Raw genomic sequence first — 232242 nt, forward strand, 5'->3', positions numbered from 1 at the left:
CCCCAGGCCTCCCCCCCCCACACAGCAGTTAGACTTGAAAAAAGCCTCAAGGTGGAGCCAATGGTGGGAGAAGGGGATTCAAACCTAATTGCTGTGGCGGGGGGGGGGGGGATCTGTAGTGTGGGAAACAGGATTTGCATTTGTATGAATGTGTATCTGAAGGAGGGGCTGCATGTGGCTCTGCCCCCACCCACCATTGGCATGCGGCCCCAGGAAGGTGGCCCCCCAGGGGAAGTGGCGCTCGGGGCAAAAAGGGTTCCCTGCCCCTGCTGTAGGAAGCCGGAACCCTCCCCCTGCTGCCTTGCCCTCCCTGGGCGCTCCGCTGTGCCGAGCACGGGTGGCCGTGTGCTCCTGCCACGAGGGCCCTTTGCTGGCCGCGGGGCCCGGGGCAATTGCCCCACCCCCCTACCCGCTGGAGCCGGTCCGGATCTATAAGCAAGCTGGAGTGGCGTGCGAGTTTCACCCCCCACTTTCAGCTGCCGCCGCTGGCAGGGCCCCAGGCAAGCAGATGCAGTGCCCTGCGGGCTGCCCCCCCCATGGCCAGGACGGTTTACTCTGCGGGAGCCCCCTTTCGAAAAAGCGTGTTTCCAGGTTCATCTGCAGGCCGAGGCGCTATGAGAGACGGGGGGCAGCGGCCCGCCCAGGCAGCCCGAGGCCCCCAGGCGTCAGCGAGCTCCGGAGCGCGCGGGCACCCCGCGCCCCCGCTGGACGCTCCCGTCACCCAGCCCGGGCAGGGCCTGCCCGTCGCGGCGCCGCCTCTTCTGCTCAAGGAGGGCGCAGCGTTCCCGGCGGGCCGCCCCGCCGCGCCCCGCCCTGGCCACCTGCGGCGGGCGGAGGACGTGGGCGCCGCCGGCCTTGTCTCCTTGGCGCCAAGAGGTCTCGGAGGGCGACCCGATACCGCGCCGAGGGGCTTCCCCCAGGGGAGCGTGCCGCGGACTGAGGCCCCCTGTGCGCCGCGCCCGCCAGGAACCTGGCAGGGCTCAAAGCCCGAGAAAGGCCCCCCTCCTTCCTGGGGGGCTGATTAAGAGGAGCCTTCGCCGTGGGCTTGCGGCGCACCCGTGAAGGCGTCGCTCCAGCCCTGCGTCCTCCCGCGCTTCTTCTTGCCTACGAGGAGCCCACGACCCGCCACACTCGCAAAGCGGCTCGCTCTCTCTCGCCCCCCCGCGCTGCGCGGAAGAACCCCCCGTCCGCCGGAGCCCCCCCTCCCCGCGGGAAAAACCCCGCGCAAGTCCTGGAGGGTGAGCGCCTCTTGCTCCCAGCCGGGCTGTACCACCCCGGCCCCGCGAAACGGGGGTGTGCCGGGGAGGGCGCCGGGGGGCCGGCGGCATTCCCAGCCCGGGCGGGGGCCCGGGGCAGCCCGGGAGGCGCCGAGCAGGGCGGGGGTCCCCGCCGGGTGGCGCCGGAGGGGCTCCCCCGCCCCTCCCGCCGCTGTCCTCGCGAGCGCCGCGGCCCCCGCTAAGCCCTCGCGGGCGGGCAGCGCCGCGTCGCTCGGATGGAGCAGTTGGCGGGGATGCGGCAGCGGCGCCGGGCGCAGCAGGAGCGAGAGCGGCGGCGGCGGCGGCGGGTGCGGGCTTAGCGGCGCAGCCTCGCCCGAGCCAGTGAGCCTCCCGCGCCCCCTCGGCCAGGTAGGTGGCGGGGCCGCGGCGCCTCCCGGCCCGCTCGCCCGCCGGCGAAGTTGGCGCAGAGGGACCCGCGGGAGGCAGCTGCCGTTCGGAGGGGCGCGCGCGAAAGAAGCCGGGCGCGTCGGGCCCCTTCTCCCCTCCCCTCCCCTCCCCTCGAGGCGGACTCTCTCCGGCTCGCGGCGGGAGCCTGCAAGGAGCGGAGAACCCCTTTGCAAGGCGGGTGCGGAGGGCGGGGAGCCCCCCCGGATCGCAGCGCCCTGTGGGGAAGAGAAGCGGGGGGGTCCCTTATCAGACACCCCTTTCTTCCTGTCAGGTATTAGTTGGTTTCTTATCCGTTGCGACTGCATTGGGGGGGGGGAGTGGAGTTGCTCTCCGCCACATGGGAACTGCAGTGTGTGTGTGCAGGGCGGGGGTGCCCCGCGTCCCATGGAAGGGGCGAGGACCCCTCCCTGTGAAGAGAAGGATTGAGGGAGATTTGCCCGCTCCTCCATCATTGCTGGCATCCGTGCTGATCGAGTGCAGTTGATGGAAAGTTGGGGGCTTGGGGGGGCTGCAATGGAGGGGGAGAGGAGCGTCTCCATTCCCTGTGGAGTGCATATGGAAAAAGAAGGGGGGAGGGAGATTCATTGCGCCCCTGCCCACGCGGTTTAATGTGGGGGTGGGGAAGGAAGTGCATCTGGGCATTGCACGCGGGGGGGGCGGGGAGAAATGGGGTGAGAGCCTTGCCTTAAGGGTGCACAACAACCCCATGGGAGCTGGAACTGGGGAGGGAGGTCTCTATCCCCACTGGCCATCCTCACGCAAACCTGGGAATGGGGTAGGCTGGGGGATGCAGAAGAGGCAGGATGCCACCACCTGATTCTCCAACCTGCAGATGCTTGGGGACTGGGGGGCGGGTGGAGAGAAGGTAGGGGGAGGGAGTAAGATGCCTCCCTGCATTTGCACACACAGACCACATTTCTGTACACACAGCTGGAGCTAGGATGGCTGGCTGCTCTCCCCGCTCCCCGCCCCGTAGCTGCCTACCACTGTGGAGCAAGCCAGGGTGGGCAGTTCCAGGCAGGTGGCCAGCACCTGCCCTTGGGGCATCGCTGCTCCATGACCTCCATCCACGGGTTCCCGTAGGCCTTTATTTCACATATCCCTCCCTTCTTAAAACTACAGAATCAGGAAAAGAGGGGAGGGAGCCCCAAATTCAACCCTCTTTCCTGAATGTGGGCATCTTGCTAGATCTCCGTGCAACTTCTTCTTGAACGCCCCCTCCCCCCAATAAAACTGGAAGGAAATTTCAAATGTTTCTAACCCAAGCCCCTTTGCTGTGCCCCTGATGGAAATTCATCTAAGTTTTCTGGGGTCTTGATGGCAATTTTTTTTACATTATATGTTGCCATATAAGGTGCTTTGCACCACAAGCAAAACAAAATCCCAGATCTTTGCCCCAAGGCGCTTACAGTCTTTACCCTGTTCTCTTTTGGTGATGTGCCTTACCAAACGTTGACACCATATAATTAACTACTGGGGTTCATTACTGCAAGATCTAGTGAAGGCTTCTTGCTTCAATGGCTTTAAAAAAGGAGTAGATTAATTATTGCTTTCTATGATATCTCAACTTTATTCCACTGTGGAACTGAAGCGGCTATACATGTGGTTCCAAGGTGGTCTCCCATCCAGGAAGAGGCCAGACTCTGGTCTGTTTAGCTTCAGCAGGTTGTTACATCACATGCATTGACAATTTGCCATAATAAGTTAATGGAGCCTACATCTTGGGAATCAGTGAACTAAAATGGACAAGCATGGGCGAATTTAATTCAGGTGACCATCATATCTACTACTGTGGGCAAGAATCCCTTAGAAGAAATGGAGTAGCACTCATAGTCAACAAAAGGGTGGGAAAAGCAGTACTGGGGTACAATCTCAAAAACGACAGCATGATCTCAGTATAAATCCAAGGCAAGCCATTCAACATCACAGTAATTCAAGTCTATGCCCCAACCACTGAGGCCGAAGAAGCTGAGGTTGATCAGTTCTATGAAGACCTACAAGACCTTCTAGAACTAACACCAAAAAAAGATGTCCTTTTCATCATAGGGGATTGGAATGCTAAAGTAGGAAGTCAAGAAATCACCGGGATAACAGGCAAGCATGGCCTTGGTGTACAAAATGAAGCAGGACAAAGGCTAATAGAGTTTTGCCAAGAGAACACGCTGATCATAGCAACCACTCTTTTCCAACAGCACAAGAGGCGACTCTACACATGGACATCACCAGATGGTCAATATCGAAATCAGATTGATTATGTCCTTTCAGCCAAAGATGGAGAAGCTCCATACAGTCATTAAAAACAAGACCTGGAGCTGACTGTGGCTCCGATCATGAGCTTCTTATCGCAAAATTTTGGCTGAAATTGAAGAACGTAGGGAAAACCACTAAACCATTCAGGTATGACCTAAATCATATCCCTGATGAATATACAGTGGAGGTGAGGAATAGATTTCAGGGATTAGACCTGATAGACAGAGTGCCTGAGGAACTATGGACGGAGGTCCGTGACATTGTTCAGGAGGCAGCAACTAAATCCGTCCAAAAGAAAAAGAAATGCAAGAAAGCAAAGTGGCTGTCTGAGGAGGCTTTACAAGTAGCTGAGGAAAGAAGGGAAGTGAAAAGCAAGGGAGAAAGGGGAAGGTATATCCAACTGAATGCAGAGTTCCAGAGAATAGCAAGGAGAGACAAGAAGGCCTTCTTAAATGAACAATGCAAAGAAATCGAAGAAAACGATAGAATGGGAAAGACTAGAGATCTTTTCAAGAAAATCGGAGCTCTTAAGAGAAGGTTTTGTGCAAAGACAGGTATGATAAAGGACAAAGAAGGCAGGGAGCTAACAGAAGCAGATGACAGTAAGAAGAGGTGGAAAGAATACACAGAAGAACTATACAGGAAAGATCTGAATGTCCCTGATAGCCATGATAGCGCGGTCACTGAACTTGAGCCGGACATCCTCGAGAGTGAAGTCAAGTGGGCCTTAGGAAGCATTACTAACAACAAAGCTAGCGGAGATGACAGTATTCCAGCTGAGCTATTTAAGATCCTAAAAGATGATGCTGTGAAAGTACTGCACTCAATATGCCAACACATTTGGAACACTCAACAGTGGCCACAAGACTGGAAAAGGTCAGTTTACATTCCAGTTCCAAAGAAGGGCAATGCCAAAGAGTGCTCAAACTACCGTACAATTGTGCTCATTTCACATGCCAGCAAGGTTATACTCAAAATCCTACAAGCTAGGCTCCAGCAGTATGCGAACCGAGAACTACCGGAAGTACAAGCTAGGTTTCGAAGAGGCAGAGGAACTAGAGATCAAATCGCCAACATTTGCTGGATCTTGGAGAAAGCAAGAGAATTCCAGAAAAATGTCTATTTCTGCTTCATTGACTAAGCTAAAGCCTTTGATTGTGTGGAGGACAACAAACTGTGGCAAATTCTTAAAGAGATGGGAGTACCAGACCACCTTACCTGTCTCCTGAGAAACCTGTACAAGGGTCAGGAAGCAACAGTAAGAACCGGACATGGAACAACCGATTGGTTCAAAATTGGGAAAGGAGTACGACAAGGCTGTATGTTGTCGCCCTGCTTATTTAACTTATATGCAGAGTACATCATGAGAATCGCCGGGTTGGATGAATCACAGGTTGGAATTAAGTTTGCTGGGAGAATTATCAACAACCTCAGATACGCAGATGATACCACCCTAATGGCAGAAAGCAAAGAGGATCTAAAGAGCCTCTTGTTGAGGGTAGAAGTGGAGAGTGCAAAAGCTGGTTTGAAACTCAACATTAAAAAAACTAAGATTGTGGCATCTGGCCCCATCACTTCCTGGCATATGTAAGGGGAAGAAATGGAAGTAGTGACAGATTTTATTTTCTTGGGCTCCAAGATCACCGCAGACGGTGACTGTAGCCATGAAATTAAAAGACGCTTGCTCTTTGGGAGGAAAGCTATGGCAAACCTAGACAGCATAGTAAGAAGCAGAGACATCACCTTGCCGACAAAGGTCCGTCTAATCAAAGCTATGGTTTTCCCAGTAGCAATGTATGGCTGCGAGAGCTGGACTATAAGGAAGGCCGAGCGCCGAAGAATTGATGCTTTCGAACTGCGGTGCTGGAGAAGACTCTTACGAGTCCCATGGACTGCAAGGAGGTCAGATCAGTCAATCCTAATGGAAATCAACCCTGAGTGCTCATTGGAAGGACAGATACTGAAGCTGAAGCTCAAATATTTTGGCCACCTAACGCGAAGAGAAAACTCCCTGGAAAAGACCCTGATGCTGGGAAAGATTGAAGACAAAAGGAGAAGGGGATGGCAGAGGATGAGATGGCTAGATAGCATCACCGATGCAATGGATATGAACTTGAGCACACTCCGGGAGAGAGCGGAGGACAGGAAGGCCTGGTGTGCTATGGTCCATGGGGTCACAAAGAGTCAGACATGACCTAACGACTGAACAACAACAACAACATGTATAAAGACAGTATATCACTGATGCTGGAAGCAACAGGGGAAACCTGTCACCTGCCTGCACAATAAAGGTGTTGACCCAGCGTGCAGCAGCTGTGAAAAAAGCAAGTTCCATGTTGGAGCTCATTAGGAAAAGGGTTGAAAACAGAACTGTCAACGTCATAATGTCTTTAAAGAAGAGTCTTATGCTCCCACACCTTGCATATTTTATATGGGTCAGGTCATCATACCTCAAAAAAGTAGTGTACTGTAGTGTGGGAAAAGGTGCCCAAAAGGGCAGCCAGAAAGGGTCAAGGAGTTGGAGCAACTCCCCTAGGAGGAAAGGCCACATGGTGTGGGACTGGGCTTAGAAAAAAGGTTGACTAAGGGGTGGGGGACATGATAGAGGTGTACAAAACAATGGTGCTAAGAGTGACAGAGAGACATTTTCCTCTCTCTCATATTACTAGAACCCAACAAAGTCATCCAGTAAAACTGACTGACAGGCAAAATTTGGATCAGGCAAGAGGAAGCACTCGTTCACACCCTGCGTAATTGATTTATGGAACACACTGCCACAAGACATGTGGTGATAGCCACTGATTTTGGTGCCTTTCAAAGGAGATTCGGCAAACCCATGGAGGTGAATTAATGCCTCTGTGGCTACCAGTCAGGATGGCCGTATGCAGCTTCAGAGGCAGTCCGACTTGCACCAGTTGCTGTGGTGCAACAATCCAGAGAGAGCTGTTTCCTTTGTGTCCTGCTCGGGGCTTCCTGGAGGCATCAGGTTGGCCGGGGCCCTGTGAGCAGCATGATGCTGGATCAGATGGACCTTTGGTCTGATCCAGCAGGGCTCCTCTTAAGGTCTTGGGCCCTGCTCCAAACGTCCTGGAGGCTTTTCGTTGTTGCCCGCTGTCAGAGAAAGAATGTTCCCTTTGGTCTGATATAGTAAGACAGCAACTTTGTGCCTGTTTCATAAATTGGTTGTGTGAATTCAGCCTAAAATGGATGTCCTAGCGAACAGCAACCACCTCCTCAAAAGGGGCTGGGTGCAGATGGGTAGAGGAGGAATCAGCAGCAGGGGCCAAAGGTCTCTGATCTTTAGCCCCATCGAGAGCATCTGGGTTAAAATAAATGGAGCAAAGAATAAAAGGAACCTGGTGGTCGGAGTCTACTACCTTTTTTGAAACTTTTGAAAGGCAAATAGCCACTGTTTTAAGGAAGCATGATGTAGTAGTAATGAGGGACTTCAATTTCTCTGATATTTGTTGGGAGACAAATTCTGCAAAACATGGCCCCTCCAGGAAATGCCTGACTTGTGTGGCGGATAATTTCCTCCTACAGAAAGTAGAGGAAAGAACTAGAGGATTGGCTATCCTTGACTTGATCCTAACCAACAGAGATGACTTAGTGGATAAAGTAGCAGTTACAGGAACTCTGGGGGAAAGTGAACATGTTGTACTTGAGTTCTTGGTTCTAAGAGAAGCAAAAGCTGAGTGTAGTCAAACACGTACCCTGGATTTTAGGAAAGCTGATTTTAATAAATTCAGAACAATGATCAGTAAGGTCCCATGGCAAGCAACTCCAATGAGAAAAGGAGTCCAAGATGGGTGGGAGCTTTTAAAAAAGGAAATTCTCATGGCACAATTACAAACAATTCCAACAAGAAGAAAAGGTGGAAGACAACAGAAGAAGCCAATGTGGCTTCACAAAAAGCTTCGGGATGACCTGAAAACAAAAAAGGACACATATAGGAAGTGAAAAGAAGGCCAAGTAACAAAGGAAGAGTATAGGCAGGTAGCACAGAATTGCAGGGATGGTGTCAGGAAGGCTAAAGCTGAGAACGAGCTGAGGTTAGCGAGGGATGCTAAAAGCAACAAAAAGGCTTTCTTCAGCTATGAGCATAGTAAAAGGCAGAGGAAATAAATGGTGGTTCAGCTATTAAATAAGGATGGCAAAATGATAACAGATGACAAAGAAAAGGCAGAGGTGCTCAATTCCTACTTTGGCTCAGTCTTCTCCCAAAAGAGGGTCTATGACCCCCCTGGCAAAGATGAAGTACAGGCTGAAGGGGCAGGATTGCTGCTTGAGATCAATAGGCATATGGTCAAGGAACACCTCATTACTTTGAATGAGTTCAAATCTCCAGGGCCAGATGAACTGCATCCTAGAGTAATAAAGGAACTGGCAGAAGAACTCTCAGAACCACTGTCTATTATCTCTGAGCAATCATGGAGGACGGGGGAAGTGCCAGATGACTGGAGGAGGGCTAACGTTGTCCCTATCTTCAAAAAGGGTAAAAAGGAGGAACCTGGGAACTACAGACCAGTCAGTCTGACATCAATCCCTGGGAAAATTCGGGATCAGATGATAAAGCAATCCATCTGGAAGCACCTTGAAAACAATGCCATGATTACTCGAAGCCAACATGGATTTGTCAAGAACAAATCCTGCCAGACAAATCTGATCTCATGTTTTGATCAAGTCACCTCCCTTGTGGACTGTGGGAATGCTGTAGACATCATATACCTCGACTTCAGCAAAGCTTTCGACAAAGTGCCCCATGATCTCCTGATGAGCAAACTAGCTCAAAGTGGGCTAGATGAAACAACGATCCGGTGGATCCACAGTTGGCTACAGAATCGGACTCAAAGAGTGCTTGTCAATGGGACCTTCTCAAACTGGGGAGAAGTAATGAGTGGGGTACCACAGGGCTCAGTCCTGGGCCCAGTGCTCTTCAACATTTTTATTAATGACTTGGAGGAGGAGGTGCAGGGAATGCTGATCAAATTTGCAGATGACACAAAAATTGGGCGGGATAGCTAATACTTTGGAAGACAGAAACAAAATGCAAAGTGATCTTGATAGACTGGAGCGCTGGGCAGAAAACAACAGAATGACATTGAATAGGGATAAATGCCAAGTTCTGCACCTAGGAAAAAGAAACCAAATGCACATTTACAGGATGGGGGATATGTGGCTGAACCACACTACAAGCGAGAAGGATCTTGGAATTGTTGTAGATCACAAGCTGAATATGAGCCAACAATGTGATGTGGCTGCAAAAAAGGCCAATGCTATTTTGGGCTGCATCAATAGAAGCATCGCTTCCAAATCCCGGGAAGTACTAGTTCCCCTCTACTCAGCACTGGTTAGGCCTCATCTGGAGTACTGTGTCCAGTTCTGGGCACCACACTTTAAGAAGGATGCAGACAGACTGGAGAGGGTTCAGAGGAGAGCAACAAAGATGATCAGGGGACTGGAAACAAAGCCTTCTGAAGAGAGACTGAAAGAACTGGGCATGTTTAGCCTTGAGAAGAGAAGACTGAGGGGAGATATGATAGCGCTCTTCAAGTACTTGAAAGGTTGTCACAGAGAAGAAGGCCAGGATCTCTTCTTGATCATCCCAGAGTGCAGGACACGGAATCATGGGCTCAAGTGACAGGAAGCCAGATTCCGGCTGAACATCAAGAAAAATGTCCTGACTGTTAGAGCAATACAACAATGGGACCAATTCCGTAGGGAGATGGTGGGCTCTCCCACACTGGAGGTGTTCAAGACGAGGCTGGACAACCATCTGTCAGGGATGCTCTGACTTGGATTCCTGCATTGAGCAGGGGGTTGGACTCGATGGCCTTGTAGGCCCCTTCCAACCCTACTATTCTATGATTCTATGATTGATATTCTTATCCTGGTGAACTACAAACTGTCCCAAGAAAAGAACTTTCAGTGTAACATTCTGCAGCTCCGTGTCCCAGTTTCAAAACAGATGGCAAAGAAACCTATAGGCTCCTGGAGGCAGGGACCTGCGTTGTTGTTTTTGGTTATGCTTTAAAGCCTTGTGCATATTGATGGCAATGTATAATTGTTAATCTTATTAGAAAAAGGGAAAGTAAGGTGCCTGTTAAGGGGCCGCGGTGGCTTAGTGGTTAAGACACTGAACTGCAGACCGGAAAGTCGGCAGGACAGCAGTTCGAGACCCGAGTGCTGCGTGACGGAGTGAGCTCCCGTCTTCAGTTCCAGCTTCTGCCAACCTAGCAGTTTGAAAGCAAGAAATTGCAAGTAGATAAATAGGTACCGCTTCAGCGGGAAAGGTAACAGCGTTCCGTGCACCTCGGTGTTCAGTCATGCCGGTCACATGACCACGGAAGTGTCTTCGGACAGCGCTGGCTCTTCAGCTTAGAAATGGAGATGAGCACCACACCCTAGAGTTGGACACGACTGGTTGGGGACACCTTTACCTTTACCTTTTTAAGGTGCCTGTAATGTTTTTTAAAGCCTTCGATAAGGGTTGGAAGAATTGGAGATGCTTGATCAGCCGGGCCCCTAGAAATGTGGTGCTGACACCTAGAATTTGGAAGTAGGAGATTTTTTTCCAGTCATGCCTTGGAGGATTTGAGCAGAGCTGAGACCACTGAAAATCCTTGCGCATTATGATAACTGAGAGCTGATTTACACATTCTGAAGAATGAAGCCCATGTGGCAAAAGTCTTGGATGTGTCATCTGACTGCTGGTGGAGGTAGCCTTTTTTTAATGTTCCCCCAGGGAAAAACAACAACAACCCACCTCCCTGGGCATGGAGTCAAGTGGCGCATCCAAGAGCAGGCTCTGCTAACCTGCTCTCCTTGATGTGATAAAAGGAGGGTTTTTGTTTTTGACATGAGGGAGTATTCAAAAATATGATTCCCCACTTATGCCAAAAATTCTGATGTGGTACCAAAGTTCTGCCACCTTGTTCACTGCTGTGTGTAATGGCTCTGGAATGTTCTTGTATAGCCGTCCCGAAGGGCTAATGCTGAAATAACCTTTGGTGCTGGTGGGATGACTTAGAAACACATCCCTGCAGGGAAGGGCAGGCACTTTGCTATGCATTTGCATGGGAGGATCTTGATGAGATGGATGATTCACATAATCTAATGATCAGGATCCTGGATTCCTGCTGGACTGTGCTCCGTAACTGTTGGAAAATTAAGAAGAGGATGTGAATAAGCCATTTGGATGACATTTCCCTGTGTAGATGTGCTCAAAGGATTGCGTCAGGAAGTCCTGCTGGGAACACTAAATGTTGCACCGACATAACGCCACCTCTACAGTCTACGGCTTGGAGGAAAGGGCCTCGCCAGAATCTAGTGCCTCCAGGGTTTTGGACTACAACTCCCATTATCCCAGACCATTGATCACGAGAGCCAGTGCAGAGAAGTGGTTAGACTGTTGGACTGGGATTTGGGGAAACTGGGTTCTAGTCCCACCCGGCCTGAAGCTCCTTGGCTAACTTTGGGCCGGTCCCTGATTTTCAGCCTAACATACCTCTCGGGGTTTTGTGGGGATAAAATGGAGAGGAGGAAGAGGGCTGCGTAAGCCACCTTTGATTCCTTGCAAGAGGAAAGAGGGCAGGATATAAATGTAGCAATAAATAAATGCTGTCTGTGGCTGATGGGAGTTCTGGTGTAAAATATCTGGAGGACACCAGGTTGGGGAAGGGTGTTCTAGGTCCCTCAGAAGAGGTCTGTGGTCTTTACCCCTGCTTGAGCGCTTCCACAAGCTGGCTGCTGTTGCAAATGGGGCTACCGAGACCTGTGGGTCATTCAGCCAGCGGGTCCATTTTGAGCAGAGGGAGTGAGGTGGCAGCCCAGATCCTGCCACCTCTGCTCACCCCTCTTAAACACAACTGCCCCATTCTCCTCTCCCCACGCCCAGACCATCCCTAGGATGGGCAGGGGCAGGTTAAGAGTGCTGGCTGTTGGGGTGGCCCAGATCCTACCAGGGGCCGCTGGTCCCTAGCGCCTCCTGTGAGAGGGCAGCTGTCACGCGCTTGGCCCTGGGGAGGAATATTTCCATAGGCCAGAGTCTGGGATATCCGGAAACGTCCTTTTCTTCTCTGGGGCACATTCTCACAATAAACGGAGGGTGCTGAGGAGACGAGGAGTGGGAAGCACAGGATCTGGGATCTTGTAGTGAGTGGGCCATTTGCTGCCAATTGCTGTTAAGCTCTCACTGAAATTCTTCCTTTTCAGTTCCGGGACCTCCTTCCTGTGTCTTCTCTTCTGTGGGTGAGTATTGGAATGTAGCTAAATATGGTATATCTTGTATAGCTGAGGGGGAGCGGGTCTTGAATCCCAAGGAGAATCCCGGACGCTTGTTCAACCAGGCCCCTAACAACTAGGGGCTGACACCTAGACATGGGAAGGAGGAGGAGACTTTCCCCCCCAGTCCTGCCTTGGACAGTTTGGGCAAAGCAGAAGCTGATTAAAATCCTTGCCTTTTTGTCAGAAATGAGAACTGATTTACACATTAGGCAGAAAGAAGTGGTTGACTTGGGAGGCAGAATTCTGGAATGTGCCACCAGACTGCTGGGGGAGGGATCTTTTTTAAATGTTCCCCCATGTAAACAAACAAACAAACCCTCTATGGAGAGACACCACTGAAAAACGTTAAAAGGGTATTTGCAAAAACAATGCTGAAGAAATCCTGTGTCCTTGGTCATCAGGGTCCCTAGAAATGTGATGCCAGCCTCTAATGTCTAATTGTGTCTAATGCAAATATGGGAGCACAAGGGATACAACTTGGGGAAGTTGTGAAAAGGACACATTGAGAGAGTAATAATTGTATTTATTTAATACCTTTGTTATCTAGGTTTTCAGTGAAAAGGTTCCCAAAGTGGCTTACATAAAGAAGATAGGAATCACAATTACATGATAACACTTAAAAACAAAAATACAAATATGCAGATAAAATTCCAGCATTGAAGCAGGTAAAACCTGATCCATCTAAAAACCCTGGGTAAATAAAAAGGACTTCACCTGCAACTGAAAAGCAATCTGAGTTAGTGGCAGGCATGCCTCCCTGAGGAGAGCTTTCCAGAATCAGGATGCCACCAGTAAAATGGCCCTGTCTCCCATCACCCCCTGCTTCACCTCTGATGGCAGGTGGACCCTGGAAAAGGCCTCCAAGGATGGTCTTAATGTTCCAGCGGGTTCATTTGGAAAAGGTGACCCATAAGGTACCTGGATTCCAAGCTGTTTAAAGGTTAAATGCAGCACTTTGAATTGTGCTTGGAAACCAGCTAGGAGCCAGTGTGGGTGATTAGGACCAAGTGAGATAAGTTTCCTTCATCCAGTCCCAGTCAGAGTCTAGCCTCAGAATTTTGAACCAGCTCTGGATTCTGAACAGTATAACATGCTGCAGTACTCCAAGGTGTGACCAGAGAGTGGAGGTTTGTGGCTAGGCCCTCTTTCTCCAGGAGGAGGTGCAGCTGGTGCAACAACCCAGCTGGTGAAAGTGGCTCCAGGCCACTGCGACTGCAGGGGCCTCCCAAGGCAGGGCTGGGCCCAAAATACCTCAGGCTTGCTCCTTCAGCCCCGTTCAGTTTGAACTCCGTCTCCTTGGCCAGGAAGAACAGCCTCCACCCACAGCACTGCCCTCGTCCAGTCCTTTGTTTTAAAAGCTGCGGTTGGAGAGGATAAGGAAAGACGGCTGAGTTGCGGTTATCCCTGAGCTTATGGTAATGGCAATTCCCTTCTGTTACGGACCAGAAAGTCTCGCAGATGACAGTTGTGTGGTCTGGAACCTTCTGCCGAGTGCATCTTGCATCATGGCCGAGCTGGCATCCGTGAAACCTGGGCGGCAGGTGGTCCGCCTTTGGGCAGGCCCCGCCCTGGGCTCCCTGCAAAGCAGCACATGTGCAGCTGCTGAGTTGTCTGTCCGCTAGGTAGTGCTGCTCTGCCAGCACTGGGTTCTAGAGCAAAAAGATCCGAGGTTTAGCGGAAGAAGAGAGCTGAGTGCCCTTCGCTTCTCTTTCAGAGCCGGGGGCGAGGGGGAGAGTCACTCAGTTTGACACTTAATGCCAGGTCCATTCAGAATCACATGATACTTCCTGTTTTTTTAAAAAAAGTCCCGATAATTAGGATTGTAATTCCAGGCATACACTGCTGGAAAGGGGTAGTAAAATATTAATTAGTCTGGCAAGCCTCTCTCTCTCTCCGCGATCTTGACCTTCATGTTGCTGAAAATAAACCACTTCTCAAAAGGGAGCTGGCCCACTTCTGCTAAGGCTTCTGACATGAGCACTCCATTCTCCCAAGTGTTCTTCCAGGGTGGGTCAGGGGTGTGGGAGCCTCCCAGGAGATGATAGCATGAGCCCTTTTCTAGCTAAGGCCCCCAGGGTGGCCAGGTGCAAAGGAAAGAGCACCCTCTTTCTGGCACCTTTCACGGTTATTCCACAGAAGAGGGGTTTCAGCAAGGCCTGTGCTCCTCCCCCTTACATCTCGGGGGATTCCCTGCTCTCCTGTGTTACAGTTAAAAGTTTAGGAGCCCTGGAGTCCTCCATTGCACCATAAGGCTGGGGTCATCAGACTGCATCTCCCATCAGCCCCGGCTGGCATAGCCAGTAGTGAGGGATCATGGGAGTTGCAGTTCAACGACATCTGGAGGGCTGCAGGTTGTCCACCCCTGCCGTACGATCTCTGGCTGCGTCAGTCAGATGTCTGCTTTGCCCAAACGCATCCCTGTTTCTGAATATCCTCTGCATTTCCAGGGTTGGATTTCTCCTTTGCATATATGTTGAGCATGGGAGTGGTGCAGGTGGTTTCGAGCTTTTTCTGGCAGATATGGCACATGAACATTTAAAGACCACCATATGGATATGGTTTAGCATCTCCCAATGTGCAAAATGCCTTGTAGTTTTGGGGTACAATCCACCAGGAACCAGAAGCAAATGTACTCGCATTGACGTTTCTAGGCCCCAGCCCTTTGTAGGGCCAAAAAAACTATTTTGGTTTGTTGGGCTCTATGACAACATCAGAAAAGCCCTGAAGTGGGATCTGCCCAAAGTCTCATCTAGCCCAGCACTCTGTCTCCACCAGTGGACAGATTGATTGCAGGAGTCCAGAAGCGGAGTGGAGCAGCAGCAGCTCCCCCCTCTTGGTTACCGCCAGCAGCTAGTATTTAGAATTATCCCACCTCTGAACACAGAGGTTCCACTGAGCTGCCATGGCTAAAAGCTCTTGGGGCTGGCTCCTCTTCCTCCGTCCCGTGGTCTAGTACTTCTATTCCTGGGAAAGAGGTGGAGCCACGCTTTGGGAGAGGCTGCCGAGGCTCACTGGTAGAGCCCGTGCTGTGGATCCTAGATTGAATCCCTGGCCATTGAAAAGGGATCAAGTCGTAGGCAATGGGAAAAGCCTCTTCCTGCTGGAGACCCTGGCGGGAGCGCTGCTACCAGTCACAGGGAAGACGCTGGGTTAGATGGACGTGTGTGTGTGATTGAGAAGGAGAGATACTGTGGCCTGGGAAGGATGGGAGTTGCAGTCCAGCACACCACCTGGGGGAAGGCTGCCTTACCTTGGAGCCGCAAATTCCATCGGCCAGTTCTGCATTGTGTGATGAAGGGCCTCAGCTGTGGCTTGGGCTGGCCGTTCACAGTTGCACGGGGCCCCCTCCAGCATGCCTTGAAAATGCCCTGACTGTGTCTAGTTCTCTAGGAGAGCAGATAAATCACTGGTCAGCAGTTTGGGATGTCATCACTTTGAGCCCCAGGCTGTATTTCTCTTTTAATTATTATGATTCGTTTGGGATGGGCAGTGCTTTGAGTATTCCAAGTTTGTTCCCTGGCAATCTCATTAAAAGGATCCCAGGGAGTGGGGACTGGGAAAGGCCCCCGCTTGAAACTTCAGAGATTTTTTTTTAAAAGACTGGTATTATATATAAAGAAAATCAAAAACAACATAACAACATAACAATAAAGACCCTTGGGAACAGTCCCCTAACAACTGGGTCACAGGAGGCTATTACCACAAACTTAATACAATAAAAAGGGTGGGGGATTTTTTAAATAAGTGTGCTGTATAATCTTTGTTTAGTTGTTATAATGTCCAAATGCTCAGAGCAAAGACTTTAGAGATTTTCTGCCAGCCAGAGCAGATAATATTATCTGTATTGATTTATTTTAAAGTGTTTTAAGTTGCTTTTTAGGGCTGTGCCCTCAAAAAGCAACATGCAAACAAGAGTAAGGGAAGAATAAAAAATATAATAGCCACAATAGCAAGCACACAGACTACTCTGGGAAGTTGCTTTCTAACCCACAGGGGAATTATGATCTCAGTTAAAGGCAGCCTGGGAGAGCTCACTTAAACACCTGTACAGATGGGGCAAGTCACAAATATATAAGAGAGGGCTTCTGCAGTATCTCAATGAAGGGCACTTGAGAAGGACCCCTAAAGCAGATGTTAGCATACGGGCAGGATTACATGGGTGAAGGTGCTTAGATGGGTTAATTCTGGGTGAGAATGGGTCCCATGTGGTTCCCACTGACCCCATAATGCAGTTCCATTTATATTCTGTATATAGACTGATAAGGCCTTAGGTGGACATCTTTGATCCCTGGCTATCTTGGTGGGTAGGAGGGTGGAGGTTCCATCTTCCCTTGCAAAGACATAACTCATTTAGTGTCACATCCAGTGTAGCCCTAAGTTTCAAGTGGTGCGCCCTGTGGCAAAAGGATCCTGACTTCACATAGATGCTGATGTGGTCTGAGCTGGGAGTGGCTGACCAAGAAAGGGATCTTGGGGTCGCATTCAGTTGTTTGGTGAAAGCCAGAAAGTGTTGACCTGAAAAAGAGCCCCACCCCTATGAGGAAAGGTTACGAAGTTGGGGTCTTTTTAGCTTAGAAAAATGGTAAGGGTGGGGGGATATGACCGAGGTGTATACAGTGATGCAAAGTGTGGAAGAAGGGGAGAGGGCGACTTTACTCAGTCTCTCGTCGTACCAGAACCCAGTGGGGTCATCCTGTGAAGCTGAGTGGTCACACTTCTTCACACAGCACAGAGTTAAATTAAGTCACTGCCGCCAGGCATGGTGATGGCCACCAGCTTGGATGGGTTTTAAAAGGGGATTGGAGCAATTCGGAGGGGAAGGGAGGGGAGAGGAGGGCAGGGTGGAAACCATGATGGCTCTCCGCTGCCTCCAGGATCAGAGGCTGCCTGCCAGGGAGCATGAGTGGCCCATGGGGGCCTTGCCTTCATGCCTTGGCCAGGGTCTCCCAGAGGCATCTGATGGATTGCTGTGGGCTGCAGGATGCTGGATGGGGTGAGTCTTTGGTCTGATCCAGCAGGGCTCTTTTTCTGTGAAACTAACCATTTAAAATTCAACACGGGAGACAACAGAGGATAGGAGGAGAGATCGAGGCAGGGTAGACAATGGAGAAATGTGCATGCAAGGCACCCGCTGCATGTGGAAGGTCCCAGGTTTGATCCTCAGCACCTTCAAGTAGGTTGGAGAAACTCCTGCCTGAAAGCGGGGAAGCCGTTGCTGCCAGTCCGTGTCGACAATACTGGGCTAGATGGACCAAGGGGCTGACTCAGTATATGGCAGTTTCCTATATTCCTATTATTATTTTTTAAATCCCATCCTTCATCCAAGGTTGCTCAGAGCAGAGTATATTGTTCTCTTTCCCCCTCTTTATTCTCACAACAACCCTGTGAGATAGTTCAGCCTGATAGCAGATGACTGGCCCACGTTCCCCTGGCAAGCTGCACGCGTGGCTGAGTGGGGACTTGAACTCGGGTCTTCCCAATGCTGGTCCCAGCACTCCAATCGCTCCTCTCCACTGGCAGCGGGGCACTGAAAACTCAGGGAAGGCAACTCCTCCTCCCTTCCACTCTGTTGATCTGTGTTGTAAGGAAAAGGGATTGCAGAAGGGGAGGCTGGTGAGGAAGGCGCACAAGCTGCCCGGGCCCCTGGCACAGGCATTCCCCCCAGGGCAGCAAAGGAGCCAGGCCCCTTCCGTAGTGGAGCCCGCACCATCTGTCTTGACAGGGGGGGGGGGTTTGCTGTGGGTGCCCGTGGGTCCTTCTAGTCAAGAGGAAACTGGATTCCTCTCTGGGCACGTGAGAAGCTCGTTCGCGCCCCCCCCCCCCGTCCCGATCAACAGAACAGGGCCTTAAGTTAAACCTTCCCGTTTGAAGGGAAGTATCAGTGCTGTGAAGAGCAGTTTAAAAATGCATCTTCAATGCAGCCACGGCAATATGAGAAGGAAAATAAAAGCCACAAGGAAATTTCCACCTACACACACAGCCAGGGTGGGTCAAGCTATACTTTTTCTTGCCTGTGAAAACAAGTGGAGGAAAGAGGAGAAATTCAAAACAGTTGTGGGCTTAACAACGGAGAAAATGTCATCCCTGCATTTGATCACAGTAGGGTATCTCCCCCACCCATCGATTCTGTCTTACCCACCCATTGCAACGGAATCAGAATGTTTCTTAGCCCTTTCCGTGCTTCATATGTATATTTTTGAAATGCTGGAAATTTGAAACTATCCGGTAAAAAAAAAAAGGACCCAGAAGCTGGAGAATGGGTTTTATTTTAGATTATTGACGTGGAAAGATTTCTCATAAACTGCCCACACACTTTCCAAGTGATTCTTTTCCCCCTTGTCAAGCAGAAAGCAAGGCAGCCGTGTTGGCTATCAGAAAAATGTCAAAATCCACATTAGAACAGTACCTTTCTTAGGCCAATGAAAAGGACACCCAAAAATATGTGCAAGCTTTCAAGATCTCTAGATCTCTTCATCAGGCGAACATAAGGGAAGGTTGGTGCCATGGTATCTGCATGATTGCAGTCTGGAGATGGGATGGAGAGGAAGGCAGATGTTCTCTGCAGACATTCAGACCATGAGTCTTGCATCAAGAGGGGCCTTGCAAGTGATGCGAGGGTTTCAGATTTCACCTGGAGCTGCTGCCCCCTGGACATCCATCCTTGTGATTGGCTCATTCTCCCCGCAGCCCACCAGGCCAATGCAAAGAAGAGGCAAATGGTTGGGGTCCCTTGTTTGCAGAATGTGGGGAAGAAGGACTGCAGCAGCTGCCCTTAAAAGTACAAGGGGGGCGAGAGGAGGCAGCAGCCTTTGCCATGAATGTGGGGGCGGGGGTGTCACTTGAGCACAAAGCGAGATTGGTGCAGAACATCCAGGACCAAATGTTTCCATTTAACTTTATAAGAATGTTCAAGGAACTGCCCGGAAGGTGGGAGAAGGCAGGCCTCCTCCTGAGCAGCGGGGCACAGCATGGCCCCGCTGGTTTTCCTTATGTCCACCCACCTAAAAGGACCAGCGGCTTCCCTTTTCAACAGGGAGCTCTGCTGCCTACGTCTCCCTCTCCTCCGCCTCTCCTGCCCCCTGCCCACTCCTGTGGCTACCGCAGTTCCAGCAGCTTGGGGGGTCCCGAGACAGAGTGCCTCCTGCTGGGCCCTGGCTGTTGAGCTCGCCTGGTGGTGACAGGCAGCCTCACACCAAGCAGGGCTGGGTAGCTGCGTGGTGCTGTTCCAGCCTCCCCGAATGCCCCGGGTCGGCATTCTACAAGGACCTGTCCGGAAGTTTAAATGGGGTCAGGCCCAGCTGCCCAGTGCTCTTGGAGCTCCAGGCTGGAAAGAGGTGTGCTTGAAGGGGAGGCCGGGGCAGGCGCCTGTGGTGGGCCCTGCCAGCTGCCCACGGATGCCAGCTGCAAGTGCCAGTTCTAGGCTGCAGCCCTGAGAAGGAGGTCGGCGTTAAAGCTGCACCGGCAACCCAAGCAGTTGCATTGGGTAATAATGTTTTTGAGGGGTACCATTGAAAGAGGCCCAGGTTCAACCCCCCACTTGGCCGCAAAGCTCGTTGGGCCTGTCTAACCTGCTTTGCAGGGTTGTCATGAGGATAAAATGGGCAAGGGGTGAATCACATGCACCATCCTGAGCTCCTTGGAGAAAGGGCAAGGTTACAAATGCAGCTAAGAAACAAACGAATGAGCCTTGTGTTCTGTGAGGACTCCCTACAGCTGCTTGAAACGTCCTGGGCCAGCAGACTGCCATCCATTAGTCCAATGGGTCTCTTTCTGACCTGGAGCTTTTCTTACTTTGGAAACGCTTTCTGTCCTCGGGGTGTACTGCCCCCCTCCCCCCATCTAAAGAGATGCTCTTGTTGAAAAGAACGCCTTTGGGCCATTTGCTGGGGCCCAGTGGCGCCGTACGTTCCTGGGCTGGAACACAGAGCAGACCTAATTGCATCTGTGCTGTCATTCTCCTTGTGCAGCTGAGCTCGGATGAAAAATTGGGCAGCTGCTGTTGCAAGGAATAGATGGGGAGGAAATGAATCTGCTCAGGAAAGCGGTCTTTTTTCCCCCTTCCCCGAAAGGCTGGCTCATCTGATAGCTTCGTGTCAGAGATCCGATCTGAGCAGGGATGGAAATAAAAGTCGCTCTTGTATAGCTTTTTCTTTGTGGTTTATCGTCCTCTGTTGATGAGGGGGCAGCTGAGAGAACAAGCTCTATTCTGGAGGAAGAATATTGCTGCGTATTCATAATGCGCGGCAGCCTCTTTTGTTCCAAGCACTGTACCAATGTAATGAAAGCAGCAGTTAATTTCTGGAAAGCAGACAATTTCTGTGTGGAAGGTTCATTCTCTGGCAAAGATGTCCCCAAGTCCGAGGGGTGTGAGTTGCAGCTTGTGGCTTAATCCATGGGATGTGCCAGGGTTGATCAGGCAGGAGCAGAGTGCTGTCTTCATTACTTCTATATTTCACATATTCTGGAGTCAGGCTTTGACTGAAAATAAGCCCTGTGATGGAGACCGCAAGCTCTTCAGTGGAAAAGCTTCCAGATAAATACTTTGCAAAATAAAACATCAGGTCTGCAAAATGATGAGGCTGTGGGTGGGGTCCCTGGGAGCGGGCTGTGTTGCTGCTCCTCGCTTGAACTTATTTTTTGTGTTAAATTCCTATCCTGCAAGTGTGTTGAGCTGAGCGTATACTGTGGAAAGGTAGAGTAAAACACATTAAACTTCTCCAGATCCTGTCAGGATTCCTTTTGCCCCCACTGAACTTCATACCCAAATCAAACAACAGACAAGAGGCTTCAGTCTACAGCTTTTAATCCATTACCACAAAGGGTCATAAAGATGCAAATTCTCAGTGACTCTCAGTCTGCAAGGAAATGCCTTGGGGGGCGGGGGTTCAAAAGGTAACTTCGAAAGTTGCCCACTGTTTGAAAGAAAGGCAGTCTCGCTAGCCTAACTTAAAGGGTGGGTGGAGACTCACTCTCTCTCTCTCTCTCTCTCTCTCTCTCTCTCTCTCTCTCTCTCTCGGCTTCTAAGCACCGCTGTTCCCGCAGGGCCAATCGGGTAGACTGTCTAAGTTCAGCCCTGGCCTTCTCTCTCTCAGCTCTGCGCCTGCGCCTGGCATCTATTAATTCTGACTCCCCAAACCCCGCCTCTCCCTGTTTGCTGTCTCTAACCGGGGTGTGTGTGTGTGTGAAGAGGGACCCCCCTCCTCCAGCTGGACCTTTGAAACCTGAGGAGCCTGCCCAGCCATGTCTGGACTAGCCTGGGAACGAACTCCCCCATGTCTGGCAGTTCTTCTTCAGAATCTGAACTACTCTCCCACTCCCTGCGCTCAGAAACACTCCTGACAGGTCCTTGGAGAAAGCATGCTCTGCATTGTTTATTTCATGGAGTGCAGTAAGCCCCCCCCCCCTGACTTCCAAAGGACCCTAGGGGGAGAAACGTGCCTCAGAGGATCACAGGCTGCCACCAAGCAATGTTTTCTGCTGTGAAGGAATACCTTCCCAAACCACTGAAAGGATCCTCCCTCCAAGGAGACGGGGGTGGGACGGGCATGTCCACTTGCTTGCCTTCAGTCTCTTGAAGTCACAGCAAGCTAAGGACTCATGCTGACATTCTACTCTGTGCTTCCTGGCAGCCTTTTTCCCCTGGCAGTTTGTTTGAGTTTTGGGAGAGGCAAGAGGTTGTTTTGACACACACATGCTATTTTTCTGAAAGGTTGTCTACCAACTGTGAATGCTGTCTGCCTGCCCTGACCCCCCACCCCCAGTCACACCACTTTGCTAATATATGGAATGATAAGTTCCTCTACCACTTTGCTAATGGCACAACCACAATGGACATGCCTTAAAGTTCAATGAACAACACTTAAGTGCCTTGAAGTGCATTCTGTCATTTCATTAACTGACAGCAGTTGGAGCTGTTGCTTTACTTAAGTCTGACTTAAGGAACATTCTGGTTAAAAGGATGTCAGTCCTGTTCAGGTCAATACTTTTTTCTTTTTTCTTACCATATGTGGAGAAACTGTTGACAAGCTGTTAAGAGGCAGGGATGCTTGGGAGCGGGGTGTTTTAACGATCATAACTATCTCATAGTACTAGTGATTCTGCCAAACATATTTAATTATATACTAATTGACAGTTGTTTCTATCAGTATTGACACAGTACGCTATTTTCAGAGCTATGTTCTGTGAAAGCTGAAGTCATAAAATCTGACATGAGCGCTGATTTGAATTCCTGAAAATCTGATCTTGTGTTTTTAAAAAATGGAGGCAAGTTTCTAGGACTCATGGTTGTGTACAGAAGTCCATTAATGAAACTAAAACTATTGTGAGCTTTTGTGGGGAACTGGCAACTGCCCAGCCTGTGTAGTGCCCTGCTCAACAAGGATTCTTCTTCGAGAAAGCACACTAGTGCTTGCTGAATAGCAGAATGCCAGCTGGTACCATGGTGACTATTCCATGCCAAGCTTGTTCTTGCTTCCTGCTTTCAGTTTAAGGCCCTGGTCCAGTTATGGGGAAGCAGAACAGCAAGCTGCGTCCAGAGATGCTCCAAGATCTCCGGGAGAACACGGAGTTCTCGGACCTGGAGCTCCAAGAGTGGTACAAAGGCTTCCTCAAGGACTGTCCCACTGGCATCCTCAATGTGGAAGAGTTCAAGAAGATCTATGCCAACTTCTTCCCTTACGGCGACGCCTCCAAGTTTGCCGAGCACGTCTTCCGCACCTTCGACACCAACGGTGATGGCACCATCGACTTCCGAGAGTTCATCATCGCCCTGAGTGTCACTTCGCGGGGGAAGCTGGAGCAGAAGCTGATGTGGGCATTCAGCATGTATGACCTTGATGGGAATGGCTACATCAGCCGAGAGGAGATGCTGGAAATTGTGCAGGTAAGCTCGCCAGGGGCCCTCCCGCACTCCCCCGCCCCACCAACACTCTCTCACGCCTTGCCGCCTGGCATTGTTGCGGAGTGTCTTAGCGTTCCCAGGGGAGCCTTTCCCAAGTGCCTGATCGTAGAAGCTCATCTGTCTTCCGGATTTGCAGTCAGAGGCACGCTTTGCTCTTACGTCCTGTGAGGGTTTACTTTTGCAAGAGTAATGAAGTAGTGTGGTATAATGGTCAGAATGTCTGACTAGGATGGGAGACCCAGGTTCATATCCCCATTCAGCCGTGAATGTTTCACTGGGTGACAGTGGACCAGTCATGTAACTTTTAGCCTGACCTACCTCATAGGGGTGTTGCGAGGATAAAATGGAGGAGAACCAAGTATGTTGCCCTGGGCGCCTTGGGGGAAGGGTGGGATGAGAATGTGATTAATAGGTCAGAGCAAGTAGCACCTGCCATCAGAGGAACCCACCCCTGTGTTCGTAGGTGTGTTACTGTTTAGCCATGTCGCCTGATTGGAAAGAAGTAATTCCTGGGCAGGGCCTTTGGGAGGGGCCATGGCTCAGAAATGGAGCGTGCACCTTGTCTGCAAAGGGTCCTGGGTTCAGCCCTTCACATCTCCAGCTAATGGGCTTGATGGGTTAATGAGTTCAGGCAGCAGGGCTGGGGAAGATCCTTGCCTGAGACCCTGGAGAGCTTCTGCCAGTCAGTCGACAACACTGGGCTAGATGGAGCATACAGAGGTGCAACAAGCAGCTTCTCTCAAGGCAGGCAATTCTGGTGTCTCTGCACCAGGAGTGATTGGATGACCCAAATATACCGGATACAAAGATGGTGGCAGAATTGCCTAATTTCAGCTCGGGCTGCTTCAGATGAGGGAAGGCCAGAGCAGCCACTCATGCAGAGATGCAGCAGGGAGTTTTTGATTTTTAAGAGCAGAGATTTTGTGGGGGGGACAGGAAGGCCAACCAGATGCCCCAATGGGAAGCCCAAATGCAGGACATGAGTTTAATGGCACCCTTCTGCTTGCATTCCCCAGCAACTGGTGTAGAAAGGCACGCTGCCTCTGATAGTGGAGGGAGCATCGAGCCATCGGGACTAGTGGCCGTTGATAGCCTTCTCCTTCAGGAATTTGTTGCACTCCCTTTTAAAGCCATCCAAATGGGTGGCCATCACTACATCCTGTGGTAGCGAACTCCATAGTTTGTGCTGTGTGAAGAAGTCCTTCCTTTTATCTGTCCTGAATCTCCCACCATTCAGTTTCATGGGATGACCCCGGATTCCGCTATTATGAGAGAGGGAGCAAAACCTCTCCCTCTCCACTTTCTCCACACTATGCATCATTTTATACACCTCTCATGTCCCACCATTACTCACCTTTTTTTCTGAGCTAAAGAGCCTCAAACTTTGTAGCCTTTCCTTACATGGGAGTTGCCCCAGCCCCTTGATCATTTTGGTTGCCCTTTCCTGCACCTTCCCCACCCCTCGCCCCCTGCTTTGCGCCTGTTCCCGGATCTTCAGAGCAACCATGTAGGGCTGCTAATTAGCGATTTACAAAAACAAAACTTCAGGAGACCTGTGATCCCCTGTGTCTTTTCCAATTTTGCCGTTATTTTCACCATGAGGTTGCCTCTTTTTCCAACAGTGAGAGAGATCCTTTGCTCTGTAAAGCATACCAGGAAACGGACACTGAGCTCCGTACTCTTTTTTTTCCTCTCCGGACACAACTCTTACTGTTTCCAAATGGGCTTTCTCTGAACTCTTGGGGAAAAGGCAGCGGACAAGCAAGGGAGCTAGAGAGGCCATGACACCTCATGCCAGGAGAGCAGCAAGGCTGCCAAGAGCTCAGTTTCACATTCTGCTTTTGAAGTAACCAGCAGAGGTTTTGATTGTAAGGTCTCTCCTACTGCCAGAGACAGATTCAGGCACAAACCACCCCTGATGGCAGAGAGCCCCTGCTTATTCAACACTCTCCCACCCCAGTCTCCTGTAAAATGGCTACAATGGTGAACTTGGGTGGTTCCATGCCACGTGGTTTGGAAGTGAGTCAGTTTGAATATTTCCATGTACTCAGGGGACTCTTTAGGTAGGGATGTACTGATTGTGCAAAATCTGTTCTGTCTGTGTTTTGCAGATTATCAGGCACCTTTCATTCCGTAATCCACCCACTGAAGGAATCGGTTTTTTGTGCGTCCACATTTGTGCAAATTTTCAGGTGCAAAAATGTGCAAATTCCCCCCAAATGCGCATTTTCATGCTTTTTCCCCTCTTGAAACTCCCCCTCCGCTCCAAGCTGCTTCAAAGTTCCTGTCCCAGGCTGGCTGGAGACCTAAACACAGACACTCGCAAGAAGCGCAGGGCATTCACAGCAACATCTTGACTGGGTTTTCATGTCATGGCAGCAATTCCTGGGTTATTTAATCCAGGAATTGCAGGGATGGGCGGAGCACATGGGCCATGTGCTTGTCGTTCTGCTTTTAATTAACCAGACATTGCCCATGGTTTGTTCCTGGGTTGTAAATTAAAACTGGAAATGACCTGCACGTCCCGCTTGCCCCTGCAGTTCTTGGGTTAAACAACCCATGAACAGCTGCTGTGATGCTTTGCAACTCCCCATTCGTCTTTTATAAACTAAATATGACTGACTGCTTAACTGCTAGAAGAAATGGCCAAGTTTAACATGTTCTTTCTCAGCCCCTCGGCAGTGATCAAGTAAGAACCAAAATAGCATAAAAATAATAGACAAGTGGGCCTTGAACCTAGCAGTCCGTGCTTCTAATATTCCCCCCTGCCATAGACACAATTAAAATTGGTCTCCACTGATTAATCAGCTAAAGCCATAGTTGGTTAATATGCTCATTAAACCGATTAAAGCTTGCAACCCTAATTTCAGAGTGGGCAAATCCACCCTTTATGGGGTAACTAATCTCGTGTGTGTGCCATCAGTAGCAAAAATTTAATCTATCGATTAAATTGATTAAAGCTTGCTGCTTTAAGGTAGATATATAAGTGGTGTTTATCTACAAATCTTTGTGTTCAGGAACATGATTCTTTGGGGAGTGGGGCTGTGGTCTGTAAGCGGAGACCAGGGACCCCTCGTCCATCTTCTCCTGTGTTGTAGGCAGCGATGGCGGCTTTTCCGCCTGGGTGCTTCCAGGCCGTGGGGAGGCGCTCCTTGTGCTGCTGGGCAAAAGGCCTTGTGCAACAGTTTTGTCGTTCCCTCCTTAACAGGTTTTTGGTGGCAAGAAAAAGGATGAGAGGAGCAGTGGGAGAACATGGGAGGGTTACAAGTGGAAGATGGCATTGTCTGCCCCCCACCCCCAGTAAAATTCCATGTGTCAGGCAGGGCAGGTGCACAGGCCTCGTCTGGAAGCCCCCTCTGTCTGTCCGCCTCCCTCCTCCTCTTGCTCAGCACGTGTGTGCAGGGCAGGTCCCTCTCTCTCTCTGTCACTTCCTAAGCAGTGATACTGCAGATTTAAGGGAGGGGACGCCCGACTGGAGAGCTGTTTTTAAAGGGGATTTACATGGCAAATGGAGCAGATTAGCAGAGGTTCAGGGCGTGAGGTGGTGGCCCTCTTGGATCCCTCCATGGCACAGAATCCGGGCGCCTGCCTGCTGCAGCAGATTGGAGTCCTCCTCTGCGCACGCAGGGCGGGCGGGGGGGCTGGAGCAGCTGCTCAGCGGCGGTCCCATTTCCACAATGAGCAAAAATGAGGCACGAGCCCTTAATCCCTGCCAGTGTCTTCAAGTCGAATGAAGCCCCGATAAAGGATTTTGATGGGAAGTTGGGCCCATCAGAAATAATGAACAGATCATTTCTGCAGCACTCCTTATATTCCCAAAGGGCCTTGTGGGTTTTATACTGTGGTCCTCACAACATCTCTCCAAGGGATGTTGGAATTATTCTTCCCGTTTTGTAGGTGGGGAAGCTGAGCCTGAGAAAAATGGGGACTTGCCAGGTGGCACACAGTCTGTGGCCGGAGAGGAGCTTGGGCCATGTCCCATTCTTTCCCCTTTGTTGCTTTTTGTTTATTTTGGTTTCTGCCTCATCGTTTTCCAGACCGGGACTAGACATTACTCAACAAATACAACATTGCTGTGGGAGGGGGAGGAGAGGCACTTGCAGGGGAGTCCTTGGGGGGGGTTGCTTAAGCAGCCTTCCCCCCACCGCTTCTCACCTGTAGAGCCCCCCCCCCTTCATCTTAGGTAGCAAAGATGGGCCTGGGCGTCTTGAATTTGCTAGGTAATGTCCAGTTCCGGCATCACTGGTCCCTCTTGGTTCCTTCACCCTTCCCTGCCCATTTTTACACGTGGAAATATCATTACCTGGCTACTTAGGAACAGGCACAAGGGACAGACTGGAAAGATCCAGGACTTCTGCCCTCTTTTGCCTTTGCCCCTTTAGTCTACTTGCAGGTTGGTCCCCCAGCCCACCTCCCCCATGAAGTAGCAGGCTGGAGTGCTTCTCTGCAAGCAGATCTGCACATGGGTAAAGCAAAGAGGAGTGTCTGCTCACAGTGCAAAGGCCCTCACAGGATCAGTCAAGACTACATGAGGATTCCCACCATGGTGAGGGATCCAGGGGCAGTGAGGGCAGCTCCTGGATCAGCGCAGCCTCCTGGGCTGCACCATGTCTGGGGCAGCCTGGGGTCTGTGAACCAGGGCAGGATGAGTCCTCCTGCAGGGTGCAGAAGTGCCAAAAAGCCACATTTGACCGTCCCGCAGTTACGTGTTGCAGGGCCCTGCCCTGGCGGCCGTGGGACGGCACCTTGGCGATCTTTGGTATACCTGAAACAAAAGCCAACAGGATGGACCTTTACTGTGAAGGAGGATGGATTTCATGTTGGGGTCATCAAGACTGTGGCAGGGCAGGGGGTTCCGTGGTGCTTGGGCAGCTGCAGTCTAGCGGCAAACACACACAGAATCCCCACACTGGGGCAGGGGGGAGCATCCTGGGGGGGGCAGTTTGGAGCAGGGAAAGTATGGGGCAGAGTAGTGTGATGTGCTCCCCCCTTGCCATTTCTCCGCTCTCAGGTGCCCCCTCCCAAAGCTTTTCTAAAAATAAAAGGCGCATCCGGGACCGCATTTGCACATTGGTGTCAAAGCCTGGATCTCTCACCGCAGGATGGCACTGGCTCTCTGTAGCTTCTAGGACTGATTCCTAGTAGATATGGGGGCAGGGCCTGCTGGGTCAGTGGGGCCCGGCACGAGACGGAAGGTCTTGCACCCAAAAGAGAGCCCATCTTGATTTCAGCTTGCAACATAGTCATTTTTGGGGGAGGTGTTGAAGCAGTGTTTACATTGAATGATCCTCTCTTTGGTGGGGTGGGGGCACTTCAGAAATGGAATTTGTCTTTGGGAAATCCATTTTTCTCCCACGCTGAGATGCGTTTCACTTCGTTCTGGTCACATCTGCCGTAAGGCTCCTGCTCATTGTATGAGAACAGGTGGGCTCCCCATGGAACGCAAAAAGTAGTCCAGGTTGCTAAGAGGTGGCTGTGAATCAGTTTGGAGCGGGGAGAAAAGAATCTCCGAACTGGGTCTTGGATATTTATAAACTGAAGCTCCAAAGTGCCCTTGGCAGGGAGAAATTGGAACACCTGGGATGGTGGCTTTTTTTAGACAGGTGGAGTTACGCTGAAGGTGTCACGAGATCAGGGGCGGGTTCCCTCTGTGAAAGATCAGTCAGAGCAGAAGAAACCACAGCATCGTCTTCAGGTTGAGCACCCCTCTCTGCGAAGGATCCAGCAGTCGGAGACTTGCACAGACCTGGTGGAAGAGGGGGCTCTTTATTTCCCATTTTGTCACAGGGGCACCTGTCCCTTGGCCAAAAGGAGCTTTGGCTTTCTCTGGCCACCTGGAACGAGTCACTTTGGCTCCAAGGAGGAATCTGCTGCCGAGCTGCTAGGAAGGCTGGGAGAGGGTTTTCAAATGATCCAAATTTACCTTATTGTAAAAGACCACCAGGAAGTCAGAGACCTCGCCTAGGCTTGGAGCCAGGGCAAAGCAAACTCTGAAGAGATGTGTACCTGGAGACTTGGCACTGGAAATTAACTGGAAGTCCTTGGGCAAGTCACATACTCAGTGGCCATATCATGGTTGGTCCAGGTCCTAGATCCATCTGCCCAAAGGTGCTACTAGGTGGTCACACATACTGCAAGGACAGGGGGAGGGGGTGTTACAAGGGGCCGTGCTGCTCGGCCTGCCTCCCTGCCTTTTCCATGGCTGCTTGGAGGTCTAGAAAAGAAGAGGGTCCAGACACAAAGGAGCACGGCGGGAGGTGTTTCCCCGGAAGCCTATTATGAGGTCAGCCAGGTAGTAAATTGGTGGTAACGCAGCACAGAGAAGCCGCTGTTATGCCTCAGTGGTAGCTGTGATCTCTGAACGCGCCCCCTGGGGACAATGCAGGCTCTTCCATTCGCAGAGAAGTGGACTTGGTGGGAACATGATCCAGCAGCATAAAAGTGTGAGCAGTGTGGCGAGCTGTGAGGGAGACCCTCTCTCTCCCTGTCTCATCATGCTAGAATTTGGGGTCACTCAAAGACTCTAAATGACACCGAGCTACAAAAAGAAGTTGCGCAACACACAACCAGTTTGTGCAACACACAGCCCATTAACGGGATTCACTGGCACAAGATGAGGTGACAGCGGCTGACTCGGATGGCCCTTAGAAATAGTTAGCCAAACTCTTGGAGGCCAGTTCTTCTGTCGACAGCTGTTGGCCAGGATAAATAAAGGGAACCTCCGTGTTCCGAGGCAATGTACCTGACGCTGGTGATGGACAGCAGAGGGAGGCATCACCTTCACGGTCTGCTGGGGAACTTCCCGAGGCTGGCCACAGCTGGAAACACAACGCTGGGCTTTGGTCTCCTCCACAAGACAAGTCCTCTGTTCTGAATCTGGGTGGTGTTTCTCATCGAGCTCCATAGCACCCTCTGCTGATGGCAGGATAGCACGGCATGTCTGCAGTACATAGCAACACCCCTTTTGCTTCTCTGTGCATGGCACCTCTAAAATTCCGCTGTTTCGCAGCCATTTGCCCCAAGGGTTTGCTGCAATTCCTGCTCTTGTCATCGGCCTGCCCTCCCGGACTTTACTCTCCCTAAAACAGCAGTGGTGCTCTTTTTGAGGCATTCAAACCACGCTGAGCATGGGGTCGGAAGGGGAGCAGATATCGCTCAAGCAGTGCTGGGAGAGAGAGACTGAGGCTATTTCCCATCTGCTGCTACAATTTTTTTCCCCAGAGAAGCCTGTCCTCAACGTTCTGAATGTTAATTACCAATTTCTTCAGCCAGGCAATGCACACAGCCTCCTGGGAAAGGGCAGGCTGAGTATTTTTAAGAGAGCTGCTTCTGTTTAATCAAGGCTGCTTGGCTGTCCTGGCTTCTTCTCACTCTCTGAGTGCTTGGAGTTGTGGGCCGAGGCGGTGTCATCGCTGGACCTCACAACGGGAGGTGGAGTCCCTCTGGAGAAGGGACTGAGATACGCAGAGCAGGGCCAGGCCTCCTATAACCCCGAGCTGAAAGCTCCAGAGCCAGGCCAGAGCACAGAGGGCTGAGCAAATGGTGTGAATGGCTGCTGAGTCACCAACGCAGCTCGTGCTGTGCCAGCAGTGAGCAGGCTGAGACATTGGCCGGGGCTCTGAGGCTGTTGCCACACACACACACACACTGATCCGTGCCATAATCATTGTAAGCCATACATGGAGCGAGGGGAAGGGGGTTCTGCTGTCTTCCACACAGTCTGGCTTGGCCAGTAACCGGAATCTTTGGCACAGCCTGCCCACCTGATACCGGCCTGTCTGTGCCTTGTTTGCTGTGTTGCATAGCTGGGCTTAGGGTTGCCAGGAGCCCTTGACTATCTGATACATAAGTCCCTGGAGGCCACTGCTGCCTGGAAGGGATGACATTTTGCCCTGGAAGCCTCTTTCTCCTCAGATATGTGGGGGCTGGCTGTGGTTATGCATGTGCAAGAGAAAGCACTTTCTCCCATTTGAGGGACATGCTTGCCTTGATTTATCTGTTCGAGAGGCACAGATGGGACCCACTGATAGCTTCTTGCCCAAGAGCCCAGTACAGGTTGACTGTCCCCGAAGGGCTGTGGCTGGGGATCTGTGTCTCAGCTGGCTCCTTGTTTCTTCCCTCCAGGCCATCTACAAAATGGTCTCATCGGTGATGAAGATGCCAGAGGATGAGTCAACTCCAGAGAAAAGGACAGAAAAAATCTTCCGACAGATGGATACCAATAATGACGGTAAATGAGGAGAAAGAGATTACAACGCAACCTCATCACTAAATCCAGAGCTCTTAGACAGAAAGGCAGGCATGCTGATTAAATACAGCAGGGGTGGGGGGGTTGTGTTGGAAGAGTGACGTGGGATGACCTGCACAGTGATTCTGCACACTGGAAGTTAATGGGGGGGGAGGCGAGGGACGTCACCCTACCATTGGGTAATGACTGCCTTGAAGCAGACCAGCCAGTATGCAATTTTTTACTTGTATTGGCATGATAAAAGTGCAGAGCACCAGTGCCAGATCAATTGTGCATTAGGTGACAAAGTAGATGTAGATGGATGACCTTGAAGCTCATTATCAAGGTCACATATTACTGCATGGTGCGGGTGAGGCTACTATGGGGAAATCTCTCAAAGTAATGAACCGATTTGGACATATTACACACTGAAATGAAGGTAAGGAGCTGTGCTATCAAACATAAAGCTGTGGAAGCCTGTTTTTGATGGATGAAATGCTATAAGGTGACAAAAGTACTGGACATTATGGCAAAAAGTTGGCTTTGTACTGCTGAACCTTTTTAACCAGTTAAAACTGCATTATATCCCCTAGCAATTGGCCAGCACATGGAAAGTACTGGCTTGAGTGACCTGTGGACAGAATCATGTGCATGAATCTTAACAGAACACACACTATGATGGGGAACAAAGCCTATTATTGTACCATGCACATTTATTGACTTGTGAAACACTGTGGCCCATATTGGAGTCATGGGTGGTGATCATTCATCATGAGCTCTATGTAGAGGTAAAAACTAACTAACAGAAAACCTCACAAAGAGCAGTGGATGCTTTCCAGTGTGGTACAGGTTTTCGGTGGAAAGAAATTCAGAGATGTCATAGAGAACATCAGTACTCAACATAGTGATGACCTAAACTTGGACAACACACATTGGAATGGTGGAGATTTTGATGGATTTCATATAGGCTGCAAGAGATGGTAATGACCTTGCTCCTGAAAGCATTCACTGCTCTGCTTCCATGGCTCCTAACCTACCATCATACAGACAGCGCTAAGTTAGGGTCCTGTTTTCTACGTAGCTGATCTGAAATGACTTGAGAGGACAATGCCAGAGGTCGATTGTGAGTTCACTGCTGGAAATTTTGCAGTGAACCCAATATTTAAAAATTCAACCAACTTTATGCAGATCACACAACAGAATGGATAAACAAAGTCTACAAGATGTGCAATGGAATCTTTGGCCTCACACGAAATGATCAAGATGGGAATAAATTCTGTATGATGTGGTTTGAGTCAAATCTTGAGAAATAGACCTTATGCATTCACATGATATGAAATTAATGCCTTTTTAACATAGCAGGTCATAATGACGAAGCTGCATTCCAGTGTTCTGCAGGTCTCCCTGAAGTATGGACAGATGATGTTAAAAAAAATCACTGAGAAGATGTAAAAAATCACTGAGAAACTGGGGAGATTCGATGTGTTCAGAATAGCACCTACAGACGTCACAGAACCTGATAATAGCAACATTCCTCTGGTCTCCCTGAAAACAGAAGATCAGGCAGCAGATGATGTAGCCAATGATTTGTTAGTGGCTAATGAGCAAAGAATACAAATTACAGTCCATAATATGAACAAACAGTTAATCAGAGCGAATCTCCTGTTTCATAATCCACAGAGAAAACCATAATTCAAGCTCTTGCTTCATTGTACAGCAGTACCACACAGCAGAATGTTAAGAAAATTATCAAGACTGATAAGCTCATGCGGAGGCAACTTAACACTATAGGTGTTGACCAAGTGATGCAGACGTCCGACATCTTAATGCCCAAGATACACCCGGTGGTCCTGTTGCTTGCAAAGGTTGGAGGACAGATGAACAGCATGCCAGAGGCAGACACAGCCTATCCACATTCTTATTACTCTAGTGGATACTGAACATATGAGGTTCCATATTTGGATCTGGAAACATGCGTGTATATATATCAATCGCTAGGAATGTCAGACATTTGCTGAGCATGCTGATGGATACTTCTGCTCTGTTGTATGACATGGCGGTGACATTACAAGTGGAGTGGACAATATATTTACACTGGCGTCTGTTCTACAAAGGCTGCTACAAGCAAATGGATCTGAAAAGGCCAAAGTGAAAGCTCATTGATGGACCTCATGTACAGCTACTGCAGTGTAGAGAGAATTCATTGCCATGGATGAAAATACAGCTTTCTGCCCTCATGGCATGTTGCTCCAGCAGTATGAGTTGGTGAGTGCTGGTGAACTCACCAAACCCCATGCGGTGCAATAACTAGGAGTGACTGTCCCAGTCTCCAGGGAAGCTGCGAGGAAACTGGAACAAGATCAGGGGTGTTGTGGTAATGTTCAAGTGCAGGCACCCGGCATGTCAGGCCTCATCGCCATGCCCCAAGGAGAGTCCAAAATGCTGGCAGCTGTGCTGATCTGTGTGTGTGTGCGTACACACGGAAAGAGAGAAAGAGAAAGTCACATCAAGGAGCAGCAGTACAAAGCATAACAGTTTATTAGGATGAGGTGACAGTCATGGAAGTGAGTTGACAGTCATACACTGGTGAGCTGGCAAAAGCTGCATAGTGGTTAACATGTTGGACTTTGGCTGGAGAGAGCTGAGGTTGCATGAAGGTGTTCACACAATTCACTAACCTCCACTCAGTGGTTGAGTGTGTGTTGTTGAACTGTGGGTTTTTTGTTGAACTGTGGATTAGCATGTTGTCTGAATCTAGGACAGTTTCCGCAGGGTGGCTGGTTAACCATGCTGTGTGGCTTGTAACCACCCTGAATAACCCAACAACAAACCATGGGTACTCAAGGTGGCTTGTTTGACAAAAATAAGCCACACTACATGGTTAACAAGCCACCCTGTGGATGATGTCCTGGATTCAGACAACATGCTAACCCACAGTTGATTCAGCAACACCCCACACTCAACCAGTGAGCGGGGATTAGTGTGTTGTGTGAACACAGTCAAAGAGGACACAGTGACCTGGTTTCCACGATTGCAGGGTGGTTAATAAGCCACAGTGGTGTGCCTGTTGTGTAAGGCTCAGTTGACAAAAATACACTTACTGGGTGTGGTTTTTTGTGACATCAGAACCTGGCACATGGGTGGTTGGGTTGGTTAAACCAACCAGAACCCAGGAGTTGCAGGGTTCTGGGGTGGTTTGTTAACTATCCCAACCAACCACCCTTGCTCAACATTGTCCCTAAACAGCATAAGACCACAGCTCAAGATTTTCCAGGAGTTTCCCAGTACCAGGGAGAAACATTTGATCTCAAAGTCAACAGACCAGTTCTAGCAGTTTTCATCTCCATCAGGAACAGGTCTCTTGTAAAGCTAATGGGTCTGAATAGAATAGAATAGAATAGAATAGAATAGAATAGAATAGAATAGAATAGAATAGAATAGAATAGAATAGAATAGTAGTAGGGTTGGAAGGGGCCTTCAAGGCCATCGAGTCCAACCCCCTGCTCAATGCAGGAATCCAAGTCAGAGCATCCCTGACAGGTGGCTGTCCAGCCTCGTCTTGAACGCCTCCAGTGTGGGAGAGCCCACCGCCTCCCTAGGTAATTGCCTATTCAAGGACAACCCAAAAGAGTTTGCATTTCAGCAGGGATAGCTCACAACAATATATTGTTGCTGAGAAAATCAATTTTCCTCCAGTTATTGTGAAGGTTGTGGCTAAGCTGAGAGGGAACAGGGCAGTCTGAGGGGGAGGGCCAGCTGACATCATCACTCCAGCTCATAAAGAAGGCCTGGTGAGCTGACCCTGAGAGCCCCGGCTCCGCTACACCACTGCACGAGACCAGCCCTCGTGCTCGGGATGCAGCAGAGACAACGAACACGTTGTTGTCCCCTCTACAGACACAGACAGCCCATGGTGGGTCATCACCTTGCTTGTTTCAGAGTGGCTTGTCATGTTGTCTGAACATAAGGGTGCGTTGTTGACCACACACACACACACCATGCCTTGTTGGGTCGTTCCATGTGGCTTGTTTTCAGAGTGGCTTGTTGCGAGGGACACTTACGCACGGCTTGTTTGGAAGGGCTGCGGAGCAGCGAAGGACCCGGCTGCCCCGTGCGGCCCCCCCCCACCCCTCCTTCTCCGCGCGGCGCTTCGTTTGACAGCAACCAGATTTATCCCCTTGCGAGCAGAGTTCACACAGCTGTGCGTGATTGACTTGCCTTTAGCAAAGCGCACACAGTCCCAGTTCAGGACCATGGCAGTTTTGGAAGAGGGATTTAAGCTTTCCCCACTTCTGTTTTCATGTTGACATTTCCCACCCCCCCACTGGGGGGGATTTTTTTTGCACCTGTTTCAAACGTGATTTGCCATGTACAGCTGCCTGTAACTATTCCAGTCCTGTTGCTTAACAGTTTTCTTACACTTTTTTTATGCAAGCGACAGTAAAAACAGTAAAAATAATTCCAAGAGAAGAACGAATTAAAATGTTTACAAAAATTAAAAGCAGAGGTTATAAAACTTGCTGCCTTTGTTCTTATTTTGGATGAGGCTTGCTTGTTTCAGACCAGGAATAGGCAACTGTGGAGGGTTATGGGGCCACATTGGACCCCCCCAAACCCTTGAGGGGCCACATCGCTCCCCTGCCATTCTGGGGAAGCCTGGTTCTGCAGGGAAACATGGCACGCAAGGCGCACCCACCTTGTTGCCCAGCAGAATCACTAGAAATCCTGCAGGGCAGAAATGATAGGGGCCACACAGTGGAAGGAAGGGACCCAGTGCGGACGCAAAACCGCTGGCTGGCCACGTTCTGCCCTCCCGTTTTAGACTAAGCTGGATCCAGACTGAGTCAACGTTGAGTACACCCCTTAAAATTAATGGGATTTAAGTTAATTCTGACTAATGTCCCATCTACTCTAAGCTATGACTAAGTTTGGATCCAACCCCTTGTTTTTAATTTTATTACATAACATTAAATAAATCAGACATGGGCATCATAGCAGAGTTAAAACCATAGCAGCAGATTAAAACCTATCACACCTAACAACCTAAAATGCCTGAGAAAAGAAAAAAGAAATATCCTTTGAGCACCAGACAAGTCTCCCTGGGGGAGCGTTCTATAGCCAGAGCACCACAGCTGAGACCTCCCGGCTGTTGCCGCACCCCTGACTTCAGGAGGGCCTCTTAAGGGTGGTCTCACTGCAGGCAGGATGCAGACATTGGGGCAATATGCAAAGCACTTGCACTTTTTGACTGGGCCCTTTATTATTCCACTTTAATAGGTAGGGAACAGAATGAGAGAATAACGTGATCAAGGCCTCAAAATGGCAGGCATAAGCGTCATTTCTTTTTAAAAACTACTATACATCTGTTTCTCAGTTAAAAAAAATCAAAGCAAAGAACAGTAAAACCAAAATATAGCTTAACACAATAAACACTAGTAAAACAAATATAACTATCATGATTGGCCCCAGGTTTGCGGTCTGAAGGCTCACATTGCAGCAGTCTTGTTAAAGCTAAGCAGAGCTGGGGCTGGTCAGTGCTTGGATGGGTGAGCACTTGGGTATGCCACCTTAAGCCCCATCATGGGGATAAAGTAAGATCTAAATGCAATAAATATTAAGACCATAATAATTCAGCTGGAGAGGTGCCATATACCGCTGTAGGCACCCTAGCATGCTGAAAGATTAGAAACGAGCCTAAAGGCTTTAACTGGACAAACTGGACTGTGCCGAACCGTTGATGTTGGTCCCTACTGTGAAAATGAAGTCATGTGGATTTTTGATCACCCGCATTTACTTTTTCCCAAGAGGAGTGGGCCGTGAACCTGGGTCTCTCTCGCCCAATCCTGAGCGCAAAACGTTCACCACACACTGGTCCTGAATGAAGAGCTCATGTTGCTTTTCCCTCTCTCTCGTTTCCAGGCAAACTGTCTCTGGAAGAGTTCATCAAAGGCGCGAAGAGCGACCCGTCCATCGTGAGGCTGCTGCAGTGCGACCCCAGCAGCGCCTCGCAGTTCTGAGCACCTTTCCCATTGTGCAGCCGGCAGCGGGATGAGGCAGCCTCCCAAAACAGCACCACCGCCTTTGGGGCTTACGGTCCCTCCACCCCAGGGAGGCGGCCAGCTCCCCGTCATCCTACGCGGGAAAACAGACCTGTTCCCAGCGAAACCACGAGCGCTGCCGGTGTATTTATGTATTCCGACTCACTGGTCTCCCCTGTTCCCCTCCCTGAACACTGTAGTTTTTTGTGGGTGTTGCACCGTTCGCGGGGCTCTTGGGGTGGGTGTGGCAGCAACGAGGGGGAGCAGATGGGGCAGGTACTTTTTTCTGAGGTATTGGCATTTGGTCATTTCACAAAATGTATCCCATGCCTGACAGCCTCTCCTCAGGCGACACACGTTGCTTGTTTATAGCACACGCTAAGCATGGCTGCATGGCTTCTGTGTGCGCAGGATGCGATGCCTGAGGTCCAGTTCGATATCCTGAGAGCCTTGGCCTAAAAACTCTTCTAGGCTTCAGGGCCGCCAAGAGAGACCCTTGAAGATGTGTGGATGAAATTGCAGAAGCTGGGGGGTGGGGGGGTCGCAGATGAGGACTTCGCACAGTCACGTGCTCAGCACTCCATGTAGCTGCTGGTGCGCCCCCCCCCCTTGCCTAGTAGAATGCATTATGTAAAATAAGCACAGCGGTGCACATTTGCATCATTTTGGATAACCTGGTTTTAGTGCAGAAGTGGTATTTTTTTGCCCAGGGTACATGCAACCCTGGTCCCGCTGACACGGGGCGGTCCGCTTTCAAGGGTATTTGAATGCAAACAATCCTGTCTCCTTGAGAGGGGCTGTCGGGTGCCCCGAAGGAGCGTAAAGTCCCCCAGGAGGAGTCGGACTCCAGACTCACAGCATGCAGGGCAAGGCACTTTGGGCTGGAACCGGCCCTCCTGCACCTTTTGTTTCTGAGCCAGAGCACAATCCAGGAGGGGGCTGTTTCCAGCCCTCGCCCCACTGACATGAGGAGCACCCCCCACCCCTCTGCAACCATGCCACACCACGCAGCACCTGGAGCAGCAACCCACCGCCCGAGGGGCAGGCGCACGCGGGCGGGGCTCAGGCTGGCTTGTGTCTGGAAGGCCAGGATCTGCCAGCTGGCGTCTGGGGCCAAGAGCGCTCTGAGCCCAGGCCTCTGAGTACTAGAACTCAGCGGAGCTCATGGTCCTTCCATGCACAGCTCACTCTTGGTGCCCCCAATTTTCCTTCATTTTAGCAGGTGGAGGGGGGGGGTCACTTTGCTACTGCTGTTGTTAACCAGCTGAAGTGGAAATCCTTGCTGATCTACTGCAAATCACCCAGGGATCTACAAATAGATCCAGACTAACCTTCTTGCCCACCTGTGTGCATGAGGACCCAGGTGAGGCTCTGCTTTCCCTCCCAATTAACTGGGGGGGGGCTCCACCTCTCCAAGGGACCTCACCGGGTTTGTAACACTGCCAGAAGGGGCGTGTCTGCAGGAAGACGCCCTGACCAGTCAGGGCTCAGGCATAGACACGTGTGCCGCGCTTGAGCATGGCCACCACGCTTGGCTGATAGGGCCTGTGTGTTACCCTTCACCACCACCCTGTAAGGCAGGTCAGCATTCTCCTCCCCAGAGCACAGAAGTAACACCTTGAGGAGAGAGCCCTGCTCAAGACCACTGAACGATTGCCTGGCTAAAAGGAGACTGGAAGCAAGGCATCCTCACTCACAGCTCAGCCCACACCGATTGTCCTCTGAGCCCTCCTGCCACAGTAGATGAATAGACACAGCCACGTGGTGTGGCCGGTGTGGTGGTGGGGGGCAGGTCCTGCAGGGAAGTTAGGCAAGGCAGCTGCTGTCACTGCATGGAAGGCCGTGTAGATGGGAGAGCCAAAGAAGCCAAGTGGGCAACTTGAGCAGGCCTGCGTAGCCTCATCACTTCCCTACCCAGAGGATCAAGAGCAGCTGCGAAAGCCGTGTTGCCTGGGGCAGAGACGATCCAGGAGGCGGGATGCGTGCAGTGCACAGACATAAATAAAAAAACGCAAACTCTGGAACCAGGCAATCAGCATGTGGTCATCCTTAATTTGCACGCGTGTGCTTGCTTATGCGCAGTCATGGCTCTGCTCTGATGGACTGGGGCTTTGGAAAGATTGAGGGCTTTTGCTCCTGGTGAGCGCCGCCATGTGCGACAACCACAGCAAGGCTCCAGCTACAAGAACAAATGGACAGGGAGTCTCAGGACGTTGAGGCCTTGGCTGGGCAAGCAGGAGGCAGAGCCCGGTGGGCACCTCCCCCTTAAGAGTTATTCCTAGTGGAAGCAGGTGGCGCCGATGTCCGTGGGGCGGTGCCTCTGCTCCGAGCTCCTTTAGAATTCTGACTGAAACTCGGAGCAGAGGCACCGCCCCAGACATTGGAGCCACCAGCCTCCACTCGTTCCACTGGTGAAACACCAAAGGGCTGAGCTCTGACACTGATGGTCTTCCAGCAGTTGTGCATCTAATGTTCGGGGCAGTGTAAAGTCCAGCTTGAGGTCCACCTCCAGAAGTCAAGTGTTGGCACTGAGCAGGCTCAAAGGCCATCTTTAGACTCCCCACCCACCCCCAAATGTACACCTAAGAGATCGAACCATCTTCTCGCCTACTGTTTTAGGGCGTGCCTGGGGTGCATGGAGTGGTCTGCTGTTGTGGGGGGAAGAAGTCCTTTGGGCATAGCTCAGGGGCCTACGCTTCAAACTTCAACGAAGCGCGGGGAGAGGGCGTCCATATGTGAGAAACTGGACTGCAGTGTGGGGACGCACAGACGCCGCCAAACACAGCACACAGAAGGGGAGCGTTCGCATGACAGTTCTTGAGATGGGAGAGTTGCAAGCTTGCTTCCTTGCTCTGTTCAAGAGGCAATTCACTTTTCATATTTATTCCCTGTGACTGAGCACAGAGAAGCTAAAACGGGAAGGGCAAGCAGGGAGTCACCAAACCTAATATGAAACCCTGAGAGGTGGTATCTTCCGCCCACACAAAATAAACACTTGTGCCAAGGTGGAGATTACGCAGAATTCCCCAGCCAGCATGGGATTGTGCCCTTAGTTTGTTGATCAGTTCCCTTTTAACCATTAATTGTTTAATTAAATAGATTTTCATAGTCACCAAACTTCAGTGCAGACATTTTGTCATACTGAAGGCAGCTGTTAAGTTTAATTTACAATTTCGGAAATTCACCATTTCCTTCTTAGAAGGGAAGGCAGTCTTTCCTACCTTTTTCCCCATTCCCTTTTAGAGTAACCAGAACCAAAATCTCCTCAAAAGGATCGCAGCCCCTCCAGCCAAAATTTGCCCCCTCTTTATTAAAGAAAGCGTCCGTTGAGTGATCCATAGCTTGCAGCCCCACGCTGCCACACCTGCCCCCCCCCAGTGGCCCAGCAAGGGGCTTGCTTGCTCAGTCAAGGCGCTACAGTCACCTCATGGCTGAGAGGATCATGACCAGTGCACTCTAGAGAGCAACGCAGCTCCACCCAATCGCGCAAGTCATACTTTCAGCCGTTTGATCCATCCATCACAGGAGTGCATGCTGGAGCAGGAGGGCGGAGGAAAGTGCAGGGTTTGTTCCTTTTTAATACCATCAAAACAAAAGGTTTCCTTGGGCTCTCAGTGCAGTAGCCCAGAGTCATTTCAGATGCTCACAGGAGCCAAGGTCTGGAGAGTTGGCACTTGAGGCTCAGCTGCTCCCTTTGTTCTGAAGAAGAGGAGAGCTTGGGATAGATTTTTCAGTCCAAAGCGCTAGCACGCTGGCTACACCAGTAAAAGGTTTGTGCCTCTGGGGAGGAACAGAAATGGCGCCCCCTGTCCTGCAGACTGACTGCGGAGCCCCCCCCCCCCCCCGCTGTCTGGACCAGAGCGAGGCAAAGTGGTGGCGCTGAGGGAGGCCGTGGGGAAGGCACTGCAGACGCGTCCGCGGCACTTCCGCAGGGGCAGTCACAGCCTGGGCAGCAACGACGACCCCTAGAGCCAGACGGTCTCCGCGCGCTCCACCCTCAGGAGGTCGCGGCCCTCACAGGCTCCTCTGCTCTCGGCCGTGATGAACTGCAGGGAGACCTTTAAAGCAAATGGGCATCATCAGCAGTGGAAAGTAAAAACGGCTTTCATGATGTGGCAAAGTTACTTCACAGTCATTTTGTGCCTTGTCCCTTTGCTTGTGTTTCCCAAGCAAGGGAGCCTCATGGGAAACAACCAGCTGGCCTAGGGGCTATGCAAGCAAGCAAGCCCCCAGAGAGCACGCGATCAGAGCGCGCGAACGGGGAGAGCAAGCAGGAGTTGGCTGGGGGAGTTTGGCAGGGGAGGTCCCTAACTTTTTTTTTTTAATTAAAACATTTTTTAAAATTTATTTTTCTTTTAACACACACTTCCATACCAGTGGGACTCTGTTTTTAATCTCCAGTGAGTAGAGGACCAAGCACAGGCTACTCGAGTATAATCAGAAAGCTAGACACAAAAAGTGAAAAGAGGCTATGGAAGGACAGGACTCTCGAGTGGTGGTGACCTACAAGGTGTGTGCCATGTTTGTGTTCTTGCCTGAGAACAACATGGCCTACACCTGCAACAAGTGCAAGTTGATCACGCTGCTGGAAGAAAAAGTAAGAGGACTGGAGCGGCGGGTGTTGACCCTCCAGGGAATAAGAGAACACAAAGAGTTCTTGGACAGAACGGTGGAACTGCAGCAGCAAAGTGAAGAACAGGAGCTAGAAGAGCAACAGCAAGCTGAGGCAGAAGAAGGAAATGCTGAGGTGAGGAAAAATGCAGTAGAGGATACTCCTTGGAAAAGGGTGACAGAAGCAGAAGAACTAGAAGCCACTCTGCACCAGTGGAGGCAGTGGAACTAGAGAACCGTTTCCAGGTACTTGAGGATGAGACTGGAGGACGGCCTGCAGAAGAAGAATTACAGGGGAACTTGCATGAGAGTGAGCAAGAGGCTGAAGGTCAGTCAAGCAGAAGCGATGAAACCCAGGCCTACAACAAGATGAAGAGTAGTAGGAGTGGGAACTCCTTGCTGCATGGGATCGAAATCCAAGCATGTTGTGAAGACTCGTGGACTTGCCAGGTACGCTGTCTCCCAGGATGGATTAGAGACATGACCGAAGGGTTGCCTGCACTCATAAAGCCCACTGACAGGTATCCCTTTCTTCTCATCCATGTGGGAACAAATGATACCGCCAAGCGAAGCTACGAAGAAATCACGTTACACTTTGAACCTTCAGGAAGGAAACTCAAGAACTTTGGGGCCCAGATAGTTTTCTCATCCATCCTTTCAGTAGTTAGAAGAGGGATAGAAAGGGAAAGAAAATGAACGGCTACAAAGGTGAATGAATGAATGAACGAATGGATGGCTACAAAGGTGGTGCTGATGTGAGCGATTTGGATTCTGGGACCACAGGCTATACCTGGAAGATGGGCTGTTGGCAAGGGATGGGTTGCGCCTCACAAAGGCTGGGAAGAATGTGTTTGGCCACAGCATGAAGAACTTCATCAGGAGGGCTTTAAACTGAATGCTACGGGGAAGGGAGACATAAAGTTGGGGGTAACAATGGACAAAGGCTCATGCAGCGCAATGGAGAGAACAGCACCTAATAATAGTCGTCACAAACATGTAGGAAGAAAACCAGACTATGAAGCACATGGTCTTCGATGTCTATACACTAATGCCCAGAGTATGGGAAACAAACAGAACAAACTTGAACTCTTAATACAGGAGGGAAATTATGACTTGATAGGTGTAACTGAGACTTGGTGGGATGACTCTCATGACCGGAATACAACAATTGAAGGATACAGCATGTTCAAAAAGAAAAGAAGGAACAGAAAGGGAGGTGGGGTTGCACTGTATGTGAAAAATACATATCTCTGCACAGAAATACAGGAGGATGAGCTTGGTAGCCGCATTGAGAGCATCTGGATCAAAATAAATGGAGCAAAAAATAAAAGAAACCTACCTGGTGGACAGAGTCTACTACCAGCCACCCAATCAGGGAGAAGACGAGGATGAAACCTTTGAAAAGCAAATAGCCAATGTTTCAAGGAAGCATGATGTAGTAGTAATGGGGGACTTCAATTTCCCCGATATTTGTTGGGAGACAAATTCTGCAAAACTCGGCTCCTCCAGGAAATACCTGACTTGTGTGGTGGGTAACTTCCTCCTACAGAAAGTAGAGGAAAGAACTAGAGGATCGGCTATCCTTGACTTGATCCTAACCAACAGAGATGACTTAGTGGATAAAGTAGCAGTTACAGGAACTCTGGGGGAAAGCGACCATGTTATACTTGAGTTCTTGGTTCTAAGGGAAGCAAAAGCCAAATGTAGCTTTTGGCTACATGCATACCCTGGATTTTAGGAAAGCTGATTTTAATAAACTCAGAACAATGATTCTGATCATTGATCAATGATTCTACCCTGGATTTTAGGAAAGCTGATTTTAATAAACTCAGAACAAACTCAGAACTGTCCTGGGCCCAGTGCTCTTCAACATTTTTATTAATGACTTGGAGGAGGAGGTGCAGGGAATACTGATCAAATTTGCAGATGACACAAAATTGGGCGGGATAGCTAATACTTTGGAAGACAGAAACAAAATCCAAAGGGATCTTGATAGACTGGAGCGCTGGGCAGAAAACAACAGAATGACATTTAATAGGGATAAATGCCAAGTTCTGCACCTAGGAAAAAGAAACCAAATGCACAGTTACAAGATGGGGGATACGTGGCTCAACAACACTACAAGCGAGAAGGATATTGGCATTGTTGTCGATCACAAGCTGAATATGAGCCAACAATGTGATGTGGCTGCAAAAAAGGCCAATGCTCTTTTGGGCTGCATTAAAAGAAGCATAGCTTCCAAATCCTGGGAAGTACTAGTTCCCCTCTACTCAGCACTGGTTAGGCCTCATCTGGAGTAGTGTGTCCAGTTCTGGGCAACACACTTTAAGAAGGATGCTGGGCTCTCACACCCTGGAAGCGTTCAAGACGAGGCTGGACAGCCATCTGTCAGGGATGCTGTGACTTGGATTCCTGCATTGAGCAGGGGGTTGGACTCGATGGCCTTGTAGGCCCCTTCCAACCCTACTATTCTATGATTCTATGATCAGTAAGGTCCCATGGCAAGCAACTCCAATGAGAAAAGGAGTCCAAGATGGGTGGGAGAATTTCAAAAAGGAAATTCTCAAGGCACAATTACAAACAATTCCAACAAGTAGAAAAGGAGGAAGACAACAGAAGAAACCAATGTGGCTTCACAAAAAGCTTAGAGATGACCTGAAAACAAAAAAGGACACATACAGGAAGTGGAAGGAAGGCCAAGCTACAAAGGAAGAGAACAGGCAGGTAGCACAGAATTGCAGGGATGGCATCAGGAAGGCTAAAGCTGAGAACGAGCTGAGGTTAGCGAGGGATGATAAAAGCAACAAAAAGGCTTTCTTCAGCTACGTGCAAAGTAAAAGAGGAAAGAAATGGTGGTTCAACTATTAAGGATGGCAAAATGATGACAGATGACAAAGAAAAGGCAGAGGTGCTCAATTCCTACTTTGGCTCAGTCTTCTCCCAAAAGAGGGTCTATGACCCCCCTGGCAAAGGCAAAGTACAGGCTGAAGGGGTAGAAATGCAGCTTGAGATTGATAGGCATATGGTCAAGGAACACCTCATTACTTTGAACGAGTTCAAATCTCCAGAGCCAGATAACTGCAGGCTAGAGTAATAAAGGAACTGGCAGAAGAACTCTCAGAACCACTGTCTATTATCTCTGAGCAATCATGGAGGACGGGGGAAGTGCCAAATGACTGGAGGAGGGCCAACGTTGTCCCTATCTTCAAAAAGGGTAAAAAGGAGGAACCTGGGAACTACAGACCAGTCAATCTGACATCAATCCCTGGGAAAATTCTGGAGCAGATGATAAAGCAATCCATCTGGAAGCACCTTGAAAACAAGGCAGTGATTACTCGAAGCCAACATGGATTTGTCAAGAACAAATCCTGCGAGACGAACCTAATCTCATTTTTTTATCAAGTAACCTCCCTTGTGGATCGTGGGAATGCTGTGGACATCATATACCTCGACTTCAGCAAAGCTTTCAACAAAGTGCCCCATGATATCCTGATGAGCAAACTAGCTCAAAGTGGGCTAGATGAAACAACGATCCGGTGATCCACAGTTGGCTACAGAATCGGACTCAAAGAGTGGTTATCAACGGGATCTTCTCAATCTGGGGAGAGGTAACAAGCGGGGTACCACAGGGCTCAGTCCTGGGCCCAGTGCTCTTCAACATTTTTATTAATGACTTGGAGGAGGAGGTGCAGGGAATGCTGATCAGATTTGCAGATGACACAAAATTGGGCGGGATAGCTAATACTTTGGAAGACAGAAACAAAATTCAAAGTGATCTTGATAGACTGGAGCGCTGGGCAGAAAACAACAGAATGACATTTAATAGGGATAAATGCCAAGTTCTGCACCTAGGAAAAAGAAACCAAATGCACAGTTACAAAATGAGGGATACGTGGCTCAACAACACTACAAGCGAGAAGGATCTTGGCAATGTTGTACATCACAAGCTGAATATGAGCCAATAATGTGATGTGGCTGCAAAAAAGGCAAATGATCTTTTGGGCTACATGGAGCTGGGGGTGGCGACGGCTGACAGGAAGCTCTGGCACGGGCTGGTCCATGAAGTCACGAAGAGTCGGAAGCAACTGAATGAATAAACAACAACAAAGCTTCCAAATCCCGGGAAGTACTAGTTCCCCTCTACTCAGCACTGGTTATCATAGAATAGTAGGGTTGGAAGGGGCCTACAAGGCCATCGAGTCCAACCCCCTGCTCAATGCAGGAATCCAAGTCAGAGCATCCCTGACAGATGGCTGTCCAGCCTCGTCTTGAATGCCTCCAGTGTGGGAGAGCCCACCACCTCCCTAGGGAATTAGCTCCATTGTTGTATTGCTCTAACAGTCAGGAAGTTTTTCCTGATGTTCAGCCGGAATCTGGCTTCCTGTCACTTGAGCCCATTATTCCATGTCCTGCACTCTGGGATGATCAAGAAGAGATCCTGGCCTTCTTCCCTGTGACAACCTTTCAAGTACTTGAAAAGTGGTATCATATCTCCCCTCAGTCTTCTCTTCTCAAGGCTAAACATGCCCAGTTCTTTCAGTCTCTCCTCATAGGGCTTTGTTTCCAGTCCTCTGATCATCTTTGTTGCCCTCCTCTGAACCCTCTCCAGTCTGTCTGCATCCTTAGGCCTCATCTGGAGTACTGTGTCCAGTTCTGGGCACCACACTTTAAGAAGGATGCAGACAAACTGGAGAGGGTTCAGAGGAGGGCAACAAAGATGATCAGGGGACTGGAAACAAAGCCCTCTGAAGAGAGACCGAAAGAACTGGGCATGTTTAGCCTTGAGAAGAGAAGACTGAGGGGAGATATGATAGCGCTCTTCAAGTACTTGAAAGGTTGTCACAGAGAAGAAGGCCAGGATCTCTTCTCGATCATCCCAGAATGCAGGACATGGAAGAATGGGCTCAAGTGACAGGAAGCCAGATTCCGGCTGAACATCAGGAGAAACCTCCCGACTGTGAGAGCAATATGACAATGGAACCCATGACCTAGGGAGGCGGTGGGCTCCCCCACACTGGAGGCGTTCAAGACAAGGCTGGACAGCCATCTGTCAGGGATGCTCTGACTTGGATTCCTGCACTGAGCAGGGGGTTGGACTCGATGGCCTTGTAGGCCCCTTCCAACCCGACTATTCTGTGATTGTATGATTCTATGACAGAGCTCCTCATGATGGGGTAGCTGCTTGAGGAAACGTCCATCTTATGGTTAACTTGCCACACCCCTCTTCAGCGTGAGCAAGAGAACTGGTACTAGGGAACTGCTCAGCAGGCCATCAGGAGTGGGTGGGGGCTTGATCACACTTTTTTCAGTGGACAAATACCCTTTGAGTCAGTGGAGGCTGGTGGCTCCAATGTCAGTGGGGTGGTAAATCCACCCTGGGTTTCAGTCAGAACTCTAAAGGACTCTTATAGACTTCTGACTGAAACCCAGGGAGGATCTAATGCCCCACTGATATTGGAGTCACCAGCCTCCACTGCTCTGAGTAAAACTTAAATCGGGGATCAGAACAAGAGCGCACCCCACACTCCTATTTATGGGGCCAGTTTGAGCTCCTTTAGTCTTCAGTTCTCCTAAGATTACTGCACAAGGCAGGGCGGGGTGGAGGGAGGGATGGGCAGGCAGCTCATGTGTTCAACCAGGTCACGGTGTCATCATGGGGTCATGTATCTGGAGATGGAAACGTGCACACTGATTGAAAGGTTCTGTTGTCAGCAGGTATTTTGCAAAGTAGGTTTTGGGCCAGAATTAATGAGATGCAAATTGCTAGCATGTCACAAAATGCTAATTCTTTGAATCTGCCCAAATTATTCAGACATGGTTCAAAGGCCTCAGAGAGCTTGAATCTAAACCTGAATATTTGAAAAAGGTTATGAAACTCATAATTGGATTCAGCAGTTTCAAGGTCTCGGCAGCATCGAAGGATCAGGCCAGGATTAGAAGCTGGTCTCTTCTGTCGGACTGCATGAGTTTGCCATGCTAAGACTCTGCAGAGCATCACCCCAGGTCTGACGAACGGAAGGAGGAAAGTGCACAATGGGGGCCGGGGGATGTGTGGCCCTCCACATGTTGCTGTGACCCCCCCCCCCAGCCCTCGTCAGCACAGCCAGTAGTGAGAGATGATGGGAGTTGTACCCCAAGAGCATTGGAGGGCCCCTCGTTCCCCACCTGTACTGGACAGGGACATACCAGAGGTGTTGTGGGGTGGAGAGGACCACACACACTACAAGGCGACCCAGTCACAAGGACCCTTGTCAGGAGGGTGGGGGGGAGAGTCTTACCCTTTTCTTGCGTGTCCCCCTGCAACAGAGCCTCAGATTCAGGAGCACAAGTGTGAACATGAAGCAGCGGAGGCTGAAGACGATCTCCACGGTGTCCAGGAGAAAGGAAAGGCTCCACAGTGCCAGTGCAGAACTCTGGAGGGGAGCAGGAGAGGAGGAGGGTACAGGCCCCCTGAGCAAGCCCTTGCCTCTTCTGAAGCCCAAACCCAATGTGCCACAGAGGCACAGAGGCGGGACGGAGCACCTTGTCCTAACATCCACCCCACAAACCAGGGATGGGCCATCTGCCCGTTGTAACCACCATCCCACACTCCACCCCCTGCCAAGATTAACCTGTGCAGCCCAGGCCAGAGTGCATCACAATCCCACTGTATGAGGCCATGGGAGAAGCGCAACAGCTGCCACGGCTGGTGGCCCACATTAGTGGCCATGTGACCTTTGCAACCTGCAGGGGGTCTCTGGCAGACCAGGAAATGCTGAACAGGCTCCCAGGGGTAGGCGGCTTGGAAGCCACGGAGCCGGGCCAACCCCCTGACTGACGACACACTCCCCTATACCAAAAACCCCGCTAAGCCTTTTCAGCGGAACCCTCTCGAGGAGACGATTCCACAGCCTCTGGGCTGGCTTCTCCCTCCCGGAGGCCCCCTTGTGGTGGGAGTCCTGGCCCCCCTTGGCAGACTTACATAGACGCGGGTGGGGTCGAAGGGGCACTCGTGGGCGATCTGGATGAAGTCCATATTCGCAAAGGTGCACAAAGCCAGGAGGGCCCGCCCCTTGTTGGCGAAAGTGGCGACGATTGCGACCGCCAGCCCCACGGAGCAGAACAGTGAGAGGAGCGCGCTGCTGAGGCTGAGGGAGAAAACCGCCCATCTCTGCAATGGGGAGAACACGTTCATTCATTCAGCTTGCTTGTTACACCCATGCCCCGCCTTTCCTCCAAGGAGCCCAAGGTGGCTTACACAATCCTCCTCCTCTCCATTCTGTCCTTACAACAACCCTGTGAGGTAGGTTAGGCTGAGAGTCAAGGACTGGCCCAAGGTCACCCAGTGAGTTTCATGGCCGAGTGGGGACAAGAACCCGGATCTCCCCAATCCCAGTCCAACGCTCCAACCCCTGCACCACACTGGCTCCCTAGGTTGGTGGCTCAGCTATGCAAAGAGCCAGGGGGGCAATCGCTCCCCCTCCCTTCCTGACTGCAGGCCTGGCAATCAGACAAGGCTGGGAGGGCTTTGCTCATAAGACCCAGGAAGTTGCCTTATCCTGACTCAACCGGAGTACTGGTCCATCTAGCCCAGAATGGCCTTCTCTCGCCCTGCAACCTGAGATCTGGAAATGCCAGGGATTTAAAACGGCAGGCTTCAAAGTGACAACTTGGCTTCTACTGCCGCCCCTCACTCCCATGGAGTAAACCAAGCAGCCACTCGTAAAGTGGCTCCCTTGCAATCCCAGGAAACAGCCCCAAGTGGCGTGCTTGTTTCTACTGGAGCCGCCCCAGGAAGGCACGTTGGATTGCACAGTAACAACATGGAAACTGCCCATTCCCTGGGTGAGGCTCTTTGCTCTCCAGATTTCTTGGGTGGCAGCCACTGGGGAGATTTTACAACTTCTGGAGCTATCGAACTTTCCACACCATTATCTGGTATCCTGGATGGGGCATGCCGCCAGGCTGCCAACAGCTGAAGATAGGCAAGTTCAGAACAGGGTGGGGGCTGAAAAGGGGGGGTCCATCCTGTCTCAAGTTCAAAACGATTTGCCCTTTACAAAGAGAAGCAGAGGGGCTTCTACACAGCTGAGCCTAACTAAGGACTTGGAGGGGCTCTTCCACTCAGAAACAGGACCCATCTCTCAGCTGAGCTGATTCTGCTCCAAGATGCCATGAGAGACACAGGGCTTACCAGCAATTTCTGGGATACATATCTGGAGAGCACAATTGCTGCTATTCCACAGGAGATTGTCTGCAAAGGGAACACAGATGTCAGGAAATAACACCCTGTGAACAGTGCCTCAAGGTTACAAGCAGACCCATGCCTCATTTGCTGAGCCAAAACCAACACTCCGCATTTTGTATTCCAGTTATCATTTAGGTGCATTGAAGGCATGGGATGAGTTTCCATACATTCTTTTTGATTCCATGATCCAAGGTAGTTGTTGCTTTTTAAAGCACTCTCAGTCTTTGGCAAGAACTGACACTTTTGCACCATGCTCATGTTTGGATCCCAATAACCACCCAACTTTAGCCACAATAAATTGAAATTCCTGTGAACCTAATTCCTGGCATTAGAATGAAGATGGCGGGGAGGACAGAGAAACTGAGGTGCATGTGTGCAAAGGCATCTATTGCATCCTTCCCACAGTGTCTGCCTGGAGTGGTGGGTGGGTTTTGTGCTCCACGTTACCCGAAAATGTGGCATTTTACGGTAACCATTTACTTGCGTAGAACACAGTAAAAGGGTTAACCGGGAGACACCACTTGGGTTTTGGCCAAACCTGCCCCTGGTGCCCACACTGCCTGGGGTGAATGGGGAGCTTCGCCCTGTGCCAGCAAGGCCCTTGCATGTCCTGTGGCCAGGCTTGCTTCTTGCTGTGGCACTACAAGGCGCCCGGGCCATGAGAGCTGGCCTTTCCACACACTGGCCCTCCCCCGACCGTGCCTCCTCCCTCCAGCAAAGCACAGGCAAGGGAACGCCTACCAAGATGGCAGAGATCACAGTGACGATGTTGGAGATGGCGTACTGCAGCGAAATGGTATCCTGCGGGTTGGCGATGTGGCGCAGCACCGTCCCATGAACCAGAGCTCCAGTGATGAAGTTCAAGTGGCCAATGACTATCAAGATGAGCCCAGTTTTCATCAAGAGTTTCTGGGTGCTGCTGGGGTCAAGGTTATCTAAACACAGGAGAGGAATCAATGTATTTCATCCTGTACTGAGCTCAGAGTAAAAGCCACCATTTCACACATTTCCAGTTCCAGAACAGGATGCTGGAAACAAAACATAGCCACGAGAAAAGCACAACCTAGCCCAGATAAAATGTAAATGAAATCCTCTCTGCAGATGAGCAGCCCTGCTGGATCACACCAAGAAGGTCCATCTAGTCCAGCAACCTGCTTCTCGTAGTGGCCAGCTAGGTGCCTCCCAGAAGCCCCCAGCCAAGGCAGAAAGGCATGTGCCCCCCTCCCCACCAATGTTCTGCACCAGCTGGTATTCGGAGGCCTCCAATGAGCCTAGAAGTAGTCTGCAGACATCATGACAAGACCTTTCCCCCTAGAGGCATTGCTCCAGCACTCCCCCCCCCACAATCCTTTGGGTTGCCCTGCTCTGCATCTTTCCCAGCGCTACGATGTTTGTTTGTTTGTTTAGTTTCTTAATTGCCCATCTGGCCGGTCACCTGGCCACTCCGGGCAATGTACAATAATACAAACAGTTTAAAAACAATAAAATTACACATTAAAACATCATTTTCTAAAATTTCCCTAGTGCACCCCAAATGCCTTTTTGAGATGCAGCGACCAGAACAGGACACAGTATTCCAAGGGTGACCACACATCACAAGTGTGTTTTGACATTGGCAGTTTTATTTGTGATTCTTTTCCTAATAATCCCGAGAAGAGAAATGGCCTTTGTCGCAGCTGCTGCACACTGGGCCAGTATTTGCACTGAGTTCTCCACCACGAGCCCAAGCTCTCATTCCTCGTTAGTTGCAGCCATTTTAGACCCCTTCAGTATACATGTCAATGGTGGACCAACAGAATCCGACTATAAGTCGCCTGAAAAGAGGAAATGCATCACCCCAAAATGAGGCAATTTGCATAAATCTGCATGTGCTAATTTATATGCATAGATGCAAATTTAGAAATAATAATAATGTTCTTTAAATAGAAATACAGTACTTCTCATCATGGCGAGGAAGTCTGACCAGGTGACCCGTGTGCCTGCCTGTTCAGCGTGCTGCCTGGGTGCTCCCTGGTGATGGGCAACGGTTCTGATGGCTTTTTAGCTTTAAAGCAGAATTAGACTGGGCAGCTCTTCAAATTGAGGACACCTTCAAAGAGAGGATGCTCCTCTATTTCAGGACCCTCTGAGCCACTGGACTCAGACAGGCCACAAGTAGAAAGTGGGAACCAGAAGAGTGCGTGAACCACACCCAGGGAAACCTCAGCCCAGGGCCTCATCCAGTCCCCAGGCCCCCCAGCCGACCCATGAAGGCCTCCAATGAGGCCCCTCCCCTCAGAGGAGGGAGAGGAGGGTGAGAGCAGCTCCCGCCTGAGCCGTGGCCTTGAGAGGTACGCCTTGAGCCAGCAGAGCGGCCTGCTTCACTCCACCACACTGCGTGGCAGGAGCAAAGATAACGCCCAACTGAACTGCCAGCTCAAGGAGCACTTGGTCGGGAGCTAGCTGAAGATGGAGCCCTCTCCACTCCCCAGCTGACCTGCGCGGATCAGCTGAGGAGCATCTTTAACGCCAGGTTTAAACAGCCCTCTCCCGCACCCGTGACAGGAGTGAGGATCAGGCCCTCCCTGCTCCTCAGCTGATCTTCGTGGTGTGTATGTGCACGCACACGCCCGCCCGCGAGAGAGAGGTGCCCACTTTGGGCTCTGGCCATGCACTCTTGGCACCTGGCCCCAGCCAGAAGGTTTCCCAGGTGGCAATCCAGCCCTCAAGCTGAAAAAAAGATTCCCCACCCCCCAGACAGTTCCTGGCGGCAAGAACACTGAGGCAAGCCACATGCTACACCACAATCTATATAATCTCACAGGTACACATAAATGCAGTATGTGTATAGCGGAGCAGGGGTGGGCAGAAGATAAATCTCCAGACGTTTTCCCAGAAGCCCCTGGAAGCGTGGCCAGTGGGCAGGAACGCCGGGAGTGGAAGTCCAAAAACTTGGAAATCTACTTTCTGCCCACTCCTGATGCAGAGGATATTTATCTCAGAAATAATAAAGTGCACCTCTGAGCACACGCAGAGTGCCGTTTCCTCGCTACCCCAGTACCTCTTTACAAGTTAAGTACCTCCCCCCACCTCTGTTGCATCCAAACCACTGCTACAGCCAGAGAGCACATAGCCAATAGTAAAGCACTTAGCTGGCATTCAACACTAAGGCTTTTAGAGGGGAAGTTTGGGGGCGGGGGGAGCACACGCATATAAAATAATGCGTTTTGCCAGTTTCTTGGTTTGCCTCAGATCACAGAACTACAAGTTATCTAACAATTAGCTTTTTGCATCATTATAACGGATTGGATTCCCAAAATGCAGACTGAGTGACTCTCTCAAACTGGCTGGCCCTTCATTTGCAGTGCTGATGCCAAAGAAGAGTTTGGATGGGGGGGCCTCCTCAGGAAAAGGTCCCCGGCAGCAGGGCCCAGGAAGCTTGGCCAGCCAGACGGAAGCGTCTCACGCAGCCTTCTCCAATCTGGCACCCTCCCGGTGTGGTGGACTACAACTCCACCATTTCCCAGCCACAGGTCCTGGAAGCTGTAGCCCACCACATCCGGAGGGTCATTGTTGTCATTGACAACAACTTCTGAAAACGTGTGGAGCAGTGTTAAATGTAACTTTAGTGTACTTGCTTTGTGATGCATTATGGGTTGCTGGCGTTTTTAATCCCACTATTTAAATCTTTATTGTGATTTTGTAGTTTATAATGTGCCTTGGGTTTGTTATGTTTGGAAAAAGACTGGATAGAAACAGGGCAATAGAGTTATACAATGCATTAACAAACTGCATGGTTAAATTAGCTTTGCTCCAGTCCCTCCATTGTTGTTGTTGTTCAGTCTTTCAGTCGTGTCCGACCCTTCGTGACCCCATGGACCATAGCACGCCAGGCCTTTCTGTCCTCCGCTCTCTCCGGGAGCATGCTCAAGTCCATATTCATTGCATCAGTGATGCTATCTAGCCATCTCATCCTCTGCCATCCCCTTCTCCTTTTGCCTTCGATCTTTCCCAGCATCAGGGTCTTTTCCAGGGATTTTTCTCTTCGCATTAGGTGGCCAAAATATTTGAGCTTCAGCTTCAGTATCTGTCCTTCCAATGAGCACTCAGGGTTGATTTCCTTCAGGATGGACTGATTTGACCTCCTTGCAGTCCAGGGGACTCGTAAGAGTCTTCTCCAGCACCACAGTTCGAAGGCATCAATTCTTCGGTGCTCAGCCTTCCTTATAGTCCAGCTCTCACAGCCATACGTTACTACTGGGAAACCCATAGCTTTGATTATGCGGACCTTTGTCGGCAAGGTGATGTCTCTGCTTCTTACTATGCTGTCTAGGTTGGCCATAGCTTTCCTCCCCAGGAGCAAGCGTCTTTTAATTTCATGGCTACAGTCACCGTCTGCGGTGATCTTGGAGCCCAAGAAAATAAAATCTGTCACTGCTTCCATTTCTTCCCCTTCTATATGCCAGGAAGTGATGGGGCCAGATGCCATGATTTTATTTTTGTTAATGTTGAGTTTCAGACCAGCTTTTGCACTCTCCACTTTCACCCTCAACAAGAGGCTTAGATCCTCTTCGCTTTCTGCCATGCCCATTAATAGCAATTTATTGTTGGTGCAATGCCCAAGATATGGAATGAAACACTTGGTAGGCTGCAGTGTGTAAGAAGAAGGGCATTCTTAATAGAGCTATTCCTTCCCCCAGGAGCAGAGCAAGAGCTGCGGGATGCAGGAGATAGCGACAGAAGAAGTGAACAGTTGCAGGAGTCAAAGGTTATGAGGCCCGTTAGCCTGCAAACCACCGTCTCAGATATGGGGGAAAAACCTGGAACCACTCTTGGCATTTCCCTGGGGCACCTGTGGGGCTTGTCTGCACCCATGCACATTGCACTGCACGCACATTTTTGTTCTTTGAAGGGCAGGAGAAGCTGCTAGCAGTCCCTCTCAGGCAGATGTGTGGGCTAGGCTGCATCAGGAGCTGTTGCTGGGGTGACTCTTTGCCACTGGGAGTCCTCAGCCACAACCTGATGGAAAGGTGCACCCTCCAGGCCACTGTGAGCCCTGTAACTTCTAGTGCGCCATTTCTCCACATTTCTCTCATAGGAAAGTAACCTGAGATACTGGCTGTCTATGGGGGAAACTTCACAGCTGTGCTGGAAAACATAAAGATGTGTCCCTTCCACAGCTTGAGGGCTACAGATCCAGGCAGAGACAGATCTTCACATCACCAGATAGGTTTATAGGGAACTCAGGCAGGTTGATCCAAGGAGAGCTGTAAGGACGTGCCAAGTAATGAGGCATTTCCTTTTAGAACAAGTCTGTGTCTTTAAAGATTAACCACTCATTAAACAGCAAATAGCAGGTGGGGCCATCTTCCTGCTGGCACATGTCAAAGTCTACAAGCAGCCATCAGTGGTGTGTGAGGTGGGGGGGCGGGGGGGGGAGGCTCACGGATCAACATGCAGCTTGCTAGCAATTTCGACCATTTCTTGGCATCGTCAATGGAGGGGGTGGTGCTGGGATCATGTTCTGGGAATCATAATGGTGGACAGATGCTTTCCCGGGCAATGCGATCTCACCCTCCCCCCCCCCCGTTTTCTTCACTTATCATCCTCTCCTTGGGTGCAAGGATTGGTCTTTTTGGGGGTGAGACGCTCATAAAAATCTGTAGAGTGGCATGTGCATCAATGGCACCAGACAAATAAAGAACAAGACCCATCCCCTCTTTTTGGGCCTGCTGATTAACAAAGCTGAAGAAGAAAGTAGGAATTTTATTTTTATTCTACTGACCAGCTTTGGGCAAATCACTTTCTCCAACACTGTGTCTTCAGTTAATGTATTACAAAATTATTTTCCATATGCTTCTCAACACCTACTTTGTCCCCTCCTTCCCCCAATCTCCAAATTCCCGAGACACCTGGAGCAGGCTAAGTGACTTGAGCAATCACTCATCCAAGCCCCAGTTAAACCTTTTCAGTTTATAAGTCAATGTACCCCTGTATGTGCAGATAGTACAGAAGACAGGAAGTATACATATAAATACAACCTATAGGCCCTAAACCCAACTTCTGTTCTTTGGGGGGAGGGTATACCCAATCTAAATCTGATTTTCCAATTGTAAGACTTAGAACTCTTGGTGCCAAATTTAGTACTGGTAATTAAATATTAAAACCTGACGATATGCATACTTGATTTACAGCCAGAGTAAAGAGGCTTCCCGGTGCGCGCACATAATCTGTGCCACTACATTCACATGTATAAGAGCCCTGGGGCTTTGGCTCTTGCGGAAGAAAAAAGGGGTGCCTCACAGCACAGAGATTTCCGCCCCTCTTCTAATCCCCAAACCATGCTGCGGTGCCGAATTCCTAACATGAGAAGGAGCAGAAGCTCAAGCCGAGTTGGAGGTCAGACCTTCCGGCCCGCCTGTCCCCCTCGTCCTAGAAATGCGGGCCTGGCGGCCGCGGTGCCCCTGCGCCGCAAGCAGCCCCTCCGCTGAACGGTGCTCAAAACTGGAAACGCCTTGGGGCGGGGGCTCGCCCGCTCGCCCCGGAAGACGCGCGCAGCGGGGGGGGGGGGTCCAGCAGCCCTCCGGGGGCCGCAGAAAAGGCGGGGGCACACGCGCCCCGGCGCGCTCGCACCCCAGCAACGCCTGCGAGGAGCGCCCGGGGTGCCGCCTCGTGCCGGAGGCCGCCGCCGTTCTGAGGACGGCAGGATCGGGGCCTGTCCACCCCTTGCCTTGGACCGTGGCGGGGCCCACTCACCCAGGCGACACATCTCGGCGGCTCGGCCTCAGGCCAAGGCTTCGGCGCCCGCCCGCCCGCCCGCGTCAAGGCGCCCTTCGCCGCCTCATCGCCCGGGAGCCGGCCGCGCGGCCTTGGCGCGCCCGGACCAGCCGCCTCCGCCGCGCTCCGCCAGGCGCTGCCCGCCCGCGCCTCGGCATCCGCGCGCCTCGTCCTCCAGCCTCCACCCGCCGCTGAAGACCGGCTCTTCCTGCCCGGCCAGCTCCGGGCTCCGGAACAAAGGCCAAACCCCACCTTCTCCGTCCCGCGGGAAGCGCGATCCGCCTCCCCGGCCCCGCCCGCGCCAGGGCTCTTGGCTCCAGTCTCGCCCGCGCGCCGGGCGCGCCCGCCCGGCTCGGCGCGCCCAGGGCCCCACGGCTCTTCGGACTACGCGCCCCAGCCGGCCGGCCCCCGCCTGCCTCTCGCTGCAAGAGTGTTCATGTCGCGGCCTCCTCCGAAGAGTTTGCGACAGAAAGCTTGAAGTATAACGCTCGTGCGCATTCCGAAGTAACTGAAACCACCAGGAATACCTTCTGATGTGCAAATCCTGCTTCTCAAGGTGCCCCAAACGTGGCTCTGCAGACATCCCGACCGCAACGCCCAGCCAGCTTCCCCACACCCTCCTCTTCCTACCCAAAGCCCACCCGCTTTTTGTAACATCTTGCCTGATGAAGAGACCTGGGGTTCGCAAGCCTTGCACTTTTTTTGTGATCTTTGAGTTGGCCTAATATACTTTATATGGATTGTGTCAGTCACGATGCATCAAGAACTAAAAGTGCGGGGAGTCAAAACACACAGCCCTCTTTCTAGGTGCCTGCTCTTGGGGCTGCCAGCGTCTTGCATTCCCTTTGCTATAGTCTCACCACCACTTGCCGGGCGCGTGCGCACACACGCCGCTTCTGTAGTAGGGTCCTACACTGGTCCCGTATCTCACACAGTCTGGAAAGCTGAACCACAGTGTTCGCTGGCCAGTTTTTCTGTGGGGATACTGGAGACTTGGTTTTTGAAGTATCTGTTTACAAAGACAGAGGAAGAGTGGGGAGGGGAGCAAACAGGCACACAGGCAGTGCTAGTCTAAAGCAGCATGAGCCCCCACCCAAAAGCAACAGCTTGCCCTTGCTGTTTCCTGAGGCTCTCTTTGCCAGGCCAGCGCTCGCACCAGCACACCTGGAGGCTGGGGAAGAGGACTTCTTGCCACTCCCAAGCATCTCCCCCTTGCTGATGCCAGCCTCTTTTGGAGGAGCGCAGGAGCCAGCCATGAGCCATCTCACCTGCTGCAAAGACCCCTCCCCCAAAACAGCACGGAAGGTTGGATTCACTTCTTTTATCAAGTTCATTTTTATTTGTACTTGCTATGTAGGTCTAGATTATTTAATTGTAATATTGAACTTAAGTTATTTGAATGGTTGTCTTATTTGAATTTGTTTTGCAATTAGACACTAAACTAAAGCAAAACAAGTGTGAGAACTTGAATTTATTTCTATCTAACCTGATTAAAAACTGATATGCATTAAATCAAATTCATTAAATCAAATTCACCCCTCCTTTGCCACACTGTTAGCCTCCCCACCTCACTCCCAATAGGAGGGTGCGATTGCACTCATGTCCTGCTTGTGGACTGCTCGTTGGCCACTATGTGAACAGAATACTGGACTAGATAGACCCTTGGTTTGATCCAGCAGGTTTGTGTGACTTGTACTCCAGGTTCTAGGATCATTAATGCCCCCCAAGTAGGTGCCTTCAGCTATTAAGCTATTCAAAACGGCTGAAGAGTTTTCTGGAAAAGGCTAAAACTCCTAGTCTAACCCTCTGACCCAAGTATCATCCATCCCACAAGTCCCCCTTGCCCACTTCATCTCCCTATGTGACCCAAATCACAAGACATCACAGAGTGGAGGCGCTGGAGGAAATGCCTGTAGAGGCCTAGTTCCAGATGACCTGACCAAACACTACCCACAAACCTACCCCAGGATCATAGCCAATCTAGGCTGGATGTCTATTCCTTCTTAACCCCATTGCATTCTGATTTCATAAATGTATATATACATTTTCAGAACAATGGAATTATAACTCCCCAGTATTGCACTTCTGAGTGTGTATATGACACGATGTTAGGTCTTGCATAACTTGTTGCGAGGTTCAAGAAAAGATTCAGAAAGTCCATGGAAACTAGCGGACTGAGATTATGTGCAAAAACAAGTTCACACTCAGTGGAAGCTGGGAATGTGGCACAGCAGAACCACCTTCATTCCCCATCGCCTCAAAACATCAAGTACTAGTCACCATCGAAGGGAGGACAGAAGGCGAACAGGAGCCTTAGTCTGGTCTTTCTTGTCTGGCCTGTCTGACAGCTGTTAGAGTGCATCCAGATAACATATCCCTGAATCTGCTTTTGTGCTGTGGTTCTAAACTAGAAGTAGGTCAGGAAAGGAACATAAACTGAAGAAAGTTACCAGCTAGTACAGGATAAAGAGAGCATTCATGCTGGGAGGTGACATGGGGCAGGAGGATCAGTGCAGGCGAGGGAAGCTGGGTGGGGGCCCCTACCCATATTACATGCAAAGCTAGTTCAGAGCCCTCTCACTCTCTTTATTTCTAGCCCTCTTGGTTGAAGTAAGCATGTGCCTTTCCTTCATCACTGAATAAACCTACACATCTGGGGTTCGGGGAATGGCTTCTAGGTCAGAAAATATGATCTGAATAGGCTGTAGTCCAGCTGCCCCAACCTCATTTTAGTTTCAGCCAGCCCTGAAAGTGAAAACTGGCTGCACAGTATCATCTTCGATTTGGAGCAAGCAACGAAGTCTGCAACTTGGGAGTCACATTACCAACATCTTTGAGAAAAGGATGTTGCTAGGGGGGCAGCAGTTAGTTTCCAAACTAAAGCCAAGATGGACATTCACCTCCTCCCCTATAAACATAGAGATGTCCCCCTGACTTGGGCCTAGTTAACAAAAGGTGCAGCCAGGGGCTCCAGTCATGTGTGCTATTTTCAGTACTTCTGGCCTCCAAGTGTGTGGTGCTTCAGCAAGGGCCTAACCAGAGGTTTCCTGCCCCAGCTATGCTGCATGATCCAAAGGGTGTGCCTAAACACCAGTAGGCCAAAGACCACATCCCTTGCTACTGCCACTATGCTTGTGGGAACTCCAAGGGCACATAAGGGATAACAAGTTGCTAGCAATAACTACTTCCTTCCCCACATGCCTGCACACCTGTGGCCTTTAAATAGCGCCTCCCTCTAAACACACACACAAATTTAGAGGCGGGGTGCTCATCTAGGATTAGACCGGGCCTTTGGGCTAATTCAGCACTGCAGTTCTTAGGCCTTATTTTCTTACCACAGACAGTGTTTCTGTAATTACAACATTTGCATTATTTTCTACACACCTTCATCACTGTATATTAGAGGCAAACAGCTAACAATTCACATTACTGCAGAACTTACCAGCCAACAGAACCGCAAACTGGAAGTCATTTTCTGACAGGCCCAGTCACTAACACCCCACTCAATTCTGTATAGGGCCATCAAACTAGTGTTGCTCTGTACCAGCCTACCCCAAGCAGGTACCCTCCAGATGCTTTGGACTTCAACTCCCCCTCAGCCCCAGCCAGCATGGCCAATGCTCAGGAATACTGGGAGTTGTAGTTCCAAACATCTGGAGGGCACCAGGTTGAGGAAGGCTGCTCTGTGCTGTTCCGCTCTTTCCAATGTTAGAATGGAACAGTAATGACAGCTATTTCCTCTCCTTGATTGCACTTGTTTAAAATGCTCTGCTCCAGAGCTCATTACGAAGGAAAATGCTGAAATATTTAGAAATTCGAACAGCAATTTAACAGTTGGGCATCTTGCGTAAGGCTACAGGAATAAAAGCGTAGGAAGATTTTGCTGTAAAGCATTTTGATAATGGATTTTGTATTGTGGAGGCAGCATCCACATGACCAGTCCTTGCACTGTAGTGCATGAGGGACGCAGTCTTCTGAGCAGATGCAGGTGTGCTTCTAGGGCTGTCTAATGCAGTGCAAATTATATATCAGATGCTAGAGATTGCCTAGATGCTGGAAGTGGAGATGGGAAATTTGGTATGTTACTGAGCAGCAACTTAGAGCAAGTTCATTACAAAGACCGCTTCAGAATGCAAGAGGAAGAGTTACATTTTGAAAGGCCCAAACATCAGAAATACATGGAATGCTATTGGAATTGGAATGGAAGAAGATTCTAGGGTTCTCGACTTCTAAATGCAAGAACTTTACAACATTCAGAACGCGCAACACATTTACACACCTCTCATTCTGAAGTGGCAGGCCTGATAGGACCATACCACAGGACTGACCGTACCACAGGACTGTATCTGGAATTGTTGAATCTGTACTTTGGCCTCATAAGAGGCATTGTCTCTAAACACCCCCAAAGTACTTAACAACTGATCTGCATAAAGAGGGGGTGTACAAGAGCAAAGCAGAGCATTATTTACAGAAACACTAAGGGCACAATCTTATGGCTGTTAGACAGCGGTTGGACGGCCATAGGATTATTTGGTTTTTGGGAACCAACTTCAGAGCCTGCACTCCAAGGTCGGTTCCCAGAAAACCACCTCATCGCCGCCCCCTCCCCCGCCATCTCGTAGGTGGTGCAGATTATCCCGGGCTCCACGCTTGTAAGAGCAGCGCGGAGTGAGAAGAAAGGGGGTGTTCCCAGCGGCAGGGACCTCAGAAGGGCTGGTACAACCCTATGCGTCATCTGTCCCCCCTTACTCTGAAGCGCTGCAGCTAGACAGCTGAAATCAGCTGGAGCACAGCAGAAAAGATCCCCTCTGCACTCTGCTCGCCTGGCATTGGATAGGCAGTTGCCTCCGAGCCATCTATCCCCATAGGATTTCTCCCTCTGAAGTGGAAGAATCAGGTACGTCAAACTGCATTTTCTGGAGAGTTACACCACACTCTCCCTTCACCTTTTGCTCCCTTTTACCCTCATCCATGCTATACAATTTGGCAGTGCCCAGTGGGGACACTGCAACATGACACATGCTTGATCCACCTCATCCCTCCTGTCAGCTACCACACTCCTATTACAAGTTACATCATGCTTTCTTCAAGACTAATTTCCACCAGGCAATGCCTCCCAAATGAAGGGGCCAATTAAGTTGGGAAGAGTGAAATCAGCAACAAAAAATTATAATGGCCCTTCATTCTGGGGAAAATTGCTGATGTAGCAATGCTTGCATGCCACTAGCTTAATATTCAGCAAAGAATCCTGACCTTGGATTAAATTTGCTGCTGCCACACATACTGTGGCAATAGCAGAGAAATGGTTTTCCTCACAACAGCAGAGTTGAAATGGATGTCAATCCATTATTTGCTTAAGATGTGTTGTGATCAGATGCAGCAAAAGAAGAGGGGGGAATGGAAGCTCAGAGGGCCAGATGCACAAATTACACTAATTACAAGACAGTCCACAGCATGAACCATTCACCTCTGGCACCTTCCTGTGAAGCTCAAATGTATTCTTCACTTCTGCAAGCGAAAACCAGAAATGGTGAGATATTCAATATCCTCATCACTTAATAAACCTTGGAATAGTCAACACCATACAGCAGGGGTAGGCAGCCTGGTGCCCTCCAAGTTGTAGCCGAAAACATCTGGCAGACACCCAGTTGGCTACCATTGATGTGCAGTACCAATGGTCCAAAGCAAACTTGCAACTGCAGGGATCACAAAGGCCTCTTGAGGGCAGCAAATACATAAACTTTTCATCCAACTCTTGCTGAAATGAAGTCTCCCTGCCACACCCAGATTTCACAACAGTAGAACTGATGAAATAGAAAATTGGGAAGAATTTACTGGTTCTAAGAAAAGGGAGAACAGAATCCACTTTGAATGGTAACAGGAATCTTTATTAAAGGTGTTCTTTAGGCGTATGTTTGGCAGACATACGATGTACACGCACACGTTTATGTACACTCTTACACAACTCACAGAGCATCACCAAGCGCTTGAACCAATAAATTAAAAAAAAAAAGATCAAGGGTTTATTATCATCATGTAAGAAATGCCATTTCCCCAGAGGCAGGCTAGGACAGCAGTCTGGGGAATCAGAAACAAAAGCCAACAAGGACACAGCTGTCCTCACCATAGTAGAGGCAGTAACAATCAGTGTGCTTCTTCTCAGGAGGGAGCAGCCTCATACTCGGGCCTCAATGCACTCCAGCGTAGAGACTATCTCCTCTGGCCTGTGTCCCTCTGCTTGGGCACATTGGCCAATATGGGCACTTGGGCTCTCAGCACCTCTGGCATTTGGGGGATGCAGGCAGGCAGCAGTCTGGGGATAGGGGGAATCGCATTCATCCGAGGTAATGTCGGGCACGTCATCCGACTGACTGTCCGAGCTCTCCAAGTCACTACGGATGCTTTCAGGCTGTGCTAGAGTGATGTCCCAGGTTTTGCTGGCAACACAGTCTTTCTGCTCACAGCTTTGGTGGTTGCACATCTGTCCCTGCTCCTCTTCTGCTTCTTCTGCTTCTTCCTCCTCCTCCTCATTCTCTGCCATCTGGGTGTGAACATGGAGAGAATCCTCTGTGCTGCTTCCGCTAACAAGCTGGTAATGGCTTGGCTTGGTCTCTATATCCACCTGGATCTCCATGTTGTTACACTCTCTGTGGAGAAAGGACACAAGGTTAGTTCTAGATTATAACATTTGTTTTCAGAAGTAGCTGCCCTTTCCTAAGGGTTTTAGCAAGCTAACAATACTAACACAGTTCTTAAAAGCCCAATATATATGATATATTATGTCATTTCCAATGGGAAATGACATAATATAGACTGGGATTATAGACTGAGGCACATTCAAACAGGCAGGAATAGCAGATGACAGCCATTCCTGGGCTGTATCACAGGGCATTGAACATTTACATTCTTTTCTATATATAAGCATGGCATGTGGAAAGCTGGTATGTCAGGAAAAATGGTTGTAGCTTTGCCTTCTCCCTGACACAGCAGAGGAAAGTTTGTGTTTTGCTTTTAAACATGGCAGAGCAAACATGTGACCCTCAACCTGCATATGAAAAAGAAAGGTATTACCATACATTGTTTGGCATATTTAATTTAGCCCTGAAATACATCTGAACCCCTTTTGCTCCAAAGACAAAGATGCCACTTGCCGGGAAACACAAGCAGGACGGTGCTCTTACACTCATGTCATGCCTATGGACCTCCCATGGGCTGGCCACTGTGGGAACAGAAGGCTGGAATAGAGGGGCCTTTGGTCTGATCCAGCATTGCTCTTGCTATGTTTACATCACCATGGACGACAGACACATCAACAATGTGGCCCCTACCTACCACCATGCTGTTACGTGCAGGAGACCCTGAAGCTACAAGACACATAAAGAGAGAGTGGTTCTCCATTATAACATTCTACAACCAATACAAAAATAGAATGGTTTACTCCTGCAAGTATTTGAACTGTCACTCAGTTTCAGGTCCCTTCCCTAGTTTTAGGTCAGGGATGAGCAGAACATAGACCTCCAGATGTTTTGGACTTCAACTCCCAGAAGCCCCTGCCAGTACAACTAATGGTCAGGAACGCTGAAAGTTGATGTCCAAAAAATCCTGAGGTCTACTTTCTGCCCATCCGTTTGAGGTCACTCTTAAAAACACTCCACATAACTTTATACAAAAGGTATTGGTAACTTGCCACCTGCCCCAAGCCAAGCAAGTGACAGCTGAAATAGACTGACACACAAATGTAATGTGAACAGAAACAATTTGGCAAACAAGATCTCTGAAAAGTTACTGTTTAATGAAATTAGGATCAAAATAATGAAGCATTCACCACATGTATTTTTAGTGACTTATGTCTTGGCTTCCAGTTAATTTTTCAGTACACATTATGAAGTCAGTCCCTCTAGTTAAAGAGAAATATATGCTATGATATTTGCAGGATCTCCTAGCAGCCCAGGACATGCCTTCTTGAATACAGAGTACACAAGTCACATTCTGTTTCCATATAAATGCATCAAAGGGAAGACTCCTCTTGCAAAATTAAGTTATTTATAGAAAACACATTATTGGGACTCTGCTAAATGCACTAACAGGCTCAGAACCTGAAGTGATGGCTTTTCTTCAGAGACCATCGCCTTTACCCCAGTGTCCTACCAACTGGAATTGACATACCTGTCCTGGGGATTATAAGAACTAATAATGGAGCCTGCCATTGCTCGTGTGCTGGCATTGTCACTGATGGCTCCAAGGCTGACTGAGTCCTTTGGGAAGATCTCTTTCTGCACATCAGCCTGCACTTCCAACCTGGGCAAGAGACAGGAATTAAAGGCTCATTATGTCGATGTCGTTTTCCCCAATCCCACTTAAACCGAGGCAGAAAACATACATCAAGAAGTTATGTTTTGTCTAGTCAAGAAGTTATTTAAGACATCTTGAGAATTAAGCACCAAGTGATTCAGTTTTAAGTAACAACTTTTCACTCCATTCTTGTCTTCATTTGGCTGAGCTTTAGCTTTATGTGTTTTTCTCTTGAACAGCATCAGGGTCATGTCTGTGTCCATGACTCACACAGTTCCTATGTAGCACATGTTTCTGTACATTCTACAGTCAGATTCCTGGCTACAGTGTGGGAAGGGTGTCTGATTACACAGCCACCTGACTTGGAAGCTGGTTCAGAGGGAAAAACTGTGGTGTAACCTTATGAATCATATGGCAAGCTCTCTTGTCATTGTGCCAAGAGGATGTTAAAAGGCACTGTATGAAAGAGGACAGAGAAAGCTTTTTAACTCTGTTAAGGACCCAGTTCATTTTGATTTCTACAAGATAACCATGGAGCCAGCACAGAAAGCATTGTAGCATGGCAATAACCACTTGGGGTTGTACAACAGAAGCAATCGTGTGTTCTAACTTATGACTAGGTCCCAAACCTCATGATACTACACATGCACACATATGCCATGGCTGGAATGAATTTACCTGCTGTACTTTCCTTTTCCACCCAGAAGCACTCCACCACTCAGAGTGCCTCCTGAGAGTGCAGCAAAGCTGGCAGTCTCACTGTAGTTGCCCTGCATGACACTGAGTCCGTCGGTGGGGCTCCCACTTGTGCTCAGCACACTAGTGAGACCCTCAATGCTGCTCTCCCCAATGCTGGGGTTCTTCAGAGCTCTCCAAGCATCTGCCACTAGACCAGAAAAATATATATGAAGGAACATGAGGAAAAGGTGATTTGACAGTGCCATTCCTATTCTACTATACTACGCAGTTAGAGCTACATATATAGAAGTAGCACAATGACACTGAAATACCCGAGTGATTTTAAAATATTTTCATCTTTATCAAATTGGTGCAGCACATGGAGAAATATGCATGTAAAAATGTTACTTGCACTCTGTGTATGCGCGCACACGCACGTGTGTCTCTCTATACTTGCACACAAGAGAGAAATGGGCTTACACTCTCAAACTGGATTTACAAACTCACCCCACCAGAATTACCTAATCCGCCCTAACTTCTGTGTTGAGCACAGCCCTGGTTGTTTTCCATCCCAAGATTAAGACCACAGTGGGTTCCTGCTTTACCTGTAACTGGCCCATCATCTTCATCAAACTCGATTTTAACTCCTTTTCCATTGGCTGTGCTAACTCCACAACCACCACCTCGGCACAAAGAAATTGGCACAACTCCATAGACATAGGCCAACATAATAGGGACTCCAATCCCTGGGGAGGAAAGGATGAATGTTATTAGGAAACAAGAATTCCAAAAGGTAGGGAAGTTTCTTCAGTACAGAGCATTGCACCCCAGTATAAGGAGCTTCTATCCAAGTACTGTTTCCAGTCCCTTATAGAAAATAATTAGTCCCATAGACTAAGACCAACAGAACGTTGGAGGAGCACGTACTGCACTCATACATACAGGAGCGACTGACTGTTAACCTGTAAATGCTCTTCTTTCAAGTGGCCATTTGTGGTGTCACAGTTAAGTCTTGCTCCTGCACAGAGCATCTACAGAACGTTCTAGAGCTCTAGGCAAGGAATGGTACTCCATGTGCCCTATCTGTGCATGCCAAAAGGCCAATATGAACTTCATCTCACTCAGATATCTTCTGCCCACCATGGAAGTGCCCAGAAATAGACGCAGGATGTCAGCAGCTGAGAAGGAAGATGGATTATGCTGACTGCACACACTACTATTTGACGAACAGCAGTTACATGTAAGTGACCTGACTTTCTTTTTTGCAGTCACTGTGCTGCCCCATAGCTGAGTGATGGATAAACTAACATAGCTGGACATGGATATTCTTACATTACTGAAAGCCTCAGGAGAAAAACACTTCCAAATGCAGCATCAATATATGGGCATGATGTTTAATGAACATGGATAGGATGGACAAAGTTTTGCAAAAGTCCAATAAAAACACCATGAAAATATGCTGAGGAAGTAGTGATTTTTCAAGTGGAAGATCCCTTAATATTTGTGGCTACAAGCTGTTTGGCCAACTGGTAAAAAAGAGTGGTACTAAGAACAACCAAACAAGAGAGCTTTGCAACCAGTTTGCCTTTGCACTAAGAGTCACATCAAAGATTGTTCTTGCAAAAATCCTTGGTTCTATGCAGGCAGAAGGCAAGGACTCAACTGACATCCAACTGATCCTAGATGTGTGCAAAACACACTTCCAGTTATCATTAGGCTGGAGAGGGGGGCAGATTAATGAGTTTATATCCTGGCCAAGGTTAAAAAGTGACGTCTAGTCAAAGTACTACCTTGTCTTCATGAAAAGCAGGTCAAAATGCAAAGCTGAGAGTTCACTTGTACTCTAGAGAGATACAATCGTGATAAGAAGAAGCTATTTTGAGTAAGACGTCTCAAGTCACAGGTGCTTCAGACGATACGGAAAGGAAATCATTTTTGTTATGCCTGAATGCCCCTGAAGGATTCAATTCAAAATGTATTGGATTCAATAAAGCATACTTCTCTGCACCTGGAGGATTCTTCCTTTCCCTCAAAAGGTTGCAACTATGAGGTGTATAACTACAGGGAGGCTCCACACTGGTGCAGGAGCCTTAGCAGCAGATTACAGTTCAGTGAAGTTCTTCCAGGAAGTTGTTCAGGGGTGTAAAAACATGCCACACCCTTCTATAGCAGGACTAATTGCAGAAACATTCATCCAGAGGGAAGAGATTGAATGTACTCCCAAAAGCAGATGCAAAAATATCAAATGCTGGGCATAGGTTCTAAACTATGAGAAGCAGTAAATATTCAAAAGTGGGTCCATTTTCCACTATAAGACCTCCAACTGAAAGGTTTCTGTTCATTCAGAAATATCTACTTTAGTTCATTGGAGGTTCTCAAGTTGGGATGTATCTACCAAGCTGCACAACCAAACTGGTGAAGAATGCCAATATTCTCCCCATCTCATACCTGCTCAGGAATGAAAGCATCTGCACTTGTTATTCAGAGCGCAGTGAAAATTTATGTGTGGAGCATCTCTTATATTAGGAACATGGCAACTCTGAGAAGTCCCATCTATAAGCACCATTGCTATCACTACTTAAAGCATCTGCCAAGAGACTGTTGTTGGTCCTGCAATGTACTTTGATCAGGAATATAGAGTGACATATGCAGCAGTCCCAGAGATGCATCACTTCTGTGCATGGAGTCCAGGAAGCTGTACCTCCCTGCTTGTTACTGTAATATTTGGTGTTGATGTTGTTTATCACCACCTGCACTCTCTTAAGATAGAAGCACTGCTAATTCCAAATGATTGATAAAGGCAGAATGCTCTAAGGGCTGCCCATTTGGTGATGGTATGGTCTGCAATGGCATCTCCTACCCCATAATGATGCACATCTATTGAAAGAGTCATAGTAAGGGATGGAAAAGGAAACAACTATCTTTGAAGGAGACTGGATTTGAGCATCCACCTGTGCAGAGAATGAAGCACATCAGAAGGCACAGTAAGTTCTGTTCATCAAGACGTGGTCAAAACAGGGAGAAGAACCAGATTTGTAACAGTCACATGCAAAGATGAAAACATGGGTGACAGCAATGCTATGAGACCTAAGGTATGCCAGACTGGATATAGAAGAAAAATCTGATACTATTTAAATAATGTTGCATGTTCAATCCTGTAGGAAGCAAGTTCAGAATCTCATAAAATCCAGAACAGCCCAATGAATGTGATAGATTATAGCAGTTCCAACATATTTGTATTTGTTGACAAACACCCTGAGAAAGAGTTGAATACCCTTCATTAACCAGGGTCAAAATGCTGCTTCCAAACGGGAAAACTAAGATCCTTTGTGACAAAAGAGTGTGGTCAATAATGTTTTGTAAAGGCTTTCAGTGCTGTAGAGATTCTGAAGGATTGGACATAATACCAGTAAGCAGGAATTACCAATGAAAGTGAAGGATCTACAATGCTGCAGCTGGATTATGCAAAAGTAAGCATCCTTTAGACCTACACATGCAAACCATATAGAATTATCAAGGATATCAACAGGATGGTTAAAGGGAACACAGTTTCATAATATTCTCTACTTGTAATGAATCTGGGCATGGATGTGTAGAAATCGGTGCGGGTAGAGAACCGTCCTTCACAAAACTCTTTAGTAACTTGCAATAGTGCAGACAACACAGGGGATGACACTGGAGTAGCTGTCCCCGAAGAAACAAGCTGAAAGATCAAATCACAGAATGGCAGTTGGGCTTTTCAGATCTTGAGCCCAAGACATTTCACTGCACCAAGATAGAGGTCCTGAGTTGGGTAAACTCAGTTGGGAATTGGACAGGGGAGGGCAAACCTGTTGGTTCTGCTGGATCTCTCAGTGGTTTTTGATACCATCAACAATGGTATCCTTCTGGGCCAGCTTGCCAGGATGGGACCTAGGGGCATGGTGTTAGTGGTTCCAGTCCTTTCTGGAGGGCTGGTTCCAGAAGGTGGTGGAAGACTACAGTTTGATGCCTTCACATATGGTGTCCCTCAGGGTTCTCTCTTGTCTCCCATACTATTTCATATCTACATGAAACTGCTGGGGGAGGTCATCCAGGATTTGGGGATTCAGTGTTATCAATATACAGATGATACCCAACTATCTCTCATTTCATCTCACTCCAGGAAGGTTGTTGAGGTCCTAAACTGTTTCCCGAAGAAGGCAATGGACTGGAGGTAGACAAACAAATTGAAATTTAATCCAGACAAGACAGAGGTGCTTATGTCACTGAACTGAGAGTCAATCAGTGTTGAGTGTGCTAACATTCCCCTTGAAAATGCAAGTTGGCAATCTGGGGTTTCTTCTGTACCTGGCCTTGACTCTGGATGCCCAGGTCTCTGCTGCAGCCAGTTGTGCCTTTGCCCAGTTGTGAATGATGTGCAAACTATGCCTTTTCCTGTTGAATGCAGATCCATCCATGATGGACATGCCTTAATTACATCATGTCTCAGTAATTGCAATACTCTCTACATGGGGCTACCTTTGAAGAGTATTCAGAAACTACAACAGGTCCAGAATGTGTTGGCCTGATTGTCAACAGGAGCCAAATATAGAGACCATGTGACTCCTTTGTTGAAACAGCTGCACTACCTTTTGTTTCTAGGCACAATTAAAACTGCTGGTGATGACCCTTAAAGCCCCAAATTATTTTGGACCATGATTTCTGAAAGACTGCCTTTCTTCTGTATGAACCTGTCTGCCTATCAAGACCAGGGATTGGGACCAGGGAGAGGGCCTTTTCAGGGCTTGTGCCTAGGCTTTGGAACTCGCTTCTGAGGGAAGCCTGTCTCTCTTCGTTATTAATGACCTTTCACAAGTTGGTAAAAAACTTCCTTTTTAGGAAAGCACTTGGTTTGCAATCATTTAACTGTCTGTTTTAAATATGTATTTACTGTTACTGTTCAATATTTTATTGTAATAGACATTTTAATGGGAATTTATGGCTTCTACCTGTTATCTTTGTTAGCCACCTTAAGCTCTCTGGAGGAATGGAAGAATAAAAATGTTTTAAACAAAGAAAAAAATGAATTAGCTTAATGTCTCTTATGATGTGGTTCAGAAAGGGTTCAGAGATGCAAACTCTAATCTGGGGACCACCTAGAACCCTACTCAGTCAAAACAGGAGTATTCTTCACGATGAGGAGATGCCAAAGGTGATTCTATGGGCAAGTATGAGGTCAGAATCAAAACTGAAATCAAGGACACAGTAGACTATGTAGGAAAAAAGAGAAGATGCAACGTAAGAATTGACACAGAACTTGGAAAGAGGAACCTAGAAATAGGTACCAGTCTAACCATCTGAGTAGCAAAAGCTACAGAGAGTTCATGCAGCAAGAAGAATCTATTGTGTCACAGATAGGGCTAGTAGACAGAACTAAGACTCTGCTTTTGGAAGTAATGTAATACAATGATACAGAGGACAAAGGTACAGCTTGATTAGACAAACCAACACCACAGCAAAAGATAAGCACCAATGAAGTTATTGGGTGGAGGGCTGATACAACGAAGGATTAAAGTATCAATAGGAATGAAGATAGTCTCAAGCCAGATGGGCTTCCCTTCAGATTTCTCTAGGTACTGAACTTGCTCAGGAATACGTAGAATACTCTCTTGCAGTAATCACAGTTATTCAAAGGAGTAGCAATAATTTTCCTTTCCAAAACTGGACCCCCAAAATTGGCCGTCTGAAGCAGCACTGAAGGCAGGAGATGTTGTTTACAGACAAAGAAGATGAATAGGCACTGTAGCATCGTTTGGGTGAAGTCAGAAGATAGTGCAGCTGGAATGGAGGCCAATTTATGAGCCTCAGCTGAAGCCAGGACACAGCTACATCAGAGGAGGTAGCAGTCAAGGCTAATTTCTAGAGCAAGACACATAATCTAGACAAATTTGCAAGCTTATCTGCACATTTCTGGCAGCAGGGACAATCTTCTATGTTGGAACCTTCCACAAAGCAAATAGGGCAGCCGCTATGTCATCTAATGTAGACTTAAGACTTTACCCCAATGGCCATTACATTTTTAAAGTAAACTGCTGCAGCATAGCAGCAGGAGTAGCAAAAATTTAGTCCCTACAAACTAATTCCATAGAACAATAATTGTGATGGCATGACCAGATTAATTAAACCAACAGAAAAACATCATAGCTATATAGTGGCAGATAAAAAAATGTTTGTTTCCCTGACTCTCTCTAAGACCTCACGATGCCACTTTTGCAATGGTTACAAGAGAACTGAGTGGGGAGGCACTCCTCAAAGCATGCAGAGATAGGGCAACTCTCTCTGCTTGAGGGGAAGGGCAGGAACACCAGCCCCCCAATAAGCTCTAGAAAAGTCTTACATCCTAATTCTAAATACATTTCCACATAATTAAGTTCCAACCTATCTAAACTTGCTTTGGGGTGGTGGTTGGAATTTTTTAAAACCACTGTCAGGTTATAATGGTAGTCAAAGCATACCCTCATGCACTTCATAAACACAAACCTCATCTGCTTACCTACACTGACAGCAGCAATGACAGGCGATGCTATCACAGACAAGGTTACGCCACCAGTGATGGCCAGGTTCCTCTTGTGCTTAGAAGTTTTCTTTCCCTCATATCTGCTGTGAATCTGGGAATCAAGGAAACAGGCAATTCAACAAGGAAAAGCATGTCACTTATGCAGCTTTGAACAGTTTACAGCATAGGAAAGGAAACTAACGAAAAGGCTAATAGGCTCTGAAGAGATGGAAGTCTCACTACACCCCAAATTTTCTCAGGTTGGCAGAAAACAGAGCAGGGACAAGCAAGGGTCAGTAATAAGAAGATGTCCTGGGGAGGTTACTTTTCTAATCACGAAACACTATACATGCAAGCTATAAACATGCAGTTAGTACCCACCACAGATCTGTTCTGGGGAAAGAACACCAGCCCCAAGTCTCCTAATGCAACACTTTTCATTATCACTAAGCTGTCTCCACTTTTATGGCAATAGCTGACCATAAAACGCCCTCTAACTTATCAGGGGCAGTTTGCAGAACCACCATCACCATCCCACCACAAGCTTCAGGCTTGTACGTTGTTAGCTTCAACATATGCATCTTTTATGCTTACCTTTCTCCCAACATAAACAGGGATGCCAATGACCATGGCTGGAATAGCAATGCCAGCAATGAGGGAAATACCCACTGGGGCGCCAATCAATGTTCCGAGCTGCCAGAGAATCTTCTTTTTACGACTCCATGGCTTCTTGCCCCAGAATGTGCAACCAGAAGGACTGCAAGAGATTTATAGTTGGCCCTTAGGAGGACAGAATTCAAAATGGTGGGAAGGTGGATGTGTGCCTACAGAGGTCCTACCAAACCTCTTTTTCCAAGTAGCTAGAAGTGTCTAGAGAAACCAAGTGGCTACTCAGCAAGAGACATTTCCCCTCCCTCCCCAATCTTGTTCTCCTCTCAAGACCCAATTTCTCAGTACAACAACACAAATCACTATACCTGTTTTGCTGTACTCACATCATAATGGATTCTGTGTGCATTGGCTGGTGCGGGTTTGGGGACACAAGCATGCATCAAGAAACACAGCCTAGTAAGGCAGAGCAGATGGAGAGCATTTTGCTCTCCAACTTACCTGAGGTAATGCAAATCAGAGATTTCCTTCATACACAGCCAGCAGAACTCACAGCCACACACAGCACAGGTCATGTGATTACAGCTGCCATCGTTCATTTTGATGATGTAGGCACTGCAGCGCGGACATGGCTTGATGTCATCTGCTATGGAAGTGAAGAAGGAAAACTAGTCAAGTTCCACACAACTAAAATATATTCCTAAAAGCAACTGAAATTCACTGAGATCTTTCATTGTAAGAAAGGAGGGGAAAGAGGAACCTACATGGTCTTACTCTTCCAGCCCATATCTGTTTGAATGGAAAAACAGGGCTTAAATCATCTGGCAGCCCAAGCCTTGGAAATCCCATCAGTTTCAATATAACTGACTGTTCAGGATCATAGCCTTAGTCATTAAAAGCATAAGGGTATACTGTGGCTGACAAATAATTAATCCCTGATTATTTATACATATTCTAGACAGAATAGACAAAACTGCACAGGACCACAGTTCAGTGGCAGTACACACATTGTGTATGCAAAGGGTCCCAGGTACAATTTCTGGCATCTAATTAAAAAGGATCAGGTAGCAGGTGATGCAGAAAGATTTCTGCCTGAAACGTAGGAGAGCCACTGCAAACTGGAGTAGACAATACTAGACTATATCGACAAATAGTCCAACCTGGTATAAGGCAGCTTCCTATGTCCTAAACTCTACCAAAATGCACTGCTGTTGTTAGCGTGCAAATCTAAGAATGAGGTTTGATTTTAGCTGAGCACTTTTTGTTATGTCTGAGCTTCAAGCATCTTTCAGAATTCACTTGAAATAATTTGATATTTTAATAACTTTAATTTTTATGTTTTGTAGCAGAGTAATTCTATAAATTCAATTAATTCATACCAAAAATGGTATATTAGCATGGGCTACGGTGGGAATCTCCATCTGGCCATACAAGTTTATTGCAATCATTACTAAAGCACTGGGAGCTTTCAAGCTTCTTCCCTGCCCAAACCTATTTGCTTCTCAAAATTTGGTAACAATACCAAAACCATCAGAAATTTGACATATACTAGGAGGCTGATTTGAACCCTTGCAAGTAGGTAAAAGGTCTTTAGTTCAGCAGCAGCCAGATCAAAAAGCATAAGGAATGGGCAGTATGACTAGTTATGGCTTTAAAAAGCCAAACTACATATTTCAGAGAGGAGGCTTTTATTTATTACACTGCTTTCTTGCCTTTCTTCCTTGGAACTCAAAGCAGCATAACTATGGTTTTTCATCTAGAAAAATGGCATATGTCAATAACAGTCACAAATTTTGCGAATTTTCCTTTAATTGTTTTTATATCCTAAACGGATATATCCCTTTAGAAATAATCTTAAAATATTATATATAGTGGCAATTGGGCCATACTGCTAAGTACACTGGCATGCAACTGTGCTTAGGTCCAACCTCTTAAATGAATGAGTGTAAAATCACAAGATTCAACAGAACCCCACCCCACAAACAAGCAACCTGCACAGCATGTCAGGAAAAAATAAGGTGAAAGCAATGGAGATAAAAGATATGGGGCTGTTTATGAGAACTTTGGGGTATAAAGGCTGATAATAACTTTTATAACTAACAAATACTAATAGTTGATCCTATAGGCTAAACTTGTTAGGAAGGTGAGTATACTTTGTACAGAAGTCATGAAAATATAGTGGTGCGAGAGACACTAGACTGCACCAAATCACCAGGTTCTATGTCAGGTGTTAAAGCCCACACTTTGATCCCAGAAAATACACCATCAGCAGGGAGAGCTCTTCCCCAGAACTTCAAACGCAACTACAATAGCAAATAGCAAGAAAATTGTTAATGCATACCTGGGCCAGATTCTTGTCCATAACTGAGGCCTGAGGTGTGCTTTGTCCGTACCCGCAGAGTTTGTGCTCTTTGCTGGCGGGCCATGTCGCAAGTCTGGTTTGGGTGCCATATCTGTTTGCAGTGATAGCAAAACTCAGTCTGGCAACCTTCTCTCTCACATGTCAGTTTGGGGCAGCTGGCACACCCATAGGCAATAACAGCATAACTGTGGAAAAAAGCAAACACCAAGATAGTTAACCAGGCAAAAGCAAATGGCAGCACAGTCTTCTCTGGAATGCATATTGACAATACTGAATGAAATATGCCTACACAGCCCATCCTCTTTGCAAAGAACTGCTCAATTCAGCTGTGATATACTCAAGCCTAGCTCTCTTACAGATTTACATTGTGACCTGTATCTGGCTGAAATGTAGTTAACTTCTTTGATGCAGTATACATCAGCAAACTGACCTCAGTAATAATTAACCTTTTGCCCAGAGCAAGACCCTGACTGACTCATTTGTAAAGCACCCTAACGGCTCTGAACATGGGAGGCCTGTTATGATGTTAGGTTTCCCAGCTCCCTTAATGACTTGGAGTTTGTACTTTGGAGACCCTGAATATACCTGACAAACTGAACTATCTTTACTGGAGTACATGGGAAAGGTAAAGAGTAGAAGTAAACAATTAAATCCCTAGTCATGGAAGCCCTCCCCAACTCCACAAAGAAGGATCTGCAATCCAATAAACACAATCTGACTAGCCTTTTTTCTCTTTTATAACCCCCCCCACACACACACACACAATTTAACAGTAACTGGGCCCAGTTAAGAAAATCACCTAGTCTTTTACTTGTAGGATTGCAAGCTCAAAATACATTTTGTGAGTCTATTATAGACTACTGCCTTTAAGATACTGCCCTTTAAAAAGCTTTATACTGTTCTAATGTAGGGGGAAAGGCTGGAGTTCATCCTTAAAATTCTGAAAGGGAAGGTACGCCACGTCACTGCTCACCTAACTGATTTAAGGCTGAACTCTTTGCTGCTTCCCTACATGCAAGGTCTGTGGTTGGTTTGCCTGCTTGTAAGCCCCAAAAGGGTTGCCTTGGGCGAAGAGCATGCATTTTGCACGCAGGATGGCAAAGTATCTCATAAGCAAATTTTGAAAGTTACCAAGTTTATAACAGTTGAGTGCCTTGAGCCTCAATTCTTCTTTTCCTCACCTGATTACCTCATTTCCCTTAAACTGAAGGTCTGCAGATAATGTATAACCTTGTTCAGAGAAAGGCTAACTTTCCATGCATTTCCTGGAACTCATATGAAAAAAGCCTCCCCCCACCCCAAATATCCAAGAACACTTAAGATGGGAGTTTTAAATTTTTTAAAATATTTACAAGCCACCTTCCTGGACCAAGTCCATCCAAAGCAGCAAACAAAACACAAGAATAAAATAAAAATATGGTATAATAAACATTTGAAATTTGACAAATACAGAAGTCAACAATTCATTAAAATATAATGCGGTCAGCATAAAAACATTCCCAGAGCCACAGCAACAAACATCACTAAAACAGCTGCATGACAAATTCCACACATTAATTAAAAGCCATTTAAACAGGTAGGTTTTCAAAGCCTTTTTAAACATCACAAGCAAGAGCCCAAACATGCAAGAAGGCCCTGCCCCAGTGCTCAGCAACCTAACTGATCTTAAAGGCAGGCCAACAATATGGAACAGAGAGCAGTGTGTTTGTCTGAACTTGACTGTTTAATATGTATCCAAGAAGAAATCCAAAAGTATACCTAGAAGGAAACTTTTAAACTCTACTAGATACAATAAGAGATCCTTTAACCTATTACCTCATTTTGCAGTACAAACACAGCCATCTATACCTAAAAACCAAATTCCAGTATTACTAGTATTTCCCTCTAGCAGGGACGGGGAACCTCTGGCCCATGGTGATTCCCCACCTGGCCCACTGAGGCTTTGGCTCTTTCCATAGATCCCTCTACTATAGGGCCTGTAAGGTAGCTTAGCCAATATTACCTCTTTTCTGATTTCTCTACATATTCAGAGTCTAGGTGAATGTAACTCACAACAGTATCAAGCTTTATCTAATAGCTCTAACATTTCTTCTACACACCTGTTGGCTACAATCTCTTGAGATGTCTTTCACAATAGCATACTCCTCCTTTAGTTTTGTCATATAATCTAGGCTTCAGTTCAGCCTTAGATACCTTGCTGGCTCCTCCTAACATACATTACTGTTTCTAAAATATCAGCAGGCATAGAAATGTTAGACTATACCTCATGCATTTTATGGCCTTTTGGTCTCACTGTTTACTTATACGACAATAAATTGATTAGGCTTTAAAGAGGGGCCACAAGACTGTGTCTCTTCTGTGTTGCTCCAACCAGCTGCACTAAACAATTATAAGAGCTAAAAAAAAATGTTCACTGAATTCTTCTACATGGTAGAAGGAGAAAAGCTGGATCTCTTTAGAAGAAGAAAGCACCACCATTTCAAAATGGAAAGCATGTATCTTGATTAAACACTGTGATTTATTCCAAACAGTCCTAATACTTCAGCCATGTATTAAAGCAGTAGCCTGTTAGCCATAGGTGATAAAGAATTGCATGCAGACATGTAGAGCAGGCTGGCAGAAGAGGTGGTCTGTCCCTCCTCTGTGCACAGCATAGAAATGAAGCCTCTTCCTTTACGTCCAGCATAAAAATGCAATGGGTTGCTGCAGGAGGAGCTGAGCTCTACAGCCTGTCAACTAGCCCCCATCAAGCCAGTGACACTTTTTTTTAACAGGCTAATAAACTTTGTGGACTTGTTTACAAGGCTGTTACACCTCCAGATCTAGAAAGAAAAGTCTGGCTTCCAGGAAGTCTCTTCTTTTCACATTAAGTATGCCAATTGAAAAGATTGGGGAAAGATAAAAATGTAAGTCAGCAGGGTGGGCAACATATGGCCATCCAGATATTGTTGGACTTCAATTCACATCAGCCCTAACCAGCATAGCCAATGGTGAAGGATAATGGGAGTTGTAGTCCACAAGCTGCCCACCCCCTGATGTAAATGAGAAGGGAGAAGAGTTTGAGCTAAATGACAGATTTATCAAACAATATTATGCAGATGACATGTAGTTTTCACTGACAAATAGCAGGGAGGATATGTAACTCTTTGAACAAAAGACTGATGGCAGTTTAGGGATGAATGACGGTGAACAAACAGAGGTTTATTCCAGAGGAAAGAGCTGCTGTGGATAGGCAAGATCAATCTGAATAGAGGGTTAAAACTGGCATTAGATGAGGTTGCCCTCCCTCTGAAGGACCACGTGCGCAGTCTATGAGTTCTCCTGAACTCGGAGCTGTCTGCTGAAGTACAGGTGGCAGTAATGGCTAAGGGAACTCTTTATCAGCTTAGGCTGATACACGAGTACAAAGATCTAGAGAACGCACGTCTTGCCTCAGTTTATTTATTTACTGAATTTCAATACCATCCAATAGCCAAAGCTCTCTGGACGGTTCACAAAAACTAAGAACAAAGGTACAGCATAAAACAATTGAAAATATGAAAGCTTAAAACTACAATACAAAAGTACAACCAGACTAAAACCTAGCAGCAATGCAGAGGTTTAAAATACAGATTTAAAACAGCAGAGACAAAAGACTAGAATGTTAAAATGCTGGGAAAATAAAAAGATCTTCACTTTGTACCGAAAGGGGTACAACATAGTTATGCATTCGCTAATTACATCCAGACTAGACTAGAGAGGTAAGGGCCCAGATAAAAACCACAACAATTCAGGAAAAAAATAGTTTTTCCAAGAACTGGGGGGGGGGGGGGGTTCTGATAAATTGGAAAAATTGAACAGCTTTGGATTATGAAATATTTTCTTTTAGAATTTAAGGCAAGGTATTTATACATTGTTACCAAGCTTTTACTCCCACAAAATGATTTCTAAAAACTATGTAATAAGAAGAATTTTATAGAAAGACGAGAGATGTAAAATGTCTGGAAATAATGAAGTCACAGAATCACAGATTCATAGAATCATAAGGTTGAAAGGGGCCTACAACACCATCGAGTCCAACCCCCTGCTCAGTGCAGGAAGCCTGATTCCCAGTCATGGGGGAAATGTTTTTTTAATTCTCTCCATTAAGGTTCTCAGCAGTTATTTCTTCCATTCCGTATTAAAATTATAGAAATTTTGGGATGCTCCAAGTCATGTTCAGCTTCCAACATGCGAGTAGAGTCCAGACCATATCATAATATGGAAGAAAATGTACATTTTTGACAGTTTGGGTTTTGTTCTGCGGAGTCCTGTGTTCCTGGACTTGTCTTCCTCTGCCTCCAGTTCTTCCTGCTTCTTCTGCCTTCTGGATTATTCAGATGTTTCAGGGACTACTTGCTGAAGTTCCCTCTGGGCAGACATAAACTAAGAACCTAAAATATGTTACGTATAACTTGGTTTGCTCATAAAATTATCAAGTTTGGTATATTAAATTTTAAAAGTACAGTTTACTCAGACAGTAACTAAAAATTTACTGAGTTCACTTTTTAAAGTTTTCAAATATAATGATAATTTTATGAGCAAACCAAGTTATATATAACATAACTTTAGGGACATAAAGGCTGCTTTACATACTTAAAGTAACCTTCCCCAACTGGTGCCATCCAAATGTTTTGGACTACAATGCCCAGCATTCCTGACTATTGGCCATCCTGCCTGAGGCTGATAGGAGCTGAAGTCCAAAATATCTGGAGGGAACCAGGTTGGGGAAGACTGTCCTAAAGCAACAAAGAGACTTTAGGTCTGTAAAGACTGCTAAAAAATAACAGGAAAAAAACTGAACTGGGAAATGTAAATGGGTCCAAAATGCAGCTGCTTGGTTACTTGTCAGAGCCAGCTGGCACATGTTCCACTGATACTGTTCTTGTTGCACTGGTGGACAGTGCATTTCTGGTCCCAATTCAGGGTGCTGGTTTTGACTTTTAAAGCTTTAAATTGTTTGCGACTGGATAATCTGAAGGATAGCTTACATGCATATGAACCTGCCCATACCCTAAGATCAGCATCAGAGGCCCTGCTCACTGGCCCACCACTGAGATCAGATAGACTGGCAGGCCCTAGACATAAGGTGTTTTTCAGTGGTGGCCCCTAGCTTATGGAACCTCCCCCCAAAGCATATATGGTTAATCCTATTAGTGATGACCTTTAAAAAGGCATTAGGGAGCAATCCTACCAGGATAGGTGGCACCTCCGAACTCAGAGATGACCACCTATCCAAAGCGGGGCAGCCACCTGCATTTGTGGCTAGACAGCCAACTTCAACTGCCTAGCCACAGGAAGTTGTGGGGTGGGAAGTGGTGGCCAGACGACACACTGGATCGTCTTCCGAGCATGGAGCCATTCCACACTGCCTATGAGGCAGTGCGGGAGGAGGTGAAGGTCAGTTCTCAGGGAATCGACCTCAGAGCGTGGGCTCTGAGGTTGGTTCCCAGGAACTGACCTATCCTACAGCCGTCTAGCTGCTGACTAGCGGCCAAAGGATTGTGCCCTTAAAAGCTAGTTTACTAATCTGAAAACCTGCTTTGAGCAATGCCAACAGACATTCAGATTTAGTGGGTGGCTACTTGTGAGTGGGCCTTTTCTGCAGTGGCCCCCAAATTGTGGAATGCTCTCCCTAGAGAAGTCCATTTGGCAACTACTTTGTTGACTTTTTTGGCACCAGGAAGAGACCTTTTTGTTCTGCCAGGCCTTTAAAAAGTATTTTTAACTGCTGTTTGCTTTATTTTTATAATGTTGCATTTTAAAATAATCTTCCTTGGTTTTAGCTGCTTATTTTTCTCTTTTAAATGCTGACTTTTTGTTGCTGCTTTTAAAATAATACTTTTTAATAAAGTATGTTTTATTATTGGCTTTATCATTGGTTTTATCGTTTTTGCTTTTATTATGTAAATTACTCTGAGAGTTTCAACTATAGGGCGAGTCATAAAGTTAAGAAATAAATAAAATGTCTCACTGCTTTTAGCTGTGCTGTTTAGCAAGAATCGCTGACTTTTAGACATCAGCTTTTAAACTCTGGATTATAGGCTGTTGCTTTATATTTGGCAATTATATTTTATGCTAGGTTAAAGAAAGTTTTAAACGTATGCTGCTGGTTTTTCTATTTTTTAAATAGTTTTTAGTTTTCTGATATATTTTAGTTGTGTTATTTTATTGTAATTCATATTATATCTGTAAGCTCCCTTAAGGGGACACTATCCTATAAGGTGGCCTAGAAAAACCGTAAATGAATATTATACTACTTCATGGATGGGCTAGAACTGGCATCAGAGAACAGTGGCACAAGGGGAATATTCTTGCATAACATGAGTTCTAAGTTTCTGTTAGGGTCACAGAAAATAAAAATCACCTTCTTTATTCTTCTGATCAGTAATATTAATGCAATTCAGGTTGCATTACTGTTTCTCAGACATAACAACATGAGAACACTGGGATAGGTCACATGATTCACATCTTGTGAGAGCATAAGCAACTTCATCATGCCCAAGCACAATAAAAATTATTAAGGGCAAACATCATATATGTGCCTACCAAGTTGCAGGGCCAAAACAGAAATGGAGGTACATGCATATCCGTAGAACTGCTCTGTATTTCTAATATGTAAGAATGCCTAGCACTAGCAGAGAAAAATGATGCAGACAAGAAACATGATGTATTAACGAAAGCCACCTTTGATCACAGGGATAACTTTCAATTCATGGTAGGATACTGCAGCTAAAGTCTTACTCAACAACATTTATGCTTAAACTGGGAGATAAAGAAATATGCATGGCCATAACACTGCAAGTCACAAGAACTACAACTTTCTCTACCCATAGCATCTCTACTTCCTTATGAATGCTGTGAATCTGCAACCTTCCAGCTATGGTTATAGAGAAAGAACTTTTAAAAAGTGCCCTAGAAAAGCCTCAAAAAACAACTGCATGCCCAGAAGTGACTTCCAAGGTAGGGGGACACAACTTCCTGTCCTTCTTTGTGATTCCTGCTCCTTGCCACCTGTATCAAAACCCAGGTAATTTCTACTTGTCCAGCCCAATCAGATTCAGCAGAAAGAAAAATCCCTGAAAATGCAACGAGAATAAAGTATATTTAATATATTGGCAGTGTGCTAAGCTGCATAATTTTTCAAACTGCAGGATTTAGATTACTTTATAGCACACATGGCTCCAGATAGCCTGCTCATCCATGAAAGACTCATACCTTTTTCTGAGAGGAGAACCTGCATAGTGCCATCTGTAAGCAGCTGCCAGGGAATCCATACCAGCTACTGCCTTTTTTGTAAGCCTCATAATCTCTTAACAGGTGGGGAAAGAGGCTTTGACTATCCAGCACATAGATTCCCCAACTCTTGTCAGAGTCCCTACTAAGGAATTAAGTCCCCTCTAACAATCTCAGCCCATCAATATCTGAAAGACAACTGCTGCCCCACAAGTATTCTATTTCACAACCAGAATTAAATAGACAGCTGACTGCAGCAAACTCACTGACATAGTATTAATGACATACCTTTTAGTCTTTAATAGAAACCAAGAATGAATTTTCAAGTCTGCTTTCATCTTCTCATGTTTTGCCTCTGAACACCTACGTTGACTAAACTACATCTATTCAGATTTGACCTACCCCCGCCAGCTTCAAGTCAGCCACTTCCTGGTAAGGGAAGGCCGCAATTGCAACAGTAGCTGCTTGCCTTTTTTGTGCACACTCCAGATCTGAGAATAGAATGCACAAGTGGGGCCTCCAACAAAATAATGCAGGGTGGAATGCCCTTGTTCTGAGTTCCAGCCAGCCAGCTATGCCCTTTTCTAGGATACTCCATTCCCCATATTTTTTTGTTTTTTCCCCATCCAACAGTTAGTTAGCATTCCATGCCCACCGAGCACGTTCATTCCTTATTTATGTGTTCCCCTCCTCCTCCTCCTCCTCTACCACCACCACCACCACCACCACCCCATGTTTTCTAAAAACAAAACAAAAAAACACCTATTGCAGTTCTTCATACCTTGAAGTTTTTGGGTGCATAACCTTTGTAAACTGCTCAGAGAGCTTCAGCTATAGGGCAGTATAGAAATGTAATAAAGAAATAATTAATAATAATAAGTATCCATGCTCGGAGAAAGAGTTTGCTAATAGGATATTGCTCCTACCCTGGTTTCAGCTGGCAAGATGCCTTCCACCTCTCACTTCCACTAGCTGTGAGTGTGAAATACATGGCCCATCTTATTCATGCTCTACTGTACTCACTCAATTATGCCAACAGAATGAATTTTAAAGCTTTGAATTTTTTCCCAAGTTTCTGGGGAAAATACAAAGCAACAAATAAATGTCAGACAGCAGAATGACCTGACTACTATGAAAAAGGTAGTTCCAGATTTGTATGCAGATCTAACTGTGCACCAGAAGACCAGCATCACCATGGAAACACACTCTTGTGTTATGTCTGCTCTTTACCTCCCTAGCTAAGCCTGTCAATTTATGAAGATGCTTAACACATGGGTGGGATGCAGAAGTCATCACTATGTTGCATGCTATGTTTCTTGGAACATGATTTTGCTGTAATCTCACAGAAAAAGGTGGTATATGAAATGAATGGGACAAAGATTCTGTATCAGACATGTAAGAAGCAAAGTAGGAAACCAAATATTATCTTTCTGAGCAACAAAAACCACCAATAGCCATTAGGTACCACTCAAGACAACACACCTACTTATCTTGGCACTGTGTGCAGTTGTCTTCCATATAGATGTAACAGATATTCATTAGAACACATACCCCATCTCACCGTTGGTTCCAAAAGTATTCTACACCTCACCATCTAATACATTGTATCTACTGTATGCAAATGATATGCAAAACTACAACTGGATTTTGTGCCACTAATTGTACAATATTAATCTGAATCTATTATTTGCAAATGTAAAAAGTTGTATTGAAACTTTTAATGTTAGAATAAATCTGGTCTTTCCCTCCTTGTCTCCCTGCTTTCAGTCACTTGGTACGTGTGCCACTTCATTTTTAAATTAATCTCTGCAACCACGAGAGGTAATTTTTTAACAAAATTAAATCTAGATTCTAACAGTAAACAGCATGAAACCCAGCACTACCATGAAGCTTCTCAAGTTTGCTACAGAGGGTAGAGCACTGCAACTTCTTTTGGAATGTTTCTGAGTGATGTTCAGGATCATCATGTACAAACCGGTGGCTCAGAAAACAAGGGAACCAAAATGGAATATCTTATTTTACAAACAGCTAAATCACAACCTAACCTTCAGAAGCTTACCACAGCAGTAGCATTATCATAAGCAAGGCAAACTGTTCCACACTAGCTTGTTTTATGTTGTACATCCAAACTGAAAAATGTTGCAACAGCTGAGTAGAAGGACAGAAGAGGTAACAAAATCCTAGCTGATTTAAATAACACAGAATAACTCCATTACAGTATTTAGTGGAGCTAGCGCGTGGGTGGTGTGCTTGCTACCTTCAAGTTCTGAACGCCATTTATATACCCAAATCAAATGCATAATTTTTCACAAGGCGGTATAACTTTGGACTGCTGAATAACAATGCTCAACATCAGTATGTTTGACAGGAATCTACAGAATATGAGGCATTAATATTAATTAATTAAGTATAACCCCAAGACTATTTATAACTTCCATCACCATTTTAAGTTGCATGTTTTATAGGCAAATGCTGAAGAACTTAAACTTTAAGGCTTAAAGAACCTCTATTGTACTCTGTATGCTGTGCCAGAGAAACTTTGAGGAGGCTGATTTACAAGAAAACAGAAGTGAAAGTAAAAAGACTCCATGTTAATTTGCCAAGGGTCAGGCCATTTCCAGCTTATCTAACAGGATGTTGAATCACAGTGATTCAACATTTTCCCCCCATAGCTCTACACATTCTGGTCTGCCAGCAGTTTCATTTAGCTTTCCTTCTTAGTGGGAAGCCAACACTTACAGTTTCTCCTGCAAATGCAAAAGAGGATGGCGCAACGAGGACTGGGAAAGACTCACCGATTGTTGGCATTTTAGAAAGTAACTTCTGGGAGGAAAATACAATCACAGCCTGAAACCCAAGCAACACCCGGTACCTCCAGTATCAGAGGCAGTATGCCTATTTCACCAGTTGCTAGGGAACATGGTCAGGAGGGTGCTGTTGCACTTATGTCCTATTGCGGATTTCACACAGAAGCACAAATCCCTGTAAAGCATATAGTTTTGTTTACAGACGCATGCCCTTTACACATGAACAGCTCAATAACACAGCTTTCCTCCAATAACAGGTAAGAGGGTACAGTTTAACACACACAAAACCAACGAAAAGGGGCATACTAATCTTGTAAAGCATGTGCAGTTTGCACATCACAGTGGCAATTCCAGGGTTGTTTAACCCAGGAGCTGCCAGGAACAAGGAGGGCACGCAAGCCATTTCCACTTTTAATGAGCAACCCAGGAATGCCCAGGTCTTGGGTTGTTTCATGACGGGCAAACCCAGAAACTCTGGGTTGGTTCCTGAGTTAATTAAAAGCAGAAACAGCTCATGCACAGCTCACATGTCCCTCATCTCCACAATTTTCCTGGGTTAAACAGCCCAGGAATCGCCACCATGACCTTTGAACCTAGTCAATGTGTTTGCTGTCTGCAATGGAAAGGCTGATCTTACACACAACTTGTTTCCCACAAAAGGACCCTTTCATGCCTCGTGGCTGTCTTTCACAATTATCTAAGCCGTGTAAAGTGAGGGATTGCTCACAGATGCACTTCCCCATCCCCTATGTAAGTTTAGAATGTAAACCTGTGGGCAAGGTGCATGTTGATTTTAAAATCTGCATCATGCAGTCTCTAGTACATCTTAAGGCAGTTCAAAAATATCTGATGATTAAACTTTCACTCAATCTTTCAAAATTATAACCATTAAGCTGCCAAAGTAGCTGTCTTAGGGCGCAATCCTATGCATGTTTAGAAAGAAAAAAAGGCCTACATCTCCCAGTATGCTCCAGCCATCACAGCTGGCTGGGGCATGCTGGGAGATGTAGGCCTTTTTTTCTGTCTAAACATGCATAAGATTGCACCCTTAAGGAGGCTAAGAAATCTCTTTCTTTAGACTCTGAAGGGAGGGAGGAGGGAGTTCACCATATTCATACTGGCAAATCATTTCTGGACACTGCCTTGCTGGTATGCAGTATGCACATGATCAGCAGTAGTTCTGTCTTAAAATGACAGTTGAAAGATCCAGCAGAAGTTTTATCACCATTTCAAAGTAACATCCCCCATATTACCCTTAATCAATACAGGGGAACAGAATAGCCACTTTTTTTTAGTGTGGTGATAAAGCAAAGAGCAAGAGTAAAAATAAGTACTTATTAGGATGTATAGAGTGCTTTTGGGTGTTCAAAGTGTTTCCCATACATTTTATTGCAAAATTTATAACAACTTTGTGATATTACGCCAATATTGCAGATACGGTGTAGAGGCAAAGCAGCTTGCATAAGGTTACCTAGTGAGTTCATGGCAGAGGTGCAATTTGAACTATAGACTTCCTGGTTTATAGCTCAGGCACTACTCTACGTTACTTCCTGAATGAAGCAGTGTGTGAACTAAACAAAATATTGAGTCCTTCCATGAAACTCACCTCTCCCACAAAACCTTTCAAAACTTCCCACTAATCCCTCAAATCCTTATCCCCAACAGAAAAAAGTGCTCAAGGATCTGTAATCATCTACCATTATTTCATATCCATTCCTTATTTTTCCATCACTTCACTCTATTTTCTCCCTACTGTCATTTTAGACCATTAAGTTTACAGACTAAAATGACAGTGGAGAGAAAGTAGTGTGTAAATTCTACGGCAGGGATCTGTCTTAGTTGTTTTATTCTAACACACCATGTATACAGCTGGCATAGAAGAATGGCATAGCTTTAAAGAAATCCAAAGAGAACTAGCCTCAAGATGCTGAAAAACATGTTTTATTCTTTAGGAAGCCCAATGAGTTTTGGCCCAATATATTAGTAATGGCCTTCCTCAGAGGAATTCTTAATAAAGCCTTCTGAGAACTCTGTCAGAACTGTCTCATACATTTCAAGATAGACAGATCACCCTCAAGAATTCCCCTGAGGAAGGCTATTACTAATATATTGGGCCAAAATGCGTTGGGTTTCCTAAAGAATAAAACTAGTTTTTCAGCATCTTGAGACTAATTCTCTCTTTTTTTCTATTTATTATGGATGCTTTCCAGTTCTCTCATACTTCATACCTACGAAGACACCCTTTGACAGATGAAGTCTTAAACTGTACACAGCTCAGCACCGTAGCCCTCAAAAAACTTCTCTCCCCCTTCAAGTGCGAGTGCAACTGAGAAATGATGTGAATCCTGAAAGCTTACACGATGCCACGCTGCCAATCATTTGTTGTTGTTGTTATGTAAGTTTGATATGGTACCGAACTAATACAGCTAGGAATCATGGAGCCCCTGGTTTGAATGTGGTTTCAATCTCCCCTCTCGCAAGAGCCCGCTAGGTCTCTCTCTCGGCCTCAGCCCCCTTCCCTCTGCAACGCGGGGTGAAATCAACAGCAGCCTGCCTCCAGGGCTGTTGTAAGGGGAACCCGACCGCGCAGGCAAAACGCACCTCGCCCCCGCTGCCGCCGCGACTCGGCGCTCCTCCCCCCCGCCCCCCTCGCGCGCTCTCACCCGCAGTCCGGGGCCGGGCACCACCTGCAGTCCGGGTCTGCGGCCAGGCAGCGCCGGAGCATGAACTCCTCGTACTTGGCGACGAGATGGGGCGAGTCGCGCAGGAGGAGGCGGATGTCGGCCGGGTTGAGGCGCTCGCTGCACTCGGGGCAGCTGATGTTGACGCGCGACTCGGTGATCTCGATGCGCAGGTACTGGCGGAGGCACGAGCGGCACGAGCGGTGCGGGCACGAGAGCAGGCGCGGCGCGTTGCCCGCCGGCTGCCGCACCAGGCACAGCGGGCACTCCAGCTCGGACGGCGGCGACTCCTCGCCCTCCTCGCAGTCCGCGGCGGCGGACGACGACGCGGCGGCGGCATCGCCCTCCCCGGCAGCGGCCGTCGTCGGGGCGGGCGGCGGCGAGGCGGGCGGCGGCGGCGCGCGCTCCCTCGTCAGCAGCGCCGCCGCGGCCGGGCCGGGCCCCTCCTCCTCCTCCTCCACCGGGGCGGGCTTGGCCGGCGGCGGCTCCGGCTGGGCCTTGGCCCTGGCCCGGCGGCGGCGGACCCCGGCTCCGGAGGCCGACGACGACGCGGCCGAGGCGGCGGCCGAGAAGACGCTCTGGAAGCTGAGGAGGCGGCGGCGGCCCCGGCTGGCGGTGCTGCCGCCGCCGCCGCCGCCGCCGCCGCCTTGCGCCGAGCCGCTCTTCGGGCACTTCGCCGGCGGGGCGGCCGCATGGATGGAGGTAGAGCGCGGCGACTCCGAGTCCTTCTCCGAGCCCATCGCGAAGGGCGGCCGGCGGCGGCGGCGTCGCCCGCTCCGCTCCGCTCCGCTCCGCTCCGCCTGTGAGGTAAAGCGAGAGAGAGTGTGGAGTGAGGCGAAGGAAAACCGGGGCGCATGCGCAGACGCGCGGCCAACCGACCCACTGGCTGACTGCTGAGGCAACCCAACGGCCGCCCAGCCCCTCGAGCGCGCCTGCGCAGGCGCCACCGCGTCCATACGCGCCCTCGCTTGCCTCCCTCTCCCCCCACCCGTCCGCTTTCCGCGATGCGCATGCGTCGCAAGGGGGGGGGGACGGTGTACTGGGAGGAAACGGGAACAAGAACCGACATAGGCTGTGTTACGTTGCATACAGCGCACGCATTTGGAACGCACCTGCCTTATACGCGCACGTATTCGCGCACACGTATGTAGAAGCCGGGAAGTTAACGCACAAAATGAAGAGGTTATGGAAGATCTCAAGCTCACAAGGACTTTGCCACATCCTGTTATCAGAAGTTGGCGGACAGAGCCCCGAATCTTGTAACAGCGTTTCTGAGCATGTGCAGAATTGAACTGGACGTGTTTAATTATTGTACAGTGGTGTGCGCGTTTTAAATACAAACGCAGTGTGTAAGTCTTACTAAATAGAGGGTTCTACCCTTAAAGAAGGCTTAAAATCAATTTAAATAAATAAATACTCGGAAGTAATGTGGAGGTTTTGCAAGTGGGACCTGCAACAAATCTTAGCAGCGTGGAGGGTCCTGCTTAGCCTTGCAGTCAGCCAGCCATGCGCTGCCATGCTCCCCCTTCTCCTCCCCACAACAGACATGCAGCCTTCTGCAGCCACTGAGCATGCTCAGCCCTTTTTGGGATGTTTTGGGCTTGTTTTCCCCTTTAGGTTTTTTCTCTAAATATTTGTTCTACTTCTGCAAACCTCAGTGCTCTGCCGAACTTGCAAATACCTCTTCTTTCTGTGTGGGTGGTGTCTTTTGTCTACATAAACACTGGCACTCATGCCTGAACATCCAAAACAGAGGGAATGAGCAGACTGTGCCCGTAAAGGTGCATTCCCATGCATACTTAAGACAGAAAAAGCCCTACAGCTCCCAGCATTCCTCAGCCAGCATGGCTGGTTGGGAAATGCTGGGTGTTGTAGGAGTTTTTCTGCCTAAACACGCATAGGATTGCGCCTAAGATGCTCACAATCAATGCAACTTCAGGAATAACATCCAACAACATCCTTGGCATAGACCTGCTACAGTTGCCAACTGGCCACTCACCAGACGTGCCAATGCACTACCCGTTTCAAAGAAAAGGGAGGACAGGGCATCTTCACAGCTGCCTCTTTCTGACCCAAAGCTTGTTTCCCTCTGAGGCTAATGCCCACATGTCCTGGCTGTCACCAAACATTTAATTTTGCCTGCCCATGATAAAGTGTGTTGGGCTAATTTTGTCATTAGTTTGGATTTCCCATCATATTAATGGTAGTGTTGTACCATTTGCACCAGAAGTACTTAGTGAAACGACAGTAGAAGACAGTTTATACGTTGTTTTGTAGTTTTGTGCTGTTTTCATTTTTTAAAAGACATTTTTGGAAGAAAAAGGTGATCCATCTCCCTTTGTTCAAGCTGGACTGGATAACTACTGGCATTAATGGTGGGTCTCCTATGAATAGTTGTGTGGCTAGGGTTGGGCCTCGGGGCTGAAGTCCTGGGCCCCAAAGCCCAGGGAGCCCCCAGACAACCACCCAGAGAGTGGCAAGAGATAGGGCAGCAGCAGACCGGCCTAGTGTCAGCACCTGGGCCAGCTTGAACATACTAGGACCCACCAAGGCTGACAGGGGTACGCAGAGCATCCTTCTAATTTTTAAAACATTTTACAGTCTGGGTGGCCAGCGGGAGATATAAATGGTCATTTTATTCTTCTTACTTTTAGAATATATGATCCCTTTCTGCAACAAGATGGTGATTATTCCCAAGTAAGTATGTTTAACATCACGTGGCAGCAGAAGCAAACTCCATTTGATTTCTGCAATCAGGTAAAACAGCGCATGCTTAGAGCATTTCCTTTTTTAATCAGAGTTGGTAAACAAGTCTTGTGTGTGTGTTGGTGGAGGGGTTGCTCTAACACATCAGGTAAGTAGAAGCAATTGTAAAACATGGACTGGTGGTGTGCAGGGAGAAATCTTGGTTGGTGTGTTTCACAACCAAAGTATAATACACATGGCAAGTCTAAAACCCTGCAAAACCATGTTACCTAGTTGCACCACTGCCCATTAAGTAACCTCATCCTGTGATTTCCTAACAGCTTAGTGGTAGAGCACTTTCATGGCATGTTGAAGGTTCAAGCCCTGACATCTCCAGGCCAAATAGATGATCCCTTATTACATTTCTATACTGCCCAGTAGCCAGAGCTCTCTGGGCAGTTTGCCCGTAGGGAGTAGGCGTGTTTGCTTTTGCCTTAGAGGAGCAGAACCTCCTCCTCTCTGTGGTACTTCAGGCATTTTTCTCTCACCTTTATTGCTGGCTCACTTTCAGTACTGGAGCTAAGGGGAAGAACACCTGAAGTGGCAGAGCATTTGCAGGGGGGGGGGGTTCGGTTTCCATCACCTTTGTGCCTGCTTTGATATAAAAATCAGACGCACATGCGTCTCCTGCTTTATATATGAATGGGGCAGACACACGAACAACTCAGGTGGCTGTGTCCATCCACTTGCTAAAAGCATAACTTCTCCGGGCCTACTACACATTCTTAATACAGCCTCCCCTCCCTTCACGCACCCCCTCTCCACCTCCCTTCTGTGATTTGAAAACGAGGATTGGTCGGGGTCCCTTGGTTTCTTTGGACCCCTTTTTAAAGGCCCCTTCTATTTCTGGCTGCCTGATTTGTATTTGTAGCCAGACATGGAAGTATGGCAGCCTTCCACCTGGTGCCCTCCAGATGTGTTGAGCTTCAATTCCCATCATCCCCAGACACTGGGGATGCTGGGGGTTATAGTCCAACACATCTGGAGGGGGCCAGGTTGGGAAAGGCTGAAGTATGATGTGCATGTATGTGTTGTACACGCAAGATGACTTTCCTTTGGACACGGTTTTCTATCCCCAGGATCTAGTGCCAGCTGTTCAATGCACGCTGGAAACGAGAGGCCGCGCTCACCTCCTGCCATCCGTTCTGGGGCCTGTGAATCCTCTCAGAGCCACAGGCCTCCTTCTGCTGCCCTTGGCATCTCCGTGCCCCTGATTATTACCTATTGGCCCCTCCCATTGTGCATAGGAAATACCAGCAAGAATCAAGGAACTCTGGGATTTGTAGTTCTTGAGAGAGCATGTCACAGAGGGAGGCACATTTCTGTCCGGCACTCAGGTTTCAAGCCATAGTGTTTCCTGTACTCTCTTTGTTCGGGAAGAAGGCTTTGGCCAGCAGCTCCCTGCTCAGAAATTAATGCAGCTCGCTTTCTTCAAGCGGTAGTAATGATTTGGCTCCAGCAAATCTCACAGATCTGAACACCCCAGTACCTTGTAGTTCAAACTCCACGTTCTCTTCATGGCTTGTTGGCTTTCCTGGGCTTCCAGGTCTACAGGAATTGCAACGCCATCCCAATCTTCGTGGGGCCACATTATATGAAACCCAAAGGACTTCAGATGATGGATCAGAAAACAAAAGGAAAGGTTTTAATTTTTGTGAACCGCCCAGAGAGCTTCGGCTATTGGGCGGTATAGAAATTAAATAAATAAATAAATAAATAAAATTAATGAATAAACAGCCATCAAAAGCATATATGACTGCTTTGGCCTTAGGGCACAGGGGATCTGCCACATTATTTCCCCTTGTTCTTCCAGACATGGTGCGATCTGAAACCTGTTAGAATGTAACAGAGACCAATCCCGTTAAACCTGCAAGACTCCAGGGCTGACAGGGTGGCCACATGTCCTATTTTACAGAGGACAGTCTTCTGTTTGAAGGGCTGTCACAGGACTAAGGCAGCCATTCACACACCACCCAAAAAGAAGAAATAAATCACAAAAAAGAGGGCTAAAATTTGCATAGGCTTGCTGTTATGTATAGATGCACATTTAGAAACAGAGAACACCTGCAGACGGAGGATTGCTTTCTGACAGCTCTTCAAATGGAGGTTGTTCAGTCGTTCAGTCGTGTCCGACTCTTCGTGACCCCATGGACCATAGCACACCAGGCCTTCCTGTCCTGTGCTCTCTCCCAGAGTGTGCTCAAGTTCATATTCATTGCATCGGTGATGCTATCTAGCCATCTCATCATATTGACCATCTGGTGATGCCCATGTGTAGAGTCGTCTCTTGTGCTGTTGGAAAAGAGTGTTTGCTATGATCAGCATGTTCTCTTGGCAAAACTCTATTAGCTTTTGTCCTGCTTCATTTTGTACACCCAGGCCATGCCTGCCTGTTATCCCGGTGATTTCTTGATTTCCTACTTTAGCATTCCAATCCCCTATGATGAAGAGGACATCTTTTTTTGGTGTTAGTTCTAGAAGGTGTTGTAGGTCTTCATAGAACCGATCAACCTCAGCTTCTTCGGCATCAGTGGTTGGGGCATAGACTTGAATTACTGTGATGTTGAATGGTTTGCCTTGGATTCGTACTGAGATCATTCTATCATTTTTAAGATTGTACCCCAGTACTGCTTTTCCCACCCTTTTGTTGACTATGAGTGCTATTCCATTTCTTCTAAGGGATTCACTGACCTCTAAATTTGCATCTATATACAGCTAAATGAGCACATGTAAATTTTATGCAAATCTGTGTCATCTTTAGTCCTCATTTTTGGTGATGCATATCTTTTTGGGGCAATGTACAAGTGGCCGCCCTATTTAGACTATTATAGCAGCAGAGTTTGCAGCTTTAATACCATTTAGCCTTTCTCTTCCCACACCCAATGTTGCTTAACATCCAGCCTGATGAAGAGTTGAAGAACGCCAAAGCTTGCATGCTATGTTGTGATGTTTTGGTTGGTCTTAATATAATGTATTGCTCCGCGGTGGATTTTTAATTAACAAAGCCAGCCAGTCCAGAAATCATTTTATCTTTTGAGCTATGGCAGGTTTGGATATATTGTTGTTACACGATGTATGAGTCTGCCAAGGTAATTCAAGAGGAGACAGCTTTGGGGAAGTCCTCCTTTTCTGGGTGTTCAGACTCTCAATTGCCCATACCAGAGAGCTCCACAGAGTTCACTGTGAATGGTGCGACCAAGTGCCCCATCTTGTGTGGGTTTTTTCTCCCTTTCATCGGAAGATTAAGTGGTGACCACTGGCTCTCGCACTGAGATGCAACATCCCTGCTCACCTTGTCTAGACCAGTTTACGTGGGGTGAGTTCAAGGGAGCCATGAATGTTCCCCCCTCATGAGTGAAATTCAGGGGAAAGCCAATGCCACCCTCAGATTTGGGCTGGGGTGGATTGGAATGACACTCTGTGGCCCAGCCTTGCCCAACCCGGCACACTCCAGTTAGACTACACCCCTCAGTATCCTCCAGCCAGGCACCAGGTTGGGGAAGGCTACTACCTATGATGCTAGAGATGGACTACGGTATTTAAAGAGGGTTTGATTCTTATGATATGTCTGCTCAATCCCACCCTTGCCTCTCCTAAACAGGTTTGGCAGGTTGTTCAGTTGTTTAAAAAAAACCCTACAAACCTGCCTGACTAGAGCTGACAGTGGGATAAAAACAACCTTGTTTTTAACAAGGTGCTTGGTTGTCATAGGCAACTACTAGGAATTCCAAGCAGTAAGGTTGGAAGAGGAGGGATGGATCACTCCACCCTCCTCCCCCACCCCACTTGATTTCCATACTGTCTTCCCCTCCTTCTGCAGCCAGCACAGGAACACAGCAAGTGAGTGGAGGAGGGACAGTATCATCCTCCTTCCTCCACCAGTCATCCTTCCTGCACTAGGCCATGTTGCCCCTGGAGGAGGGGAAGCCACTTCCTTCACAGCCAGCTCACAGCAGGCTGGCAGAAGTGGAGGAGCAGGGGCAATTTTAAAAACCAGCCTGCATTTCCATTCCTCTCTGCCACAGCCAGCACAGAAACGCAGGCTGCTAGTCTCTTAGTAGGCTAGTATTTATTTTTTTTGCAGACTAGTCACTTTTATGGTCTTATTGCCACAGCTGGGATAAAAGAAAGGTATACCATGGGAAATTAAGCCTCTCTAATACCATGTTCAGCAATCTTTAAAAAATATTGCCTGCTTCCAGCCAAAGATGTGTTTTCTGCAAGCATCCAAAAAGTTAGGTTGTTTCCCAGACAAAACGTTCTGTGGTTGATTGTTCTGGAAGTCCCATTCTAAAACCTAACTCTAGATTCCAGATGGACTGGCTGAGGCTATTCATGTGGGGTGGGGTGGGGGGAGAAATCTGCACATGTTCAGAGGCAGCCTCATTTTAATTATATCCCACAATCCAGGGTTTGCATTTTGTGAACAAGGCCTTGCCTGAGCCAAATGGACAAATAGGGCATGAAGACCATTAAGAGCTACTACGTTAAATCCAGCAATGGCTGACAGCCATCCATTCATCTCTTCTCCCCGCCCCCCCCCCATGTCTTTTTCTTAAGATTTTCTTATGTTTAAGCGGAATACATGGGTGAGGCTCCAATTTCTGCCGCATCAGCAAGTTACATGAGGCTAATGTGTTTTGCACGGATGGCGTCCAGATGGTTTCCCTCTTTCTCTCTCCATTTGCTGTTGTGCTTTTGGCAGGACAGCTCATGGCCCAAATGCGCAAGCAACCCAAGTGTTGGGCAGGAAATAATTTTAGGAGCACTGAAGTGTTGCAAGATATGATCCCAGAGTGGTGGTTTGGCATCCTCTGTGACACTGTGAAGGATCCCAGAAGGGATATAGCTCTTGGAGCTGTATGCTGCCATGGGCCTGGCCGATTGTGGGGTGAATCAGGCCTGCCTCATAGGAATTTTGGAGCTGGAACTTTGAGGTATGGTCTTGAATTGGATCCCAGGGAAGGAGATGTTCTTGTGTTTTATTGGACTACCTGTGTCAGTGGAAAAGAGTTGCCAGCTTCCAAGGTTGTACAAAACTCTTACAGTGCAATCCTGTGCATAACTGGAAAGTAAGGCCCATGGAGTTCAGTGGGACTTACTCCCGGGTACGTGCATACAGGATTGCAGCCTTAGAATCAGTAACTTTGAGGACACCTGGACACCTTGTAGGCTGTGTAGTCCAGCTCCCTCCTTGATTCAGGAAATTCAGAGCTACAGCGCCCCAGCAGAAGGCTGTCTGGCCTCGGCTGAAAAGTCTCCATTCTCCCAATTTTTTAGCTGCAGATACCACATCGATGGTGGGTGTGCTGACCCTCTTGCATACTTGGGCAACATTTGTACACATTTTGACATTCCAATATGAAATATCTCAGAATCTAGTTGAAACTGAATTGGGCAGCTTGCCTGAGGAGCACTTATTTCTAAAATGAGAAGTGCTGAAGATTCACATCATTTGACCCAAACTATTTCTCTAATCCCAGACTGGCTTGACTACTCACTGGGATGGGAAAGGCATTCTGTCCACACTCAGGGAAAAAGACAATTGCTGCACTCTGATTTCTGGGATGAGTCCTGGCACTGAAATCATTGGCCCGGAACTTACACAATTATTTATTTTTTCATCCTGCCTGCCTTTCAGTCCCCCGAAGCCCCCCATTTGCTGTCAAAGGCTTCACTGCAGCATAGCTAATGACCATGGTGGTTGGGGGTGATGCAAGTTGTAGTCCAACACAACTGGAGGGTGCTGATTTGGAGAAGGCAGGACTAAGGGTTGGATCCAGACTTCGTCATACTTAGAGCAGACCCATTAAAATCAGTGGGACATAAGTTAGTCATGACTAACTTGGGCCCCATTCATTTCAGTAGGTCTATTCTAAGAATAACTATGTCTGGATCCAACCATATATGTTTTAAAGGTGACTCCAGAGGACTTCAGAGGTCTCCAGAGGACAAGCAAACGGTTCAAATACTAGGATGTTTTCAAAAGCAATCCAGTGTCCTCCTATCTGGTGGAAGAGATTGAAAGGTACCTTATAATACAGTTTCATTATATTTCCTGATGGAAAATCCCATCCCAGTTTCTTGGTTCTGGGTTTGTATGTTGTGTCACCCAATTGTCCCTAGCAAAGCCAGCTAGTATTAGCTTGCAACCCAATTGACAGGAAATCTTCATTGAAACCTCCTGCTGCTTTTTAAAACAAAGATACTCCTTGTTACCAGGGGGTGTCTCCATGGGGGATTTACTGTGAGTTGGCTGCATTTGAAGTGTGTTCGGGGCACATTTACTTCTGTCGCTATTGAAGTTTTAGGGCGCAATCCTATGGCCACTAGACAGTGGCTAGATGGCCATAAGATTATTTGGATTTCGAGAAACAACCTCAGAGCCAGCACTCCAAGGTCAGTTCCCAGAAAACTGCCTCCCTACCCATCCCTGCCACCATGTAAGAGGTGCGGTTCATCCCTGGCTCTGCACTCATAAGAACAGTGTGGAGGGAAAGGGGGCATTCCTGGGGGCGGGCGGGGATGGCACAAGCTTCATTATGACACTTATGCGCCGTCCAGCCCCCCCCCCCCCCCCGCTCCGACCCGCTCCAGCTAGACAGCCAAAATTGGCCATCTAGCTGCTAATGCAGGGTGGCCAGAGTGCGGAAGATAAGATTCCCTCCACACTCCATCTGCCCTACATTGGATAGTCAGTCGCCTCCAAGTTCAGAGGTGGCCAACTATCCCCACTGGATTGCGCCCTTAGAGGAAAAATAAATTTTTAAAAATGGGTGGGGGTGAGTTGGACATAGGATGGGGAGGGAGGGGGTGCTCACACACACTGGCCAGAGAAAGCAGAGGGGCAGAACAAGGCGAGAGTGGGAGGGAGAGAATAGGCCCTCTAAACAATGACAGGCATGAGGCTCCACCTAGAAGCCACTCAAACAATTCACAGCAAAATGCTGTGCGACCTGCCAAGAGCCCCAGGCCACCTTTGGAGTAATCCGGGTTTTCAAGCCCCGCATGTCCCCAGATGGAGCAGATTTGACTCCAGTAAAAAGCATAGCAGAGAGCGGACTAAACTGGTTGCCATGGGGATCCCCCCCTTCCCGGTTAGTCACATCCTCCAGAGCATATAAACTATTTTATTTTACATTTTAAAATATTTTCACTTGGAAAAAACTATGTATGAAGAAGAGTGCTGTGTGATGCAAAAGCTTGTGTGGATCAAGCATTTCAGGATGAAATGACTGCATTTTCTTTCTAAAAATAAGAACCACAAAGATCTGAAGCCAGCAGTTGCAATCCATGGTCCAGATCAAAGCCAGGCACTAATAGCACAGAAAAGCAGATTGCCCTGATATTACAAGATGCAACTGTGGGAGGACAAAGCCCTCAGATTTGGCAGCTCCACATCCCCTCAGTGGAGGACAGGGAACTGTGCAGGTATCTCTTCCTGCTTCCCGCTGATAATCTGTTCAGTAGAGAGTAGGAGAGGGTACTTGCACACACATCTATAGAACAATACAAGGACTATCCATAATCTCAGACTTATTTAACTTTGCCCTTGGCATAGCAGGAATCACATTTCCATATTCAGCATGCCTAACTCTGATGAATTCAGCATGCCTAAACTGGATTCTTACAACTGGTTTCAGACAAAGAGACCCTGGTAAAGGGCTTTTCGTCCAAGAAGGAGCGGAGGGCATTTTTGTTCATTAAGCTAGACGTTATGCCACACTAAGGAGAAATCCCTTTCCTTCTGGATCCTCAAAACAGCATTTTCGCTATTTTATAACATGTATATTGCTTGCTCCTTGGGAGGAAAGCTATGGCAACCCTACACAGCATAGTAAGAAGCAGAGACATCACCTTGCTGACAAAGGTTCGTATCATCAAAGCTATGGTTTTCCCAGTAGCAACGTATGGCTGTGAAAGCTGGACTATAAGGAAGGCTGAGCACCGAAGAATTGATGCCTTCGAACTGTGGTGCTGGAGAAGACTCGTACGAGTCCCCCGGACTGCAAGGAGGTCAAATCAGTCCATCCTAAAGGAAATCAACCCTGACTGCTCATTGGAAGGACAGATACTGAAGCTGAAGCTCAAATATTTTGGCCACCTAATGCGAAGAAAAAACTCCCTGGAAAAGACCCTGATGCTGGGGAAGATTGAAGGCAAAAGGAGAAGGGGACGGCAGAGGATGAGATGGCTAGATAGCATCACCGATGCGATGAATATGAACTTGAGCACACTCCAGGAGAGAGCGGAGGACAGGAAGGCCAGGCATGCTATGGTCCATGGGGTCACGAAGAGTCGGACACGACTTAACGACTGAACAACAGCAATTATTCAAATGCAGTGAATGTACACTGAGTGTAATGCTGCTGATTAAAGGCCAGACAGTTAAAACTGATAAAAGGTCTTAAGTGGGTTGATGCTGGAAGGGTTCCTTCCTCCTCTGAAAAGGGGTGTGTGAAGATGGGTTCTTGCTGCCTGTGCCAGTATGGTGCATTCCATCTCGAGAGCAGGAATTCCCCTCAACCCCAGGAAGGACAGGAGACCATGGCCTGCTTTCCTGGGGAGGAGGCCAGTCAGTGTGTCAGATGGGAAGGCAGGGTGCCTCTGCATCTCTCAGCCACATGGCCGAGGGAAGCTACAAAAGGCTGCCCTGGAGACTGACGGTGCTCGATACCCAGCACAGCCACAGGATGCTGCAGCCTTGTTTGGGCCATTTTTGCAAGCAACAGCAGAGCGTACAAAACTGAAACAGCTCGACAGCCCAGCTTTGGGGGCAGAACCAGAGGGGGGCGGTGTGCGTGGGGGGCAGGGTGCTGAGCAAGGTCCAGGGCATAGAATCACCTGCCTTGTGAGCTCACAGCTTTGCTGCACTCTGCATTAAATCGCTGGGAACGGCACCACTCCTGGCTTCAGATCCCCACTTCACGAAGCGGCAGGCACTGAAGCGCGTGCACGTGTGGGAGGGAGAGGCGATTCCTTTCATTGTTCCTTACCCGGATTTTGAGTCTCACAGGGAGATTTAAGGGGCTGACAAATCCGCATAAATGGAACTGAAATCCATAGATTTGCAAGGTTGGAAGAGGTCAGACGACCTCCAGCTTAAAGTCATTCATCCCTGACACAAAGAAGCCCCTTGCACAATCGCAGACCAGGCACACCACAGGAAAGGTCTTGCAGAGCACTTGTAAGCGCAGGACATGATCCACACAAGTGAGCCAAGCCACACACAACAGGGAAAGCTGTGCTTGTTTGTTTGTGGATAAAGTATGCCGAGAAGATTTGTCTGTCTAGTTTATTGAGATATGTTATTTCCTTCCCAACCCAAACTAGACCCCGAACAAGAGGAACAGCTGTGGTGATTCTGGTGGTAAACTCAGGTGAGCTGCCTTTCCCAACCTCTGGGGCCCTCCAGATGTGTTGGACAGCAACCTGCATCGTTCTGGCTGGGAATGATGGAAGTTGTAGTCCAACACATCTGGAGGGCCTCAGGTTGGGAAGGGCTGCAGGAGATGAAGCAGGCCGGACAGGATGGGCCTGGGCGTGTCCGGTGTTCTCTTCCTCCCGCGGCTGCCTTCCACAGATGCCAGAACTGGAGAGTTAACCCCACTGCAGCCCTCTCCTCCAGTGGCGCTGCCGCAGCAGCAAGCACCATCTCTCTTCCCCTTTGCTGATGCACAGCCTACCTTGCCATTTAGCAGAGCGCACCATCCTTTATCTGCTCCGCAACAGCGGTCCTCCGAGTGGCCATGGCTAATGTAAGGAGGACCCCAGGGATGACAGATCTAGTCTCCTTCCATCCCAAGCGGGGGAAAATTCCCCTAAAAAGCCAATACAAGATAACGTCTTTCTGGCTGCAAAATGAGTTCTCTCTTAAGACATTTTGCCTGCATAGAGCAGCAGCTGCCAACCTGGAAGAAGCCTGCTAGAGAATGGGGCTTTATGAAAGGAAACATAGAGGACACACATGTGGTTCCCTGCACCTGGCCTCAGGCCTTTGATTGTGGCCAGGTTACAGCAGGGCTGCTCTGCTCTGCTCTGGCGTATGTGCACTAGAGGCCTTGCCACCCCTCGCCTGAATGCATGGGCTTGGAGGTAAGGTTTCTGCTCTGGTGGTACCTCTCATTTTCTAAATTAACTTGTGAACTCTGATTGTTCCCTCACCAGACACCAAAGCAATTTCCTGCTTGATCAAGAATGATTTGCAGTTAACAGCCCTGCTGTTTTGTGGGACGGAGGGCACCACTAGGCCCTTTGTGTTGCCATGGGCAACAGTAGACCTTTCACTTGAAAGCCAGCAAAGGCAGAAAGTTGTTGTGTTGGGGGTGCACTTGTGTGCGCACGCACAGGGGGACAGGCTAGGTTGCAGCCATTACTCAAAGGTTGCAAGTCAGGTTGTGTGACATCTTTTGTTTTCAATAGACACGACACAGGAGTGCCCCTTTCATTAAGGTGAGAGTCTCTCTCTCGTGCTGTCTCTCTCTCACGCACGCACGCACACACGTTCCACCGTTATAAGCTTTATAAAATTCTACTGTTTATAAAAATGCCACCTGTTTAGCTAATAATGTGAAGCTTGGCATCCATGATCTACCCAATGAGGTCAACAGTTGTGCAAAATGTCAAGGTGTTTGGATAAAAATTGCCACAAGCACAGCAGGTTAAAAAGGGCTGAAAATGGATACATGTGTACTTTTTACTCGAAGCTGCAGCTCAGCATATCATATATTCTCTCATATTCTGGTGAAAACTACTGACGTACTTTGAGTTTGTTGAGGAGATTTGCCTTTCATTGGTTTGGCGACATTCTGAGCAGTGGTTCAAACGTTATTAAGGTTTTTTTGCCCCATTAAAGCCTGTGGCAACTGCTGGCAGAGTTATTCCAGGCGTGCTCAGTTTTACTCTGAAGGTAGAACGCTATCTGTAGTCCAGTGTTTTGAGAGGAATTCCAGTCTTCCCGTCAGCATTCTGACAGTGGGGAAGGGGTAGCAGGAAACTGTCCACTGAGAAAAGAATGAGGTAATTTTGAAGGCTGGGGGATCACTGTCATCGACTGACAGATCACTAATGAAGGGGGGAAAGGGTACGTTGGAAACCTGTGCAGAAGTAAGCCTTTCTGAACATACAGGGACATATCTATTCATTTGTATATATCTATTCAGTGAATGACTTGTTAGTGCTTCATTTTTTAGTTTGTTTTTTCAGAACACAGTAATAAATGTCCTTTTTAAAAACGATGGAAAATCAATGATTAAAACACCTGCAGGGTTAAGACCAGAATTAAGGCTACTTCATGTTGGCTCAAGCTCACAAAGCTAGGAAATTGGAAGCTAATGCTGATGCCTTCACAGACATCAGCCCAGTGATCAGTAATAATGTTGTCACAAATTGTGCTTGCTAACAAGCAACAAATAGGCGTGGATCAACTCACAGGAGGATTCCTGTAGCAATTCAGTAAGGCTCAGGTGTTTCATAAGGCAATACAACACCAGGACAACGTAGGGCATCTTTGCTGGTCCCAGGTGCTCCATCCTTCCCATTTGGATTTGGGCCTGAGTCCTAGAAAAGTGTGGGTGCATGGAGGGTAAGCTGTAAACAAGCACCATTTGCGACATTGCACAACATCATTACCGATCACGGGGCATGTCAGTTAAGGTATTAGCCTTAGCTTCCCAGTTTCCTGGCTTTGTGGAGCTTGACGAGATAGCCTTAACTCTAGTCTTAAACTGCAGTTTTTTTTAAAAAAAAATCATTGAGAGAGAGAGAGGTTTTGCTGTTTTAGTTGCTTCCCTAAATCCCATGAGCTTGAACTGGCTCCAAGAACCTTCTATCCCAAAGAGCAGGGTTTCTAATCCATATGGAGTTTATTGAGAAAAAGCTTGGAAAGACAGGACAACAAGCTCCAGAAACCAGGTGCATTAAAAAAAAAAGTCCTATTAGCAAAACCACCTTTTTATCCACTGAAAGGTGTGAGTTTTATAATATACAAAAGATAGCACTCCTCTAACTCCCCTCCCCCCTTCATGGATCACTGCCTTGTTGTGGAGAAGGGGCTTGCGTAACTCAGTGAAGCCATAAGCTATACCGTGCAGGGCCACCCAAGACGGACAGGTCATGGCAGAGAGTTCTGACAAAATGTGGTCCACTGGAGAAGGAAATGGCAACCTACTCCAGTATTCCAGCTGAAGCTCAAATATTTTGGCCACCTAATGCAAAGAGAAAACTCTCTGGAAAAGACCCTGATGCTAGGAAAGACTGAAGGCAAAAGGAGAAGGGGACGGCAGAGGATGAGATGGCTAGATAGCATCACCGATGCAATGAATATGAAATTGAGCACGCTCCGGGAGAGAGTGCAGGACAGGAAGGCCTGGCATGCTATGGTCCATGGGGTCACGAAGAGTCGGACACGACTGAACGACTGAACAACAACAACTCCCCTCCACACCCAAAGACAGGGGCTGTCAAGCTTCATCACAGGAAACCTGGATTTAGATCACCATGTTATTTTGCACAGCAGTTGTGTAGTAGTGAGAGTGTTGGACTGGGAGCCAGGAGATCCGGGTTCTAGTCCTCATTCAGCCATGGAAGCTCACTGGGTGACTTCGGGCCAGTCACAGACTCTCAGCCCAACCTACCTCACAGAGTTGTTGTGAGGAGAAAATGCAGAGGAGGAGAAAATGCAGAGGAGGAGGATAATGTAAGCTGCCTTGGGTTCCTTGCAAGAAGAAAAAAGGTGGGATATAAATACAATAAATAAATAAATCCTCTTCCTCTAACCTATCCTTATGAAAGTTTTTAGGCTGTAGTTTTGTTCACAGTAACCTGGGACTGAGTGGGGCTTACTTTTTAGTAGACATGTATAGCATTGCACTGTTAGGGTGCAACCCTATACAAGTTTAAACAGAAATAAGTCCTACAATTCTGTGGCTGGATGGGGAATGCTGGGAGTTGTAAGACTTTTTTCTGTCTAAACATGCATGGGATTGTGCCTTTAGTATTTTAAAATCAGTTGCTACTGATGCGGAAGAATCTCCCACATGCTGAGATTAATATCAGGGCTGTTAACAGATAGGTTTATAGACAGTTTGGCAGCAGTCTTAAAGAAAATGTGGCTGGATGTAAAATAATTTGATATTTTGCCCATCAGCTTTTTTTGTGGATGAGGATGTTGCATGCCAAAGCAAAGCTCACTGAAGCTGGAAATGGAGAGACCTGGGTTCAAATTCTAGGAACCCCCTAGGTAAATATTCAGCCTCTGTGTTCCACCCATAAAATGGGAATATCAACCAGTCTCACCAAGCTGTTGTGAGGCTGAAGAGGTAATTGCTATAAAAAGTACTGCGTACTACCAATAAACTATGGAATTTGTCCACTTTGAAGACTTAATGTGGGTTAATCTGGTCAAGAAAGGGAGGCCCAGATATTTATCAGTCTGGTCTCATGGCATCATGGGAAGGAAGTCAGTGGTGTAGCCCAAATCTATGCCTTACTCAGAAGTAAGGCTCACCAAGTTCTATGGAACTTTCTTCCTAGCAAGTGTGCATAGGATTGCAGCATAAGACTGTTACTGATTCAGAGCCAACACAGACGGATGACACTCTTCCAGATCAGATTGTTGGGCCTCAGCCCTCACTCATGTGACTAAGCAAGAAACCGAAGCAAGAGAACGTGAGCAGAAAATGTCCCTGGAGGTGGGGACGTGTTCGGATCCACCACAGCAGTGAGGCCTCACGCAGTGTGTGCTTTCTGAACGAGAAAGCGTGTCTGCTAGGGAATATTGCCCCTTTCATAACCAGCTGCAGCTGCAGGAAAGGGGGGAGGACTGCATCCTCCAAAGACAGGCCTCCTCACTCTTTTTAAAGCAAAATAGGGCTTGCAAGGGGCTCGCACTTTGGCCTCTGAACCAAGGAAAAAGCAAGCCTTTTTTGGTGGCATCTGAGCCAAGGAAAAGGCACACCATCTTTCCAGCTAGAAAAGCTGCTCTGCCCCAGGTGGGAAACAAGAATTACATTTTGAAACTCAGGCATTGGTTTTGGCAAGAGAGGACTCCATTGCTGTACAGTTCAAGTGCCTACAGTTCAAAGTGGGGCTTAAGCTGTGGGCACCATCCTCCTCCTCTCAAATCAGAAAGTCATGACTCTCCCATGTTGCCTCCTGTTACTGAGGCAGGGAGGAAATAGTGAAGGCCGCCTTTGGAAAAGCCATGCCAGCCAGGACAGGAATAACCTCTTGGGACTGCAGTACCATCTGCACTGTCCTGCAAGAAGGGAGAGAGAGATGGTGGGTAGGGTGGAGAGGCCAGAAAATCGGAGGCCATGAACAAGTTAAATTATCGTGGAGGTGTGGAAGGTACATGAGCACCACATCCCAGCCACCTGAATAGATGCCCATCAGAGAAGCACCCTTCCGGCTGCCGAGACAACATCAGAGACTGTCCATGTATTTTTAGGCATCTCCCTGCCTCCATGAGGACTAGAAACTTGATTTTAAAGAATTAAAAGTGGGATTTTTAGAGCACCACATTGTGCGCTAGAGGCCAGATTCCAGGATTGTGTGGCTTTGTAGTCAAACAGATTGCTTTTGTAAACTTACATACACACACCCTCATCTCCCTTGTTAGGTAAAAACAAGAGCAAATAAGAATGGTGCATTTGAGTCAACAATAAGACGGTGGAGGAATGAATGCATAAGCCAATAAGGAAACAGCTTGTATTCCCTACAGGGGAAGGGATCATGAAAGAGGCTGGATTAGAGCCCCTGCACCAAGCACACGCTCTACCTGCAAATGTCCCCCCCCCCCCCCCAGCAACTTGGCCTCCTGGCCTGTCCTTTGTGGAAGGCTGCAGATAGCACACCTTGTTCGGTACATTTTGTGCCCCACCCTCAACCACAATGTTAGCCTCTCCTAGTATTCTAGAAAATCAAAGGTTCGTGCCTTGCACGTTGGTCCCATGTCACTTGGGGGGGGGGGGGGAATCCCCTTGTTTTGAACATCCAAGCCAAGAGATTCCACAGAAACCGGGCAGCCCTTCGTCTGGAAGGTTATGCAAGGAAATTAATGAGCTCTCGGCCTCAGCAACGCCCTCCCCCCTTGTGCAATATAAGGATAACAGTACTAGCCTACCTCACACTGCTGAGAACGTGTGTGCACTGCTGAAATGCTAGAAACACGCTACACAAATGCCAAGCATTATTATTAGATATTAATAGTACTACTAGCAGCAGCACCACCACCACCACTGGCTTTGGGAAGCAAAACGCACTCTCTTCCTACACTCTAATATACAGCATTCCAGAAGGTAGGGAATCACGCGTTTTGCAAAGCTAACATACCACCTGCCACCAGACCTTCCAAGCATGCACACACACACTCAGCCTTTTGCTGTTACGAACAGCCAGGGTGACACCAAGCCACCTCCACCCCGCTACATCTCACATTCTCTGCCACTCACGTACTATTGACAAACACCTCAAAGATCCCTGCCCTAGACTATTTCATGATCCCATTGTAAGTGTACGGGACTAAAGCAGGCTCTCACCAGATTCAGAAAATTCGGTGCACACCTGAAGTCCAGGGTCCTGCACCTCTTGGATGTGGTCACAGATACACTGGGGAGGGAAGACCATCTTCTTTCCCTACACTCCAGTAACACTGATCCATCTTATCAGGCTCATGAAGTCTGTTGGCACTGATGCACTTCTTTCCCACCAAAAAACCTGCAACAGGAAGGGGACATCTGCTGCCATCCTCACCAATACTAAGGCATCACTCAGATTGGGTGGCGCTATTCAAAACAGGCTGTTTGAACAGGGCACATCATGGCAGGTGCACCTTCTTTCACACCTGCAGAACTGTGATAGGAGAAGCTGTGCCAGCCAAAATTCTCCCTTTGCTGCAACTATTAAAACCACAAGCAGCCTGAGCTGGGGGTGGAGGGAGATCTTGCAACCATCACCATGCAAAGTCCCCACCTCTTCCTCTCTCACACGATACCTGCAGTGCCAGAATAGGGAGGGGGACAATAGGGAGAAGACGCAACAGGCATGAGGATGGTGCCTCTTGATTGCTACCCCTGTACCTTGCACATTGCAAGCGAACTGACATGTTAAGTGGAAGGATTTCCCTACCTGCTCAGACTCCCACCTCTTGGCCTGTTCTCCGCTTCTCAGGAGCAACAAACACCACAGCAACTCCCCCCAACATCAGCTCCCCCACCCCTCTCCATGCTATCTCCCTGCTGTTCCGTCCTCTCAGCCAATGGCACCTTCTCCATCGCTGCTCTTCTGGGGTGTTTGCTGTTTCCCATGGAAACAGTTGCTGTAGCAACAGAGGGGAAGGGAATTCCATCTTCTGGTCCTTGCATCTTAGCCACCACCCACAACTGTAACTTGGTAGAGCTTGTTGCAGCCTGTGCAGCAGGATGCCAAAAATGAACCAAAATGTGCCAAAAATGAGCCAGCAGCCTGGAAATGGGAGCCAGCAGCCGCCAACCAGATCCACGTCAACAAACCCTTAGCAGGTGCTCTTATGGGTCATATGAAGGCTCTGTGTGGGCTTGCTTTTTGCCATGCCAAGCACAGAATTTGATGTCTGGCATAGATTTCAGAGCCAGAGTTTTTAAAGCAAGTTTCTAGATCTAATACTATTGGAGGAATGCATACATTAAGACATTAAAAGGAGGTATATCAGGCTGCAAAAGCTTCAGGGAGCTGTGACTCAAAGATTCACCTAGTTTTGGCTCTGGTGTGTTACTGAAATAGAGCACAAAAACAGCACACACCAAAGATTTCCCTTTGTTCTAATGGGTAACACTTGTGGATTAAACGGTAAGCTCACTCAAAAAGGGCACCTATATGGAGCTCAGGGAAACATACAAATCAACTGACGTGTAATCAGTCTAAAAGCAGATGACCAATCAGCTCTTTAATCTGTGGACCATGCATGCGCATAAAGAAACACATCACCCTTGCTACACTATCCCAAACTAGGGCCACCATCTTATAGCAGAGGTCCACGCACGCGCTCGCTTTCCGAGTCAGCCTCAGAGCAATGTCAGGGGGGACCCTAGTCCTAGTACAGGATGTCTTGTTTCCAACATTGCATTCCAGCAACAAAGGCCAAATGCAGCCTTGGTTTCCCTTATTACCACCACCACGGCCAGCAAGTGTTTGTGGGCCCCTGAGCCTTACACACACTGACCTACAAGTCAGCTATATGGAATAGAGTTTGGCTTACATTCTGTTTGTATTACTTCAGAAGTAACATTTTTTGTTACTTCCAGCCTTCCAACCCTACTATTCTATGATTTTCTGTTTCAGATCGCATGAGAAGTGAGCTGATGTTAAGACATACCCATAGGTATAGGCAGACCCAGGAGCACAGCCATCTTCTCCTTTTCCTTCCCCGGAAACAGGAGCTTCCAGTAAATGAAAGTGATGGGGCTTTTTTCCTGGTGGACAACAGAAGGGCAGGGTGATGAGAAACAGCCCATCTAACCCAGTCACTTAGCTCTCAAGGGGCAGGGGCAATAGTGCTCATGTTCACCCACCCATCCCCTCCCCACAAACAGTTATTCTGAGATGACAGGGAAAAATAATCCACAAGGTCAGAGAGATAAAGGAACGGAATCCTGCAGTTAAGGCAATCCACGATTCTCAAACTGCAAACAAGGCACGGCTGTGTGGACATTTTTGCTGGGTCACCAATACGAAGGCAGCTTCTGCCTGCTAAGCCAGGGGAATAGGCTACATTTGGAAAATAGGTGACTGGAGGCAATCAGAAAAGAGAACGATCTGAAGCACACTCAGTTATTCTAGGAGCTGTGAAAGAGAAAAGAATTTTTACAGAATCCAGTGCGGAAGTGTGTGGGTGTAGGTTTCTTCCACCTTGTAAGTCAGAGAAGTGTAAACTAACAGGCTTCTTCCCAGTTCTTGATCATAGCATTTGCAAAGCACTATCCTGCAATTCGGCGCACTTTGTATATTATTAATCACCATCATCTCAGTTATCTTTACAACAGGCCCTCTCAGACAAATCTACTAACCCATCATCCCCATGTTGTTGGCTGGCTTGCCTTTGGCCACCTAGTGAAATTATGACAGAGACAAAATTGGAAGCCTGGAGTTCCTGTTTTATAGTTCACTTTTGATCTGTGTGCTACACAGAACAGTGAGGAAACACACCGGCCTCAAGATCTGCCCATGCTAAAAAGAGATCAATCACATCCTGAAGCAGTATCCTCCAACTTGCAAACCGTCTCTCGTAATCCCACATGCATGAGGGCTACCCTTAACCTGGAGACTAAGGAAACGTTCTACATATGCTCAGAGGCACTCCAGCAAGTTTGAACCCAATACTCAAAAACAGTTTCTAATTTTAAAATGTGGACACAAGCAAACACAGAGCTGTGGCAGATTTACCAAGAACATCAGACTACTGCTGAACCAAGGGATAACCACCTGGGAACTTAACGAGTCCCATCCCCCGCCCTGCCCACAGCCTTGCTATTAGTTTCTCAACTGCAAAGTTAGACTTCCTCCTTAAAATATCATCACTTCCTTCCCCCAATGCCCCACACAGAATATGAAGTTATTCTTGTTAGTCTTTCTCTTTATGGGGCACATCACTATCAGGGTTTTAATCTTTTCTCTGAAAACTAGGAACTAGAAACTTTTCAAGAAAAAAGCATCACAAAGATATTTAGCGTATTCCTCCCTCTTCTTTAGCATCACCCCCTCCTCATCGACACACATTCACACCCAAAATCAAGGTACAGATTGCTCAGGTACAAAACTGACAACCATTTTATTGAAGCAGCAGGTGGTCTCTAAAGGATGGCAAGTGAAAGAACTGGAAGTAGCAGATACTCTCTCCAAGGAGGTGGTGATGGAGTGAGAAAAGGGATTCTTGGCTTTGCCCCTTCAGCACCACATCCACAAAGTGAAGGCTTCAGATACAAGCACCCAAAAGCTTCTGAAAAGAAAAAACCAAGGGAGCGCCCCCTACGCCACTGTTGTAATGGCCAACACACATTGTTACCCAAATTAAAATGAGAGGCACACTTCAGTCATAGCTCCCCCCACCCACCCACCCCCAAACAAGCAAGAGCTAGAATTATCTGCCCTCAGGACAACCCAGCCCTGTCTTTCCACACGAGTCACTGTTCTGGGCGTGCCTACCATAAGGGCAGGTGATGAATTCTGCAGCATCTCTGCACCAGGAGTGATGGAAAGAGCTGCCCCATCCAATGCAGGATGATCCAGCCCAGGTGGAGACTGTGTGGGAAGGAGGCGAGGCCAGAGCCCTGAAGCACATGGGGGCGGAGACTCTGGGGCGACAGCAGCCTTTCAGGGATGCATGTCTAGCAGTGCACCGCTTGGGACTGTGCATGCGACGCCAGCCAGGCCCAACCCAGTGCCTGCCAAGTGTGCTGGACTGCAACCCCAGGTGTGTTGGACTCCACTGGCCCTGCTGGTTGGGAATTATGGGACTTGCAGTCTAACACACCAGGAAGGCACCAGGCTGGGCAAGGGTGGGCTGTGCCTCCGTAGAAAGCTTTCTAAGTTATTGGAAACAACAAGGGAAAAACTGGGTTTGAGACAGATTTTTTTAAAAAAAACCCTCCCCTTTGATGCTACATTACAATTGATTTCACAATGCAAGAGGGTGACGTTCAAAACTTCAAAGCGATGATGTCCAGCCCTCAAACCCATTTTAACATGATTTATTTCTTCCCCAAATAGCGCTTTGCCTTTTTAAAAAGAGGCTTCCTCTTGAGAGTGATTCTGGTAAGAAACCCCCAACTTCTTGTAGCCTTCCCTTCCCTCCCTTTGATCGTATCATGCCTCCCTCCCTCCACCCATGTCTGAAGGACAAAAGGGTTGGGGTGATGAACACGCAGCACTCGATGGTGTCCTGTCCTGTCCGCCTCCTGGATTCATGCAGCTGAAATGAAGACAAATATAAAAAGAGAAAAAATGGTCCTTAAAAAACACAAAATGGATCATTCAGACAGGCAGGGATAGACAAGTCATGAGAAATAAAAAGAGGGGCTTGTGCTATTCCGTTATTTAAGGTGTTTCTCTACCATCTTTCATAGTATTTCCCCAAAGTGGTTTATAATACAAATTGAGACAAAACACAGGAAGAGTCTGGGCTGGAGGGGAGAGAACTGGACTGGCTGCTACTGGGCTAAATGGACCTTGGCCTGACCTAGCAGGGCAATTATTATGTCCTTAGGTTAATAAATGTTTCCCCATTGCCTGCTAGGAAGCAGCAGCTCTCCTATCTCCATTAGATTATAGCACGGCCCTTCTTTAGCAGACCTCAAAGGATTCCCGAAGCAGATCAAAGCTGCTTATGCTCAAGGGATAGTTCATAATCCTAGCTAACAAGACATCGTCAGTGTCTCAGAGACAGCAACAAAAGTAAGGCTTTCTTACCAAATAACCTGCAAGCCTGATTTACTTGTGTCTGTCTCCTAGCAAGACACACAATCTGTGCCCCCAGAAAGCTAGGGCACTTCCAGATGGAAGGCTGCTGGTGCTACCAGTCAAAAGGCACTATGCAGCTATTCCGTCTTGCCTTCCTTAACTGATTATTTCTGGTAGGAAAACAAACAGAAGCAGCAGTGGGGAAAAAACACAGGAGGGTTACAAGTGGAAAATGTTGCTGCCTGGACCCCCCAGTAAAATTCCACGTTTCAGGCAGGGTGATTTCACAATAAATCCTCATCTGGAAGCATACCTAAGCACCACAGAGTTCTCTGCTGGAGTAACTTAGGAGAGATTGCGGCAAGAACCGAAGCAGGCCAGTCTCGAAGAAGAAAAGGTTGCTACCCACCCTTGGTGTATGGATCTCCTATCACTGTGTAATGGGCCTCCTCTTGGGGAAAGAGTCCCTTTGGAAAAAGTACCCTGTTCCCAACAAAACAGGCACAGTTTTAAATGACACAGCCTCACCAACTCTCCCTCCAGGGGGTACCTGAATCCCACCTCTTTTGGACCTCTGGGGAAAAACTGTGCTACCAGGCAGCTGTTTTGAGGGGTGAGGCTGGTAGGTTGTCCCAGTGAGAAAAGGCAGTTTTAATTTGGGAGCAGTAATCAGGCTATGAAAGCAACAAGGATTTTATATTAATATACATAGTTTCAGCCATAAAACTTTTTTTTTTCTTTTTTAAACTGCAAAATGCTCTATAATAAACTACGCTACTCAACAGGTTAAGTGTTTACTATGCTGTGTTTCTTGTGCAGCGAGAGACTCTTTCAGCCTATTTAGGGTTCTTCAAAAGGGGAGTGCGGTTCTTTCAGAAGAACTGTCAAGAAGTATTTAAGAAAAACATAAGAATAAATCAGAGGTGGGGAAAAAAAGAAGAGACAAATGAGAAGAGACTAGGATACAGGTCAGTGGACAGATACACCCCCCCCCCACACACACACACACACACTCTCTCTACTTTACAGCCCCGATCTATCAAGTCAGTGAAACATATGGGAGGGGCAAGAGGTCTGGAAAGCTGTGTAGGACCAACTGGTACACATGAATGTGACCCTGGAGGTCGGCCAGAATATCCACATAGGAGACAATGAAGGTGCAAATTCTGGCCTAACAAAACACAGCAGATTTAATATTCATGGAAAGTCAAGAAACTTCACTGCCCACCAGCATTACAAGTGCCACAAACAGAACCCTACTCTGAAATTAAAGCTTCCCTGCCCCTGCTTGGCTTGTGACAACTTGAGTGCATCCCAAGGATATCACCAAGGCAGGTCAGAATTGCATGAGACAAGCAACTCAAAGCTGCTTCAAGTTGGATCCTTTTCATGGGGACTTCTGGCAGAAAAATGAGTTTACAAAGAGACAACCAGAGGCTCTGATATCGCCCAATTAGAAGGCAAAAGCAGGGCCACTCCCAACGGCCCAAGAGGGATACTAATTTCCTCATGAGCACATTAGCAAGAAATACTAATGCCAGGAATACTGAGCATCTGGGCCCAGCCATACCCTTGCAAAGAAAAATGGCCTTGCAACTTCTCCACCATGAATACAAGTCAACCCTCATCGTGGTACCATGACAATGCTGCCAAAGACTAAGTGGTGGAAAGCACAGATTCTCCTGCAACTTTGGCCCCCAGTGGTGCAATCACAACATAGCCTAGAAACCCTCAGTCTGCACTCTCACCATGCCAAACTGGCCCTGAGTTTGCCATCTTGGGCAAGTTATGGCTTATACATTAAAGTGCTAAACAAGCAAACAAATAGAAGTTCTGCACAAAGAAAAGTTTAATCCTCCAAGCCGAATAAGCTACACAGAGTAGGCAATTTTACATCTATTTCCCTATTTGACCTAATTTGTTTGGCTTCTATTTGCCATGAAGACCATGTAAAAGGCCTACTTCCTGACCAGCAACAAGTTCTGTTTTTAAAACTTCTAAATGGTCATGAGGACTAGAAACTTAAAAAAAAGGAGAAGCAAAAGAGAAGATTCTGAATTCTGTACAGGAAACCAATGCTCATCTTCCCACTGTGATATTGTGCAAGTATGGAATATACACAGCCCTGCAGACATCCTGTGCTGTGCTGGTTACACTTTCACTTGGCCCAGGCAAAAATGAACAGGATGTACACACAGCCACTGGAATCCCTGTTCTTCACAAAGGTAAACACACCTGTCTTTTCACACACACACTCTTAAACTGACACAGCATGTTATTTCCTGCAGTCATAGAGACAAGGACTCAGTTCCAGGCTGGCCAGCCAGCCGCTTCCCTTCCCACTGCTGCGCATTCGTGACCTTCAGTGCTTCTACACCAGGCCACCGGACATGTAGGCGGAAAAGCAGAAATTGCAGCAATTTTCCAATTTAACCACGTCTCCCAGATAAATATCAAAACATTTCCACTTTTGACTGAGTAGATATAATCCTGTCTCTAGGCTCCCGAGAGTGGCGTGCTGGCCCACTGCACCCCCTGCAGGTCATCTGCACACACAGGCCAAGGATGTTTCTGTGCATCAAAAATTGCATACATACAACTTAGAGAGAGTCAGGTGCTTATTTAATGGACAGTTTGAACAGCCTTCCTCCCTGGCTGCTTTGCACCCCTCCTACAGCTCTCGCTCGCTGACCCCAGAAGACAGGAGAGGAGAAGGAAGTGCCAGACAGAAGAGCCCTAAACAAACATAACCAAGTCTTTACATGTTGCTTTCGAGAAAGCTGCCAGGATGCTGGCAAAAACCACATCGGGGGACTGGGAAGCATCGATGGCTGCATGGATCCCACGCCTGGAGTAGTAGTCAATCAGCGGCACTGTCTGGGTGTGGTAAGCCTTCAGACGAGCTTTCAAGGCTACTTCGTTGTCATCTGACCGGCGTATCAGCGGTTCCCCGGTGACCTGGCAGGAGCAAGGCATAAAAGAAGACATGGTCCAGAAGGGACGTAGTGTGGCCGTCATCCTACAGGGCTACGATGGGCTACGCTTCAAGGTGCTGCAAGATTCTAGGACTGGGCAAATCCCAGCATCTGAAATCTGATGCTGCCGCCACCTTCAGATGAGTAGGATGGACTCCCAGGGACTCGGAAGTGCTAAGCCAATCCTGATCAGTGCCAGCCCAAGCACCTGCAGCATACCGCCCAAGAGATGCCCCAGGACCCCTTGCCCTGTTGCTGAGGATGCTGGGTTGCACACAAATGTTGGCTTAGCTTACTAGCCACCCGTTATTTGTGGTTGCCAATAATCCCCTACCCGGCCTCCTCTACATCCACAGAGAGCTCCTGCCATTTCTTTCCCACTTGGAAACCGCAGTGGGAAGAGATCACTGGGGGAGGTGCCAGGCATCCTGCTCACAAGAGGGCAGGGGGCACTTGGCCCTGGCAAGTGGATGCCTGATAGGACGCAAACTTTGACTAGGGCTGTTCAATATAGTTCTGAATAATCCTCTGCCAAGAATAATCCTCTGCCAAGAACAGGAGAGTCCTGCGACCTGTATACAACTATGCAAGGTGTATAAATGTGCATAAGCTCTTGTGTTGTTGTTTTTTTGGGGGGGTGGAAATATTTTGCATATTTATTCTGATCTTACTGGTTGGTGGGAGGGGCCAGAAGCTATGCAAGCCACACTCACAGCCACCAGAAATCTTATTTAGCTGCCCCTCTAGCCCCTGAGAAGCATTTCTTCAGAGACAGAAGGGCGGGGTCTACAATCTTACATGTCCCCCTCTCCATGGCAAGGAGTCAGCTAGGCTGCTCAGGCAAGCAAGATGATCCCAAGACACCCTGCTCACATGAAGTCTGCCTCCTCCCTGGCCCCACAGTTGGGCAGAAGCCTGGAATTTGTTCTGGCTCTGTACTTGCTAATCAGTGAACTTCACAAGACTGTCAGTGGATTCCAGCACCTAAGGACAATATTCAACATCCATCAAGTCAGTGGGGACTACATTTAACTTCAAATGACCCAGCCAAACCCAATCAAGACTGAGAAGTGCAAACTGAAATCCTAAGCACAGAATTAAATTCTAAAAGTCATTGCAGCCTACTGAGGGCATCACAAAGCTTTAGAGCAGGGCTGGGCAACACGCTCCACCCCGGACTTTTTTGCAGCCCTACCCCCTGCCATTGCCACATTTCCCACAGAAATTTGGTGGTGCGGCAGCCCAGAATAGCCAAGTTTCCAATGCCTTAACACAAACAAGCTACAGTTCACGACTGAAATTCGGCAGCATGGTGGGGGAAAACAGCCCCTTTTGCTGCCGCATTGCCAAATTTTGGAGGCACCCTCAGAAGTTGTTCATCCCTGCGTTACAGAAATGCAAGGCAATCTGAACAGAGCACCAAAGAGGAAGCGCTCAACAGGAAGGTCACCTACATCGTCCTTCATGTGGACCTTAGGAGGGTTCAATTCGTCATGGTACGAACGGCCGCTGCCTGGGTGGATCAGCCTGAAAGAGACCACAGGAGTCAATAAAGTGCATTTCAGACCTGGTTAAGGGGAAGAACTATAGAGAAGCATTTATTCAGAACTAGGATCACCAAAGAATCTAGCATTAGGCATAAGCAAAAGGAAATAGCCTTTCCTTTTGTGAACTACCACAAGATGGCGGAAGTGACACAAGTCAGGCCTTCTGTGAGTTATTAAGGAGACGGCTGCACCAAATAAAAAGGACAGGGGTGGGGCAGTGAATGGTCTAGAAGCATCTAATGCTGCAGCGTTGGTGAATCTAAGCAGATGTGGACCTGGCTAGTCCCTTGAGTAGGAGACTACTGGAAGGCCCAGGTAAGAGGTATTCATTTCTTTAGGATCTTTATATCCCACCTTTCTTCCACCATATTACTCAAGGGGGTCACAGGTGTCTCTCATCCAGTCACTGGCATATCCACACCTGCTTACCGCTATGAAATAAGATGGAAATAGGAGGGCAGGCAGGCACACTGGAGCAGCCTTCCCCAACCTGGTGCCCTCCAGATGTGCTGGACTACAACTCCCGCCACCCCCTCATGCTTCCTGGGGGTGAAAGGAGACGTAGTCCAACACATCTGGAAGGCACCAGGCTGGGGAAGGCTGCTCTAGAGAATCACAGAATAAAAAGTGTTTTTTTTGAAGAAGGGGTGTGGGAAAGAACGCACATGGCATTTGTCCAGCACTACACTCCTAGTTCTGTTTTACAAGGAATCCTCACACACAGCACTTGGGTTTTCTGGGCTGGCTCAGAACACTGCAGAAGGTCTACCAAGTTTCCCCACAGGAAGCAACTTTTACCGTCCAGTGATTCTCCGGATGAGTAAGGAGTCAGCAACGCTGAATTCAATGACAGAATCTAGTTTCTCTTTTCTCTTCTCCATGAGCTCCTCCAGCTGCAGTATTTTAGGAGGGTGAAAAGAGGAAGAAGCTACTTTTAAAATAAACAGAGGGGGTGAATTCTGACCTAAGCAAAGCAAGTCTCTGGACTGAGAGGGACAAGAGAGGTGAGCGGCCCTGGAGCAATGCAGCAATGCAGCCCAGTCTCAAGCCCATCCTGCTTTTCACCACTTGGGACCTCAGTACCCAATGGAATGCCTCCACCTAGGCGTGCCTGCTCATTCCCTACGCTCATCTACGGAGGCCTTCCTTCAAGTGCCCCCTCATTCTGAAGCTCAGATGGTAGCTACTAGGGGGAAGGCCTCCTCAGTGGTGGCCCCAGATTATGGAACCCTCTCCCCAGGGAAATTCCCCTGGCACCAACATTGTTGCGTTGCTCAATATATGGCAGCTACTTATCCCCAATTCCAAGGAAGGGAACTAGTGGCATATCAGAAATCGCATACCATCTCTGCTTGCCGCACTGTGCGAGGGAACCCATCCAAAAGGAAGCCATTCCTGCAAGGGGGGGTCTCCAGGTTTTTCTCAATCAGCTCCACCACCATTTCGTCACTCACCTTACAGGGAGGGGGAAACAAGAAAAGGAAGTCTTGGTACAGTGCCCCACAGTGGCAAATACCAATCTAAACTTCTGGACCACTGTAAAAAAATGTTTCCTACCACCACCCAATCCTGAATTCTATTTTGTTGGGTTCTAAGAAGTCCTTACAGCTATGAAATAAGTGTGACAATAAGAGGGCAAACATACTAGAGGATCAGAAAATATGATTGCAGAAAGACCACTTTTAAGACATTTTCTTGCACTCTGGATGTGTCAATCCCTCCAGATTACTCAAGACATAATGCACTTTGTCACATTTGATTTCAAAAGAAGTACAGAGTAACTGCAACATGCTCATGACCTCAGGCACATGGCTGGGTTCGGCTGCGTGCTTCATCTTGAGTTATTTGCTCTGCAAGCACTCTCTGCTCAAAGTACACTGAGGTCTAGAAAACTAAGCAGGTTGTAGCTGGGTGTGTGTGTGAGTGGGGCTGTCAGATCGGTAGTCTGGCCACCAAGTCAGAGATTGGACTTGATAGCTTTGTGATCCCCTCCATTAATTTGCATGCCCGAGGAATGTGCACATACATGTCTGCTGCAGTCCTTTTGAATAAGCTACCATTATCTCCCATCCCAAGACCTGGGTGCACAGCACAGCCAAGGCAGATTACTACTTCCCCGCATTATCTAGAAGATGCAGCCACGCCCACCACACTCCTGCATTTCCTAGCCCACTGATACCTCTTATAAAGGCTTGGAGTGAAGGCTGCAGATAAGCACTATCCATCACGCCCTAAAATCATAAAAGTGAAGGAAGCCTTGTTTGGAGGCTGCCAGGTGAAAGCAACAAAATGCAGGAGAACAGAAGAAGCCTTCTAGACACCAAGTCTGGGTCCAAAGTGGTCTACAAAGCAAGAGAGAGTACGCAAAAGAGATCTTTTATCAGGCCAGTTCCTTTTGGCATAAGACTGGAGAATGCACACTTTGGATTTTGTTGTTCAGTCGTTAACTTGTGTCCGACTCTTCGTGACCCCACGGACCATAGCACGCCAGGCCTTCCTGTCCTGCGCTCTCTCCCAGAGCGTGGTGAAGTTCATATTCATTGCATCGGTGATGCTATCTAGCCATCTCATCCTCTGCCGTCCCCTTCTCCTTTTGCCGTCGATCTTTCCCAGCATCAGGGTCTTTTCCAGGGAGTTTTCTCTTCGCATTAGGTGGCCAAAATATTTGAGCTTCAGCTTCAATATCTGTCCTTCCAATGAGCACTCAGGGTTGATTTCCTTTAGGATGGACTGATTTGACCTCCTTGCAGTCCAGGGGACTCGTAAGAGTCTTCTCCAGCACCACAGTTCAAAGGCATCAATTCTTCGGCACTCAGCCTTCCTTATAGTCCAGCTCTCACAGCCATACGTTACTACTGGGAAAACTATAGCTTTGATGATACAAACCTTTGTCAGCAAGGTGATGTCTCTGCTTCTTACTATGCTGTCTAGGTTTACCATAGCTTTCCTCCCAAGGAGCAAGCGTCTTTTAATTTCATGGCTACAGTCACCGTCTGCGGTGATCTTGGAGCCCAGGAAAATAAAATCTGTCACTGCTTCCATTTCTTCCCCTTCTATATGCCAGGAAGTGATGGGGCCAGATGCCATGATCTTAGTTTTTTTAATGTTGAGTTTCAGACCAGCTTTTGCACTCTCCACTTTCACCCTCAACAACACTCTTTAGATCCTCTTTGCTTTCTGCCATTAGGGTGGTATCGTCTGCGTATCTGAGGTTGTTGATAATTCTCCCGGCAATCTTAATTGTGACCTGTGATTCATCCAACCCGGCGTTTAGAGCACTCTTAAAGGCCAAACCCGGGGAGGGGAGGGGGAAAAAGAGAGCTAATGAAAGGGCTAGACTGTCATTAACGCAAATACTTCTAGGTTCTTAAAATAATGGCATTTATCATAGAGCCTTGAAAAGAAGAAATATTTCGAGAAGGGTCAACAAGTAAATTTATGTTAGATTGGAGACCTTTTATAGAATTTGTACAAGAAATAGAGAAAAATGGTATCTATGCATGTGGATTTTGAACTTTGAGATGGTTGAGTCTCTTTTTTCTGTTGTTAAAATTAGGAGAAAGGAGATATGTCTGTGAACTCAATGTATGATATACAACTAAGATAAGAACTAGAGAATAATAATAAGCATTTGTTGTGTAAGGGGAGCTAAAGATAGATATCTTACAATCTTAAGAGATATTTTAGTGTATGTGTATTGTTGTTGTGTTTCTGTTGGTGTTCTGTTTTGTTTTTCTTTAAAGAAAAGGAAATAAATATTTCGTACATTGTCCAGGCAGGGCTGGATGAGAGGGAGCAAAGATCTCTTTTGCACCAGTTCTCTCTACACATCCAGCAAATCTAAACAGGGCTGCCTTTAATCACAGCAGTCAGGAAATCCAAGCTCCACAATCAAGTGGGGGAAGGTGAGAACACACATTCCATCTCTGCAGCCAGGAAGGCTGGAAAAAGTCACCCTTTCCTAAAAATTGAGGCAATATAATTAGAACACCACATTCTGCTCCATGCAACCCTTTCACAAATCAACATTTATGAGCAGAGTGGCATGCTTGAACGTGCCCACAGAGGCTCTGTGCTTGATTCAAAACCTCTGTGGACATGATCAAGACACCCCCCTGGTCATACGTTTCCAGTTCTCAGGCATGGAATTCAAAGGCCAAAGAACATCACTATAGCATAAGCCAACACCTAGCAGCCAACGCGCTCAATTTACACAGGGGCTCTCTAAACCACAGCTGTTTGAGAGATGCAGCCAAAGGGAATGGCTCAACGACAGCCACTGTTCGCTACCTACCAGCTTTCCAGCATCCATTGTCTCCTTCAACCTTTTCCCCAGCTCCGAGCCAGATGCCACCATAGCCCTCAACATGTCCCCTGTTGCCAAGTGGCACACACAGTAGGTTTCAGCAAGCCGAGGAGCCTGGACAGGAGAAAGCAGAATGGAATGGTGAAGCCTCCAGACTTTAAAGACAAGTTCACAGCAGCAGCTACTGAGGGAAATGGCTCTGCTATGGGTACATTCGCACAAGCATTCCCTCTGGTGACTTTACATTACTGCAAGAAGGGTTCTGGGGGGAGTTTTATTGTGCAATGTATATGAATGCACTTTTTGCACAAAACCCTACAGGGAAAAGCGGGAGTGTCAGTTGGGTGGAGGCGGGGTTCAGCAACTACCTCTCCTCCACCATGGAGTAGAAACCCTAGATAAACATAACAATTGGAATCCATTTCCAGAGGGTAGCTGTGTTAGTCTATTCTAGCAAAAACAGCAAAGAGTCTTGTGACTAGTCAAGAACTAAGGAATTTATTCTGGCATAAGCTTTCATGGACTAGAGTCCGCTTCATCAGATACATGGGAATCTAGACCAGGAGGACTCCGTTACCAAGTGCAGTAAGCCAGAAAGCTCACAGGTATGGTATGAAGGCAAGAAAGATGTTTAGCCCACCGATGCCAGTCAACCGTACAATGCTACCTGGACTATCTAGCATGCAGCTGCAAGTTTATGTGATCATACGTAATGCTTGGTGGAGGGAAAATCAATAGAACAGCAAGGCAAGATCTTTCATTAATCTACTTCTACCGATGTAGAGGTATGCAAGCTTTTGAACTATACAGAGCACTTCAATAAAAAGTTGATGAGTTTTTCAACCTAGCAGCTTACACATACTCCATATCAGTAAATGTTGGATGAATAAAACTCTCTTCCTCCTGCTTTGCACCTTACACCTGCAGTGCAGGCCTTTTAGAAACTTGTAAAAACTAATCAAACCTGCCTTTCCTGAGTAAGTAGTTAATACATGTGTTCCCCTTTCAACGATCTCAAACTTGTCTTAACTTCCTCAACGCTGATAGTGCTGTTTTTGTATATCGATATGTGCTCATGCCCAGCCTGTTTATTGGTTGTGAGCTGCTTTGTGAGGGTCTCTGAAAAGTGGGATATATGTACTGAAGAAACAAATGAAATATTTTGTGCTAATATGCTACACTCTGAACGGACACAGAAGGGAAACTGCCGTCCTCCCTGGACAAAGAGCTTACAATCTGCCACAGATGGCTCAACAGGGGGAGATTGCAGGGGTCAGGGAATGCAGCATGACTGAGAAAGGGGAGGGGAAGATCTGAGAAAGGGGAAGGGAAGATCAAGAGAAATCTGGTGGCCTGAGGGAAGCCAAAGATGGCTCTAGAGTCGCTCTGAAGAGGCTGTGGATCTTAGGATTCCTCCAAACACATCTTGGAGGAAAGTCAGTCCCACACATGATTAACAGATTAGCACCAAGTTCCCCAAACTTTCAAAAGCTGAGGCACACTCTACCTCCACCTTTTTATTTTTAGGACTGACTAGAAGGAGAAAACCCCCAAGCATCAAAGCCCACACAGAGACAACCACCTGTCTGGGGGATGGGGAAATCAAGTGGTCTAGTGGCACTGGCACCCAACGCAAAGATGAGGCAGAACTATCTGCCTGCCTCAGGGGAACCTGACCGCAAGGAAGCAAAGCCAAAGCAGTGACAACATGCAGAGACACAGAGGGCATCCTCCCCTAGGAGTGGGTTTACAAGAGCTGTTAAATTTAAGGCGCAAACCTATGCATGTTGAGGCAGAAAAAAGGCCTACAACTCCCATGGCTGGCTGGGGTGTGCTGGGAATTGTAGGCCTTTTTTTCAGTCTAAACATGCATAGGCTTGCACCCTTAATTGATTTACTTTTTGCAGCAGACCAGCCCTCCTCTCATGGCACACAGCCATGCCCCAGCCCACAGTTTTGGAATTGCTGTAATAGCATGACCCTAAAGGTATTGCATATGGACGGGCAGAGAGAAGCCAGTTTTGCAAGTAATAGTAGTTTTTGAACACTTTACATAGTTTCAGACATGCAGAAGGTGCCCAACCCAACATGGTACAAAGGGCAAGCAGCTGGCCTGGGAACAGAGCCAAAGCAAAAGAGAGAAAGGGAGGGGGTCTATTCCCACAGGGAATAAAGTCCTACTCGAAAGCACTTTTTGTTTTTGAAGGCCTGGCTTTGATGGCAACAGCTTGTAGGCGTTGCAGCATTTGCAGTTGACCCATCTTTCCCAGGAAGGGCCCTCCTGGAAATGGGGCAAGAAAACAACCCTCATGAAGACATGATCCTCTACAAAACCTTTCCGCTTCTTCTGTGGGCCTGGGCAAGACGTTTCCCCTTTCCCCTGGCTACAGTGGTTTTACCCGTCTCAAGGTTTCTGCACTTGACATGCATTTCCTACGCTGGCTGCCCGGCCTACCTTCGGCCCAAAGACCCGCCGCACACCAAGCGAGGCCACTGGTCGCTCTAGGCCAGCGGTTTTTCCCAGCCCAGGCACTGAAAGCTCTTTCAGCGGGACACACCGGGGGTTGGGCCGGGACCTCCTCCGCGCGAGCACGCGGCGCGGCGCGCCCAGGCCGGCGGCATCTCCGGCATGCAACGCGCTCGCGGCGCTCGGGCCACAGCGAGCCGTGCCTGAGCGGGGGCGGCGGGCGCCCAGACGCCGCGCAGGGCCCTGCAGGCCGCCGGGGACCTTCGGAGAGAGGAGGCGCATCACAGGCGGCTGGCAAGGGGCGCCCCAGCGCCGGACGCCCGAGGGGCAGCGGGGGGAGCCACGGAGGGCCACGTGCTCGCTATTTACGGGCTCGGAGGGCGCGATCCGCTGCGCGTCGGAAGGCAAGAAAGGAAGAGGCCGCGCTGCTCCCGGGGCTTTCTTCTGTCTTGACGTGCGTCGAATCGGGCCCTTAAGAACTCAGCGCCCGCCCAGTCCTTTCCCGAGTTCACCTGCTTGCGGCGGAGGGGGCACCCTGTCCCGGGCTCCTGGGCGGAGGCGGGGAGGCCAGCCCGGGCTCCGCGCAGCGCAGCGGCGCGGGGCAAGGGAGGGCGGGAGGGAGGAGCGGCGCCCCTGCCTCGCACGCCGGGTCCCCTGCCGGGATAGTAGGGCGGGGGCGGGCGGGGATCCCGGACACCTGGTCCCCTCACCTGGGTCCCCTTCCCCGCCCCGGGCGGCCCCAGCAGCACGGCCCGGACGCCTTTCCGCACCCCGCGGCCGAGGCCGCCTCCCCCGCTTTCCGCGCTCGGAGCCATCGCCGCGATCTGCCCGGCCCGGCCGCAGAGAAGGCACGCGGGGAGCGGCCCGCCCCGTGCGCCTCTCTACTGGCTCGCGGCTCACCCAATAGCCTCGCAGCAGGGACCGGAGTCTCGGCTCTGATTGGGGGGCGTGAGGGCGGACGGGGCTGGCACCGCGGGCGCTGCGCCTGCGCGGTGCCCTGCGAAGCGGCGGCGGCGGCCGTCGTGGGAAGAGGGCTGGCCGGGCCTGCGCCTCTGCGAGGGGAGGCGGCTCCTCGCCGCCGCTCGCGGGACGCCGTCCGTGTGGCCTGTGGAGAGCCGAAGAGGGGAGGCCCCCGCCCCTGGGAGCGCGCAGCCCGAGCCCGGGCACGGAGGTGGGCGGGAGACGGAGCTCGCGAGGGGCGAACCGGGGGCCCGGCCGCGGCTGCAGCGCCGCCGCCGCCTCCTCCGGGGGCCGCGGGGCGGGGCGGGGCGGGGCTGTGCCTGAGGCTTCCCGGCCAGCGCGCCCTGCGTGCGGGGTCTCCCGCGTTCAGGCCGCGGAGCTCTAGGCCGGGGGGGACGCTGCGGAGGCCCCGGGGAGCCCCTGCCCGGCGGCGCGGGAGAGGCGGCCCGTGGTGCGTCGCAGCCTCCCGCGTTTCTGTGCAGCCTTTTGTGCAGAACCGTGAGGGCGGGAACCTTCCTCGATCCTAAGGAGAGGGACATGGAATCCACTGGCTGCTTCGAGGTTTTCTGTGTCGTTCTTCATAATAACTTACATTTAGGGTGCAGCCCCCGGAAGCCCCCGAACCTGGAGGCTTCTGAGTTTCATGGAGGCTCAGGATAGCTCCCATTCTGGGCTCCTCCCCGGTGCCCCCTTCCCTGAGGCTCCGCGGTCGCTTTTCCGATCTCGGAGAGGCAGCTGCCACGGTTCTCTCTGCGCGGACTGCAAGGGGGAAGGGTCTGGGGTGGGGTCTCCGACTCCCCCTTCCGTAGTTGGGGCTCTGCCTGTATCCTTGAGGGGTTTTACAAGCCATTCTATGGCCCCTGCAATGCCCTCCCAGGGACCACAGGATTGCTCTCTAAGTCTCTCTTCCATAATCTGAGGAAAGGCTTTGGCAAACGTTGTTGTATATGTATATAAAATAGAATCATGCCATATTTTATTTAAAAAAATCCTAAGTTTTTACTTTGCCTTTAGTTAATTTCAGTTGGTACACACATTTTTCTGCCATGCCCACTTGCCACATCTCTGTGTACCAAGACTTCAGTGTTAGAAGTTCTGCAGTTTTCCAACTTCCGCTATTACCCTACAAGCTGCTATCAGCAGGAATACAATTCATTCCTTAGATATCACTTTTGCAATTTGTTCTTCCTGTATTGTTAATAGAGCCAATACTGATGTAGCATACATAGTTTGATGTGTAATGTTTACCTTTTCTGAAAATATCATGTTCCAAGGCTGTTGCAGAAAACTCATGATTGATAGACTAAGAGCACAATCCGATGGCCACTAGACAGCCAAAATTGGCTATCTAGCCACAAAGGCAGAGCAGCTGGAGCATGGCGGAGAGGATCCCCTCCGTGCTCTGTCTGCCCTGCTTTGGATAGTTGGCCGCCTCCTAGTTCAGAGGCGGCCAGCTGTCCCTGTAGGATTGCACCCTAAAACTCATGATTGATAGACTAAGATTTCTTCAACTGATTGACAGTCTAGTTAAAATGTTTTATTATTTGCTTCTTTCCCACCACCAGCACCACCCCAATCTAGTATTTCACTCTTTTGTCTGTAGATTTTGGCATATGGGTTTGTCTAAGTAAGAGTTTGATTTAATGGGTGCTGCGTTTGTAACACTGCTGCCTCTGACGTGTCTAGAAAGTACAGCTCTCCATAGGCAGGCTTACACTGATTTTTGGATGTTCTAGTAAATTATTATTGCTCCATTTTAATTCTGCCAGGGAGCTCAGGACACTGTACGTGCACTTCTCCCTCCCACCAACCATGTGAGGCCGATTAAGCTGAGAAACAGGGACTGGCCCAAAGTCACCCAGTGAGCATTGTGATCAAGGATTTGAAAACAGATCTTCCTGTTTCTAGTCCAACACTCTTAACTACTACACACTGTCTCTCAAATTGTCCCTTGCATCCAGAAACAACCTGGTAGGGGGGTTGTTTCCAACAACTGGCTCCAACAAAAAACAAGTGACTGACAGTGCACCGTTAACAGCGTGGGAGATTTTCTGGGAAGTGCCCTTGTAATGGATGTTCTCCTCTATCAATCGTTCTTAGAATTGTATCCAGATTTGATCATCAGTGTCTGTCTGTCTTTAGAAAATAAGGGTGTGGCTGCTGGGCTGGGTTCAAAGGATGAGAAGGAGAACAGCACATTGCCCAAGAAGCATCTTTCTTCGTTCTTTATAGATGTAGTTGTTTCAATTTTGTACTTTTAATATAGTGTTTTTAATACTGTATTTAAATGTATCTTAGGATGCAATCCTATGGCCGCTAGGCACCTGTACGATTGGTCATCTTCCAGGAACTGACCTTGGAGCCTGTGCTCTGAAGTCGGTTCCCAGAGAGCTGCCTCCCTGCCCCCTCCCCCATCGCCTTGTTGGTGGCATGGATCGTCCCCAGGCTCGTGGCTTGTAAGAATGCTCATGGCTAGTTTGGAATGGGGCAAAAGAGGGCGTGTCCGAGGACGGAGAGAGAGGAAGTGCCAGTGTGACACTTCCTATGCGTCATCCAGCCTCTCCCCCCCCCATTCCGTGGTCCCGTGGCTAAGCAGCCAAAATTAGCCATCTAGTCGCGAATGCAGGGTGGCCGGAGAGTGGAGAAGATCCCCTCTGTGCTCCGCCCGCCTTGCATTGTATAGACAATTGCCTCCGATTTCGGAGACGACTGCCTGTCCCGATAGGATTGCTCCCTTAATATTTATTGTGAACTGCTGAAGGATTTTATTATATTCAGTGGTATACAAATGTCACAAACAAATCTTCTCCTCAACTGATTGCCAAGATAGTTTCCCCATTTCACTCCTTTATCTCTGAATGACAAAAGATAGCAAAGAACCATAAGGGTCAGAGAGTAAAAAGTGGATCAGGCACAGAGTTGGGTCACATTGTGAAGAGAAAATGGGTGCATTCTCTGCATTCCTGCGTTCTCTGTGGAAACTGTAAGATCCCTTGTCCCCTCAGTGGGATCCAAACTTGTGGGTAGTTAAGAGCAAAGCAGCTGGTGGGGAGGATTCAAGCCCAGCCCCCGGAGGTCTCAGGGTGATTGCAGTGAGAGAAAAGGGAGAATAGCATGGGGAGTGGCAGTTGCATACACACACAGCCTCGCCATTTGGTGGGTGGCATCCTGTTCCAGGATGAAGAAGCCGAAGAAACAAGTTACATTTGCTTCCCTTTCTCCTAGCAATCTGCAACTCAGACCATTTATCACCTCCTCCCTACTGAAGTCTCCAAAGGTGCTGTAAATATAAATAAGCTTGATCCAAATCAAGAGTTAAACAGAACTCTTTCATCTCATCATACTCAACACATCAGATTTCCTGAACTAAGGAAGCCTTTTTCATCACCTTCCTTGTCTGCAATATCTATAGCATTAGTCCCTCTTGCTGATGTTCTTTGCTTTGTTTACAGGAAGACCATTTTGATGTTTGAGCTTCTAATAGTCACACAGAATGGAAAGAGAGAACAGCCTGCTGATGTCAGCTCCTCAGCCCAGAGAGTTCAGAGCAGGGGTCTCCCAACTCTATGAGAAAGGGGACAAAGTCAGCAGTGTAAGCGAATGCAGAGTAAGCAGTGCTGAGGACATGGATTTGGGCAGGTTTGTCTGTCTTGGACTGCTTTATTTTGTCCCCTTTTTTTCATTAAAGAAGTACTCTTGCCTGTTACAGGGATCTCATCTACTACAGCCCCCAATTCTGGATGCCTAGGACTGTGGAGTACCTGGCTGATATCTTGGCCAGCAAAGAACATACAGGCCTGTATGAAGCTGCAGTAACCACTTACAGTCAGGGCCAGAAATATTGGAGCAAGGATAACTGTTTTGGCAGTTGGCCTCTGTACACCACCACATTGAAGTTGAAGGGAAACACACCCAGATGGGAGCGAAGTCAGGACTTTCAGCTGTAATTCAAGAGGTGTGACAAGAGTGGGGCACTAACCATTCTGGAAGTACATCTAGTGGCATACACACACACCCATTATTGGTGGCTCATAAGTAATGGAACGAATGGCTGACAAGCGGCTGCATGGCTAGGTGTGGCCTGTTTCCTGGGTGCCCCATGACCAAGCAAGCAGATAAAAGGCCTGGAGGTGGTTCTGAGTGTTATATTTGCATTTGGTAGCTGTTCACTGGAACTCCCAACATGAGGTCCAAAGGGGTGTCCATGTGAGTGAAGGAGGCCATCGTTAGGCTGAGGAAACAACATAAACCCATCAGAGAGAGAGCAGAAACAGTGGGAGTGGCCAACACAACAGTTTGGAACATCCTGAAAAAGAAGGAATTAACTGGCAAGCTCAGCAACAGCAAAAGGCCTGGAAGACCACGGAAGACAACTAAAGTGGATGACTGCAGAATTCTGCTCATGGTGAAGAGGAAACCTTTCACAACATCTAGCCAGGTCAAGAATGCTCTTGTGGAGGTAGGCATGTCATTGTCAACATCTACAGTCAAGAGACAGCTTTATGAATGTAAATACAGAGGCTTCACAACAAGGTGCAAACCACTGGTAACTCTCAAGAATAGACAGGCCAGATTAGCCTTTGCCAGCAAACACCTAAAAAAGCCTGCCCAGTTCTGGAATAAGAGTCTTTGGACTGATGAAACTAAGATTAACTTGTACCAGAATGATGGGAAGAGAAAAGTATGGAGAGGGAAAGGAACAGCTCATGATCCAAAGCAGACCACATCATCTGTCAAACATGGTGGAGGCAGTGTTATGGCATGGGCATGTATGGCTGCCAATGGAACCAGGTCACTGGTGTTTATTGATGACCTGACTGCTGATGAAAGCAGCAGGATGAATTCTGAAGTGTATAGGGCTATACTTTCTGCTCAGATTCAGCCGAATGCTGCCAAACTGATAGGACACTGCTTCATATTGCAGATAGATAATGACCCAAAACATACAGCAAAAGCTACCTAAGAGTTTCTCCAGGCAAAGAAGTGGGATGTTCTTCAATGGCCAAGTCAGTCACCTGATCTCCACCCAGTAGAGCATGCTTTTCACTTACTGAAGACAAGACTGAAGGCAGAAAGACCCACAAAGAAGCAGCAGCTGAAGGCAGCTGCAGTAAAGGCCTGGCAAAGCATCTCAAGGGAGGAAACTCAGCATTTGGTCATGTCCATGGGTTCCAGGCTTCAGGCAGTCATTGACTGGAAAGGATTTTCATCCGGGTATTAAAGGTGATCCTTAAGTTTGAGATGATGTTGGTTTGTTCCATTACTTAGGAGCCACCAACGATGGGTGTGTGTGTGTGCCACTGGCTGTTCTTCCTGAATGGTTAGTGTCCCGCTTTTGTCAAACCCCTTGAATTACAGCTGAAAGTCCTGACTTTGCTCCCATCTGGGTGTGTTTCCTTTCAACTTCAATGTGGTGGTGTACAGAGGCCAACTGCCAAAACAGTTATCGTTCCAATATTTCTGGCCCTGACTGTACATCAAGGCAGGGCTACTGGAATTGTAGGGAAAGAGCTGAAATATAAGTAAAGCAAGGAAGCCCATGCCTGGGTTTTGAAGATGATGAATTTTAACTTAGCTCTTGCCCATTTTTCCAAAAGCAAAGCCTGGCATTGCTTTTCTTCTACTGACAGCAGAGAGTCCCTAGTTATGGGTCCCAACTGCCAAGCTCATGCCAGCCTTGGCTGTGTTGAAGGCTCAGTAAAATATAGAGCTTGGAAAGAAAAAGCTCTCTGTTCCTTCCTCCGTGGTGGCCTTTCTCCACCCATGGGATAAGTTCCTTCCCTTGTTCCTTCCTAAGCTAGCCTTTCCTAGTCAGCCTCAGGGCCAAAGTCCAAGCTTCTGCAGTCCAAGCCGCCCCCCCCAGGTTCAGACAACACAATAACCCATGATGGGTTAAATAAGCCACGATGGCTTATTTAACCCATTCTGGTTTATTGTGTCATCTGTTGGGAATTTTTAAATAAAGCCACAATGGCTTATTTTGCCAAAATCACCCACTTTGATAACCAGCAGTATGGGTTATTTAACCCCTTGTGGGTTATTGCGCTGTCTGGCACTCAGCGTGGGTTATTTTTGTTCCCTACAGAGTTGTGCAGCAAGAGCGGTTCACATCGCTGTTGCTCTGCTCCTCCCGGGCTTTAGCACTTTAAAGCAGTAGTCTCCAAACTTTTTTGATCACGCACCCCTATCAGTAAAAAAATTTTGAGCACGCACCCCCAATATATGCATATTTATTTATAAATGATATACATGTACTGCTGTACTAATATATTATGTACATTATAAAACATACACAAAAATAGAAATTAAAAGGCTGAGATGAAGATGAAATAAATATTTTAAAAATAATTTATTTAATAAGAATATAAAAACTTTTTGCTCTCTAAAAAAATGTTTTATTAATATTTTTAGTGAGATCAACGTGATTGAATGTGCTTCATTATTTTTGAAAATCTTGGCTTAACATTTTGTGATAAAGCGATTCAAAGGTCTGGTTCTAAGTTCAGTTTATTTCAATACTTGGTTTTAATGGCTGTCATAGCTGAAAAAGACACCTCACAGATACATAGATCCAAATGGAAGAAGTGCATCATTGGCTGCACTTACTTACTAAATCATAATACTCGTTTTTCAATCCCATCCACCAATTATGCAAAGGTTTTTATTGAAATTCAGCTAGTAAACTTCCATCTTCCCTGATGTCAATGAGTTGTTCTTGCAAATTAATCAGAGGGTTTTGCATTTTTATAGTTTTAACAAATGATTTCAAAACCCACTGAAACTCTAAAAATCTTCCAAACAAACAGGTTAGAGAATTCAGTTTTCAAGTTTTTAAAGTGTGCAGATATGAGAGTTTTTATAGGTGGCACACAACGTTTCAGCAACAAAGTCACATATCGATGGAAACATTTCCAAACATCCATTTTCAAAATGCTGTCTCCATAGCACAAGTTTTTTTTCCGAAAAGTAGTTACTTTCTCACTCCTTGTTAAAATGTCACCTTTACCTTGAAGGGACATATTTAGTGTGGGTTTTTTTTTTCAGAAATATCTGCTAGGGATCATGTTACTGACAGCCTCTTGTCATCACAGAAAAGGTCAGCAAATTTGGAGCAATTTGCTCTCCTTTGGCAGGACAGCAGCTGCTCCAGTGCTTTGGCCAAGCAAGCGCCTGCCGTGCCTGGCAGAGACTGGCGCAGTTGCTCTCGGTGGCCACGGCGGAGGCAGGAGAGGACTGGAGCTGAGAAAAATGCCATGGAGCTTCCCTCTCAGCTCCTGTTGCCTCTGCCGCTGCCATCATTGCACACCATAGCAGCTTGTCGGGGCAGCAGGAGGCTGCTCAATGATCAGGCGGCTCATGCACCCCAATGGATCTCTTGCGTGCTCCCCTCTTTGGAGACCACTGTTTTAAAGCAACTAGGCCAGCAGTGTCCATGAGGAGGAAATACACAATTTGGAACAGAAGCATCTATGCCAGCAATGTGTATGGGGCAGGGGGATATGCGCAATGGCGTTTAGCGACATTGAGACCAGAAGCATCTTTGCTACTGATGCCTATGGGAAAAGATGCGCAATTCCAGTTTAGAGTTAAAGCGCCATTGAGCTTTAGCACGATAGGGGAACAGAAGTGGCTATGTCACCGATGTCTGTGGGAAACAAATGCGCAATTCCACTTTTGCGTTAAAGCGCTGTAGTGCCTCAGCAAGATTGGGAACACTCAAAGGCGTCTAGCCCAGCAACGGCAATTGTAAGGTAAATGCGCATTGAGGGGTTTGTGGGTGTGTCATGTGCCCCTCGACTTGAGGCTGCTTATGAATTTTTGTCCCAAGCCTGCGAACCTCCAAGGGTTTATTTGTGCCGCCCCCCTTTTTGTTGCACCCAGGATTTTCCCTCCTCTGGGGTAGTTGTGCAGGGTTCTCTTGGTGTCTCGGGTGCCTCCCAACTAGGACAGGCTAGGTGTCATCTTTGGTCCTGATCCTGGAAACCCCCCATGGAGCTATAGCTGCCACCCTCTTGGGGGGGGAGGGGGGAGGCACTTTTGCTCACTCTTGATGGACAGCATCCCGTAGTCTTTCTGCTCCCCCTATTTTCTTCTGCTGCCACCTCCTTCCCAGTGCACTTTCCCCCATGCTTTGTCAGGCCTGCTTCTACCCTTCGCACCCCCTCCCCCTGCTGCCACTCAGCTGTGCCGCATCCTGGATGTAAAAGCTTTTGCTGCCTCAGCACCACTTCCCAAGCTGAGTCTCTAAGCCCTTGCGCTTGTCACCCGCCTCCTCACTCCCCCTGCCATGGCACCTCCCATCTCTCCCTCCTTTCCCGCTTCTTAGTTCTTCTTCTGTACCCCTCTCCAGCTTCTCCAAGGAAGCAACAAGCAACAGTTACAGAATACCATTTATTGCCATACACCTACTTTGCATTGATGTTCCCAGCTTTGCTGAGGCACTATAGCATTTATTCCCTATAGACAGCGGTGGCATAGCCGCTTCTGTTCCCTTATCATGCTGAAGCGTTATGGCACCTTAACACTAAACTGGATTGTGCATTTTCCCCACTCATTGAGCTTCTTTACACAAGTTAATTATTGCACACTTGTGATTGGCTGCTCATGAAAGTTTGCGGGTTCTTTAAATAACATTGTCAACCTCCAGGATGCCTCCCATGCTTTTCCTCATTTATCACTCTTTGAAAAGGCACAGAGATAATCCGATATATCAGCAGTGCCAACGAGTGACTGTATAATAAACATATAGAAAATGCACCTCCCCCATCCCCCTCCCGCCTCTGGGGTGTCGCCTTCTCGAGATTTCTCCATGCTGCACTGCATCCCGTGAGGGCCGACAGCAGGCCCACCAACCCATCCTTGGTGCTTTGGGGCTAGGGCCCCTCTCCCAGCACCATCCCTCTCAATCCTACCCCAAGAAAGCACGTGTGTGCCCTATATGAAGGAGCCAATGTTAAACCCACAAAGAATCCAGGAGCAGCAGCCCCAGTAACGATGCGGGATTTTAGCCTGGTGCAGTGAAGCTCATAGACATGGGGGAGGGGGCGCCTATAACTCCATGGGGGTTTGCAGGAGTGGGACCAAACTTCATACACAGCATCCCCTTGTAGGGATGCACATGAGGCCCACTGAAAACATTGCATGCTGGGGCAGGGTGCCACTGAGGAACAGCATCCTGTTGAGTGCCTCAAGAGCAGCACCACCTCAGCGGAGGCAGGAGAAAACACCCCTTGCACAAAGCTGGCCAATCAGAGAAAGGCAAGTGCAGTGCGAGGGCAGGCTGAGATATACTTCCACAGCAAGGGAGAATGAGATACCACAGGGAGGGCTGAGAGGGGATGGGGATGAGTGAAACAACACAGAGCAACTTAATGAGCTGCTCACAGTAGCCTATTAGCCTGTTCATGTGGAGGGGGATCATGGTCTATTTGAAAAATAAGCTTCTGTGCGTAGCTTATTTAGCCACCATGGGCTATCTTGACATCCGAATGTGGTCTTAGCGTATGCATCTCACTGTTGGGTCAGATGCTGGAGAAATCTGAAATGCATTCAAATGACTGGATTTCTATCCACTCAGCCTGTGGATTTGGCAGCGGACTGGCATCCTCTTAAAAGTCATATGGATTCTGCAGACTTGAGTACTGCTTTTTTTATTTTCCAAAATTGTATGGAAATTTAATTGTATGAAAGTTAGTGGGAAATGAATACACCTTTAAAAAAACACAACCCACTAACATTTTATTTCCGGATCAGACCAAAGGCCTCTCTAGTCCAGCATTCTGTTCCCACAGTGGCCAACCAGAAGACCCAATGGGAAGCCCACAAGCAGGACACGAGTGCAAAGCACCTCCCTGCTCGTATTCCCCAGCAACTAACATATAGAAGCACACTGCCTCCAGTTCTAGAGGCAACCAGTTAGTTACCCAGGAATACAGTTCACAGAGGAAAATCAAATCTAATTAAAGGTTTCACTTAACTATGTTTATTGAAACATTCCAAGTGTTACATCTTTACAAAACTTCCTTAAATGCAATGTTACTGATGTCAGTTCCGGGGCAGCTGCTGTAATGTCCTTGTTCTAGTCCATCAGCGACTTGAATCTTGAGGTTTGTCAATTAGTGCACACGACTCATGGCAACGTAGAGTTGTCCATGGCAAAAGACAGGTTGTAGGCAGATAGATGCCAGCTTGGTCCTCGGTCTGTCTTTGATTTGTTCACTGGTCATACGTTACTGGTATATCATTGTACTTTGGCCTGCACCTGTGTTTATAAAGGTGTCCAGAGATTTTTTGTGTGTGTTCATCTTTCATGTTGCCCCTAATTGCAGTTCTGATTGTTTAATTATACTTGACTTTTTATATTAAAAATAAAACTTTATAGTACATTGTTACAGAAGATGGCCTAATTCTTCTTTTTTAAAAAACTTATATGGATATAAACTCCCGACTTTGAATTACAATGGAAACCATTGTTGTTTGTGGAATCTGGGTGCCAAGAGCTTTCCAATGAAGTGTGTCTCGTGAGAATCAGTCAACAGGAAGGCAGTCAAAAAGGGATGACTAACTCCCGACTTGGAATTATATATATAAGATAGCCATTGTGACTAGGAGCCATTGATAGCTTTATCTTCCATGAATTTGTCTAATCCCCTTTTAAAGCTGTCCCAAGGTTGTGGCATCACCAAATCTTGTGGTAGGGAATTCCACAGTTTAACTATGCGCTGTGTGAAGAAGCCCTTCCTTGAAAACCCAGGAGAGGCAGTGGGGCCCAACAAGCTGTTTGGAGGGTGGATCTCAAGTAAACAGCCAAATCTGCAAGGCAGGCAGGCAGACCAAGCAACTGCTTTCTGGGAAGGAACAGCAGAGAAACCCAGGCAGGGAGGCAAAGATCACTTCAGGCCCCTGCTCCTTCCCTGCCCCCACCAGCTTTCTGTCATCAGCTACCCTGTGGGATGGATCCTTATTTTTAATACTGTTTCTAGTAGTTTTTTTAAATCAATGTGTTGTCTTACTGGTAAGCCTCCTTGGAAGGTTTATTATCCTGAAAGGCAGGATATAAAGAATTGTAATAAATAATAATAATTAATAAATCATGGGCGAGGCTGGGCCTGAATACCTCCAGCCACTCAGCCTCTGCATGGCATGAGAGACTAGCAAGGGGTGCAGTGGCATCAGCCCCTGCAATGTTTTCTCCCTCCACCTGTGGCAGCATCTCTCCCTTCTGGGAGGCGCTGAAGGAGACTGACCCAGGCCAGACCTCCCTTCCCTTCTCTACCTGTGGGATACACAGGCCACATTTTGGCCATAGGCCTTGACCATGGAGGCAAAGAATTCACATCTGCATTTGGTAATTAGTTGACTCTTGTATGATGATGGTCCCATATACTGATATTTATACCAATCCAATATGTCAGCAGCTATGAATTTAATTCCACAAAGAGCTGCTGCACTTGTATCCAGCGTCAGGAATTTGCGGCTAAGTTATTATGTTAGGATGGCCAGATGCAAAAGAGGACAGGACTCCTGTACTCTTCAGAGTTGTGTAGAGCAGGGGTGGGCTTACCTGGTCTACTTTGTTTTTCACTAGAACCCAGAGGTTTATCAGTTTGTCTTTATTATCTTCCTCTGAAAGCTCCTTCCCTTTGACTCCTGAGCCAGAAACTTCCCTCAGACAGGAATAGCACCCTGAACTGTTTGAGAGTCCTCTGCTCTCTAAAAGGACTCCACTGTCCTCCTTTGTTTCTTGTTGTCCATCCCAGATAATCCATCTGGTGCCACCTCTTTCAGTCCTTCCAGATCCCTGTTGTTGTTGTTGTTGTTGTTCAGTCGTGTCCGACTCTTCGTGACCCCATGGACCATAGTACGCCAGGCCTTCCTGTCCTGCGCTCTCTCCCGGAGCGTGCTCAAGTTCATATTCATTGCATCGGTGATGCTATCTAGCCATCTCATCCTCTGCCGTCCCCTTCTCCTTTTGCCTTCAGTCTTTCCCAGCATCAGGGTCTTTTCCAGGGAGTTTTCTCTTCGCATTAGGTGGCCAAAATATTTCAGCTTCAGCTTCAGTATCTGTCCTTCCAATGAGCACTCAGGGTTGATTTCTTTTAGGATGGACTGATTTGACCTCCTTGCAGTCCAGGGGACTCGTAAGAGTCTTCTCCAGCACCACAGTTCGAAAGCATCAATTCTTCGGCGCTCAGCCTTCCTTATAGTCCAGCTCTCACAGCCATACATTACTACTGGGAAAACCATAGCTTTGATTAGACGGACCTTTGTCGGCAAGGTGATGTCTCTGCTTCTTACTATGCTGTCTAGGTTTGCCATAGCTTTCCTCCCAAGGAGCAAGCGTCTTTTAATTTCATGGCTACAGTCACCGTCTGCGGTGATCTTGGAGCCCAAGAAAGTAAAATCTGTCACTGCTTCCATTTCTTCCCCTTCTATATGCCAGGAAGTGATGGGGCCAGATGCCATGATCTTAGTTTTTTTAATGTTGAGTTTCAAACCAGCTTTTGCACTCTCCTCTTTCACCCTCAACAAGAGGCTCTTGAGATCCTCTTCGCTTTCTGCCATTAGGGTGGTATCGTCTGCATATCGGAGGTTGTTGATAATTCTCCCAGCAATCTTAATTCCGACCTCTGATTCATCCAACCCGGCATTTCTCATGATGTACTCTGCATATAAGTTAAATAAGCAGGGTGACAATATGCAGCCTTGTCGTACTCCTTTCCCAATATTGAACCAATCGGTTGTTCCATGTCTGGTTCTTACTGTTGCTTCTTGACCCTCGTACAGGTTTCTCAGGAGACAGGTAAGGTGGTCTGGTACTCCCATCACTTTAAGAATTTGCCACAGTTTGTTGTGATCCACACAATCAAAGGCTTTAGCGTAGTCAATGAAGCAGAAATAGACGTTTTTCTGGAATTCTCTTGCTTTCTCCATGATGCAGCGAATATTGGCGATTTGATCTCTAGTTCCTCTGCCTCTTCGAAACCCTGCTTGTACTTCCGGTAGTTCTCGGTTCGCATACTGCTGAAGCCTAGCTTGTAGGATTTTGAGCATCACCTTGCTGGCATGTGAAATGAGCGCAATTGTGCGGTAGTTTGAACACTCTTTGGCGTTGCCCTTCTTTGGAATTGGAATGTAAACTGACCTTTTCCAGTCTTGTGGCCACTGTTGAGTGTTCCAGATTTGTTGGCATATTGACTGCAGCACTTTAACAGCATCATCTTTTAGGATTTTAAATAGCTCGGCTGGAATACTGTCATCTCCGCTAGCTTTGTTGTTACTAATGCTTCCTAAGGCCCACTTGACTTCACTCTCTAGGATGTCCGGCTCAAGTTCAGTGACCGCAGTATCATGGCTATCAGGGACATTCAGATCTTTCCTGTATAGTTCTTCTGTGTATTCTTGCCACCTCTTCTTAATCTCATCTGCTTCTGTTAGGTCCCTGCCTTCTTTGTCCTTTATCATGCCCGTCTTTGCACAAAACGTTCCCTTGAGATCTCCAATTAGGCGGTACTAATTGCTTGAGGTCATGATTTGTCCCAAAATATGGGAAAGCATCTATTCGAATTGGCTACAATGTTCTCCCCTCAGGAATTTTGGAAGGAAGATCTAATAGTATTCCATATGTGAATCATGTATGTCCATGTGGTAGTGGGGAGTTAGAACCTGTACTACATCTGTACTATTGTGCAGTTTTTAGCAGGGTGAAAGAACCAGATGTATTTATGTTTTGATTGCTCCCTCCCAAGGAAGGTCTTCAGAGTGGTTTATAGCCTTCCTGGTCATGGATACCCAATCTTATTTACTGAATCAGTTGCAAAGTTTGTATTCCAAAATATAAAGGTTTGTAAGTAATGTCTGTAGAATTTATAAGAGGTACTAGGTGTTTTAATTTTGTCTTAATCTTGTTTACATTTCTAATAATGAAGAACAAATCCTTAGGGGGCTTTCACATATTTTCAAGTTTCTTTTCTCCTCACTGTATAGAATCAAATATTTGTTTTGGAATTTGAAAGCCTGTGGACTTCTAATAAACTTGATAGTGATATTTTTTAGATATCTCCTCAAATGCCAACTTTCCCAGAAAGCCTTTGGGTCAGCCCCTTATCCCCAATAATAAATAATCCCTCCCTTGGCTGCCTTCCCCCATCAGTCTGTTTTACAGTGAAATCCTATATATGGTTTCTCAGAAAGAAACTCCACTTGGAAAAAAAAAGGTTTACTCCCATGTTAGCGTTGATAGGATTGCTGCCTACTAAATGTTAATTCTAAGCTCCTTGAGACAGGATTATGTTTACCTGATATAACTCTGCCAAAGGGCCAGGCACACTGATGATGTAATAATAGTAAAGAAATGGAACCCAGAAAAATGTATGTTTATTTCTTTTTTTAAATGTATATCCCGCCCTTCAGCAGAGCTGCTAAGATGGTTTACAAAAACAGGGAAACAAAATAAATGAAATAAATCACATTAAAAGAAAAAAAGCATTAGAAAGCCTAAGGGAATAAAACCAATTTGCCTGGGGCTGAAAGGATATCAGTGTTGGCACCAGGTAGTGTTCCCTGAGGATAGAATTCCACAAACAGGGTGCCACCATTAAGAAAGCTCTCTCACTCTCTATCTCTTGTTTCTACCCCCTTGTTTTGAATGCCCTTAATCTGCCCTCAATACATGGGCAGGTTGATATGGGAGCAGGTATTCCTTTAGTTACCTTGGTCCAAAGCCACATAACGTTTGAAGGATAAGCATCAGCAATTTGAATTGTGCTCAGAAATGGACCAGAAGTTCTTTCAGTATGGGTGAGTTATTATTGGAGGCACAGTTGTGCCTCCAATAGATAAGGCGATCAGTCAAAAAAGGATATTCTCACTAGATATTCTTGATATTCTAGTCAAGAGCCTGTCAGCAGAATTTTGAACTATGTGCCGCTTCCAAACTCTCTTTAAAGGCATGTCCATGTACAACACATTACAGTAGTCAATCCTACATGTTACTAGAGCATGGATAACTGTGGCCAGGCTAGAAATCCTGTCGAAGAAATATTGAGGTGCTTGTTGTTTATTCGGTCAGTCGCTTCCGACTCTTTGTGACTCCATGGACCAGCCCACACCAGAGCTTCCTGTCGGCCGTCGCCACCCCCAGCTCCCCCAAGGTCAAGTCTGTCACCTCCAGAATATCATCCATCCATCTTGCCCTTGGTCGGCCCCTCTTTCTTTTGCCTTCCACTTTCCCTAGCATCAGCATCTTCTCCAGGGCATCCTGTCTTCTCATGATGTGGCCAAAGTACCTCAGTTTTGCCTTTAATATCATTCCCTCAAGTGAGCAGTCTGGCTTTATTTCCTGGAGGATGGACTGGTTTGATCTTCTTGCAGTCCAAGGCACTCTCAGAATTTTCCTCCAGCACCACAGTTCAAAAGCATCTATCTTCCTTCACTCAGCCTTCCTTATGGTCCAGCTCTCGCAGCCATAGGTTATTAAGGGGAATACCATTGCTTTAACTATGTGGACCTTTGTTGTCAGTGTGATGTCTCTGCTCTTCACTATTTTATCAAGATTTGTCATTGCTGTCCTCCCAAGAAGTAAACGTCTTCTGATTTACTGGCTGCAGTCAGCGTCTGCAGTAATCTTTGCACCTAGAAAGACAAAGTCTGTCACTGCCTCCACGTTTTCTCCCTCTATTTGCCAGTTATCAATCAAGCTGGTTGCCATAATCTTGGTTTTTTTGAGGTTTAATTGCAACCCAGCTTTTGCACTTTCTTCTTTCACCTTCGTCATAAGGTTCCTCAGCTCCTCCTCGCTTTCAGCCATCAAAGTGGTATCATCTGCATATCTGAGATTGTTAATGTTTCTTCCAGCGATTTTAACTCCAGCCTTGGCTTCATCAAGCCCAGCATGTCGCATGGTGTGTTCTGCGTACAGGTTGAATAGGTAGGGTGAGAGTATACAGCCCTGCCGTACTCCTTTCCCAATCTTAAACCAGTCCATTGTTCCGTTGTCTGTTCTTACCGTTGCTACTTGGTCGTTATACAGATTCCGCAGGAGGCAGACAAGATGACTTGGTATCCCCATACCACCAAGAATTTGCCACAATTTGTTATGATCCACACAGTCAAAGGCTTTAGAATAGTCAATAAAACAGAAATAGATGTTTTTCTGAAACTCCCTGGCTTTCTCCATTATCCAGCGGATATTGGCAATTTGGTCTCTAGTTCCTCTGCCTTTTCTAAACCCAGCTTGTACATCTGGCAATTCTCGTTCCATGAATTGCTGGAGTCTACCTTGCAAGATCTTGAGCATTACCTTACTGGCATGTGAAATAAGTGCCACTGTTTGATAGTTTGAACATTCTTTGGTGCTTCCCTTTTTTGGTATGGGGATATAAGTTGATTTTTTCCAATCTGTTGGCATATGGCATGCATCACCTTGACAGCATCATCTTGTGAGATTTTAAACAGTTCAGCTGGGATACCGTCATCTCCTGCTGCCTTGTTATTAGCAATGCTTCTTAAGGCCCATTCAACCTCACTCTTCAGGATGTCTGGCTCTAGCTCACTGACCACACCGTCAAATCTATCCCCGATATTATTATCCTTCCTATACAGATCTTCCATATATTCTTGCCACCTTTTCTTGATCTCTTCTGCTTCTGTTAGGTCCTTGCCATCTTTGTTTTTGATCATACCCATTTTTGCCTGGAATTTACCTCCGATATTTCTAATTTTCTGGAAGAGGTCTCTTGTCCTTCCTATTATATTATCTTCTTCCGCTTCCGCGCATTGCTTGTTTAAAAATAATTCCTTCTCTCTTCTGGCTAACCTCTGGAATTTTGCATTTAATTGGGCATATCTCCCCCTTTCACTGTTGCCTTTTGCTTTCCTTCTTTCTTGGGCTGCTTCCAGTGTCTCAGCAGACAGCCCTCTTGCCTTCTTGGTTTTCTTTTTCTTTGGGACGTTTTTTGTTGCCGCCTCCTGAACAATGTTGCGAACTTCTGTCCATAGTTCTTCCGGGACCCTATCTACTAAATCTAGTCCCTTAAATCTATTCTTCACCTCCACTGCATATTCATGAGGAATATTAGTGAGCTCATACCTAACTGATCTGTGAGTCTTCCCTATTCTCTTGAGTCTGATTCTAAATTGTGCAATAAGAAGTTTGTGATCTGAACTACAATCAGCTCCAGGTCTTGTTTTTACCGACTGCATAGATGTCCGCCACCTTTGGCTACAAAGGATGTAGTCAGTCTGATTTCGGTGTCGACCGTCTGGTGAAGTCCATGTATAAAGTCGTCTCTTAGGTTGTTGGAAGAGAGTGTTTGTTATGCACAGTGAGTTGTCTTGGCAAAATTCTATCAGCCTATGTATGTCCTGCTTCATTTTGTTCTCCCAGACCATGCTTGCCTGTAATTCCAGGTGTCGTATGACTACCCACCTTAGCATTCCAGTCTCCTGTAATGAAAATAACATCTTTTTTTGGTGTACTATCCAGTAGGTGCTGCAGATCCTCATAGAACTGATCCGCTTCTTCAGCATCTGTGGTTGGGGCGTATATTTGGATCACTGTGATGTTAAATGGCTTACCCTGAATTCGAATTGAGATCATTCTGTCATTTTTTGGATTGTATCCAAGCACTGCTTTAGCCACTTTATTATTAATTATGAAGGCTACTCCATTTCTTCTGTGGTCCTCTTGTCCACAGTAGTAGATCTGGTGGTCATTTGATGTGAAGTGGCCCATTCCAGTCCATTTCAGTTCACTGACAACCAAAATGTCTATCTTTAATCTTGACATCTCCCCAATAACCACATCCAATTTGCCTTGGCTCATAGATCTTACATTCCAGGTTCCTATGTTGTGTTGATCTTTAGAACATCGGATTCGTCGTTCACCATCAGCACCATCGGCTGCTAGCCGTCCTTTCGGCTTTGAGCTAGCTGCGTCATCACATCTGGAGCTAGTTGAACTTATCCTCTGTTCCTCCCCAGTAGTATTTTGACCATCTTCGGACCTGGGAGTCCCATCTTCCGATGGTATACCGACATATCTCTGGTTGTACTGATCCATTTAGTTTTCATGGCAAGAATACTGGGGTGGGTTGCCGTTTCCTTCCCCAGGGATCATATTTAGTCTGACCTCTCTGCCATGACCTTCCCGTCTTGGGTGTCCCTTCACGGTTTAGCTCATGACGTCATTGAGATGCTCAAGCTCCAGCACCACGACAAGGTAGCGATCTCCTTTGCTGAAGATTGAGGTGCTGGGGTGGGCCAAATATTCCACCTCAAACGTTGGGGTTGGGGTTTGTTACAGTGCACTCAGTATGTCACAAAGGGCTCTTGACTCAATTGCTTTTGAGTGCTGTGAGCCTCTTGTCCCTGTGAGTTTAGTTCATTTGGGTTGGCATGAGCCCAGAGTGTGTTGGGAACATGGCATCTGGAGAAACTTTTGCTGTAAGTGGAGTTTTACTTTTTCCAAGAGGCTGACACGTGGAAACCACAAATCAGGGGTGTGACCCTCTTCCAGACAGAGGGCCAAATTAAATTTTTGAGAAGCTCTCAGGGTCCACATTCCAGTGGTGGGCAGGGCCAAAGATAATGGGGGTGGGACGAACAATACCAGTATATTTTATCTTAAAGAGTTTACTGCCAGTAACTAACCCTTATAGAGGTATTTAAACCTTTTAGAAAGGGAAAAACCTGTGCAAAAGCCAGTGGGGTGTCTACATGGAAACAGAATGAGAAGCGCTTTCGATATTATCTGGATTTTCATAACATTGCTTTTGGTCTGTCCCAGGCACATGAAGCAAAAAATGTAGAGTAAACACTACCTTAAAAACTGCTTTTCACAGGTCAAACTGCACTTTAATCTGCTTTACTTTGCGGTTGGATGGGCAGAATCCTGCTAGTAGAAGTGAACGTCATCCCCCCATAGATGCTGCCCAGCCAGTGAGAGGGGCCTGCTCCCGCCCCTCGCCATGCTCCACTGCTCAGGGAAGTTTAATGGAAGAGATGAGTAATGTTGGATAGTTTACGCTACACCTCTCCCCCTCCTCGCATCCACCAAGTGTGAACCAGCAATATGGAAGCCAAGGTCTGACCAATGGGCTCCTTCAGCTCCATGTATTCTTTACTGTGCGCTACATATAAAGGGGCTACTCCACTATTGTGAATGAAACAGTGCTGCTGCTATTATGAATGGGAAAAGGAGGCTACTTATTGTGCAAGCAGCCCTACTGCAAATGGAGAAAAAGAGGGAATTGCGGGGGGGGGCAGCCCCACCCCTTGACAACATCACTTGCAGGTCACAGAGGCACGCCCAGGATTTAATGGGGGACGGAACATACTGCTGCGGAACTGCTCCAGAGCCGCATTTAAGAAAAACAACAGAGTAAAAGGACTTTCCAAAAATGCACATTGTCAGGACAGATGCTGCAGGATGGCGGCAGATTGGTGACAGCATCATCTGTCACAACACTCCCAATGCTACCACCACGTTAAATTGGCTGTGTAGATTGGGCCAGGACACCACCAAACAATTGGCAGTTGGGGAAAGGGGCGACGCCAGGGGAAGGGGGCAGGGCCTTCTGGGGAAGCCCAGAGAGCTGGATTTGGCCCGCGGGCCTGAGGTTCTGCACCCCTGCTATAAGCGGTTATCTGGTGGGCCATATCCTGACTCAACCAAATGGGCACATTACTTGCACCATATGGATCTTTTAGAGAGAAAGGAATAAGGATAAGTGAGAAATGTGTGGATTTACCCAATTTGTTCCTCCCAAACGTTTAAGTGAGCTGAGACAGAGTCAGGGAATCAAAATCTGCATTTTACAAGCTTTGTGTTGCAGCTCATCTCAGGAGAAAATGTGCATGAAAAATGTGCAAATTATGGAGAAGTGTGCCCAAAAGGTATATATTTGAAGAAAGTGCTCACAAAGCTGCATTACAACGATGTAAAGTACTTGGAACAAAATCATATGCAATACATATAAGGAAAATGTGCACCAAAACTATACTAATTTCCATACAGATCATGTGCTTTTAAATCACAAACATGCAGAAATGGAACAGAACAAGCTTGGCCTTAAAAATCTGATAATCTCGGACAGAACAAGTTTGACGGATCTCTCCATCCCATGAAACACGGAGACAGGCTAGTGTAGTAGTTGGAGTGTCAAATAAGGCCCATGGAGACCCGAGGTCAAATCCTTACATAGCCATAAAATTCATCAGTTGACCTTGGGTCAGTCACTCTCAGCCTAACCTACTTCTCAGAGTTGTTGTGAGGATAATATGGTGGGAATGAAATGTTGCATGTTTGAGCTTATGGGGGGTCCTAGATCTGGAAAAGCTGAAGGTCATTAATGCATGAGGGTATCTGCGCTGAAGAAGAGGACCACTGAGATTTGCTGAGGTAGAAGTGACAGTGAGGCACAAGCTACATATGATGGCAGCACAGCTTGTGTGTTCGAATGGAGGTCATGTGTCACTGAATGTAGATGGGGCAGAGGGTTGGAGAAGGAGATGGCAGGAGCAGGTGCTGACCCCTCTCCTCCCAAGCTGCTCCCAAAAGAGAAGCAGCTGAGGGGAGGGTTGCAAGTGAGGAAAGTGGTAGATGGGGTCAGACTCAGCACTTCCTCCCCCTTGATGCATATATACTTTCAGTCTCCCCACACAGGGATTTCGGGAGTTTGGAGGCCTGTGAGTCCTGCTGTGACATCATACAGTCAGGCCTACACTGCTGCCTGTGCTCCAGCTCAGTGGGCTACTGACAAAACCACGCCAAACCACAGCAGGGAGGTTTGGGGTGGTGCATATAGGCTTCCAGAGTTGCAGTGGCTTGGGGCACATTTATTTTTTTATTGCAGAACATTTCTATACAGCTTTTCAATTGTAAAAAAAAGAAACCAAAGCAGTTCACAAGAGAAAATTATGATAAAATACGAGAAGAACAATACAAAATAAGAAAGTAATAAAATAATAAAATAGTTCATTAAAATAAGCAGCTCATCAAAATTGCTAGGGGTACTGGCGATGCTAATGGTCAGGAAAATGCCCAAGCAAACAACTGTTTCTTGTCAGTAGAAACATTCCACACTAGGAGCCTGCCTGATCTGAATGTCAAGATCATTCACATGGTAGGGGCCACAACAGAGAAGGCCCTCCTCCACACCACGGGCAAATGAACATCAGGAGGTTTCAGTACAGTGAGCAAAGCCTCCCTGTCAGAACATAAGAGACTGGGGCGGCCTATATTTGCCAGAGGCTTGGCCACCATGGGGCTTGTCTAATGCAGACAACGATAGATCAGTTGTTCTTCATTTATTGTAAAGTTTTATGTTGGAAGTTGCCTTGAGAGGGTTTTACTTCAAAATGTAGCCTAAAAATATTTTAAATAAATAAAGAAGGCAATTACATGCAAATTTACAAACCATGTAATGCCTTAGAAAATTTAAGATAAACGGTACACAGTGATGAGTGATGTTAAACTCCTCCGAGTGGTACCGACTTGTGTTGATGGAGAAGCTTGATGCTGTGAGAAATGGGGCAGCCACAGCATGTACTGTCTGTTCCACTCCCAGTCCTCTGACTACCCAGCCGTCTCTTCATAGAATAGTCATAGAACAGTAGGGTTGGAAGGGGCCTATAAGACCATCAAGTCCAACTTCTATCAGCTGTGTGGCTGCTTCATCTCTCAGTGCACTGGGGAATGTTCAGCTTACCCTGTGGATCTCTAGACTGCAACCATTTGCTACTGCAATTGTCATGGTTGCAGTGGGAAGCATCACATTTTCCTGGCAGCTCAACACCACAGTCAGGAAAAGTAATACCACTTTCTAGGGAAAGATGTGTTAGCTGCATCAATGTGGTCTGGATTCCCCACACCTTCCCCAGGAACATATTGGTATCAACTGCATGTTCCTTCTTCAAAATCTAATTTGTCTGGCAAGGTCTGCCAAATCTAGAAACTCCCTGCTCCAAGTCCGTAAACCCCCCCGACACAGAGAGCACTTCACTCTCCTGTAATAACAAGGGTGTTTGCTGTCAACTGAGAGGAAGATTCTTAACTTCAGTCAAAAAGATACTGAGTAAGAACTGGAAGGCTGGAAGAAGAGGTGTCAGGATAGACAATGTTTTCTGGCCAGGAATGTACCAGAAAGGCTCCTCACTCGGGGCCCTCACAGCAGAACAGCTGGGATGCCCTCTTTGCATTTTTCACTCTCTGACCCGCCTGGTTCTTTGCTCTCTCTTATTCACAGACTGAGTTCAACGAGGACGCCATTTCGGTGATCAACCTCGGAGAGGAAATAGATGTCTCTGAGAGGTAACACCTTGCAAGTTTCCTACCATCTCCATGTACTCAAAGCCAGAGTTTGGGTTTCTAAGACTGTCCTGCTTTGACTTTTACAGAAGGGAACCAGACTTGGAGGAACAAGGGAGTACGGTCTGGCACCTTTGGAAAAGCAGACCATGTTCCACTCAGAAACCATTTTCTTGTCAGTCCCAACAAATTGCCTCTTCTGCAATCTGATCCTTGCTCTCGATCCTCTTCTGTGACCTTAGAAGGTCACTCTTGGGCTGTGTGATGAAGTCCCTTGGGAGCAGCAAAGTGTCAGTGACTGGGTTCAACAACATGACAATCCACACACTCAGGGTTAAGTATGGGTTGAGTGTGGGTTGCCATTGAACCATGGGTTGTTGTGTTCTGTGAACCCAGCTGTGCTAATAAACCATGGTTAGTTAACCATGAATAAGCCACAAAGAGAACCCATGGTTTGTTAGGTTGTGAACTGTGGGTTGTTTGCGGTTAACAAACTATGGTTTGTTAGCATGTTTGGGTTGACACAATACAACCCATATTTCAACGATAACCCACATTCAACCCATACTCAACACTGAGTGTGGGTTCTTGGGTTGTGTGAACCCAGCCTTTGAAAAGTTCTGAGTCTCAGCACCTTCACCAAACAACAAGTATCAAGATTTGAGGATGAGTTTAGGTGATAGATTGGGAATGGTGGCAAATTTCCTGGCTTTTTCTTGTTATAGAAGGAGAGTCTCAACATAATGTGTGTGAGGACATCTTGCTGGTTAGAGCAGGAGAAGGGAGTGCACAGCTGCTTGTTCTGCCCTGCTCTTGGAGCAAACATGTGCATTTTTGCTTCAGCTACACTGTACTCAAGCCCTGCTCAGGTGTTTGCCTAAATGCATGAGAGCTTACACTGGGTTCAGGGATGGGGTTGTGCATTCTGGCTTTACCTTTTAAATCTTTTTTTTTTTTTTTTACAAAACCTGAACTAAAACCTGGACTTTTAATTTGGATCCAGGACTATGCCTTGACTTTAGTTTATGACTGGAATTTAAAGACCTAATACTGAGTCTAATCTGAGCTTGAATGGAAACCCAAGCCTACAATTTTCTTTATAAGCAGACTTTTCCCTTAGCTAGGGCTTTCTTCACACGGAGCTTTTATCCTGCGATTGAGATTGCTCCTTCACGGAAGTTTGCAGACTCTTTACATGACGCCGTGAACCTCCAAGGCAACTCCTGCACTAAATGCCCTTTGTTCCACTTTTAAATAGATTGCAGAGGGCATCTCTACACCACTCTAAAATCCTGCATTTAAAACAGGCTTTCTACGTCCGTTTTAAATGCAGGATCACAACAACTCCCTTTTCACTTGCTTCCCTTTCCCCCTCCTTCTTCCCATATCTGAGTCTTCCATTATCTTTCATCAATCTCGCTCCTCTTCTTGCTGCTTTTCCTCTTTTCACAGAGGAAACTCAAGTGGAACACAATGGGGTAATTTGATAGCTCATTATCTGTGATCTATTTAAAAAGAGAACAAAGGGCATTTAGTGCAGAAGACACCTTGGACGTTCACAGCATCATATAAAGAGCCTGCAAACTTCCATGAAGGAGCAATCTCAATCGCAGGATAAAAGCTCCATGTGAAGCCAATTAATGAGCTATCACATTACCCCATTGTGTTCTGCTTGAGTTCCCTCCATGAAAAGAGGGAAAGTGGCAAGAAGAGGAGCAAGATCAATGAAAGATAATGGAAGACTCAGATATGGGGAGAAATAGGGGGAAAGGGGTGAGTGAAAAGGAAGAGTGTGAAAAAGGGAGTTGTTGGGCATCTCTACACCAGCCTAAAATCCTGCATTTAAAATGGGGCTTTCTGCTTCCGTTTTAAAAGCAGGATCACAACGACTCCCTTTTTCATGCGCTTCCTTTCCCCCCTGTGCTTTCCCCCAGCTTCTCCCCGTATCTGAGTCTTCCATTATCTTTTATTGATCTCGAGCCTCTTCTTGCCACTTTTCTTCTTTTCACAGAAGGAACTCAAGCAGAACACAGTGGGGTAATTTGATAGCTCATTATCTACAATCTATTTAAAAAGAGAACAAAGGGCATTTAGTGCAGGAGATGCCTTGGAGGTTCAGGGTGTCATGTAAAGAGCCCACGAACTTCCGTGAAGGAGCAATCTCAATCTCAGGATAAAAGCTCCGTGTGAAGAAAGCTGTTATGATCCTGCATTTAAAATGGAAGCAGAAAGCCCCATTTTAAATGCAGGATTTTAGGCTGGTGTAGAGATGCCCCGGTCCGCACTGTGGCCCTTGTCAGTGTAAAGCTATATATTAGTTTTTTTCTAATCCCCTTTTCAAAAGTTGGGTTTAGTTGAAGTATCTGGTTGAGGTTTTCTGCAGTGTCTCAGGCTTCTCTGCTACAGCAGGGTGCAGTTTCTGCAGGATTTTCACTCCCTCCCACCCTGGATTTAGCTCCCAAATTGTAAGTTTCAAAGGGAGCAATTCTATTGGATTGGCAGTTGCCTTCGACCCCGGGGGTGACTGCCTATCCAATGCAGGGCGGGAAGAGTGGGGAGGAGTAGATCTCTTCCTTACTCCTCCCACCCTGCTTTCGCAGCTAGACTGCCGATTTCAGCTGTCTAGCCACGGGACCTCAGAGCGCGGGAAGCAGCGGCCAGACAACACATAGGAAGTGTCGTACCGGCATTTCTGACCTCCCTGCCCCCAGGAACACCCCATTTTCCCTACTCTGCACTGCTCTTACAAGCACAGAGCGTGGGGCCAATCCACGCTGCCTACGGGGTGGTGCGGGAGGGGGTTGGGGTCAGTTCCAGGCTCCGAGGTCGGTTCCTAGGAACTGACCAATCCTATGGCCATCCAGCCACTGACTTGCAGCCACAAGATTGCACCCTAAAAGATTCAGTTCTGCTCCCTTTCCTCCTTCTCCTCCAGAACCCATTTATGTGATGGTGTGTTAGGGGAGAGGGGGGAGCTTTAGAAAAATATTGTCCCATTTCCTATAATTCTGGAAAAGGCAAGGTCTGCTCCATTTTAAAATAAACCACTTGACCAATGCTGATTATTCAGAGATAAGACAGTTTTGTGTCTTTGTATGCTACCTATCTGATTTCTCCCCTGCCCTTTATCCCTAATTTCAATAAAGCATCTTCATTTAGAAGCTGTATATCTCTGATATCACAGAGAATGTTCCCTTGCATGCCAGATTGTTCTTTCATGCTAGACCCTTTGCCCAAGGGAAGACAAGAGGAAAAGAGGCTGAATTTGCTCAATGGTGACTGAGAAATTAGGAGGTAGTTATGCCCTCAAACGAGAACATTAAATTGCATCCCTTGGAATTCCTCTCACTCAGGAGTTGGGGTGAATTAAGAGGTGGTGGAGAAGTAAGGAGAAAACCTTGCCTTCAGGATCCAGGAGCTTCTCTGAGATAATATCTTTTAGGGTGCAATCCTATAAATGTTTACACAGAAAATATCCTACAACTCCCAGCATTCCCCAGCCAGCCATGCTAGCTAGGCAATGCTGGGTGCTGTAGGATGCTTTTCTATCTAACATGCATAGGATTGCACCCTTAAACATGCTATCATGTATTTGCACATAGCCACAAGGATCTATTGCAGAAAATGGGGAATGGAGTGGGAGGCTTTGATGCTCTTAGGATCAAAGGATTTGATGCTCTTAGGAAGGAATCTAGGGCACTTAATTCAGCATCATTAGCTGATAGAAATTGGTCATATACATTTGCCTCAAGTTTTCACTTCTTGGGCAGGGGCCAATTTTCTTCCAGTGATAAGAAACCTGAAGAATGAAGAACTTTCCCCCTCCCCATTCTTCTCTTTATTCAGAGAGCAGCAGTCTTCTGAGGCGGCAGCTCCATCAGTCCTCCCAGAAGACTTACAACAACACCAGCTGCACCATCATCTCAGCAGTGCCATTGCTGAGATGATGAGCAGGGACATCATGATCCGGGCGAGGGCACTGCGAGGATTATCCTGCATTTTCAGCAAAGTGCAGGATCATGTGAGTTACTCAAGGGAGTCATTGAGACAAAATAGCACTGCCAAAGGTTCACAGCTGCCCCTTCCAGGCCCTTCATGCAAGACCCCCAACATGCAATAAGGAATCATAAGGCATAGAACTTATGTAGACTTTTAGAGCCATCAGAGCTCTTTACATTGTTTCCAAAACAACCCTGCAAGATAGTTCAGTATTATGATCTTCACCATATTGGTTGAGCCTGAGCGAGAGAAGCTTACCAGAGACTCCTTCATGAGATCATGGTCTAGGCTAGATTTGAACCGGGCCCCCTCTCTCCTTCTGTCATTCTCCTTTTCTTAAAAAAAGAAAAGGTGCTGCTGCTTCAGCACCTCACCGTACACAGGAGGTTGACCCCTTTGCAGTTCTAATGCCATGGATGGCCTCTCATGGAGAAGCATCCACATGCCTAGTATTGAGTTGGATTCCAAATTGCTCAGGTAGCTAGGCAATGTGAAACCTCCCATGAAGAGAACACTCCGGATCTTTCATGTGTGTCTGGTAGGGTTGCACTGCCAGCATAATTTAAAATAATGATCTCCCGCTACTGTCTATGAGGGTCTGTACTGGTAATATTCAAGTACAGGTGGGATCCATGGAACATCTGTTCTGTAATTTCTGTGCTGGAGCTCATCAGGAAAGGATTGCTCCTTTCATGGCCAAACTGCCAGGAAGATCAGCTCAATTTTACCTTACATATTTCCTGACAGACAAAATCCCATGGGTATCATTAGCAGTGGGGCCAGGTTTTCATCAGGGGCAGTTAACTACCTGACACTGGAAGGATGTTTCCAGGGTATTACTCCAGGCTATTTTGATGTTTGGTATACCTGTATATATATCATCAGAGAAGAGGAGATGCCCAGGCCGGGGAGCTCGCACCATCAGCTCCTGAAGAGACCATCATGGGCCTGAGAAGATTGTGGGGGTAGCCCCTCCCCCAGCTTCCCTGGTCTATGTAAGACCCATGTGCCCTGCGGGAAGGCAGAAGAAGGGGAGAAGCCCAGGCCAAGGAACTCTTGAAGAGACCTTCAGTCAGCCCCCCAAAATAGATTTTGGTGTCTGCTTGGTTTTTTTCAGGGCGGGGGGACATTGGGGGGTAACATTATGGTAACATTATTACTTTGTTTCAAAAGTGTAAAGTGGCAAAAAGATGGTATAGAAATGTATTAAATAATAAATAAATTGTATATCAGAGCTATGTATCTCACCTATGCCACTATACTTTGCTTTGTATCTATAATATTGGGTCTTGTTTGGTTTTATTTCTTCTCTGTTGACCACATTAAATAAATGAATGAATTTTAAATCAGAGAACTTAAGGGATAGAAATTTCTTACAAACATACTTTACCGCCACAGAATCAAACAGAAGAGTTACAAAGTTAAAGAGCTTAATACATACACTAGAACACAATATAGTAAAAGCTTAGCAATGTCAGAAAAATATTCTGAACAGCTTTAAAGCAGTCATAACGATTTTAAAGATTTTAAGGAGCATGTCTTTAATCAGGATCTCACAGCAGTAGTTTTCTAAGCTCCTCCATTCAATAAATGAAGACTGAGGAGCAGAGCTTAGCTTCCTAATTCTATGGGTAAAAAGACTCACATTTACACCTTAAACTCTCATAAGTCAGCACCAGTAAACTGAAAAAAAAATCAATATATTAAAATTTAAGGCAAAAACCCAGACAAAGAATACTTACTTCCTTTTTTTTCCTCAGCAGAATAGACTGCTCTAGTGCCAAAACAAGCCTCTTGACCTTTGATCATGTTTAAATTTCCTTCCTTTTTATAATCCACTACTTTGAAATGTATTTCTTCTTAAAATATTTCCCTCATCTTTATTTGTCTCAGCGTCATAAGCAAGAATACTTCCGGTAATATTTTTACTAGTTATACATCTAGTCCTAAGTACCACTTTGAATCTAAGGCATTGTTTCAGCCTGTAATCCTCTCTGTGTGATGAAGGCAACACCTTAAGTTCAGAAAGTAAAAGCTTACCAATGCAGCAGGATACTTGGAGTGCAAGATTTTAAAAAATGGAGGAAGGTAAAATATAAGTAGGCCCAAAGATGTCAGAATACAAGCGAATCAAGCAAGAATGCAAAGGTTTCTGGGATGAGAATGAATTAAACAACGGGAAAAATAGCAAATTAAGGGTGCACCCCTGGGCATGTAAGGGCCCTCAAACTTCCATGAGTAACCAATATCAACAGCAGGATAACAGCTCCGTGTGAAGACGCCCCCAGAAGGCCACAAGTTGCCTACCCCTGAGGTGGATGATGGGCCTTTCCTCCCAGCAGGAACTAATTCCTGTCTCCTTTCCTCAGCCTTTGGTGCAGCTGCCTTTGCTCGGACAGCTGTCGATGGCCTTATGCCTCTGTGCGTTGGACACTGAGGCAGGCTGTGAGGAGGATGCAACTGCTGTCCTCTGTCAGCTCCTCCCCATCATGCGCCGCAATGAAGGTAAGACTGAAAGGAACTTGGGCAGTTGCCAGCAAGAATGACTAACCCTCCCTCCATCTAGAATGGGACCCAGTGGGCTTAGATTCTCCTGGATTTCAGAAATGTCAATTGGAAGGTTCTGGCAGGGATGCTGATCCTCTCAGCCCACCACTGGTAGCATCCATTGCCACATCAGTTCCCAAACTGATCAGAAATAGCATGGTGGGACTCAGATCCTCACAAGGATCGGCACCAGGGAGGAGGTGCTGTTAAGGGGAAGGATGGAAGGAGTGAGATCCAGTGCTTCATCCTTTGCATTGCAGACCTTCTGCTGCATACCAGCTGGGGCCATGAGCACATCAAACGGGCTCTCGTGGTCCTGAAGAGCAGTGATGGAGCAGTCCCATCCCTCTTCAGGAACAATTGTCACCATCTAGCTGTGGTAAGTTAGCATCACACAGGGCAAAGCACCTCCTGAGCCATGAGTGTCTGTGAGACCGTAAACCTCTTCTAAAGCTATCTGGTTTTTCTCTGCACCTGCATCATTCTGAGTTCAGGGAAGGTTGAGAAGATTGGCTGAGAACTACCTCACCATGATCATTTGAAATCTACACCCCCAGGCAGCAGTGCAAAACTGGCCATGCCAGGCCAGAGTGACCCAAGAGAAAATGTTCACCTGCCTTCAGAAAAGATGGTTTTAGACCCTCAAGTTACTCCACTTGGAAGGGACTTCCATGTCTACCACTGAGAATTCTGCATCAGGCAAAGCTGAATGATGCGATGCATATCACATACGTATGTGAGGAAAGCCTCTTTGCATTGTTTCTGTATATGCAAAACAAGGTGTTTTTAACAACTGACTTTGCAGAATGTATTTTTTTAGTTTGTAATGGGGAAGATCAAGGAGGCGAAGCCACTCCCCCAAAGACTGGAAACCTTCCTCAGCCATGTTCTGGCATCTGAGGATCTATCTACACGGCACCGCTTTCAACCTCCACTCTGTCGTAACTCCGCAGCATTGCAGCTGCAAATTAGCTTCTGCTGTGGTACACGCACATTTTACTGTGGACTTCTCCAATGGAAAATTCCTCTGTGTGCTGACACATAGCTGTCGAAGCGAAGTAAGCTGCAGCAGTCGTGCTGCCTTTTTTTTTTTTAACCATTATATTTAAATGCGCAGCTGTGCAACCACGTGAGTGTGGGGGTGCGACACTGTGGGTTTTAGTGGCTGTTTTGTATTTTAGGGGTTCTTTTGTGTCTGTCTGGTCCTCGTCTGGCAGTTCTCCAGCCAGAGACTCTCGCGATGGTTTGCCAAGGCCTGTGCCCTTGAGAGGTACATGCCTACCCATCATTCCAAAATGGTGGCTGGAGCGAAGTTGGTCCTGGACCTTCTGCTTCCCCGAGACCCGCCGGCCCTTGGCCACTGACTCCAAAGCAATCATTGTGAAGATATGAAGCTGTGTAGGTGTGCAAACGTGTGGTTGTAGAAATGAGCATGCTTCCCCATGCCTCTGTAACTGTGCAGCCCTGAAGGAATGGGGAGGATTGAAGGGACATCACAGAGTGACACAAGCACTAGGCACGCCTACTGCGTGCTCACCACAAAATGCAAAGTTGCTTCGGGGAAGGGGCAGACAGTTCGCAACCGTGGGAAACCCAGAGCAAACCAAAAACATTGCAGCAAAACGCGTCTTTGGAAATCCGCATTTTCTGGGTGAGAACCACAGTTAGGCTGCAAAGTGGTGATTGCGTCATGTGTTCTGAAGGACCTCGAACTGCAGCAGCCCCACAGTAAATGGCTCAGGTAGATGGGGCCCTAAGATTTCAGCAGGGGTTCTCATGCACATTCATGTTGCAGCTACAGTTTTACAGCCATAATGGCTAGAGACTTGCTTTTGTTTAAAAAAAGGACAGAGAGTGAGCAAAGTGCTAAATTCTGTGCCCAGTAGTGCCTTTTGCAACTTTGGGGAACATTATCTGCTGCTGATGAACCCACTAAAGTCCAAAGCTGCAGAGTTCCAACTGGAAGGGATCCATTCTGTGCCCTAGCAGATGACATGACCAGAGAGCATCTGGAACAGGGCTTCTTCCAAAGATCCTAAGGAGTGTATTATGTTCACATGGAAGAAGGAGCAACCTTAGGTACATTGGATCCAGCCCCTTGAATTGTGCTCAGAACTGAATGGGCACCCAATCCAAACAACAGAGCAGATGTCTTACATGTGCTGGGCCCCAATATCTATTTATCTTGACACATTCTCCATGGGGAAAAATTGCCTGCCATAATAGCCACCTCCTTAACTCTATTACGGCCTGGCCTGTTTTGCTTACCCCCTTCTTCTAGTTTCCCTCAACATATCATTTTTAAAGCTCTTATCAACTCCATTTTACAGGACTTAAAATACAGAAGTTGCTTGCTGCATGTCACATTCTTACCACACTGGCTGATGTTGCATGCCAGGCATCAGATCTGCTGAATGTTCTAAAAAGCATTAGAGGTTAAATGCAGATACCAAATATTCAATTGTATTCAGAGAACCTTCACTATGGGTGCTTCTAAATGAGGCTTTTATCGCATTCAATTCATGGAATTTTTCAGGCAGTCCAGACAACATCATTTTCCAGTTGTAGACCTCCTGTTTTCCTACCACTTCTTCCATCTTTTTTCTTACTACAGCAAATCCATTAAGTAAGAAAAGATGGAATAGCTGCACAATGCCTTCTGGTTGTTGGTGCTAGGGCTCTTCCATCTAGAAGCACCCTATATCAACAATCAGAGAAGAGAACACAGAGAATACTGTGCAACAAGTTCATTTCAGCTCTACTTTGGACTATAAGCAGTGTCATGTCCATTCATGGTTCTGTAAACAGAGGCTGGGAGCCAAAGAAGCGTACAACAAACTCCAGATGCCCAAGTAAGCATTTGGCCTCTGCTTTTGAAACAGTATTTAGAAATAAAGTGTACCAAATTGTTTCAAAAGCATAACATAGATGACTGTGAAGTTGCTGTGAAGTGGATTGGGCAAATTCATGGCCATTAACCATGAAACCAACATAAGAATGCCTTTTAACTGACTGATTTCTTGTGAATTTGCTGTTATGAGCTTGTGTTTAATAGTTCTACACTTGGTTTTCCAGTTGCTGCTGTTTTATGTTTTCTCCTTTTTTACCTTCTCAGCTACTTTGGGCCTTTTCTTTTAAATGGACAAGCAGCATAAATGTACCTGGAGATAAACATGATGGTAAACCTCCATGTTCAGAGGCAATATACTTCTGAGTACGAAATGCTGGGAAAAGATATTAAGGGGCTGCTTTTCCTTTCTGATCTGCTCCTGAGTTTCTCTGAAGTGTCAGGCCAGCTTATGGTGGAACAGATGATTCTTTGGCCTGATCCAGCAGAGCCATTCTTGTGTCTTAAGTGAGCTGCTCTCTTTTTGCTTCATATAAAGCAGTTCTATGAGCAAATCCATGGGAACATCGCTTGCCTTCCCCAGACCAGGGCTCTTTCTCCACTCTTTTGGCCCAGGTGGTCTGACCAGGGGGTGGCGTATGCACTCCAGCAGTGCTCTCATTCACATGCTTTGTCTGCTGTTTCAGGTGTTCGGTGGGTTTTTGCCCAGTGAAGAGCTTCTTGAGGCCATGCAGTTCCTGGCTGGACCAGCAGAAGACAGCTTTGAGTTTTCAGATATTTACCATCTTGTCCGAAAACTCATCATGATCAGCGGCAATGCTGTCCAGGTAGGCTTCTGCGAGGATAATAGAGAAGGATCTTAGTCTGGGCCTTGATCTTAGTCTTCCCTGGGCTGGCACACCCATCACTGTGAACATGGCTCCCACAACCCTCCCATGAACAGCTCAGCAGCCATCTCTTCCCCACAACGTCTCCCTCGCACAGCACTATGTCGTGACGCAGCATCATGACATGATGTTGTCCTGGTGCATTGTTAGACAAAAAAAGGCGGCCAAGTGGGCCTGTTTAACTCAGCACTAATTTGTATACTTCAAGGGCATAACACATTTATAGAACACCAGACTGTTATACCTTAAAGATGCAGCAGTTTTAAGAATGACAATAACAAAAGAAAAATAAATAGATTTTAAAGTCCTTGTTTAGACCAAACTTGGTAGAATTATGTCATCCTGCTGACCCAGGTTCCCCGAGAAACCTAATTCAATACTGGCCTCTGTCAGTCTTGTAAATTCTCACCCATAATTTTTCCAATAAGCCTTAGGAGGAGTCAATGCCACTGTCTTTCTTGTGTCCTGCATTTTTGGATGCCATTCTCCTTCAGAAGTAGTATTTGTGATTTCCAGGATCCGAACATTTGGTCCACCAGAAACAAAAGACAGCCACACAAGATGTAATATTAAGTATGAACCACCAGGAAAGTTTTTGCCAGGCATTAAATGAGGGCTCTGGGGTGGGTTTTTTTTTAACTGAGATCTCTAGATGACTTGAGTCAAAAATGGCTCAAACTTTACAGACCCAACATTAGCACAGCTGCCCCACAGAGACAACATGCTTGATCAGGGACCTGATAATGCCAGAACAAGAACCACAGCAACATGTTCAGGAAACATTTGGGTATGAGGGAGTTTCCCAGCATTGTAAGCTGCATGCATAAGCTAGAGTCTTTCCCCACAACTCTCTGTGATGAAAGCAGGAGTTATGGGGTGCTCTTACCTCCACCCAGCCTAGGATGGCAAGATCTATTCAACTAGCCCTGCTTCCAAGTTCCAGATAAGACACATTATTCTTCTTTGATAGGTGGAAGAGCTTCTTGACATTCTATTCCAGGGCAGCAGGAGGAGGAGAACCGCAGAAAATAAAAGCCTGGCAGTACTGGCCATTGCGGCGGTTGCCGTCAGCCATCTTGAGGAGGTGCTTGATTTCCTCCTCAAGGATAGTTTCAGGTAGGGGACACATGCCCATTTGGCTGAAGCACTGGGATCCATGGGGCTTGCTCAGAAAAACCTCTTTCTTCCTAGTGTTGGTGATTCAGCTTCTTGGGGTAGATGCAGAAGCCTTTTCGCTCTGCTTTATCTGCTGGACAGCAGTCACTTAGTGAAACGGGAGACCATTTCTGGTAGGTCCCATCAAGAGGCAGCCTTGCGCTGGATCTGGTTCCTGTGGAAGTATTAGCTGACCTTGGCAGCCCTACCAACCTTACAGCAAGGTATGGTTAAATGTTTGGTGAAGGTTTCAGTTAAGGAAAAGAAAAATGTGTTCAAGTGGTAGTAAATCAGGTATTCCACATCTTTCACGTTACAACTCTGTTTTGGTTTTGAAGTAACAGACAAGAAATATAAAAAATACATATTTGTATGTAATGTATCTGATGGCATGTACTCCATAACTGTGACAATTTTACTGCTAGATGGTGCCAAGATTATTCTGTAACTAACTAACACACATGACAGGATCAGTTTGAGAGGGGGGAAAGCTCTAATCCTTATGACTTCGTAAAGAAAAAAGAAAATAATGTTTATATGTCTGTAAGCTTGTTGGAGAAGAGAAAAATAGTCTATAAAAATACAAACCAGAACACTCTCAACAGTGAGTTGGAGAGCCAGGAAGAGGAACAGGCCATTAGTCTATGGCAGGGGTGGGCAGAGGGTAGATCTCCAGATTTTTGGACTTCAACTCCCAGGAGCCCCTGCCAGCATGGTCAATGGTCATGAATGCTGGGAGCTGAAGTCAAAAAGATCTGGAGATCTACCTTCTGCCCACCTCTGGTCTATGGGGTATCTTAAAGTTTTATTCCATCTTCTGTGCTTTTTAACTTCTACATGAAACCACTGGGGAAAGTCATTCAGAGGTTTCAGGTAAAATGTCATCAATATGCTGATGACACACAGCTCTTTTGCACATTTCAGGCTACTGATCTATGGGAGGCTGTGGAACTCCTGAACAGGTCTTCAGAGATTGTTTTGGGATGGACAAGGGTGAACAAACTGAAACTTAATCCAGACAAGAAGATGGACTGTACTTAGGAAAGTCAGTGTATTTGGATAGAGCTATTTAACCAGTTCTAGATGTGGCTGCATTTCCGGGGGATAGGAGAACCAGGGATGCTTGAGCTCACTGAAACTCTCTGAATTACTACCTGTTTTTCAGTTCATTTGAAAGGGAAAAGTGCAAAGTTTCCAAAGTTGTGCATTTTTTAAAGTGTGCATTTTGCAAACACAAATGCAAGTTCTGAAATTTGTGAACGTTTTTGGAGAACATACACTCCAGCTTGCATTCGGGGTTGCGGACAGGGCATTTTTGAGTGATCTGAGAACTGGAACAAATTCTTATACATCCCTAAAATTTCCCCTGGAAGACCACATTCATGGTCTGGGAGTTCTCCTGAACATGGGGCTACCTGTGGAGGTGGAGGTGGCTGCAGTGGCCAAGAGTGCTTTTTATCAGCTGAGGCTGGAGCACCAGATACAGCTCTGTCTGGATACAGCAGAGCTCACCTGAGTTACTCATGCTCTGGTTAGATATCTGCTTTGGTTAGACTAGACTTCTGCAATGTGCTTTACATGGGGCTGCCTTTTGAAGACAGTTTGGAAGATTCAGCTAGTGCAGAATGCAGCAGCCCAAGTGTTCAGAACATATGTAACCCCAGCTGTATGGCTGCTTATTTACTTCCAGGTTCAATTTGAAGTGCTGATGTTGCCCTAACAAACTCAGAATGGGTTGGGACCTAGTTATTCGAACTGTCTGCCCCTGTACCAACTTGCCCAATCTTTAAGAGCTGCTATGGGGCCCTGGTCTTTTTTGGTAGAGGTTGGCTCTTGAGTTTCCTGCTGATGTTGTCACCTCTTTCTTAGTGGGCTGGCTTTGAACTCTTAATTTGTGAATGGTGTGAATCTGAGCATTATAAATGTGAATGTTTTACGCTGCTCTTATTGTATGTTAGTATTTTTAGTTTAATCTGTAAGCTGCTTTGGAAGAATTTGTCTGGAGAATAAAGATCCTCCTGCCTATAGAGAAGCTGCCCATCCCTATTCTAAGGGATCTAACACTTTCTTCTGCCTCTCAATTCACAGCAACCACCAAAAGATCTGGCTGGCTGTCTTTGACTCCGTCAATCTACATCAGTTGGTCCAGCCTCTCCTGAGGAAGATGGAGTCCAAGACAGTGGGGGTGAGAATAAAGAGGCTTTCTTACACTTAAAGCTGAACCAAAGTATTCATCCCAGGCTTTTTCACTGGTTGCATGGGTGGGGCAAAAACAGCCCCTAGAGAATGTAATGCAATTAGTGGGGGGGGGCAGCCACCCCCCCCCAACAATGCCCCCAAGAACAATGCAATGTCGTGGTGTATTGTCATTGAGTGCTTCTCTTCTGCTCTAATGCTGATCTGCTGATGGAATGCTGCTGATCTGCACTCCCTCTGTCTGAAGCAGTGGCAACATGTTTTTAATGCAATTGCCCCGCTCCAAAAAAGCACCTCATCAGGACTGGGAAACTAAATCTCCCCCTGAATTTGGCACCCCTCAAAAGTCACTGAAATCTCCCTATTTTTCCCAAGTCACATGTGAAAGGGGGATATTTGGCACTGCTCTGTTTACAGTACCCTTCCCCCATCATCCTATCCATGGGGGGTTTATGCCTTTCACCCACAAGTAGAGAACAGGCAAAGAATTTGCAAAATTCATGTGAAAAAAAACTGATCCTGAAAAAACTTAGCTTTCATTTTCAAAACACAATGTGAAATATTGTTGCAGTGTGAAATATAATAGGATCCAAACTTGTGGGTAGTTAACACCAAATAAATTTTGGGGAAGGTTCAAGCCCAACCCCTGCTTTGGGGAGAGTAGTGCGGAGAGTGGCAATTACACACACAGAGCAACTCATCATTCAGTGTGTGGTGTCCTGAGCAGAACAAAAAGGGAAGTTACATCTCTGTTTCCCTTTCTTCTAGCAAGCTGCAACAGAAGCCATACATCACCTCCTCCCCATTGAAGCCTTCAAGTCTGCAGTGAAGGAGCAATTTCCAGAGCTGCTCCTCAACTTGCTATGGCAGATCTCTGCCTCATTTGAAGTTGAGGAACACTCTGAGTGGTGAGGAGCATCCCATTAAGTGGTCATTCTCAACCCTGCTACCCTTTGAACTGGAGATCCTATAGGCTGAACATGCGATGGTGTCCATGCAAAACACCGAGCTACGTCATCACCCACCCCCATTTTCCTTTGTTTACAGGGACACCATCCAAACATTGGAGCTCCTTTTGATCATTAGTGGGGCATGGAAAGACAAAGCACCCTTCTGGTGGCAGCTCCGCAGTCCTGGCCGGTTCTGGAAGGGGGTCTCCAACTTAATGAGGTAAGGGAGAGATTGCTTTTTTCTAAGCAGATGGGGAGTAAGCAGTGCATGGATCTGAGCATGCATCTCTTTCTCTTGCACTGCTTTGGGTGATGCCCTTTCCTTCATTCAAGAGGTCCTCCTATCTGTTACAGGAATCTCATCTGCTATGGCCCCTGGTTCTGGATCCCTAGGGCTGTTGATTACATTACTGAAATCTTGGCCAGCAAAGAACATACAGGCTTGTATGAAGTTGCGGTAGCCACTTACATTGAGGTAAGGGCTACTGGAATTGTAGGGAAGGAGCTGAAATATAAGTAGAGCAAGAAAGCCCATGCCTGAGCTTTCAAGCTGCTGGCTGAGAGTTTTAGTATTGCTCCAGGCCCTTCTTTGCCAGAGGGAAATTACTGGCATTGCTTTTCTTTTCCTGAAACCAGAGAGTTCCCGGTTCTCGGTCCCATGTTCCATGCTCATGCCTACTTTGGCTGTGTTTAAGAGGCAGTAAAATATCTTCAGGAATAGAGCTTGGAAAGAAGAAGCTGTCTCTTCCTTAATAACCTAAGAAGAGCCCTGCTGGATCAGACCAAGGGTGTATCTATTCCAGTATTCTGTTCCCACAGTGGCCAACCAGCTGTTGAGCAGGAAACCACAAGCAGGATATGAGTGCAACATCACCCCCCCCCTCCGCCCACATTCCCCAGTGGCTGGTGTACATAGGCTCACTGCCTCTGATACTAGACAGAGCATATAACCATCAGGACTAGTAGCCACTGATAGCCTTATCCTCCAGGAATTTATCTAACCCCCTTTTAAAGCCATTCAAATTGGTGGCCATCACTACATGTTGGGGTAGCAAATTCCATAGTTTAACTATGCACTGTGTGAAGAAGACCTTCCTTTGATCTGTCCTGAATCTTCCACCAGTCAGCTTCATGGGATGACCCTGGGTTCTAGTATTATGAGAGAGGGAGAAAAATGTTTCCCTATCCACATTCTCCACACCATACACAATTCTGTACACCTCTATCATGTCTCCCTTTACTTGCCTTTTTTCCAAGCTAAACAATCCCAGGTGTTGTAACCTTCCCTCATAGGGGAGATGTTCCACCCCCTTGACCATTTTAGTTGCCCTTTTCTGCACTTTTTCCCACTCTACAATATATTTTTTTAGGTGTGGTGACCAGAAGTATACACAGTATTCTAAGTAGAATAGAATTGCTTTGGTGCCAAATATCAAAATGAATCAGGGTGCTTCAGGGGTGCCTCGGTAAGATCCGAAGCAAATCAGACCAGCACTGAGGTGGTCTGAAGTGAAGCGAGTCACTACCGAAGCACCTCAGTCTGTTTTGGAGATTTGGACCTATTCTGAAGCCCAGACAGCCTGTCTGTAAAATGTATCAACTTGTGAAAGATCAGGGAGGGAGGGAGCTTTGCCAAATGGCTACTCTAGTTGCCAAATTAGGGCTGAACTTAACCCAGCAGTCTCCAATCAGTGACAGTGGTGGTGGTGGTGGGGGGGATACTGTATATATTGGAGATCAGCCTGCCTGTGTTTGTGTCATTGTGTGAGAGAGTGATGTCAGAGTTGATTAGTTGGCTAGATCTGGTGTGTGTGTTGTACTGCAGCTTTGTCATTCTTCTTCTTTCCCACCCAGCCCTTCTCAATTCAACTATTCCCTTTCTTTCTTTTCTAGATTATTTATTTCAAACAAAAACATTTTAAAAGTACTTTAGTTTCCTCCTTTCCTTTCCTTGTTCTTTGGCTCCCCCCCCCACCTTTCTGACTTATTCACCCATTCTTATTTGTTTTCCCTTTCTTCCTTCCTTCTTTATTTTAAAAAACAAGAAATTTTTTTAAGTAGTTTAGTTTCTTTGCCTTACTTTGTTCTTTGGCTCCCCCCAATCTCCATTCTCAATTCAACTCTTCCTTCGTAGTTTTCCCTTTCTTGCTTTCTAGATCCATATGTGTGTGTGTGTGTGCTTTCCTTGATCTTGGCTCCCCCCACTGCCCTTCTCAATTCCTGTATTCCTTTCCTTCCCATTTTTGAACTCTATATCTTTTCCCTAAAAAATAAAAAGAATAAAAATGCTTTTCTTTGCTTGTATGTAGTTCTATTTCTAGTTGCTTTTCTTTTGCTCTTGTGTGTCTGTGTGTGTGTGTCCACATTTCAAAAAACAGTGGGCAAAGCACTACACACACATTAACATCTATTATTTAAATAATATAATGCTATACTGTGGGTTACAAAGCAAGCAAGCCCAATATGAGGCATCTTCGGGGTCTTGTTGGCAGGGGCAGGGGCAGGGGCAGAGGTGGGTGAGGTGCTGCTGGGACTGGCAGTGCTGGTAGGCAAGCTGGCTCTCCCCCAGTCTGGATAGTATGTCCGAGTGTAGCAGGGCAGCAGAGTGCGGAGGCCAGTTGCAGTGCCCGGAGGACACTGTTTGAGGAGGCTGGTGCAGGCAGCAGCAGCAGCACTCTTGCCAAAAGAGCAGCACCTCCTTCTTAGTGGAAAAGGGAGTCTGCTGAAGGATATTACGTCAGAGGTGTCTGATGTCCTCGGTGTGGTGGAGGGTGAAGCGGAGGATATCCTCCAGACTGTGGGGGAGGACGAGCAGCAGGCAGAAGCTCTAGCACCCAACCCCTCCTCCCTTGTTCCCCCTGCTCCTGTGGTGACCCCCGAGACTCAAGGCAGGCAGTCTCTGTCTCCACAGAAATGGCAGGGCAGCATCGTGTGGGACTGCTTTGAGGGAGTGGATCCCAGCACTGCTGTCTGCTGCCACTGCAAGGCATTTTTGAGCAGGGGGGAAAGCCAGGGTACTTGGCTTTTCCCCCCAAAGGTACCAGCAGCCTGCTCCTGCGCTTAAGGAGGCAGCACCAATTGGTGTTGCTCAGGGAAGAGGCCCCCACATCCCAGCAGCCATGCGGCAGGGGCAAGCAGAAGGCTGATGGTGCTGGAACTCCTGCAAGCTCTCCACCTCTCACCCCCAAGAGGCTTAGGCAGGCCACCATGGACGAGATGGGGTGGGGGAAGTGCGAGTCCACAAGGTGGAGGTTCCCAATGCCTAACCAGATTGCTGAGATGGTGGCACTGGACAACCAGCCATCCAGCCTAATTGAAAATGTGGGGTTCAAGAGGTTGATGGCCCCCGTGGTGCCCTGCTACAAGTTGCCATGTCACACCACCTTAGCAGGCGGGGGGTGCCCTCCCTGTACCAGGCATGCTGGGAGAAAATGCTGGACCGTCTGCGCCAGGCAGAGGCGTAGATGTTGCACTTCACCTTGGACATTTGGTCCAGTGAGGGCAGAGTGCACGCTCACTTGTCCCTGACGGCTCACTGATGGGCAGCCACAGGAATGGTAGCCACCAGCACTTCTGGGACTGCGGAGGATGGGTATTGTTGGGCCCTCCTTCATGCACAAATCATGGACCAGCCCCACACCACAGCAGAGATTACAGAGGCCCCATCTGTAATCTGTTGGAGAGCTGCAGAAAGGTGGCTGGAGCTTCCCAGCATAAAGGGCAGTAGGCTGCTGCAGGAGAAGCAGGTGGAGTTGGGGCTCCCGTACCACAGGCTGGTGCAGGACGTGGCAACTCCTCCTATGTCATTCTGAAACGTATGGTGGAATAACAGCATGCTGTCCATGAGGTGTCAAGTGTTGGGGACATTGGCATCCAGGCACCCCTGGGCAGGCAGCAGTGGGATGCCATGTCCCAGCTTATAGCAGTCCTCAAGCGTTCCTTGAAGCCACTAAGACCCTGAGCACCAGCACTGCCCTCCTCAGCCAGGTGATCCCTGTGGCCAGGCATCTCCAGAAGCAAATGGGCGAGTTTGTGGAGACCGAGGATCCCATCACAGGCAGGTGCTTCCTGCCAGATGTGCAGAAAGTGGTGACAAGGCTGAGGGATGGCCCGCTATCAGAAATGGAGCATCCTTCCCCTTTGCAATCAACACCACAAAGAGACAAATGTTCAGACTAATACAACTTTATTTTGCTAGAGACTGGCTTTTCTACAAGTGCAGTTTCAAGGAAGCTCTCAGACTGCCTCAGGCCCTAAACAACTAATCTACAATCTCTAACCAGAGGAGATGAACTGGAGGGTAATGAAGTTGCTGATAGTTTGGGTGTGAACCTTATGGCCAAACTTGCTTCGCAGTTAATGCCCCTCCCTTAGGGTGGCTCCCTCCTATGTTGGCTTCCGAGACTGGCTATCCTGGCAGAGAGTCTGAGCCCTGTCCCTAACTTTCCCCGCTTTGCTTTGTGATGCAGCCTAGCATATCTCAAGTCACACCCCTCCTCCTCTTCCTCCTCCTCAGAAACTTGAGTTCTTATGGTGGAGAGAGGGGGCGGGGACTCAGCCTGGGCCATCTGTTTGTCAAGGCCTTTGGAGGAATCTCTCCCAGCATCTTGGCTCTCTAGAGAAGGTCCCTCTCCTAGGCTCTGATCTAGCTGTTCCAACTCTGTTCCAGAATTGGAGCTGTCAGACATCTCAAGGGAATGGACTCAGCCCTGACATCTAGTACGGAAGATAGAACCCCTACACTGGGAGAGGACATATATGTTGGCTACTCTGCGTGATCCCCACCTGAAAGGTGGCCTTTGTGGGAGAACTCCCAGATGGGTGGTAGGAAATACTGGTCGGGCAAGTGAGGGAGGCACAGGCAAAGAGGCTGGGGCAGGTGTCAGAGGAGGAGGTGGGGAGACAGGGCACCATCCCTTCCAGCAGCATCACTCCCAGCAGGACCACAGGCCAGAGGTTCTGGGCCAAGGCAGTGCAGGCAGTGGTTGGGGAGAGAGGCACCCAACCCACCCACCAGGATGACGCTGCAATGTCTGTGCAGCGTTACCTGGCAGAGCCCATGGAGGACTGGTCCACAAACCCAATGGCCTACTGGTTGTCCTGCAGCCAGGTTGGGCTGAACCTGGCTCAGGTGGTCAGGAAAAGACTCAGTTGCCCACCGACCAGTGTCCCAAGTGAGAGGGTGTTCTCCATGGTGGGCGACATGGTGACACCCCACAGCTTCTGTTTGGATGCTGAGTTAGTGGAGCAGCTGGTCTTCCTCAAAGTCAACCTGCCCCTGCTGGGATACCCCACCCTCAAGCCCTCAGGTGAGTGAGCGGCACACTCACTCTGCTGTTTCTCTTTATTTTGGCTGGCTTTTTTTCTTTATTTGAGTCAGGCAGGGCATTACATTTTATTATTTTTATGATTATAATTATAATTATTACTATTACTGTTATTATTGTTTTATTTAAGACTCTTAGCAGGCTGGTTTGTTTGTTCCTGGCCCAGTTCAACTCAGAATTCAGGGTCTTCCGTACTTCAATTAATAAACGCCCTCAGTGGGCTTGTTTTGTTTGTTTCCAGCCCAGTCCAACTCAGAACTCCCTGTCTTCTATATCGTGAGGAATATGCTCCCTTGGCAGGCGTAGTTTGTTTGTTTCTGGTCCCAGGCCAGCCCAGTCCAACTCAGAACCCACTGTCTTCTGTATTTTCCAATCAATGTGCCCACCTGGCATGGGTGGATTTCTTTTTCCAGACAGTACATTGCTGTATTACTTCAGCTGCACGAGGGTGGTGCATATTTTCCAGTTTCAAGTCCCAATGAGTGAGGCAGGGCATACTGTTACTCCCTCCCCACTACCCTTTTGCATGTAGGGATTTATCCTTCTGTATCTGCTTTTAATTTGCTCTTGCTCTTTGCCCCAGGTTGGCCCAGTCCAACTCAGAACTCACTGTCTTCCGTACTTCAATGAATATGTCCTCTTGGTGGGCTTGGTCTGTTTGTTTCCAGCCCAGTTCAACTCAGAACTCAGGGTCTTCCATATTTCAATTAATAAGCCGTCTTGGCGGTCTTCGTTTGTTTGTTTCCAGCCCCAGGCCAGCCCAGTCCAACTCAGAACTCCCTGTCTTCCATTTTTTCAAGGAATATTCCCTCTTGGCAGGCTTGGTTTGTTTCTGGTCTCAGCCCGGTCCAGTCCAACTGAGAACTTGCCATTGTCTATATTTCAGTCAATGTGCCCACTTTGCAGGCCTGGTTTGTTTCCATCCGCACTTCAGTCCAGACAAGTATTGCATATTTGCACCTCGCTACACACACGGGTATCTCTCTTTCCGCCAGCCTCCGCCTGCCCTGTCTCCCTGCCAGCCTGCTGACCCTGTGCCCCGTGCCTGGGTGAAATAGCTGGGCTTGGTGGCTTTAATGCCACAGGCCTGTTGCATATTTGCACCCTGCTGCACCCACAGATGTCTCTCTCTCTCCACCAGCCACGTGCCAGCAGCCTTGCCCATAGCTGCCTCTCCACCTCCTCTGCCACCCTGCCTGCCAGTCTGTTTTCCCAGGTCATGTGTGTATTCCATTTAGCCAAAGAGAGCTTGAGGTCATCCAGTGTGAAGCTGAATACAGTAGTACTAGGGGAGAGGGGTTATTATATTATTTTTATTTTTCCCTTCAAAAAAACCTATACCAGAGATTAGGGACAGTGTGACCTCCTCTTAATAATTTCTTAAATACCTAACTTCTCTGATTCCCTTTAGTTTATTACCTTTGATTTGAGTTTCTGAGAACAGCACATTTTACCTGTGCCTAGCACACAAACTACCGGGATAAGCGGTCTGAAATTTGGCAAGAGGAATCACCTCTACGGGGGCTGACAGATCCCCAGATTTCATGTACTTCTGTGGAAACAGTGAAAAGTTATAGCTCTTTGCTTTGAGAGTTTTTATTGGAAAAAATAAAATCATATCTCCACTTAGCACAAAAACTACTGGGCCAAACTGTCTGACATTTGGCAGGTGGAATCCCCAAAATTCATATATTTATCATGATAACTGAACAAGTGTTGGCTGTTTCTGTTTTCCAATGCAAGTCAATGGGGAAACATCAAATCTGAATAATTTGGATATCTGAATCCGAGGCAAAGCAGATTGGTTCCAAATTGGTCCAAAGTGAAGTGGGGCTGGTTCGGAAGGTCCGAATTGGCATCTGAAGCAAAGCAGGGAGTCTGTGCAGAGCCCTAATAAGTGTGGTCACACCATAGATTTGTATAAAGTCAGTATGATATTGGCAGTTTTATTCTTAATTCCTTTTCTAATTATACCTAACATGGAGTTTGCCTTTTTTACAGCAACCTCACACTGGGTTGACATTTTCATCGAGCAGTCCACTACAACCCCAAGATCTCTTTCTTAGCTGCTCACCACTACCTCAGATCTGATCAGGTTATATTTGAAGTTGATATTTTTTGCCCCAGTGTGCATCACTTTACGCTTGCTTACACTGAACTGCATTTGCCATTTGGATGCCCATTCTCCCAGTTTGGAGAGATCCTTTTGGAGCTCTTCACAATCCCTTTTTGTTTTAACCACCTTAAATAAGGTGGTGTCATTGGCAAACCTGGCCACTTCACTGCTCACTCCTAATTCCAGACCATTTATGAACAAGTTGAAAAGCATTGGTCCCAATACAGATCCTTGTGGGACCCCACTATTTAGTTCCATTGGGAGAATTTACATTTATTCCTTCTGTCTGCTTTCTGTTCTTTAACCAGTAACTGATCCATAAAAGGACCTCTCCCCTTATTCCATGACTGCTAAGTTTGCTCAGGAGTCTTTGGTGAGGGACTTTGTCAAAAGCCTTCTGGAAGTCCAAGTAGACAACATCTACCAGATCACCCGTGTCTACATGTCTATTGACACTCTCCAGGAACTCTAAAAGTTTAGTGAGACAGGCCTTACCTTTGTAGAAGCTGTGTAGATTCTATTTCAGCAGGGCTTGTCCTTCTATATGCTTATTAATTTTATCTTTAATAATGCTTTCAATCAATTTATGCAGAATAGACTTTAAGCTAACTGACCTGTAGTTTCCTGGATTCCCCCTGGGTGTTACATTGAATTGGTGTTACATTGGCCATCTTCCAGTCCTCTGGTACAGAAGCCGATCTTAGGGACATGTTGCATATTTTTGTTAGAAGATCAGCAATTTAATATTTGAGTTGTTTGAGAACTCTAGGATGGATACCACCTGGGCCTGGTGATTTATTTACTTTCAGTTAACAATAAGGTTGAGAATTTCATCTTTTGTCACCACTATTTGCCTCAGTTCCTCAGACTCCCTTCCTGAAAACATCAATTCAGGCACAGGTATCTGTCCTACATCTTCTGCAGTGAAGACTGATAAGAAGAATTATTTCAGCTTCTCTGCAATCTCCTTATCCTCCTTTCGTACTCCTTTAATTCCATTGTCATCCAATGGTCCAACCACTTCCCTATCTGGTTTCCTGCTTCTGATATATTTAAGTAATTCTTTATTGTCGGCCTTGATAGTTTTAGCGATATGCCCTTCAAAATGCTTTTTTGCATCTCTTATTGTCTGCTTGCACCTCCTTTGTGCAAGCTTGTGCTCCCTTTTGTTTTCCTCATTTGGGCAAGACTTCCATTTTCTGAAGGCAGCCCTCTTTTCTCTAATAGCTTGACACTGCTTATTAACCTGTTTTGAAGTGTTGGACTTTCTGGGCAATTTCCCACTCAAATATAGATAAAATCTGATAGCACTGTGGTCACTGTTTCCAACTGATTCAACATTTACATCTCATACTAGGTCCTGGGTGACACCACTTAGGATTAAATCCAGGGTCGCCTCCCCTCGGGTCAGTTCCATGACCAACTGCTCTAGGGCAGAGTCATTTAGGGCATCAAGAAATTTAACCTCTTTGTCATGACTGGAATATGCATTTATCCAGTCAATGTGGGGGTAATTGAAGTCGCCCATTATTACAACACTTCCTGGTTTGGAGGCCTCCCTGATTTCGTTTTGCATCTCAAGGTCATCCTGAACATTCTGTTCTGGGGATGATAGTACATTCCTAGCACCAAATTCATTTTGGAGCCTGGTATTGTCACCCACAGCACTTCTGTGGAAGAGTCCACCCCTTTCAGGTGTTCTAGTCTGCTTGACACTATGCCCTCTTTTCCCTGTCCTTTGTGTAGAGTTTATATCCAGAGATGACTGTGTCCCACTGGTTCTCTCCATTCCACCAGGTTTCTGTAATGCCCACTTTATCCAAGTTCTCATTTAAAACCAAGCACTCCAACTCTCCCATTGGCTTGGAGGCTTCTAGCAATTGCATAGAATCACCTATACATGGTGTCCCTCCCCAGATGTCTCTGGCGTGAGCCTTTTTGCTATGGAGCTTTGGCCTCTTTGATTGGCTATCATGTTCTACCATGTACTCATGGCCTATGACCTATGTCCTCCCTTTCTACATTTGGGTAATCAAAGACATTTTCATCTTCATCCCCTTGGGATGATGTAACCCGACCCGGATGCTTCCCAGCTCCTGTCGGCTTTCTCCTAGGGTTTAGTTTAAAAGCGGCTCTGCCACCCTTTTTTATGTTTAGCACCTGCATTCTTGTTCCATTTTGGTTCAAGTGGAGTCTGTCCCTCTTGTACAGGCCTGGCTTGTTCCTCCTCCTGCAGTGACCAGCCAGTCTGCAGGCAAATTCAGATTAAAACTCTTCCTCAGAAGTAAGCCAGGCCCTTCCCAACCAGCCTGATTTGTTTTCCTGCCTTGGATAGATTAGCAGAGTGGTCTCAGCAATGGGAGGGGCATTTTACTCCTTTGTGTAAAATATATACTTGCCAAGAGGTTCTTCTCTAGTGCATGGAAGAAGGGAGGATCAACGCACTGTTCTGTGATCCATACAAATACACCTACTGTCACATGTGCCCCACCCCCGCTCTCCAAGCAATGAGAGGCTTCAAGGGTGCAGCACTCCCCCGGGTGCATTTGGTCTCCTCTGGACTGAGACCGCTGGAAGCTTATTGAGTTTTTGTAATATTTGCATTTTTAAGTACAGGTTGAGCTTTGGTGGAGGATACAGATTGAATGCTCCAGCAGATGTCCCCAAATCCACCACTCCCACACCAGATGCCCAGGGGAACAGCCATCATCCTAAAGATGCTTCTGGGGCTCCACAAAAAGCCTCAGCCTTCTTGCCCTTTTCTCAGTCTGTCTTTCTCCAAAGGGCTGTTTCATCACACAGGGCTTCTCTACACCAGGCTTTTTATCCCACAACTTTACCGGGGCTTCTGCTTCCGGATTCTTTGTGGGATTAAGATCAGCTCCTTCACATGCACTTCCTCTCCCCCTCGCCCCCAGGGATTGCCTTTATCCGCAAATTCTGTGTGTCATTATACAGCCACTAGGTGCTGCTGCGGTTATAGCACAACTCCCTCCTTACACAGGCAAATTCAAATCACACTTTTTAATTAGCTCATTATTTCCATTTCAAATAAAGCCACGGAAATGGTTGGAAATCACGGGAGAGGCCCTGCAGGGTGATGACGTCATGTAAAGGCCCCGCAAAAGCCCTGTGTGGAGAAGCCCACACACAGCCTGATGACATCCTCCCAGGCCAAAAGAGGGGAAAGGGGTGTGTGTGAAATGAAGCTGTGTGAATGAGGAGTTTTCCTGGTGAGAGGGAATGAATTTTAAACCACATTTGGCTTGTGGTGTAGCTGAGACCTCTGAAATCACATTGGGTGGTTAACCTGGAACTGTGATCATCTTCCATTGGTAGAATACCTTGCAGGGGGAAGTGAAGCATGCATAATGCCTCTTTTTCTTTCCTTCCCCCACCACCATCTGACCGATGGGATTCCTGAAATGCTTTTTCTCTGGGCTCTTTAGCTACTCTTGAACCGTGGGGGGAAGGTGGAGAGGAGCCTGAAGGACACCACCCTTCTCCTGAAATGGCTCCACCATCCTCGCCTGAGGGTGCGGCGGCTCAGCCTCAAAGGTGTAGCCTACCTGGTTTTCAGTCCAGAGCTGGTAAGTGGTGCTCCAAGAACAGAAGTCTAAGAACGCAAGTCCTCAGACATTTTTAACAGCACCCTGTTGGCGACACTGGCTTCAAACCCTAGTTATGATGAGGCAACTCAGATTAACTGGAAATTGGCTCACATGGCTAGAAGCACAATGCTTCAGTGTGACTATGGCCAGGAGTGGGAACTGGGGCTCCAAAAGCGAGGGGCTGGGGGACTGGATTGCACAGTCTCTCAGCTAGCTCCAGATGGCTCAGCTACAGAACATCCGTCAGAAGCAGCATTTCTCCTTCGCCAGTCCTTGGCCAGCCTCTGTGGCTGTGTTTGCATCTGACTTGCAACAGGTGGGCATGGTGCTACCTCTGAACATGGGAGGGGAAACACAGCTCAGTGGCAGAGCACCTGCTTTGCATGTAGCGCCATCCCCTTTGCAGTGCTGGGAAGACCTGTGCTGGAGAGCTGGGAGAGCCTCTGCCAGCCAGTAAAGGTCTAGATGGACCAGGCCTTTGACTCAGTTGGTTCCTTCTCTCTCTTTCCATTGTGGCTATGAACTTGGGATCCTCATCCTCAACAAGAGAGCTGTGGTGGATTCTAGCTAGCTGCTGGCAAGGACCTCACACAAAGAGAAAAACCTGCTGGGCCTCTGTGGTACTCGAACAGAGCCACCTCTTTTTCCACAGATGAACCTGGGATGTAGGCATCAGCTTGTGATCAGTGCCCTCAAATCATCAGCCCCCGATGTTCTCCCTGACATGATAGAGTTGGTGAAACCGGTGCTCGGCATGGCCTCTGGGGAGGAGGGAGATGCTTTCATCCAGGCAGCGGCTGAGGCTTTTCACACCCTCATGGTCCATGTGAGTATTGAGCATCTACATTCTGGCCACTGTTTGTGTGGCTCACAGTTTCTGTCATTTCTAACACACCACAGAAGGGTGTGGCTGAGCACATCAGTGTGCTCTGAGTTCAAATTCTACTGTAGTTATTGATTTTAAAACCCTACCCTCTTTTTGGCTTATAACAAGCCCTCAAGGTCTGCCAACTGTACGAGCAGGCCAGATTGCACAGGGGAATGGAATTTCAAAGGACATTCAGTTGATGCTCCTTCTTGAAGGCCCCAGTCCACAACTCCAGAACTCTTCATCAGACTGGACAGCTCAAGAAGTGGGTAGGGAGGTATAAAAATTACGCCAGATGTTGTAGCCATGGGGGCTGCCACTGTATTCCCACCCCACTTTTTGTTTCATCAAGCCTGATGAAGAGCTCTAGAGAATTCAAAAGTTTGCATAATCTTTTGTGACCTTTTGGTTGATCCTCAAAGTACTGCCCAAGCGTGGATCTTGGATTTTCTTCTCATGGGCCAACATGACTATGTTTGTTTGTTTTATGCAGCTGAGAGAAAACATCTTCTTCACCGCAAGAAGTGAAATGGCTAAGATCAGAAACAATGTCTCTTTTCTACACAGCAATGGGAGGTGAGGAAACTGATGAGAGTCAAGTCCCAGTGACAATTCCATTTCCTTTCCTTTTGCAGGACAAAGCATCGGTCCGTGCCACAGCCATTCAACAGCTTGGGCTGCTTCGTCAAAGGCCTGGAAAGCAATGGCTCCCCAAAACAACAGGGGAAGCCATATCTGAACTGATTGCCATTCTCATTCACCTTGAGGATGAGGACGAGGTGGCAAAGGTGAGGGCCCACCAGTGTGACTTGCACAACAGGCGGGAGGAATTGTCCTCAAGAGCCACAGCTATGGATGAATTGGACAAGAGCTCAATCCATCACAGTCATTATTTTCATGGGACAAATAGTCTCCCCACTATAATCAATCTAATGTTGATCATGATAACAAATTGGGAGATGTTACTCAGTGGAGTGAAAATGGACTGCATACATATGGAGATGCTATCTCCAATAGTAATTTTATTCCACTGGGGAAAATCCATTGGATCAAACCCAACTAATTATACCCTGCCCTGCCCAGGGTTGAAGCAGAATTAAGGTGGTTAATTCATCCTAAGGAAGGGATGGGCCAAAAGTTGTTCCCTTCACAATCATTCTGAAAAAAGAGAGCCCAAGGGCACAATCCTAGGCACACCTACTTGGGAGCAATTCCCATTGAACTCAGTGCGGCTTACTTCTGAAGAAACATGCATACAAGAGGGCTGGATTAAGGCCACCAAACTTGGAGCTGCCACTGCAAGGTGTATTTCATGCAGAGCTCACCTCTTAGCTCTCCTTGTTGTCTTTCTTTAAGAAATCTCACTCTCCTTGAATTGCAGGCGTCAAAAGTCGCTCTTGAATGCCTTGTCCCAGATGTGAGATGGACGGTAACTCAGGAGAGATGTGCCCTCCATCACATTCTCCACCAGGCAGCTACTTATTTAGTAAGTTCCCTCTGCTGAGTTCCCACAACAGGTCTTGCTGCTCATTTATTTATCTGTTTGTATCCTGCCTGCCTTCCAAGGAAATCTAGACCCCATCTACATGAGCCTTTTACTCTGGAGCGGCTGCAAGTCAAGGTCCCTCAGGACAGATGATGCAGTTGCCACTTCGCAGCCATCTGTGGTTTTCTCCCGGAAACTGCAGATTTCCAAGGTGGTATGTTGCTGAGATTTCTGGGTTTGCTGCAGGTTTCCCCACAGTTGCAGGCCATCTGTCCCTTCCCTTCCCTGAACCAACTTGGCATTTTGCAGTGGGCGTGTTGTAGGCATGCATAGTGTTTGCGTTGCCCTTTACTCCCCCATCCCATCACAGCTGTGCAGTTACAGAGGCACAGAGAGGCATTTTCAGTTATTTAATCACACTTTCGCACATTTTTGCAGCTTCATATCTTCGAAATGGTTACTTTTGGACTCAGTGCCCAAGGGCGGGGGGGGGGGCGGTCTTGAGGGAGGACCATCTTCGCTCCGGCCACCATTTCGGAGCAAGGGGTAGGCATGTACCGCTCACACTTGTGAGTGCGAACCATTGCAAGTGTCTCGGGCTGGGAAACTGACAAACAGACGGGGTGGAAATGAAGGAGCACAGAACAATCAATTTTTAACCAAATACGGAGGGAAAGACACAACAGAACCCCTAAAATACAAAACAGCCAATGAAGTGTTGCACCCCCATGCTCACAGGATGGCACAGCTGCGCATTTAAGTATAATGGCAAAAAAAAGGGCACTGCGAGTCTGTTAAGGAAGCCCGCAGTACATCATGAGTGTATCGCAGGGGATGCTAGTTTGAAGCCACATTGCTGTGCAGTTGCAATGGGGTGGGGTGTGTGAAAGCAGTGCCATGTAGATGGGACCCTAGTCTGCTTACAGCAGGCTATCCCATTTTAGCTTCACAAAGGCCCTCTGAGTCAGAATAACAGTGACTGTTCCAAGTTCAACCACTGGGCATCAGGGCTGTGCGTGTGCGTGCGTGCGCGAATTGGAGGTCAAGTCTTCCTGGTCCACATCCACGCTTGATCCATTTTGCCACACTGGCATGTTCTCCTCTCTGCCCCCAAATGCCTGACACTCATTCTCCTTTACCTTTTATGCAAGCTCAAAACATACAGCCAGGATGTGATCAGGGATGCTGTCTTGAGCTGCCTGCTCAGCCTCTCCATCCAGCAGGCAGCAAAGTTCAAGGTGGCAGCATTTTTCCTGGGTAAGTGAAACAAAACACCTCCCTTTGGGAATGTACAAAGCTAGGTAGATCTGGAGACAAATAGCCAGCGTGTTTATATAATAGAGTAGAATTCATTATAGACCAATATTCAATAACTAAGATATGATTTCATAAAAGTTAACCTGAATACAAAGCCCATAACTTTGTATAGCTTAAAACACCCTGCCAAAATGTCCTGATTTTTGACAGGTCGAAAATATAAGTAAGTAGTCATCGTGTGGTCCCTCATATCACCAATTCATATAACCCGAGTCAGGGTATAGGCCAGTTTTCAAATGTGATGAGATGCTTCTGATGGAGTTTTCCTTCAGAGTCAGTGCTGACATTTCCTTACCACTCCAAAGCGCTTCTCTCTTCTCACACAAGTCAGCTCTGATTCAGATTGGTTTTCCACATGTGAATGTTTTGTCCTCTCAGTCTCTCTCTCTCTCTCTTTCTCTAGGACACCTAGCTCATAATGAAAGGAGCTTTATCCGAAAGGAGGATATGGCTCACTATGTCACATGTAAGTGAGGGATGCAATTTCCTTTCTGCATGGGAGGGAGAGAGGAAGAGGCCTCTATCAAGAAGTGTGTTTGTGTGAAGGCAGATGTAACATGTGAAAGAGGCTTGGAGGTGCTTTGATAGCAAAATCATGACACTCAAAAGGAATATACATTTTTGTTCTCCTTGAATGACCTCTGCAGAGGTGTACGTGTGTGTTGGGGGGAGGTTTGCAAGTTTTTGTATTGCTCAAGACAAAAGGGGAAAACTTGGTTCATCCTCTAAAACAGACAGGGCCTGTATTTTGTCTGTGATGGCTATTTCTCAGCGGAGACACATAAAACAACGTAGCTCTGCTGGACTGTAAGAAAAATTCCAAAATCTGCAGTCAGTCAATACATGTATTAGGACTAGTACTGTGCCAAATCCTACCCCCTATCTTCGGGAACTTTTTCTCTCCCTGTGAAAGAGGCATTGTTTTTTTTTTGCCTCTTTTGCAGGGAGGGGGAGGATTTCAGAGAATTTTCTCCTTGGGGAGGGAGACAGGGTTTCCACATACCTTTTTAAGTGTAGGTGATTCTTGAGGGGTCTCCTTTCTATTTCTAATTTTAAGAAAACACCCTCTGCACTTGCAGGAGCCCAGGACTCTTCTCCAGCCTGGCAGTTCTTTCTGAACTCTCAGGTGACCATGTGACTTCTCCCTCTCCAATAGGCATTCAGAAGAAGGGGGTGTTTAAAAAAGAAAGAAAGAAAGACCCCTCAAGAATCACCTACACTTAAAAAGGTATCTGGAAACCCTGCCCCCTTCCCAAGGAGAAAATTCTCTGAAATGCTCACCTCTCTCAACCTCTTTTGCCAGAGTTTTCATCCTCCCCCCAAATGCTGAAAAAGGAAGAATCACAATTTTGAGCACAGCGCTTATTAGGTCCAACCAAATAGGCCCCAAATGGTGGCAAGCTCTTGAGATCTCTAGATGTTTTCAGTGGATACAGACAGGACATTCAACCCCCACACCCTTCACTAGAGATAATTTATCCTAAATTTGTTCAAGGAGAAAGGAGGCTTTTATTGCTTCAGCAAGCCTAGGCCCCAGAAGGGATTAATTGGGGAGGGTCTTGACTTCCATCCTGGGTCCCCCTTCAGAGCAAAGTCTTGCAGTCCACCCTGGCTGCCTTAATGCTCCTTGTTGGAAAAGGTTTCCCCCTCCCTCACGCATCCCCCTCCCCTCGAGGAAGACTAGTTAGTTTCAGCTAGCCCTCCTGCTTGCCTTGTTGGGTCCTGCAGCCCCACCTCCAGTTCCACATAGATGCCTGGGGAGTCCGTGTCATCCCAGGTGGAAATAGAAGAGATTAAATTAATACATAAACAATCAATCAAGCCCAGATTGCACCTTATGCTGATGGATCTTTTATCTTTCACTCACTCAGGGCTTCAAGCCAGCGTAACATCAGAAGGCCTCAGAAGTGCCGGAATGCGCACACTAGACATTGTGCAACGTGCATTCCAGGCACAGGCAGAGGGCTTCCTTTGGAGGTGTATGAGGCACTGCACCGTCAAGGCCAAGTACCCTCCAGAGTACATGCAATGAACATGTGGTGGTAAGTATGTGCTTCGAACTCTGAAACAGTCGGAACAACAGGAGGAAGTGGGAGTTGGGGAGATTGGTCATGAATGCTGGTAGTAAAGCACTGAGAGGTCTGGTGGGTGGTTAGGGATTTTTGATCCAGCAAGAGATTGCGTTTAAGCTCTTTGGGATCCTGTGGGTCCTATGCTAAGGCAGTGTTCTTTCCCAACCATGCTACCTGAGATCCTTCTAAGTGGTGATGTTAAGCACTGACTCACAGATTTTCTGCATGCTCTACCTCTGGCAGTTCACGACCACATGAGATAAAGCCAGGATGAAAAGAAATTGCCTTTACAAGATGCAGGTAGACAGTGGAAATGTTTTCTACAGATAAGGAGTTTTGAAACTAATTTGAGGGGAATCTGGGGTTCATCAGAAATTTATCAGAGTTGCTAAATGAGAAGGAACATTTTGCCCACCACTAACGGCCTTCCCCTATAAGGTGTGACCAGAGGGGAGTGCTGGGTGTATCCTTGGCCGTGCTCTGAGGCCAGGCAAGGTAATTGTGGGGTTTTTCATTCTGCAACTGGGATTGAAAATCAGGAGCTGGTGGGCAGATGGAAAAGTTGTGATAGGGCTGAGGAAGAGGACATTGATGCGAGGGAGGAGAGGTCATGGGCTTGACAGGGTTACAGTGCAGGACAGAACCCCAAATGATGTATTACTCCTGCCTCTGCAGTGTGCCCAACTTTCTGTGCAATGCACAGGGGGGCTTGTTAGATGAGTCCACGTGGAAATGCTTCCATTGATGTAGAAAGTGTGCAAACTACTGCTCTCGATGCTAACAGCTTTGCAGATGATGTAGTGGACAGAGTGTTGGTCTTGGAGAGGGGCGGCCTAGCTCAACATCACTGCTCAGTCATTAAACTCACTCGTTGGCCTTGGAAGAGTCCCCCCACCCCAGACTCTCTCTCGTGACCCACCCGTGAGGATCAAGTGGGATAACTGCATGTATGTTGCTCTGAGTTCCTTGGGGGAAGGTGGAAATGGGTCCAGGGCATGATCCAACAGCACCTTATGCTAAAAACTTGCTAAAGCCAAGGAAGCTCTGCGTCTGGAGGGTGGGGAGACCTAAGAGCCACATGCAAGCAAATACGTGCTGGCCTGCATGACCAGGTATATTCATCTTCCATTTCATTTTCTTATTCATATTCATCCAGGTGCAGCAATTGCTCCCTTCCTTTCTTTCTCTTCCTCTCTCTACCTCCCTCTTAGTTTTTTTTTTCTTTTTCACACTCACTCCTTCTAGCACAACAGTCACAGGGAGGTATTACTCTTGTGCAAGTAAAGTAAGCCAACTGCAGTATGGTTTTCCTACAAGTTTTGTATTTCTTCCTGTGCCATACCATCCCTTCCCAATCTTCCCAATCCCTCCCTCCTGTGTTACATCCACCACCACCACCCCATTTTCTTCCATTCCCATACATATTCTCCCTCCCTTCCTCCTATATTATCTTGCCACCTAATAATTGGTGAGCCATAACTCTACTTGGACCATCCTCACCCTTGGCATTGTCAGGAAGAGTTTTGGGGCTCCACTTAGCCTTCCAACCTCTCTTACATCTAACTTCCTCACTTCCCTGGTGATTTCTCCTGATGAACTAGGGTAATTCCTGTTGAATTATTGCTGACTAATTTATTTTATTTGTACCCTGCCTTTTAACCAAAAAATGGCATTCAAGCAGGCAACTACTGAAGTAAAAGGGTGACATGTACAGAATTAGACTTCACAGATAATCCCTAATGAATTTATTCTGACTGCAGATGAGCTGGGGTGACTTGTACTGAGGCTCCCCACACACCCTTCCTTTCCATTCCCTCTCTCCAATCTCCATTATTGATTATATTCCCACCTTGGCATTCTTGGGAAGAACATTTGGGCTCCAATCAACCTCAGCCTCTCTTACATCAAATTCCTCACTCCTTTGGTGATTACTCCAGCCTGAGGAATTTGGGTGATTCCTACTGAAATACTGCTGACTCTGAAGAAATTGGGTGATGTGTATAGAATTAGACCTCCCTCATGATGAACTTCAGTGATCCCTAATGAATTAATTCTGACTGCTGACGAATGGGGGAAACTCATACTGAATTGTTCCTAATTCCTGATCCACCGGGGCAATTCCTATTCAATTGCTACTGACTCCTGATGAACAGGGAAGAGTTATACTGAATTGGTGCAGACTTATACGACTTTGAGTGACTTCTACACAATTGTTACTGACTCCTAATGAACTGGGATGATTCATACTGAAGTATTTCTGACTACTGATCAACTGCGCTGACTGGTAATGGATTGCTCCTGATGCCTGATGAACTGCAAAGAGCTGTATTGAGTGCTGCTGAGTGGATATGAGCTGGGGTGATACCTACTGCTAAGTCCTGATGAACTGCAGTGATTCATCACAAGGCTTCTATCTCCCCAGGACCCAATTCTCCAGAAAGACACCAAGGGTCGGCTCCCCTGCACCCGAAGGAGGTTGCATTACCATCCTCGGGCTCCGAGGACTCACCCTGAGGACACTAGCATGCCAAAGATGCTCCCATGTTGTCGCAGCCTGGGATTGCTAAAACAGGTGAGGTGCCTTTAAGAGACCAAGCTTCAGACAGTATGGAGGCACAGCTGATCAGCCTAAACCCAGCTACACTCTTAATAAGCCTCAGTCTGGTTCTGTTCTTACTTAGAGCAATATACAGACAAGCCTGTCTATCTTCCAGCCCCACTCAGAGCTTTCCATGGTGCTGTTGTATTTATGTTCCTGAAACCAGACATTGCTGAAAAAAACAATCCATAGGTGAACCCTGCAACCCAAGCCTCGCCAGCACCTAAACAACACTAAGCCCTCATTGCATCAGAGGCAGAACAGAACATCACCTAATAATGGGGGTGAGTGCAAGTATGTCACTGCTGATTGCAGATGAATGAGAGTGACTGCAGATGAATGGAGGGGACTTCAAATCTGAATGAACATTTATTGTTCAAAGCCATGGGCCATCACAATTTCAAAAATACAGAAGTAGTAAAATACAAAAAAAATACAACACCATTTTTAAAACAGTGTTCAAGCATAATTAAAGTAACACATTTAAATCTCACTTCTCCTCCAGGGCAACAGCAGCTGCAAAGTCCTTCCCCCTAGATTAATATGAGGGGATGATGCCTGGCTCTTAATTTTTTGGCAGCCAGGGCGAATTTTGCAACCTGGGTCACAATATATACATCATTGCCTGCAAGCTGTGTACAGATCTGATTCAAGGGAGGCCTATTTGAGAAAAAAAGGATATGATGGAGATAGTTGTACCTTGGGGACTCGTACAGGTTAGTGTTCAATATCCTCATCTTCACCAGACACACAAACGCAGAGTCATAAATTAGGTGGGGTATTATTAAATCTCCCATCCAGATAAGCAGAGGGCATGCACTGGAATCATAAAGCTGTGAATGATTTTCTTAAAGGAGCCACAGTAAGAGTTGTAAAATATTGCTCCAGACCAAATGTCGTTTTATGTAACGGTGGAAGACAACAGAAGAAGACAATGTGGCTTCACAAGAAGCTAAGAGATGACCTGAAAACAAAAAAAAAGGACACATATAGGAAGTGGAAAGAAGGCTAAGCAACAAAGGAAGAGTACAGGCAGGTAGCACAGAATTGCAGGGATGGTGTCAGGAAGGCTAAAGCTGAGAACGATCTGAGGTTAGTGAGGGATGCTGAAAGCAACAAAAAGGCTTTCTTCAGCTACGTGCACAGTAAAAGACAGAGGAAAGAAATGGTGGTTCAGCTATTAAACAAGGATGTCAAAATGATAACAGATGACAAAGGCAGAAGTGCTCAATTCCAACTTTGGCTCAGCCTTCTCCCAAAGGCGGGTCTATGACCCCCCTGGCAAAGGTGAAGTACAGGCTGAAGGGGCAGGAATGCAGCTTGAGATCGATAGGCATACGGTCAAGGAACAGTTAATTACTTTGAATGAGTTCAAATCTCCAGGGCCAGATGAACTGCATCCTAGAGTAATAAAGGAACTGGCAGAAGAACTCTCAGATTTCTTTGAGAAATCATGGAGGATGGGTGAAGTGACAAATGACTAGAGGAGGGCTAATGTTGACCCTATCTTCAAAAAGGGTAAAAAGGAGGAACCTGGGAACTACACACCAGTCAGTCTGACATCAATCCCTGGGAAAATTCTGGAGCACATGACAAAGCAATCCATCTGTAAGCACCTTGAAAACAATGTAGTGATTACTCGAAGCCAACATGGATTTGTCAAGAACAAATCCTGTCAGATGAATCTGATCCCATTCTTTGATCAAGTCACTTCCCTTGTGGACTGTGGGAATGCTGTAGACATAATATACCTTGACTTCAGCAAAGCTTTCGACAAAGTGCCCCATGATATGGCTGGATGGGGAGGAATAAGCTGAAGCTGAACCCTGACAAGACCAAGGTACTTTTGGTGGGAGACAAGAGGAGGTTGGGGGATGTTGACCTGGTGTTGAATGGGGTACAGCTACCTTTGAAAGATCAGGTCTGCAGCCTGGGGGTCATTTTAGACTCCCAGCTGTCCATGGAGGCTCAGGTGTCAGCTGTGAGCCGGACAGCGCTGTACCAACTCCATCTGATATGGCGGCTGCGCCCCTACCTTCCCGACCATCTGCTCCCATCGGTAGTACAGGCCCTGGTCTCCTCTCGTTTAGACTACTGTAATGTGCTGTACGTGGGGTTACCCTTGAAGACAGTTCAGAAGCTGCACCTGGTACAGAATGCAGCGGCTCGCCTGATTATAGGCAGCTGCCGGCGAGATCATATCACTCCAGTGCTGAAGGAGTTGCACTGGTTACCAGTTTTTTCCCGGCCAAATTCAAGGTGTTGGTTTTGACCTTTAAAACCCTATATGGTTCCAGCCCAGCCTATCTCAAGGAGCGCCTCCAGCAACACCAGACAGGCCGCTTAACAAGACCAGCCTCGGATGGCCTTCTCTCTGTCCCATCAGCCAGGACAGCTAGGCTGGTGAGGATGAGGGAGAGGGCTTTCTGTGGTGGCCCCCACTCTGTGGAACACCCTAGGGAACTCCACCGTGCCCCCTCTTTAATGAGCTTCTGCTGCGCATTAAAAATGTGGTTGTTCAGGCAGGCTTTCAGGGTGGGTTAGGGTATTTTTTATGATGTTTTTATTGTAGAATTTTATTGTTTTGTTTTTTTGTACATCGCCCAGAGTGACTGGGTGACCAGCCAGATGGGCGATTAATAAATTCAATAAATAAATAAATAAATAAATAAATAAACAAACAAACAATATCCTGATGAGCAAACTAGTTCAAAGTGGGTTAGATGAAACAATGATCCGGTGGATCCACAGTTGGCTACAGAATTGGACTCAAAGAGTGCTAATCAATGGGATCTTCTCAAACTGGGGAGAGGTAACAAGCGGGGTACCACAGGGCTCAGTCCTGGATCCAGTGCTCTTCAACATTTGTATTAATGACTTGGAGGAGGAGGTGCAGGGAATGCTGATCAGATTTGCCGGTGACACAAAATTGGGCAGGATAGCTAATACTTTGGAAGACAGAAACAAAATTCAGAGTGATCTTGATAGACTGGAGCCCTGGGCAGAAAACAACAGAATGAAATTGAATAGGGATAAATGCTAAGTTCTGCATGTAGGAAAAAGAAACCAAATGCACATTTACAGGATGGGGGATATGTGGCTGAACCACACTACAAGCGAGAAGGATCTTGGAATTGTTGTCGATCACAAGCTGAATATGAGCCAACAATGTGATATGGCTGCAAAAAAGGCAAATGCCATTTTGGGCTGCATTAATAGAAGTATAGCTTACAAATCCCGGGAAGTACTAGTTCCCCTCTACTCAGCACTGGTTAGGCCTCATCTGGAGTACTGTGTCCAGTTCTGGGCACCACACTTTAAGAAGGATGCAGACAAGCTGGAGAGAGTTCAGAGGAGGGCAACAAAGATGATCAGGGGACTGGAAACAAAGCCCTCTGAGAAGAGACTGAAAGAATTGGGCATGTTTAGCCTTGAGAAGACTGAGGGGAGACAGGATAGCGCTCTTCAAGGACTTGAAAGGTTGTCACAGAGAGGAAGGCCAGGATCTCTTCTCAATCATCCCAGAATGCAGGACATGGAATAATGGGCTCACGTTACAGGAAGCCAGATTCCGGCTGAACATCAGGAAAAACGTCCTGACTGTGAGAGCAATACAGCAATGGAGCCAGTTACTTAGGGATGTAGTGGGCTCTCCCACACTGGAGGCATTCAAAATGAGGCTGGACAGCCATCTGTCAGGGATGCTCTGACTTGGATTCCTGCACTGAGCAGGGGGTTGGACTCAATGGCCTTGTAGGCCCCTTTCAACCCTACTATTCTATGATTCTATGGTCAAAACTGAGGCAGAGGTCAGAACCCTTGCAGTCAGTCAGGCAACCAGGATCAGGCGGCAGCAGCAGTAGTCAAGATCACAAACAAGAGATCAAACACAGCCAGGTACGTTACACAGTCCAGCAGCAGGGGCGTTGAGCAGTCCAAATGCTCAGGAAACAGAGCATCAGACACAGGGCACAATTCAGGAGGCGAGGCACACAGCAGAGGCTGTAAGGACCAAGGTGTTCCAACACTGGCTGGGTTTCCAGTGAAGGCGTTAAGCCCAAAGCCAGCCAGACACTGCTCAGACCTCAGCTGTGGCAATCAGAGCTCCCTTTCCAGAGCCTACTCCTGAGGAGTCCCTTTCTCCTGAGAAGACCTCTTCTGCAGGCCAGCACTCCTTCACACAGGAGCCCTGCTAGCCTGCTGCTTGAGGCAACGGCGCTCCTGGGGATCAGGGGGTGGCTCAGCCTCTGAGGCAGAGCTCCTCTCTCCTGACAAGGATGGCCCTGCAGCCACTTCCCCTGAGGGTTCAGGTTCCTGTGGGTCTGGTGGCAGTCCCTGGTCTGGGGTGTCCTGGGCTTCTGGGGCCTCTAGCTCCTCCTCTGTGGAGGACTCAAGTCAGGGCATGACATCCCCATATCTCTGCACCATACAACAGTTGTGGAAGTATCTTCTGAAATACCTCAACTTTTGATGCAGCCAGGCTCCCTCCTTGATATGTAAGAAAATGCATCAGGGACTATATAGGGTGGGAAGATTTCAAATTAACTGCCATTAAATGAAGTTTTCATGAAAGCTGAGTGTACACCTCTGTCAGTTAGTATATTTTCTGAGAGCAATCCATTTGCCTCTAGTTGAACCCTAAGAGAGGTATTAGAATGGAGCATTTGTATTAAGTACAGGAGCCATCTGTCAATATGTGTGGCAGATAACTTATGCCATAGACAGTCTCTGTCTATAAGATCAAAGGCAGAACTAAAATCCACAAAGGAAGCAAACAGCTCTGTTCTACCATCTTGAGAATATTTTTGAATCAATTGATGGAGTACAAAACATTGAACTATTGTGGACTTTCCTTTATAAACCCAGCCTGTTCTTCATCAATAATGGAATTTTCAGCGGTCCGGGACTATGGTCTACATAATAAATATTTGGAATACAGTTTAGAAATAACACTGAGCAAGCAAATTGGTCTAAAATTCTTTGTATCGGCCTTAGAGCCTTTCTTATGGATCGGGACCCCAGCCCCAAGGAATTCTCCCATGATGGTTTATTTATAAATGTTGTAGCAAGAACTGGACACCAACAGTCAGAATTTGCTCTAAACAATTCTCTTGGGAGCATATCCTCTCCAGGGGCTTTTTTTACAGGTAAAGATTTAATTAAAACATTTATTTCATCTGGAGTGACAGGATCCTATTCACAGAGGAGAGGACCAAAAAGTTCGTATTGTAAGTAGGGTCTGCAATGATTCCGGGGGAAAGTGGCTAATAAGTGAAGAAAAACGAGCATGCCACTGTGATGATGTAATTTGGTTATCAATAGGGCCATTATAACCTCTTGTTCCTTTTACTACCAGGGCCCAGAATCTGGATGAGTTCCTTTCCAAGGTTGCCGGATCTAACTCCATCCATGATTGTCTATGTGCTTATCCTTTTTTGATTGTAATAAATTTTTATACGCCCTTCGGAGATGTATGTAATAGCTGAAATTTTCTGAAGCATCCTCATGTCTCAAGTTCCTTATGGCTTTTGCTAGGGTGTACTTCTGAGCGGCGCACTGTGCAACAAACCAACCCTGATTAGGGTGTTTGGCCAAATGGATGGTTTTACAGCTGATAACAAAGGGCCAAACCTCTTGAACTATTTTATCAGAAATTTCCAGGGGGTCTGGGGAGGTCAAAAGTTGATCCCTTAGGACTAACATCCTAGGGGACACTAGAAATAGATATATCTCTTCTTGTACCTTCCCATTCCAGTATACTCTTTTATCACCTTGTCTATCAAATTTTCTGATGGAACTGATAGAGAATGGATTGATCCCATAGATGAGGAGAGAAGCAGTTGAACTGACATATGTTCACTCTCTGACCTAGTGAAGACTTTAAAGTTCACAAAATGGGGAACAGCTGGTTGAGAGGATCATAAAGTCTATCAAACTCTTACCCTTTGGTCCAATATGTGTATAAGTCTGATTCAGGGTTTCTGTCCATCTCATTACATATATATATAGATGGAACTTAAAAATGAGGGCAAAAAGAGGTTGGCCAGCTTTATTAATCCACAGGTCTTTGGAATTCCTTATGGGGAAGAGGATTAACTCTTCATGGGTTGAACCCAGTTTCTCTCCTATTTTACAGCTGCTTTGCCCTATTCTGGCATTCATGTCCCTGCTATTAGAATTAAAGGGTCAACACTGGTCTCAAATATAAAAGTAATGACCTAATCTACCTCTGACCAAACTAAAATACCCTCAGACTTTAAATTGTATGGGGGGCAGTATACATTAATCACAAACATTTTTAAACCTGAAGGCCAGACAATTTGGAGGGTTAAAATATTATTACTAGTGCTTACATCAATCTGGGAGATATTTGGGTTATAGTCAAAAAAGATCATGGGTGCTAGACCACCTCTTGGCCACCCCCTAACCTGATTTAATTGCTGGTAATGAATGTGGTACATAGCAGGGAGAGAGGGAAAGTGACCCAGGTTTCTTGAATAAAAATATTTTGGAATTTAGCACAAAAATCTTTAAAATTCTCATCAGCTAGCTTAGAAAGCCATCCTGCTACATTCCAGGACACAGCCTTAATCAGCAAGGGGTTCTTAAAATAGAGAGATGTAGGTAGTCAGCACTGTCGTACCTCATTCAACATATCACCAATGGTTTTAAAGGCTATTTTTCTATCACACTGAGCAACTATGCCCTTGCTTTGGCTCCCATCATTTAAAGGGCTTCTATCATATATGATCTGGTGAGACTCACATAATAGACCCAATTCTGCCAAATTTTCACCAGCAACTATCCAGTTTTGAGCTGCATGTGATATACTTGAGGCCTTGGGTGAGGCCATGGTCTTGTGTCTTGTTACGGGAGTAAGAGAGGTAAGGCGGTAAATTGACTTCTGCAACAGCACTTCGTAGTTTATTTTGAAACTAGTCCAACTGGACTAGATCCAGATCTTCTGCGGGGGTAGGATTAGGAGGATCTATAGACTGTAGGGAAGACGATGGTTCATCAGCAGATTCCTCCTGATAAAGTTGTAAGATTGCTAGGTTGTTTTTCCCCTCAGAAAAGATTAAAGGTAGAGGGTCTCCATTCCTCTGCTGGAAGCATTCCCCTCAATAAATCGCTTTCTTCTTCATACATTGTGAGTTCTGGTTGTTTTGGGGAGTCACGGGCTGAACGGATGTTAGTCTGCAAGGTCACAGTGCCCTGATGGCACTTAGTCATTAACAGTTCTTTTAGGGAGGATAATCCTGTTAGAATCATCTGTTGTTCCTGCACTGGTAGCGCGTCAAAACTTTCCATTATCTTTCGTTGTACTGGCAGGAAATATTCCTCACCAGTTCTGTTATCTTTATTTAAAAAATAGTCATTCTCACCTTTCCACTGATCTGCTCTACCTGACTACGCATTATCTCTGGAGTCCCTACTTGGGTCTTGGAGGCTTTATCCAGTGCCCGAGAGAGGGATAAGTACTATTTTTCTAAAAAAAAAAGGCCTGGGAGTCTTCCAGACTGATAAGTTTTCCAACTTTATGGTCTTTGTAATCAGATCTTGGGTCCTTATAAGGCCACAGAGTTATTGTTTTTTAAGAATCTGGTCACCACCGGGCCCATTTTTAAGTATTCATCTTTCTTATCATATACTTTCTTTAAAACCTGCCAAGACCAGAATGTCACCACAGATGAGCAAGATGGTAGTAGTATAACAGGTACTCTATATTTAATACATCACCACAATTAAGAATCTGTGGAATTACTTGGTCAGCTAACTGAAGAAAGTGAATTTCACATTTCATTGGGAGAATATTCCTTTAGGTTTTGGAAAATTAAAAAAGGCTTACTTTTGGCAATTTAGGACCAGGTCCCATTTTTTAAGCTGTTTTTGGATCATTGAAACTGCCCCAGGAAAAACTTCCTGTTAGAGCAATACAACAATGGAACCAATTGCCTAGGGAGGTGGTGGGCTCTCCCACACTGGAGGCATTCAAGACGAGGCTGGACAGACACCTGTCAGGATGCTCTGACTTGGATTCCTGCACTTAGCAGGGGGTTGGACTCAATGGTCTTGTAGGCCCCTTCCAACCCTACTATTCTATGATTCTATGAATCCAACTGAATTAATGCTGGATGCAGCTGAGTAGGGTGGCTTCAGCTTAATTACTGCTGAGTTGAGATGAACAGGGATGAATCCAACTGAATTACTGTTCAATGCAGATGAATAGGGGTGACTTCATCTGAATCGCTACTTGCTGAAAATTAATGGGGGGAGGACCACAGCTGTGAAGGAAGGATCACGCATTGAAAATTAAAGTGGGGAATCACACTGAATTAGTGTTTACTGCAGATGAACAGGGGTGACTCCAGCTGAATGTTGTGGTTCTGGACTCAAAGGCTCATCATCACCCCAAAGAGGACTCTGAGCCTGACAAAGCACCAGTCATCCTCAACACCACCCGTCCTCAGCACCACCTCATGCACCCTCCAGCCTCAAGGATTTGGCTCTGCCCTCAGCCTGCAAGGATGGCTCTCCCAAGCCTCTCATGTCTTCCAGCCACGTAGGAGCTCAAGGCTACAAAACTGAGCATGGGACGTTTAAGGTCTGCCATCAGAACCAAATGGAGGTGGAGCTTCTTAAGGACTTGAGCTGAGCAGCCTACTTAAGCCCTCAGATGCTGACAGTGCCTTGCTGGAACAACAGCTCCCTTTATAGGGAATTACTTTAGCCAAGCAGCTTGCACAGAGCGCTTTCTGAGGTCTTCTGCCCTTGCTTGCTAAATCTGATTTGCCTACTGGATGTGATTTTGCTGTACCAAGTATGACTGTTGTGGTCCCAGGTGTCATGCTGCCACTTGAATCATCTTCAGAGGAGGAAGCAGAACTTTCAAAGCCAAATGGCCCCAGGGAGCAGTCTGCTTCAGAAGACCCTGGCACTATCCAAGACGGTCTGAGACCCTCAGGGGTGATGCCATCAGATCAGAGGCAGAAAGATCAGCTTCTGAGGCAGAGGGGGATATTGAATTACCAGCTAATCCCCGGGAAGTTGGCACCTTAAGATTTACGATGGGATGGTGGGTTTGTCTTGAATGCCTCCAGTGTGGGAGCCCACCAACTCCCTAGGTGATTGGTTCCATTGCTGTATTGCTCTAACAGTCAGGACGTTTTTCCTGATGTTCAGGCGGAATCTGGCTTCCTGTAACTTGAGCCCATGATTCCATGTCCTGCACTCTGGGATGATAGAGAAGAGATCCTGGCCTTCCTCTCTGTGACAACATTTCAAGTACTTAAAGAGCGCTATCGTATCTCCCCTCAGTCTTCTATTCTCAAGGCTAAACATGCCCAGTTCTTTCAGTCTCTCTTCATAGGGCTTTGTTTCCAGTCCCCTGACCATCTTCCTTGCCCTCCTCTGAACCCTCTGCAGCTTGTCTGCATCCTTCTTAAAGTGTGGTGCCCAGAACTGGATACAGTACTCCAGATGAAGCCTAACCAGTGCTGAGCAGAGGGGAACTAGTACTTCATGGGATTTGTAAGCTATACTTCTATTAATGCAGTCCAAAGTAGCATTTGCCTTTTTTGCAGCCACATCACATACTTATCACTGTTATGAGTTTATTAAAACCAGCTTTCCTAAAATCCAGAGTACGCATTTGACTACACTCGGCTTTTGCTTCCCTTAGAACCAAGAACTCAAGTATAACATGATCACTTTCCCCCAGAGTTCCTGTAACTGCTACTTTATCCACCAAGTCATGTCTGTTGGTTAGGATCAAGTCAAGGATAGCCGATCCTCTAGTTCCTTCCTCTACTGTCTGTAGGAGGAAGTTATCCGCCACACAAGTCAGGAATTCCCTGGAGGGGCCATGTTTTGCAGAATGTGTCTCACAACAAATATCGGGGAAATTGAAGTCCCCCACTACTACTACATCATGCTTCCTTGAAAGATTGGCTATTTGCTTTTCAAAAGTTTCATCCTCATCTTCTCCTTGATTGGGGGGCCAGTAGTAGACTCCGACCACCAGGTTCCTTTTATTCTTTGCTCCATTTATTTCAACCCAGATGCTCTCGATGGGACTACCAAGCTCTTCCTCCTGTATTTCTGTGCAGATATGTGTTTTCCACATACAGCGCAACCCCACCTCCCTTTCTGTTCCTCCTGTTCTTCTGGAACAAGTTACACCCTTCAGTTGCTGTATTCCAGTCACGGGAGTCACCCCACCAAGTCTCAGTCACACCGATCAAGTCATAACCTCCGTCCCGTAGTAATCGGAGAGCCAGGACAGCGCCAGCTGGATGCAAGCGGGGTGCCCCCACAGTGGCTGCTGCACGCCCACCCTGCGATCCTCGGGCCCCCTTCGTGCCGCGTTCGCTGCCGGGCTGCGGTTACCGGCTTGTGCCACGCAGCCGCTTGGGCGGGGCAAAACGTTTCGGCGGCCGGCTCCGGGGTCGCTCCGTGCCGCCTCTCGGGAAAGCGGTGCCGCCCCCCACCACCCGCACAGCAGCCTGCGGCGGCGAGAGCGGCCACCGCCCCTCCGCCGGCGCCGGCCCCCGCTTCGGCGGGCAGCCCGGAAGGGCCCCCGCGCGCCGCAGACGGCGGCCGGAAGAGGCGGGGCGGAGAGGACGGCGCGCCGGACCTCGTTTGAGGCCCCGCGGCCAATCGGGCGGCTGCGCCTGGTTGCCGGGGCGACTCTTGTGAGCGGCGATGGACGGAGGGCGCCGCCGGCGTATAAGGGCCGGCGCCCCGCCCGCGCCCCGGATTAGCCGGTGCCGCTCTGCATGGTGCGGGCTTTGGAGTGGGGGGCGGAGGAGGAGGAGCCACTGCCGAAGCCTGTATTCACTCTTGGGAGACCCATGGGCAAAATCCGTTTAAATGCTTTTTAAGGTGGGTGGAGCGGAGCCGGGGCCGGTACGGGCGATGGGGGCGGCGGGGCGATGGGGGCGGCGGGGCCGGGGCGCCTGCCGAGCGCCTTGGTAACCAAGTCACCCCCCCCCGCAGAGACCTCGGATCCCCAGCAGCAGCTGCGCCTCGGGGTGTTGCGGAAGCTCAGAGTTCACCGGAGAGCCCCCCTGGCATTACACCTAGCCAGCCGGGAAGGAGGAAGGCTTCGGGACCTGGTGAGGCCCTGTGCGGCGGGGGCGGGGTGGCGCGCAGGAGGGGAGCGCGCTGCCCTCGCCGCGAAGGCGGCGGGCGGCGGGGCGACCGCGTCCTCGCCTCGTATCCTGGGTTCGCTACCCTGGCACGGCGGCCTCTCCCCGCCCTCCACCCCAGTTCTGCCCCTGCGGTCATTACTGTGGGTTTGCCTCTTTGAGGAGAGAGAGAGAGAAAAGAAGGAAGATGTTGGTACGTATGCAAAGGTGGGACCTATATTTGACGGAAACCTATTAAAAATGAATTTTAAAAGCCCGTTTACCCATAAACCCCTAAAGGGCAATGAAAACGCCCGCCTCCTCCCTCGCCTTAACTGCCTTGACTGCGACTACCACCGTGTGGTTTAAAAGATTCCGAACGGAGTTTTTCTTTAGGAGACACGGGTGGCAAACTCCCTGCAGCCAGACAGCGAAAGTGGGTGGCGGTCTTGCGTTTTTATGGGGAGGTCAGAAGACTTGTGTTTAGGAAAACGACCCTCTGAGACTGATGAGTCATCCCATTGTGCCCATAACCATGTACTCATTCTGTGTGTAAATCCGTAGCTGGAGTGGCGTGGGAATTCCCACATGTGATTGTGGAGCCTACCCCGGAGTGGATGAATGCATAGAATACAATAGAATAGAACCATAGAATAGTAGGGTTGGAAGGGGCCTGCAAGGCCATCGAGTCCAACCCCCTGCTCAATGCAGGAATCCAAGTCAGAGCATCCCTGGCAGGTGGCTGTCCAGCCTCGTCTTGGATGCCTCCAGTGTGGGAGAGCCCACTGCCTCCCTAGGGAATTGGTTCCCTTGTCATATTGCTCTCACAGTCAGGACGTCTTTCCTGATGTTCAGCCGGAATCTGGTTTCCTGTCACTTGGGCCCATTATTCCATGTCCGGCACTCTGGGATGATCGAGAAGAGATGCTGGCCTTCCTCTCTGTGATAACCTCCTTTCAAGTCCTTGAAGAGCGCTATCATATCTCCCCTCAGTCTTCTCTTCTCAAGGCTAAACATGCCCAGTTCTTTCAGTCTCTCCTCAGAGGGCTTTGTTTCCAGTCCCCTGATCATCTTCGTTGCCCCCCTCTGAACCCTCTCCAGTTTGTCTGCATCCTTCTTAAAGTATAGTGCCCAGAACTGGACACAGTACTCCAGATGGGGCCTAACCAGTGCTGAGTAGAGGGGAACTAGTACTCCATGTGATTTGGAAGCTATACTTCTATTAATGCAGCCCCAAATGGCATTTGCCTTTTTTGCAGCCACATCACATTGTAGGCTCATATTCAGCTTGTGATCTACAACAGTTCCAAGATGCTTCTCGCTTGTAGTGTTGTTGAGCCACATATCCCCCATCTTGTAAGTGTGCATTTGGTTTCTTTTTCCTAGGTGCAGAACTTGGCATTTGTCCCGGTTAAATGTCATTCTGTTGTTTTCTGCCCAGCACTCCAGCCTATCAAGATCACTTTGAATTTTGTTTCGGTCTTCCAGGGTCTTAGCTATCCTGCCCAATTTTGCATTCCAGATGAAAAGGTCTGATCTTGTCTCTGTGGCATTTGGCAAAGGACTAGGCCAGGGAGATTTCCCACAGAACCTTTCCCCTCTAAATTCTTTCCTTGCCATACAATTCAGCAGTTCCCTTAGCCAGGAAATGGGCACTTACCTTCTCCTGTGCCGTTCTGTGTTGCATATTCCGCCTCCTCTGCTCTGTGTCCAGCAGCCTTATTTTCTCTGCTTCTTGGCTGATTAAAACACTTGCAGAGCAAACTTTTGTGGAAGTTGAAAACTGTCTGTGAGCATCAGGAACAGCATGGATTTTATCTGTCTCTCTCTCAGGCAAAAACTTCCCGCAGCTCACCTCTGGAGAAGAACAGTCTCCCCTTCCGTTAGTAGCCCACCCTGGAGGCCTAGCTCAGCAGCTAGCCTGCTCACCCTGCCAGGTGTTCCTCTGATGTTTGCCATCACATGGAAAACATTTTGAATGTCAGAACTGGTCATGCCAGTGGCTTCTTTCTTTCTTTCTTTCTTTCTTTCTTTCTTTCTTTCTTGAAAGCTGCTTGAGCAGAAGGCATTGGGGATCTACTTTCTTGTTCACAGATCTTTTCTCAAAAAAACCCACTTGGATGGCCAGTTCCGATGTGCATGTCTGCTATGGTCGCTGCAACAAAGGCAAACATGTCCCATTCAGTATTTCACAAATGAAAATAGAGACACTCGTGGATACTGGTCACAGGCCAGGGGTCTCTCCCTAAGCTAGCCCCAAACACCATATTGCTGAAAACTCTTATCTCCCTGCTGTGTACTGCATTCCTTTTACTCTGCTGCAGCCTGTCCAGCAAGGGTACTAGTAAAGCAACCTGAGCAGTTTCCTTTTTATAAAACATAAGAAAATGCAATAGACTGTTTGATATCGCAGTGGACCTGGCAATGCACAAACACATTTAGCAACATTCAGCATCTCTGTAGGCAAGGGGGGAAGCAGCGCACGTGCATTTGTTTTCAGACAGCCCCGAAGGAATCAACCTAGCGGCAGCCTGAATCTGGCCATATGATTTAAAAGCAAAAGGGTGCTGAAGTGGGAAAATGTACACTATCCTGTAACAGTTCAAAATGAGCCTCTCTAGCTGCAGCATGTGAAAGGGAAGACTTAGCGTTCATGCGTGTGCACTATAAATAAGACACATCTGCTCCCTGCTAATTTTGGGGCTGCAAAGGTGGTGCATGTGTGCGCACCTCCCCTGCCCATTTCTAGTTGGTGCTTCAAGAACAGCCATTCTCGTGCTGAACGAAATTCACCCCAAAGCTCCACTGAAGGCAAACCTTGAGGCAGAGGTGGGGAAAGTCCCTGGCAAAGAGGCACAGTTGGGATGCATGGGTCAGAGTTTTGGGGGAGGGAGTGGAGAGTGCTAGTAGCAAGGAAAAAGCGGTCTTTATCACTCTAACGTTAGAGACCGGAAGGGAAAATTGAGCAGATGTTCTTCCTCCAGCACGATAATCTGGTCAGATGGGAAGGCCTGGGCTATTAGCAGAGCCCACCTGAGGGGGGGAGGGCCAGGGGAATTGAATCAAGGACCTTCTGTAAGCCCTGTGCTCCACTCCTGGGCTCTGCCAATCCTTGGGGGCCTCAGCCTTTACTGAAAGCCACACGCATGGATGCTTTACCTCTGCCTTCCAGCTGCTGGCTGTATTTTTTATCTCCAAAGAGCTCAAGTCAGTATACATGGTTCCCACTAGAGCTGCAACATCTACAGCACAATCCTATACCTATTTACTCAAAACTAAGTCCTGTTGAGTTCAGTGGGGTTTACTCCCAGGTAAGTGAGTGTAGAATTGTAGCCTGAGGCTGCAATCCTAAGGCTGCTAGTCAGCAGCTAGACAGCCATAGGATAGGTCAGTTCCTGGGAACCGACCTCGGAGCCTGTGCTCCGAGGTCAGTTCCTGGAGAACTGAGCCCCACCCCCTCCTGCGCTGCCTCAGAGGCAGCATGGATTGGGCCTGTGCTCCACCCTTGTAAGAGCAGTGCAGAGTGACGAAAACGGGGCGTTCCCGGAGGCAGGCGGGGAGGTCGGAAATGCTAGCATGACACATCCTATGTGTCATCCAGCTGCCACTTCCCACGCTCTGAGGCCCTGCAGCTAGAGAGCCGAAGTCGGCTGCCTAGCTTTGAAAGTGGGGCAGGGGGAGCAAGGAGGCGATCCACTCCTCTCCATGCCTCCCACCCTACACTCCAGGGTTCACCACACCCTACGCCGCTCATCCCACCCTACACGCCCTGGGGTCAGAGGCAACCATCGATCCACATAGGATCACTCCCTTAATTGATGAGCTGGTGACTTAAGGTAGGGTGAGATGCTCTTGGCCCCTTGCCCCTCCCTCACTCTCTTCTTCAAGTGGCCCTCTGGGAAAATTAATTGCCAACCTGGTTGTTTCTGGCAAGGGCCGCATGCTGTGCCTTGCTGTGCACATGCCAGGCAAACAGGGCCTCTGGTTGTCCTCCCCTCAGGCACAGCATGCTGCAGACAGGGGATGTGGGTTGGCATCCAGAAGTCACTGTTGGCCTTTAACAGATCAGTGAACTTCTCCTGTGCTGGCCAGGCTGGGCATGCTGGCGGGAGTGAGGCAGAATCATGGCTGACCTATTGGTTGATGTGTCGTCTGGAACGCAAGTCCCATTGTGGTAAGGGGGCAATAGCAGCTCCTCTTTCCCCCTCAAGTAGCCACTCACCAGAGTCTGAAGCTCCTTGTCACAATGGCCAAGTGGTGCAACTTCTTTCTGTTCTTTCAAATTCCTCCTCCAAACCCATCATTTCTAGGAAGCCTTTGATTGACCCCTTAGTCTCTGCCCCCACCCCAACTGAAGTGCAGCTGTGGGGTGTGTGTGTGTTTCCAGATGAGGCTTTTATGGCGCCATTGCCCTGCCTCGTCCATGGAATTTTACACGGGGTCCAGACAACGTTGTCTTCAACTCCTTATCCCCCTGTGTTTTCCCACTGCTTTTTCCATCTTTTCATGGAAATTCTGTTAAGAAAGAAAAGATGGAGCAGCTGCCTAAGGCCTTCTCATTGGTAGTGCTAGGAGCTGTCCATCTGGGAGCACCCTGCATCTGCCCCCATATGTCTCTCATTGTGCTGAGCTCTCACTCCTTCCCTCTGCCTGCTGCTTCTTGGTTTGCCCTCCTCTCTTTCTGTTGTGTCTCCCATGGCTGAACTGTAGATTGCAAACTCTTTGGGGACAGGGGCCTGTCATTCTGGCTTACGTGTATTCTGCTAAGAGCCACGTACATTGATGCACATGAAAAGCACGAGAGTAATGACAACAGCAAACATAGCTTTTAAAAAATTATTGGGGAAGTCTTTAAGTGGATGGTGGGATATGCACATCTGCAGCAAGGTGAAGAGGGTGTCAGGGTAGATGAACAGGGAAGGCAATTGTATCTCTAAGGCTTCAAGTTCAAGCTTTGATTTTTCTCACACCATCAGGGCACAGCTATGGTGGTCTGTAGATTTGAGGGGTCCACATGAAAATGCAGATCTCCGCCTTGGTTGTCTTAATTTTACCCAGTGGTGTAGTGGTAAATGTTGGAAGTACAGGCCCACATCATACCAAGTCCCATAGCCACACCCTCAAAGATAGCTCAGGAAATGCAGGTGGCTGGGGTAGCTGGGAGACAGCTCAGGAAATGCAGGTAGCTGGGAGACCTGTGTGTGTGTGTGTGTGTGTGTGTGTGTGTTTATATGTGTACATGGGTTAGCTCACTCCATACCAGTATATTGTTGCTGGGAAAATCCATCCCCAGACCCTAGCTACTGTGAGGACTACAGCTAGGCTCAGAGGGAACAGGAAAGTCAGAGGTGGGTGGCGGATGATACCATCAGCCCTGCTAATCAAAAAGTCCAAGTGCTTCGACCCTGTGAGCCTGGCTCCACGACACCACTGGTTTTACTTCCACATTGGGGAAGTAAAAGGACTGGAGTCATTAAGGCCAGGGGGAGAGGAGCCTAGATCATAAACGTGTAAGCAAAGCAGCTATAAGGGTCCAGGGGCTCCTGAAAGGTTCAGTATTCAGGTAGAGGAAAGAGATTTCTGGCTTTCCTGGCCAGCTGAGAAGGAGGAAGATGATGGCAGACGATGAGAGGGCAGCTACTGTTGCAGAGCATCTTTCACAGGACTGAGAAGCAGCCTGCTGCCTTCACGGTTTTTTGTTTCCTCCACAGCGTGTTGCATACTTAAAAACTATACCCCCTGCTAACAGAGGCTTTAGAAGCACTATCCTCCTTCGATGGTAACAATGACCAGGTACTTGGATGAATCTGACATCATGATGGTGGAGGAGGGCTTCACCACCAGGGATCTTCTGGAGAATCTTCTCCTTGAGGTTGCCCAGACGGTAAGAGGCAGAGAGAGACAATTGGCTGTCCACGCTTCAGGGAGGGGGAGAGGCGCAGAGAGCATGGTGTGTGTGTGTGTGTGTGTGTGTACATCCCGCTCTGTTGAGTCCACACCAGTGGGCAGAGTGACATAGCGATGCAAACCATTTTAATCCCTTTTTTCCTATCAGTGTTTAAAGTTACGTTTTACAAACATGCACGGGAAATGCTTTTTAAATTTCAGTGATTGTTTAAGTATGTTTGGAAACCCCCCCAAGAAAAATAAACACACTGATAAAATGGCACTGAGTGAAAAGACTAGAATGGAAGCATACTTTTTTATTATCAGTTTTTAAAATTTGTGTTAAATGCTTTTGCGTTTAATTGTGAATAGGCAAAATTGCCTATAATAGGAAAAAAGCCCAAATTGAAAGATCAATTAAAAAAAGTGGCTAAAATAGCACTGGCTAGAAAGATAATAGTACAGCCTGAAAAAAGATAGAAGACACACAGGGGAAATGCAGAAGGACAATGACTGGATGACAGCAGGTGTCTCAGGCGGAGAGCTCTTTTCTTCTTTAACAGATTTTTGCTGGTAAGAAAAAAGACAGAAGAAGCAGTGGGAAAACATGAGAGGGTTACATACTGAAGATCGTGATGTTGGGACCCCTTGTGCAATTCTGTGAATGAGGTAGGGCGAGGGTATGATAAAGCCTCGCCAGGAAGCACCCAGCATCATGTCACTGGCCTGTAAAAAGTGAGTGAACTGTGGGTGCTTCCAGCTGCGGTTTTAAATGTGCCATTTCATGGGGGTCCAGGCAACAATGTCCCCTACTTGTAACCCTGCTGGGTTTTCCCATTGCTGCTTCCGTTTTTTCTCTCGCTGCAGAAAATCCATTAAGATACGAAAGATGGAATAGCTGCACGAGGCCTTTTGACTGCAGCACTAGGAGCCATCCACCTAGAAGCACCCAAGGTGTGGCTATCCCACAGGAAACATCCAGTTTGGAAGCACCTGAAGCCTTCTGGATCTTTGCCAGTAGGTGGTAAAAGCAGCAACAAAGACTGGGTTGAAATAGGGACAAATCCCCATCAGGTCTCCATGTCATCAGCGATACAAAAATAGGAAGACCCCTGGTAAATCAGACCAAGGGGCTGTATAGTATAGCACCTTGCATCTGCCTGGCTGCTGTGGAAAGCATCTGGACAGCCCAGAAGCAGGACAAGAAGGCAGTGGTACTCAGCAACTGGTATTCAGTGGCATCCTGTCTCTGAGCCTGGATCCGTCGTAAGTGATGGAAGGGCATCTTCCAAACAGATGAAGAGTCAAGTGGAAGGAGTTGTGCTTGGTTTGCTAAAACCTTCTCCTTCATGGAAAATAGGGCTGCAGCCTTTGATAGGCTTACCCATCAGTAGATCAGCCAATTTGAACTTAGGGCGAAGAGGGTCTAGGTCAGAAGATACAATCCTAGGCAGTCTTGAGCCTCCATGCCTCTCACTTTAGAAATGTAGCACTCACTGTTCTGTGTTCTGTAGAAGTACAGAAAAAGCACAGAATGTGGGGCTGCAGAATCCAACTCCATAAGAATTCCAAGTTTCACTTAAAGATAACAGCATCCAAGTTTCTAGCCCTTCTAGTTAAGAATATACGCTGGATAGTGTGTGTGCAAATCTCTGTGAAACCTTGGAAGCCTGAGGAATGGACAAACCAGGTTCCCAGGAAGCAGGGCAAGGAACTTGCTTCAGGGCCCTTTGTAATGCCACATGGGGGGTTACCCTAAAAAGTAGCGTATAAATCTTTTTAAATAAAATACATAAATAATGTTTTGCTCCTCCCCATGACTTGCAGAAGCAGAATAAATTACACAGAATACGAGTAGCCATTATGCAGGTGCACATAACCTACACAGGTCTTAGAATTCAGCTTTTCTCATTGCACTTGAGTAACTATGGTGCAGAGTTTTGAGTGTATTTGTCCCATTTGTATCCTACCCTTCCTTCTTCCCAGAAATATAGAGTGGTTAGCATGAGATGTTCCCATTTTATCTTCACAACAACCCTGTGAGGTTGGTAAGGCTGAAGGTGGCAACTGGCCCAATATCACCCAGTAAGCTCTGTGGCTAGGGGAGTGGGATTTGAACCTGGGCCTCTCCAGACCAAGTCCAAGGGAGCACACAGTGTGCTGGCAATAGGTGACCACCTTAATTGTAAGCCACCTCACCTGAGAACCATCTGAATGGCTGAGTGTAAAATGCGCAAATGAATAATTTGGATGTGTTGGCCCAGAGCCAGAATTTCTAGCTGTCCTTCCTTGTCTGCAGGGTAGCCGAGAGCCCTTTTTTGTGGCGGATCTCGAGGATGTGGTGAAGAAGCACTTGCGCCTCCTCAAAGCCTTGCCGCGCATCAAGCCTTTCTACGCCCTGAAGTGTAACCACAGCAAAGGAGTGGTTCAGATGCTGGCAGGTCTGGGGGCCGGGTTTGGTTGTGCCAACAAGGTAGGAACACTGGAACCTGGATAGTGAGCTCACTCAGAGAAGAAGCTGGACCGAGCCTTTTTTATTCAGCAAAGAGCACATGTAGCCCTCGTGAGGGTCTGGTGAACTGTCTACATGGGTTACCAGTACCCATGTATCCTGCCAGTATAAAATATGTTGCTGATAGGGAGGAACCTATCCATGGATGGGAAGAAAAGCAGATGTATTGAACTTTAATCACCCTTCCTCTTTCTTGATAAATGCTATTTCATTGTAGTGTTCTGTCACTTTGAGTGCTAAGCATTTTTCAGTGCTGATCAGGGGAAAACTCCTGTCTTGGATCAGCTGCTGACTGAGGAGTCAAGCTTTCGCTTCAGTGGCAGAGGAGGCAGGACCAGCAGAAGAAGCTGCTGGCCGGATGGGGAAAGCCCACGGGCCCTATCAGGTTCCCCATCCCTGCTTTAAGAGATACAAACTGTCTTCAAGCCATCACATTGGTGGCAATAACATTGAATTAAAATGCATTGATAGTACGCAGATGGCTTCACGGGGAGAATGCGCGTGTACTGATCGTGACCCCCGCCCGGCAAAGGGCCCTAGAACTCCATGCTTCAGATCCCTTTGCAAGACACACACAGTATCCATTGCAAAAGAGATTCGCCTTCCAGCCCTCCCCCCCTTTGTGGCAATGTCAGGCATTCAATACTAAACATAAAGCTGTAGTATCCTTAGTGCAAAGTGTATCCTTCACAGACCAGTGGGGATGGCTTAGAGGTGTCCAGCTCAGACTTCTCATTTCCTATCCAAAGTTGAGCTCTGGGGAAAAGAGGAGGAGGAAAAAACAACCTCTACCAGCTCTCTTAAGTTTGTAGCAAGAGGCAGTTGTGGAGGGTGCTGATTGGCTAGTGCCTAGATGTCACCAACTTTTGGTGGTGAAGAGTTTTGCAACTGTTTCTAAAATATTTCCGTGGCTGCTGTTTTTAAAGTGCAGGTTCAATATGTATAAACAGTTAAAATACATGTGACACTTTAAAAAATAAAGAAGTGAACAGTCTGCCTGAACTGTGGGGACACAGAGGGGGAGACTGAGAGCAGAACCAGCATTCATCTTGGTAGGACATAGGTCTATCATGCCAATGGCTGGGAGGAAGCCCAGCTCACACTGCAGGTGAAAACTGCAACATCTCTTTAAATATACAGCCATCTTCGCCGCAGGTGCTGGAAGGGGAGAAATCCCAGCAATTGACCAGACAGACTGTAGCCTGGACAAAAAGCCAGAGATAGAGACACAGTTCCTAAGGTTGCTGCATCCAGCTGGTACCACAGGGCTGGACAGAACAGGGGACCTGTCCATTTACAGAGGCAACAACCTCCAGGAAACAGAGCCTGTAAGCACGGGAGAGAAGGGCAGGGCAGCTGAGCCCCTGCCTGAGTGCATCAGGCCTTGTAGCCATAGGCAGCAGCAAGGGCTCACCTGGATTGTAGGAAGGGCTGCAGTCCCCTCCTCCCACCAGCATTCTTGGCGGTTCAGGAACTAGAATGTGGTGCAGGAACTTGTGGGGTTCCCGATCTGAGAACAGCTCGGACAGCCAAGTCCTTCCAATAACATTTGCTCTGACCCTTCAGACAGAGATGGCACTGGTGAAGAGCATTGGAGTCCCGCCAGACAGGATCATCTGCACCAGCCCTTGCAAGCAGATCTCCCTGATCAGATATGCAGCTAGCCAAGGGGTGCAGCTGATGACCTTTGACAATGAAGTGGAGCTCGGGAAGGTAGCACGGAGCCACCTGTCTGCCAGGTAGGCATGCGGCATCTGCAGGTGTGTGTGCGGGGGGAGTTGCAGTGAACAGAAGAGCCATGGCAACAAAAAAATGAGGAATCTTAAACAAGATAAGCACCAGGGATCTTTGCTGGAATCCTGAAAGCTTCAGCTTTTCAATTAGCAGGAGAATTTCTAGCCCTCATGAAGAACAACCAAGGCGGTCAAGGAGAAGGCTAGGGTGGAGGCAGCCTTCCCCAATGTGGTTCCCTCCAGGTGTTTTGGAATACAATTCCCAGCATTCCTAGCATGCTGGCTGGGGCTGATGAGAAATGAAGTCCAAAACATCTGGAGGACACCCAGTTGGGGAAGGCTGTGCGGGGGTGCATTCAGATATAGCAGCATTTGAGTGCTGGTGCTGCTCCGGACATGGGCTCACTGCGCTCTGCTCAAATGACCTGTCTTGGTCCAGGGTGGGGCTCAGCGGGGAAAATGGCCCTGTGAGCTTGCAACAGGAGCCAGCTGTGCATAGCGCTGAGGAGCTGGGGCCTATGATAGAACAAACTCGGCTTTCCCACCCTTGTCTCCAGAGCGGGTTCTCAGCTCTTTCTCAGCTGGTTTTTAAAACGGGAACCGTGAAATGAATGGATGCCTTTTCTTCTTTATCCTTTTGAAGTGGGCAGCCTCTCTCTGTCCTGCGCCAGGCTGGAGAGGGTGGGAATGTTCTGGCCAGGCGCAGGCCAGGCAGCTGAGAGCCAGGCCTGCCGGGAGCTCCCAGTGCAGCAAGGTTCAGGATTCAGCCGGATCCGAGATGCTCTGAGAGTGCTACTCTGGTCGTGGCCTGGAGCTGGCTTACAGAGCCTGGCAGAACGAGATCGGAGCAACCCCCCCCCCCCGGAGGGAACCTGCTTGGAAGCAAAAGGGGCTGTGCGTGCCAGTGGGGCAGGTGTGTCTCCTGGACTTGGCAGGATGGAAGAGGAAGGGTTGTCATGAGCTGCTGGCCATTCATGGATGTGTCACCCTCGTCCAAGGAAGGGAGCAGAGCTGTTTCCTCTGGCATGAGGGAAGGAGGTTTCACTGTCAGCTTGGGCTCTGCCTCTGCACAAGCCTCTGTTGGCGTCGCCAGTTTGGAGACTGCCCAGTCATCTCCCTCCTTGGCGCTCTTCTCTGTCCGAGTAGGGTCAGGGTCTGGCCTTGACACCACTGACCCATGGCGGGAGGGGCAAGACAGATGAATGCCCTCCCCTTCAGTCTGGTGGCGGGCACCCCAGGCCCTTAACGTTGCAGAGGTGGGAGGAAATGGGGCTAGTTCCACTGCAGCAACAGTTTTAATGTTTGGACTGTAGGTCCCTCCACAATCCCTGCTATGTGCAGGGAGGGTTTTCTAAAAAAAAACGTAGGGTTGCTCAGTCAAACGTGCTTCCCCCTTCCCAACAGTCTGAAATGGCACAGTCCAAAAAGAGCTGTGCTGTGTGACTCCCCTACTTGTGGAGCCCACATGTCGGTCCGCATATTTACATTTTGGGACAATCTGGATCTTGGAAATGAGGAAACAAACAACAGAGGATATGAAAATGTGATCCATTTGTATAAGTCATCCTGGATGCTGCACTGGAGGAGTTCCTCCCCCACTAGTGCAGTTGCATCACCAGTGCAGTTGCATTACTTTTCAAGTACCTTCCCAGATGATGGCATCTCTCTGTGCCTGCCTTGCGTGCAGCGCTGGCACTAAGTAAATGGTGAAGTGCAATAGCAATAGTAGCTGGCTGAGTTTGCTCTCCCCACCTGCCTGCCCCATTTTCCACAGAATGATTCTGTGCCTGGCTACCGATGACTCCAGGTCCTCCGCCCGTCTGAGCATGAAATTTGGCGCCACCCTGAAAACCTGCCGGCGTCTACTTGAGACTGCAAAGGAGATGAATGTTGAGGTTGTTGGCATCAGGTAGGCTGTGGAATTCCTTGCGCTCGTTTAGGAGAGGCAAGGAAGGCGGTGTTCTGTCATGGGCCTTTCCTTAGCCGCTGCCTCTGGCCCACCCAGCCTCTTCGACAGGCCCACTGGGCCTCCAGCACTTGCTCTCCTGCTGCCCTTGCTCCTGCCCCATCGTCTGGGGCTCACAGTGACTGTCAATTGGCCACAGCCCCGCTAACGATGTTTGCTAATGATGCAGGGCAAACAGGCATTACATGGATCCCCCTGTGGGTGGGAAGACCCTCAAATGCCATGGGGGGCTCATGGGGGGTGGGCTGGGCACACTGGGGCCCCAGGCGGAGGCTGTTCATAGTGACGGGCTGTTCGCAGTGGAGATGCCGCTGCAGCTGGGGTGGGGGCTGTCTTGTGGGGACAGGGGTGTCCAGGGATCTCATAGCTTCGCAGCAGACATCTTCTGTGAGACCCTTCCAAAGGCAAGGAGGAGACCCAGGTCAAACACAGGAAGCTACTTTATATGGAACCGGGCCCTGGGTCCATCCAGCCCAGAACTGTCCACACTGACTGGCAGCAAGGGCTCTCCAGGGTTTCTGGCAGGACACTTCTAGCCCTACCTGGAGATGCTGGGGATTGAACCTGCAACCTTCTGCCTGCAAAGCAAGTGCTCTGCCCTGAGCTGCGGTCACTCCCTGTATCTGGCTGGGACTGGGAAGGGAGCAACATGGGTGCCTACAATACCAGGACTGAGTCATTGGCAGCCTCCACAAGCAGCGGGGCACGGGGGACAAGTGAGAGCCCCCAGGGCACTGGGTCAGCGGGTGGCTCATCCACCCCCTGGTTTAATGGAGTAACACTTCCAAAAAGCAACTAAGCAACCCAGCTGCCTTCCTTTCCAGCTTCCACATTGGAAGCAGCTGTACCGACCCTCAGGTGTTCACTCAGTCCATAGCAGATGCTCGCCTGGTCTTTGAAATGGGCGCAGAGCTGGGCTACAAGATGCATCTCCTGGACGTTGGAGGGGTTTTTCCTGGTGCCGAAGAGTCCAGAGGGCGCTTCGAAGAGGTACGGGTCCTCCTGCTTGGTTCCCTCTCCTTGAGCAGATAGCGGGCCACTGAGAAAGCAGCCCGTAGCCACTCTGGGGCCATGCCGGGTTTGCGTGTGCGAGGCCTGGGCGCAAATTCCTGTTGAGTCACAACAGTCAGCAGGTGGACTTCGGGCGAGTCACAATGGTCTCGGCCTAGGCTACTTAGCGTGAGGATGAGCACAAGGCCTTGAACCATCAGAGAGAGGAGGACCAAGGAACAGAATCCAGGCTAGCCGATGCAGGGCTTAGTTCTTGATGGCTGTAAGGACCTGGGGGCGGGGGTCTGGAAGTGGGGCTCCCAGCAGTCCACCCTGCCTCCTGTACCACCAGCCCTCCATTTCTGTGGGTGCTAGCAGTCGGAAGGCCTTGGGCACCTACTCTGTCTTTTCTTAATGGAGTTTTCTGGCAAGAAAAGGGATGGAAGAAGCGGTGGGAAACATGAGAGGACTACAAGGGGAAGACATTATCTGGACACCCCACCCCCCCAATTGTGGATGAAGCAGGGCAATGGTGCCATAAAAGCCTTGTCTGGGAGCACCCTCGGGCAAGCCTGGCGGACGGCGCTTGGGCTTCAAGGGCACCGTCTGGGCTGCAGTTCCGGCCTGCCTGAGCCTCTGGCCCGCAGACCCCAAGGGCCAATCCTGCTGCACCAGACCCCATGAAGCCCCACCCTCAGCATTTGCTCCCCAGTCGGAGCAGCTGGTCTATGGCAGGAGGGGCCTGGCTGGCTGGCCGTCCCCTGGCCCCTGCCTTGGATCTTGACTCTGGCTGCCGTTGACCATGCGCCCCCTCTGACCCTTGTCTGCTGCTCTGGATCTCGACTTCTGCTTGCTTGGGACCAGGCATCTGCTCCTGGGCCACTTGGATGGGACACCTGCTTCTCAGGTCCTGGAACCTGGTGGCTGGGGGCCTGACCCTGGCAGGACAGTGGACACCAGTCCTTGTCCTCTGGGGCAGAGCAAACAGGCTGCAGTCTGGGGAAGAGCTGCGGGGCGGGGGCAGTTAGGAACACCAGAAGCTACCTTACAGCAAGTCAGACCCTGGTTCCATCTAGCCCAGTATTGCCGACTCTGGCTGGCAGCAACGGCTCTCCAGGCTTTCAGGCAGGCGTTTTCCCAGCCCTGTCTGGAGGTCCCGTGGAGAATGTGGGGCCTTCTGCGTGCCAAGCATGTGCTCTAGCACTGAGCTCCCCCCCGTGCCCCCCCCCGTGCCCCCTCTGCAGCACCCTTGCTGAGCCTAAGCCTGTCTGCACTTGGCCATGGCTTGGATGGGGCCTGCCGGGGAACCTGTGTCCACAGCGGTGAGTTCTAGCACTACCCATGGGAAGGCTGTGTGCTGCTACTCGGTCTTTTCCTTCTAGTTTTCCTGAAGGGGCCAGAGGGTAGCTCTGCTTTCCCCAACCTGGTGGCCTCCACACGTGTTGAGACTACAGCTTGCGGCATAGCTGGCTGGGGATGCTGGGAGTTGTAGTCCTACACATCCAGAGGGCACCAAGTTGGGGAATGCAGGAAGTGCCTTACACGAGTCAGACCCTGGGTCCATCTAACCCAGTATTGCTGATAACTGGCTGGCAGGGCTGTCCAAGGTTTCAGGCAGGGGTCCTTACCAGTGTTACCTGGAGAGGCTGGGGATAAAGCTGCCCCTCCTCCCAGAACCTTGGTTCACTGGGGCATATTTGGCCCCCACCCCAAAGGCATCTATGAGTGCAGCCCTTTACTTCCTCCCATAGAAAAGAATGGTGCCATTCATTCCTGCAGGGAAAAGTTAAGTGCTGTGCTTGAGAATGCTGTTGTGGAGCGGCTCGAATTTCTTCTCTGGGTGGCCAGTGGGAACCTGCTGGAAAGCGAGCGTGGACGCTGTGCCTCTGTGCAGAGCACCAGCGCCACCCCTGTCCTTGCATGGTTCAAGGCTCCCCTGTTGCCTCCACCATCATTTCACCCATCCTCATGCTGGGCGTTTCACTAAGACAAATTATAACAATCTTACATTAAAAAAAAGAAGTCCTGGTTTCTGTGTGGGCGCAGTCTCGGGGCACATGATGCTGACATGTTCTTGTCGGTGTGAACTCAAAGGAATGCACACGCCCTGTAGATGTGCCCAAGTGGAAGAGGAAATCTTAATTTCAGGGTAGGGGGAAAGCTACGGAGGACATGGCAGTGGCTGCTGCCTGAGGCAGCGAAGGGGGCACGGATTCTTTGGTCTGGGGTTCTCAAGGGCAAAAGAGTAAACCTCGGGCCAAATTATGAATGGTATGACTTCATTAGTAATTGTGGAAATTTATTTTTTAGAATTAATAGCTGGCATGGGGTGGGGGCAATCAGGTTCCTTGCTCGAGATGTGGGTGGGTGGGTGGGGGGCTTCAACCCTTTGAACCCACTTTGCAGTCCTGATCTGGATCCCCACACCTGACCTGTGCCTGTTATAGATCCTCAGAACACCATTCACAGAATTGCTAATTGGTGTGAATGATGTCACAGTGAGTTTGGCCCCTCGCCGCCTGTTTTTTGCAGGCAGCTTGTCATGTTCTGTTGAGGGCTTTAGTTCCGCATGTTTGTAACAGCCAGGCTTCGATTCTTTTCGTCCCCCCACCCCACTCTGAACCGTTCAGACAGCAGCTGTGGTCAACTCTGCCTTGGACCTGTATTTCCCAGAAGGCTGTGGGGTGGAGATCATTGCTGAACTGGGGCGCTACTATGTGGACTCAGCCTTTACCTTAGCGGTCAACATTGTTGCCAAGAAGGAGGCTCCCCTGGATCAACTGGGCTCCGATGGTAGGTTTAGTCAGGTAATGGGAGAGTTTCCACGTGGACCCTACAATGAGCAGAAGAGATCCTTGCTTTCCACACCGTAGCAGTAGGAGGCGGCTTTTCCCCGCATAATCTGAACACTGTTTTCCGCAGTTGTGACCTTAGAGTGAGGGGATAGCCTACTCAGAAGCTACTTTCAGTGGCAGGGACTTGTCCCTGTGGAAGTTGTGAAGCTAACAACAGTGTATTCCATGCGTGGAGAGTACCTCCCTTCTCACTGAGTAGCCAAAGCCCACCCACATAAAACGTGACGAGCTTCTTTCTGCCCAAGCTTTCTCCCCCTATAGCTCCCTTTATCCCTTCTGTACCTCCTTTTTATTAGTTTTTGACTATTTGGTGGCTTAATTGTAAAAGTTAAGATAAAGGTTTTAATGAAAAATGGGGTTGTAGTTTCCATAGAATCATAGAATAGTAGGGTTGGAAGGGGCCTACAAGGCCATCGAGTCCAACCCCTGCTCAATGCAGGAATCCAAGTCAGAGCATCCCTGACAGGTGGCTGTCCAGCCTCGTCTTGAAAGCCTCCAGTGTGGGAGAGCCCACCACCTCCCTAGGCCATGGGTCCCATTGTCATGCTGCTCTTAACAGTCAGGACGTTTTTCCTGATGTTCAGCCGGAATCTGGCTTCCTGTAGCATGAGCCCATGATTCCATGTCCTGCACTCTGGGATGATCAAGAAGAGATCCTGGCCTTCCTCTCTGTGACAACCTTTCAAGTACTTGAAGAGCACTCTCATATATGCCCTCAAGGGAGACTAAACATGCCCAGTTCTTTCAGTCTCTCTTCAGAGGGCTTTGTTTCCAGTCCCCTGATCATCTTTGTTGCCCTCCTCTGAACCCTCTCCAGTTTGTCTGCATCCTTCTTAAAGTGCGGTGCCCAGAACTGGACACAGTACTCCAGATGAGGCCTAACCAGTGCTGAGTAGAGGGGAACTAGTACTTCCCGGGATTTGTAAGCTATGCTTCTATTAATGCAGCCCCAAATAGCATTTGCCTTATTTGCAGCCACATTACATTGGTGGCTCATATTCAGCTTGTGATCAACAACAATTCCAAGATCCTTCTCACTTGTAGTGTGGTTCAGCCACATATCCCCCATCTTGTAACTGTGCATTTGGTTTCTTTTTCCTAGGTGCAGAACTTGGCATTTATCCCTATTAAATGTCATTCTGTTGTTTTCTGCCCAGCGCTCCAGTCTATCAAGATCACTTTGAATTTTTTTCTGTCTTCCAAAGTATTAGCTATCCTGCCCAATTTTGTGTCATCTGCAAATTTGATCAGCATTCCCTGCACCTCCTCCTCTAAGTCATTAATAAAAATGTTGAAGAGCACTGGGCCCAGGACTGAGCCCTGCGGTACCCCGCTCATTACCTCTCCCCAGTTTGAGAAGGTCCCATTGATAAGTACTCTTTGAGTCCGATTCTGTAGCCAACTGTGGATCCACCGGATCGTTGTTTCATCTAGCCCACTTTGAGCTAGTTTGCTCATCAGGATATCATGAGGCACTTTGTCGAAAGCTTTGCTGAAGTCGAGGTATATGATGTCCACAGCATCCCCACAGTCCACAAGGGAGGTTACTTGATCGAAAAATGAGATCAGATTCGTCTGGCAGGATTTGTTCTTGACAAATCCATGTTGGATTCGAGTAATCACTGCATTGTTTTCAAGGTGCTTCCAGATGGATTGCTTTGTCATGTGCTCCAGAATTTTCACAGGGATTGATGTCAGACTGACTGGTTTGTAGTTCCCAGGTTCCTCCTTTTCGCCCTTTTTGAAGATAGGGACAATATTAGCCCTCCTCCAGTCATCTGGCACTTCACCCATCCTCCATAATTTCTCAAAGAGAATAGAGAGTGGTTCTGAGAGTTCTTATGCCAGTTCCTTTTATTACTCTAGGATGCAGTTCATTTGGCCCTGGAGAATTGAACTCATTCAAAGTAATTAGGTCTATCGATCTTAAGCTGCAATCCTGCCCCTTCAGCCTGTACTTCGCCTTTGCCAGGGGGGTCATAGACCCTCTTTTGGGAGAAGCCTGAGCCAAAGTAGGAATTGAGCACCTCTGCCTTTGTCATCTGTTATCATTTTGCCATCATTTAATAGCTGAACCACCATTTCTTTCCTCTGTCTTTTACTATGCACGAATCTGAAGAAAGCCTTTTTGTTGCTTTTAGCATCCCTCGCTAACCTCAGCTCGTTCTCAGCTTTAGCCTTCCTGACGCCATCCCTGCAATTCTGTGCTACCTGCCTGTACTCTGCCTTTGTAGCTTGGCTTCCTTTCACTTCCTATATATATGTGCTTTTTTGTTTTCAGGTCATCTCTTAGCTTTTTGTGAAGCCACATTGGCTTCTTCTGTTGTCTTCCCCCTTTTTTCTTGTTGGAATTGTTTGTAATTGTGCCTTGAGAATTGCCTTTTTTAAAAGCTCCAACCCATCTTGGACTCCTTTTCTCGTTAGAGTCGCTTGCCATGGGACCTTACTGATCATTGTTCTGAGTTTATTAAAATCAGCTTTCCTAAAATCCAGGGTATGCGTTTGACTACACTCGGCTTTTGCTTCCCTTAGAACCAAGAACTCAAGTACAACATGGTCGCTTTCCCCTAGAGTTCCTGTAACTGCTACTTTATCCACTAAGTCATCTCTGTTGGTTAGGATCAAGTCAAGGATAGCCGATCCTCTAGTTCCTTCCTCTACTTTCTGTAGGAGGAAGTTATCCGCCACACAAGTCAGGCATTTCCTGGAGGGGCCATGTTTTGCAGAATGTGTCTCCCAACAAATATTGGAGAAATTGAAGTCCCCCATTACTACTACATCATGCTTCCTTGAAAGATTGGCAATTTGCTTTTCCAAAGTTTCATCCTCGTCTTCTCCTTGATTGGGTGGCCGGTAGTAGAGTCCGACCACCAGGATCCTTTTATTCTTTGCTCCATTTATTTTGATCCAGATGCTCTCGATGGGGCTACCAAGTTCATCCTCCTGTATTTCTGTGCAGAGTTATGTATTTTTCACATACAGTGCAGCCCCACCTCCCTTTCTGTTCCTCCTGTTCTTTTGGAACAAGTTATATCCTTCAATTGCTGTATTCCAGTCATGAGAGTCATCCCACCAAGTCTCAGTTATTCCTATCAAATCATAATTTCCCTCCTGTATTAAGAGTTCAAGTTTGTTCTGTTTGTTTCCCATACTCTGGGCATTAGTATATAGACATCGAAGACCATGTTCTTCATGGTCTGGCTTTCTTCCTACATGTTTGTGAAGACTATTATTGGGCGCTATTAGAGCTGTTCTCTCTGTTGTGGCGCATGAACCTTCATCCACTGTTACCCCCAACTTTACATCTCCCTTCCCCGTAGCATTCAGTTTAAAGCCCTCCTGATGAAGTTCTTCATGCTGTGGCCAAACACATTCTTCCCAGCCTTTGTGAGGTGCAACCTGTCCCTTGCCAACAGTCCATCTTCCAGGAAGTACCCGTGGTCCCAGAATCCAAATCTCTGTCGGCACCACCTTCATAGCCAGTCATTCACCTGGAGTATTTTTCGTTCCCTTTCTATCCCTCTTCTAACTACTGGAAGGATGGATGAGAAAACTATCTGGGCCCCAAAGTTCTTGAGTTTCCTTCCCAAAGCTTCAAAGTCTGACGTGATTTCTTCGTAGCGCCGCTTGGCGGTATCATTTGTTCCCAGATGGATGAGAAGAAAGGGATACCTGTCAGTGGGCTTTATGAGTGCAGGCAACCTTTCAGTCACATTTCTAATCTGTCCTCCCTGGAGACAACTTCCCTGGCGAGTCCACGGGTCTTCGCAACATACTTGGGTTTTGATCCCACGCAGCAAGGAGTCTCCCACTACTACCACTCTTCTTGTTGTAAGCCTGGGTTCCAGGTCAGGCAGTTCTGATTTAAGTTCTAAGCTAGGGCCAGTTCCAGTTTTGGGGGGATTCTTGGGCAACTTGGCTTAAGATGGGGTACCTTTAATGACTAGGTGCATCTCAGAAAAGATCTTGTAGAGCTAAAAAAGCTGTAAAAAAGAGGTTGGAGCAACTCTCCTATGAGGAAAGGTTACAACGTCTGGGACTGTTTAACTTAGAGAGAAGGTGAGTAGCTTAGAAAAAGGGGACACGATAGAGGTGTATGAAGTTATGCATGGTGTGGAGAAAGAGGATGGGGAGACCGTTTTTCTCCCTTTCCCATAATACTAGAACTTGGGGTCACAGCCAATGTAGCTAAATGGTGGATTATTCAAGACAGATAGAAGGACATACTTCTTCACACAGTGCATAGTGTAACTATGGAATTCACTATCAGAAGACGCAGTGATAGCCGCTACCTTGGACAGCTTTAAAAGGCGATTAATCCAATTCATGGAGAGGAAGGCTATCCATGGCTACTAGTCATTATGACTAAATTACCTCCAGATTCAGAGGCACTATGCCTATGTACACCAGTGGGTGGGGAGCATGGATGGGAAGATCCCATTGCAACATGGGGGAGGGGGTGCTCCTGCACTCGTGTCCTGCTTGTGGGGTTCCCATGGGGCTTCTGGTTGGCCACTGTGGGAACAGAGTGCTGGCCTTGGTAGGCCTTCGGTCTGGTTCTGCAGGGCCTTTTTCATGTTCTTAAGAGGTTCCGTAGCCTGTGAGAGGTGGGAAGAAGTGGGGCATATCACTTGGGAGCCTGGAGGCTGCTCTTTGTGGGTGTAGGGCCTGGATAGAGCATGCTGCCTCCAGGTTGGCTGGATGCATTGCCAAAGTAGTGGCAATTCGGCAGCAGGGGCGTTGTTACAGAAGGGCTCTCCGGGGAACAGGCCCCAGATCTTTTTGATCTGTGCCCCGGATCTTTTGAGCTGTCCTAATCGCAATTTTTTCACATTTTTCCATTGACTTGCATTGGAAAACAAAAACGGCCATAACTTCTTTAGTTCGTATGATAAATACATGAAATTTAGAGGCTTGGTAGCCCCCATGGAGCTGATTAAATGTGCCATATTTCAGGCAGCTAGGTCTAATGGCCTTTGCACTAGTCACAGGTAAAATTTGCTATTTTCGAGAAAATTGTCAAAGCAAAGACCTATAAATTTTTGTTGCTTCCACATAGGTGCATGGAATTTGGCAACCTGGCAGCCCCCATACAGCTGACTGAGCCTGCCAAATTTCAGACAGGCCTAGTGGCTTTTGTGCTAGCCACAGGTAAAATTTGCTTTTTTTTTCAAGAAAATGTCAAAGCAAAGAGCTATAATTGCTTTGTTCTTTCACATAAGTGTACAGAATCTGGAAACCTGGCAGCCTCCATGGAGCTGATGGAACCTGCTAAATTTCAGGCAGTTATGTCCAGTGACTTTTGTGCTAGTCACAGGTAAAGTTTGCTCTTTTCAAGAAAATGTGTCAAAATAGCTATAATTTTTTTGTGCTTCCAGATAAATTCATGGAATTTGGGGACCTAGCAGGCCCTATGGAGCTGACTGAACCTACCAAATTTCAGACAGGTCCAGTGGCTTTTGCACTAGCCATGCGTAAAGTTTCATTTTCTCAAAGTCTAAATCAAGTAAAAACTGTCGTCACCCAGGGGATTAGAGATCCTAATCAGAAGCTGTTTAAGGTGACCATTAGGAGGTCACTATCTCTAATCTCTAGTGTAGGTTTTTTTTGTTTTTGAGGTGCAAAAAACCTCTCTCCCCCTACTTTTCTGCTCTTACATGCCCACTGTTGGGAGCTTGCCTACAGTGAAATTTTGAAGAGGGAGAAGGAAGGGAAGAATTTCACACAGAATCTGGTTTTACTGGCCCAAACTGGAACCTTTGGCTTCTGCAGAAGTTTAGTAGCTTCAGTACGGCAAAGGATCCAATCAGCCTCCACAAACTTCTTTCTCTCCCTCCACTTTAATTTCTCCTAAATAACTGTAGGACTCAATCCCAAAGGTAGAGTTAGGACTATGTGACATCATGATGGAGAAACTGCTGGGGCTTTTAAATAGGTTCTACAGTTTTAAAAAAGCTAGAGAAAACCCTCAGCCACCTCACCTCATAAAGTTAATGTAAGTACATGCAATTCCTATGAACGGAAAGCTTTAATTAAAAAAACAGGAGTTTTGGGTTTGTTTTTTAAGTGGAGGAGAGATAAATGTTGCTAATTTATGCAATCCTATGTACGCCTACTGAGACGTCCCATTATGTTTAATGAGGCTTACCCTCAGGAAAGTGTGCATAGGATTCCAGCACAAGTTACTTTTGCAGGGAGGTTTGCACCTTGATGTTCTGCATATTTACTCAGAAATAAGACCTGAGCTGTGAGCATGGTACTGCAAGCTTAATACAGTGCCTACCCAATTCCGTCTAATAAATTGACTACCCTTTCAGCTCAGTCCTATACATGTTTTGTCATTTGTGGGTTTGGGTTTTTTTTTTGCATGAACTCTAGCTTCAGTGGTGAGGGAAAGGCACTTAGTACATGCTCAGAGTTTCTCCATAACTAAGCCCTAGTTTTGAAAACAGTCACTGGCTGAATCCTGGTGAAGTCTTGGCACAAATGAAGTTATGGGGAGGAAGATACAATGAGAGCTTGTGCATAACGAGGAGGCAGAGAGGAATTGCACAGAACAAGACATCTGTTTTTATGAAGAGTTCCTGGAGGATGGTAGGATGAGAAGGGATGGTTGCATGGAGGGGAATAGAATTAGTGGGGGGGGGAATGTAAGTACTCAGTAGTGAAAGAAAAACATTCTACACATGCTCAGAGGTACTCTATATTTAAGAACATAAGAAGAATCGTGCTGCATCAGACCAAGGTCCATCTAGTCCAGCATTCTGTTCACACAGTGGCCAACCAGATGCCCATAGGAAACCCACAAGCAGGACATGACTGCAATAGCGACTTCCCACACATGTTCCTCTGCTCTAACATTGGTGGAAATGTAAATAAATTCTAGTAATTCTAAATTAGAATGCATGTATATCCTTCAGAAACTTTGCAGGTTTCTTGCCTGTGGTACACCTCTAATGACGTGTGCATTTTCATACAAATTTACCCAAAAACTATTGAGAAAGGAAAGCAAATCACTCCCTCTCCCAAATTGGAGAACTCCCCTTCCACATGAACTGCTGCACCTATCCTTCTGAAACTTTGCTGGTTTCTTACATAGGGACAACTCTAGGTTGTCTGTAATTTTCAGAACAATGGTCCACAAGGAACATAGGGAGATATGTATGTCCTCTTTTGGAGACCTCAAAATGTCAAGGCCACCCTTGCACAAAAACCCTTGTGACTACTATTCTGAAATTTGGAGACATGATCTCCTCTGATGAGGCAATGAATCCTAAAAATTTTATCCAATGCTTCCAAAGAATAACTGTTATTGGCAGTTCCCTTTAAAAGAAAATCAAAATATAAACTCTGCACCTATTTTTCTGACATTGGGCAGGTGTAATCCCCTTCTATGTGGCTACTGTGCCTGAAATTAACATCCAGTTCTGACTAGGGATGTTAGAGAATTCCACCACGGAACGGAGAAATCCCCACCACCACCCCATGAAACCTCCCCGGGACGGACCCTACCTTGTGTTGGCTGCCCACTGCCCTTGTCTGCAGGTGTGAATGGCGGCCCCAGTCTGTGGCTGCCATTTCCCTCGCCAAGTATTTACATAGCCTATCACGGCAAAGAGCAGGGACGCAAATGGCAGCTGCTACGCCATTTGCGTCCCTGCTCTTTGCCGTGATCGGCTCTGTAAATCTATACGCAGCCTATCACGGCCTAACATAGGGATGCAAATGGTGTCCGCAGCAGCCTGGCAGCAGACAGTAGTCCAGCTGTGGATGGGCCCGACTGGCGGCTCCACAGACTCGCCACGGAGCAGAGCCAGCCGGCCAGGATTCCAGAGGGAGGGACAGATTGCCTCCCCCCCCACCGTGGATGCCCCTGAATGGAGCCAGGTAAGGGATTTGTACATCCCTAGTTCTGACCAAGAGAAAAAAGTTAGTTTTTTTTCCTAGTTTCCCATGGTAGTCAACAGGAAGCATAAAGACTCATTTTTCCAAACCTTGACTCAGGTTTGGTGCTGAGCTGAAGTGGACTGACTACAAACTGGCCCGAGCAGAAGCAGGATGTTTTCCAAAACGCTGAATCGGGGTCTGAGTTGAAGTGGGGTGGGGGGCCAGTGCACGCTTCTTATGTATGTAATCTATACATGTACGTAAGCAAACCACACACACACACACACACACACACACACACACACACATTAGAGGTCCGCTTAGCCTTGGAGATTATATATATATATATATATATATATATATGTGCAAATTTGTGTTATGGGCCTGTGCCCTGGATCTTTTAAGAATCTAGCAATGCCCCTGGTTGGCAGGCCCTTTAAGTGACCTAGCTCCCACAACTGCCCAACCTTGCCAACCTTTGGTGCTGGCTGTAAGCTCTAAAGATGCATGTGGCTAGTCAGAATACTACCACGTGCAATGAGTGGGGTGGTGGGGGTGTGTGCTCCGAGTCAAGAGCGAGGCCACAGCCATGCACGGGGCGACCTTGGGTGCTGGCATTCAGCCATACGCCACTTCCGGCATCCCTGACGTGACCTCTGCCACATTTCCTCTGCCTCTCCCAGGAGAAGACCCTGGTGGCAAGAAGAGCTTCATCTACCATATTAATGATGGTGTTTACAGCTCCTTCGGCTTGGTGATCTTCAACAACGTTTGCCCCGTCCCCATCCTGCATAAGGTAAGGACCCTGGAGTGCTCATGCACATCGTTCCATCCCAGCAGAAGGTGCGTTGGGGCAACTTCCTGGGTGCTTCCCTGAGCTGTGTCAAAAATCCATGGACTGATCTGGGGGGTCTGGGGTGCGGGCAGATGGGTGGGCTTGCTGTTTAGGAATAGATAGGACACCACCTAGTAAATGGAAATTGCCACTAAGCAACAGAACGGGACTTTGTTGTGACTAACTCAAGTCAATTCGGTGTCAACACAACATTGTTGCAAATACCTCTTATTAGATGGTGCCTATAAACTGTTGGTTGCTTTCCAGCTATGATGCTTTTTAGACACTGTACTGATATCGGACTGTGGATTTTTTGTGATTCTGTGCAAGCTCACAAAATGGGTAGCATCATAGCAGATATGGAGCATCCAGAGAAAGTCCACTTTCTTTTGTAAAAGGGAAGTTTATAGTCCTAATGGTGATGGAGAATCTCCGGCAATCTGGCTAGCTGATAAGAGCTGTTTCCTCCCCTTCTCTCCATGCAGAAACCCTCTCCAGATCTCCCCTTGCACTGCAGCAGCTTTTGGGGACCGACCGGTGATGGGCTGGACCACATTGCAGAGGGGCTGGAGCTCCCTGAACTGCACATTGGGGACTGGCTGATCTTCGAGAACATGGGGGCCCACACTGTGCCGGCCTCCTCCTCTCTCAGTGGAGCCCAGCAAGCACAAATTCACTATGCCATGTCCCGAATGGCCTGGTGAGAGAATTTCCCAGAACCCCTTGCCAGGAAAGGGGGAGCGGGAATCCAGTCTGAAGGGAAGGGAGGGCTTTGATTTGGGAGGGCCCCGCCGTATCCTAGAAAGTGGAATCCAGCCAGCTCCTGAAGTGAGTGAGCTGAATGGCTAAGCAATGAGCCAGGCAGTTCTTGGTCCAAGTCTTGCTTCTGCCATGAACTTACTAGGTGGATTTGGGCACGTGCTTTCAGTGTCCCATCTGCAATTGGAGGATGATAACGCTGACCCACTTTACAGGGGTTGTTGGAGTTAACGTTGGGAGAATGGATGTGAAGCACTGTAGACAGTCTTAAAGTGCCATAGATTAGAAACTCCTGTTGTTGATAAGTTTTTAAAATTCAGAAGACTAGTTTACACCCTAATGGTTACTGCATGTGGGTGGGTGGAGAAAGTCCCACTGTTTTTAAGTGCAGGGAATGAATGGGAACTACCTGGGAATTGTCCATTGGTCAGATGGCCACCAGTTGCCTTCTGCCAGGTTCAGAAACTGAGCTGGGATTAATTTTTTTCCTTTGGACTTGTTCCAGGGAAGCTGTCCAGCTCCTGAAGGGAAATCTGCTGCACCCGGAGGAGGAGGACCGGGAGAGCACATGCACCCCTCTGTCCTGTGGCTGGGAGATCACAGACACCCTGTGCGTTGCCCCCGTCTTCGCTCCAGCAAGCATCATGTAAGCCACGCCAGTCATTCGCCACGGGGGCAGACCCTCCTCCCAACAGAGTCCTGCCACACCTTGTCTCTCTGCCTCTCTCTCTCTGCCTCGCAACTCCCTGCCTGCCACCCGCATTTTTTGCCCTGGAGTAGGAGCTGGTTTCTTTTTTTTTGTTCCCCAATGCTGTGTGGTTTTTAAGTATGCAACATAAATCCTGTTCCTCCTGATTCTGGGGTCTCTTGTATTCTGTGTGTGAGTAACTGAATCTGCAGAGGGTCTTGACCTGGCTCCCCCCAACTGAATCCGCTGACACTCCCTCAACCAGGCATGCTGAACCTCTTTCAGCCGAGTCCAATTTTGGAGACGCTCTCAGGGCCACATTCCAGAGGTGAGTGGGGCCAAAGCCAAAGGGGGTGGGGCCAAAATACCGATTGGTGGGAGATCAAAGGAAGGACTCCTTCACACAGTGCAGAGTCAAACAGTGGGATTCACTTCCACAAGACATAGTGATGGCCACCAATTTGGATGGCTTTAAAAAGGGGTTGGACAAGTTCATGGAGGAGAAGGCTATCAATGGCTACTAGTCCAGATGGCTATGTGCTACCTCCAGTATCAGAGGCAGTATGCTGGGGAACATGGGTGGGAGGGTGCTATTGTGCTTGTGTCCTGCTTGTGGGTTCCTGGTCAACAGCTGATTGGTCACTGTGTGAACAGAATGCTGGACTAGATGGACCCTTGGTCTGATCCAGCCTTAGGGCTCTCCATATGTTACAAAAAATACCACCGTATCTTAGCATAAAGCTCTTACTGCTAGTAACTACGCCTTAGGGAAGGGGGGGGGGGACCTTCTACGGAACCCTGGAGGGCCAGATTTGGCCCCTGGCCTGAGGTTCTACACCCCTGCTTTAAATATGAGAGCCAGTGTAGTGTAGTGGTGAGAGTGATGGACTGGGAGCCGGGAGATCCGGGTTCTAGTCCCCACTTGGCCATAGAAGCTCACTGGGCGACTTTGGGCCAGTCACAGACTCTCAGCCCAACCTACCTCACAGGGTTGTTGTTGTAAGGATAAAACGAGAGGAGGATAATGTAAGCCGCCTTGGGTTCCTTGCAAGAGGAAAAAAGGTGGGGTATAAATGCAATAAATAAATAAATAAATAATATGGTATGACAGACAGAAATTCAGCAGGTGAAGCTTTCCTTGGCTTACAGCTGGAGTAATGAGAAAAGACTCACCTGCTGGGTTTCTGCTTGTGGGGAGTAGTTTATCCAAACCTCCTTGCAGTAAGGTGGCCAACTGACCGAAAAACCCTTTTCGGTTTGCTCCTGTGTCTTTAAGGGCAGTCCTGTCTGCAGAAGTCAGCAGATGAACCTTCTCACAGCATGGAGGGAAACTTACCCCTGAAAGTCTGCACATCTAGCTGCCATGGAAGTCATAGCTTCAGTGGCCTGTTAAAATTATGGCAACTCAGTCTTACTGTCCCGGTATGAGAACAATACAACACAGCTTGCCCAAGCATAAAAGAGGCTGTAGCCTAGGGTCACTCAGAGACCCCGCGACAACTCCCTTGGGAAACGGGCGAAATGTGCTGCGGGGCACCCGAGCAGTTCCTCCCACAGTAGCGCAGCCCCTTCTGAAGGGGCTGCACTATTGGAGGAACTGCTTGGGTTGTATAACTTCTGGACCTCACTGCTGCGAGGGGCGGAGATGACAACTGGTTCAAGTGCCCTTTGGGTTCAGCACCTTGGCTAGCTTCGCATTCTAGCTGGTTCTGACTGAAACCCAGAATGGGTGCGCAGCCCGCCGCAATCGGAGCCGCCCGCCGCCACCGACGCCATCACTCACAGCATTGCGCTCGGCTCAGGTAATCCGTCCCCCAATCCCTGCACGGGCGGGGGGGGGAGATGCTCAGAACCAAGCCACAAAGGCACCCTATCGGAAGCCTCGCCTGGCCCCCCGCAACTGGTCCAGCATCGCAGCTCGAGAGCTCCCGGGCCGGAGCGCTCCCTTGGAAGCCTTAACTTCGCCGCGCTGTTCCCGCCTCTCGCCAGCAGAGGGCGCAGAGACGGGAGGGCGCCTTGCGAGGACCGAAGGGGAAGAAGCCATAGAGAGGAGGTGCGGGATGGCGCGGCCTCCACCTGCTGGCCGCTAGGGGGCGGGCGGCCCCGCGGCCATCTTCCCATGATATTGGCCGTTCTCTCCCATTGTTGTTGTTCAGTCGTTCAGTCGTGTCCGACTCTTTGTGACCCCATGGACCATAGCACGCCAGGCCTTCCTGTCCTGCGCTCTCTCCCGGAGCGTGCTCAAGTCCATGTTCATTGCATCCGTGATGCTATCTAGCCATCTCATCCTCTGCCGTCCCCTTCTCCTTTTGCCTTCAGTCTTTCCCAGCATCAGGGTCTTTTCCAGGGAGTTTTCTCTTCGCATTAGGTGGCCAAAATATTGGAGCTTCAGCTTCATTATCTGTCCTTCCAATGAGCACTCAGGGTTGATTTCCTTTAGGATGGACTGATTTGACCTCCTTGCAGTCCAGGGGACTCGTAAGAGTCTTCTCCAGCACCACAGTTCGAAAGCATCAATTCTTCGGCGCTCAGCCTTCCTTATAGTCCAGCTCTCACAGCCATACATTACTACTGGGAAAACCATAGCTTTGATTAGACGGACCTTTGTCGGCAAGGTGATGTCTCTGCTTCTGACTATGCTGTCTAGGTTGGCCATAGCTTTCCTCCCAAGGAGCAAGCGTCTTTTAATTTCATGGCTACAGTCACCGTCTGCGGTGATCTTGGAGCCCAAGAAAGTAAAATCTGTCACTGCTTCCATTTCTTCCCCTTCTATATGCCAGGAAGTGATGGGGCCAGATGCCATGATCTTAGTTTTTTTAATGTTGAGTTTCAAACCAGCTTTTGCACTCTCCTCTTTCACCCTCAACAAGAGGCTCTTGAGATCCTCTTCGCTTTCTGCCATTAGGGTGGTATCGTCTGCATATCGGAGGTTGTTGATAATTCTCCCAGCAATCTTAATTCCGACCTGTGATTCATCCAACCCGGCATTTCTCATGATGTACTCTGCATATAAGTTAAATAAGCAGGGCGACAATATGCAGCCTTGTCGTACTCCTTTCCCAATTTTGAACCAATCGGTTGTTCCATGTCTGGTTCTTACTGTTGCTTCTTGACCCTCGTACAGGTTTCTCAGGAGACAGGTAAGGTGGTCTGGTACTCCCATCACTTTAAGAATTTGCCACAGTTTGTTGTGATCCACACAATCAAAGGCTTTAGCGTAGTCAATGAAGCAGAAATAGACGTTTTTCTGGAATTCTCTTGCTTTCTCCATGATGCAGCGAATGTTGGCGATTTGATCTCTACTTCCTCTGCCTCTTCGGAACCCAGCTTGTACTTCCGGTAGTTCTCGGTTCGCATCCTGCTGAAGCCTAGCTTGTAGGATTTTGAGCATCACCTTGCTGGCATGTGAAATGAGCGCAATTGTGCGGTAGTTTGAACACTCTTTGGCATTGCCCTTCTTTGGAATTGGAATGTAAACTGACCTTTTCCAGTCTTGTGGCCACTGCTGAGTGTTCCAGATTTGTTGGCATATTGAATGCAGCACTTTAACAGCATCATCTTTTAGGATTTTAAATAGCTCAGCTGGGATACTGTCATCTCTGCTAGCTTTGTTGTTACTAATGCTTCCTAAGGCCCACTTGACTTCACTCTCGAGGATGTCCGGCTCAAGTTCAGTGACCGCACTATCATGGCTATCAGGGACATTCAGATCTTTCCTGTATAGTTCTTCTGTGTATTCTTGCCACCTCTTCATAATCTCATCTGCTTCTGTTAGGTCCCTGCCTTCTTTGTCCTTTATCATGCCCGTCTTTGCACAAAACGTTCCCTTGAGATCTCCAATTTTCTTGAAGAGATCTCTAGTCTTTCCCATTCTGTTGTTTTCCTCGATTTCTTTGCATTGTTTATTTAAGAAGGCCTTCTTGTCTCTCCTTGCTATTCTCTGGAACTCTGCATTCAGTTGGGTATATCTTCCCCTTTCTCCCTTGCTTTTCGCTTCCCTTCTTTCCTCAGCTACTTGTAAAGCCTCATCAGACAGCCACTTTGCTTTCTGGCATTTCTTTTTCTTTGGGATGGATTTCGTTGCTGTCTCCTGAACAATGTTACGGACCTCCGTCCATAGTTCCTCAGGCACTCTGTCTATCAGTTCTAATCCCTGAAATCTATTCCTCACCTCCACTGTATATTCATCAGGGATATGATTTAGGTCATACCTGAACGGTTTAGTGGTTTCCCCGACGTTCTTCAATTGAAGCCGAAATTTTGCAAGAAGCAGCTCATGATCTGAGCCATAGTCAGCTCCAGGTCTTGTTTTTACTGACTGTATGGAGCTTCTCCATCTTTGGCTGAAAGGACATAATCAATCTGATTTCGATATTGACCATCTGGTGATGTCCATGTGTAGAGTCGCCTCTTGTGCTGTTGGAAAAGCGTGTTTGCTATGATCAGCGTGTTCTCTTGGCAAAACTCTATTAGCGTTTGTCCTGCTTCATTTTGTACACCAAGGCCATGCTTGCCTGTTATCCCGGTGATTTCTTGACTTACTACTTTAGCATTCCAATCCCCTATGATGAAGAGGACATCTTTTTTTGGTGTTAGTTCTAGAAGGTGTTGTAGGTCTTCATAGAACCGATCAACCTCAGCTTCTTCGGCCTCAGTGGTTGGGGCATAGACTTGAATTACTGTGACGTTGAATGGTTTGCCTTGGATTCGTACTGAGATCATTCTATCGTTTTTAAGATTGTACCCCAGTACTGCTTTTCCCACCCTTTTGTTGACTATGAGTGCTACTCCATTTCTTCTAAGGGATTCTTGCCCACAATAGTAGATACGATGGTCACCTGAATTAAATTCGCCCATGCCTGTCCATTTTAGTTCGCTGATTCCCCAGATGTCGATGTTCAATCTTGCCATCTCATGTTTGACCACCTCCAGCTTACCTTGATTCATTGATCTGACATTCCAGGTTCCTAAACAATACTGTTCTTTACAGCATCGGATTTTCTTTTCACCACCAGACACATCCACAGCCGCTTCACTCTTTCTGGCGCTACTTGGAAATTCCCTCTGCTCTTCCCCAGTAGTATATTGGACCCCTTCCGACCTGAGGGGCTCATCTTCCAGCGTCATCTCTTTTAGCCTTGTGATACGTTCCATGGGGTTTTCTTGGCAAGGATACTGGAGTGGGTTGCCATTTCCTTCTCCAGTGGACCACATTTTGTCAGAACTCTCTGCCATGACCTGTCCGTCTTGGGTGGCCCTGCACGGCATAGCTTATGGCTTCGCTGAGTTACGCAAGCCCCTTCGCCACAACAGGGCAGTGATCTTGTGAAATCCCTACGTTCTCTCTATCCATATAGAAAAATTAGAGGGGCACACAGCCTAGACTTGCGGTTTCAGTAGGGCTTTTGGTGATTTACAGCGCCATCTTACACACGCCTACCCAGAAGGAACTCCCATTCACTTTCGTGAAGCTTACGCCTTGGTAAATGGGTATGTATAGGATCACAACCTTATTTATTTAGTTTTAGTTTTACCCAGTTAAGCCGCGACCAGCACCACGCTTCCTAGGGCGCACGCGCCTCTGCACCTGGTGGGGGCTGCCTGTGAGTAAACACGCAAGTCAGCGGAGCACGCGCGGGCGCTCCCGCGATGACGGCGCCTGGGGGTCCACAGCGTCGCGCCCTCCGCGAAGGGCCGGGCGCGCCGCGCCGCGGGGCTCCGAGGTCGCCGCTGTCGCGCGGAGCGCCCCTTGCCGCCGCCGGCTGGCGTGCCCGCTGCGCCGGCTCCTGGGCAGAGGCGCCTCGGTCGCTGACCGCGCGCGGGCATCCTTGAGCCCGGCCGCTGGAGCGCGCTCTGCGCGGGGCTGCCCGGGAAACAGCAGCTGCTGCAGAACGCTGCGACGAGGCTGTTGAGCGGAGCAGCCCCGGGCTGGAGGAGCCGCGCTGGCCGCCGGTTTGCTCCTGAGCCCGGTGCAGGGCACTGTTATGGGCACAGAAAGCCCGAAACGGCCTAGGTCGGGTTACCCGGAAGCCCCCCGCACGCGGGAGCACCGCGACCTCCAGGGGAGGCGCCTCCGCGCTGTCTGCGCCGCGCCCCGCAGATTCCGCCCGGCGGCGGCGCCGTCCCCGCGCCGGCCGCCTCCCTCTGGCGTGAGCTCCGCTCTGCGATACTCGGGCACTGGCCCTCACGTGCTTTTGGCAGTTATTAAAAAGGGAAGCGATATATAAATATTCTAAATAAAATAAATATCAATGGAGGACCACGTTGCAGGGCTGTTGTAAGCCACCCTTTCTCAGCCGGGGCTGCCTTGCTGTATGCAGATAATAAAGTCTTTCCACCGGGATGTGCATTATTTGGCAGAGTTTTTGCATTTAATGTTCAAAAACTCAACGAAAAATTGAGATTTCCAGACGAAGAAAGACCTTAGCAAAAGCACGAACAACACACGTGCCGCCCAGCCACCGCTATGCAAAATCCTGGATTTCTGCACTGGTCCCTGTGGGCCGCTCTCACTTCCGTTCCGGCCCACCCCCAATCCTGGGGAAGGGGGATTTTAAAACCGGATTCTTTAATCTGAGCCCGGAAGTCGTCTCAGCTCAGAGAGGCTGAGCGGGACCACGCCGTTTCTCATCTCTCTCTCCCATACATGCGCTTTACGGCGGCAGCGGCGGCTCGAGAGCCGTAGAGAAGGCGCGGCTGTCGTGAAAGCGGGCGGCTCGCATGACGGCAGCGCTGTCGTGAAAGCTCTGCAAGGGCGGCCGAGGAGGAGGGAAGCGTCCCTGCGCCGCCGGGAGGAGGTGGGGCGGGGCGCGAGCCCCCGTTGAAGTGTGGGGCGGGTCATGGGGGGCCCGGCAGGGCAGGGCAGGGCAGGGCAGGGCAGCGGGGGGTTCACGCCCCTCCGCTTCCACCTGGCGGGCGGCCGCCCAGCCGCTCCTCGGCGAGGAGCATTGAAAGTGGTGCCGGGGTTCGTCAGTGTGCTCGGGCGGGGCCTTTCCTGGGAGGCTTCTTGCGCATGGGGGGGCGGGTTAAGGAGCCGCAGGTGGTCTGGAGGGGGGAAGGACGGGCCCCTTCCCGCCCCTCAGCCGGGACAGGTGGGGTGGCTGTGCTCCCCGCACCCAGCCTTTGAGTGGAAAAACGGAACGGGAACTTATGCCGCATTTTCTGTCGTTCAGTCGTGTCCGACTCTTCGTGGCCCCGTGGACCACAGCACGCCAGGCCTCCCTGTCCTCTGCTCTCTCCCGGAGCGTGCTCAAGTCCATGTTCATCGCATCGGTGATGCTATCTAGCCATCCCGTCCTCTGCCGTCCCCTTCTCCTTTGCCTTCAGGCTTTCCCAGCATCAGGGAATGGATCCAGGGAGTTTTCTCTTCGCATTAGGTGGCCAAAATATTGGAGCTTCAGCTTCATTATCTGTCCTTCCAATGAGCACTCAGGGTTGATTTCCTTTAGGATGGACTGATTTGACCTCCTTGCAGTCCAGGGGACTCGTAAGAGTCTTCTCCAGCACCACAGTTCGAAAGCATCAATTCTTCGGCGCTCAGCCTTCCTTATAGTCCAGCTCTCACAGCCATACATTGCTACTGGGAAAACCATAGCTTTGATTAGACGGACCTTTGTCGGCAAGGTGATGTCTTTGCTTCTTACTATGCTGTCTAGGTTGGCCATAGCTTTCCTCCCCAGGAGCAAGCGTCTTTTAATTTCATGGCTACAGTCACCGTCTGCGGTGATCTTGGAGCCCAAGAAAATAAAATCTGTCACTGCTTCCATTTCTTCCCCTTCTATATGCCAGGAAGTGATGGAGCCAGATGCCATGATCTTAGTTTTTTTAATGTTGAGTTTCAAACCAGCTTTTGCACTCTCCTCTTTCACCCTCAACAAGAGGCTCTTTAGATCTTCTTTGCTTTCTGCCATTAGGGTGGTATCGTCTGCGTATCTGAGGTTGTTCATAATTCTCCCGGCAATCTTAATTCCGACCTGTGATTCATCCAACCCGGTGTTTCTCATGATGTACTGTGCATATAAGTTAAATAAGCAGGGCGACAATATGCAACCTTGTTGTACTCCTTTCCCAATTTTGAACCAATCGGTTGTTCCATGTCTGGTTCTTACTGTTGCTTCTTGACCCTCGTACAGGTTTCTCAGGAGACAGGTAAGGTGGTCTGGTACTCCCATCACTTTCAGAATTTGCCACAGTTTGTTGTGATCCACACAATCAAAGGCTTTAGCGTAGTCAGTGAAGCAGAAATAGACGTTTTTCTGGAATTCTCTTGCTTTCTCCATGATGCAGCGAATGCTGGCGATTTGATCTCTAGTTCCTCTGCCTCTTCGGAACCCAGCTTGTACTTCCGGTAGTTCTCGGTTCACATGCTGCTGAAGCCTAGCTTGTAGGATTTTGAGCATCACCTTGCTGGCATGTGAAATGAGCGCAATTGTGCGGTAGTTTGAACACTCTTTGGCATTGCCCTTCTTTGGAACTGGAATGTAAACTGACCTTTTCCAGGCTTGTGGCCACTGCTGAGTGTTCCAGATTTGTTGGCATATTGAATGCAGCACTTTAACAGCATCATCTTTTAGGATTTTAAATAGCTCGGCTGGAATACTGTCATCTCCGCTAGCTTTGTTGTTACTAATGCTTCCTAAGGTCCACTTGACTTCACTCTCTAGGATGTCCGGCTCAAGTTCAGTGACCGCACTATCATGGCTATCAGGGACACTAAGATCTTTCCTGTATAGTTCTTCTGTGTATTCTTTCCACATCTTCTTAATGTCATCTGCTTCTGTTAGGTCCCTGCCTTCTTTGTCCTTTATCATGCCCGTCTTTGCTCAAAATGTTCCCTTGAGATCTCCGATTTTCTTGAAAAGATCTCTAGTCTTTCCCATTCTGTTGTTTTCCTCGATTTCTTTGCATTGTTCATTTAAGAAGGCCTTCTTGTCTCTCCTTGCTATTCTCTGGAACTCTGCATTCAGTTGGGTATATCTTCCCCTTTCTCCCTTGCTTTTCGCTTCCCTTCTTTGCTCAGCTACTTGTAAAGCCTCATCAGACAGCCACTTTGCTTTCTTGCATTTCTTTTTCTTTGGGATGGATTTCGTTGCTGCCTCCTGAACAATGTTACGGACCTCTGTCCATAGTTCCTCAGGCATTCTGTCTATCAGGTCTAATCCCTGAAATCTATTCCTCACCTCCACTGTATATTCATAAGGGGTATGATTTAGGTCATACCTGAATGGTTTAGTGGTTTTCCCTACATATATGGTTAAGGGTGTGAAATCCTTTATGTGTTTCTTAGCAAGCATGCAGAATTGTAGTGTTTGGTATATTTATCTGTTATTTATATGCTGTCTTTTTTCCTCGTGCAAGGAACCCAAGGTGGCTTACACGGTCCTCCTCCTCTCCGTTTTATCTTTATAACAATCCTGTGAGGTGGGTTAGACTGAGAGTCAGTGACTGGCCCAAAGTCACCCCAGGGAACTTCATGACTGCATGGGGACTAGAACCCATGTCTCTCCAGCCCCAACCCTCTAACCACACTGGCACTGTGTTATTTATGCAGTTTAGAAGTATAGCAGCATTTTCGTTGTTCAGTGGTTCAGTCGTGTCCAACTCTTCGTGACCCCATGGACCATAGCACGCCAGGCCTTCCTGTCCTGCGCTCTCTCCTGGAGTGTGCTCAAGTCCATATTCATTGCATCAGTGATGCTATCTAGCCATCTCGTCCTCTGCCGTCCCCTTCTCCTTTTGCCTTCAGTCTTTCCCAGCATCAGGGTCTTAGTTTTATACAAATGATAGTTACATGTGTTGGGGACAGAGCAGCAAGCTGATATGACCAAGAGGTATCTAAACACATCTGGGGTGGAGGGTGGGAGTTTCAAAGTAGAAACCATTGGTATTGTAATAAACAAATGGAAAAATATTTTTTTTAAATTTATCTTGATTTAGATATAGTCTTTCATTTCTGGCAGTATTAACTAGTCACAGAAGAAACCATACAAAAACTTGCAATTAATATGCACTAGGGGCATGTGTTGGATTCGTCCAAATCCAGAACCAAATCAGGCTGACTTGGACAGATTTGGGATAATCTCAGGAATTTGTCTCTTCTGTAGCATGCCTCGCTGTGCAATTCTTTTTCTTGACCTCTCCCCTCAGCCATGCCATTTCTCGATCTCCAAAACCAACTGGGAATCGACCTTGACAAATGGATTCTCATGCAAAGTTCCAAGCAGCCCAACAGACAAGCCAGTGTGTGTCACACCTTTGAAAAGGAGTGGCTGGAGTGCGCTGATGGCATCGGGCTGACACGTGCGAGCCGGGAGTGCACGCAGGAGAAGGAAGACCTTTTCGAATGTATGAACAGGCACAAAATGGTAAGGGAGAGAACAGCCACAGCGGACAGAGAATTTGAGGGGGCTGGATTGTCATTTTACTTGTGACTTCTGAGCCATTGTGTCAGAGAAAAGAAGCACGCACACAGCTCGGATTACTGCTGCAGCGATAAACTACGGCTTGGAGGTCCTGCCACAGCTCACTGCCACTTCCAGTGGGATACTTGAAAGAGATAGTGTGAATAGTTTCAGGGGGGCGGGGGGGGGGAGAAGAAATGTAGCTAGTTCTCTTTATCTGGCCATAGATAGTTTGGTAGGGAGCTCATTTCACAGGCAGAAGTCTCTCTCCTTTCCTGGATGCCATGCAGACGCTTGTCTTCCCAGCTTGTGGGAGTAATCAACTGATTTGTCATTGGGCTCCAAAAAAGTGGATGACTTGGGGTAAGGAAGTTGCCTTTGTCCTAAGTCAGAGGTGGGGAACCTTTAGCCCTCCAGATGTTGGACTCCAATTCCCACTAGCTCCAGCTAGCCTGCACAATGGGTGAGGGATGATGGAAGCAGCAGCTGCATTTCTGGTGGGCTGCAGGTTCCCCAGCCCTGTCCTGTATGATGTTCCCTGTTCCAGACACCATGTGTGGTGTGCTGAAGCCGGGCTGCCTAGACTGGCCTCTGGGGGCTGGGCTGGAGGGCAGTCTTGTCTTGCAGTGGGTAGTTGGACCAGATGGCTGTTTGGTCATTTCTGACTTGGGCATTTCAGGTGTGCTTTGATCACTTTTTCTGGGGGCAGGGGTGGGCTTCATGTGTGTTCTTTTGTTAAGTCTCTAAGAGCACAATCCTATAGAGATAGACGGGCACCTATGGCCTCCTATGAAGTTGGAGGCAACTGCCTATCCAGTGCAGGGCGGAGGCAGCACGGAGGAGAGGGTTCCCTCCATGCTGCAGCCGCCCTGCACTTTGCCTTAGATTCACATTTTTGCACGTCTAAGTGAGGCTTCCGGGAGGGGGCAGGAACAGGGCTGGAGACCACATAGGAAGCTGTCTGAAACAGCTTCCATGGTCTCCTCCCATCCCTGCCCCAGGAACGCCCCATTTTCACCCCTCTGTGCTCTCTGTTATGAGCATGGTGGCAGTGGCACGGTTCTCTCTGCCCTGGCTGTGAAGGGAGAGGGGGCAGGGAGCACGGTTGCCTGGCTACAAGTGCGTAGCGCTGTCTACGAGCTTGTAGCTGGGAAACCGAAAAATCCTGTCTCCCCCAGATGCTGTCTAGGGGACATAGGATTGCTCTCTAAATATTTCTAAATGTAAGTAGGGAGAAATGTTAAATATTTCAATTAAATTTAATTGTCCCAGCTTTTTTATTGTTTTCATCATGTACCAGGTGTTGCTGCACCAAAGTGCCTCTTTCCTCCTGCCCCACCATCTGTTGTAATCAAAGCAGACCTCCCATGACTGGGTTCCTCCAGTTTCCATAGCTGAGAGAGGACAGATAGCAGACGTACCTTGCTTTGTGGCAAGAAGAAATTGGCAGTCCATGTGAAAGGTTGTCCTGTACAGGGCCCTATCCAAACCCTTAGTTAGCAAGGTTTGACCTGGCTGCCAACAGATAGAGACACTTCGAATTGAACAGCGCAAGGGTGAGAGCAGCTTAGGACCTACTTTTAACCCCAAACTGGAACATGGAGACATCCTATTGATATTTTCTTTGTACATGTCCCATCTTTTTCCTTTTGTTCCTACAGTAGCCTGATGCAAAGGAGGACAGTAGAGGTTGTATATTTCTTTCTACTTGTGTAGAAGAGGGAATCTTGGCAGGTGCATCTTCTCATGTAGGGGTGAGGAAACCTTCTATTGCTGCAGTCTACACAACCACTAGGAAAAGGAGCTCCATCTTCTTTTGTATCTGGTCACCCCCCCCCCCCCCAGTCTTTTCTCCCCTCTAAATGAAACCTGAACAGAACGATGCCACCAGTGTGACCTGCAATCTGCATGTGGGACTGGGTCACCAGTAGAAGACCAATGAATAAGAGCACATTAAGGGGATTGTTAAATTGAAGTTAACTTTGAGCCCTTCAGTGACAGGAACACGTCTGATTTCTGTACAGATGGCTCCATGTTCTGACCAGCAGGACAGGACAAGTTTAAACTTGGAAGACAGATTCACAACTCTTTTCCTTTTCCTCTGGCAGATAAAGCGTCTGATGGCTATCACTGCACAGAAGAAGAAGCTGATAAAGGAAGGGAAGTACACCCCACCTGACTACCATGGTGGCAAGCCAGAGACCACGCCTTGAACTGCTGCTGCTGATCCTGAAGGCAGCAGAGTAAAGCACTTCCCAGGCCCCCTGCAGCTCTTGTTTTTCATGAGCTGTGGTGGAGCCAAGTGGCTTTGACCCTTTTCCTCTGGCTTCCCAGTGCTGGCTGCTTGTAGGCCAAGTGCAGCTGCTGTCTGTCCCTGGCTTGAATAAAATTCCCCCTTTGGGCCTTGAATGTGGCTGATTGAGGTTTTTCACTTTCATGATTACAAAGGTGCAACCAGCCATTTTCGGAGGGAGTGTGGAATGCACAAAGAGGAAGGAATATACCTAAGGAGGATACCTAAGATCTAGATCTTGGTGGGGAACCTTTTTCAGCCCAGCAGCCAAATTCCAATCTGGGAAAGGTCTGGTGGTTGTGGGGGGCACATTCCATCTGTGGGCACAGCCAAATGCAGAGTGGGTCAGACTAAAATATGATTCTATCAGTGTTAACCCTACTCAGAAGTAAGCAGGATTGAATCACTCAGCACCTTCCTCTCCAGACCCCACCCTGATCTCTCCCTGGCAGGGAAAAGGTCTTATCTCCAGTCAGCGGCTGGTGAGAGGAAGTGCTTTTCCCAGCTGGCATGCTGGATGGGGAACCACCACGGGCCAGATGTGACCCGCAAGCTGGAAGTTCCCCATGTCTGATCTAGATGCCGAAAAGGCTCACCTCCTTTCAGGTGCTGCTTCTTCCTGCTGTCTCAGACAAGCTTATCCATCCATTTATTTATTACATTTATATCATTCCCGTATACCATGGAGCTTTAGGTGACATATACGTTTCCCTCCCTGATTTTATCCTCCCAACAACGCTGTGTAGTAGCTTAGGCTAAGAGAGAGGGACTGGCTCAAGGTCCCCCAGCGAGCTTCATGGCTGAGTGAGGAATTGGGCCTCAGTCTCCCTGGTTTTAGTCTGGCACTCTAACCACTACACCAGACTGGCTCCATTAGCTCCTGCCTCCCACCCCATCACTATGACTGGGGTCGCACAATACAACAACCCCCCATGGGCAGCCTGTTTTCTGCAGGGAGGCTTATTTTTCGCAAACAAGCTACACAGAGAACCCATGGCTTGTTACAGGGTTGTTTGTCATGGTGGCTTGTGTCATCCAAACCTGGGAGACCGATTTTATCATGGGTTGTTGTGATCGGCTACACAGCTGCTCGGCAAGAGCAGCCAAAAAGCCCATGCTCCTTGCGATCTCTCCAGCGACTGCCCTTCCAGCAATGCCAAAATGGCACTTTGCAAGGACCATCACTTGTTTCCCAGCTTCTTTTTTTAATAAAAATTGGTGCCTCAAAATGTGCAATTGGGGTCATAATGTTGTTATTATCGTAGGTCTTTCCCAAGTGCTCAAGTGTGCACTTACTGGCTGTCCGACACGCGTAGTCTTGCCTGGTCAAGTTCTTTGTGTGCTTCAGCTGCCAAAGGAAGCAGGGAAGTGGAGTAAGTAACATACAAGGAAATTAACAAGACGAGGTTGCGTATAGTTGTGAAGGACCAGGGGAGAAATAATAAAGGAGTCCAGTAACGCAATTCAGAAGTGCTGAAAATGAGGTGGGGACAGGACCAAAGGTTAGCAGAGTGGGGAATGAGATAGATCTAGACAGGTATGACCCACGGGGCACTACAGGCTATCGGGAAGTTCTCTTGCACAATGAATGGAAGTTGTGCCTGAGTGGCTTCTTGGGAGGGATATGTGCGCTATTTGAGCGCTCTCCTTCAGGCTAGCCCTGTTGCATCCAACTTCCTGCTCCTTCACTTCCAGCTGACCTGGATTTTCCTTGTTCCTTCCACCGTATGCATTGCTAATTCACATCTTGTCCTGCCGAGAATTGTTGCAAGCTGCCTGGATTGAGGCTGTGTTGCCCCTATGGCTTGTACAGTGCCTTGCCCTCTCGACGTTGTGTAAATAGTAGCAGTTTCCCATTGCACAGAGCCAAATGGGGATTCTCTCTTGAGCAGTTGAGTTCTGAGAGCAATGTCTGACTCTGTAATATAGTCTGAGCACAGCAGCTAATTGTGGCAACAGGCTACCCATTTTTCCTGACTTTTTTTCTCATCAATAGAAGTTTATTGCTATTGGGAAGAGTTGAAGAGGCTGTGAGATGGGGATGAGGGTCAAAGCCTTCTGGGATTTTGGTCAGGAAAAAGGGGGGCTGGACAGCCCAGGCCAGAGGGAGCATTACAGTGAACTTGGCCTGGCGCCTTCTTGGTAAGAGCTAGGAGAATGCAGTGATTCTGCAGGAGGGCAAAGGGTGAGATTTGAGGGTGGGACTTAGCTCTCTGAACATCTTGGCATTTATAGATTTAAAGCAAAACAGCAGCAAAACAAGTTTCTAGCCTTTGAGGCTGCAGAGTCACTTGAAATCATGTGGGTGACACTTGCAGAAATCTCAGACGCTGGGGCAGGGGGACGAATGCCATTCTGGGGGCGGGGCGGCTTCGGTCTGCTGCTAGAGGATCATGCCCCCTCACAGCGCTACTAAAAGCAGTTATACAG

At 47.8% G+C, this 232242-nt stretch overlaps 7 protein-coding genes across 21 annotated transcripts; 4 read left to right on the forward strand and 3 right to left on the reverse strand.

Annotated features, from left to right (window-relative positions):
* The first annotated feature begins 329 nt into the window (after positions 1 to 329).
* HPCA (hippocalcin) lies at positions 330 to 39395 on the forward strand. Of its 3 annotated transcripts, none has more exons than XM_084816133.1 (5): positions 330 to 500; positions 12129 to 12164; positions 22685 to 23082; positions 31225 to 31330; positions 37247 to 39395. In XM_084816133.1, exons 3-5 carry the CDS (start codon positions 22705 to 22707, stop codon positions 37342 to 37344), a joined length of 582 nt encoding a protein of 193 aa, XP_084672259.1. In that variant the 5' UTR covers positions 330 to 500; positions 12129 to 12164; positions 22685 to 22704; the 3' UTR covers positions 37345 to 39395. The 3 variants fall into 3 exon arrangements, with proteins under 3 accessions (XP_084672259.1, XP_084672258.1, XP_084672257.1); XM_084816132.1 differs by lacking the exon at positions 330 to 500 and adding an exon at positions 820 to 1238; XM_084816131.1 differs by lacking the exon at positions 330 to 500 and adding an exon at positions 1421 to 1625.
* A 1037-nt stretch (positions 39396 to 40432) lies between these two features.
* Positions 40433 to 58466, reverse strand: TMEM54 (transmembrane protein 54). 3 transcript variants are annotated; one of them, XM_084816146.1, is made up of 6 exons: positions 56939 to 57169; positions 50945 to 51138; positions 50150 to 50209; positions 48938 to 49126; positions 48255 to 48389; positions 40433 to 41423 (listed from the first exon to the last, which is right to left on the reverse strand). In XM_084816146.1, exons 1-6 carry the CDS (start codon positions 56949 to 56951, stop codon positions 41331 to 41333), a joined length of 684 nt encoding a protein of 227 aa, XP_084672272.1. In that variant the 5' UTR covers positions 56952 to 57169; the 3' UTR covers positions 40433 to 41330. The 3 variants fall into 3 exon arrangements, with proteins under 3 accessions (XP_084672272.1, XP_084672270.1, XP_084672271.1); XM_084816144.1 differs by lacking the exon at positions 56939 to 57169 and adding an exon at positions 57212 to 58466 and having other exon boundaries at positions 40440 to 41423; XM_084816145.1 differs by lacking the exon at positions 40433 to 41423 and adding an exon at positions 41723 to 45824.
* Positions 58467 to 62774: 4308 nt separating this feature from the next.
* Positions 62775 to 89101, reverse strand: RNF19B (ring finger protein 19B). 3 transcript variants are annotated; one of them, XR_014785195.1, is made up of 10 exons: positions 88142 to 89101; positions 75397 to 75602; positions 73557 to 73701; positions 73041 to 73203; positions 72444 to 72558; positions 66535 to 66675; positions 65930 to 66137; positions 65126 to 65257; positions 64111 to 64323; positions 62829 to 63606 (listed from the first exon to the last, which is right to left on the reverse strand). XR_014785195.1 is itself a non-coding variant. In XM_084816135.1 (9 exons), exons 1-9 carry the CDS (start codon positions 88897 to 88899, stop codon positions 63135 to 63137), a joined length of 2337 nt encoding a protein of 778 aa, XP_084672261.1. In that variant the 5' UTR covers positions 88900 to 89089; the 3' UTR covers positions 62775 to 63134. The 3 variants fall into 3 exon arrangements, 2 of the variants coding, with proteins under 2 accessions (XP_084672261.1, XP_084672260.1); XM_084816135.1 differs by lacking the exon at positions 64111 to 64323 and having other exon boundaries at positions 62775 to 63606; positions 73557 to 73698; positions 88142 to 89089; XM_084816134.1 differs by lacking the exon at positions 64111 to 64323 and having other exon boundaries at positions 62775 to 63606; positions 88142 to 89079.
* A 20589-nt stretch (positions 89102 to 109690) lies between these two features.
* Positions 109691 to 123473, reverse strand: AK2 (adenylate kinase 2). Of its 4 annotated transcripts, XM_084816149.1 has the most exons (7): positions 123343 to 123473; positions 120154 to 120279; positions 117203 to 117313; positions 116658 to 116752; positions 115767 to 115839; positions 114100 to 114295; positions 109691 to 110849 (listed from the first exon to the last, which is right to left on the reverse strand). In XM_084816149.1, the coding sequence occupies exons 1-7, from the start codon at positions 123445 to 123447 to the stop codon at positions 110842 to 110844; spliced, it is 714 nt and encodes a 237-aa protein (XP_084672275.1). In that variant the 5' UTR covers positions 123448 to 123473; the 3' UTR covers positions 109691 to 110841. The 4 variants fall into 4 exon arrangements, with proteins under 4 accessions (XP_084672275.1, XP_084672274.1, XP_084672273.1 ...); XM_084816148.1 differs by lacking the exon at positions 109691 to 110849 and having other exon boundaries at positions 111946 to 114295; XM_084816147.1 differs by lacking the exons at positions 109691 to 110849; positions 123343 to 123473 and adding an exon at positions 122621 to 122714 and having other exon boundaries at positions 112009 to 114295.
* A 153-nt stretch (positions 123474 to 123626) lies between these two features.
* Positions 123627 to 185363, forward strand: LOC146338216 (uncharacterized). Its single transcript, XM_084816136.1, has 19 exons — positions 123627 to 123803; positions 145840 to 145904; positions 149748 to 149922; positions 152270 to 152405; positions 152708 to 152826; positions 155982 to 156122; positions 157153 to 157298; positions 159426 to 159522; positions 160302 to 160441; positions 160581 to 160703; positions 160838 to 160958; positions 171376 to 171516; positions 172190 to 172363; positions 173041 to 173193; positions 173787 to 173891; positions 175043 to 175148; positions 175612 to 175674; positions 177080 to 177250; positions 185236 to 185363. Exons 3-18 carry the CDS (start codon positions 149845 to 149847, stop codon positions 177238 to 177240), a joined length of 2004 nt encoding a protein of 667 aa, XP_084672262.1. The 5' UTR covers positions 123627 to 123803; positions 145840 to 145904; positions 149748 to 149844; the 3' UTR covers positions 177241 to 177250; positions 185236 to 185363.
* Positions 185364 to 190561: 5198 nt separating this feature from the next.
* Positions 190562 to 217301, forward strand: AZIN2 (antizyme inhibitor 2). 6 transcript variants are annotated; one of them, XM_084816139.1, is made up of 11 exons: positions 190562 to 190763; positions 190878 to 190996; positions 196720 to 196892; positions 199194 to 199367; positions 200973 to 201145; positions 202914 to 203048; positions 203930 to 204095; positions 206726 to 206888; positions 215521 to 215633; positions 216158 to 216372; positions 216937 to 217301. In XM_084816139.1, the coding sequence occupies exons 3-11, from the start codon at positions 196785 to 196787 to the stop codon at positions 217079 to 217081; spliced, it is 1392 nt and encodes a 463-aa protein (XP_084672265.1). In that variant the 5' UTR covers positions 190562 to 190763; positions 190878 to 190996; positions 196720 to 196784; the 3' UTR covers positions 217082 to 217301. The 6 variants fall into 6 exon arrangements, with proteins under 6 accessions (XP_084672265.1, XP_084672266.1, XP_084672264.1 ...); XM_084816140.1 differs by having other exon boundaries at positions 190878 to 191222; positions 216937 to 217287; XM_084816138.1 differs by having other exon boundaries at positions 190562 to 190660; positions 190878 to 191222; positions 216937 to 217287.
* A 6563-nt stretch (positions 217302 to 223864) lies between these two features.
* NDUFS5 (NADH:ubiquinone oxidoreductase subunit S5) lies at positions 223865 to 229928 on the forward strand. Its single transcript, XM_084816151.1, has 3 exons — positions 223865 to 223916; positions 227266 to 227483; positions 229628 to 229928. Exons 2-3 carry the CDS (start codon positions 227268 to 227270, stop codon positions 229730 to 229732), a joined length of 321 nt encoding a protein of 106 aa, XP_084672277.1. The 5' UTR covers positions 223865 to 223916; positions 227266 to 227267; the 3' UTR covers positions 229733 to 229928.
* Positions 229929 to 232242: the final 2314 nt, after the last annotated feature.

The sequence above is a fragment of the Heloderma suspectum genome, chromosome 10 (assembly GCF_057233095.1).
Source record: "Heloderma suspectum isolate Gila_16-S chromosome 10, 16-S_ref, whole genome shotgun sequence".
Classification (NCBI taxonomy): Eukaryota; Metazoa; Chordata; class Lepidosauria; order Squamata; family Helodermatidae; genus Heloderma; species Heloderma suspectum.

Coding starts and splice junctions, on each gene's coding strand:
- NDUFS5 (XM_084816151.1), top strand. CDS start 227,268: ATGCCATTTCTCGATCTCCAAAACCAACTGGGAATCGACCTTGACAAA. Junction 227,484..229,627: donor GTATGAACAGGCACAAAATG/GTAAGGGAGAGA, acceptor TTCCTCTGGCAG/ATAAAGCGTCTGATGGCTAT.
- AZIN2 (XM_084816139.1), top strand. CDS start 196,785: ATGGTAACAATGACCAGGTACTTGGATGAATCTGACATCATGATGGTG. Junction 201,146..202,913: donor CGGAGCCACCTGTCTGCCAG/GTAGGCATGCGG, acceptor CATTTTCCACAG/AATGATTCTGTGCCTGGCTA. Junction 204,096..206,725: donor CCAGAGGGCGCTTCGAAGAG/GTACGGGTCCTC, acceptor TGAACCGTTCAG/ACAGCAGCTGTGGTCAACTC.
- LOC146338216 (XM_084816136.1), top strand. CDS start 149,845: ATGATGAGCAGGGACATCATGATCCGGGCGAGGGCACTGCGAGGATTA. Junction 159,523..160,301: donor TGGAGTCCAAGACAGTGGGG/GTGAGAATAAAG, acceptor CCTTTCTTCTAG/CAAGCTGCAACAGAAGCCAT. Junction 171,517..172,189: donor TGGTTTTCAGTCCAGAGCTG/GTAAGTGGTGCT, acceptor CTTTTTCCACAG/ATGAACCTGGGATGTAGGCA.
- TMEM54 (XM_084816144.1), bottom strand. CDS start 57,542: ATGTCTGCAGAGCCACGTTTGGGGCACCTTGAGAAGCAGGATTTGCAC. Junction 51,139..57,211: donor CTTCCCGCGGGACGGAGAAG/GTGGGGTTTGGC, acceptor TCCTGTGTTTAG/ATAACCTTGACCCCAGCAGC. Junction 48,390..48,937: donor TCGACCCCACCCGCGTCTAT/GTAAGTCTGCCA, acceptor GCTCCCCTCCAG/AGTTCTGCACTGGCACTGTG.
- RNF19B (XM_084816134.1), bottom strand. CDS start 88,899: ATGGGCTCGGAGAAGGACTCGGAGTCGCCGCGCTCTACCTCCATCCAT. Junction 66,676..72,443: donor CATTGCTGCTGTCAGTGTAG/GTAAGCAGATGA, acceptor TTTCCTCCCCAG/GGATTGGAGTCCCTATTATG. Junction 66,138..66,534: donor AGATGATGGGCCAGTTACAG/GTAAAGCAGGAA, acceptor TTTCTGGTCTAG/TGGCAGATGCTTGGAGAGCT.
- AK2 (XM_084816148.1), bottom strand. CDS start 123,447: ATGGCTCCGAGCGCGGAAAGCGGGGGAGGCGGCCTCGGCCGCGGGGTG. Junction 120,280..123,342: donor GGGCGGGGAAGGGGACCCAG/GTGAGGGGACCA, acceptor TCTCCTGTCCAG/GCTCCTCGGCTTGCTGAAAC. Junction 117,314..120,153: donor CAATGGATGCTGGAAAGCTG/GTAGGTAGCGAA, acceptor CCTCCCTGTAAG/GTGAGTGACGAAATGGTGGT.
- HPCA (XM_084816133.1), top strand. CDS start 22,705: ATGGGGAAGCAGAACAGCAAGCTGCGTCCAGAGATGCTCCAAGATCTC. Junction 23,083..31,224: donor AGATGCTGGAAATTGTGCAG/GTAAGCTCGCCA, acceptor TCTTCCCTCCAG/GCCATCTACAAAATGGTCTC. Junction 31,331..37,246: donor GATGGATACCAATAATGACG/GTAAATGAGGAG, acceptor TCTCGTTTCCAG/GCAAACTGTCTCTGGAAGAG.